Here is a 232,642-nt window from a genome sequence, read left to right on the forward strand (position 1 = left end):
GATGAATTCGTTAAATCGGGGTCTGACTGTATAAATTTAAAAATTTATCTGATTTATTCGTGTTCTTTTTAAAAAATCAGAAAAGAGAATTTTTGCAAAACTACAACTTTTAAAAATATGAAGCAATTAACTATAGAGATATAATAATTGAATTCAAAAAGAAAGAGAGAATCCGGACTGCAATCTTTGATTGCAAAAACTTTAATTTGTCTGACATTTTTCTGTTTTTGGTTCAAAATTGAAGTATGGGTGTAAAAGCATTTTAGTTCAATTCATTGTAAAGAAATATTCCATCGATTTTCGATACATAATTTGTGAAAAATATTTCCTAGATAATGACTTTCACAAAAATTGAGGCAGACTTTTGTCGAGTTTACAATCGAAGAAGAGTAACACGTGGTTGTGTTCATCTTAATTCCCTTTGTCGCACTCTAGAAATTATCTCACGTTAGTGGGGCTAATCTTGTGTTGATTAGAACAAGAGTTTTTGCTCTCATTTGTAATCTATCGTACGAACAAAGAAAAGTATTTTATCACTTTCGGTCAGCTGCCTCTGTGTTTGATTCTAGAAGAAAACCATTAAGTGCAGAAAATAAAACACAACACTTTTCCCAAAACCCTAAGTAGGAGAATGTGGGGCAAAATGAAATGGAGAGGTGACTGAGTTTTTTCAAAATGAGCAAATCGGAAATTTGTTTTGAAAATTACAGTACACAAACAAAGGACATTGTATTTTAAAATAAAACTTGCAATGAAACATTATTTTTTATTTTGGCAGTAAATTTGGGTCTTCAAAAAAAAGTTGAAATTTTTCATTTTTTTAATGGGGAAAGGGGAAAAATAAAATGTTTCTCAACTGAAAATGTTTCTATTCGATTATAAAATATATTTTTGAATAAAAGAATCAGTAAATAACAGTTAGAATGAATAAATAAAATGATAATGAAACAAACGAATAATTAAATCAATAAATCAATTAATTTATGATGAAAAATAAACGAACAAGCAAAAGAATGAATGGATAAGAAAATAAGTGAATGAAAGAATAAATATGATTGAATTATACTAAATGAGAAGGAATGCAAATGAATCTATACTAATACTATAAAGAGAGAGGGTGGATTTTTGTGTGTTTATATGTTCGAGGTAATCTCCGGAACCACTGCACCTATTTGAAAAATTCCTTCACTATATGAAAGGTGCTTTCTTACTGCACCTTTCATATAGTGAAGGAATAATACAAGGAAGGAACAAAAATAATTTTTTACTTACAACAAAATACTACAATATGAGTACCATTTTTTTAAAAATTGCCTATATTACCAAATGCTTTAAACTTTTGCGGTATTTTTTTCCTGAATGGAATAGACTACATATGATACTACATAGTTAAAATGATAGCAGATAGGAGGAGCTAAAAGCAGAGTAAATATTTCACCATTTCACTTTGCCCCGCTGTTTCATTTTGCCCTATGTTCCCCTATATATCTTTTTTGAGAAATCACGATTGCTTATTGCTTTCATTTGACTGTTTTTGGCGTTCCTTTGATTTTTCCCACCAGCACCCTCTGAGACCACCACCGTCGCGTCGACGGGCCTCACGATGCTGCTCCTCTAGCGAAAACCCTCTCCAGGTTTCGTCAATATCCTACACTTACACGCATACATACACGCACCTACACACATATACATATATACACCTACACACACATACATACACATACACACATACACAAACACATACACACACACCTACACACAACTACCCACACACTCATGCCTGCACACAGACACGAACACATATGCCCATACACATACCCCCCACACACACCTACACACAACTACCCACGCACTCATGCCTGCACACAGACACAAACCCACATGCCTACACACACACATACCCCCCACACACAAACACACACGCTTACATACACACACACACACTCGTGATTGCGAAAAACATTATTTGAATTCAAGATGACAAAAAAAATTTTGAAAAAAAAAAAAAAATAGAACCGACTTCAAAATTGCTCTAAAAAGTTATTTTATTCTTTAAACACCATCGATAATACTTTTAAACATAATTTTTGAAGTTGGCGCAAAAACGATCGATAAAATCATTCACAGCCATAACTCAACTACAAGTATACATTTAACCAGGTCCAGTTTCTTCACTACCACATGCATTACGCATTGATGACAGCATATTTGAGTAACGATATAAATGTTTCGTTCCTAACTTTGGATGATTTTTTGATAAAAAAATGAACGAAGCATGCTTACAATGGATTTTACTTTTTGTTTTTGCGCCAACTTCAAAAATTATGTTTAAAAGTATTATCGATGGTGTTTAAAGAATAAAATTATTTTTCACTTTTTAGAGCAATTTTGAAGTCGGTTCTATTTTTTTTTTTTTTTTTTTTTTTTTCAAAATTTTTTTATTTCATTCTTTTTAGTGTAAATGTAGATATTTCAGTAAAAGTAAGAAGTTACTTAGTAAGAAGTTTGGCTCTATATCACTGTATTGCTTTAGAAAAGCCTTTATTCAAAATTATCATTACAATTACTATTAATGTTACTGTTATATGGCACCAAACTTTTATAACAATGAGTTTCATATTGTCGCGTAGATGAAGATAGCGAAGACAATGTGAAAGCCAAAGGAAGCGAATACTCGTTAGTCTCAACTCGAGATCTTTATTCAGAACCACGAATGAACGTTACATCTCCTTATATACAATTTGAGAAAGTGCTGGACCTTTCCAGACTTGGAAAGATACAGAAATTAATAGAACATTCGAGAAAATACGGGAAACAGTAGAAACGAAATTTTAGTAAAACTCACTTTGTCCTAGTCGGGATTTGAACCTGGGTCGCTCGTGTGGGAGGCGAGAATTCTACCACTGAGCCACCGTTATCCAAGGATGAAAAGTGCAAACTTCGCTACAATATCATTGGAAATTGCATAAAATTTACTGTTTTTTGCTCATAACTTTTTTTCTAAAGAACAAATATGGTCAAACAAAGTAATGGGACCTAAGTTGAGCCATCCCCTACCCATCAAAAAAAGAATCATCAAAATCGGTTCACTACGTGAGACGCTAGGAGTGGACAAACAAACAAAAAAAAAACATACATACGGTATGAACTGATAACCGCCTCCTTTTTGAAGTCGGTTAAAAATTCAAATTAATTTTTTTTGCTTTTGTTTCAGAGTCAGTGAAGTAAATCAGTCAACTGATCAAATGCACAGGGCACATTTTATGGAAGAAAGAAAGTAAATTATTGATTGAATTTCATCAATCATTAATCGGGTGGTACAAATAAGACTACATAAATAAACTAATAATAATTATATACGTAAAATTGTCTATGTATGTATATCAGTGTGTGTGCGCGCATGTATATCAGTACTATAACCATAATTTTATTTGGAGGGGATTTTACCAAACACATTTCTTGGAAAGTCTACTTACATGATCAATTAAATTCAATTTCGATCGTACATTCTGATGATTTTTCTTACAATAGAGTATTTGATTGCGGGAGAGTGGGGTGGGTTCTGCATGGAGTGCATTAACGGGAGCAAATATTAAAAATAACGCATGTATTTAATGAGTGAAAAATAACTGATGTGTACCCCACATGATTTCCTTGTACGACTATTAAACAATTGATGTATTTCAAATGACTTATAAAATAGAGGTGCCCATCCCCCGAACAGCAAGGGCGTATCCCCCTCCTAAATACCACGAACCCCCCTCCCTCCCATTGGGAGCAAGCCCCTCCACAAAGTAGAAAAATACCCCTACTCCCTAAAACTTATAATGCCACAGTCTGTGCCGTGAATCCCCCCCCCCCCCAGATGGGCAACCTTGCTTAAAAATAGGTGTAAGGTCTCATTACGCGCATTAGAAATGATACCTCTTTAACGATTTTCTTTTTTCCAACATTTAAAAAAATATGTTAAGAGCATAGCACTTTCAAATTTAAAGAATTTTTCTGCTGTGTTTGTACGTTTACGATCAGAAATCGTAAAGAAAAAAATAATGTACAGTATACAAATCGATTAATACTAAGTTATTCAGTTCGTGTTTGGAAATATCACCAAGGTAGAAATGGTCAAAAAAGCAAGTGCTGCAGAATATTTCAGTGATGGCTGATGAAACAACGGACATTTCTCAAAAAGAACAGCTTTAATATTCTTAAGCATGAAGAGAATGGTTGCATTTGAGAATCCATCTTGAAATTTTTTTTGTACCACCAGTGGAAAAGGTGGTACTTAGAGAGGTTTGGTTAAGCTTTTATTAGAATCATTGAAGTGTAAAAATATTATACGCGTAACGATGAAATTCGGGCAGTGTAAGGATATGACGACGCAGCTGCTTTTATTAACCGACTTCAAAAAAGGAGGTTATGATTTCGTATTGCGGCTTTTTATGTGTGCTTTCGAATTATTCCAACACTACTGGACCGATTTGAATTTTTTTTTTTTTTTTTTTTTGTTTGGAAGGGTATATTTCCCAGATGGTACCATTGTAATTTGGTTTGGATCTGATAAGGGGTCCCGGAGAAATCCAAGAAACTTTAAATTTCATACGTCATTGTCACGTGGTGTTGCTGTGATCGGTGTATTTTCACACCTAAGGTTTTGGCTTTCTCTTGAACGATATTTAATTCTCGCGGCACATGGATGATTAATTTTCTCAACGCTGCGCCGCATGGTAATTTTTTATTATAGGTGTTTGTATTTATTACTGTGCAGCAAAGCAGTAAAGTTGCTACTTTAATAGTTGAAGCAATTACCTTAATATTTTATTTACTAATAAATAACTTTATTTAGGCACTAAAATATAGAGTTCTTTATTTAATATTCCAATTTTTAAATATATTTTGTGTTCAATTGAGGGGGAATTGAATACAGAGCACCCCTCGCCCACGATTTAATTTATATTCTTTAATAATATACATTATAACTGTGTATGATTTCTGAAGTTTGACCAATATTCTAGATTTACTATTTCACGATGCCGCAAGTTCAATTTGAAATTAGGGTTATATTAATTAGCAGGCTTCAAAAAAAGGAGGAGGTTCTGAACTCGTCGGATTTGTTTTTTCTTTGTACAATGTTCCATAAATGCTCGAAGATACCTGTACCCAGGGGCGTGCACAGGGAGGGGGAGGGACACCTGTTGGCCCGGGCCCGAGCCTGGAGGGGGCCCAATATTTTTGTAACTAACGGTGAAATATAGGGGTAAACAATATGGAGAGGGGCCCGGAAAAGTCATTTGTGATGGGCTCCTAAATTTCTGTGCACGCCCCTGCCTGTACCGATAAGGAAAAGTCTTTTTTTTTGTTTGAAACAGCATAGTTCTTCGGCGGTCTAATGTTAATCAAGTTCAGGTTTAATGAAATTGAAGGAACTCTTCAAATATCATACTCACATTTAAATCGATTTGTACTTTATTAACTTTGTATATCGTCTCACTTAGTGAACCGGTTTTTATGCTTTTTTTTTGTTTGGTGGTGGTTTTGTTTAGGGGTGGTCTAACTTAGGTTCCAAATCTTTGATTTACCCTACTTGTTCTTTAGGGAAAGGTTAAGGATAAAACAATAAATTTCATGCAATTTCCCTCATAAACGATTAAATATAAAACCCATTCATAAACAAAGACCATAAAACAAAGGTTTATACTTTCTTTACCTATAGTTAAAGAAAGTACTAAAAATATATATTATTGAGAGTAATGATAATGAAAATTTTGAATTAAGGATTCTCTGAAGCAAACATAAAATTCATTCTAGTGGAATTTTTAATCTTCATCTATAGTGGGGCCATGTGAAGAAACATGCGACTTTTATCACGAGTTACATGACACTAATTGCGAAACATAAATTACAATTTACAATATTACAATATTTCGTTTATTTATTTATTTATTTTTTTTATTTATTTTTTTTACTCGTGCATTAGCTTTCGGAAAGCAAACTTTGATAAAGTTGAACAAATGATGAAGACAATTTTTTTTTTCTTTTTTTGTACATAGTTACGCATTCGAAAAAGCCTTTCTTCACAGTCGTCGGAAGTCTTCGAGACGCTCGCCGTGTTATTTACACCACTAAAAAGCAAAAAATAAATTGCTTTTAAATAAAAAAAAAACCGCCTTCAAAAAATACCCAGGAACTAAAAAGCAAAAAATAACTGATTACACTTACATTCTATTTCCTACCCAAACATGGAAATGAAATTTATTTTACAATTCCAGTACAAAAATCAACAAAACTAAACACCGAATTATAAAAATAAACACTGATTTAAATTACTACACGATGAATTATTTTAAATACCTAACTAATTATGTACGATCTCTTACTTTTTAACAAACTTTTGAAGTCGGGGGCTCCTATAAACTACTACCTAACGTAACTGAGTAGGTTTAGTTTTAAAGACTAATTTCGCGTATAGTTAAATTAGTGTTTAATTCAGGATTCGGTGGGTTGTCAGTTACGTTATGTAGTTGTTTATAGGAGGCCCCGACTTCAAAAGGTTATTAAAAATTAAGAGATCGTATATAATCAGTTAGTTATTTAAAATAATTCATCGTATAGTAATTTAAATCAGTGTTTATTTTATAATTCGGTGTTTAGTTTAGTTGATTTTTGTACTGGAATTGTAAAATAAATTTCATTTCTATGTTTGGGTAGGAAATAGAATGTAAGTGTAATCAGTTATTTTTTGCTTTTTAGTTCCTGGGTATTTTTTGAAGGCGGTTTTTTTCATTTAAAAGTAATTAATTAGCTATTTGCGTGTGTCCATATAGTCGCCTCAAAACAACAGTAGGACATCTTACTGTTATTTACATACTTAGATGCACTATGGCTCTCTCTGCTGTTTTATGTCTCTGTTTTCTGCTATGTTCGTTCACTTCTTAAATATCGCCTTGAGAAATTATTCCTTACCTTCTTTAATAAAAAACTTTTTGGGAATCTTCCAGACTGTTGCAACATTTTCCCATAATTCGGTGACGCGAACGCAAATATTAAAAAACTCGTGTGGTATCACCACAGACGAAACATACCAGATTAGTGTGAAAACCGGTTTTGTGAATTAGGCTTTGTGTGAAAACCGATGAAAAGAATAATAAATTTTACTATTACTATTAGGTTTAAAGATATGTACTTGGCTATAATACTTGATCAAGAACCTTGGGAAATTTTGGACAATAGTAAATCTTCCAAAAATGCTTGTTACTAATTTTGGCAATACAAACCAACAAATTTTGATGCCATTACTTTGTAACATAAGATTTGCGCTTGCACAATTTCTCTTCACAAAGCATTGCAAGAAATTAATATAGATTTGTCAGAAGCTTACAAAAACATCGACCGACAATGCTCTTCGTAGTCTTGGAAATTTCCGCAGAAATGCAGACGAAGATTTTAATATTTTATTTGAAGAGACACTTGAAAATGGTGGGATAATGGATCCTCCTATAATAACTGCTAAGTAGATTCACAGAGAAAATATTCCATCAAAAAATGTAAGCATCATTACAAGTCAAAGTCATATAGATAATTTTTGGATTATGTAGGCATGGAAGTCCCCAGCTTTGTGACAGATTCACTAAACATTTAGGCTAATTTAATTTCATTATTGCAAAAGTTCATTCCAACTACATGATTAACAATTGATCCAAAGGATTTAATGGCGTGAAATTTTATGCATACGTTTTAAAACTGAAAGAATGAGATTGAATTATCAGCTCTAAACTAGAGTTTTTTTAAAGACGTGAAAGGTTAAATAATTATTGTTTTATTCCATCATTTGCTAATTCATTTCGACACAAAACAGTTTAAACCATAACGAGGAAAAAAACCAAGACCATCATTTAGGGAATAAATCCCTCTTTTTCAGAAATATAATGCATTTATGCATTTAGGAATGTATTTTGATATTTTCTCTAACATATTATATATCCTTTGCTTCCCCCCTGATATATATATATATATATATATATATATATATACTAGCTTACTACCCGGAGTTGCCCGGGTGCTTCTCAATGCAACATATATTTTAGATAATTAAATGGATGAATTTTATCTAAATGACAGTAAAAACAGCGTTCACACCACTCTAGGCACAAATCTTCAAAAAACTGTAAATAGCACAGACAATCGACTATTTGCAGAAAAAATAGCATCAAGTAAAACTGAAAAAGCATGAGGCATGTTATCGGGGTTCTGTCAACGATATTTTTTGGTTCTGTCGTGTCCACAGGCACGTTGTCTGCGGTTGAATCCAGACGGGCGGTGCATCCAATGCCTTAATGCAAGGACAAATAATTGTCCTGCACATCTTGTTGGACAACCTTTTACGTGATGCTTCGAATACGAAAACCGTTGTGCTGCCATTGAAGGTTTTTTTACCCCAAGACATTAAATCATGCTATCGTACTCTTCCACATGCATTTTATTCTGGAAAACAAAATCATGGAATGTCTTCCTAGAAAGACTCGTAAAATTCAATGGCTTTTATCAGTTACAAATATATGCAAAATATGACACCGTTACAATATTTTCAGAAATGAATGTCATCCTCAATGGGCCAAAAGCTAAACAGATAGTCCACTGTACAGAAAATAAGGAATGCAGTCCTATTCCTATTCCTATTCAGAGTCACAACTGACTACAACTGTATTTATGTCGAGGACTGCATACTAAGTGCCTTGCCTCCATTATTTTATATACCGATAGATGGCAGCACCATCACCGGATCGAACAGTTAATGAGAATTTAGAACTAGTCCAGAAGCTAATAGCTACCTGGTGCTAGCACCCCCAGAGGTATCGTTTCACTTGGAGGACATTGAGACCACGAGCATATTTAACGTCGCCCAGTCCCCTTTAATGACGACGGTGGGTCTTCGACCATCGAGGTTCGAACTCAGGACCCTCCGGCCCCGAATCCGACACTCAACCGATCGGGCTACCACGGCCCCAGGAATGCAGTCAATGTTATTAATAGCCGTTAACATCCCACTTTACGGATTTTCTGGTGGTGTTTTTACTTTCGAGGTTTTACGTGTTAGGTAGACTCATTTTATAAGTTTTTGTAAGTGTTCAGGTATGCAAGCACATTCCGTAGAAAACGTTCACTTAGTCTAAATAACTTCACAACATGTGTCTGTTTGCCATTTCCATGGCGATTTAGTGGCATCCATGGAGTAAAATTCGATAAGTGTAAGTTGCATGAAGAGACGTGCGTCAGTCACATTTTTATTTTCTTATATTTATGTCAAATGTCTATTCTCGTAGGTAAAAATGACCGTTAGACATTAATATTGGTATTTTGCAACGATTTAAAATTTTTTAAGACTAAAATTTTATTTCAAATTTTTAAAACCTTACACTTGCCGTAAATGTTGTACATGATAACTCAAACTAATGCAGGTAGTAAGAGCACTTATTTAAGTTTGCTGCTGTAGAGTATTCCTTTGAGAATATCAAAATTTTAAAGTTTTTTTTCGAAGCACAGTCGTCATGAGGGATAGGAATGGTTCCACTGAATAATAGTTGCCATAGATATAATTACAGTTATTATTTTAAGTTACATAAAGCATTAAAAATGGAGTACGTTGACGCGAACTTATGAATCGGACTATATAAAACCCGTCAATTAAAGTGCCTTATAGAGAAAGAAATAGGCGTGCACATTGTGGTCACTATCTGCGTCATTTTTTTTTTTTTTTTAATTATTTGCAGGGCAAGAAATCAAAAGAAAGAAATTTACAAAAGCTTGTTGCACATTCTATTCCTCTCATCCGCTGCTTCAAAACGAAGGAAATATATTTCCACGTTTAAAACCGTATATCCAAATACTAAAAAGCTCAATTATTCAAAATTTTCTAATTCGTAAATTTAACTCAAATCTTGCTCCTAAATACTGTTCTTAGTCCTCCTTCCAACAGCAAAATAAAATACATTTTTGACTGAACCCAACCTTAAGCATGCAACATAAAACTATCTATTTTCACATGCAGTTAAAGTACTTAATCGCCTGAAATTCTGACTTATATTGATCGTGACAGAGAACTTAAATCTCACTGGAGATTTTAATTTCTTGAAAATTAAAGAATGACGTATTGAAATTAGTGGTTATACGTGAGATACAAATTGTTTCATCTTATCCCTCCAATGTAAACAGAGTTGCTTCTATTACACCGATACGTATCCATTTTTTATCTTACAGCCTTTTTTCAATGGCAGTTGAATTACTTAGTGGTAGTTACTAACTTCCAATAATTTTCGATTGTTTACAATAAAAGTTATCTAGCTGAAATTCTTGTAACTAGGAATGGAGCTTTTCTCAACTAATTTCATGATGAATACTAAAAAGAAAAAACTTTATAATGTGACGTAATATTTCATCATGCCATTTTCAGTAGCAATCTCCTCGTGTCAAAAGTTGCCTCATAACCGCTAACTGGTTTAAAATTATTGCTAGTCAGCGAAGATGCTCCATCAGGTGTACTCTTGCTTCGAGCGTTAAAGTAATATAAAATTTTTAACGAATAAGAAATTTGTTTACATAAAAAATAGAGGCATTTTATGCATTTTTAAAATTTAATTAATATTTCTTTGCATTTATCAAACTTTAAACTTATACCCTTCCAAAACAATATGAATTCCGCCGTATTAAATTTCCGTGCGGTTTTGTGGATCTAAAGGTGCACTGCATTTTATTTTACCACACATTAGCAATCCTAGTATTGTAGTTTATGTACATGTAATGAACCCCATGACTATCCTTTTCCCCATTGAAAGATAAATTTAATCAACGCATGATAAATTCAATCAACGCAAGATAAATTCAATGCACAAAAATGATTATTTTGCATTTCATTAGCCATATTAGTATTTTTACCCCTGATCTTTGATAACCTGGAGCGATTTCTGTTAAACTTCGGTGAACCAAATTAGGTAAATCATGGAATAGTATAAATAACATATACATATTGATTTGTTTAAGGATAATACAATGTTAAATTAAATTTCCGTTGCAAGGATGTCGTTTAATATAAGTTTAGTATTCTAATGCTAAAACTGTTGAAGATAGTACTTCGATAATGAATGGATTTTTAATACTTATCTCATTTAAGGATTTTCTGTGCTTTTTATGTAGCAAATACAGATCAAAATGTCGTTTATTGTTACGGTATTATCACTTGAAAACTTATTGGCGAAATGCGCAAGCAAATCGAAGAACCGACAGCGATTTCAATGCATCCCTGTGTCTTTGCAGGTTGCGGTTAAAGAACTACTGAAAGACAGCAATTCTTTTTTGTTCGGCTTTCATTCCCAAACATGCTTGACGCTTGTCGCTAATCGACATTAACGGCCATGGTTGAGGATACTTTTTGTATTGATTGCATTTAAAATAGCTCCTGGTGGTTATATGTTGATAACCGTTTTCATTTGCTTTGAACCAAGGTTCACAAATTTAACGATTAAAGTTAATCTTTGAAGAAACTTCATCTAGGGCAGTTTTTTACGGGATTTTCATTTAGACTAAATTCATAATCATACAAAAATTCGATCGTGCAGAAAAGAGCAATTTTATGACTCAAAATATGAAATTAGACCTCTTTGGGTATTTTTAAAATTCCAAAAACCCGCCTATATGAGTTCCTGAGCAACATTTCACCTTTGTGCCAAATTTGGAAGAAATCCGACGTAAACTGTGGATTTGTATAAGGAACATACACACATACCCACAAACATCCATCCATTTATATATATATATATATATATATATATATATATATATATATATATATATATATATATGTATATGTATATATATATATATATATATATATATATATATATATATATATATATATTTGAAAGGACTTGCTTTAAAAAAAGTTCTATTGCTCCATCCTCTTGTAGCTGCTACTGCGAAAATAGAATCAGCACTAGTACCCTCTAAGGTCAGCAAATGGACCAATTTTTGTCTGAATCCTTCCATTGCTTCTTAAAATACAGTAGTCATTTTTAACGAGAGAAATGTTTTATTGCTCCACTCTTTTTGGAGCAATTGGAGCCAAAAAGTAATCAGGCAAATCGCATGGGGATACACAGGTAAACCGAATGCTGTTCGATTTCATGCAGTATTTTTGGATTAAAAGTCTACGAATCGCTTAGTCACACACATGCAGACATGCAAGTGTGTGACATTCCAGACAGCCCGGTTATCCCATTCAGAGACAACAGTTTAGTTCTTATTAGAACTCATCAGTCTGGAATAGTGAATAACCGAGCTGGAGGCAGATGTCATCTCATTGAAGCTGAGATTTTCCAAAAAAAAACAATGATCAAAATTATTCAGCACACTTGAAAACGCGTAAATACGCCGAAATTCGGAAATTTACATAAATCTTTCTATGCTTTAGATATAGAAGAAAATCAGGCCTGTCTTTTTAAGGGTCAGGAGGATGCAACTGCCACCACCTAGATTTGAGAGACTGAGAGACTGGTGTGTTTCAAGGGTACACTCCCCCAAATGCCATAAACCCCCCCCCCCCCCAGAAAGGTAAAAATTACAAAAATTTCAATGGAATAGCTTCCGTAGATGCACTGTTTGATGTTTTTATTAAAATTCACATTGCGTACATACATACCCGTCATCCCTCCCGTCCCCAAGCACCCCCTCCCAACGTGCCATGACCCCCTTGTGTTTTCACACATAAGATGATGTATTTTTGTTGTTTTCTCATTAAATAAGACATTGGGTGAATACCCTTTAACCCTCTCCCCCTCGCAAAGATCGAACTGACGGGCTTGAAGGAAGTAATACAGGGGGAGAAGAGGCAGAAGTGTTTCAAGGCCACTTTCACGGAATACCGGGATGAAAAGATGAGCGAGGCCGAAAATACCGGCGGCCAAAGGGATGCGAGAGAGGAGGAAAGGAATACTCACCGGACAGCTTCGAGCCGCTGCTTCTCATCTTCCAGCGGCGGTAATCCTTAAATCCGAGCGCCGGAAAATGAACGGAGGAGGGTTAATCCGGCTGAAGAAGAACCGCTTTTTAATCCTGAAAGAACACTTTGCTTGTCAAACGCGTCGTTTCGCGCGGGAGGAAACCGACACACATCGCACTGGCCGGCGAGTGTTTCCGAATGTATATCGAATAATTCTCATGTTCCTTCTCTTTTTGTTCCTGCTCTGCGCCGATCGCGCTGCGCCCCGGTTTCGCTAAGAATGGCGAATGCTGCACCAGATGGCGCTGCGGACGTCTCCGGTCTTCGGAGAGCTTCATTCACTGGCAAAGCATGAAGGCCACTTTAAAGGAGATGAATTTCCCTTTCTTGATTTTATTTTTACCAAAACGAAAAAAGAGAACATAGAACTCTAAAAGGAATCTTTTTTGTTGTTTGTATAAACGATATTAAACTGAAATCAACTTGTAAAATGAAGGGCTCATTAAAGTTTTTTCTTTTTTCAATTCCGTTTCGTTTTTGGTTTTATTCTCCAAAATTTGACAAAGCAAAGAACTCTCTCTGGAAATCAAATGACGGTTCGAAATATAGTATTTCAATTTCGGTGGTCGTTTATTATGGCTCGGTACTCAGTATTCTTCCTCATAGGCAGGTTCGTCATTGCGAAATTTTCCACGGGGGGGGGGGGGGGGGGGGGGAGGTACATAAACAATGCAAATTACATCGAAAACCAACAAAATTCGCACTCTTTTGTATGTTAATATATTAACTTCTTAAAGACAGGGTGGTAATTGTCCTCTTCTGACCCTCAGGGGCTCCGATGGGAGGTCACTCTGTGACCTCCCCAAAATTTCCCTCTTCGGGAAATTTCGCCTGACCATTCAGCGAGTTTACATATTGTTTTTTCTTTCTTTTTTTAATGAGTAATGTCTCTTCTCGTTAGATGCAGATATGTGCATACTCATATTTTATCATTTGGAAAAATTAGGAGGTTCCTTGAGAAATTCCCCCACCCAAAAATTTAAGGTTGGGGTTCTCCCATACTGACCATAAATGACGATCCTGCTCATGATGGGTACCGTCGCCAGGATGGGAGGTCACTCGGTCACTGTGACCTTCCAAAACGATCCTTATTCGGCAAATTTTCTCTGATGACTGGGCAAAATTATAATTATTCGAGAAAATTTGGAGTTACATTTGGCAAAATTATCATTATTCGAGAAATTTGGAGTCACATTTGCAAAATTATCATTCGGCGAAATTTGAAGTTCCATTTGGCAAAATTATCATTCGGCGAAATTTGGAGTTCCTTTCTGCAAAATTATCATCATTCGTGAAAATTTGAAGTTCCATTCCTCAAATTGAGAACTTCTGCTTTCCCAAAAAATTAAGCTCGGGGCGCCCGTGATGGTCACGATTGCAGTTGATGAGATTTTTTACACCCGTCAATTAATATAAATTTATTTCATGCACCTGTCTCGCACCCCAAAATATTAAGAAGTTGCAATTTGAACTCGTTACGTTTATTCTCCATATCTTGAACAGGGGAGTAGCGAAGAGCATTTACTGGATTATCGGTAAGTTATCGCCCAATAGCCAGGGCTAAGGCAGAAATATACGAAATACACCGCCAACTCAATCATTCCAGCCGAGGACTGCAGTTTCGTGCTTATTAGCACTCATCAGCCTGACATAGGATGTCACTCGTTTGGTCAGTGCTAATTCTAAATTAGCTGCCAGTTTGTTTGGCACCCTTAGCTTCCTTAAGAGGTTTTCCACCTTCAGCTCAGTCACTTTCTATGCCGGGCTGATGAGTGCTAATAAGCATGAAACTGCAGTCCTCGGCTGGAGTGACTGAGTTGGCGGTGTATTTCATGTATTTACTGGATTAGTTAAAATAGTAAAAGAAATGTCAGCATAGCAAGGTCAAGTGTTTAAAAAATAAAATTAATTTGCTTTCCACAGAAACGTGCAAACAGAAGCTTTATAATGCTAATACAGCGATTTATTATTGACTTTCAGATATATTTATTTTACTAAATGAGGCAATGAGAAGCAAAGCAATGTAAGTGCACTTTTTAAAGTTTCGAGTAAAACGCGTCGGAAGTTCAGATCCTGGGCAGGCTTTCGATAATTTTTTTTAAAAAAACATGCTCTATAGCAGAACCTACCAGCACCAGTACTCTTACTATGAGTAAAATTGTGAAAGACCCCCCCCCCCCCCCAATTACGGCATGATTGATGCTTAAAACATCTTCAAAATAACTTTTCATCTAGGTCTTATCTGCAGTTACTGGCTGTCTATTTTCTGATTTTGAATGTTATTTCACTGAATGAAAAATTTCCTACGAAAAAAAATCTACATCAATATGACAGTCAAATATTATTACTTTTGGTTCTCTACAGGGCCGGCTCTAGTAGATCTACCGTCCTAGGCGATATTGACAAGTGCCGCCCCCTCCCCCCCCCCATTGAAAAATAATAATATAAAATCAGAGCCCGATTAACTAAAAGTGAGGTCCTAGGTCCACAATATTTTCAATGCTCCCTGAAATCTCTATAGTCTGGTTGGAATACAATTTTGGGGGGCACTTTGTCTATCACAGAACTTTATAAATCATGTACATTCACAAGTCTTCTTCAAGGCACCTCATAATTTTGATATTCAGGATCAGCTGATCATGATCCTGAAAATTTGCACAGGTTAGCGTCAAAGGCACGTCTGCACCTCTCTAAAACGTCCCTCAAACCGGAGATGGTTGGTTGGGGACCAACAGGTCACATGACATCGAATGAATATATGTTTAATTTTTGCAGCAATTTTTCGAACCCTTGCAACCTGTTTCTTGCCAAAGCCAGCACAACTCAGCTTAAATAATAGCGAAACTTTTTTACCTGCTGCGATGTCATGACGCAAAAAAAAAAAATTTGGGCCTTTATATCATGACGTATGTGTCTGGCATTCATGGGCTCTTGGATTAATATTAGTATGTAGAGAATTCGACTAGTGTAGATGGGAAGTCAATCTTTGTACAATAAAGCACTTTATTTAGGGTCACATTTTTCGTTTAGTGCAGGCATAAGTCCCGAACTTATGCCCTTTCTGCACTAAACGCGAATGAAGTAATGGTAAGACATAGTGTGGATATATGGCATGCCCGTAGAAAAACTAGTATTTTTGGCGTAATGAAGTTAACACAAATAAGTCCTTTTAATCTAGCATTATTTTGGTAATGGTAGGTCCGTCAGTTGGGGGGGGGGGGGGGGATTTGAAATCACGACCTGGGCAGAGACAAGGCAGAAAAGTATCGGAATGAAATTCACAAATCTCTCAGGGATTTTATTAACATCCCTCTAGGTTCTAGGAACTAAAAAAACTGTACGTTTTCAGTGAGGTATACGCAAGTCAAAATAAGAACAACTCTGCAGGAGACTTTTTCTAGAAACAATACTGAAGAAATTTAACAAGATTACTGATGACTTTCCTCTGAGAGGGCATTCGTTTGTCTTTTGCGACAGGGATTTTGGGACAAAACAAATGTTAAACAAATATGACAGATTATTACCACGTGAAATCTAATCTCTTATAAGTGATACTATTCTGAAAATACATCAAGATTCACCGTCAAATCTGTTGAAAACAATGAAATCTGTAACTGCTAAAACAGGTGCCCTTCATTTTTTAAGAGGACTTATCTCCCAAATTGAGATTTTGGAAAAAGATTCAACTGGACGACAAATGTTTTCAATTCTCAGCATTCACAATGTTTAAATATTCGATAGAACACCAAAGGAATGGTTTCAGTCATTATAACTATTTTATAGACGGTTTTCAAGAGCATACTGCAAAATAACGTTGTCGGTTGAACCAGGGCTGCGGAGTCGGAAGAAAAATTGCCGACTCCGACTCCGGTTTTTTTATTATTTATTTATTTTATTTTTTCCAAATCCCATTTCCTCATAGGAAGGAGGGAAAACCCCTAAACAGAGATTGAAATATGAATTCCTTTTTATGAAATTTTCGCGTTGTATTTTATTGTAAACCTAAGATGAATGCAACGTTAGAAATTCATTTTGAAAATCCAATTATCCAATAGTTGCGATTTCTAAAGTGAGATTGCTTAAAAATACCATTAAAAAATTGAATAGGATTAATTTGCTCCCCTTTAATGTTTAACTAACAGATGTTGACCAAATCCTGTGCTTTTCAATTTTTTTAAAGCTGTAACTTGAGGTTTTTTTTTTTTTTTTTTTGTTTTGCTTAGTCAAAAACCTTTTCTTGACAGGGGGCGGTCCTCCTCTCTCCCGGGTGACGCCCATCTGGTGGGTACCACCTCAACTTAATCTCAGAGTTTATAAAAATTGAAATACTTTAATTCTGAAATATTTCCCCAATAATATCCCATTAAATCTTAAATTTCATCTTAAAAATTTCAACGAAAATGTTGCACTATATTGCGGGGAGAGGTAGGGTACATGTACGTCGGGAGCAAATTTTACCCAAAAATGCGGTGATATACAGCTTTGTACAAATAGCCTTTTACTATAGCTACATTTCTTGGCTCAATTTTTGATTTTAGGTTTTATTGGCAGCTTCAGAATTAACCTTAATAAGAAGATTTTAGGATTAAATACAATTATTGAGTGTTGTAACCAAGAAATCATGTACTGATTTCATTTTAAACTTTTTAGTGACAATCAAGCTTTCTTAGATAAAGTCTTTAGATTAAAAAAAACATTTATATTTTATCGGATCTTTTGGATTTACGTTTTCGAGCCAACACAACGCTTATTAGAGTTTACTAAGCACCCTCAGAAGTTTCCCCGACTTGCTCAAGCGATTCATACATTCCTTTTACCATTTTATAACTGAGATCGAGGTAAAAAAAAATATATTATTTTTATTTGAAAGTGATTATTTAGGAAATATTAGGTAACAAGACTGTTTGCTGACAGTTGCTATCACTTAAAATAAAGTTAAAAAATAAGCAAAACTAGGAGACGGCGTAGGTAGCTGTTACAGAACGCTCGATAAACAATCAAGCTAGCTGGTCGCCACAATGACAAGCATTTTCTTATTAGTAGCATGTAATAAATTAATAGATAGTCAATTTTTTTAAAAAATGCATGGAGAGTCAGTGAAAATTAAAGAAATAAAAAAAACCCGGAGTTGGAATAGGAGTCGGCATGTTTTCGAACGACTCCGACCCCGACTCCTTTACCCCAAAATCAGTCCGATTCCGACTCCATAGCCCTGGGTTTGAACTACCTTTGCCGATATTGAGTACAAAGGGAAAATTTTCATAATTTAGGAAGAAATAACAGATAGTATCAAGATTCAGTGCAATTTTGGGACATAATCATTTTTAACCTGTACGTCGAACTTGGTACACAAAACTAGGCAAGAGGAGGATAGAAAAATATTTCCATAGAGGATGTATTTGATGAATGTGAATATTTTTATACACACGTGAAACTTTAGCTTCTTTCTCATTTTGTTAGTTTTTGTTTATTTTTTTACGCCAATTTATTATTTCACAAAAAGAAGACGAGAGAAAAAGGAAAAATTCTAGATGTATTTTTGGTAATGAATTTATGCATACGGACTTCACTAATTTTTTATTTCTTTTTGGTCACTTTGTTATACTATTTTTAATTAACATAAATCAGTTTAAAACAAAATCTGTTTCACTTGATTTACATTTCCATCACTCTAAAAATCTAGCCTTTCAGGTTATTGATTGCAGAAAGGACATAACTCAAGAATTTTTAAACTTTTTTAGTTAATTTCAGCGGCGAAAATGAAACGTAATTTAAGGTGAGGTAATGATCCTACTTGGGACTAGATTAGTCCAGTTTGGAATGAAATAAAAACTGTTTATTGTATTATGAAAAGTTTCAGTAGTTGGACTTTTCCCCTTTCTGAAATAATCGATTCAGTTGGCCTGTGCGGTAATCAGCCCTGTATAAAATAACAATACAGGGTGAGTTCGATCGAATCTGCCATACGAAAGGGGGGTGATAGAAGAGCCCAAGCGGAGCATAGAACCACCCATTATCGTGTCCAATCCTTACACCGTAACCGAGTTTTGGTAAATTTAAGGAAAATGAGTAAAAAAACAAAATTCTAAGAAAACGACTGATTTCTGAAATTCCTGTAGGACCTACAAAGAAAATAAATACATATTTGGAAAGAGCAGACTAAATCCTACAAAATGATACCTTTCGCATTAAGATAGTCGCATTTTACTGAGAGCTACAAGCTTTGAAACATTGGACACACTCAGAATTAAAATGGTGCCAACGTTTTTTAATCGACATTTTCAAAAACAACCGTAGGAGCTACAATCGGGCAAATCTACCAAAAACTGGCCCATTTTATTGGCTTTCAGATGATACAACAACAAATCATATTGGGCTTCAAGTTCAGCTGAAAGTCAGGTTTTTGTTTGAAACAGTGTAAAAATCTGCATTCGTTTAAAAAAGGAAAACCAGCAAAGAGTCGCACTTTTCTGTTTTGAATTTTCTGTTTCACGATAGCATGTTGCTTTCTTTGTTTAAGAAAATGATATTGTTATATAAAAATAATAGTTTTAACATTTAATTTAGAGAAAAAACACATGAGATAATGATTCGTAGAAATAAAAGAAGCATTACTTTCCCGTGCTTTTCACAAAGGGAAAATCAATAACAGAAAAATGTTACACCAACATCGATTAGTACATTTAATAAAACCTGCAAAATTTACAATAGCTGCTGAAATTGGTCGCCCGCCACATCTGATACACGCTCTTGCCCTTTTGCGAACGGAAACAACCGTTGCTCTTAGAGAAATTTCATTCCTTAGTTTCCCTACTGCTTCAACAAGCCGGTCGCTCAATTCTTTCAAACTTGCTACTTCTGTTTTTGTAAACTTCTTGTTTTAAGAATCCCTAAACAAAGAAGTCCACTGGCGTCAGGTCTGGGGATCTAGGGGGCCAAGGGATGGGGCCCATACGACCAATCCATTGGGGATACTGTTCAGTTAGAAATTTCCCGAACGGCATTTGAAGAATGTGCAGGGGCTCCATCGTATTGGAAAATGATTTCTGCCCTCTCCTGAACAGGAATAGCATCAAGAAGGTCAGGCAAATGATGTTCAATGAACTCTAAATATGTATTTCCTTTTAGGTTACCTCGAAACACATACGGACCAATTAAATGATCTCCTATTACGCCAATCCAAACATTTATGCTGAATCGAGTTTGGAATGATGAGTTTTGGGTTAAGAAAGGATTATGTTCAGTATAATGATGCCAGTTATGCAAATAGCTAATGCCCCCTCTAGTGAACAACGACTCATCTGTCCACAATATCTTTCTTAGAAAAATGATGATCTTCAGTGTCTCGGGCTAGTAGCCATCTGCAAAATGTTACCCCGCTTTTCTAAATCTGAATTGCGCAGTTCTTGTACTAGAGTAAAATGATACGAGTGATACTTGTTTTGGTGCAATGTTTTCATCACTTTACGTTGTGATAGTCCACCTTCTATAGCAATCGAGCGTGAACTCACACTTTGGTTTTCCACTACTCGGTCCAGCACATACTCCTCAACATTGGCAGAACGGTGGTCCTGCTGGCCCCATCTCGAACAACGTACCAAATGAACCTGTCTTTCTGAGCTTTCGATGTATAGAGGCAAACACATCTATTAGATGCAGAACGATTTGGGTAACGGAGCCGGTATTCTTTCTCGGCTCTGCGAGCATTACCATCACAAAATCCGTACACGAAATGCATATCAGCATACTCTTCGTTAAAAAATCGAGACATACCCAAAAATCGAGAAAAGAATATAGCAACTTATCTTTAGAAACTTTTACGAAAACTTTCAAAAACTAAAAACCACACTCTCTACTGACTTACTGTAAAAAGAATCATAATTCTAGCAATTTTCAAAAACACATTTACAAAATATCAGAAAGAAGCAAACGATACATAAAATATTATGACAAATGAATAATTCTGTTTAGTTTTTTATCATTAATTGCTTTGTTAAACAAATGCTTTTTATTTTCAGACGATATTTTTTCACAATCATAAATCGTAATCGGAAGTCTTTTGATGGGTCTGTATACGTTTTAAAGTCTTATAATGCAGGAAGCTCATATTAAGAGTTCATTGAACATCATTTGCCTGACCTTCTTGATACTATTCCTGTTCAGGAGAGAGCGGAAATCATTTTCCAACACGATGGAGCCCTTGCACATTCTTCAAATGCCGTTCGGGAATTTCTAACTGAACAGTATCCCCCAATGGATTGGTTGTATGGGCCCCCACCCCTTGCCCCCCCTAGATCCCCAGACCTGACGCCAGTGGACTTCTTTGTTTGGGGATTCTTAAAACAAGAAGTTTACAAAACAGAAGTAGCAAGTTTGCAAGGATTGAGCGACCGGCTTGCTGAAGCAGTAGGAAACTAAGGAATGAAATTTCTTTAAGAGCAACGGTTGTTTCCGTTCGCAAAAGGGTAAGAGCGTGTATCAGGTGTGGCGGTGAGCAATTTCAGCAGCTATTGTAAATTTTGAAAGTTTATTAAATGTACTAATTGAAGTTGGTGTAACATTTTTTGTTCTTGATTTTCCCTTTGTGAAAAGCACGGGAAAGTAATGCTTCTTTTATTTCTACGAATCGTTATCTCGTGTGTTTTTTCTTTTTATTAAAGTGTTAAAAACTATTATTTTTATATAAAAATATCATTTTCTTAAACAAAGAAAGCAACATGCTATCGTGAAACAGAAAATTCAAAACAGAAAAGTGCGACTCTTCGCTGGTTTTCCTTTTTTTAACGAATGCAGATTTTTACAACTGTTTCAAACAAAAGCCTGAATTTCAGCTGAACATGAAGCCCAATATGATTTGTTGTTGTATCATCTGAAAGCTAATGGAATGGGCCAGTTTTTGGTAGATTTGCCCGATTGTAGCTCTTACGGTTGTTTTTGAAAATGTCGATTAAAAATGTTGGCACCATTTTAATTCTGAGTGTGTCCAATATTTCAAAGCTTGTAGCTCTCGGTAAAATGCGACTATCTTAATGCGAAAGGTATCATTTTGTATGATTTAGTCTGCTCTTTCCAAATATGTACTTATTTTCCTTGTATGTCCTACAAGAATTTCAGAAATCGGCCGTTTTCTCAGAATTTTGTTTTTTTAACTCATTTTCCTTAAATTTACCAAAACTCGGTTACGGTATAGATTGGACACGATAATGGGTGGTTCTATGCTCCACTTGGGGCTCATCTATCACCCCCCTTTCGTATGGCAGATTCGATCGAACTCACCCTGTATATTAATAAAATAAAAATAATAGTAAAGTGCGCAACATTAAATTGATTTTCTAGTTAAATTCCAAACTGGGTTTTACATATCCAAGCACTGGTATACGAGGGCTATTCAGAAAGTATTGAGACTGAATTTATTGTGCAAAAACATACATACAGCCTAAGTAAAAACTTTAAGGCCAGTATAATTTTCTTTCAAAAAAGGAAAATGAAATTAAAGGGATTTTAATATTATTGCATTATTAATTAATTATTAATTTTCATTGGTAAGAAATAACGCAACAGACAGGATTTGTAAAGCAATGCAATAACCAGAAAAGCAGTGGTTTATCCAAAGTTAGCATTTCAGCTTGAGTAAAAACTGTAACAAATTCACCTCAGTTGACAAGATTGGGGAAACCCTTCAACTTGCAGTTTTGTGATTAATTTCTTCAAAGTTTTTATTCCACTTGTGACGATATTGTAAGGTAAACAGTTAACTGTTCAAAAAAGAGGGCAGATTGAAGCTTTTTCTTCAACAAGGATAAGTAGGCGTACTATTGCGAAAAAAATAGGAAGATCGAAGACTGAAGTCAACATTTTTGTTTGATTTAAACACAATTAGGGTAAAAAGAAAACCCGGGGAAACTCGGGGTCCTCGCTCATGGAAGAAGAGTTTGGAAACTTACATTACCTGAAAAGTACACTGTAAAAAAAATTCGGAAACGTTTCTGAGTATATCGTGCAGCTGCGGTTCATGAAATTTTCGAAAAACGTTTCTGAGTATTTCGGAATTCTCTTTCTGTAATGTAAGGAAACGTGTCTGAGTATTTCGGAATCCTCTTTCTGTAATGTCCAGAAACGTGTCTGAATATTTCGGAATCCTCTTTCCGTAATTTTCAGAAACGTTTCTGAGTATTTCGGAATCCTCTTTCCGTAATTTCCAGAAATGTTTCTGAGTATTCTGTGCAGCTGTGGTTCATGAAAGTTTCGAAACGTTTCCGAGTATTTCGGAATTCTTAAAACAATTTTCAAAAAACGTTTCCGAGAATTTCGGAATCCTTTTTTCCGTGATTTTTTTCTAAAATATAATTCTTTATTATAGTATTGCATACCATATCAGTTTTCAATTATTTCATATCTAAGAGCAATAATACAAGCAATTTTAGAATCATTCGTGGATTTCTTTTTTTTTTTTGAATTTCTAATGACAAATAGCATGGTTAACAGCATAACATATGCACAGTTATAAATTTTTGAAAAATTATGAAATAATCTACTAGTTTCACTCCTAATCACAAAATCGTCGGGGAATTGGAGTGGAGGTACCTTCTGAAAAAGTGGGGATTGTTTGTTAAACAATCTTAAACTTCAGTTTTTCTCTCAATATTTTCAAGACAAAACTATCAACATATTGTATTTTTAATGCAGAACTTAAAAACATATCTTGTATCAAACTTGATAGCTTTTATCTTCGGATAAAATTTGACAGGACTTACCTACCCTTCGCGTTCCGGAATTCGTTCACCTCAAATCAATTTCTCTGACGAACAAAGTGTACCGAAAAGTACCAACAGAGAAATTGATGAATTTAAATATGACACCAAGTCCCCCTGCTGGAACCATTCGGGTTGATTCTTCTGTTCTTGCCCTTTCCAGCTCATCACAAATATAAATACTTATTCAAAATAGGTTACTGATTTTATTTTTACAGTGTGCGCAAAATGCATTATATATTTTATTTGTTAAAACATTGAACTCTATTACATGATTATTCCATTTCATATATACGAGAATACCCCCCCCCCCCCACCATAAGAGTGATAGTGCACCCATAAAATGCTATGAAGCACCCCCCCCCCCTCGAAAAAGCAACATCATATACATTATAAATCAAAGTATCATATACATTATAAATCAAAGTATCATATGAATTATAAGTCAAATACTTTAATATGGTGTAAAAATACAAAATTATTTTAATTAAGTCCTTTTTTTTTTTTTTTTTTTGCTTTTGGTAAAATTGAGGCTCGTAAAACGAAAAAAATGAAGACACTTTTAAATACATACATGTATTTATTTGTTAAATAAATTAATACACATTTAACTAATTTAAAGCGTTTCGCTAATGCAAATATTTAAAGAGATATCGTCATTTAGATAATACTGAAGCACTATGTTCCTAATTACAAGAGATAGTTTTTTTTTTTTTTACTTCATACAATCTATCTACACTGTTTACAAGAGAATGAAAACATGCAACCTTAAAGACGAACTATCAAACCTGACAATTTGCATATTATAACATTTAATTCATAATGCTTGATACACAAATGTTCAGAGCCAAATATTAACTGAGATTGACACATAAAAACAAAGTACACAATAACCACTTATTTAAAGTTTTTTATATGAACTAAATCTCTTTAAAGTAATAGAGTTGCAAAGCGACTTACCTATTCGTCGGTGGTGGTCTTTTGCAGGCTTTGGTCACCAAAAAGGTGATTTTTATGACAGAATAAAATTCTGCCAACAAAAATTACCCATTTGGTAGAAAGAAGAAAAGTATCCAAGAAAAAAGTAAATTACCTACACAAGTTATGCGACGCAATGAATTTACATGGCGTCCTCTAGGCAGTTATTTGGTTTTTAATTTCAGTTTGTATTCCTTCCGCGAGCATGCGTCGAGAATTTGCACTTCGTACTTAAAAATAAGTGACATAGCTTCAAATTCAATCTCATGACGATACATAAGCAAGAAAATATAAGACTTTAAAATTATCTTCAGTGAATTCATGCGAGGAACAAAACTTCTACTAATCCCCTTGATGAGTGTTACTTCGCATACATGAGTCAGCACTTGTTTTCATTGCGTGCTTTCGAAAGTTTCAGTTTAGATTTGCTGCTGAACTATAAAATTGCCGTGTAATCTGCGCATAGCGTCGACTCTTACTTTCTTGCTAAACGGAAACGTTTCTGATTACAGCAGAAAACTGCGGAGGGCGTACGAATCTGTGTATTACGGAAAACTTTTTTGTATATTCAGAGAGTTTTCCGAGATTTTTTACAGTGTACTCAACCAGGAAACTTGCTCAGACGATAGGTTTAAATGTTTGTCAAAAATAATATATAACACAATTAGAAGGTGTGGAAGTTTTATAAATGCTGCAAAATTGCTTAAACCTCAGTTATTGAAAATGCAAAATATAGAGCGTTTCAACTTTAGCTAGGAAATCATGACCTGGGACAACCAATGGATACAAATAATTTTTCTAACGGAAAGAAGTGGAGTTTGGATGGACCAAACGGATGGAAGTACTATTGGCATGATTTAAGAAAAGACAAAAAATTTTCTACTAGGGCCAATTAGATGGAGGCTCTGTCAGAACTTGTGAGCGCATTGCTTACAATGGTGTGTGCTCAGTTGCGTTTGTTTCAGGTAAAATGAACTCACAAGCATATCAAAATGTCCTCCCAAGTCATCTTTTACCAAATACCGAATTTATTGCTGGAGAAAATTTAAAATATCAGCAAAACAATGTATCTATCCATCCGAGTAACAGTGCAAAAAATAGGCTCCAAGTACAATGTTGAAAACTTTGAAATACCAACTAAGTCTCCAGATCTTAACCCAATAGAGAACTTATTGGGTGACTTAGCAAGAGGAGTTTATGCAAAGGAGGATTTTACTTCATCAATAGAGCTGAAATCTACTATCGAAAATGAATGGCAAAAAATACATTCCGAATTTTGTCAAAAGCTACTTTCATTCATAAAAACAAGAATATTTGAAGTAATTTGAAGGAATGGCTCCCACACAAGCTTATAAATATTTGAATTTTTGTCCTCATATGCTTTTTTCTATGTTGGCCTTAAAGATTTTACTCAGGTTCAAATATTGATCTCTAATATTTTCTGATAATGAAACACTTACAATTAATTTTTTTTTTTTTTTACTTGTATTTAAGGTTAATAACTATCACTCATATGACTTTTCGATTCTAAGATTAAGGTTTGTCGAATTTCTCAAAAAAGTGCACTGGACTTAAAGTTTTTACTCAGACTGTACATAAAAAGGTTTTGAGTTAATCTCCTTCGAAATATGCTCCATTAACAGTAACACACTGGCTCAACGACGTTTCCAGTCCTCGAAACATTTCTAAAACTCAGACTTTGGGATGGCCTGAAGCTGCTACGTTGAATTCTGTTTCATGGATTCAATGTCCCGAAATCGATGTCCTTTTAAGGTGTTCTTCATTTTTGGAAAGAGGAAGAAATCTGGAAGGGACATGTCCGGCGAGTAGGGAGGATGTGTTACTTGGGTTGTTCCGTGTTTTGACAGGAACCGCTGCACAAGATTTCTGGTGTGCTCTGGGGCTCTGTCATGATGAAGCATCCAGTGAGCGGACGCCCACAGCACCGGTCGTTTTCCTGCGCTGTTTTTATCATCTTGTAGGTTTCGGTGCCGGTTTTACCGAGCTTAAAGCAAAAACTGATACAAATTCGCTGCTCCGTGTTTTCACAGATTTTCTGATTTCGACGAACGCACGCAAACACTCCACATGAAACAAGTCAGTGTGTACTGAGCGGTGCTCTGTACACACCTGCCGATTTTTGTGAGACAGCTGAAATATGTGCGTACATGATGCGCATAGTCCCACCGCTATGGGTTTTCTGGAATAAATAGAATGAATTCAGTCTCGATACTTTCTGAACAGCCCTTGTACATTTTAAATTGTCGTTTTTAACATTAAAGTAGTGCATCTTATGTCACTGAAACAGGTATTAATATTTTTGAAAGACTTTTAAATCCCGCATTTTGCTGCCTCTAAAATTAAATAGAATTTCTTTTTAAATTCTGAATTATGTTTTGATTTTCCAAGCATTCTATTTTTATTTATTTTTCAACTTTTTTTTTAAAAATTTCTAATGGCAAGGCAGGTTGCACTTTTTGAACAAAAACATGAAAACATGTAGGACAGTGAATAAGTTAACAAAAGTTGACCGAAGTCATTGCCTCAGGCGTTCTCTGGCTCTCCAATAAGGCCCCCCCCCTGTGCTCGGCTAGTGGAGTCCTCGTCATAATAAATGACCACTCCCTTAGTCAGGAGACAAGATATCGCCAAGATTGGGATCTGCCATCCCATCCCTCTCCTCACTGTGAAAGGAGACTGTTAGATTGTAAAATAGCCCTACTTTAGAACAAAAGTAGTTACATCACAATAAATAAGTTTTTAGACTTTCGATGACGAAAATTTCTGAGCAATGGAGCTTCAAAACATCCATTTCTCCCACAAAGTCTCAACACATAGCCTAAAAAAATTTACCTCCCCAACCGCCCACCTCTGTCCTATTACTGACATCACCAAAAAGAGTCTAAAATTTCATTTTTAGGTCTTGTAGCCTTTGATGCATAACTTTTTTGTCAAAGCAGTAATTTGTGCACTAAGAACGTCTCAGTGTTAAACTTGTCTAACGTTTTTTAAACTCACTCTCATTCAGTTCTTGTGTCTCTAACTAAATGCAATTATTCTGTAAAGGGCCATACCCGGATTTTCTATTGGGGCCCCCGCATTCGTTAAAGCCGGCTCTGGAAAATTATAGGAAAGGAGAAACATGAGAAAACAAATTTAAAAAATACTTGCCCGTTTCATTCTGTTTACCAACACACACAAAAATATTAGAATGGATTACAGTCACATCCATTCATTTTGACTAAGCTTACAATATACAGTCTAAAATCCCACTTGGCTTTACCTACCCTCATCGAGTTTCCTAAAATTGTTACCATATATGAAGAGTAAAAGTTGTAAATAAAACCAAAGCTTCAATATTGAGACTTCTAACAATGGCAACCCTATGATTGGAGCACTTTTGCTTAAGCAACCCTACACAGCCGGATTTGTAATATATTTTTACCTACATTATTTTATACATAACTTATGTGGAAACTCGATGAGGGTAGAATACTCATTTTTGGGCATCTTTTAGCCCCTAGCCCCAATAGTTAAGGACCGGAAAAAGGTAGGCAGTCTTTGACACTTTCATTACAGCTTTTACTCTTCATTTATGACAACAATTTTTGGAAACTCGATAAGGGTAAATTACTGATTTTTGGGCAGCCTTTAGTCCCTGGCAACCCTGATTAGTTCACACACAACTAGTAGGCAACCTTACTTAGTTTTCTTTACAGTTTTTACTCTTCATTTATGACAATATTTTTTGAAAATTCGATGAGAGTAAATTACTCATTTTTAGGCACTTCTTAACCTCTGGCACCCCTGCTTGGGGACCGGAAAAAGGTAGGCAACCTTACTTTAGCGTTTTATTTACAGCTTTTACTCATGATTTATGCCAACTATTTCCGGAAACTCGATGAGGGGTAAATTATCTCCCTCATTGAAAACCTTTTATTCCCTTGACAACCCTGGTTAGGGAGCCGAAAAAGATATAGGCAACCTTAGTTTAGCATTTTATTTCCATTTTTTACTCTTCATTTATGATAACGATTTTCGGAAACTCGATGAAGGTAAGTTACTCATTTTTAGGCACCTTTCAGCCCCTGACAATCCTGATTAATTCACGTGAAAGAGGTAGAAATTCTTACTTTCACGTTTTATTTACAACTTTTACTCTTCATCTTTGGTAAAATTTTTAGGAAACTCGATAAGGGTAGGTCAAGCCTTGGGATCTCGCCCTAATAGGCTGGAGGCTTTAATTCAGTTTTAAATGAGGTCTTTACTTAAATTCGGTGCACTGGTACTAACTATATAGTATCTCTTTACCCGCCTTAAACAAAAAGTAAAAAGATTCTCCACACATCTATATTAACACATTTTTATAGTCATTTTTCAATTATTCTATCAACGATCACTCGATACAAGCCGCCGCCCCCCTCCTAGTAATGCTACTCTGCGTTTAATAGATTAAATAGAATTTAAAATAAATCAGGATTTCGGTATTTATATTTTTCAGAAATTCTTAGATGCATTTTGGGTGTTACCCCTCAGAAGGATGCCATCCCCCTCCCCATGGGTGCCCATATGCAAAATTGCAAGGGGGCGGGGGCTCGGATATTTCTCCCACAGAAACCGATTTCAATGCAGATTATTAAAATTTGACAATAATAACTTATTTACATTTTTGCAAAGAAAAAAAGAAAAAATAGGGAAGATTTTAATTTCTAAGAGGGGCTTGAGCATCCACTCGCCTCCCTCCAGGGCGCCTATGCCCCATTCCCCACATAGTGATGCTACTCTGTTTGATAGATTAAATATAATTTAAAATGTTGGGTGAAAATTTCAGAAATGAAGTAGTAGGTTCCCAACTATCCGGACTCCGTACTATCCGGCCTAGTAAAGAATGTTTGAAATCGGTCTTTTGTAAAACTGGTCATAGAAGTGCATGGGGAAAATAACTTATGACTAATCAAGAGGAAAGGTTCTAGTTCCTCTTTACTCAGTCTAGTATCACATATTATTTGATTGCGTTGATTTGGGTTACGTCTTAGTTTTTTTAGTGCATATTCAGTTATTGAAGACTAAGAAAAAAATGAGTGTTAACCGAAAAAAGGTTGTTAGTATGGAGGAGAAATTTTGCGCAATCATTCGACTGGACAACAGGAGTAACTGCGAAAACGATTGTTTTGGAGTTAGAAGTTAATACAAGCACAGTTAGTGACTGGAAAAAAATTGAGCAGAAATCCAAAAGTGGTGTCCTGCCCAAGGTAGTGGGAATGGAATAAAAGAAAAAAGAAAAACTATGTTAACAGGTAGGCATAAAAAGGTTGATGAAGCTTTATTTTTATGGATATAACACATAGAGGAAATGGTTTGCCTGTAACTGGGCTGTTATTGAAGGAAAAGGCGCTACAATTTTCCCGACAATCAGAAGGAGTGGAACAGTAGCGTAACTTCAAATCTTCGGCCCACCCGCAAAAAATCTCATTTTACCCCCTCCCCCTCCCCAACTCAAAATCGGATTTTAAGCAATATTTTTAGTTTTTTTTTCTCAGATAAATATTATATTCGCAACTCCAGAGCTCGAATACGCTACCTTGCGGTGATTAACAATACTACAGAAAGAGGTAAAACATTCCATTCCAGGTGTTTTCTTTGGGGCAAATTACAGGCTTCAGACAGTTTATGGTGTAATGTAATTTAAGAAGAATTAAAAAGAAAGCTTCCCACAAACACAATGAAAAATTTCTGTCATTCACCAAGCGTAAAAAACAAGTTATAAGTTACCGCATTTGTTTGTTTTACCTTTTTCATCCGCCATTAGACTGGCTGCAGCGCCCCCTATAGTTCTTTGGAGTTGCGAAAAGATGGAGAAAGAGAGGGAGGATTGAGCTTTTAGTTTAGAAAAGGTCCCTATGCAACACAAATCCGGAGAATTCGTCACAATATAAGGATAAAAAGAATTTAACTATATGAATTTAATTGTAAGTATAATATTTATCAAAATAGGGGGTTGGGGGAAGTTTCCGAAATTCTTCTAAAATTCTAGTTTAAAAAACAGAATTTTATACTATGTTTGGAGGAAAGAAGGTTAAGGGCCCTTCGTGGTAAATTTTTCGAAATTAAATCTTAAAAACGCGATTGTAAGCTTTTTTGTGTGTGAGTAACGAAATGGGAAGGGGTCAAGTGACTCTCCTCCTGCAATGTTTTGATATTTATTCGAAAAACGCAATTTTAGAAGATCTTTGAAATTTTAGTTTTACGTGTAAGCCACCTTTGGGGGAAGGAGTCGGTGACTCTTCTGAGAGTTTTTCCGATATTAAAGTTCCCAAAACGTGGATTTAGACGATCTTTGTTAATGCTAATAAAAAAAGGAGGGGGAGGAGAGGATTTCCCCCAAAATTTTTGAGGAGCGGATTCTGAAAGTTTTGCATTAAAACTGGAACTCCTGAAAACGCAATGGTAAGTCACCTTTGGCAACGTTAGGAGAAAATATTGAATTGGGTACTGTCCCAGAATTTTTCGAAACTGAAGTTCCAAAAACGCAGTTTTAGGCGAATTTCGGTGATATTAAGAAGAGGGCAAGTTTTAAAAACCTTCTTCGTAATTTTTTTTCAATTGAAATTTTTAAAGTGTGACTGTGAATCATCGTAAAGTTGCCTTTTTGGAACTTCGATTTCCAATAATTTCAAAGCAAAGTTTTAAACCCTCTCATTCTTTCTCCATACTTCATCGAAAGTGGTTTAGAAATGCCTTTTTATGACATTATGTAACTAGACTGGGGTCAAAGATGGGACTTCCGGAAATTTTTTGATACTGAAGTTCCCAAAACGCTATTTTAGATGATCTTCGGTAATTTTAAAGGAACGGGCTTTCGGGGGTTGTACCCGGAAATTTTTGGAAATTGAACTCCTGAAAACGCAATTGTAGGCCACCTTTGATGACCTCAAGGGATGGGGTTCCGGGGCTCTTCCGGCATTCTTTTAAAATCAAAGTTTCAAAACCGCAAATTTTAGCCGAATTTCAGTAATATTGGATTGACGTACGGTTCGAGTCTCACCAACGAAAACTTCTTATTTATAGTCCTATAAACTTAATCATGGGACATATTTAAAGATAAGAAGAGAAGGTTTTTGGGTCTCTCCCCCTGAAAGTTATTGAAATTGCTCCTAAAACGCGAATTTTAGACAATCTTGGATGACATTAATTATTTAGAGACTCTTCCCCGAAATATTTCGAAAATAACCCATTCCTTGCCCCGGCCGATACAGGATCGGCCGCGCAGTTTGTGTTAATACTGCCCCGGCCGATTCAGGCTCGTCGCAAGAAAATGGTTCCTAACTGCCCTCGACGATCCTGTGTCGTCACGGCGTTTCTAGCAGTTTTTGCTTCGGCCGAATATGTGTCGGCGATCCTTCCAGGAGCAGAACCCTGTTATTGTGCTTCTCTGTTGGGTTCTGGAGCTTTTAGGGGAGCGGTAATCAAGCTCTTTTCTTAGACAAAAGGGATGTAACTTATAGTATTTCACAGAACTTGTTGTAATTTATTTTATTTTACTAAGATATTAACTTTTCAAGTACTCCTGGATGGGACACGTATAATGCTTCAAATAATCAGGCATTATATTTTTATCTTTTCGTGGAAGCTTTGTTTCTTAGCATTCTGGCATTTGAACTCCTGATGAACAAGTGTGAAAATATTTCCTTACATATTTATCAATATTTCTATGCCTGAATAAAGCAAATAAACAGAAATATGTTTTTCTTTTTATCAAAAATCCACCTTCTTACGCAAGTATCCTTCACTAAATTGTTCATAATCCTCAAATTTTATAATTTATTTTACGCAATATTTTTTTAAAAATTATCTTACGTATCCTAATTTTGTACGAAAACGTTTTTTTTTTATTATTATTATAATGTGTTTACTACGCTTTTTATTTATTTGTATACTATTATTATTTTTAGTGCTTATTTATTTTTAAATCATGATATTTTGAAACGTAAATTATATCTTTTTATATTCGCGGCACCCTTTGATGGATTTTTAGTGATACGGTTTTGAATATTTTTTATTTCACGAAAAAAAAAAGACGACCGCATTGACTATACGTAAAAGTTGACTATGTAAAACATAAAACAGATACGACAGTACGAATAAAATGATAATATCTTGAGTTCTTTTTTTGTACGCTTTACTCATAAGAAACAAAACATTCCTTTTCTCCCATTCTTTTTCAGATTTTATTTATTGTCTTAAAATAGCTCCAATGTTTTAATTGTACCTTCTTTTATGAGATTTTAAAAATATAAATTAAATATTTGGTTTCTTTTCAATAATCAAATTGCCATAATTAGTAAATAATCCTGTGAAACTAACTAAAATTTATCCAAATATGTTTTAAAAAAAAGATTTAAAATCCGACTCGATTTCAAGCAAGATCTCCTTTTTTTTTCCTTCTGAAGACATGTTCCGTCATATAAGCATAAAAGCTTGCTTTGAAATTCCTTTCTGAGCTAAACTGTTTTGTTGTAAGAAAATAATGTGGAAGGGTTGACCACAAAACACTAAAACCTTCTGACCATTCTTTGAATGGAACTAACTTGCTCGGATGTTTGCAAAGAGGGTACTTGGAGAATACAGACCTCCCAGTCGGTCTAGTTATTCCTCTCTCAGCTGGGGGCTTTTAGTTGCATGCACAAAAGTATCCTTTAGGGAAATAGGGGATTAGCCGCAAGTTTTGATCTTTTGTAATCATTTATCTTTAAAATACTTCCCACGCTTGAGCAACTGATATCTGGGCATTCAGAAGGGATTTAAAAGTCACCTGAATTACGATAAAAGTCGACCATAGTCCTGCCATCAAAGGGTTCTGTGTTTATTGGTCGTTTTGAAGTGTCACAATATATCAAAAGGCACCGAAGAATACTTTTTATCCTCTTAGAATATCATTCCCACACTTAAAGCGTTTTTGTCCATTCAGCGTTTTGTCCGCTTGCTCACACGTTGGATCGATCAGTCAATTGTTTGAAGAATGTTTTGTTGCGGCCTTTTGAAAGATAGATCATCTTACGTTTAACAGTAAAAGAAAAAAAAAGATATACTGAGATAAAAGCAAAAAGAAAAATAAATTAATAAAATAATTAGTGTTATGAAAATAATTTCTTTTCGTCCAATCCTCTATTGTTTCTTATTTTCCTGTTATGTACTGCGTAAATGTATGAATATTTCAGCACATATTAGCAACCTTGTATTTTATTGCACTATTTAATTCAGCGCTTAAAAACAAATAAAGCGAAGCGATTTTCGAATGCAAGCTGAACAGCAAAAACAACATTAAAATACCGATAGCAAAATGGGGAGAAAAGTGTTATTACAACGTAGCAAAAAGCAACTCCGTTTCGTTATCTGCGGCATGCGCGTTAAGGGTTTTCGGGCTGGTCATCGAATGGGTTAAAGTCCTAAAAACGCAGTTGTAGACAATTTTCATTTTTTACCTTAAATATTTAGATAAAACTACATACTATACTATATTTTAAATCTCTCTCTCTCTCTTTTAACTGTTTCTATCAGAGCCACCGAGAGCAAAGGTGAGCTCCTTGTCAGTTTGATCCCCTAACCCCAAGGACGGATACAAGGGAGGGGCGATCGCCCCCTCCTTGAGCCGAGAGACAGGAAATTTCTTCGTGTATATTTTCAATACTGAAGTTTCAAAACCGTAATTTTACATAATATTCGATGATGTTAGAAGAAAGGGAGCTCTTTTCAGGAATTCTTCCGGAATTGAAGTCTTTAAAACGCAATTGTAGCACATCTATTATTACTCTGGGGATAGGGACAGGAACTATTTCTACAGGAATATTTTCGAAATTGAAGTTCCGAAATCTCAATTTTAGACGATACATGTTATAAGGGATAGGTGATTGAGGGGTTCAATGCACTCATTCGAAAATTTTTAGAAATTGAAGTTCTAATGAGTAAAGAATGAGAAACAATCGCCCCCTCCTCGAACATTTTCTGGATCAGCCCTTGCCTAACCACCCTTCTCACTAGAGTTCCTAAATACGGAGAGATTGGACAACTTCAGAGCGGCGGCCGTCTTATGTCCAAAGATGTTCACTGCCCTAGACCGTAATGCATCTTCTGCCCCAAATATCACTGTACATTGTATTCAAAAAATTAGAGGCTAGTTTTGATATCAAGAAATGAAATGTGCAGATCAAATATCTGTTTTCCATCTTTATGAACAAATTTTTTAGAAATTTTTTTTTTTTTTTGTAAGCGCTATGACGATACGAAACGATTGGCGACGAATTTCTAGACTTTGAACTCACTTAGTTAAATGAAAATACGAGGAGGAAAAAAAAAGTCTCTACTTAAAAGATTTAATGTCTTATATTCCGTGGGAAAGCTAAAAAATCACACAGAGCAGCATTTCGAGCTGACAATGATAACTTACGATGTTTAAACGAAAAGCCGAAGGGCTAAATTTCGTAAGTCAGTCAACAATGTTACATGCTTATACAAGCAGAGATAATACCACACAGTGGAAGGTGCAGAATCAGATGTTAATGTGAAGAAATGAACATTGGAAACTTGTTAAAATCTCACCAAAAATTTATTGGTCCATAGTAACTAAAATAAATAAACTAACAAAAATAAGTTCATAAGAATAAACCCTTGCCATAAGTGGAGGCGGAGTTCGCAACTCCCCAACACCTATCGGACCTAACTCACAAGAGGCTGACGTACACAAAAGAAGAGAGAGAGAGAACGATTGGAATTGTTCACTATTTATACTTGCCTCATTTGCATATGATTGGGCATCAAAGGATGCCAACCTAAAACTGAAACTTTACACGTGCCGAAAGAGTTGAGAAGTTAATCTAATTTGAATAAAGTAAATTTTATATTACATTACATTAGGAATGAGAACGCGGATAAATATCGTTTACCGATGTCTATCAGACAACAATTGGACTAAACATCGCGGATAGCGGCGCGCCGTTGTCCAATCTCTCTGTATATAAGATCTCTATTTCCCACATAAAATTTAGATTGCTCTGGTTCTGAGTGGGGGCCCTCTAAGGGTCTGGCCACTAGTTTCCGATTAGGTTGACATGACTTTTCATTGGCCCTGGCTTCTATTTGGAGCATAATTTCGGCGACCCATGTGTTTTTCTCCACTTAGTTGCGCTTCAGTTAAGCTATTACTAGCTGAAAAAGTACAGAAATGTAAGCATGTTAACTGCCGCTATGAAGCTATCATGTTCGGCTTGCCATAGGTTTTCATAATGCACTGAATATTTTTGATTGCAGCATATATTTTGGGAATTTGAAATAATTCAGTTTCTCTGACATTTCTAAATAACGTTTTAAAATTCCATTTCTATTTAAAATTTACAGGGATTTTTTTTCTTGTATTTTTATTTAACTGATCATTCCTTATTCCCCCCCCCCCCCCCATTTTCTTTCCTCTTCATTTTTAACGTTTATCACTCTGAAGTTCCCCATCCTTTTTTTGCAGCACTAAAATCTAATTTTCGGCCCCTTTCTTAAAAACTTGGGGAGTGAAGCACCGCTTGTGACAGCCCTGTTCTCCTCATCGGGCTCCACGCTGTAGATGTACTTTGCTAATGGACATTAATCTAACTTATAGTAGCTATGTTCAATTTTGAAATGGAATTTGACAATAGTTATAAATTGTTGAAATTTGCGAAGTTTGGGCGCCTATCACTCGTTATTTGGGCCCTATATAAACATTGACAAATTTCCGTGAACATAAATTTTACTTAATATGCGACATGTAGGAGGCTGGGTCATAATGCTGACTTCTAGGTCCCCTAACTCAAATTCTACCCAAAACATTCTCTCAGCTATCCATTTCCGGGCCTCGTGAGGTCAGGACTCAGTTTTTTCCTTCACTCCATGGCAGGAGACCTAGGGGAAGGGGGATTCATTATGCTACTTTTTTGGCCCCAATTCAAGGCTTAGTTTTCGCGCATAAAGGTTGGATCCCACTCTCTCTACTCAGGGCGTGTACTGAATAGGCCAACTAGGCCGTGGCATATATCCCCTGCTATTTGGGGCCCCCCAAATCTCTGGACACTTCAGAGGAAGGACAGAGGTAGGGTGCAGCGTGGGTGGAAATCAACTGTAAATTTTTCGAAATTGAAGTTCTAAAACCTGTTTTAGTCAATTTTTCGGAGTTATGGGAGGAGAGGCCTGCATGAGAGAAATTTGTAAAACCGGAGTAAACTATAGTAATTTTTGATATATAGGGAACAGAGGAGGTTTGGGTTACCTCCGGAAGTTTTTTTAAATTGAATTTAATTCTAGGCGATCTTTGAACAGGGATGAGAGATCCAAAAAAATTTCTTAAAAGGGATGATATCCAAAAAAATTTCGTGAAAAGGATGATATCCAAAACCACATCAAAATAGAACCTGAAAGCCATGATATTCAAAAATTCAATAAAAAATGGCTACTTTACCAGTTTTAAAGGTAATACATATCTAATTAATTATAAGTAATAATTTTTGTACAATTTGCTGCATTGTAATATTTTTTGCAAGAGTGTTTGTTCTTAAATAAATCTAAATTTTGAAAAAGAAGCAATAATTTCTAACCCCTGAGTTCTTGAACAAAGGGTTGGGGGGGGGGGGGGGGTCAGAGGTCAGTCTTGGCTGCATCACACAATTGGGGTAACTTTTCATATTTTTTAGACATACATTTTTTTCATTAAAAACATTTGAGTTTATAGTGTTAAACGAGCGAGAACATAAATTTTTAAATTAGATCAGATTATAAAGTATAAATTTACAACAGGGAGAAAAATCGAAAATTTCTTTATGTAGTAGAATTAAAATATACTTTTCATAGTAAGAATTGAAAATAAATAAATATATATGTATATTAACGATTGGTTATCTTTTTTCTTGCATTGGAACCCAAACTTTGTCTTTAAAAACTTCTTAATACAATTTCGGAATCAAAAGAACAACTTGCAGCCGCCTTGTTTAATCATGAAATCTCAAAACTTTTAACAGGCTGTAAAGCCTAAACGGTTTGAGATTCACAATAAATATTTTTTACACTTTCTTAAATACACCAAAAAAGTAACCATGCCGAGTTTCAATAAAATTCAAGACTGTGGGTGCTATGCAACTTTTTTTTTTTTGATTGACTTTGCATTTTTTCAAAAATAAATTAAAGAAATAAAAATATTATTGAAATGATGAATAAAATAAGCAGATATAGGTGTAGCATATAGTAAAAAAACACCCAACGTTAAAAATAATTAAAATACTAGCAGGATGCAAAAAGATTGAAATTTCAAACCAGGCGTGCAAATTTCGGTGTAGCACGTGTTTGACATCGTTGGCACGATTCCAAAACATACGTTTTTGGCAGCTATCGCAGAGGATGAAGATTCGAAGGCGAAAAATAGAAAGAATAAGAAATCGGGGACTGGAAATTTTAAAAAATCGATTTTTTCCTGATTTTTGAGAAAATTAAGGCTTGAAAGAGGCAAAAAAAGGAAGAAAGGTTTTAAAAGTCAACAGAAAAAGCCGGAATTCCGGCAAACGCCGGAAAAATCTCATCCCTGGTTTATTTGAGGATTTAGCAACAGGCTAAACACATTAAAAACAAACAGAAAAGTAAAGTGCATCGCTTTATAAATCTGAGGAGGAAACAAACATAGAGGAAAGACAACAACTTAACATGGCCTCTTTTGCCATCGCCAGAAAAGTTGTCTGGACTACAAAAGAGGCGCCATACCTATAGTTCGTAGGAAGAGTAGTGTGACAACCGCCGCCGTTTTCCTTGCGATTCTTGAAGACAAATTTGCAGCAATCCGCCAGAGGGCAGTGCAGTGAGAGAGCACGCTACTTTTGATGGAGTTTACATTAGTTGATGCGGGATTTAGTTATAATTCAGTTATGTGTTAATGATGTTTGATATTACCAGGGATGAGAGTGGTCAGAGAGCAAAAAGGAGGAAATCCAAAAAAATTTTCTGAAAGGGATGATATCCAAAACTGCATCAAAATAGAGCCTGGAAGTCACAATATTCAAAAATTCAACAAAAAAATGGCTAATTTACCAGTTTTAAAGGTAATACGTATTTAATAAGTATGAGTAATAATTTTGTACAATTTGCTGCTTTGTACCATATCTTGCAAGGAAGTTTATTCCTAAATAAATATAAATTTTGAAAAAGAGGCAACAATTTCTAACCCCTGAGTCCTTGAACAAAGGGTTGGAGGAACCAGAGTTCAATCTTGGCTGCATCACACAATAGCGTCAACTTTTCATATTTTTTAGAGAAAAGTACATTTTTTTCATTAAAAACATTTGAGTTTATACTGTTAAACGAGTGGGAACATAAATGTTAAAATTAGGTCTGTTTGTAAAGTAAAAATTTATAACAGAGAGAAAAATCTAAAAAAATTTTATGTGGTAGAACATACTTTTCATAGTAAGAATTGAAAGTAGATAAATAAATATGTATATAAACGATTAGTTATCTATTTCCTTGCACTGGAACCCAAAATTTGTTTTTGAAAACTTCCTAATACATTTTTGGAATAAAAAGAACAACTTGCAGCTGCCTCATTTAATCATGTAATTTCAAAACTTTTAACAGGTTGTGCAGCCTAAACCAATTGAGATTCACCATAAATATTTTTTACACTTTCTTAAATACACAAAAAAAGTAACCATGCCAAATTACAAAAAAAAAAAAATCGAGACTGGGTGCTAAACCACATTTTTTGATTGAGTTTTGCATTTTTTCTAAAATAAATTAAAGAAATAAACATATTATTGAAATAATGAAAGGGGAAAAAATAGAACAAATAAGAAATCGGGGACCGAAAATTTAAAAAAAAAAACTATTTTTTTCCCCGATTTTTGAGAAAAATAAGGCCTGAAAGAGACAAAAAAAAGGGGGGGGGGAAGGAGGAAAGGTTTTAAAAGCCAACAGAAAAAGCTGGAATTCCGGCAAAAGCCGGCAAAATCTCATCCCTGCATTACTGATATTTTGTTTCCAATGTTACTAAAAGATGCATATAAAAATTTTGTCGCCCATGAGTATTTGCAGTCAGCTTGGCATTGAGAAAAAAAAGAGAGAAAAAAAGAAAACTTCTGCTTCAAAGGATGTGTGTACAGTTTCAAAAACATTTAGTGAAAAAAATGACAGGTATTTATTCACACACATAAAACATACATAAAAATGTCTTTTTGAAGGCAGTGCATTTCAAAGGATGTGTGCAACATTCAGGGCATCCTTCAGCATGTAATTTCGCAAAGACCAGAGGGCATTAAGTGCATTGCCGTGACCTTCAACTCCATTGCCCAGCCAATGGGTGGGCAATCGCTGTGGATCGGGAGGCTGTGTGGTGTCCGGAGTCGCCTTGAGGTGCGAGTCCCAGTTACTTATGTACCGAGATTCCGCTTGTAATCCCTCAATGTATCTACAAAGTATGAAAAGAAAATATTACTTTCAAAATATTATATTTTATATTCATAAGATAATTTTGGAAAATACACAAATTATTTAAAATATGAATGCCAATGCGTATACATGAAAAAAAAAAACAACTTCATTTTATCAATGTTTAGAAACTGCAAACATAATACAGACCATGCAATACATAACAAGAACTGAACTTTGTTTGCACAGTTGAGTTCCTAAAACAAAATTTTTGATAATGAGACAAATTAACAGTCAAGAACTAAGCAGCTGTTTAGAAGTGAAGTAAAACTAAAATGTCTAAGTCACTCAAAAGTAAAGATATTAATTTTTCTTGGTTATGAATTTTAATCATAGCTGATCTAGAATATTAATTGTATATTACTTTGCTGCATCAAATTTGATGCTATTTTGCGAAAATGACAAATTTTGAGTGTTTGAAATATTATTCACAAAAATACTGAATATTCAGAGGCTATTATTCTGATTTAGATACTGACACTGACCAATTAACTGATGCATTTTCTATCATGAAATGTGTAACATATTTTAATTATAAAAACGAAATCAACAATGAAGCACAAATATAAAAAGTTTTAAACCTGAAAGTGTGGTTTATTCACAACAAAATGTAGAACAGAAAACATTTCCTGAAAACTATATGATTATCCAATATAGAACGAAAAAGGGAAAGGAAAAGAGGAATTATAGATATAACACATTTTGATACATTACAAAAAAAAAAAAAAAAAAAGCTAACATTTTAAAGTGATTTATCTCTGTTAAATTTATATTCAGTAAAGTTCATGGCAAACTTATGAGCTTATTCTTATTTTAAGTGAATTCAAGGACTTTTACAGGCAGTACAAATCTTAGACACTGAAATGCCATTGAAAGCAAAGTATTTTTTTAGCAAAATTTGATATAAATCAATCATCCATCTCTAAATGAAAAAAAAAAAAAAAAAAACAGCTATTCATGAATTAAGAAAACCAGATAGGAGAAAATGTGTGTTTTATCAAAGATAGAAGTTACATTTAACAGAGAAAAGAATATAGAAAACTGATATTAAAAAAAAAATCAGATTACCAAATTACATTTTAAGTCTTTCAAAGAAATAGCTACTGAAAACTTTGTAGCATACAGTGAAATCTCCTTACAACGAAATATCCATTTTAGAAAAATAAATTTTCTGTCCCAACTTAATTGCCATTACATTGCTTGAATTCCACTACAATGAACAAAAAATGTAGTCCTTTGATGCCCATTGTAATAGTATTTTACTATAGTTTGGAAATAAATATAAAATGTTATTGATGTTTGCAAAATTTTTCATTTTGGGGAAGACTAAGATGGTTAAATACACTGAAATAAAGTTTAATGAAATGAAGCTGCTACAAAATAATAAAAATTATTGCGTAACATAATATTGAAAATGTTTCACTTAGATCAACATTAAAAATTTTTTTTTTAAATTCAAATTATAGTGAGATATTTAGTTGTTAGGAGAAATTGATAGATAATCATGTTCAATATATGCAATTTGAAACTACAAATGAAATTTTTCGTCATCCTGTTTGGGAGAATGAAGGATATTGATATGAAAGCACAAATGCTTATGGAATGTTTTCTTACTTTATATAAACATTTGAATGCAGAAGGCGTTGTGTTTTAGGTGGGGGTGCCACAAACATGGGTTCTAATGACTTGGCTCCATGTGGGTTAGAAATGTGAGCTAAGAAAAAAGTGCAAATTATTTAAGTCAACAGTCAAAGAGAAACATCAATACACATTCTGGGCATGAAACAGGTTATATGTAAATAAAATTCATTGCTGTTTAAACTGTGGAATTTCTAGAGTTTTATGATAGATTAATCTTATTAGCTTGAAACAAACTACTTCTCAATACATTAAATGAATAGTTTCCTGGTTATTAGATTATTCTCAACACGCCCTTCAAATATAAATAGATATTGATAAAAAATTCACACAAAAAACATTAACCCTCATTAGAAATTGAAAACATGAAACATTTTCTATACTTTAGTTGTATTAACTTAACTTAAACCTCAAAACCTAAATCAAGCCTTATCATGATACATAGCTTTACATTTTTATGGCTGTCACAACCAATATTAAATTTTCTCTAGTGCTTTCTTGTTTAGAAGTTAAAGGGGTTGACTTATACCTAAGTATATACTGAAAAATGTGCGAGAAATGAGTTGTCTAATAGATATAATATATTAAACACTTTTTCGCACTTTATCAGCTACGAGTTCCAGAAAATAGAATTAAATCAATGCAGTTTGCTTTAGAAAATTTTCTATAACTTTTTTCTTTAATTTTGAACACATAAATTCAAAAAAAAATTTTTATGAAAGGAAGTAAATTTAAAGCCTATATATATTAACTCATAAATATATTTGTGGTTGAATTGCAAAACATCAATGTTTGAAAAACATCCACCCATAGTCCATAGTCCATAGTGAAATATTACCATTGATGTTGTAACCCTACCAAGGAAAACCAGAAAAATAGATGAAGAAAAATAAAACAAACTTTCTGTAGTAAATGTAAGAGTGCTGCAAGGGCTGCAATCAACAAAAAAAATTACAAACTTGATTCAGATTGAAGGATAAAAAGCAATAACATAATTCGGCAGTTTTAATCAATTATGCAAAATTTCAAAAATTTTCAATCTTCCCAAAAATTTTACAATTTCTCCAGGTTTGGGATCTGTTATCACTCCGAGACTATTGACTGAAGAGTATTAAATGAACAAATCAAAAGACATCTTTTTGAGACTTACCTGGCCGAGGAGGCATGGGTGGGGGAAAATTGTAGGAGATTCCTGGTGGTGCGGGAGACATGGGGAGTCCCCCATTATAAGATGCTGATTTAAAGGGAGTGGAAAAGTCTGCAAAAAGCATGCAAAAACAAAACTAAAAAGAGCATGCAGTAACATATCAAATACGAACACAGTTTATCAAGCTTAGCATCAAATAAAAAAACAAAGCAAATCGGCAATTCAAAAAAAAAAAAAAAAATTAACATGCATTGATCATTTTAATTTTAAAACAAAGCACTATGCCATTTACTTATTGTTATTGCAAACATTGATTTTCAAAAAATTGACATTAATCTTAGATTTATAACTCAGGAGTTTTCGTTTCAAGCCTAAAATTGACAGAATTATAAGTTAACATGCAATTCATGACTTATTTCTGATTTATAGGTCATTTCAAAGTTTGCTTCATACTTTTTTTTAACTACATTTTTTTTAAAAATGCATAACTAATAGCACTATACTGAATCAAAACAAATAGTAATTTATAAATAAAAATACATAATTAATTGGCATTCTTATTCAAAAGCACATGAACAAAGCTTGTAAACATGCAAAATGATTATTAAAAAAAACATATCTAACATTCTTTTTAATCAATTTTGAAATTAATATAATGCACAAGTCTATTTTTGAAACTATTTCAAACATGCATATACACAATACATTATATAATGCTAAATATTTTGAAGATAAATGACGATATCGAATTTTTTATATTGCAGCTTTGTGTAATACCTAACAAGTTAATAAATGCAACAACTGAAAAAATATAACATGAGGATGAATAAAGATAATTGGTGTGATACAGTATAACAATATCTTTGATATTATCTATTTAGTTTGATTAGTTTGCTTTTCCACAAACTAAATTTGTTTAGTTGAATATTTTATGACTTAATTTTGCAAAGCTTTACATTCTAAAATTTTCTGTTTAGTTCAAAAGGCTCCTATGTTGAAACGTGTCTTTATTTTGTTTAAGCATGAAGTGTATTTTCCCTTATCTTTTTTCCTATATTTTTTGATCAATCTTCATGTTCCTCCCGCAGCTCTTTTAACTCAACCGACAACAGCAATTTCTTTGCTGTCATTTCTCTTCACATGTCACATGACATTTTAATCGAGTTTTCTGCCCATTCGCACGGAATTTGAAGGGGCCTAATGATACATATGGATTTATGCAACCACTCGGCTTTCGTGGGTATTCTGTAGCAGTTATCTTAGACTCTTAGAGAGTTGGCATCTCTTTTACGATGTGAGTGAAATTTTAACATAGAGCAAGATTAACTTCATCAAACAGCTATGGATGCATGAGATAGCCATTGCTTTCTATCAAAGTGTATATGGTCGGTCAATTCCTTTCAACAATGGACATTAAAATTTTGTTTATGTGGACATATTATAGCTAATAAATATTCTGCTGAGGATAGAAGCAGATTTGCAAGAGAGGGGGAATGGAATGATCATCAACTCTTCACAATTCAATTTTTTTCTAGTCACCATGCCAGCTGCTAATATATTCAGAAATAGGGCCTGAGGGCTTATTTTCTTTCAAAAGAAGCAAAGAAGCCCTTATAGTATTCAGAACCTATTTTCATACATAATTAGTCTGTGTTATGTCTGTTAAGTAAAGTTTCACATACAAATTAAAAAGAATTACAGGAGCTAAACTCCAATGACAGGCCCGGATCTGCCTACCTGCTGTTGGGCCCTTTAAGGATCGCAGACCCCACACTGTGGGGTCTGCATCCTTAAAGGCCCCAACAGCTCAGGAAATTGAGGAAAAAAAAGAGGAAGAAAAAAACTAGCACTAAGACTTATTAATAGTACAAATAATACACTGCTGGTCTCCGGAGCGGGGAGGGGTCTACAGATTTTGTTGCGGGGGGGGGGGGAGGCAAAATTTCTAGATCCATGCGGTCTGTCCAATGAGCTTCCACACAAATTGAGGTACTGAACGGCATATTATGTCACTTCTACTTATCCGCTAGAGTTTAAAAATTTTGTGCAGCCTTCAACAGTTTCTCTTTTCTTTTCTTCAGAGGGGTGGGAGGATTTATTGAAAAAATATATGCTATTTAAACAAATTTTCTCAAGAAGTTCAAATGCATGCTCTTTTTATGCTGCATTTTCCCGGTGAAAAGGCTATAAACATGAAAGAAAGGGGGTTGTCACAACAATAACAAGAAACTAAATAAGAGAAAAGAAACTGAACAAAAATTTGAAAGATTTCCCTTTCTTTTGCTTTACTTACTGGTACTATTCAATGCACCAAATGATAGAGCAGCAGGTGGATTCCGTTTGGATGGAGTATAATTTCTACAATAGAATTGCTGAATAAATATTTCATTTGTAACAGATTTTTGGTGCATACACATAAAAATTACAAGTTTCCATAATATCATCACTTGTGGAAAAAGCACATTCAACTAAATTTATTGTTAATATTAGAAGTGCAAAGTGTAACTGAAAAAAAAAAAAAGAAATAAAAACTAATTCAATATTCAGCATTTCTCCTTGGTGTATCAAGCAGACGAATTAAAAGTGTAAATAGAAAGAACTGAGTAAAAAGTTTTTGAAGTTCAGGTCCCAGGTAGGCTTTCATTAAAACTTTTTTCTAAATCATTCTGTATAGCAGCACCTACCAAGGTTACTAGTACTATCTTTGCCCCCAAAACAGAAGGGAGATTCTTCTACCATTTGCACCGGTTATTTCCAAATTTTTAAACCTGGCATTTACATGCATTTGCTTCTCAGAGCCTCAATTCTTGAGCTGATATTAATTCAATTGGTATACGTCAAATCTGATAAGTGTCAAGCATGGTTATGAGATTTCTTATTGGATTTTTGAGGAAAATATCTAATGAGGACAGTACATAGATATGCTCGAAAAATAAAACAGTAACAGAAAGTAATTTGAAAACAACTGAAATATAGGAAACAAAATCAATGAATTGACAAAAAAAAAAAATAATAATAATAAAAAGGCTAGAAAAGTTGTATGCTATTGAAATTACTGAGACCTAGTTAACAGAGAGAAGGATATAAGTTTGCTTGATAAACCTCAATACAACTACTTTGGCTAATAGTGAGCGAGCAGCGAACTCTTAATTAGTGCAAAACTGAAAAAAAAAGTGCAAGACAAAAAATTTGTGTCCTGCATTTTTAATTTTATTCTAATTCTTGACTAACAAAAGATTTACTTTTTAATCATACAACTAAATTTCAAAAATTGTTCAACACAATAATCAGATCTTTTTAATTGAATGGTGATAAAAAAAGAACATCAAAGTTTAGTATTATTTTGTCAATTTGGTTCCATGCATAAAATATTTTAAATAGATTAGTATAATATAAAAAAATATATTGGTCAGTACTTTAGGGGAATGGCTGTTAAATGCTTTAAAAGCAAAATTCCCATTCCAGTTAAGGTCGCAAAAGGATTATGCATGTTGAAGCATAGATGCTTTCAAAGAAAATAAGAAAAACAGAAATATAGCAACTTTTCATGAGAGAATATATTTTTCCTTCATTTAAAATCTGTTTAAAAGAATAGGTACAAGGAGCCACACTGCAAAAAAAAAAAGTTTTTTGCTGCTTGGGAAACTAGAAAACTGCACGTAAAACAAAAAGATGTCTTCTACCTTTTTCTTACAGAAATTGAAAATTTTTTGCGATGGGAATAGAAATTAAAGGGAAAAGTCCAATGTGTTGGAAAATGAGAAAATTGGATTACGCCTTCCAACCAGAGCACCACAAAGTCAGTGAAAAAAGCATATATTGTTCACCAAAAAAAAGGAGAGATGGCAGGTATGGGGAATAATAGGACAGTAAGCATTTTGGCACTATGATTTACTGATGCTGAAGCTCCAATATATTTTCCTTTAAAAACTATTTATAAAAGATACTGGTATGTGGTAGAAAGCATGTTCTGAAGAAAGTTGTAATTTGGTATAACATAAAAGTAAAAATTTGTTTCATAAGAATTCCTCGAAAATCAAAAATTCTTGACTCACCTGTTACGATTTTCAGGAAGAATGTTTTTCATAGCTGTTTTTAAATGTACTTCTTTAACATGTCCTGATAAGTCGAGCAACATTTGGAAAGGGTCTGTAACAAACAAAACAGGGAAAGAAATACATAAATGTGTAATGCACAGCAAGTATTATTTGCTGCATTTCTAACAAAACTGTTATTTTATCTATTGCTCGACAGAAATATATCAATCATATAAATTCATGGAGGAAATTGGAATTTAGTTTAACATGGTACATTTAATATGTGTGTATACATGTACACGAACTCAAATTTGTATGAATGCAAGTAAAATTGAGGGAGGGGGGGGGTTCTTTCTGTTCAAAAAATTCAACTAATTTAATTTTTAAAAATCTGCAAATTATTGTCCAAAAGATTGATTCAACAAAAACAAAACTCACATCCATTCAACCATTAATTTGGGATACCAAATTAATGGTTGAATGATGATTTGAATAAATTTTGGTATTTTGAATGAGTAAAGCTACTGACATTTGGGAAACAGAGAAGATAGTTTTTTCACAGCAAGTGCTGAATGTAAGAAGAATTTCCATTAAAAGAAAGAAAATAAAAAATATGAATTTCAAATATTTTAAGAATAGTTTACTCTTTATGTTTTTTAAACAAAGATAACTATTAAAAAACTGCTTTTTTTTGTAAAAAAAAATTTTTCCAGAAAAACCTGAGAAATTTTTTTTTCTAAAGCCACAAAATTTACAGAAATTTTACAAGTTAAATCAAACAAATTGATATTATGAATAAAGTGAAAAACTAATATAAATAAAGTACAAAATCTCAAGAAAATACAGCATATAGCTATTTCAAGGCTACAATGGAAACCTCTTCATCACTACAAGTAGCCATTGCAGCCTCCATTTAGTTATATACTGTATTTTCTTGAGATTTTGTGCTTTATCTACGTTCTTTATCATATTGTATTTTACTCTTTATTCATATTGTAGCACAACTTGTAAAATGGTTGTGATATAACAAGGTTGTTTTTCATGCTAACTTTAAGTTACTTTTCTTCCTTTCTGCATATGTGATATGAAATGAAACTACTTATTTAATATGAGAAAAAAAATAAAATAAATACAAATTTCATGGCAAAATTTGTGCTTTATTTATGTTATTTCTTTTAACTCACTAATACTTCAGTAAAAAGCATTTTCATTGTTTTTTAAAAATTGAATATTGTTCAATGTCAGTGACATCCGCACATTCAAACTCCTCTCGTAAATGCAGTTTCACACAAGTCTACAATGTTTTTTTTCCCTTTGAAAGTAGAAAATGGAACCAATAGAAAAAAAAAAAGATACCAATCCACTACGCTAAACAAGTCAATATTTTTAGGTTTGGATTAATAGTGCTATTATAATTATACTTCAAGAAGTTGGGACAAACAACTGAAATAAAATTTTGCTTTTATTTTTAAAGATATTGATTTGTATTTCAAACATTCCTCTTGGAATTAACTTGGATAAAGGTGTCAAAATTTTGTAGAATGAAAGTGATTGTGATGTTGATTAGGAAGGAATTTCTAGTGAAACACATGTGTAATTTATTGAAGATATATTTACAATATATTAATAGATCTTTCCTTTTTTTTAATTGTATTACTGGATGATTGGGATTTGATGTTGACAATGCAGGGAGAAAACAAAAAAGATTAGGGGAGATATTGGTAGCAAAAAGTTGCAATTTATTCAATAACGTTTGCACAAAAAAACGTTAAGTTTGTCCTTTGACCTGCTAGAATGAATTTCAACAACAAAATCATAAATAGGAGCCACATGGCATTGACACCACTACAGTTAGATAAATAAATAAATTTAAAAAAAAATTTTTTGAAAGAAAAAAACAATCAGAGATATCGGGACAAAAAAAAAAAAAAAAAAAGGCAATTACGAACCCTGAAATTACGTACATAAAATAAAACATCATACTAATACATATAAATTAACCATGCATTAGATATTGAAGAGTACTTACGGAATGTTTTTCTTTATTCTTTGACAATTATACCAAAGGCATTGGATTTCACTATCTAAACATCAATAAATAAATAAATAAATAAATAAATAAATTAATTAATCATTTGTATTGAAAATTTTATTTTACAATTGAGGCCACATAGTTCAGTTCATAGTGTGCAGATAGAAAAAAAAATACAGGGGGAAGCCATGATACTGTCGTGTAAGCTCCTTTCTTTTTTTTTTTTTTTTGTCTTCAGAACAAAAGAACTTATTCTAAATAGTAACAGGAGAAGAACAACCATAAGTAATGCACCCATGCTGCATTGTTAAACTTATACAGTAAACTCCCAATTATCGGCGGTCAGGTTATCCGTGGATCGGATTATCCGCGAGTCCTTTAACACTTTTTTTAAAACTTGTGATTGTGTTGTTGTTTGCTTTTAGATTTTACATATATTTTTGTATATTCAATGTCAGTAGATATAGTTAGTTATAGTTTGAATGAATGCCTGAGTGTCATTAATATTTTTTATCTATTGCATACACTAAGTACCGTTTCTTACCTTTATTCGGATTATCTGCGGTTTCGCTTATACGCAGTTACTATGCCACCCTATTCCGTGGATAATCGGGAGTTTACTGAACCATTTTTTTTTCATTAAAAATGCCTATTTTGGATGTCAATTAACAATTTATGGATAAAAAAAAATTCAAAAATTTTCTGCTGGGTTTATTAAAAAATAAGTAAATAAATAAAATAGATAAATAAAAAAATAGATAAAAGTGTATAAATAAATAAATAATATATATTTTTTTTAATTCCAAGATTTGACAATTGAATATAAAAAAAAAGGAACTGTGGGGTAGCCCCAGAAATATTTTACCCCCTAGAAATAATGAATCACTGGTGCAGAATCTAGGCACACTATCCCTATAACCATTAAAGCTTTCCTGGTCAGTCAGTTCCGACAACACAACATCTAATATATAAAAATCTCCTGTCACGCGGTGTTAGTTATTAAACTCCTCCAAAACGACTAAGTCGATTTTCATGAAATTTTTTATGTGTATTTGTTAAGTATGAGAATAGGACATAAAGTATATTTCATATCGCTAGGTAATTAGTAAGTCCCTTTTTAAATTTTTTTCACAACGCTCCGGCAAAATAGAGGAACATGGCCCCACTAGATGGTGCTTCGGAAACTCTCAATGATTAAAAGTTTTATTTATTGCCATTTTCTATTTCTATCAAATAAAATGTTTGAAACTAATTTAAACAAGGCTTTTGCAATGGTTTTCAGTTTCGCTCATTGGTTCTTTTGCGGAAATATTTTGATAATTGGGAGATTTTTGATTAAAAAAAGGAAAAGAGGGGGGGGGGGGGGTAGGAGGGGGTAAATTTTAGGAATATAGGTATTTTAGAAACTAAATAAAAGAAATACAAAAAAAAAAAAAAAAAAAAATCTAATTCATAAAACTGTCATGTCACAGTGTTTGTGTTTGGACCCCTCCAAAATGGATCAACAGTTTTTTAAGAAATTTTTTATGTGTATTTGGCAGGTATGAGAATAGGTCATAATGTATATATCATACCGATAGATAATTAAGAATGTCTCTATCTAGAATTTTTTTGGATACCAAGAGTCAAAATGATTCAACGCTTTGACAAAACATCGAAAAAACTCTCAAAGATTTAAAATTTTTATTTGTTGCCATCTGCTTTTTGTTAACAAATAAAATATTTGAATAATCTAAGCAAGGCTTTTGCAATGATTTTCAATTTTGCTCTTCGGGAAATTCGCGATTAAAGAATCAAATGGTGAAACTTTGGGGATTTAGGTATTTTTTGATTCCTAATTTTAAAAAAGTGTCAAAAAAAAAAAAAACCAGAATTCTGGATATGAACATTCCAATTATATCTCTGGCAGTTTCGATGGGTCAAGGTGCATTTTTTTTCTGGGGAGGGGAGGATGCACCATGTGAAACCAGCAAAACATTTCTCATTTTACCAATTCTTGCTGAAATCTGATCTAATGATGACATTGCATTATCCGTGATTTGACATTGCAGTAACTTTGCCGGATGGATGCAGAACAGCTCATTCAGCATTTAAGCTGCCACTGAATATTGAAAATAACCCAGACGCACATCAAAAGGTAACGAGGTACCAGATAAACATTTCCGGCGTTCTACATTCAGAAGCCGCTGATGAGATTAAAGTTTACTTGAAATCCTAGCCACTGTTTCGTAATGTTGAAAAGGTTCAGCTAAACAAAGGACGTCTTAATGCTACATGCCATTTGCTGACAAATTCTCAAACCCATTGTCAGATATCGACGAATGAAAATTTGCTGTCTATGAAAATTTTGAATGCATAAAAATGCACACTAATTTTAGCACCATCACTGATTCGAGCAAATGTTCTCACTGACCGCGATGTACGCACACAATACATACATCATGCGTGGTTGGCAGAAAGAGCCATATTTGGCAGCAAAAAATGTGGAGGTTGACGAATTATAAACTTTGAGATACGACCTGGCAACTTGGTATCATATAAATCGATTGATACAGTTTAGAATTCTGACAAAGCTGTAAATTATCCAACAGAGTGATTGAATCCTAGAAATAATTTATGTGGCAGAACAAGGTCTGCCGGGTCAGCTAGTAAAAGCATAAAAGTTTCTTGGACATACTTTAGACAAAAATGGGTTAAAATTGATAAGAAAATGTAAGAACAGCACATGCAATTTCTAAAACAATCTTTTAGAGCTATTTAAAATGCATATATATATATATATATATATAGTTTACAAGCATAATTACACTTATGTCACAAAGAAAAAAGTACAAACTATTAAAACTAGGACACACACTAAAAGATATTTTATAATTTTGAAATTTCAATTAGATTACAATAAAAAAGATAGCATCAATTATTACATTAGAGCACAAGAGAAAAGAGGCCAGAACAAAACTTACCTCTGTCTTTATTACGGAAAGTCTGCTGGATATGCCCACCGGGTTCCACGGCTAAATGCTCCACCAAATCAACTTGATCTTCAAACTGGTGGTCACAGCCATCCCACAAGCACTCATAAAGGATATTTTCATTGCGGTCACCGGTAGAAGCGCAGCTACCATGGTTTGAGGCAGGCGATTGTGGCATGCTTTCAGCTCCAAGTAAATTAAGCTGCTGCGTTTCTTCATTCTGCTTTGCTGCTCGATCTTCATAATCAGCTTTTTTTGCAATTGGAAGGTTGCGCCACTAAAGACATTTTATAGGGTGAAAATGAGTCGAATACTTTTCAATATTGTAATTGATCTGATTTAACTCAAGAATGGGATAGCTCTGTACAATCTCAAGTTTACGTAAGATGTTTAGAGAAATTCACTAGAAGAGAACTACAAATGTCCCAAGATATTATAGAAGGCAGAGTATTTGATGCATTATTCAAGCATCATATTATATACATGGTAGAACTATAAATCAGTGGCGTTGCATGGGGGGGGGGGCGCTCCGGTTGTTACCCAGCTGGGGGCGGGGGGAGGGGGTTGGCACCCAAAGCAGAATTGCAAGTTTTTGAAAAATATTGTACTTTAATACAAAAAAATACTGAAATTTGCATGAATTTCATCATTTTCAGTTTACTACAGAATGTTAGGTGGGAGGGATGACACCACAAATAACTGCCCCGGGTGTCATCCATGCTAGTTTTTAAATATTACTGATGGATAGTCTTTTAGTGGTGCACTTTACTCCATTAGAAATAAAGGGTTTCTGTTCAGTAAGTTATGTTCAGTAATAAATAAGGTTTATGACTTGAATGTTTTTTAGTATGACCATTGATTCCCCCAGCTTAAGATCATTAGTAAAGGTGCAGTGAGAATGCCTAATTCACTGCCTGAATTTATTTGCTGAAGCTTTTATAGTTTTAAGTCTGGTCACTGCCTGAATTTATTTGCTGAAGTCTAAATGGTTTTAAGCCTGGTAAAATTTTTGATTGACTTACTGTTTGTTTACCAATTATCCTTAGATGACTTACCTCAGTTCCAATCAAACGACTTATGTCGCCGAACGAACGATCAGGATTTGCAGCAATCACCGAACGTCGAACTTCGCTGGCAAATAGAATGTATCCTGTCACAATCCTTTTGGTACTTTTCTAAAAGGTAAAAAAAAAAAAAAAGAAAAGAAATTAGAAAATAAAGATAAATTTTACTGAAAAATTAATTAATGAGTAAAACAAATAAATAAACGAATAATCATATGAATATAAATTTATAATTGAGATAGTGTTTTGTTTTTTTACTTTAGAAAAATAAAATTAAAAAACTAAATAAAGATTTTTATACAGGATTTTAACATTTTTTTATTTAGGTTCTATAACATTTTTTAAGGCACTGGATTTCTTTTCAGGAACATAAGATACTGACCTAAAACATAAAATATGTACATTAAGCTAAAAAGAAAAAATAATAATAAATACTGAATTTCACCTTATTTACCTTCTTGGAAGATGACAGAGGAGGCAGGGAATTCTCCTGTTCAGTCATTGTTATAGGTGTAGACACATCATTTGATTCTTCATTATCAGTCTCAACAACAGGTCTAGTCATTAGAGGTGACAATTCCTACAGTGAATTTGAAATATATGAAAAATAAGTAAGAGAAAAAATATAATAAATAATAAATAAATATGAATAAAAAATTAAATAAATAACTAAACCTATTACACATTGTGTTACAGGACAATACTAGCAAAAGCATAAAAACAAATCATTGCTTAAGGAGAAAGAATAAGTTTTCTATATAGAAATAGACAAATATTCAAGTTTTATTGGAACCAATAATATGCTAAAAGCAAAAGATTGGGATAAAAAAAGTTTTATGGAAGGTTATCCACTTACACATGGTGTTAGATTATGGTTAGGAAAGTAGAAGAAGGAGTTTTAGGAAATTGCCAGGCAAATATTTCATTTACAAAAAAAAAAGAAAGTGTGTGACAGTGAAGCAATTACCAACTCTAAACCTCAAACATAGCAACCAACACTGCAATATGAATTAGAAGAAATGTCTATGCCTAAATAGACATTTAGGTTAGCACTTTATTGTGCGGGTATTTTTTAAAGCTTAACAGGGATTGTTTCTCGCAGTTAAGATGAGATTTTTAAAATGAGAAAATGCATATAAAAACTTCATCATATATACAATGGATTAAAAATAAATAACTGTAAGGAGTAAAAGTAAAATTACTCAAAAAATGTGATTTCGTACTTACCTGTATACAAATAACAATATGTATATGAAATACATTGATTTTCCTGTAGATACACTTCATTTTTAAAGGAAACAATTTTTTCTCCAACTAGTTTTTTTTTTTTAATACAAAAATCCCTTTTGTAAGCAATTTCCTGTTGATTAATACTTGGGAGCATTATACTGGATTTAGGAGATGAAATCAAGATTCAAGAATCTCCCAAATAAATTGAGAAAGTTGGTTGCAATGTTCGAAAATTCATTTCAAGTTCATCAGATCAATGGCTACCACTAACATCAACTCTATAAATAAAATAGCTATTGATTACGTCCATGAACTAGCTTCTTTAATCCATCGTTATTATAGAGGACTTTTAAAGTAAGAAGTAGAAAATAAAATTTGAATCAAGAACTAAACCTAGGAAAATAGCAAGACTAAGCACATCAAATCAAGCAGTAAGAAAAACATAAAATATTTTTTCCCTGCAAATATAAGAAAAGTTGTTTTAAGATCTATAAAAATTAAAAACTAAGCACTCATTATGTTGGTAAACACTAAAAAATAATAAAAACAGCATGACAAAACCATTCCCTTATCTAATTATACGAAAATCTCTTATAATTTATTATCTCATTACAAAAAAAAAAAAAACTTTTGCAGGCAATTTTCTGTTGATGAAGAGAACTTAGCAGCTTTATACTGGATTTGGAAGATGAAATCAAGATTAAAGAACCTTTTGAATGAATCGGACGAGTTACTTACTGCTTAAAACTATTCATTTCATGAAATTTCTAGTAAAAGAATGATTTTACAAAAGTTCATGACCTAATACAAAATTTCCTGCAAAAGGGAAAAAAGCACTGAAAGCTCAAAACAAAATATTTCCTGAAGAGAACTAAATATTCACTTCGGGGAGGGGGGTCTATTGTTGCTATAGGGCTAAAAATATCTAACTTATTCGGTGAATAAAAACGTTGCATTAAACATCAAGACAAAGTCTAAACTTAATTAAACAGAGCAAAATACAGAAAAGAAAAAAAGATATTGGAAAGCTGCATGCAAAAGTTACTCACAGGATTATTGGGAACAACATTCTTCTTAACAATAACAGGAGTGCTATAGACTTCTGTCTGAAATAAAAAGTACGTGAAGAACATGCAAATGTGCAAAAAAAAAAAAAAAAAAAATAAATAAAAAAAAAAATAAAAAAAAAAAAAATGACGACATGCATAACACTCACAATTCAACCATGCAAAAAGAATTAAACTAAAACAAATATTTCAATATTTGAATGAACATAAAACTAAAAAATAGATGAAAGTTTTTAACACATCAAACACACATAACATTCAAAGATAATTAAAAATATTATGTTAGAATTATAGACTAATGAGTCCTTAAACTTTGATTTAATGCAAAAATGTATTAAAACTCGGGAATCAAGCTTTCATGCATGTAATAAAAAAAAAAGAAATAAGAAGAAATATTCATGTATGATTCAAGCACAACATACAATAGGTATATTTACCAAGCATTTTTGTCAACATGCACATTGCATATGTGTTTAATAATTACTCAGAATTTGTAACTTTTGTACCTAGTTTTTCTAAATCATGGGTGCAAGTTTGGTGATGTGTTCAAGACAGAAAATATTTTAAGCCCCCCACCCCTTATGCATGCTTAAGGAAAAATTTATAAGTATAAGTGTTGTAGATTTTGACTATGGTAGTTTGTGAATCTGTGTTTACTTTGAATTTTTGGCTTTTGACTTTTCTAACACTATGGACCTAGATTAAATTGTAATATTTAATCATTTTGATATCACAGTTCCAGAAACTTAAAAACCACCAATAACAAGGGGTCTGGGGGCTTTCCCCCAGAATTTTTTTTTAATTGAAGTCCAAAAAACGCGATAATAGGCCATTTTGGTAAAGCTAGGCGCTGGCTCTCCCCAAAATTGAAGCTTTAAAAGTGAAATTGTACTTCATCTTTCATAACATTTATACGCTTTTTGAATGCATTATTGAAGGGATGGAGTTCAAGAACTCTCCTTTGGAAATATTTCAGAATCGAAGTTCCAAAAACACAATTTTAGACAATGTTGGATGATGTTAGGGGTAAAAGCGTTTGAGGCTCCAAGCCATTCGTTTTCCGCCGATCATAAAACTATTTATTGCAACAATAAAATAGCTTGGGACATAAGATTTTCACTTTTGCAACATAAATCAGTTCTGATCGGAAAGTCTACCCAAGATAGCATGAAAAAACCAGAAAAAAAAGAAAGGTGGGTGAAAGGTATGGGCGAATTATAAAGTGGCACCATTCCCCCCCCCCTCTTCATTTGTAAAAGAATTCTTTAATGGGATAGCATGTGGTAAAATTAGCAAAAAAAAAAAAACAGCTTCAGCAAAGTAAATAGTTTTAAACGAGGAACACTATCTAATATTCATTAATTAAAAAAAGCAATAGGGGAACTGAATCCTCACCCAAGGGAGAGCCCCCAAATCATGTCCTTAAAAAGGCACTCAAATACAGCCTAAAATAGTGCTTTAAATATTTCAGCATCAAAAAATTTTTGGAAGAGAACTCCCGAACCCCTTCCTCTAAGTTCACCACAAATGTCCTTAATTTGAGTTTTTAAGGCTTCAGTTTCTAAATTTTTTTCAATTACCTATATACATGACTTATGACCGCCTAAAAGTTTTAATACTTTAATTTTGGAAAATTTTTAACAGAAGCTTTCGACTTCCTTCCCACTTAAGTTATTCAAAGATAGCCAAAAACCGAGTTCTTAAAACTTCAGAAATAAAACTTTTCGGAATGGGCGGCGGAATACCCCCCTCTCCTTGTGTGAAGAAGGCACACAAAAGGCAGTGTAAGTTTGTGTTTAAGATTTATTTTTCTATTGAAAGAGCAACTCCCCTCCCACATCGCCAAAGACAACCCAAAGTTTTAAGACTTCAATTTTGAAAATGTTTCAAGAAACATTTTCTATTGCTGCTGCACTCCTATTAGTCATAGCGTGATGATGGCCTTCCTCAATGAATGGACTATTCAACACTTAAAGATTTTCTCAATTCAAACCAGTAGTTCCTGAGATTAGCACGTTCAAACAAACAAACTCTATTGCTTTATATTATTAGTATAGATAAAATTCTTGAAATGCATTTTGGAGCATTTTAGTACTCCACATTGTTCTGCTTAACTGCATAGTTAAAACAACAGCACCTTGATTCTTGGAGAACTGCACCATTATTTGGAGGTAAGAAAAAAGCTGCTTTGTATGTACTGCGTTTGAAAATGGTTTTATGATTTTCATCAAATAGTGGTATACAACATTAACCTCTGACATTAACAAATTAAACAAGTGAAACAAAACAAATTAAAACTATAAAGATTTGAAAGAAAACGCAAGTAGAATTGAATGACATCCATAACAGGATGGGCTGATAAACTACAAGAGCTCCTGATTATCTGATCTCAATATGAATTTAAAACCTTACTTTACTTCACCATAATTCATTCTAAACAAAGAACTTGAAACCTTTTATAGCCATACTGAAAATAACAACGATTTCTCAATCTTCTTGTAATGGTCTTGCAAAAACCAGGAAAAATTTCTCTCGTGGCAAGAGGCAAGAGGTTGAACTTTATAGTAGGAGCCTCCTGCATAAAGCAGGAGAGTTTGCATGTCTACTATGGCAATACAGGGCCACAGAGAGTCAAGGCGAGCCTTTTGTCAATTATTTCTCTCTCCGCCCCCCCCCCCCCCAAAAAAAGAAAAAAAGAAGGAAAAGTAAAAAAGGGGGAAAGGGGGAAAAGAAAGGAAAAAGAAAAAAAGGGGAATCAAAACTGCTTACTAGAAAACAATTAACTCTATTTTAAGTGCCACAACAGTAAATATCAAAAGAGTAAACTATATTTAATCTCTACATTTTCTCTAATTCGGAGTCCCCCCCCCCTTTTTTCTTCTTTTTTTTTGCTTCAGGGTCGCGAGGTCCCCCCAAAGCCTGGGCCTGTGGCAATGTAGTTCTGCTTTTGAATCGTTTTGTGAATTGAATGTAAATAATTGGCTTCTTCATTGAAACCTCATTCAAGCACTGAGGTATGGTAACGTAACGTGCATTTACTAACCTCAAAAAAGATGTACACATCACTCAATGACGCATAAAAATGTACAGTTCGATTCTCAAAAAGTTCACTGATTTTTAGGGGTGTGAATAAAGTTCTTACAGGAAGGACTAATTAATTATGGCGGCCCAATACTACTGTCATACCCTCATATGCTCAACAATGTAGTTAAAACAACAGCACCTAGAACCATTTCTCTCTGATAAGCTTTACTCATATGCTAAATACATACAATTTTAAGATTCACGATAAAGTGACATTCAAATGAAGTTAAACCATTATTAGAGAACCTTGGCCATCCTAGGTCACACAAATCTTGATTTAAGTAGCATAACGAATTTACTTAATTATGGACCTAACTTAGGTTTAAAAATATGATGTTAAAAAAATCTTACATGAAATTCATCAAAATAATTGTTCTCAAAATTCACAACTGCACGGGGGGGGGGGGGGGCAATTCTATAGAAAAACACTTATTTTCTGTTTAAAAAACAGTGAAAAAGTATATGTGGTCAAGTCAAAGGAATGGCTTATTAACTCTCTACCCCCTGAATTATTATTTCCCGTAAAAAAAAATATTTATAAGCACAGAATATGAAAGATTAATATATTTATCAAACATAAGGTGGATTCTTGTTTCCAAATAAATTTGTGACTCTATAACCGAAATGTTAACTTGTGTCAGTGCTAATAACCTAAATGTAACATAGCCATACTAAACCACTCGAGTCGCATTGGTTAACAAAGGAATAACACTCCTACAAAATATAACAATGAAATTTGATGTGAGCTCAGAGTGACAGTGGGCAGTAGAGGGTTAACTGCTAGTTTTTAAACATTATTAAGTCAGATTAAACTAACAGTCTGAATTTTGACGAGGCAAACATCTTGCTTGCGAAAACCTTTCACTATGTAAGCAACATATTTTTGGCACAAGTTTTCGAATATTCTTTTTCCTAAACTCAATATAATTTAGTTATGTGATAAAAATAGTAAAAATAATATTTCTGTTTTACATCTATGTATGTAAAGTTATCACAGTGATAGGAATAAATATTTTAGAAATACAATTATATTTTCTGTGATACTGTGAAGTATAAAAATTATACTTTTCATGCGTATAAGTAGATTTTGACAATATATTTTCAAATGGTTGCTATAAAAAACAAGAAAATATATGTTTCATTAGAATTTTAATGCTTACTTAAAGTGCTGGTAAAATGGGGGAGAAGGAGAATGGTACATATAAATGTTTTCAATGTGCGTAAGCATGTTAACAAAATACAGAATAAGTTCTTTTTTAGCAACTTTTTATCCTAGTTTTAATGCAATCAACTTCATCTGCTTTTGTGAGAAATTAAAGCATCTTTCTTTATTTGAATCAGTAATAGTGTGGTTGCCTAGGATGCGAAGGGGTGCAACAAATGACTAAGAGCATAAGGGTGTACAAGTTATACATTCCACTGGGAGAGAAGAGGCTTTTATCAAATATATTTATTTTGTTGCATAATTCTGATAGTATTCAGTAGGCCTATTTTTAAGGTATTCTTAAGTGGAAACCATGAATGCTTTCTGCCAATTTTCATCAGTTAAATTATTTAACTGATCTTCATCTAATAACTTTAAGGGGGGAAAGAAGTTTAGGCTATCAAAATTTTAGAGTTTTTTATGATTTCTTTTTATAAGGAAAGAAATAATCAGAACTTCTTTAAACTTGGAGGATATTTTATTCATCTTTTGAAGTACACCTTGTAATTTTTTGAAGTCATCTCCACCAGAATTAGTGGAGCTTCAAGGAGTCCATGGGTGGCCGCCATCAGAGCTTGTTATTGGTGTGCATTACCAAAGCCACAATTTTTGTATGTAATCATTACAATTTTTCTTTCTTGTAAACAACATATTTCCCTAGTATATGAACCTAATTGTGATCAAAAAAGTTGAAAATGGCGCATTTTTGTGGTGTTTGATTACAATGTTATGTTTTCCTACCATTTGTTTTCCACAATTCTTCATTAAAAAATATTTTTATTAATGATATTATCAAAGAGTTAGATTCATATAGAGTATAATTAAATAAAGAATATTCACACAAATTTTCAGAACAATTGGTCAAACTCTTTGAGCTAGAATGCCAGTTGAAAAAAAGTTTTGTGAAAAACGCGAAAAAAATGCTGTGAATGTTTTTGTATCTCCAGTCACAATAAGTGGTCATGGCATTTGTACTAATTAAAAAATGTCACTCAAATTTTGGCAACATATTCTTGAATAGTTTTACTAACATTTTATAACACTGAACAAAAGTGAATTTTTTGACACGTCTAAACTGGTTTTTCCCCTTAAGTAATTTTAAAATTATTAGATGAAGTATGACATTTTGTGACAAAGGAAGGAGGAGGGCGGGGGGATTTGTTGAAAAAAAAAATGACATCATTTATGAACAGCTCTTAGGTTGCCATTTTTTCATTACAATAAATGGAACAGTTTACATGAAATGAACATTAACTGAAGAGAAACAAACATGCTCATTTGGTTGCTGTATCTCCCTAAGATTTACCACATTTAAATTAGAGATTTATTGGTTAATTAAATTAATTTCCTATAAAGTTCAAAAAGTAATTTTATTTTACATCAAAAAATACCTTTTGAGGATTGAGGGGCTTCCGGAAAAAGTAATATTCATCTTCTGTGACATTGGAGGACAGTGGTATTTTCTATTGAAGAAAACAAAAAGACAATGACCACATTTTACCATACAATTTTTCATAGCACTAAAACCTAATCAACCTAAATTTACTTACTTTCAATCCTTTTGTGAGTCTTCGAATTTGCCTCTCTGCTTCTAAGTATCGAGATTCACAAATAAAGACATCCTGCTCCTGTACTTCAGTAGGCCTTTCTGTAAATGAGAGAAATTAAAATACTTAATGACTTCATGTTAAATATTGGAGGAAGGAATCTGGACTGTCCAATCGGTAATGAGCAAATGTTCAATTAGACTAAAAATACATTTTGCTTAAAAAATATTGTATTCTTTCCATTTGATCGGTGGAGTGTCAGAACTCATTCTAAATATGAATACATTTAAATGCATCAGTTAGGTGCAATAATAATCAGGGGTGTATTGGAGCCGAAGTGCTAAAATGAACATTAAAAAAAAAATCTTTACAAACCATTTGATAAATAACATTGTTTATGGGGGAAGATAGGACATCACATTTAGTAACTCATCAAATTTGTTTTTCAGTTGGCATAACTTTTCATTTCAATAGTTTTTAGTAACTAATAAACAACGCATAATATTTTAATGTATCAATGTTAATTGTTGATACACAGATTTTTTTTTTGAAAAATCCCCTTTTTTTTCACATAAATCAATGAACAATGCATGACAACGGTTTAAGGGTGCTCTTCACTGAGAGTCTGAAAGCTTTGGATCCAATGCTAACCTATGGGGAAAGTTGAATGTTATTTTACAAAATTCCTTTGAAGTTTTCGGGTCAATTGTTTTTCTGAGTATTTTTCAAGCCTATGTCTGTGTATTTTAGTTTTTACTTTTTTGATGCGTCCATTCTTCGATTTTTTAAAATTCGAGAAAAAATGAATTTCTTCGAAAACGAGGTACTGTTGGACCTTTCGCCAAAGATATTTCACACGCAAAGATGTCCCACTTCGGTAGAAACGTATGTAACCTTCCTTTCGACTCCTGACGGAATAGTGGTTCAACCAAGAAGCCGTCATCCAGGAACAGGTTGGCGAGACAAGTTTGGGAAAAAGCGTGCTTGAATGATCGAAAAGGGACTAAATTGCCAATGCTGATGTCGCTGCATTTGCAATGCGAATCCGGAGGTGAAGATATTTTCTCTAATCTCTCCCCTCTGCGAAAGCGATGAAAGGGAGGTAATTAAGCCTCATTTGTACGATGGTTCATTGCTAAAGGGTAGTAAAAAAGTCAGTGTAGAATTGTCAAGCGTAAGTTAGCTACACGTGATTTAAAAGAAATGGGGCGAAATTAGAATGGCGCAAAAGTATGAAACGAGTAAAAATTTTGAATCCTTAAAATAAATTAATTTTGCAGGAAAAAAGAAAACATGCGTTGTTTTTCACTTCCAAATTTTTTTTTTCTTTTGTCCTTTTTTTAAATCACAATTTGCTGAACACCAGAGCCAGTCATCAGTCGGTGGACCCTGGTATCAGATATTATTAAGAAACCGCTTGTGAACCCCCCCCCCCCTTTCACTTATTAATTTTTACACGACATTTTTACCTCTTACATATCCCCCCCTCTCTTAATTCTAAAAAGAGAGTACTAGTGGGTTGGTAAGATAACTTTATATCAAAAGTACTAAATAAACGATCAGCAAACTTCAACATATTAATTAATTAGCATACTAATTTACATCAGAACTAAACATCCGAAATCTAAATATTTTATTTTAGTTACTGGAAAAACCAAAGCATACTTTTTCATTGTGTTCGTGTGTTTTTCACTGTGGATTTTTGCAGTCACAATGTTCTAGACTTTTGATAAACGCTAAACACGTCTGTTATTTTTTCCCAAACGTGCTAAATACCCCTTATGTTGTTGCAAAACAATTGTTAGAAGATCTTCGGAAAAAAAATTCATTTATTGAATTACCTTCTCAAATCAATTTGGCCAGCCTGAAAAATTGAGACGGATGGACATTCTCCCTATCCAATTCTAAGTTCCGCAGTAATTCTTAAAGCACGTGAATCAATTATATCCCTGATATAGTAGAGATAGGCAATTTGCAATTATTCAAGTACATATGCATTTTCTTAAAATCTGAGCTCCCGTTATGTGTCTGTGTGCGTATCTGTCTGTCGCACTCTAGCGCCAAAATGGATGGACAGCTTTATTTTAAAAAAAGTTTCGAAAGGAGAGTTGATCGAGAGTGTTTTTAGCTAGGTTGCGTCTTTGGATGACATTAATTAACGAAGATATTAATTAAAAACCTCTAAAATGTTTTTCGCGATTTTTGCAGTGAGAAAGTTAAAAATTTCAAAATTTAATACCAAAATTTAGAGAATTTTTTTCTGCGTCTGATAAAATGTGTTTGGAGCTTCTATCTTTCATAAAATTCGAATTATGACGTTTTTTAAAGCAGATTTTAATAACGGCTAAGCCTTTACTCGCGCGATTGAAAACCGAATGGGGTTGTTTCCTTCAGTCAAAAGTAGTACTTTTAGTCACTAAAATTGATCAATAAGCAAAAAAAAAAAATAAATAAATAAAAAATAAATAAATAAATAACATAACCCAGAAAATTCTTTCATTTTCCCAACAGTTATTTTTTAATTAATTTTTTAATATGTCCGATTTTTCAAACAAGGCGTGGTCTTGGTGACGTCACAAATGATGCTATTTGACGCATCTTTGTACCGCGTTTCCACGTTATGATAATCAAGAAGTGAATTAAAATTGCGCTCTGCGCTTGCTATTAACCATATCGTTGCCAATACACGTGAGTAAAGATGCAAATTAAATATTTTGCTCTGTGAATGGCAACACAGAATGGCATTTCATCATTTGTGATGTCATAGGCAAGAAATGTAAACAATGAAAGCGCGCAGATTTTAGCATTTTTTTTAAATATTAAACTTAAACAAATTATTTAAAAAATGGTCAGATCCTGTGTTTTTAAGCATGCACTTTCAGAAAAAAATACTTTTAAAATTTTGGAAACGACCCCATTCATTGTTGGCCAACAAGGAAATTAAAAGCAGTGAGTCAAAGTTTTTATCTGTTTCCAGTTTCTATTTAATAGCAAAAAAAAAAATTGACTTTGATTTTTAATAATATAAGACTTTTAAAAGGATTTTCAATTTTCCCTCTTGATTCTGCAGTTGCGACTCAATCGGGGGTTTTTAAAATTTTTAATTTTATCATTCTTTGTCAATATATGCATTTGCGTTTTATTCTGCAATTTTAACTTTAGGACAATAAAAGTCTTCATATTTCAAGCGATAAATGTTCGCATTGTATCCGTATCAACTAGAAATCAGTCCGCAGACCTTTTCACGACACATATATAGTGACCTTTATAACTTTTTCCTGAAAATCACCTTTTCGGACAGCGTTTTTATATGACGAAGGTTTTTCAAAAAAGTACAGAGATAAAAGTGTTACATGACATTCTGTATTTAAGAGTTTTTTTTTTCGAACTACTAAAGCTTAACAAAGAGTAAATATTAGGTTTATTTTGCATGCAATATTATAATGCTTCTTGAGAACACAAAAAGCGTTTCCCCAATAAAAAAAATATTTTAGTGCCTACTGCTTAAAAATTTATACACGTACATAGGTTTTCTTCCCTTTTAGTGGGGAGCATTTATATTAAAAACGTGAGGGTAAAATTATTCTATTTCTGAAATACATTTACACTAAAAAGAATAAAGAACAGAATGTTTTTAAAAATATCAAGCACTTTTCATAATGCACTCAAAAGGACAAAATAACTTTTCTAGATCAGAAAGGGCAATTTAAGAATTCTTGTATTTTTTTGAAAATTCTAAGAAAACGACACCACAAACGAAGAAAAGTGCGGTTCTAGTCATTTCAAACCAAACTTTCCCAATAAGAAAAATATGCATGTTTCAACACTCAAAGTTATGATTGAAAGCTAGATAATAATAAATCCTCTTCATGACGTGAGCCGCACTTTTCTTCGCTTGTGGTATCATTTTCGAAAACTACAGGAATTCTTAAATTGTCCTTTGTGACTTAGAAAAATTATTTTGTACTTTTGAGTTCATTATGAAAAGTTCTTGGTATTTTTAAAAAAATTCTGTTATTTGTTTGTTTACAAAATAAGTCAATTTTTGTTCTGCGCACTTGGTTTGCAATGGAAACACAATGTTGTCAGCCCCGCTTAATCTTGTAACGAAAATCCCGCTTATACGAATAAAATCTCCAGGAACCGAATATTTCCCAATGTTAGACATTTCGCAATGTTAGGGATCCCGCTTAATCGAACAATTTCCCCAGTTAATCGAATAATAGTGATCAGCTTTCGCATATGTTTTAGCTGAGAAAATTTTTGAATACATTAAAAATTAATTAAGAGCAATTACTGACGCAAAAATTAAAAAAATTGTATTTTTCGGCAAACAACCGGCGGGGAAAAAACATTCATAATCTATCAAAGCATATCCACCATTCTATTTATTTTCTTTTATCGTTGCCATTACCAACAGACAGTTGATAATTAAATTAAAAAACACCACGAAATATAAACATTGCAGAAGATAAGAAATTGATAGATGTTAATTGCGTAAAACATGGTAATTGAAGTTAGAAAGGTGTTCTCAAAATCAGTGGCGTAGCGTAGGGGGGGGCAAAGGGGGCACTCGCTCCGGGCGGCACTTTGCTAGGGGTGGCAAATTCCGTAACACTACATTAACATCGAACAGACTTTTTTTGTCAGTATTAAGACGGCGCTTTGCTAGGGATGTATCACTAAATCAACATCAAAATGTTTATTTTTCAGTTATAACTTGTCTCAGGAAATTTTTCTCGTTGACGAACTATCACGAAATACTGGATACTGACATGCATGAGGACCATTATCACTGGCGCTGACATAAAATACGAGAAGAGAGAGGACAATCTCGTTGGAGAAGATTAGACATCACAAAGATCAACAAGCAAGCAGGGCGGAGTGGATCCCCCAAGAGGGCGCCAACCTTAACTACCAAAGGGCACGAAAGAACTGAGGTTCAAGAGCGCAAAGGTTTTAAAGGTGTAAAAATAAACGAAAGCGCACAGGATTGAGGGAGTGAAAAAACGAAGTCGCACAGGTTCAAGGGCGCTAAAAATAATTAAAGTAAACGAATTCGCACAGGTTTGAGGGAGCTAAAAAAAGATTTAAAAAAAAACAAAGGCAATTAGAGGACGTTTCAGGGTGCATCAGCCAACGGGCCAGTCCGCCCCTGTAAGCAGTCACTGCCTTAACTAACGTGATTGCGCCTCCACGTGTTTCCCTTGACGGGACTAAAAAACCTTATGCGCCCTCGGTTTTTTGCGACCTTGTTCCTGATGTTTTTTTTTTTTTTTTTTTTTTTTTTTTTGCACCCTCGAACTTTTTTTTATCATTTTATTTTATTTGTGCTTTCGAATGTGTGCGCCTTCGTTTTTTTCACTTTTTTTCTTTTTTTTGCCCTCCCCTCGAACCTGTGTAACTTTCTTTTTGCGCCTTTTCTCTTTTTTTTCGTCATAGAACATGTGCGCCTTTGGTTTTTTATTTTATTTATTTATTTTTTCCCCTTGCGTTCTCAAACCTATGCATCCTACTTTTTTTTTTTGGCGCCCTTGATCCTGAGCGCCTCAGTTTTTTTATTCTCACTTACTCTCAACCCTGAGCGGTTCTTTTTCCTGCATCCTGGAACCATTTTTTTTCATTGTATTTCATTTGTGCCCTCGAACCTTTGCGCCTTCGTTTTCTTTTCTTTGTGCCCTCCCCTCGAACCTGTACGCATGTTTCTTTTTGCTCTCTCAAACCTGTGCAGTTTTTTTTTTTAATTTTTACTTGGCTCTTTGAACTTATGCGCTTTTGTGTCTTTTTTTGGGGGGGGGGGGCTTTGAGCGTCAAGGTTGCCACCCTTTTAGGGGACCTAGTCCGGCCCTTGTAGAAAGATCCATTTTTGGGTCCAAAACGTAAATTTCGAATAAAAAAAGAACTATTCATCGAAATTTTCTCGAAAATGTCTATAACCTTCCCAGCACTAACCTAAATAAATTGAAAATTTTAACGAAATCGGTCCGGTATTTTCTAAATTTACCCCGTACATATACATTTGGATTTTGTTTTAATTATATAAAGAAGATATTAATGCTAAATTATAAGCACACTTAATTTCATTCGTAATCTTCAGTGTGATCCTAACTTCAATAAATATACATAATCCGGGAAGGTTTGTGACTGAAGATCTGTGATGCGACTTATATGCAACATATGGTGCTTCAAGATTTATTATTATTTTTTTATTTATATTTATTTTATTTTAGCTATTCATTTATTTTTAGTGTTTTTTTTTTCAATCTGAACTTTTTTTTCGGACATGAGGCTTATAGAAGTAAAGCCGATACTTGGATTTAACATCAAAAAGTACAATTGCAAACAAACTGTGGAAAAAAAAGAAAAAACAGTTCGTTTAGATGATTTTTTAAATATTTTAGGGGGGGGGGGGGGAGTACCACACTGAGGGTCCCTCCTTGCCACAAATGCTCATCTTTTTAAACTTTTCTTTTCTCTAGTCCCTCAGAAGAATGTTAACGATTAATATAATGCTCCCTCCCACTCCAAATTAAAATATTGGCTTGGAAAAAATTGGGAGGGGGAGGAGGTTGATCTCCAGAACTCCAAAACAGGGTGGGTAATAGAAAGGAATAGTGATCATATTTGTAGGTCCGGATCTATAAATTTTGGACCCCCCTGCAACTAAATCTGCAGGGCCTCTCCCCAGAGGCCTGCAGTGTATATTTGCAACGCTAGTCTTAGTGCTAAGGGTTTTTTTTTTTTTCAGTTTCTTGGGCTGTCGGACCCCTTAAGGCCATGCCCCCCCCCCCACACACACACACTGCGGGGTCTGCGGATACGCAGATCTGGGACTGCATATTTGAATTCAGGAGTCATTTTAAAAAACCACATTTTATACAACATTTTACAGAAACGACTAATACAATCGATATTGATAGTGTTGTTAAAGAATTTCTGTTGATGAAAAGTAGAAAATTAAAATTTTAGGTTACGAAGAAAAAATCTTTTCAAGTATAAAAGAAATGTATCGATCAGGTACTTTATAATCATAGTTTTTTCTTCTTCTTCTTTTCAATAAAAGATTTAAGAAATACTACCAGTATGCAGTTTTAGATTACATTTTAAATGTTTTTATCTTGAGAAAATATTATCTCTCATAATGCAATAATTTTTAAAAAATATTTATTAGAAGTTTTTCGATCAACAGTATTTCCTGTTGAAGTAAAAATTAAAATGTAAAACATGTTTTAGATAATAAAATCTTGTTTTCGTTCTGTAAAATATTAAGCATGTCGATTTTTTGTTGTGTGTATGTGGGGGAGGGTGGCATATAGCAGGACAATGTAAGAGGAGCGGCAAATTTGGTGCCTGCCCCGGGCGGCAGAAACCTACGCTATGCCGCTGCTCAAAATACCTTGAGCAAGGAATTCACTATTATTGACTGTCTCCAAAAAATATTAACTGAAAAAAGGTGTCGGAACAAAGATTCACTACCCACAGTTGTAAGTGACATATAATTTTCATACGTACTTTTATTTACTTAGCTTATTTAAAACGCTTTTTAATAAAAAACATGTTTCTTTTATTACTTAGAAATTTATTTATTATAACATTTTAAGACAAACGTTGCCAATCAGGAAAAATAAATAAAATTTCCCCACTTAATCGAATAATATTTCTTGGAACTCACTGCATTCGTTTAAGCGGGGCCGAGTACCAGTTTTCCATTCAGTAGGGGAAATTCATCACAGACCGCCGACGATCAAGAAAAACCATCGTTCAGCTCGCCTTAAACCTTATTATAGTATTGCACCATTGATATATATAGACCTCATTAACAATTTTACTGATGATCTCCGGGGGGGAGGGGACTAACCTTACGGACACAGCTTTTTCTTCCGTGCCTCTGGGGGTGATGGGGTAGTGATTGGTGTTTTCGGAGGAAAGGAAGAGAAGAGAGAACTAAGAAGAGAGATGGGGAAGGTGGGAAGCCCGGTAAATGTATCTTTACAGAGTTTCCTAAAAAGTACCAGCGGCTAGGATTATTCAGCAGTTTTCCAAAAATCATTAGTGGGTCCACTTATTAAGCGTGCAAGTTACTCCAATATTCGATAAAATTCGATAATTTTCCACGATTAAGTAGGAAGAGACTAAGCTTGATCGATTTCGCCGTATGAAACTATTCAAAATAGTTATACCTAGATGGAAACAATTAAGAACTCACGTTTAAAACTATTTTCGTCCAGAAATGTACTCGAGAGAACTCTTACTGAAACTTCACTTTGACAAATTCAACAGGTTCTAATAAAAGTGAAAATGTTTTAGATTGTGCAAAAAAAAAAAAAAAAAAAAAATTACAAAGGTCGGTAACATGATAATGAGTGATGGTCTTTCAATGATGAAAAGTAATGAAAGATGTCTAATTTAAAAAATAGCTTTGATCCCACAAATTCAATTCATTTCTGGTGAAATCATTCAATGTTTTTCATCATACAATGTTTTTTTATGCTACGTAATGTGTACTACAGCCTATATAGAGCTAATATTCTAATGATCAATAGGCAATTTCATTAGTTATTTCCTTTTATATTAAAATTATCTTGACTTCAATCAGTTTGGTAAGTATGCTCATTTTCACAATTGTATTGTTTGCATCAAAAATAAAGATTGCATTAAAAATTTGAGTCAATAAAATTCATAATACACTAAAACACTTGATTACATAAAATAAGAATATTTACATGATTACTTCATTAGTTTGCTTCCATATCATTACATTTCTTATTGTTGTCAGGTCAACAAATTAATTACAACACTATATTTCACTAGAAATCTGCTCAGATGCAATGACAAATAAATTGGTTAGAGCAATTTTTTTTTTCTTTTGTCATTTTGAACTGAAAAACATTTGAATTGCAACAAGCAACATTTTGAATTCGATTTTGTGAACAATTGTAGGAGAAGATTGAAAACTCAAGTCCCAAATTGTATCCTTTCTTCGAAAAAATGTAAACAATAATTAAATAATATACTATTTCCAAATTCCATTTTAGACAGGGTTGGGTTTTTGCCCTGCCAGTGGCAGAAACTGGTTATAACCGGTAAAAACCGGCAGAAACTGGCAAAAACTAGAAAATGTTTTTAATAGCTCTAGTAATTACTTAATGACAGGCAATTAAGTAAAATGAAAAATATAACTCCATTTCGTCATTGCAAAAACTTAATATAATAGTTATTTAATAATTAGTGTAAAAATATGTTAAATAACAAGACTGACATTTCCAAAGCAAAGTAAAATTTATCATAGTTGAAATTGCTATGTGTTAGAAATTTTAGCCTTGTAATGTTGTAAGTAACAAATTTTTCAGCTTGTTGTTTATAATTATTTTGTTTGCGTTTAATATAAAGTGTAATATATATATATCAAATGTTTAAATAAATACAAATTTATTGCATTAAACTCTAAAATACGTGAACTTGTCATTTTACACTTAATATAAATGAATAAAGCTATTCTCAAAGAGCTTAATCAAGCAGTTACTGATAATCATTTACTCGCCTATATGCTCCATCCAAAGTATTATGGAGTGAATTTATCATGTAATCAAGAAGAAAGTGCCCGGACTTTACTCACAAATATTAACCCTGATTATGTACCTTATACCATTGCTTTACAAAACAAATCGACCCCTTTTCCCAAAAACCATTTTTCCGATCACGTTGTAACAAATACTCCAAATACCACATGGTGGTCCAGTTTGAAAAAATGTGCTATAGATGAAAGTTTTGTGAATTTTGCTTGTTCTTTGAGGATAATGCCAGCTAGTTCTGCTGGGATTGAAAGAATCTTCTCAAATTTCTCCATTGTGCACAACAAATTGGGGAAATTGGTTAGGTTTAGAAACAGCGTCAAAACTTTTATTTTGTTACAGGCTGCTGCAGTGTGAAAACAATGTAAAATTTGATTTTGAATGGTGATAGTGTTGTAAATAAATTGTATTTGGGTTAATATTTAATTATTTTTCTTATACATTTTCTATTGTATGTCAGGAATTGCATTTGTGTCACTTTTTGAGTTTCTGCCAGTTTTTGCCATAAATGTGGCAGAAAGGGGTTTTTGCCATGCCGGTTTTAACCGGTTTCAACCAGTGGTTTTTACCGCCTTGGCAGAAACCTGCCAACCCTGATTTTAGAACAGTCTCAAATTTCATTCTATGTATTAGACTAACTTATATTGCGTAATATAGAATAACATTGCAACTGTAACGAAAACCCTTTAAAGCGGCCACCCATTTTGAACTGCCGAAATTTTGCGGAACGAAGGGGTGGCTGCTCAGAGAGGTTGCACGGTTAAGGTATATTTGCAGATGCTAAGGACCTAGACGCCAAAATAAAATTTGATTCATATTGTTTGTTCAATTTATGGTTTAGGCTACTTTTACGATATCTAACACTTTCTGCACAATTCCTAAAACAGATAGTCCGTGGGGCAGTCAACCATATTGTTTCATTCTAGGACAATGGAATTGCAAAATGAAAAAAACAGCAGAAATGAACAAGAAAATATTCCATGGTTAAAATACTAAAATATCTTGATTCGAAGTTTTATTCATAGTGTTATACAAAAGAATCAGAGCTCAATTACCAACCAGACCAATTAGGCTGTTGGCCATGGGTCCCCAATTTTTAAGAGCCCCCAAAAACACTAAAATTGCTGTCGTTTCTATTTAAGAAAATTAAGGTACTCTCCAGAATTTATCTACAGTTTTTCATGTGTACAAGTGTGGGTTGTTTCGAATAAGTGATTTAACACCTGAACACCCCTGAAGCTACCACCCCTGATTCTTTATTAATGCTTTTGTTTATAAGGTTTGACTGTAGAGGACCCCCAAAAAAGTTTGTTTATGGTCTAGTCGGGCCCTGAAAATATTACATACAAAGATCCAATTCGTCACACATAACGCAAAGCGAATATATGCATTGCAAGAACTTACAAGTTGACCGTAATTCGTTGAAGCCTGGTTACTAAACTTGCTAGATATTTACTCCATGTAGTGAGTTTTTCTGAATGTAACTAGACTGCAAACTGATTATAGCAGAGCAAATATGCTGGAGGCAGTCCTTGTTTCAGAAGCCTACACTTTGATTTAGAAATGCATAAAATGGAGTTAAAACTGTATAATGTGGGTAAAGCAGCTGAAATTATATGAAAACTAGAGTTGCTAGAGAAAAACTAATTTCATATTTTGATTCAGAGCCCCAAATTTATCTAAAATCAGTCCTCAAACTCTGGGCACCGAAAATACAACATTTTTTTTGTGCTGTAAAGTAGATGCTGGGACACTTGGTGTTCCTGTCAAAGTGGTAAAATTAAGCAAACAAAATATTAACTACTTTTAAAATTCATTTCTTCGTTTAAACCATTTCTTTAAATTAAAAAAAAGAAGAATACCCCCCTAAAACAACTCCCGTAGCAGACGAAAAAGGTTATTTTGTTTTTACAACCTCAATGATATAAATCAGCAAAAGTGGAAAAAAAAATAATGTTTCTTCCCTCAATGATCAGTAAAAGGGGAAATTTAGGGCGAATTCATTCTGATTAGTAGATGCATCAGTTCGCACAACGCTCAGGGGTCGAACGGCGTGATGACACTTCTTCCAGGCCCACTCAAAGAGAAAAATTGCGGTATCAGTTGCGGTTTTTCAACAGTAGCAAATGAGTACATTAGTTAAAAGAGAAGAACGATTGAACATCTGGAACTCTTCAAATCTTCAGATACAAAAGGCTTTAGAATCTCCATGGGGGGGGTGTATCCCCGACTCTCGCGAGGAAATGGCAACCCTCTGCCAAGCCAGTTCACCGTTGGCGACGAATTTGTTCCTAAATGTCGGCTTTTGTCCCAAAACATGTTTCCGTTAGTTTTTATTTTTCTCTGCGGAGCTTACAAACTGGTCTCAAAGTGGAACTTCTTCTCCCTTTATCTATATTCTTTGCTTTCGCTCTGTAAAAAAAGCTGCAAATCGTGCTATCGAAATTTTCAGAACGCCCCAACACGCAAAATATTTCCAGCTCTCTTTTGAGACCAAGTTTGAAATGATGCGACCATTTCTAAAAAAATATCAGAGTTCCAACCATCTGAAATATTTTCGAAAAAGCTCAATTTCTCTACTAAGCCACGCCTCCCACCGGTCCTTCCTTTCTTGAGGGGAAAAACCGGGTGAGGTGTATAAGATTTACAATCATTAGCGCAAACGACCGTTTCCCTTTTACTACTCCCCTCTTTTCCGGAGGCATTTTTCAATGAAGGAATGAATGAGTGCTTTTGAAAGTGAATCCACATGCTTGGAAACATCTTCACGATTTGATTTGTGTTTAGAAAGGATATAGTTTTCAAAGAGTGCTTCTGAGATAATTCTTGTGAATTCTTGTGCTAAATGACTTCCTGAATCCAAATATGACCACCTTTTTCCATTCACACGTCCCGCTTTTTTGGAAATGTCGCCCGCAATTTTTTCAGTTTTTGACAGTTTCAGAGCTATTATTTTTATTTGGAGGGGAAGGGATCGTTATATTATACATTAATACTTTTCTGAGGGGCTAGAGAGGTGCTAAGTTTGTACGCAATGAACATATGGAGGAAATTGGTTAAGTCATGGGGGGTATTACCACTTATTATATTTTTAAAATCATCTAAACCCATCCTTTTTTCTAGGGGTTTGTTTTACAATTTTTTCCCTTATTTTTTGGCATGAAACCAAAGTATAGGACTCACACCTATAAACCCTATATCCGAAAAAAAATTTCACGTTGTAAATTTAAAAAAAAGGAAGTATCGCAAACCTTCAGTGAAGAACCTTTCCCAGACTTGCCAACCTAGACAAATGAAAAATCCTGCAATTTGCATGATAAAGCCTGCAATTTTATTTATCAACGTACCGACATATCAAAATCGCAATAATATCTTACTTTCAGAACAGAAAAGTTTTAATCATAATATGCTAAGATTAAAATGATGGCATTGTGTTATAAACGAATTTTTTTACACAGAAAATATGGATTTTATACACAGAAATAAAACAATTTGAAGTTTAATTATTCTTTTATTAATAGAACTAGTAATTAACTGTTGAGGTATAATAGCAAAATGAATACTATTAATCTAAAGCATTTCTAAACAATTAATAAGCATATACTTGTCAAGATATTACATTTGATAAGAAAATTTTGCTTTAAAAAAAATATTTTATGATTTTAAAGAATTAAAAGTGCAAGATTTTGCCTTTTTTAAAAATAAATCATCAAACTTTTTTTCGAAGCAAGGAGCTTTCATTTTGGACTTGACTGTCAGCAAGCTTTCTAAATTTTCATTTGATAACTGAGAACGAAAACTGAGTGTGGGTTTTGGTTACCATGCTAAAAAATTCTCTCGCATTCTGCATTACTGTGTGGTAAAGTAAGCAGAGAGAGCATAAATTTACATAGCAGATCATATTTTTTTTCAGTATAATTACTCAGTTTCGCCCACTTCACATCCATTCTTTTTTCAGTTACAATATCCTCAGGCAAAGCTTCTACTTGGAGAGAGCAAAACTGAACTTGCAGTTCATCTAGTAATGCATCAGAACTTTGATATTTTAGAAGCTTTGTCAACACTGGAAATTTTTGGCAGAAGAACTGTACACTAGAAAATGAAGATGTCTCTAACTTATTCAAGTTCAATACTTGAGCATTAATTAATACTTCATCATTAAATGGGAACTTACGATACATATAATCACAGACAGTAGTGAAATAAATCCTAACTGACTTAAAAAACTCTTTTTTTTTACTTGGTTTTAAGGATTCCACCACTTTTGAACATGTTTGTCCAATCACAAGATCTGAATCTAACCTCTGATTTTCCACACTATGATATTTTACATCTAACAATGAAGTACTGGTTTTAATTGCTGAAGGAACAATAAATCTGGATAAAACATTCCTAAAAGTTGTAATTAAAATTTCATGAAGAATATGTATTTGTGGAGATCCTGACTGCAACTTGACATTGGGTTCTTCAAAAAGTGGTATAGTATGAGTTAAAAATAAGCAATAGGCTTTACTTAAATCAGAAGTTAGAAACATAAAGATTCTTTCTTCTCTCGAAAGAATATTTTTGGACAGTTTATGATCACCAACATCAGGATCTAATTTCTGTCTTTTAACAGCGCTAGATTGAAAATTAGCTCTAGATGATGTTGACTCTACTACTTGCATGTTAAAACGGCTGCTTGTTTCAGAGGCCTTTACTTTTGGAATTTTGTAATCTTTTAAAGTATTATTTGAATTAGGCTTGCTTTTCAGTTCTTCTTTGAAAAAAGATACCAACGGATCCCACTGCTCCAACAGGCGTTTTAGAGAACGCCCTAATGAAAGCCATCTAGTTGATACATGTTTTATTATTTTTCTTGTCTCTGTATCATGCAATGCCTGAAATTGCTTTAATTTTTGTTTTCTTTTGGAACTTTTATCTAAATAGTAATATATGTCAATAACATATTCCTCGACATTTACAGGGAGCATAGCTGCACCTTTTTCAGCTGCGAGATTTAAAAGATGGCAAGGGCAGCCAATAACACATAAATTGGAAATGCTTTTACTCATAATGCCAGCAGCACCAATTTTTTTTCCTATCATCACAGGGGCATTATCAGCCCCGAAAGCTAGGCAATTGTCCAGATCAATTTGGTTTTCATTCAATGCGCTTAATAAAAGATGAGATATGTTTACCCCAGTTCCATCTGATTCTAAAACAGGTGAACACAGCAAAGAAGACTCAATTTGCAATGAAGATTCATTATAATATGTGACACAAATTGGATATAATTTACAATCAGTTTTGTTACTACCATCAGTAGCAATTGAAAAAGGACTTTTCTTCAGTATTTCCACAATACTTTCTTTTTCAAACTTTGCCATCTCTTTAATGACTGCAGTAGTTTTGGTCCTTGCGCACCCATATTTTTTTGCGATATCGCTATCGGGGAACATCTTTCGGAACAACGCTCCAACGTGATCACTAGCATGAATTGCGACATTATGCTCCACAATAAACGTAGTAAAAAGAGCTTCCGCACGGATAACATTCAAGTCTTGATTAGACTTAAGGGCATCAAGTTTTTTATTATTTTTTAAGCTAGCCGAGTTCCGTGTATGTTTCTCTGTGCTTATATGTTTTTCTATGTCAGCTTTACCTCGATGCAAAATGGAGAAGTCACAGGCACAGGTGGAGCAAAACGCAAAGTGTTCGCCTTTTCTTGACGATTTGATTGACGGAAATTGTTCAGTGTAGCTTTTGCTGAATGCCGTCCGATATTTTTTTGACATCGTTTCGCACTTTACAATTTATATTACTCAACACGCAACACAACATACATGTACATTTACAATTTACATTACACAATTCGCACTCGCACCGGCCGACACAAACAACAAACAAGTTCTGACCACGTGAGCTAGCAGGAAAACCGTCAAAGTTAAAGTTATTTTAGTTCACCTGTTTCTTCCAATGAGACACGCTACGTGATCAACGACGTACTCCGTAGAAACAAGCGAGTCCCATGTCGTAGCCTACGAAAATTCTGTCCGTTAACCTCTGTGCTGCATTGCATTTTCGTAGGCTACACCTGCGTTTCGGCAGTTTGGCAAAACGCCAAAAAACTGTTTGAGAGCTTTGCGGGCGGTTTTTTTTTTCTCTTTTCAATCAAAATGAATATTTTTTTGAAGAAATGTATTAATTTTTGGTGCTGTTAAGTTTTTGAACAAAAATCCGGAGATATCAGCGCTAAATCCGGATGTGTCGAAAATAACGTAAAGTACGGAGACTCAGGCCTAAATCCGGAGGGTTGGCAAGTCTGCTTTCCGTGTTATTCAAATTAATTCACAGATATAATTAAGATTAAAATAATCTTAAGTATGCTTATAATATAGCATTAATGAATATTTCTATTTCTGGGGATGCACTACCCCCATTACTTTTCACTACACATACCTGCATTTCTTTAAAGCATGAATGAGTATAAAAAAATTGTTTTAAAGCAGGGGTGGGTACCCAGGGTCGTGACCCCAAATGGGGTCGTGTAGCGTTTCTTATTCGGTCAAAACATTATTCCTACCACAGTATAGTTGGAGGTGGATAGAATCTAACATAGCAGTTTTGTAAAGTAGGATCTAACGTAGCTTTCACAATGTTGCCAGGATAGGTCCACACCTAGAGATACTTTACTGACATGTAGGCTACAGGATCACAGGTCCTTTACTTAGTCAAAAAAGGGTTGCAACGTGCAAAAGATTGGGAACCACTGGTTTAAATTTACAGATAATTAGAGAACTGATGGGGGATGGGGGAGAACACTGACCATTTTGTTTTTAACTGGATGAATACACAATGTTCTAAGAATCTTTCGGTAGTCGTGTTACACTGAAATTTTCATAAGCTCAGACAAATAATTTGTATGACGTCTAAAACATTTCCCTGAAACCTAAGGTTTTTCAATTTTAGCCGGTCTTTATCAATATATATTTATGTGTATGCACTCTGCAGTCACCCCTGTTCATAGTGAAGTCTAAGGAACCGAATAACAATTTCGTTTATAGCCTCAATTTCGCTATAAAAAGGTAAACAACGAGAAGGGAACTGAACCATAAATACAATATATACGGCTTGAATATTAGTACGAAAAACCAAATTTCTAGTTGAATTTTAATTCAAAAGTGTCAAAGGTCAAAGTTTTTTAATATCCTGGATAAAAAAAACAAATACATAGCCACAAGTTTTCAATCAAGCAATGCATTTTCTACACTTATAATTTACATCTTTTACTTGTGCTTTTAAGACGTTGTTTTTGACTTTTATCTATTTCTTGCATAAAGTTCATGCTTTTTAAAGTGCATATTTTATTTACAATTTACACATTTAAAAATTGAAAATATTTTGGAACACCCGATTTAAAATGGTGTTAAAGCTTCATTGAAACATTATCATAACTTAATATTATTCATAAATGGGAGAAAAAAATTCAAAAAGAAAAAAATAATAATAATTAATACCAAACAGAAAAGAAAGAAACATTTAGCATCCAGCCCATAGCTTTCATTTGAATTTTGACGTCTTGAATTTAAATTATGTTTTTCACAATCACGAATTCTGGTAGAACCCTACTCATTGGGTTTCTTATTTCTACAAATGGTTCTTATCCGAATTATATTTGTAAAAGTCATGATTTGAATACAAGACGTCTACATTCAAATTAATTCCAGGGGCTGGATGCTGGACGTTGTTGACTGAATGCTGGTTTTATCTGAAAAGTATTGTGTAAAATCGAGAGGGTCGGGAATAAGTAAAGTCGATGGCGGGGACATGAACTTCACTGCCCAGGAGGAGGGACATGCTCACGAAGACACGTGGAACAGACGAGTTTGCATTAAAAGCATAGAAAAATAAAGTCGAAAGAACATCAACTACGGACAAGTGAAAACAATAACCAACTGTGGTCGCTCAAAAAAAGAATATATTTGGTCTTGGTCAAGCAATAATAAATTATTCGAGGGCGAATGATTGGTATTAGTCTCACGCAACTTTGCGCACATCTCTCAACTTTTGTTGATTTTAAAGGTTAACATTTATTAACATAGAAATTACACTATTTTAATGTACAAATGTGCAAATTAAATTACACTTGTTTCGGGGTTACTAAGAACATCTTTATCAATAGAGATAGATACATGAGTTTCTGTCTTTTACTTCATTCAAAAAATTTTTATTGGGCCTGACAGATTTCTCTTCCACGTTCTAGAGTTATTTGAGTTACCCTAATTTTGCTAACAGTTTAAAATTTCCCCGGGAAGTCGAGAAGAGATCAAAAAAAGAAAAATTAGAAAAATTAGAGCAATAAATGTTAGTACACTCAACAATTTATAAATTATGCTTCATGAATACTTTTATACAAAAAGAGAAAAATTAAATTGAAATATTTTTAAAATTTAAAGGATAGTATACTAATGTGTGTGATTTGCAAATGTCGGATTATATTTTCAATTCTGATATTTTTTCGGAATATAAATTACGTATGTAAGACATTGTTCACGTTCGAGCAAACAATTGACGTAAGTAGGGAATATTCCACGTAACTGTTACGATTGTTTGATTGATTGCAATAATTTGCATCAATGAAAGCTTGATTGAGTGCAGCTATCAAGTTCAGGACTTCGTTTGCACGAAGCTGTCAACATTGTGTGGTAATAAAGAGGTTTCATTTAATTTCGAAATGCGAGCATGAATGAATTTTCTGAAAATTGTGCTTTTAGCTGTTGCTTTTCTCACCATAGTATCCGCAGAAAGAAAAGCATTTCTGATTATTGTTATTGTTATTATTACTATTTTCAATCGCAGAAAGCAATGCATAACTAATGTAACCAAAAATTGGAAACCATTAGAAAAAAAAGACATGAGAAGAAAAAAAAATCAAAAAAAGTTTTAAAAAAGTTATTCTATTCCTCCTAACATTTTGCATTTGAATAAGTCGAAGTACATTGTTCCAATTGTACCATGCTGATTATCTATGTTTTTGCGGGATGATTTGTTTACTGATAGTAAACAAATGCAGCCCTGCGCATGATGAATCACCAGAAAAATATAAATAAATATCTGAAACATTAATTGATTAATTAACAAAAATGTCAGTTCAGCGTTGCATATCCTCCATCGAATTGCCCATTGTTACTCTATATTACATGCACTAGAGCTTAAACAGTCTCTTCTAGTTTATAGTTAAAATTTTGGTCTTTTGACCATAATTAATGAATCCTCCACGGCTGATGAGCTCTGGATTCACTCTTTATCTATTCCTACTTAATAGCTGTTTGCATTTTTCCTTTTTATCATCTTTTGTTATTTATAATTTGTTTAATATTTGTAATTCTGTTAGCTTAATTTTATATATATATATATATATATATATATATATATATATATATATATATATATATATATATATATACTAAAAATAGCGGGATCCCCCCCCTCCCCTCTTTGAAATGTAACCATATCCTAATATGGAATTGTTTTCTGATTACGACATTTCTGCCGTCCTCCCAATAATTAAAAATAAAATCAGCATCGTTCCACCTCTTGACTGTAAATATCCGATAACCGATATGTAATCATCTCTCCTCACCCCTCACCCTTTTTTTCCGGGACTACACCACAGTTTCACACTAAGCTTATACCTCTTATGTTTATATATATATATATATATATATATATATATTCATATCCTAACACAAAAAATTGCATTCTTTAATTAAACTTCAGACAAGAAACGAATTAGCTTTATGAACGAAATAAGATTCGGACGTGGTAATTGAAAACATTGTTTAAAAAAAAATAATAAGACAATCGTTTTTCCTGTTCAATTTATGATAAATTTTCATTTCATTCATCAATTTTTCATAAATATAAAATCTGGGAACACATATCCAAAAAAAAAAAACTTTGTTTCAAAAATTACCGCAGACCCTTTGGTACTGACTTTATTTTCTGTTCTGTTCAACCTTCGCGTCGGTTCTGTTCAAGTGGGGTTTTGGCCGCCAGCTAATTTCCTTGATTGCTCTTCACGACGGGGGTCATTTAGGGGTTCCTTTCCCTCCAGAACAATGACAGCTGTGATAGGTCACCTGTTCCTGCCTTACATCGATTACCGTCCACTCCATTGGCCGTTGAAGTGTCAATCACTTGATTCAGGTTCACTCCCGTCGTTCAAGAAAAAAAGTCATTTACACCCTAACTTCAATGTTTTTCCTCACTGAAGAGCAGCCTTAATTTATATTCCCCCACTTTTGTGTTTGAGTAAGAAAAATTTATCACTACAAAGCTGATAATAATATTCAACAACTTCAGTAAAAAGTTTTGCTTTTGAAGCAATCTACAATTATAAATTACAAAAATGATTATTTAAAAACTTTTATTAGTAGATTTTACAAATTTTGAAGCACCAAAAAAATCAAGGTACAAAAATGTCTTAACTTTTTACACACTTGAAACTTTCATCTGGATTGTGTTGAATTTTTTTACACGTGAACTGTTTGCTCAGAAACAACATAGGCCAACAACTGCTTTGAAAGCTTATAGGCACTATGATTAAAAAAAAAACATTAACATTAATTAAAACACTTTTCTTACCCCCCCCCCCCCCAAAAAAAAAAAATCTTTTGCAAATAAAAATGGGAAAGGACATACAGGAGGTTTACTTTTTTTCTTTTCTTTTTTTCAGTTTTTAAAATTTCACTTTTGTTATGCATTTCTGTGAAACCAAAACCGACTGAGATTCTTCAAAAATATTTTATATGCTTTCTTAAATGCATGGAAAGAATTCACAGAAATCCGAACTTAGTAGGAGTCAAACCACATGTTTTTTTTTTTTGCTTAATTTTACATTGCATGAAGGAGCAATTAAAATAACATTAATAAAAGTATAAATTACTAAAAAAATTAATTAAAATGAGTCGAGTTAGGGTAGCATATAATAAAACACTTCAAAATTTTCTAAGTAGTTGAAATATGTTTAGGATGCAAAAGGATTGAAATCTCAAACAAGGTACGGAATTTTCAGTAATGGACATGTTTCGATTGGGTAAAATAAGGAAGAGGGGAACCAAAAACGCTAGGAAAATCGGAATCTTTTCAGATTTAGAATTTGAAACTGCAAAAAATCTGCAGAAACTACCGATTTTCTACAAATATCTTCCAATTCAAGATATAATTTTGCACAAATTCGGCAGATTTCTTTGCGTTCAAAGTAAATCTAACGTTCCTGCAGATGACTTATCGAAATTTTAGATTTTCTTCTAATTTAAAGAAATCTGCAGAGTTCGTGTGAAATTCTTTCCTGTTGAAGATATTTGATATCCTGTTGAGTTTTCCTCTCACATTTGAACAGAATTGTTCTGCAGCTCAGGCATTGTTCTGCGACGTACGTCGCAAATTTAGTAGTATTCTGCTTTGGGGAATAGGCATTAAGTACTTGGCATGAAAGAAATAAAAGTTACTTGTGCAATAATCCTTGTTTTCCAAAACAGCACAGTGCCCTATAACACTGAGAAGAGGATTGGTGTCTTCAATGGAGCTGAGAAACACTTCTTGGCGGAAAAAACAATCGAGTTGGAGGGTGCTGCACTTCTTGGGGAGTAACAAACCAGGGACCATGATAAAAAGCATTACCCCTGTTAAATGAAAGAATATTTTTTATATACCATAATTAAGAGTGAAAATTCATAGTATAGAAATAAAATATAACGATTATTATTGAATTCAAAAATTTTTACTTAAAAAATTTCAATAACACACTTAAAATTTTACTATATATATTTTTTAATATGATGCTTTGCCTTATCATATTATCTGTTTTAGATCAGTGATTACTAAGTACAAATCTATTATTGTAAGGAACAAGCGTGGCAGGAAATTGCACACTTTCAGAGAATCATACAGAAATAAAGTAGGGAAAATTTTATGAATATTATCTCAAAGGCATCTTTGCAAATGACAAGTTCATGAACAAATTGAAGAACAATAAATAGAGAAAATTGAGCTTACGTTTTATCAATCCACATTTTGTCAATACGACCAATCAGCGATTTATTGTGTTCTGTTCGAACGTAACAACAGTCACCTACAAAAATATACAAAAATTTAAACACAAAAACCAGAGAAAAAAACTACAGATGGCGAAACACTTAATACAGTAATTGAGCTTTTTATGTTTTTTTTCCCAATAATGTTGCATACGGTTTTTTTCCCATTTGTTGACCTAGAGCACTGATGCAGACCATTACCATTGAATGACATTAATACTTGCGAGAGTTTTGAGGTTCAGGCTCTCACTAGATGAGGGAACCTAGGCTATTACAATACAATATTGGATGAATTTAATTCAGCCAAGTTAAATAGATATACAAAAGATCTTTAACAAACAGATCTTTTGTGTATCTATTAAACTTGGTGTCAGAGGTATAGTCCTAGGAAAAAAATAAGGAGGACAACTGTAAATTTTAACATTAGACTTATTGAAATTAAAAAGACATTGTTAAAATAGAGGGGGGGGAACCCGACTTAAAATTTTGTGGCAAGCGATGATAATAGTAGACCTGGTAGGTGTTGTTATACAGCATGATTTATAAAAATATTTCAATGAAAGCCAACCCAGGATCAGAAGTTTACACATGTTTTACTCAAAACCAAAAAAATGTCCACCTCTGTATGTCCCTTTGTTTCTCATTGTCACAATTGTTTCATGAAACTATCAAAATTGGTTTTTGACAGCTAACTCAAGCGGTTAAAACAAAGCTTTAAACTTTTAAGTGTGAAAAAATCTTAACAGTTGCAGAAGCACTTTCAGAACTATTGTATTTCATTTTTACGTCACCAAAAAAACTTAATTCAGCCAAGGGGTGTTGTAATAGGAAAAAAAATTAAAAATGCATTTATACCTAGTTTGTAAGTTCCAGAGGGTATTGTATACTGCTCATAATAAACTGCACCTTCATCTGGATTTGGTACTTCACAAACAAGATTCTATGACATTAAAAAAAGAATTACACAGTATTCATTGCATTTGGTAAAACAAACAACATATCAATAACACAAAAATTAATCTAAATGTTGAACTTTTTGGTAAATCTGTATGCATATTGCCTATTAATTTGGAAATCTGTTGCCGAAATTTACAAGTGACGAGCCACAATGTTTCAGTTCAAATTTCAATTTTTTGAAAAAATATATACTAACAGAAGAACACAAATGGATAACTACCAACAGAAGAAGTTGATACTAAATGATCCAAGCCCTGAGAAAAAGCAGCAAAAATGTCAAATTATACCAAATGTCTAAAAAAAAGCATTATTGAAGGAAAGAAGATAGTAGGACCTCAATCAATCAGAGTGACAGGGCCTGATCTCCCTTCAAAAGTCAAAAATTCTGAATTAAAGAGAGCATTTAAAAATAGCAATCAGGACATCCCTGAAACTTTGAATTTGAACAGCTACATTTGCTTTGAAATGGAATGTTTCTAATTATATTATAGAATTTTAAACAATAAAGTTGTTGTCAATAAATGTCACTCCAGTCAGAAAACACAATTAAATTTAATAAGTAAGCTAAGCTCAAGGCAGTACTCAGAAAATATTTTCGGCTGGGTTTCCGTATTAGAAGTATATCAGAGCAAGTATATTTAGTCCCAGGTGTATCTTTTTGTATAATTTTGGAGGCGATCCAGCCCTGTGAATTCTTTCCTGGGAACACCTTCAAAAAAAGCAAACTCTAACTTTTATTGCATTATTTTATAATGTAGTTTTTTTTTCTTCTTCTTTAAGTTTAAACATATATATATATATATATATATATATATATATATATATATATATATATATATGAATAAATAACATTCAGTTCATTTCTTTTAGATTCAGCATTTTGAAATATCTTAGTATTTAGACAACTATAATTAATTGGTGCTCCAAAAACTTACTGGTGGGTTTAAGGGAGGAGTGAAAGTTACATAAATTAAATGCATAGATAAATTCATTGCCTGCAGTAGTAACGACTGCCTTTGATGACCTTGAGGTGATATTGCTTACATTCCAAAAATAAAATAAAATTAAGGAATACAAATGATGATTAATCGAGGTCCTGAAGGTTTCGGATAATCAAAGTTCCGTACAATCTTAAACTGACCATAACTTAATATAATTTTCTCCAGATATGAATCAACAAAGTTGCATTTCTTCAGAAAGAGCCTAGTAATTTCAAGGACAGTTTTAAAGAAGGAGGTTCATAAACTGAAATATAACTAGCACCAGACTCAGCACTGCCAAAAAACTTTTTAAATATTTATTGTTAGCAGTTTTCACAGCAGCAAAGCTTCTGCACAGATGACTTACGGCATGCTCAAACCTTTTTTCTCAAGTTTGCAATAAATTAAAAAACCGGACTTACCGGACGGGGCTTGAGGACCACATCAATATCAGGATCGTCTCCATCACTACTTTCATCTTTTGGCTTCTCAAATCCATCTTTGAACATTGATGGTACACGCACTGCATCTACTTGTTCTTCTCGTAGTACAATATGGACATAATTATTCGGAGTAAAATTCCAAATCTGAGTTCGAAATAAAAAGATATTTTTTTTACATGAATGAACTCAATTTAAATATATATTTCTTAATTTCCATAAGACGAATTTTTATTCAGCAGTTATATATGTTCAGCTAGTGTCATAAACAGAAGGCAATGGCACATTAATTTTTTAGACAGAGAACAACAATGGTTTGTTATAGTTTGCTTCAAAAGGAGAGAAATTAACCCGATTAGCATCAACTCATTGGCCGATCATCGGCCATTCATCGAAATCGATCAAACTTTGATCTGCCGATCAGGGCTGCGGAGTCGGAAGGAAAATGGCCGACTCCGACCCCGACTCCGACTCCTGGATTTTGAAACGCCCGACTCCGACTCCAACTCCGACTCCGACTCCGGATTTTTTTTAATTTTTTTAATTGCATTTTTTCAACTCCCTCTCTCCATTCAAGGGAAGGGGGAAAACCTCTTAACAGAGATTGAAATATTAATTCCTTTTTATGAAAATTTCGCATTTTGTTTTTTATTGTAAACCCAAGACGTCATACAACGTTATAAATTCAATTTAAAAATCAAACTTTCCAATAGTTACGAGTTAAAAGTGAGATGACTAAAAAACCCCTTTAAAAAATTTTGAAAATGATTATCTGTAATTTGCCCCCCTTTAATGTTTAACAAATATATATTGATCAAATCGTGTGCTTTCAATTTTTGAAAGCTGTAGCTTGAGAGAGAAAAAAACTTTTTTTCTAAACACAAGTTCTTGAGAGGGAGTGGTTTGCCCCGGGTGATATCCATCTGGTAGATGACACCCAAAGTTAATTTCAGAGTTTATAAAAAATATAAATACTTTAATTCTGAAAATTTTCGCGAATATATTTTAAATTATACTTCATCAATAAAATTTCAACGAAAATATAGGGCACATATACGTTAGGAGCTAGTTTAACACAAAACGCGGCGGTATACAAATTTGTAAGAATAGCTTTTACTATACCTATATTTCTTCTTCGCTCAATTTTTAATTTAAATTTTATTGGCTGCTTTAGAATTAACCTAAATATGAAGATTTTAAGATTAACTGCAATTCTTGAGTGTTGTAATCAAGAAATCATTTACACTTATTTTGTTCCATACTTTTTAGTGAGAACCAAGCTTACAGAAATAATCTTAATAAAGAAAAAAAACATTAGATTATTTCATCGAATCTTTTGGATTCGTGCTTTCTAGCCAGAACTTCTTTGAATTTGCCGATTACACTTAAACGTTTCAACCTTAGCTACGGGCGTCGACTTACTAAATTGTTACGTTTCTTTTACTATTTTAAACTGAGATAGAACAAAACACTATATTTCTATTTTTATTTGAAAGTGATTACTTGAAAATGTTATTCAACAAAACCGTTTGCTGACAGTTGCTATTAGTTAAGTTAAAAAGCAAGCAAACTAGGGGACGGCTACAGAAAGTTCGGTAAGCATTCAAGCTAGCTGATTGCCATAATGGCAGTTATTTTCTCATTAGTATCTTTTTATACATGTAATCGAACCAATCGGTAATCAATTTTTTAAAAATGCAAGGAGAGTCAGTGAAAAGGAAAGAAAAAAAGAAGCCCGGAGTCGGAGTCGGAGTCGGCATGTTTTCTAACGACTCCGACTCCGACTCTTTTATTCCAAAATCAGTCCGACTCCGACTCTTCGACACCGACTCCGACTCCGACTCCACAGCCCTGCTGCCGATGATCGTATTCTAATGAGTTTTCATTGGAAATTGCTCCAATATGTCTCATCAGCAATAGTAGAATCTGATCATCGAAATCCAATGCATTTTGCTCCCTATACCGATGAGATTGGAGCAATATACGAGCAGTGCTGTTCCGAGGCGATGAATTTTGGAGGAAAATACGATGAGATTCGGAGCAATATATAAGCAGTGGTGTTCCGAGGCGATGAATTTAGGATGAAAATACAATGAGAAGTAGTAACAGCCACGATATAGGGACAAGCAAGAGGAAAACAATTTAACAGTGGGAAGGGGGTCCGCCATTTTGGATGATCACGTGACCCTTCCGTCATCTTGAAAACTTTCAGGAGAGATATTTTCGGATGACGTCATTTGGGACAATTATTCAATATTTTTAATAACTTGTTTATTTAATTTCTTACTTTTGATGAACGTGATTCATGAGTTTAACCTAAGTTGCTTTGGCCGGGAATCAAACCCTAGGTCTCTGGAATACGAGCTTCATATGCTAACCACTAAACAAGTAACGCTCTTTCCAAGGAGGAAAATAATATGTTAAATGGAAAATCATTTGTGGTGTAAGCTACCGGGAGCCAAGGCCATGACAGATTTCTGAACGGAAAGTGAGAATTTTATTCAGTGAATATGATTGTGGCGCCAGCTAGTGAAGAGTCGGAATCGATCATTTTGCCCGCAAACCGAATCAGAGTCTGTAATTTTGGGAGTCAAATTGAACGGTGTGGAATTGTTTTGGAGATAGAGAGAAATCATTCAAGAGTCGGAGTATCATTTTGTTCACAATTCTAGTGAGATAATCGGGGTTGGAATTGTGGAGTTAAAGTTGAATTGATTTTGCAGCAAGTCGGAGTAAACCCTTCCAAAATACAGGAGTTGGATTTGGAGTTAAAGTCTCACTCATTTTTTTTTCCGATTCTCAACCCTCAATGTTGATCCGTATAGGCTTACGTTTGATCAATAGTCGGATATTCGAATAATAAAACTTATCCTATTTTAACGGTTGGGAGATTTCCAAAAATTTTAGATTAGAAAATTTTTTATTGGAAAATTTAAACGACCTACTTTTTTTCCCGATGAAATGTAACTCCGCAAATTTTCATCTGAATATTTGATCGTTAGGATCTCTTTTTCCGATAAAATGTAGCTCGGCAATAATTTTCATCTGAAAATTTGATCGTTACGATCTCTTTTTCCGATGAAATTTTACCGGCAAATTCTAATCAGAAAAATTGATCGTTACGATTTCATTTTTCGATGAAAAACAGCTCATCGAAAACTGGTTCTCGGATTCTGATATCAACGATATTAGCATGCGTTACGCGATGAGTTTAGGAGGAGGCGATGATCGACCCAGCAAAATCCGAAGAGTTGATGCTACTTAGGAAATTACGGTAAGATGAATCCTGCACATAATTGATAATTTGCAGGCGTTACAGAATCAGGAGGATGTTTGGCAATCGACATATGCCGATATCTTGTTCGAAAGTTACTCGGTTGATAAAGTTTTTAAGATGTGTCCATTTTTGGGATCATGGATTTTGAAAAGTATCATATTGAATGATTTATTGAATGATCTTTTTCCAAAGTACTTCTTTTTTTACTTCCCGGAGTGAAATCTAGATTATCATATAAAATTTTAATATAACTATTATTCTTACTATTTTAACTTACTTTATGCTAAAAAGTAGATGCAGTTTTTTATTTAAATTAAAGGTAATAAAATAATGTTTTCAAAAAGTCAATATTTGTTACCTTTCAAGCACAGCTACATTTCTTGTACTAATAACGGTGACTGTATAATATATAAATAGATAATATATAATGAGATAGATTACATCATTTTAGAAGTATTGAAGCAATAAAAGTATTACAACATTTTTGAAGTGTCTCAGAGTCAATAGCAAATCAAGAAACACCATGAAAACGACACAGGTATTAAATAATCAAATAAAAATCTCTCGAATAGAGTAAGTACACAGAGGAAAATAATTTACAAAACAGTTAAACACTTACTTTGATTTTTTTAAATGCTTTTGCCTTGGCTGAATATCTTGACTCGCATACATATACATCTTTGAATTCAAACTCCTAAAACCAAAATAATAACAATAAAAATATAGACTTAATAAAATTATAACTGTAAAAGAGATTTGCACTGGTTATGTTTTTACAGAAACAGCATTTTGTAACCACATTAACAGTAGTTTCGAAATCCAGCTCATAACTGTATTTTTAATAATATGTGTAGTTTCCGTACGTCGTTAATATTTTGTTTACATTTCTGAATCAAGATGCATGTGCATAACCCTTTAATGTAATTGGCAGCTGAGATGGGAATATTTGTGCTTGTTTAAAAATTCAGCTAAAGAAAATGCAATACATATTTTCAATAGGGTGTTATCTTTTGGAAAGCGAAAATAAGTTCAACGTTTTCTACTGCTAAAGCAGCCTTCATGTTTTCTGGGAACAAGTGCTACTGGAAATCATACCCTCTTCATTTGCTATGAAATCTGTTCTTCACAGCCATCAGAACTTTAAACATACAATGAAATCATATCAGAAAGGAAAAATGCAAACAAAAGGGAATATCTCCATTGAAGTTCAAAATTTAAGGAAAAAAAAATACTTCTGTGAAAAAAAAGTGTCTGATTCATAGTTTATATTCAATCAAAATTTTCAGTAGTTGAAACTTTAGGAAACTTTAGAGTGTCACTAACCTAATAAAACTTTGGAAAGAGGAAAAAACAGAAATACACAGGAGCCGATAAAGCCCGGACAACTAAGAAAAAATACCTTAGCAATGAGTTTTATAAGAGCAAGAAACTTTTAGAAACAATGTTACACTGAATTTTCCCATAAACTCGGAGAAGTAATTTGTTTAACACCTAAAAATCTTTCCTAGTTGCAAAGAATTTACCTTTTGTCAGTCTCTGGGACTACATAACACTCATTATGAACTTTGATTAAATTTACATGATAAATAAACAAATATAATGCAACTTTTGAATTTATATTTTAAATGGTATTAGACATTAACTTAAAAAGGCACCAACAATAAGTACTGTATTTAGAAACTTACATTAGGACGAAACTTGAAATAGTCTTTAACAAACATGACATAACATTTTCCTATCACTTGATTCAGTGGAGTACTGTTGTAGTTGTCACTTTTGAAAACTTCCTGTAAAAGCAAAATAGATTCAAAACTGTCGAAACAAAATTAGACATTTTAAAAGCAGAAATAAATTAAAAAGAGTACAAAAATATAAGATATGCTTAATTATAAGGTATAGATGTTTTTTTTTTTTTTTTTTGGTAAGCATATAACCATGTGAAGAAACATCCTATCTTTTCTAATTTGATAAAATATGTTAAAATTAACTTTTAAAAAGATATTTGTCCATTTACGGAGGGTTACAGCAATCACCTTTTCTAAGAATTTTCTAGTAGCTAGATGAAATGTCTCATTGGGACGATAAAACCAGCAACCATACAGCCATTGCTCTCCTTGATTATCTCTCCATAATTTTTCAACATGCATTATATGAGGCTCCATGCCCTTTTCCCTATGTAAAAATAATATGAATAAGAACAATTATTTGTAAGTACAAAGCTAACTTTTAAAAAAAACCCAGAAAATCCAGGCTTTTTCATTAATACGATATGATTATCAAAGAATCTAATTCACTAGAATTCTTTTTAATTTTTCCTAGTTTGCAATACATTTCTTACCAACCAAATTCTTGAGAATTTATAAATACATGCATTTTTTTGAATATATGTAAAGCATATATATTTTTGCAAAGGAAAAGTACTAAAATCAAGGAAGTTTTCATTTCAAGGGGGGGGCGCTTAAGCCCCCCCCCCTTCCCGTAGCAGAAAGCTGCCGACACGGCGACATTGTCGCAGAATGAGAGAGAGTTTGTGCAGAAAGATTTTGCACTAAGGACGGAAAAAAGGGATAGGGGAAAAAAAAGGTCAGCAAAAAAATTATTCTGCAGAACAATACCAAAGAATAGCTGTTTCACGGTAAAAAATTTAACTTGACTATGAATTAAGGAAAAGGCCTGATTTCCTATAAAAAATAAAATAATTGCGACAATTTACAAAAGAAAAAAAAACTTTGGCGAGCGCCAAATCGAGCGATCATTGATGACTGTGATAGTCTGCAATATGGGAGATCGGTAGGTATGGCATGGATAGAAACCAGTTCTAACCAGAACTTCTCACAATGTGGAGCGATTTTAAAGCAACCCTGTATTGATCAAAGAAGAGTGGCTGGAAACGCACATGTTTGTGTTTGTGTGAAAGATTTGTGCTGACTTGCTTTTTTTCACCTCTGTTGAAAAATTAATTTAAGTCCTTAAAAAATTGCTTATTTGCGGTGTCGCAAGTTGCAGCAACAGAAAACAGATGGAATACTTGATAAATTGTGTTGTATTTTGGGCTGACTAATCTTTATTCAGATAGGGGTGATTACATGAATGAAAATCTCTTTGGAGGAGTTATAGATTTTTTTCTAAATGCAAATTCTAATTAAATTCTTTTTTCTTCACATGGAAAGGGAACTTTTTTTTGCTCCAGTACTTGATTTAAATTCTTTTTTTCACATGAGGGAGAGGGCAAGGGTGCCCACCTGGCGGGGGGGGGGGGAGGTCCTGGAAAAGACTGAGACATTAAAATTTGTAAGGAGCAGGGGGGGGGGTGTTTTGAGGGATTTTTTTTCATAGGGGGATCTCGGCGATATTGAAAGGGGTGTGCCCTTGCCCTTAGGGGAGGGGGCAATCCTGGAGTGGGATTTCTTTTTTGCTGTAGTATTTTAATAAAATCCTATTTTCTTCCGGGGGGGTGGTTGAATTTTCAATTTGTTCGGACTAAAATGTGTTTTTTAATTAAATTTATTTTCCGTTTGGGAAGAGGGGGATACTTTGTTTATAATCTTGTGTATTGCACATATTAATTTTTTATGGGAGGGTGCCCTTTATTTTATCATTTTTTTTTTTCAAAATCACATGCATGTTTTAGTTTTTTTTTAAAACTGTAATGCATATTTTAATTAAATTCATTTTCCTTTTGGGGGGAGGGGGATACTTGGTTTTAGTTGTGTAAAATACATATTTTAATTTAGTTTTCTTATGGGAGGAGGAGGGGTGATCCTTATTTATTTTTTCAAATCATATGCATGTTTTAGTTTTTTTTTTTTGGGGGGGGGGGCCACAAACTGTAATGAATATTTTAATTTAAAAAAAAATTTTCTCCGGATTTTATTTCTTTGAGTATTGAATAGATGTTGCATCTAGTTTTCTGGTATTAAAAACTACAGATAAGTAAATGCTAAGAGATTAAGACTGAAAACTTAAATATGAGAGTGGCATCTCTGTTTAAACAATCACCCCCTGGTACAACATAATAATTTACACTAGCATTACATAAATTAGCATAATAATTTACATTGCTTTTGGTTAGATTTGATTTTTTTTTCTCCACTTACCAATTGCTGTTACCATGGTGTTAATATTTTTTGCCATATAGACTTAGCTCAAAGTTACTTTTTTTCCCCTAGCGCAAACTGAAAATCTGTTGGAAACCCTGATACTGAGCTTTAATGCTTTTTGTTTTTGTATAAATGAATTTATCGAAACAAGAAGGTGTGTGAAATTTGTTAATAAATAAATAAATTTTCCACTTTCGAAATGAACTGCTCTTAAGTTTGTCCATTAGTTCATTTTTCACTTCACGGAGCATTCTTGCAGAAAGAAATTAGATTCAGAAAATTTGTCGCAGAAAGTAAAATAAAATTCTGCCACAGGGGCCCCCCCTATATGGGCACCCCTTGAAAGGACTTAATTGTAAGTGACAAAATTATATGAAGAGGTTGATTTTCAATGTGTTATTTTGTGAAGAACAAAACTGTTTCAAGAACACAGACTGCAAAGCAAGCTCAATTTATGCCTGGATTGAACCCTCTTGTTGCAAAAAATTTTAAATTGCTGCATTTTCAAACTCTGTCATCACATACCTAGATGTGACTGCAAATCTTGACCTTTAAAGTAAGAGCATCGGCAGAGATTTAGAATCCCTTTTATCAGTGCAGCAAAGTTCACATTTAATAATAATTACTAAACAGGTGTTTATATTAAAACTGAAATTCAAGGAGGCTAGTTGAAAATAAAAATTGATTCTGAGGTAGACAATCCGTAAATAGCTTTGCAATTATAACAGACGTCATATAATTTCTCACAAGTTTAGCAATCATTAGAATTCATTCTAGCTCCACTTTAATACAAGGGTTGCTATTTATGTTTCTGACCTTGCAAGATTTAGAGTTGCTTAGCGATCAAAGATGATTCCAAACAAAAATTCGGTGTTTAACCATAAAGTCTTTAGAACAGTTTGCCATTTTGTTGTAATTTGTTGTTTACAGTAAATTGATAATATCATCTCAGGCAAAAAATGAAATTGAATTGTGAACATTTTTGTGCTATTATTTTTTGTAACTTTTGATGAGGGTTATAAAGACAAGAGTGCAACGATGAACTTAATCCTTTTGGTAACGCACCATCCTACAGCACTGTCGAAAATGGGTGTAACAGATTGAATCAAGGTCAATCTTTAATCCAGGACTCCAAATTCTGTTAAAGCCGTTCAAAATCTGTCATTGTGAGAATTCCCGCTTTATGAGTCCAGTGGAGCTCCTATGAACCCTTTCCATCAAGGTAATACCTTGCTTAAGATCAAAATTGAACAGTATCATAGCTGCCAACCTCAAGATACAAAAAATAGGAGCACTTAAGGGAAAAAATAGGAGCACTGAGGGCTAAAATAGGAGCATGAAATCGTGGCCTGCGCTAAACCTTCCTTCTGTACCATAAGTTTCCATAAATTCTAAGCACTTATAAAATGTTTTTCTAAATTTTCATGTTAGATTTTCAACAAAACTACAACCAAGTTTAGAACAAAATTATTTTACATTAAAAAAGCAACATTACATAGATACAGATTGAAAAGTTTAAAAAAAACATGATTACTGTTTGATTTAATAAAACTGCAATCCTTTTTAAAAATATGCTTTTATACATATCCTACATGCATAAGAACATATTGAAGATTAAAAAAAAAATTATTTCTTATACTTGGAAGTAAAGCAACTTCATAGTAAAGGTCAAGACTCTGAAATTTTGAAAGTGGCCAGTGGCACTCGACTCCAAAAACTTAGTGGCTACCAATGTCATTAAGTTTTGAAATACAAACTGGAGTGGGGGAGGCAGTTTTTACAACTTCCCTTAAAAAAAAAAAAAATGAATAGGATTTAAAGAGAGATAGATATTCAATACTTTTTTTGCACATGGAAAATTTAAGTTAAAATAGGTTTCTGATTTATTTAAAAAAAATAAAAATAAAAAATAAATGAAGGAGAAGTCAGCAGGAACCTTCAATTTAGATGAAATAGTTTCAGTTTATAGCAAAGTCTACAAAGCAATAAGGATCAAATAGATTAAATAATTTTCTTGAAGGGGAAATTTAAAAAAAAAAACATAACTTTTTGCCTTCTGTTATTTTTAATAGTTTGTATTGAGACAAACAACTAATTCTGTTTTTGGGAACTTAGGCTATTGATAGTCTTGTCTACTTCATGTTGCAAATGACAAAACATGGCAACAACGCGAAAAAGTCAAGACAATAGATTTTTGAGTTTGTTGCATTAAAAGTAATTATAAATAATTAATGAGCCTTAAAAAAATTAAAATTTAGACCAAATAGCGAGTTTTTAGCACATTAGAGTCTAAACCAATGAGGATCGAGTAATATTCTGAAGAAAAAATTTTGCATTTTTCAAGAAAAAAATTTAGAATTTTCCGAAAAAAAAGCCTATTTTGCATTATTTTCAATAGTTTGCATTCCAATCAACAACTAATTCCAATTATGAAAACTTGGCCACTAAAGAGTCTTGTGTACTAAAATCTCGCAAATGACCAAATATGGCGACTAAGTCAAAAATTCAGATATAAAATTTTGAATTTATAGCATGAAAATAATTCAAAAATAAAAAATCCCCATGAAACTACAATTTAATTGCGAATTTTTAGCACATTCGTGCCGAAAGCAATAAGGATAAAATGAAATTTTAAATGGTATAACTGTTTTCATATTTCTCAATAAAATTATTTAAAATAACCAAAAAAAAAACATTTTGCTTATTTTCATTAGTTTGCAGTTAAAAGAAACACCCAATTCTGCTTTGTCTTTGAAAACGAAGGCGCTTAAGTATCGTCTGCTAACTTCCATCTTCTGAATGACCAAACATGGCGGCTACGTTTTACACGTAGCTGAAATGCTCGATGAAAAAACGACGATCTCCAATCGGCGCTCCCCCTCAGTGTTTATCCTGACACTAAGCTTCCAAAGCATCAAATTGTCTTCTCTTTTGTTGAGTTTGCGCACAATTCCTGCTTTCGAGGATAGGGAAATTTCTTCTTTTTCCTCAAAAATCGAAAAGTGTACAAGCAAAGTCAAAAAAACGGAGTTTTTTGGAAAAAATCGGATTTTTGGAGTATGCAATAAAAATCGGAGAAACTCCGGGAAAAACGGAGCACTTGGCAGCTATGCAGTATACACCAAATGAGGTCTTACCGAACACCTGCATAAAGGTAGAACTTTCTTAGTATAATGTGAATAAGATCTATCGATATAACTCAACATTCTGTTGGCTTTGTTATTTGCTGCACTACACTGCTGACCAAGCCTAAGTACTGACCAATTTAGATAACCAGATTACAAACTGTTTCGTCTTTGCTAAGGATGAATCCCTGTTAATCTCCTAAAGGAATGTATGTAATTTTAAAGTTTATTTTCCTTGTCTTTTTTTGGTCAAGTAGAAAAAAGTAAACTCAATAAATAAATAAATACCTTGGTTCAATGTACACAAAGTCACCAACATTATATGTTTGATTTTGAAAAATAGCACTATCAGAACTAGATATTTCATTTGTTCGTGTCTCCTCCTGAAAAAAACAAAAGAAAACATAAAAATAACTGATATAAATGGGAAAATTGAAAAAGTGTACAAAATAATTCACTCTCAATAGCAAAAACTACATGAATGCAGTGAAAATGAAAAAAGAAATCTGCATATACTGTCACACAAATGTGGTAAGGTTGGTTGGGGGAAGTAGGTCACTGGGGTAAGTGGGTCACCCTTTAAAACTGAAATATGGATAAAGTTTTCACTTTTTTTGCACCAGTCAAGTTAAATTTCATCACACTGAATGGTTTTGCATATATTTGGATTTCCTGGATTTTTTTTCTAGGTCATAGCACTCATTAAAAAAAAAATGTTTAAATGCAAGTTTAAGCAACGTTTTTCAACAAAATGTTTCCAGGTTAGTTTTTATAATTTTTTAAAGATAATTAATTTTTCACGTACAGTTTTAACTAAAATTCATACAACGACAGGCATTTTTGTATAAAATATTATTAATAAGTGTTTAAAAGGAGGGGTCCCACTTACCCTGTAAATTTTTGCTATAAGGGATAAAGTGGGTCTCCCAATAATAACGGGGATTTCAAAATCAAAAGCAACTCTTATTAAATATTTGTATTAGTGAAATATAAGACAACTATGATGACCTAGTAGGAATTGATAGTTCAGCTACAAAAGCTGTAAAGCTGGTGATTATGTATTTGTTAAACTTACATCAAAGTAAACTATAAAGCATTATGTACGTCTAATGTTGGAAGTTGATGACACAAATTTAAAAAAAAAAAAACTGTTACAATGAGGAATAGAAATGGTGAGTTTTTATTGGCCTGGTGCAGAGGATGTTGGAATTATTGCTGCGATGAAGTCCAGTATGATGATATTTTTTCCTTAGCACACTTACAACAGACGCAGCCATTTAGTGTTTACAATTTCTTTTTCAGCTTACAGTTTTGGTTAATTTACCAAAATCAACCTTAATCAACTGTATTACGTTTATTGAACACACCTTTGTATGTTAAAAATAAAATATGTACCTAATAGGTTTTCAATAAATTTCAGATGTTATTGCTTTGTTTTTTGTTTATATATTTTCAGTCATACAAATTTAAAAGACAGTAAATATCTCGTAAATAGATGCGTTTACAAAAAAATAATGCATACTAAAAATTTACACTTTATCAAGTAAAACCTCTGTAGCCCTTTTTCAGATATACTTAATTTTAATTTAAATAAAAGGAGGTTGACCCAATTACCCCTTATTATGGGATAAGTGACACACCCATCTGATTTTTTTTTTTTTTAAATCTAAGGGTTAAGAATATTTAAAGCATTATTTTAAAAAATAGTGATAAACTTTTGTTCATTAATAATGTCTAAGATAAAATAAGACAATAAGTTTAAATTTTTTTGTTTAAAAACTTTTGTATAAGGTTTCAAAAAAAAAAAAAAAAGATCAGTTCAGGCATCCCACTTACCCCAACCAACCCTAAATTTATTTTAGATATTTGCTTTTTCCAAACTACAAGCCCAATAAATACAGATTACAGTCAAAAATACAGACTCTGTTTGAGTCCACCTCTTTTATCAACAATACTAACATGTTTGTATGCAAGTGTGTATAACTTTTTTTATGTAAGAGAAAGAAACTCTACACTTGTTTGTTTCCATTTCTAGATGGGTTTACTGCAATAGAGTAAAACCAAATCTTACAGATGTATGTCTTACAATAATGTTCATTGACATAATAAAATATAAATTATGAATTAGTCTGTGTTAGGGATGTAAAATTTCTAGAAAATTTGAAGCTGTGAAAAAAAAATTAGGAAAAAATGGATAAATTATTTTTTTTCCAATTAAAATGTACTTTTATAGTAATGCTTTCTTACAAAACTTAAAAAGTGCTAAATATCTAAAAATACATGTTGTCTATATTATTTTCCTTTTTAGAAATATATGTTAACTTTTACTGTTAAAAAAAAAAGGCTTTCTGTTTTTTAACTGCCAGTAGATTTCTAAGTTTATAACACCAAAAATTATCCACTTTAGTTCAGACATCATTCTCAATTAATTTTGAATAGGCTGCAGTTTTATAAATTTCTAAAACATTTTCTTGACAGAAATTTGCTGTTTTTTTTTTTTTTTTTTTTTTTAAATTTAATTATGTGATTTTAAACAAGAAGTTGTTTCTGTCTCATAAAAGCTTTTACATGCAGTTGCATACACGCGTACACACTACACACATATATTACACACATTAAATGAAAATATATTAACATTTTAACTTAAACATTTCCATTATTTGATATTATTGATATAATCCTGTCCTGTGTATACATTTAGTTATATTGACAAAAATAGCATGTAATACTTGGGTACAAAGAGAAATTACACCATCTTTCAGATTGCATTATCAAAATTAGTGCTTTCATGTGAGATAATGAACATGGAAAGCCTTTTTAAATAATAATAATAATTTTTAAAAAAACATTGGAATGCAAACAATATAAGTTTCCAAATACAATATTTAATTTTAAAAAAATGACAATTTTTCTCTTGAGCAAAAATTAACTTCTCCAGAAAAAAAAATGAGAAAAAAGCTTTTTTTCCCTCACATTTTTTTCCCCCCCGACTCTTATTATCTCCAGTCTGTGTATTTTTCACAGTAATGTACTGTAATTGTAGCGTAAAATAATGTACAGATGGTGTAATTTTACGGAGAAAAAAATGAGAAACTTCTTTAAAATGTTGACTTAGTTTTAATTTTTATTCATTTAATCAACATGTTAATAAATTTTATTTGCTCGTATGAAAGGAAGCTAAGTAAATCCAGCTGGGAAAAGAAAATATAACTTTGAAAACCATAACTTTGTATGTTAAGCATAATGTGGCAGAGTATCAAAATATATTAAATGAGAATTTTTTTTAAAGTATTAATAAAAACAAATTCCAAAAGATATATATATATATATATATATATATATATATATATATATATATATATATATATATATATATATATATATATATTAGGGTGGTTCAAAAAAACTTTTTTTCAGCTAGAGTCCAGGACACCCCCTATTTTTTTTAGACTTACTAATAGCATTATGCTGTAAAAGTTATAGCTTCTTACTGAAATTTTAAGACTGTGCTTCATGACCAATCAATTTAACATTAGCCGTACCATAGAAAATGTCACAAATTTAGAAACATTTGATTTCCCCAGCTGTTTTTTTTTTTTTTTTTTTTGTAAATAATGTTTTTCTTGTAATGCATATGCATAACACTCGAGTATATTATAATATGTAGCATTGTTTTTTCATTTCTATGTATTCTTTTTAACCCGTTCCCCATACTGATGAAGTTTGGGGGAATGAGTTGAGCACCATCTTTCAGTTAAAATAGGAAGCTAAAACTCTTCCAGTATATTGCTATCCACCAGTCTAAAAATATTGAGGGGTGAGAGGTGTCCTGGTATCTAGGAGAAACTTTTTTTTACATGTATTTTTGAACCACCCTAATAAACAGTGGATAATTCATGATTACTTGAACTCTGAAACATTGTGTATATATATATACAAAGTAAAAACATTACTTTTTCTTGCTTTGGTTCCATTTCAGCTTCTTGTTGTTCTCGGGGTAACTTTTGAGCTCTTAGAGTTTCAACACTGGCTTGTAAATCAGCTTCTGTATACTGCAAAGCAGGAGAGAGAAGAACTTCTCCACACTTACACAACACATCCCGCCTTTTGATAAAAAATGATTGCAGTTCAACAGAATCTTCAAACACTTGAGAATCAGTACGGCTACGATGGCGGACAAATTCAAATACTTCAAACATATCTTCTTGGAAACGATCTAATCTTTTATACTTCCCCTAAAAATCAGAATTTTTAAAAAAGCACTATTAAAATCCATTATACTATTGAAACCGTTTCATATATGAGAGCCACCCCGTTTCTTGGAATGAATTATTCCACTCATTTGTATAGTCATTCAAGAAAATTTCAAGTCACAATTCTTTTACTTTACGTTGCATCTCTCATATTTTAATAGTTTCCTCATATTTTTTGATTTAAACTGGCAGAAAAAGTTTTGTAGTTATTTAATAAGAAGGAACGATGATTACTAATTCCATTTAAAATAAATTATCAAACTGGCCAAAGTTATCCTGTCATTTAAGGTAGCTTTCAGCCGTCTTGGAAATGGGAAGTAAAATATACTATTTTTTAAAATGTAGTTCAACTTTAAAGCTGAAAAATAGAAGCTCTAAAATATTCAAAAATTTCCTTTTTGCACTTCCCAACACAAGGAGATTGCTATCATTTATACTGCATAGAATATTACAATGTAGAAAGAGCAATTTTAACAACTTCAAAAATAGCTTACAAACAGTTACTTTAGAACTGCTGAATTAATTATGTAGAATATTGTCAACACTTTTTCATAAAATAAGAGTAGAAAACTTCAGAAGAGTGCAGCACTCCACCTTCTGCTTTCACACTTTTTAAAATCAAATACAGAAAAAAGAATTGAGGTACTGCTAAGTTAACCAGCATGACTCAAAGTACCCCTGAATGGTGGTAATTATGCATGGAAATGTGTGCATATAAGGAATGCATGTTAGTGTTTATCCAATAAGTACTTTTAGAGGACCAGACAAAAAATCTAAATTGGGAAATTAATAACAGTAGAATAAAAAATTTAACCAGTAAATAGCACCTAGTAAAACAAAAATCCTCCTTTATATCGTCACCTCAGATCAACAGTTGGATATTTAGTCCCATGAGTAACACTAAGATACCCTATTATTGCTCTGAGGTGACAACATACAGGATTTTCTGTTTTAACCTGTAAGACCTTTATTTTCGCAACCGTTAGGCCAAGATGTATACTTCTAATTGCAAAAATATTCAAAATCAGATGCAGAGTTAAGATATTGAAAGTTTGAAGCAAAAATAAAAATGAGTCAAAAAATACAAAATTTAACTTTCTATACAAGCCCTTGGTCCCCTAACTAATATTTAGAGAAATAACCTTCATTGAAAACCGTTACTAACACAAAAAACTTGACACTTGTGCGACCAAAACTCAAGAAGATATTCCAGTTTAAAGTTTCAAGGGGGGTATTTTAAGTCCATACAGAAGATGAGATCAGAACTTATCGCTCCTTCAGAAGAATGACAGATCGTCAAAGTACGAGAAACAAGGTATTTATATTTTTCATTGCTATTCAAAAATGTTATGCCGTGATACGCAAAGACACACTACAAAACCTCGAATAATTTGAAAAATCACACTCTATGCACACATGTAATTTTGAACACTTGCTAACCACTATATTTTCCCCCCAATTGTGCCATGACGACGAGTGAAAACTGGCGTAAGTCACAAAACGCTGCGTTGCATATATTGGTGAATATTGGTCATACTAACTTCAAACTTTTCTGTGCTGGGATTATTTTTCAATGGAGATTATTTCCCTAAGTATAAGTGAGGGGAGCTGGGGCCTGTATAAAAAGTTAAACTTAGTATTATTTGACTCCTTTTTATTTTCACTGCAAACTTTCAATATCTTAACCTTGCATCTGATTTTGAACATTTTTGCAATTGGAAGTATACATCTAGGACTAATGGTTGGGAAAATAAAAGTCTTGCAGGTTAAAACGGAGCACCTTGTATAATAGCTAATTCACTGATGGAGTAACGCTGATGTCACCAACAATGAAACTTGCGCCATAGCATGCGTGAAGGTGTTATTTCATTGCTAAAGCATCAAAAATCCAGTAAGTTATTTATAGTTTGATAATATTTTTTGGCAATGTTTGACATGCAGGGAAATGCTTTATTTCCTCAAAGCTGAACTGGCTCTGGTAACTTAACTGTTTTACTGGTAAGACTAATTTTAGGAGAGTGAAGAAACGAAAAAGTGGTCAGCAATGAACGCTATCTACTGGAGTTAGGGTTAAAATTTCACCTATTAAAATATCAACAAACAGATGATTGCTTCATTTAAATGTAGAAGCAAGTTTTGCCCGTTATACTTAGAGGAGCAATTTTCTAGTTATAATAATAACAATAATAATAAGAATAACCGGTGGTAAAATATTTTTTTTTGAAGCTGCTAGAATGCTGATTAACCACATTGCCTATAAAATAAAAATAAAAAAAACATTACATTTCAAACAAAGGAAAAAATATTCTGACAATACAAAATATCAATAATAGCATTAATATTTACAAATTCACCCTAATTTGTTCTGACGTATCACAATTTTTAACCATTTTGATTAACAAATATGTTTTGTTCAAAAATTTAAAAATACGTAGATTTTGCTTTTCTACTTTCTATCATTACACTCCATGGTAACTCGTAACCTACCACTATATGTGGTTTAACCAGTGGGATTGGGCGCTGGAGATAGCACTGTTTTTTTTTTTTTTAAATCCAGACCAGAAGCCGAGCAATTTCCATTCCAGCACCCTCAAAAGAATTGTTTTGGAATGGGACTTTGAAGGCCTTTGTGAACAAGACATATTTAATCTGCCCCAGTCACCAGTAATGAACATGGAGAATCTTCCATCCAGCCAGGGAACTTCCAGTTACAAATCCAATGTTTTACCAATCAAGGGACTACAGCCTCATGAATGTCATCCAAATCACTTGGAATTTATCGTAGTGTTAGTAGTTTAAACTCTTGCCCACTTTTAATGACATAAAAACTTTTTCTCTCCAGTTCAAATTGAATCCCATGAACAGTCTTGTTAAAAAGCTTTTTGTAACGAAATAAGTTTATTCTGCAGCGGCTTTTTGTTTTCATTATAGCTTTTTATATCCTTCCATCATTTTTAGATTATAAATGTAAACTATGGTTTTAAATAATAGCTAATGGTGCATTTAAGATGTTTTTCATTCCTTTTTTTTAAATGCATTTTTTTATGTTACAAGCTGAAAGTTAAATTTCTTTAAGACATTAAAAGATATTTTTTTTCTTTTCACTTCTAGCATTTTTTATACTTTTCCAGCATTTAAGCCACTGTTCTTAATGAATCCTCGTGTACTTGGGAAAATGGTATAGTTGAAACTCACAGAATAAAACAGTATCTGATCACTAGAAGTGGTTAGCAATACTTTTGAAGGTAAGATTAAAGATAACCATGCTAAAAACATACATATTTTAACTGTTGTAAAAAGTTTTTAAAAAGTTTCAATTAAGCATAAACAACAAACATCATACATAAAAAACAGATCAACAATATTTCCCGACTTAATAATATTTGTACCTTAATTTTGCTTTCATATAGTTGAGAATATAACAATCAATACAATTTACGTAAGAAAAATATTCTTACTTTATCTAAGTTCCTTTTGATCATATCCAAGTTTAACACTTTCCTGAAAAATAGATACAATTAAAAACCTTTAAAATAAAAATGTGAAAAATTCACATGTGAAAACAGTCATTCACAAAACAGGCATTCTAAAAATTAAATCCCATGAAAATTTTGACCCAGAATCAGCAGCAAAACTTTAAGAGAGGGGGACTTGTTCAAAGGACATAACGGCTTAAATTCTTTAGTGGCAAGTTCATGAAAATAGCAATTTCATCTGTAGCTACTTTTTTGAAATGGAATTGGTAGCTTTTTTTCGCTAAGCAATACACTTCTTTTAATTTGAGAAAAATTAATAATCTTAAATACATTAATTAAAGCTACTAATATTTTTGAAACATAAACCAGGTCATATTTATTTTCATGGAAATGATTTTTCTAAATACAAAATGCTTTCTGCACAGTTTAAGGTCCTTGTTGTCTTAATTTATTCAAAAATCTGGACTTGGGGCTGAAATTCTGAGTCAGTCTAGCTGAAGTCAGGCTAGAAAATGGCAAGCAGTTTTTAAATTTTTCAAGTGATGACAAAGTTGAAGAATAACAAATGCATGATTTTAGCCAAATGAATTAACAGCTTGATACTGTTGGCCCCCCTTAATTGAGTATCGTCGGTACCAAGAAATATTATTTGATAAACAGGGGTATTTGATTAAGCGGGGAAATTTTATTACCTTTCTAAATTGACATCATTTGCCTTATAACATAATAATAAATCAATAACTATGTAAAAGAAATAATTAATGTTATTGCTAAAAAGTTTTTGAAATAAGTTAAATGAACAACAAAGTAGTTCAATAATTAGTATAGATATTACAAGTACGTATGAAAACTATTTCAACTCCTCAGCTACCGCATCTTACATTTAATATTTATCAACTTATCGTCTAAAATATGCATATTTATTTGTGTTTTTTAATCTAATTATCAACTGCACTATTTTTTTTTATTTTTTTTATTAATGACAAAGACAAAAGAAACTTGACAGAATATAAATCTGACCAGTTCTCAGCAATAAATACTACTTTATATTTTAAAAAACAATTATTGTTCTTACTTAATTTTTTTCTAATTTATTAAAAAAATTTCTCCACAAAAATATTTGCGAAAGCTGATTAATAATTATTTGATTATCCAGGGAAATTATTTGAGTAAGCAGGGCTCTTTAACACTGTGCCTATGGGGAAATATTTGGTTCTAGGAAGTTTTATTCGTTTATCCGTTACCCGATTAAGCGGGGCTGACTGTACTGCTTTTTAGCCTAGGGTAATCAAGAGTTTTCATGCTGTGTCCTAGATTTAATACAAGACGATTATTTTACTTTTCCTATTGTACAGCATGATTTAATGTATCCATTAATGCATCAATGAACATGCTTTAAAAAAAATAAAAGAAAAGCACATACAGGTTATAATAAATAATCCTACATGAGGCCATTATTACGGATCATATCTCATAGTCTTATTACAGCTAACTTAAGTTTTTTTTTTTTTTTTTTTTTTAAGAGAGGAATGCTGCATTCCCATTCAACAATAACATATTTACTCTATCAGTCAAAATAAATTTGTTTATAAAAAATTATACATAATGCTTTTCAAATCTCTAGGAGAGATAATGCAGAGTATTTCTCTCCATCTCTCAACTGGTCAAGTGATTTTTCCAACCAGACTTCTTCAAAAAAGAACAAGGAGAGGGAGCAACACAGCCTGATGACAGAATCTTTTAGGTCAAATGCTTTAACTTTATCCTCCTACTCATTGCAGTTTTTGTACCATCACAGTTCAGCAAATTACTCCTTATTTCAATTAGGACTTAATGTGTAACAAAAAAGTCCTTTTTCAGTCTGAAGAATGTTTTTAATAGGTAAACAGTTAAAATTCAGCTAATGAGAAATTGGAGAATTAAGCAAAATTAAAAATTGTTTACTGGAGTACTTTAAAACTTTTTGAAAAAGCAGAAATCTTCCAAATAGCAGAAGATTCTCATGGCTAAAAATTGAAGTGACTAAAAATTAAAAAGGACTAATTAAATTGTAATTGTTCTTTACTTTGATGGATCAGTAGATGAATCCGTTTCTGAAAATTCCACCAATGAATCACTAAAACAGCGACCTTCTTCATCCTGTTAGAAAACAAAATGCAAAATAAATCAAAATCCGATTTTTAGTCAAATACAAAATAATATTTGATTAAAACTCGTCCAAAATTGCCAATTGTAAACTAATTACAGCCCTTGGCTAGAAGACATTATAAGTGCAGAATTAGTTCAAGAAGTTTAACAAAAATGTAGTGATCATGTGAAAACTAAAACCCTCCATCCGTCTCTTAAGTAGCGACATGTTCAATCGTCTGCCATTTTGTGTCGCTCCGCAACTTTCTCCCCCTCTCAACAATAGAAAAACACATAGTTTCGCTTCTTGAAAAGTATCTTTTTATCAACAAATGTTCAGATTTTTAATCGTAACTTATGTAACTGACAATATATATACAAAAATGTTGGTTTTCACCTTGGTAAAATTTTTTTTGAAAAAAAAAAAAAAAACACTTATTAGTTAAAAGGCGTTTTGAGAATGAATGTGATGTTATATAAAAAGCGTTCATAGTTTTATTTCTTTTTTGTGCATTAGCCAACTTAAAATGTTGTTTGAAAATTTTAAGAATTTCATTTTTATATGTTTACACAGAACGTTTTTTATAATTTTTTTAAATTTATTTATTGCACTTGTAAAAGGGGGAAGGGGGGGGGGCGACACCAAAAACTTCCAACCCGGGTTTCACTCATGCTTGGTGAGCTACTGATATATTATTTAAGAGATTTTTCACATCAAAGTAAGGATTAAACAAACACAGAATGTTTCTTCACAAAAAAAAAAACCTCAGGTAATTGAATAAATTGGCTTCAGTTACATGTTACTGTAATCTTCAAATCAAGGTTTGCCACTTGATTTTTCAGTGGAAATTAAAAAATATTTCCTTTAATTTTTATTTCCTGAAATGATGAAAAACAGTGAGGTGATTAATGTGGCAATAAAAAAGTCCAAAGCTAATTTAATTTAAATTAATGCGTGAATTTACAGCAGATCATTGATTCTTCCTATAAGCAATATTTTATAGAAACTTGTAAAAACTTATTTAAGAACAAAAGTTCCGTTTATTTTTTAACTTGGTATATTTCCTCATTGAGTACCTTCCATTTCAGGCAGTTCATCTGAATCTTGATCACTTTCAATGACATTAATGATTATCACTTTAATTCTTTGTGAAAAACTGAAAGTAATTACGAATATTTCTATTATATCCCTAATTACAACACACAGAGTCAAACAAGACCGAATTTCCAAACAGGCAGAAAAGTTGCTGCCTAGAGTGGCAAATTTTTAGGGGCAGCAAAATTTTACTGAAATAAACTTTTTTTATTTTGTGAAAATTTTTCAGACATGGGGTTCATACAATTCCGACCAATTCTTTAATTTTGAACTGAAAAGAAAAATGAAAAATTTGGTTTTGATAATTGTAAAAATATTTTTTGGGGAAATAGCTCCCCCCCCCCCCTTCTCTTGAAACATGAGTCTCTCAACTTGCTCAAAAGGTTTCTACTTTGGAACTTGGACCCTTTCTCGCCCTTCAGAAGAATATTAATGGTCAATATGATGGTCGCTTCCAGTCTAAATAAAAATAATTTTCCCGATAGCTAAACGATAAAACCTAGGGCTTGATTTTGAGCTACATCGGAATGCACTACATCAAAGCATCTTGACAGTTTAGATAGCATTTGATGAAGAATATGAATAGCTAAGAGAAAATATCTAGTATTTTGCACAGTGAAATCACACAGGCAGCGACACAAAATGGCGGGCTGAACCCACGTGACTGCCTACCTCCAATCTCAGTCGAAAGCAGCACACAGTGCATGGATCAAAGTGTGTCCCTACTTAAGAGAAGGATCCAGAGCTTTAGTGAAAACTACATCTTTAAGTCATGGTTTAAACGCATTAGCCTAAAAGCACTGACAATGCAACAAGAAAAAGAAAAGAAGTGACCTGTTTAATGTTAAGAGCAAGAAAATTAGTTAATATGTAATACATTCCAGATTTATAGGTTGTTTACTCATCCAGGATATTTTTGGCTTACATGATTAATCTTGAAATATCTCAAGGCCTTATCAAAACAAATTTTTTCAAAGAAGTTTGATTATAAAGTTGTATTTTCAAACTTCCATTTCAAACGAATTTGCATTCATTTTTTTTTTGCAGGAGATTGATCATTGTAATTGCTGCATTAGATTCAAGTTCATGAATGTTTTTGTTGCCACAATTTTACATGCTTCAATCATTGTTGATTCAATATTATATCACACAAATTATTTGCCCTTGTCTTCCCTTACTGAGACACAAAATCTTGAATTTTTGTAATTTATTTATTTACTTTAGACAATATAAAAAAAGAAAAACTGCTTCTGGGGCCTTGGTAACGCAGTTGGTTAGCGCGTCATTGTAGTATTCCCGAGGAACTTAATTCTCTGTGCTGTTAATTGTGTCCTACACAATGTGCCTGTAGTGTGCTATCTGTCATATTGGACGTGAGTTCATAAACGGGTCCTGTGTGACCAAGTACACAAACTGTGCTTTTAATTCAAAATTTAAATACACATTTATTATGAAGAACAAGACATAGATATAGTTATATAAGAAAGAAAGGAGCCTGCCAAAAAAGAAAAAAATAGAAATGACAAAATGTGGTACTAAGATGGAAAAAAAAGTGATTGAATCGTAGAAAACTGTGGCACAAATAAAATAAAAATCACATGCATTTAAATTTAGTGCAGCAGTTACAATGGTCAGCGCCCTGAGAAATATGAAACTGTAAAGGTGTTTAAAATGGAGTTGCCCATTTTTGCAAGAACTTAGACTCTTACCAAGCACTGGGAAATGTGTCTGAGTATTGCAGTGCATAAAACTGGAATGAACAAATGAAATACCCTAAAACAGTCACTTTAACTTTGTTGTTTTTCAATTTTACTGATATTCTACACACTGTTTTTAGAATTTTCCATTTCTTGCTAAATTTGGCTACTTTTCTTAAAATATCGCCTGAGTTATAGATTCTAATAAGGTTTTTCTAACGCACCAAGCAGGCTCAACAATTTTGAGTATGAACTTTTTATGTTTCCGGACACACGCTAGAAAGAAGACCTTATATTTCAATAAAGGGGGAGTAAGAGCAAATGGTTTATGTGTCAAAAAAAGAAAGTTTCACTATGGTCTTTAATTTGCCAATTATTAAAATTATTTTTATCATTACACTACTTGTATGGCTTCCTGATTAGGAAGTTTATACAAATACAAATGTGACATTATTCTGCTTTCTGTGCCAAAATTGCAGAACTTTACAAGAATAAATAAATTATCATTTTCACTTTTACATCAAATTTCACACACATGAATATTTACACAATAATATATGTGATATTTCAGGTAAAAGTAGAAAACTAAGATTAGTAAGTTCATTTTAAAAGCTTTTTGATATAAACATATTCATGAAAGAAATAAATGAAATGAAAGAATTTTAAGTTACAACAGCAATTATGAAATTTATACATTTACAGTAAATTTTTACATGAAAAATCAGCATAATGACAGTTTTATTGTCAATTAAGGCATTAAAAAATAATGATAACAAGTTTTAAAAACCAGTTGCTATTCAATGCAATATGCACCACTAACCTAGGGAATTAGAAGTATAACACTGTAAAAAAAAAACTTTTCAACTAGTCAAAGTGGCTAAAAAATATACATAACAGAATTCAAGACAGCTGTTTTTCTCCAATCAATAAATATTTATACATCACTAAGCATTAGCTTATATGTAAATAGTTTTATAGAATTATATCAACGCAAAGAAATTAAATCGAATTGGTTAAAAATCTAAATATAGAGTACTAGTGAAATTTTTGAACTATACTCTATTCACCCAAAAGATAGATTGAAAGTATAAAAACAGGTTGCTAGAAGGTGTGCCCTTCTGCCATTTTTGGATATTTTCTCTGGAATAAAAAAAAAAGGAAACCAATAGCATTTGCTTTCACTGTTAGCTTGGCACCAATTTGTTCCCGTCCAAGTCAAACAGGTGTTTGACCTTTCCAAATGACTAATCTCTTTGTTTATATCTAATATATCTTTCTCCTGAACACAGTATAACTACATTCCATTTTTTAATTATGTACCTGATGGTTATATGTAGAAATAAAAAGGTCTGTCAGCAGTTCTTGCACTAGAGCTCGAACATCAGGAATTCCATTATTAGCATCCTCAGTTAATTCCAATTTAGTTTGTAATGTCATCCTTTGCAAAGTTAATGCATCCTAAAAACAAACAAGTCATTTACACAGTCACGAAAAATTAGTGAAAAGTAAAAGTTCTGCAATTTAACATGTCATTTTCTCCAATTTTATGATTGTGTGCTCAAACATCATTTTAAAAAGGTTGTGATACAAATTTAAATACTTATTCAGTTATGAAACACATTTGCACATCCCAAAATAAAATTTAAAAAAAAAGCATGATAAAATAAACCCAAAAATAAATTAAGTTTGGCAACCAATTCAAAGAATGTTGACTGCAATTTAACGCTAACAAAAGTTTATTGTAATATTATCTGTGATATATAATATTGTGTCATAGGGAAAATTTTGAGGTTTTACGACGATAAATACTATTAGAACAGAAAGAAACTACAGTGAAACCTCCGAATAGCGGACAGTCAAGGGACTAGAAGTTTTGTCCGTTATTGGGAGGTGTCCGCTATTAGGAGGAACTACTTAATTTACCATTTTCAAAGTGGGCTGTTGTTCCCTTTGTAAAAAACAATCGAAACAATTGCGAAAGGTTTACTACATTTTACATCAAGTGTAATTAATCTGTTTTTTCTTAATAAAGGTATACTGACAGCACACACTTGTCTTAAAAAGCATTTAATCAATTAAAGTAATCAGTTAAAACAGTTTGACATCTCTTTTTTGCATTACCAACGGCGGCGATTTGGCGGAGCACCCCCCCCCCCCCCAAAAAAAAAAAAAAAACTTTTTATGGTTAATTCATTTATTTTATCTAGAGTATCACTATTGCATGATTGACAGTTTTCAATATGACCTTGAATATGGGCAAATCTTTTTCATATCTAAAAATTAAACAACCCAACGAAACCACGGCGCCATAAAGCCGACTACTACCGGCGCCGGTCTGCTCAATTGCATCTCCCGAGAGCCCTAGTTAGAAAAAGCGCCCAATTTCCTCTTTTTTATCTTAACTTTTGAATAGTTATTGTGTACAAAATTCATTAAAATCTTAAGAAAAACGTACGTTAATTGTTAGACTGACATCAGTTTTCCCTCTGCTTCAATACTCTCAAAACTAGCCGTTACAAAATTATGACTTTTTTTTTCCTTTTTCATTTTTTGCTGCCCGCAAAAAGTACCATGCCTTTTAGTTTTTTTTTTCTGCCCCCAACTTTTAAGCCCCAATCGCTGCCTCTGCCCATTACCACCCTTTTAATTCCAAGAAACTGATAAGGAAATGACAGGTGGGGGGGGGGGTGGAATATCATTTGTGGAGGATGAAAAGCTTTGTAAGTAAGGCAAGCAGATACTATAAGATATTCTGTGAAAAGAAAAAAAAAACGGAAGTGCTACGATCGCAAGGGAAATTTTTTGTGAAATAACTGTCCGTTATTCAGAGTGAATTACATGGAATGGCCTATATTGAGGGACTGGGACTTGCAAAACTGTCCGTTAATTAGAGGTGTCCGTTATTCGGGAGTGTCCGTTAAGGGAGGTTTCACTGTACAAGAAAATATTATTGAATAACATGAGCACCATTTCATTTTATGACTTTTCGTTCCAGTTGTTCAGGCAGTTGGAAAATTCCTTTTCAAAATATATTACATTTATTATAAAGTAACTACGAAAGTGATGTTTGCAATTTCTGAGAAATTTATAAAAATGTGAATTTTTGCAAGTGTGTTGAAATTAATGAGCAAAAAAAATTCTCATTTTGATAACAGAAAGAAAGCAACTTTAATTCTCAACCTTTGAACAAATATTAAACAAGTGCAATTTTGTTCAACTGTGAGGCATCATTACTACATAGTTCAATAAATAAATAAATGATAAAGCATGAAAGAACAAATGTAACATCTGAGAGACATATTTATGGCTTTAAAAATAATTCAGAACACTAAGTGGAAGAAGAAATTAAATGTAAAAAAAAATAATAAAGTTCATTTCAATTCTAAACAGCAAAATAGATATTTAAAAATTTCACACCATTTTCAAAAGAGCAAACAATAATGACTTTGCAACAATAATATAAACATCATTAAACAAATAACATTAAATCAAACTCAATGACTAGTAAACTCTCAAATGACTAGTAAATAAAATGAATAGTTACTTTGTAAATTTGTGAGTCAGGTTCATTATATTTGCAAGCATTGTCAAACATCAACACAAAGTCGGAGAGCATGTCTTCTAATGTCTCATACTGGTTAGTCTTCAATTTATTGCCAATTTTATCCAAATCAATGGGCCTCTTAATAACTTCAAAATAATCAGGATAGTCCTAAAACAATGAGAATGTTTTGTTCATGCTATATAAAATAAACAGACAAAAAAGGAGATCCTTGGTTATCCAATTCCAGATTTAATTATTCCTGTATAACACATTAAACATCTCGAAACGGGGAGACTTGAATGGAAAGTTTGGCTTAAGAACCGGGAGGAATTTAACCCATTGACAGTTTAGCCTCATCACTCAGTTCAACTTAGCCCTAAGTCACACAACCTCCAAACTCATGCTGCGCCCATCTTAACTACATGTCCCTTACCTACATGGTATTTTATTATTTTGTGTGAATATACAGGATTAGCATAAAGGAATATCCCAGTTTTAAAAACTTATTATTTCATAAACTGTTACATTTACCACTATAAATGATACATAAAAATAAAGATAAACTGATCAAGTATTTTTGAAGATAAGTAAATACTTGAACATGCAATTTCTGCACTAGCTCAGCCAGAAATTCCTTCTGGGGGGAGGTAGGTTGAGTCTTTACGGACCAGTGGTGTTCCCATAGGGTCTCCATGTACACCCAGGGCCATATGCAAGGGGGTGGTTTATAGGGTTTCAAACCTCCTCCAAAATTTTTAAACCAAAAGAAATGCTTTCCCTTATTTATTTTATTTATTTATTTATTTATTTTTTGTGACAAAAATAATATTGCTGTTAGTATTATTATTTCAACTTTATTTGTGAAATGAAGTTAGTATGACAGAAAAATCGTACAAACGCATTGCGTGCTTATGGTAGCTATTGAGAAATTCATTCATTATGCAACAATATGGCGTTTTGTAAGGACACCCCCTCCTTCCATTTAGATAATCTATTGTAACAAAAATCAATAGAGAATACACATGAAACCAAATTTGATAGACCATATAAATGTTTCAAAGTATGTGTTTGGTAAAACCCTCTCCGAAACAAAAGTCTGGTTACGGCCCTGCGTACACCCTAAACTCTCAAACATATTTTAGACATATAGTATACACCCTCAAGCTTCAAAATTTTTCATATTATGACATATTATGTATATGACACATATTGTGCAGAACTGATTACTGGAGTATACCCCCAGAAAAATTGATTGGAACTTTACTGATTAGAACTGGCAACAATGTTAAAACCAAGACCTCTGGGGGGTGTTTTTACCTCCAAACGACTTCACTACGCCAATGACGTTCCGCAACGCTGGATTGGCTGTGCAGATGATGATGATTTACCTTTATGCGTCGGCCAGCCAAATCCCCAAACCTAACCGAATGCAATTTTTTTTTATGGGATTTTGTCAAAGAGGGTGTTTATGCAACATCATTGCCCACAACACTGCAAGAACTGAAAGATCACATATGTGTAGCATTACGAAAAATTTGACAGTGAAACACTCCAAAATGTAGGTTATAGATGTGTGCTGCATTACGAAAGGCGCACACATCGAACATTTGTGAGTGAAAAGAAACGTTGACAGTTTCTTTATTTTTATGTATCATTTATAGTATGCTAAGTGTAATAGTTTATGAAACATAATTTTTAAAAACCCAGATATTCTTTCATGCAAACCCTGTATTATTATTAGCTATACTCGTACAGCGATGTAAGTGCTAAGAATTTAAAGGAAGTATCATGAGTTGATAAAAATATTCTCTTAAGCTACAAAAATCCTTTGCTTTGACTAAAATGAACACACACCTTTTAATCTAAGATCGAAGCATATTCTATGTAGTATCAAGATTCCTTATTAGAATAACAACAATTGTCCCTCAAAGCTCCTTATCCCTAACCCCCAAGAAAAGAGAATTACATTAAAAGATACATTACAGTTAAACCAAAACAAAAATCTGTCCTCCATAGGAAAAAGAATTTGATAATTAGGGCAAAATGAACTAAGCCATCCTATTACAAGTGATAATTTGTTCAAGACAATAACAGTCATTTCATAACGATAACAGTCTGTATCTACGAAGTCTGTTCTTGTTAGTCAAACAGCCTTCCAATAGAGCAAAATGGCCTCAAGTTCAGTCTGAAAAGTCAATTTCAAACTTATGGTCTCCCCCCCCCCCCAAGTACATACAAATAACAGACCAATAACATTATGGTCAGTAGCTCAGCAATTAAATTGAGTTTAGCGTAATTGCCTGACGGCTCGCTCGTTTGGAATAAACCTGCTTTCATCTCTACAGTGTAGTGTGTACTTGGCTGATGCGACAATATATGAACAAAAAAAAAAAAACTTTTTACAAAATTCATAACAGTATATACCCTTTAAGTGCGGAACTCCTCATGTTGTCAGAATTCCTTATCTATTTGAGTATATGAACAGACAAACATATATGCATGAATACATAAACAAGCATATGCATATTTACCGTTTTTGATGGCAATTTGTTGAATATCACAGATAGCTTTCTTCCTTTTGGATCAGTGTATTCTTTCACAGAATCATAAAAGGTCCTCAATTTTTGCTTCATGCCTGCAGGCTTATGCCTCAAAAAAGAAAACAGATATTACAATTATGAAGAAAAAATTTCAAAGAATGATAAAAATTTAAAGAGTAGAAAACAAAACAAGGACAATATATTATAAGCTATTATTAGTATTAACAAAGTGCAGTAAAGAACAGACAGTATGTATCTATCCTCAAATTTTAAGGGTTAAACACATAAAAACTTTTATACACAAAGCAGTACAAAAGCATCAATAATATGGAACACTAGTAAAATAAACTCTCTGTCTTTTTTCTCATGAATATTGAAAAAATGAGTGCAGAAGGCAGAGGCAAAATTAGTACAGCAACTGGCAGTGAGTTTGACAAGCTTTGCATGCAAATAGTGCTGATGCAGAAAACATTAATCAATTTACTGGGGCTATTTATAAACTGAAATTAAATAACAAATTGAGGTAAGTAATGAGTCCTGATAACTGGATAGGAAAAAAAAAAAGAACCAAGATCAGCTTAGGGTATTGATTATTCTTCCAATAACAAGCTTCTTTTACATTCCCATTCTCAATAAACTCAGTAATTCATATCACTTTTGTATTTCTTTTAAACTCACTATGTCACCCAATATTTAATTTTCAAAATAATCCTTCATTTTCAAAGTCATTTCTAATGTAATAAAAAATACATACATAATACATAAGTAAAACTAAACCATTTTTCCCCTAAAACTAAGTTAATTAAAATAATAATAATAATAGTAATAATAATAAAATATGGTATTTAAAAAAAATGATCAAATTGCCAACAGGACTTCTGTTTGAGTACAGAAATTGAGAGATAAGAAATCTAACATACAATTTCAAAGGCAAAACCAATCAATAAAATTTTTTATTAAATCATTATCACAAATTCTTGAAAGAAAATTTTTTTTATGAACAGTGATTGATATTCTATACTTAAAGTGGTGAAGTGATTGAAAATTATTTCGTAAGCAAGAAAGCATTCTAATAAGCAAGTCATTTAGAATTGTGACACAACAAACATGCACATCGCTGTTTAGTAAATAATTTAATTTATTTCTCACAACTTCATTGTTCTTTGACTCAGTGCATGTTAATACCATTAGTGTATGCCTCCTAATTACATTAGCAAATTTTACACATCTATAATCAAATAAATGAAAACAACCTTTTCCTATTACTAATACTTTAGCAGAAAGTAACATTTCTTTTTCGTCCTTTTTTTTTTTTTTTTTTTTGATATAAGAGAAAAAATAATTTTTAATATAAATTTTGATCAAGGATTTAATAACACTTTGCACAAAAATGAATTTTTAGCTTGCTTTTAAAATTATATAAATTATGAAAAAATCTGCACAACGGGCAGACCCTGTGTGAGATTCTAACACATGCCGTGGGCAAGGGTTAGAATCTTCATCATGACCCAGTTGCTATTTATCAATAACCTACTGCTTTCGAGCATGTCCTAATGGTTCGGGCAAAACTTTCAGTTGAAAGTACTACAGCTATATCCATAGGGGTACTTGGTGCATACATGGCCTGTTTAACCAAGTAAGGTAAACAGAATAATTTGCTTTCTGACTTTCAACCAAAGTACCTAGTATTGCCAAAAAATAACCTTATTAAAATGGAGAACTATTAAAATGTATAATTTCAGTTTGGGAAGGTTAATCTTTAGAAAAATTTAATTATAGAATTTTCCTTAGCTTCAAAGACTTTTGATGAAAGGGTGGTTCAGATTTTAATTCAGAACCAAGGGAAACTATTTACAATTACTTTTTTGATAAATACTGTTGGACAAAAAACCTGCATCATTTGCAAAAAGGTAGAAAAGTCAGCAAATAATGTATTTACTGTATATTTTTTATGCAACGATATCTTTCAAAGCAGCATATTGTTAAAAATGTGACTGAAAGGAGTAATTCCAATCACCTATTGTTGGGATTATTAAATGATAAACTCTTAATTTCTTCAAAAAATGAAAAATGTAATATCTATGAAAACATGGAATAAAGCAAAAAATACCAAAATTATGCTCAAAAAATGAAACAAAATAGTTTGCACTTTTTGGATATTACGCAGTATCAAAATTTTGCAGAAAATTCAAGTGAGAAATGGTGCTTGAGTTACTATCGTTGGTGGGTTATCTCTAGGACCACGTATTCTTTGGTGAAAACAAAACTAATCCCGTAACTTACTTTTTTTGGAATTTTAATATAGGTTGAATTCAAAAATTTCCAAGACTATGAAGGTACCCCCCCCCCTCCAGGTAGTTGCTTTGATTTAATGATTTCCCTGAAAGATGAAAAAAAGATTTTCTCGGTTAAGCTCACAAGTCTTTTATTTTCATTCTTTTATCTTGAATCTTTTGAAAATAAGAATTGCTTAACTCTAATGGGCCATTTTAACTACATCATTTCCTCTTAGGGAAAAGGGGATGAGTGATCACTACGAGTACATTCGATTACTATGCACACAAAATTTTAATGCAGTTAATTTAACAAAAAAAAAAAAAAAAAAAAAAAAAAAAAACAAATTTCTTTTAAAGCAAAAAGGCAAAATATGTTTTCCTTTTGAAATTTAAGGTAATTTAAACCAAACTATCACTCATATGCAGGTAAAAATCATAGAAATAAACAATTATATTTTTAAAGCTCATTAAAAAAATAATAATATTAAATGCTGTATGGTACAAAGGTGGGAAATCATCTCTACAATCTGAAATAGGGTGACATAAAACATTTTAGAATTAAAATGATTGCACAAAAGGAGAAAAAAAAGGCATAGAAATTAAGTGCAAATAAGAACTAAATAAAATACTGAAAGTTAGCATACAACAATATTAAGAAGCAAAAAACAAATGAGGCAAATATGAGTTATATATTCAGTTAAATATCATCCATGAGAGTGGGGCAAACTTTTTTAAAAAGCAGAAATATTCTGAATGTGCATGGAAGATTCTAATACCAAATATGGTCCATTAAAACATATAAAAGGCAGAAACTCTCCAACTTTAATATTTTGTATGATTTTATTAGTAAATCAAGCAAAACTCAATAATGGTGTCAGAAAATAAATTTATTTTTATTGAGATAATTTACTTCCCAATGAAATTTTTTCAAAAAATATTTCAAAAGTAAACTGGCTTTGAAAGCAGTGGTTGATCAAAAAAGAGAACATATGAATATCATAGAATGTTAAAAGAAGTTCTCTTGTTTCATATGAATCATGCTCTATTACAACTTGTGACAAATCCTCTTGGACCACTTCCTTGAAAAAAAAAAATTCTTCATTGGAATTCTTATAAAAACTATTTGATTATCGCCAAGTAAATTCGTAGAATAAAAGGACTTGACAAAAAAAAAAAAAAAAAAAAAAAAAAATGAAAAAACTTGAAAGCACCTGGATGCTCATAATTTTTGTATAAAGCAGAAATTTTTTACATAATTTAGATGATATATTTTGTGAAAATACTAAAATTATAAAGTATCACAAATTTTTTTAAAAATATTTATATATGTATAATTTGAAATGAAAATTCACTTAACTGATCTCAAGGTATGGTACTACAGTATTTCTTTCCTTGAGTGAATTGTTTGCAAATAAAATGTTAATTTAGAACTAAATGCATGTTCTCAGAGTTAGATCAATTACTTAAACTAAACTAAACATAAAATTAACAAAATTTCCGTTGAAAAAACTTGAAAAGATTCAAAAACAAATTCGTTTTTGAAGCAATCATATTCTCTGTTAAAATCATTATTCACATTCAAAAATAAAAGAAAAAACACAGAAAGTATGAAATATTTGCCTCATTTTTAAGAACAGCAGAAAACAAAAAGCAAGCAAGAGAATATATAAAAATAAAAATAATGTATCTTTTTACATACAACTCTTCCTTAGCAAACTCCTTTACCACTCTGAAAAAAGATAAAATGATAATATGAAACAAAAATAAAAGAAAAAAGCAAAATAATGAAACTAAAACATTATGGAAAACCTTTAGCAGCAGCTTTTAAACAGCATCTGAAGTGATACCTTTTAATTGGCAATTTCACTTTGGGAGTTTCAGTGATAGTTCCGCCCATCTCTTGGATTTTGCAGTTCAAAACATTTTCCAATGTTTCTGCATCTTGATATATCTGAGAGCCTTCTTCATTGTACTGTTTGCAGTTTGCAAACATTAATTTGAAGTCAGCAATCAAACTTTCCTCAGTCTGATACTAAAATAAAATTACCACAATATTTTTTTTCTTTTAATACAATCAAACACATAGCATACAGCTAAAAAATGTAGTTAGATTCAAATTGCAGCAAAAGAGAGTAGGAAAATAAATCTTGCGTATTCTTATGTCAAAATGTAAACAAATCTTACTTTTTCTGATTTTATATTGCAGTCTATTGTCTTCATATCTATTGGATTCACAATAATTTCATAATAATCAGGATAATCTTTTTTCGATGGTTTCTCCATAAAAACAGATATCAATGGACGCCCATCATCATCCTAAAATAAAAACATCACTAAGATAAAAACCTTGAAAGATACTTTGACATTAGAGCAGAGATGTTTGCTATAACGAAAAAATGGACCTCCATAAACTTAGGAAACACTTATCGTGTTGGAAAACATCATAAAAGAAGAACACACATAGTTGTTACATTAATTGAGAATTATTAAACAATTGATATTAAATAATTAAATTGCTAACGTCATTTTTGTTCAAAATTTTCCGTACAGGAGATATTTTCTATATAGAATGATGCAGCTATACTGCAGTTGAAAAGCTAAGTTTTAAGTGTGAAAACTTAAAAGAAATGCTGAAGCACAGATAAGTTTAAGCATGTACCTTACTTCATACAATAATTTGAGAAGCACAGTAAACACCTGATTACCCATGAAATAGGGTGGCAGGATAAAGGTGGATAAGCAAAAACCGGGGATAATCCGAATTGTAGGTAAAAAACGATACTAGTGTACACAATAACTAAAAAATATGAATAACACTGACATATAAACAATAGCTGAAAAACATTGCTACATTGCATCTACCAATATTGAATGTAAAAAACATATGTAAAAGCTGAAAACAAACAATAACAATCAGAAATTTAAAAACTATTTAATGGCCAAAAAAAATGAAAAGACCTGCGGATAATCCGACTGCTGATATTGTAAAATAATCAAGAGTTTACTGCACTATTTTAGTTCTGAAAATCCCAGGCGTTCATTTGACCAATAAAATGCCTTGGCAACTAGTTCTTTCAGAACAAGACTCTTTCAAAAGCTATGTTTATTTTATAAAAAAAAATCTCTGAGAAATATAGTCTGCCGCCTTATTTTTTTCCTTGGCTCCTATGATATTAATTTCTGTCGGTCTCTACAAATAATTGTTTCTGTGCACTGAATTAATGGCATGCAGTACATGAGTAACTATGTTTCCCTGAGATAGATACGGTCAGGACATAAAAAAATGTAGAAATTTTCAAGAACTTTAAAAAAAAAAAAAAAAAAAAAACCCTCATATTTTACAAAATGTGTTCAAAAATTTGTAACCTAAATAAATCAGGGGTCTGTCCAGGACTTTTCACAGGGTCCGTTTTTTGAGAAAAATAAAATAATTTTGTGAAAAGTGAATTAATTTTGTGAAAAATAAAATAATTTTGTAAAAAAAAATTTTTGTTAAATCGAAATTTTAGAATTTAGAGCAGGCACAAATTACATCATTTAAACTTAAAGTAGAGTGTTTTCCTCTTCTATGTTGAGAATATCACTCTGGGGTGTTTTTCTAGTATTTAGCGGAGGGAGGGGGCGGCATCGCTCCCTCAAGTAGCAATATTTATCTACCATTCTACATTATGTTAAATTATACTAGAAATATTTCTGCACAGCATTTAAAATAATTGTAACAAAAAAATAAATAAATAAATAAATAAAATTCAGACGAGGGGGTTCAGCATTTAACTTTTTGACCCAAGACACTCTTAAAAAAGCACCGAATTTCGTTTAAAAACTTATAAATTCCGTGATTTTAACAAAAATAAAAAGAGATTTTATTTGTTAACTTCTTAACAAAGTGTACTAAACATCAAAAATTCAAAAAATCGGAATCCCATAGCGGATGCAAAGAGATCGCAATTCTCAAAGTGAAGGCATCAAAGGTATAAAAACGGCTTGTAAAAGAAATATTTTTGATAAAATTATTTTTAAATTGCATTTTAGAGTCCTATGATAAACATATCATTAATATCTGTGGACACAGTTAAAGCAAAAATAAAATTGAACCATTGATTCAGCATTTTTGACTCATAAAAGAAAATGGAATTTTGCTTTAAAAACTTGAAGTGCGTATTCTAACAAAAATAGACTTTTCATTTATTTGCATCCTAATAAAACGAAGTTAGCTTGAAAAAAGAACAAAATATCATTCTTATATCGGATGTTAAAAGATTGTATTTTTCAAAATGTAAACATCTAAAGAAAAAAAAAGGCAAGTAAAACAGTTTATTTAAAGTTAATCATCCTTGTCAGCATCGAAAAATCAAACCCATATAATTTTCTCCCAAAATAACAGTTGAACATCGCACCGCACCATAGAAACGCAAATATTGACAAGCTGGTAAAATGATGAGAATATTTTCTAATCAAGTCATTATAAAGGTTTAACGCCTAACGCTAAATGGCGATAATTTTAAAGTTGGTAACCCTAGCTGCAGCAATCACATTTTTTCCTCACCCTTACTATCCCTTTGCAGTTCTAAGTTCATTTCGCTGATATATATTATTATTATTGTTTATTAAATCATGAGCGGGGGGGGGGGGGGAGAAAAGTGCTTACCAAACGCCTTTTCAGAAAAGTTTACAACACCGCTGCTAATTAGCTGTGATAAAACAAACAAAATTATTTGAAACCAAACTTATTTCCAGCTGTTAATTTCTTTCCAAGAAGCAAATAAAAAGTATTATATTTATTTGGCAGTAGCAATTTATCGCTTGCAGGAGCATCACAAGAGTGCCGATTTTTTTTTCTTTGCAAAATTAGCAGGTTTTGTATAAACTGATCCCTCTAATTTGACTTTAAAAAAGGTTCCAAAAATTATCGGTTTAATATGCGTTATTTTGCTTTCAGATTTGCTCCTTCAAAAAACAATTTGTGAAAGATCCATTCCTGTTTATCAGAATTTTGTGAAGGGTCTGTTTTGTTTGATCGGGATTTTGTAAAAGGTCCGTTTTGTTTGATCGGGATTTTGTGAAAGGTCCGTTTTGTTTGATTGGGATTTTGTGAAAGGTCCGTTTTGTTTGATCGGATTTTTGTGAAGGGTCCGTTAACGGACCCAAATATCCTCTGGCCAGACCCCTGTAAATATACTGAAAATTTATGATTCTTGCTTAGGAGATAAGACTAAAACAAATTATCTCACTTTATTTCAGACTAAATCATTTGTTTTTTTTTATAAATTGGTAAATTAGTAGTTTTCTCTTTAATATCAATACAAATTACATAACAAACTAATTTATCTGAACTTTTCTCAGATTTCAATTATTCAATGATTACAACATATACTTTTTTACTTTTATCTTGTTCTGTCTCACTCTCTTTTTTTTTTTACTTTAAAGATGGAAAACTTTTATCCATGGATATAGTGGTTCCCATCAGCTCGACCATTTCTGCGATTGGAACTTTTGCCAAAATTGTTTTCACACCTTATGTAACCCGCTTAAAGTAGAACCTAAAGCATAAATATCTTATTTTACCAGTAACCTGTTCAATAAGTGTGCCACGGATTAATATTAAAACTTTTTAATGGGAAAAACGACACAATTCCAAGCTTTGCTAGCAATGGGGCATTTCACGATTTTGATAGAGAGAAAATGTTGATATGTAATTATTTTAACCTTTTATGTATTTCTGTTTCTAAAAATTATTGTTCAATATCTTGTTTCTTTATTAACAATTTGTTACTTAACATAAAAAATGCTTGAAATGCAAATCAAAACAAAAATCCATTTTACAGTAAACAAGTACAAAAGGAGAACATTAGTTTAGGAGAATATTAGAATGTAATTGCTTCACCCATTCGTCTTTCAATGCACATAGACAAAATGCTTAAAAATTTAGTTTAAGTGATATCAAGAATCGATTGTCCCAAAGTTGTATGGAGAATTTTTTTTTTTTTTTTTTTTGAAATTTCAACTCGCATACCATGTATTATTGTGACATTTGATGTAAATAACTGTCTTACGAAATTTTTAACTATTTGAAGATTACTAAATGACAGCTCAATGCCATTAAAAGTTTCTCAAACCTAATTTATTGAGTAATATTTTTGTTTTCACTAATTTTCCTAAAAGTTATGCAACACAAAAGCATTTTTTTCTGGTGCTTTTCTTTTAATAATGAGTATTAATTTTCTTTATAAATATTCTTGTTGCTGGAACTACTTAAAAAAATTTTTAACTGCAATTTCGCCAATTTTCGGTTTGACGTTCTAGGATTTGAAAAATGAGCTGACGCTGACTTCTTCTTGATTAGTAAGTTGCAAATTAAAATTACTTGCTAATTTAAGTGCTTGCTCAGCACAATCATTTACCATCTTCACTGCAGACACTACTCTGGTGGACTCATTGAAACAACTATAATTTTTTTTTGTTGGAGTTCTTCATACAGTAGTTACAAAAATAATACGCTGAAAAAGAAGGCAAAGAACTTACACGGAGATGTGTAATTTGTTCAAAGCAGAATAAAAGACGTAACACTACGTATGAGTGTAAAATGCTCAATGCGCATTTATTTGTGCTTTGAAATTTTTCATGCGGCTTTAAAATATTAATTGTTATAATATTTTCCAAGTATTTCATAACATTAATCGCAAATATTTTTCCTGTTTTGTAGAAAATATATTGCTTGATTTTGGTTCTTTTAGTTATTGTAAAAAACAATATATTTTGCACTTTTATTGTTAAATATCAATTATTTTCATCCAATTTTTTCTTATGTTTGAAATTTTGATATATTTTATCATATATTAAAAAATGGTTTCATTTCTGCTTAAAGTATACATTTTATCTATTATTATGTGTGCGTACTTTCCGGAATCGTGTATTAGGCTTAGCGGGAGAAATTGCCCTCGCTTGTGCGCACAGTCCGCGTGTAACAGCTGCCGTCCTGAGGGAGCGCTATCTTCTGCGGACTGACATCCCGAACGGGATAATCAAGAATAGTTATTCATTCAAAAATTTTATATACTGTCAAAATAAAAGGTACAGGAGCTAAAGATGAAACAAAATAAATATAAGGGGAAAAATTATATTTTTATAAATGAGATTTTTCATTTTAAGATCTACATACTGTCTGATCACGGATTGTATGGAAAGATAAACATCCGTTTTACAGCCCGAAAAGGACAAATCTATTATTTTTAGCGATGTCAGCTATTGCAGAAGCAGAGTCTCATTCAAATGAGCGGAATACACGCATCAAATTTTGACTTTTCCCCCCTCATTCAGATAGATTCGTCTCATCTGGACATTTGAAAATTCCATACAATCTGTGGTTGAACAGTACAACTAAAATTTTCAGTATCATTATTATTTTCATTTTTTCAATTACCTTTTGGAAAAATATCAATAACTTTACCTGTAAACCAAATAAAAATTCAAAAAAAAGAGGGGTGTCCATTTTCATACATCTTTCGTGCACACATGACTAAGTTTGTAATAACAGAAACTTATTGCTTCATTTCCATTCTCACAGTAAAAATTACTTTGAATAAAATGTAAGAAACTAATATGTTTTACTTACTAAATAATCATGCAGTGTCTTATATAAAATCCTTGCTTTACGTTTCAAATTGGGGTCCCCGTCTAAACTTCTTCTAATCTTCTTCACTTCTAATATAGGTGATGCAACCAATTTCTTTGCCTTACGTTTAGACGCACGATCTTCATCATCATCGCTTTCTGAGTCCTATGTAAGTATTTCAAAATTGCTAAGCACAAAACATTCATACATATGATTGGGCAAGCAGAAAAAAAAAACATGTTTCAATACTTTATGTCAATGATATAGTTGTAGTTTGTTTGACTGAGAAAAATGATAAAATAATGTAGTTTTAAATCTAAAACCTAAATTTGATGTAAAAGTGTGCACAAAAACTCCCAAACTTTCAGTCCTAAAGTTTGAAAAAAACGAAGGATGATTTTTTTATATACCAACAAAGTAGGAAACTTTTATCTAACAGTTTTGTTGTAGCTTTGTACCCCAAAATTTATTTTTACAATTTGAGACGGAGCTGCATGATGTTTGTAGACCTCTTGCTAGAATGCTGAAAAATTGTTAGCTACCAGTGTGAAGATATACTCAACTTCTGAATGCAGTCTTTTGCTCTCAGCTTGTTACATGGCTATTCCAGACTGATAAGCAAAGGTGAAACTGAGTCTTTGGATACTATAACTGAGCTTGGGGCTTGTGCTTGCTGCAATTCAATATTTAGTTTTATAGAATTTGAAAGCTCAACTTGAAATTATTTAGGAAACTCATTCAGACTTTCAAACTAAGTTTTCAGCAAAAAAAAAAAGTTTTATTTATAACTTGGCAACCTGATTCTTGTATTAAACCTGATTCTTGTATCAGATGAAAGATTGGAGAATATAGGTGTTCCTTTACTTGTACATAGAAAGTATTGCAACAAATTTTAAACCACAGCTGTAATTGGAGCACCTTTTTTTTTAGTAATTTTATGTTACTTATTATTTCCTAGATCATAGATACTACAAAATACACTTTGTGAAAATGCTAAACTTTTTTCGTCTGCATTCTGTTTGAAATGATTCTTTTAGGGCAATTCATACTTTTTGCAAAATTTACTAAATTGAGCATAAGGAAAATAACTAATCATGTAAACATGTACAATATTTTTTTTTAATGCAAAATTACAAGTTATGCAAATGCAGATGTTTAGTTGCTTACTTTCATGTGCAAATTAATAAGTTCTCGTGCTTTAGCTTGCATAATCTTTTGAAGCTTCACAGCATCCTAGGGAAAGAAATTAGCAAATTACAAATTTTCAAGATCAATCCAATATTAAAAGTAATATTGATACATGATTCGCCTGAAAAAATTCTTTTCAACCTCTTTAGAAGTCTGATTTCAATAATTTTAATGTTCTGATCTATGTGTCAGAAAATTAAAATATTCTCTCAAAAATCAGTCACTAGCAAGCCATTTTAGTTGATTAATTGCTGCTTTTTCAAGTGGTTAAAAAATGGATATTGTATTTCTCACATGTAAGATTCACAGGTGAAGTTTTTTGACTGCTTTAATTAGGCCACGCACAAAAAGCTGGCTGGTCACAGGTTGAGTATCCCAGCTCCACATTATATAGGTTACTGTAGTTTTATTTCATTATTAGGGCTTTGAGTTTTGATATGTTATTTAAAAAAATGTTTAAAAGCTAAACTCTTAATGCATCTTATTACATAAATCTTTTCAAAGCTAAGCCTTTGCAAATATTGTTGTATTAAATTAAAATGATCAATTTCAGCAGAAAAGAATTTGTATTTTGTAAACCACGAAAGCTTACAAAAGCCCAGATAAGGGTGGTACTTTTCCTTTATAGAATCATCACAGTTCATTTTCAACATTTCTCGCCCCAAACTAGTCACAACAAAGTACTTACAAGGGGACCTTACGGTCTCGGAAATTCAGATCAGGATGAAATTCAGCAGATTAGTAGTACCCCTTGAGAATGTCCACACAGTAAAGTAATAAAGTGAACTAGCCAGAACATTTCAAGAAAACAGCCTCTAATGTTTTACGCGCAGCTTATATTCCATAGAGATTTTTCGCTAGCAGCAGGTCAGTGGGTATGTGGTCAGCCATACTGGATTCCGGTACTATCCATCCCGGGTTCGACACCTGGTGAAGAGGTCTTTTTTTTCACCGAAATGTACCTCACCTGTTTAACCTTGCAACATCTATTTTTATAGGCAGCTAAAGAATCTAATATAACGTATACAAAATTGTGCGTATCTTGTTGAAAATAATAGAAAAATAAATACCCGTAAAGACTGCATAAAAATGCAATCAATAGTCCTTCATCAATTGCCATTGCCAATTTTTAATAAAATGATTCAGTATGCCTTATATATTTCCAAACTTTCTGACAAAAAAGACATTTTTCATGAATGTTAATGGAGTATTTCCCCTACAAATCTTATACAAAAAGGTTGCTCCTGTAAACAATCTTCCTTTATACACTGTGCAAGATTTCAAAACAGTTTTTATTTTCCATGTTTTTATGATAATTATCATTCTGGTGTATGTATATAAGTAAATAATTTATAAATAAAAACTATACTGTTAAATTATATATGTAAATTAACAAGTCTTACCCTAATTTTATTGCCATGGTAGTTCAAATTATAATTTATAATCAATTGTATTTATCTCTATTTTCTCTATTAAAAATACATTACGCATTGAAAAATAAAATGTTACCTTCAATACAAATTTTAACAAGCTGTAACAGTCGCTTTATAAATTAACGTAAAATAACTTCTTCACCAGGTTTTGAACCCATGACGGTTGGAAAAGGAATCCAATATGCTGACCACATAGCCACTGAGCCGCCTGTTGGCGATAAATCTCAACTAATATATAAACTGTGCATAAAGCTTTAGAGGCTGTTTTCTCGGGAATGTTCTAGCTAGTGCGCTTTATTACTTTACTGTGTGGATGCTCCCAGGGAGTACTACTAATCAGCTGAATTTCATCTTGATTTGAATTTCCGAGACCGTAAGGTCTCCTTTTTAGTGGCTCATCAAATGTTGTCAAAATAAATATTGTAGAAATTTAAAAAAAAAAAATTTGATGATTTTTTTTTAAATAAAACAATCCATTAAGTAAGACCAATAGTTACATTAAAAAGAAAAAAAATCATAAAATCAGTAAAAATGCAAATTTTTCACCACAATTTTTTTCTTTATTAATAAATCTAACGAAATCGATTCTCAAAACTGATATCTTAGATAATTTTTCAGCCCTCGTTTATTTTCAGAAAAAAGAATCCTTCAAATAAGTTAAATACTTTTGAAATAGTGTCCGTTTCTAATCAGGTATTTTGCTGATATATTCCCAAAATAGGCGATTTTGTGCAGAATTTTCATTGGATGTAACTGGAGGGAAAAAATCTTGCAAAATTCTTTTGAGATATTTTATATGCTCCTTAGCAGTAACTATATATATATCTTAAATTGGTGATGCTCATATGACACTTTTTACACCTGGCTGCTTGATTTGAAATGGGAAGGCTCAGCAGTTACTGCATTGTTAAAATTCATTTCCTAAGACTACTTTTGAATAACTGTTAAATCTGTTTTAGGCTTGTAATTTCAGGTAGACATTCACAAACTCTGTAAGATGAGAGCAACTACATAAGAAATTGGGGGAAAATACATTACAACACTGACAGGTTAGGTTTATAACTATAGATATTTACTTATTCTATGGTATAAGTCAACGAGCTACTTCTAAACCTAGGTGACAGGATTTCTTAATAAAAATAATGCATTAAATACACTTATTTTATTTAGAAATTTAGCGTCAATACTCAAATGGTTGTGGGGGGGGGGGGTGAGGACTCCCCTCTAAAATTTAAATTTAGAGGGGATTATAATTTTTGGAACGGTAGAGAAAGTAGTAATATTATTTGAATATCCTAACATGCAGTCTCATAATGATAAAAGTTTGTTCAATGTAATGTTATTAACAAAACTTAATCTTTTTTTGAAGGGGAAAAAAGAAAAGTTACCTATTTTTTTCTTTTTTTAACCTTGGTCAAATTTTAAGTCTCTTAAAGTTTGATACTTTTAAGGTTATTTTTGCTATGCATTCAAATTCTCATGATCTTTTAAAATTTTTAGGTACAAATATTTTTTTCCTGCAGACAAGCACTTAAAACACGTCTGTACACATAATTCATACAAGTAGAGAGTATTATCAGAAATCAGAAAAATCATAAAAACTTTAATGTTATTAACAATGAATGTCTTACTATAAAACTAAAGAATGTGAAATATTAAATATTCAAATAAACTTGGTTTTACTTTACAGATTGTTATATTCCCATTATTATGGTTTTATTTGATGGCCTATAAATTTACCTTAAATAATTTTGAATCAGGGCGATTATATTTTCTAGCATTTTCAAACATCAAATTCATGTCATCCACAACATCAACTAAGCTAGTGTATTGTTTTGTCTGAAAAGAAACAAGAAATCTTTAGCCATAAAATTAAAGAAAATCAACATTCAATGCTGAAAATAGGGGAAGGCAACATTTTCCCCCAACAGGGAATGTGGAAAATATGTACAGGAAAGTCGATAACACATGAGGCCATTAAAATTACAATTAGGATAAAGCTTTTAAATTTCATTCAGGAATAGTTGCATAGTTTTAAAAAACATAGGAAAAAGATAGTACTGACATGAAAAAAATGTAATCCCTTAGTCTTGACATTGTTTGTATCACCAATCATAATATTGGATTCATTGAAATTTGGGATAATAAATTTTTAAAGAGATCCTTACTTTTTAAGACCACCCAAGGTATTTAAACTATTTTTTTTTTTAATTGGACACTATAAAATAGTGAAACATCAAATACAGTTTAGCACTGATGATCCTGATTCCAATAAATCAAACTGTCCAATTATCCTAAAAAACTGCTTTTCTCCTTTTTTACCACAAACACACAAAAAACTTTCCACAATGCATAAGAGAAAAAGGACATGAGAGAAAAGAAGAAAACCAGAATCAAGGCAACAGAATTATAACACACCAATCCAGATTGGAGGATAAAGTGTGAAAGAAAATTGTACACAGAAAATACACTCTGTTGCAAAAAAATATATCACCTAGAAGAATTAGAGCCACAATCATGAAACTCGGCACAAATGCAGTTTGGTAGCCGATATGGAAATGATTAAAATTTCAGCGCCAATGAAACAAGGTTAAGCGCGCTATGAGCATGTGAGTTGCACAGGTGGGAGAGTTTAAAAGCATGAGTACTTGTGCCGTAGGGCTATTCAATCGAATCTGTTGACTTTAGAAGACTGTATTGTGACTTATGATGCCTCTAAGATGTAACCGACGGCAGTACGAGCAGCTGACGGAGTTTGACAGAGGCCGTATAATACGCCTCAGAGAAGCAGATTGATCAAACAGGAGTATGGGCCGCAATCTTGGTCAGAGTGATATGGTAGTTGCTCGGTGTTGGCAACAGTGGATCACGGAAGGGAGAGTCTACCGTCGCAGAGGGTCAGGGCGTCCCAGGAACACAAATGAACGCGAGGATCACGCAATCAGAAGAGCGGCCACGTCAGCACAGATAACGTCGCTAGCATCGATTCAACGCCACTTACCTGCTTCCAGGCACCCGGTGGTATCAAGGGAAACCATTAGGAGCCGACCGGCCGAAGTTGGCTTAAGGAGCCGACGTTCATTAAGAAGCTTGGTCCGTACGTCTGTCTATGCTGATTCCATCCCATACCCCCTTTTAACCAACTAAGAAACCCGCAACCCCCTAGGTATCCCCCGTTTACATGTATATATATATATATATATATATATATATATATATAGATATATATATATATATGTGTGTGTGTGTGTGTGTGTGCATCTATTGCTGTCACTGTGCATCTATTGCATAATAACTCAAGGTGCTTGAAATATTGCATTTCAGCTTCATGTGTGCGTGTGTGTGTTTTTTTTTTTTTTTTTCTACAATAAGTGCAGAAATATTTTTAAAAAGATAGTCTTGATAATGTTAAACATACATTTCCGCACTTTCAAAATTCTTGCGTCCTAGCAGTGGCGAGTGCAGGATTTGTTTTTCTCCATTATTCAATGAAGTGAATGAATGCATTTTTTTAATAAGGCTGCTGCAAGGTCAAAAAATTGGAAGGGGCAATATGAAAGATCCTCAGTTTTTTCAAACATATGTACAGCAAGATAGAGAGAAAGAGCCCTGATTTATATTTAGAGGGAGGGGGAGGAGTCATCGTTAGCACTATTAGTAAGCAAATTAAGAGAATTGCGTTATATAAGCGGAAAAAGAGAATTGGCAATATGAATCTACAGTCACAAGTGTAACATTCGAGATGGTCCTCCCTCGGAAATTGCTCAAAATTGTAGTTCTAAAAATGCAGTTTACACGATCTCTGGTGATGTTCGGAGGAAGTGAAGTTCAGGGTCTTTTTTGAATGGTTCAAGCTCGAAGACTTGCCTTTGAAATTTCTCAAAGTCCTAAAAAGGAAGTTTTAAACAATTTTCAATGATGGGGGAGGAGGAAGTGGATAATGATGCTCTCTAATTTTTGGAAGATGAAAATTTTATGTCCTAAATAAACTCAGTTGTAGACTAGGTTCAGGTGACCTTTTCCAGAAAATTTAGAGGTTCTAAAAAGGCAATTTTCGGCCATCTTAGTAAACATTCAGGAAAAGGTTTGGATTCGGAGCCCCCCTCTTTTTTGAAATTTAAGCCCTAAAAACGAAATTTTATATGAACTTTAATTATGTGAAGAGGGACTGCAGGCACTCTCCTGGACTGTTTTTTGAAACTAAAATCCTAAGAATCCATTTCTTGGCTATTTTTGATGAAGTTCGAGGACAAGAAGGGGTTCTGGACTCTTCCCCGGAATATTTCCAAAATTAAGCTTTAAAAACCCAACTGCAGGAAACCTTTCAGCATAAGGGTTGGGGCTTAGAGAATCTCTCACAGAAATTATTTGAAATTGAAGTCCAAAAATGAAATTTTAGATGATTTTGGACAATGTTAGAAGGAGGGTATTTGGGACTCCATCGCAAAAATTTGTAGAGATTGAAGTCCCTTAACCAAAGCATATGATAATCTTAGAGGATGTACTGAGATCTGGTACTCTGGCATGAGAGGGGGAGAGGTTGCTGTAGCCCCATAGTCCTTCTCCTGGATTTCCCATTGCGCTCAAGTATTGATGCTACTCTAAAATGCTATTTTCCCCCTATGTATTTTAATTTTTCAACTATGCAATAATATATTTTTTAATGTAGGGATAATGTTGCGACCCCCCTAAGAAATCTTTTGCGATCCCCTTGGGGGTCATGACCCACAGGTTGGGAACCCCTGCTCTAATAGGTATATATGGGGACAAAATGTCGCCGTCCTAAATATCATTTTAAGATTTCAGCATTCCAAAATATCGATGTGTAAAATTAAGCCATTATTAATGGTCGCCGTTTCACAATTACATTGGAGAATTTCTCTTATTCTAGTTTAGAATCTTGAAGATGTTAATCTTACTGTGCTGGCTATTTTCAAGGACAGTTTTCATTCTTATACTTGATTTTTGAAAAGGTTTTTGACGCTTTTCTAAGGGAATTTTGGAGCATTGTTTTCCTTAGTCTATCAAAGATTTAGTGTGACAGTTGTTTTCAGATTTTCTAACATGATTTTTGACTATTGTATGTATCAATGCTACAGGGTGGGAGGGAAAATGACTGTCTCTTGCCTTTGGAGCCTTCAACTGCAACTCCTTCACCCCAAAATCAGATTGACACCTATTCCATCACTGTAAAAACAATTGAGACACGTTGCTAGGAAATAATGAGCTGCTAATGTGCCCAATCTCTACAAGTAACATATCTTTAAAAAACAGGCATTTTTTCGCTAAAACTCAGTAACCTTCCTGAAAATATTCTGGCATCATTCTGAGGAATTCAGTAATAATCCCTGACTAAAGCCATTTGTGTCTTTGGAACCTTCAGAGAAACTTTAAGTCTGTTTAATATAATAGCTTGGCACCTTCCTGCTTTACGAAGAAAGCTCCTGAAGCATTATTGGAAACATGACCAAAGCTAGGACATAATTGCAGGCAACTACCATGAATCTAAATTGCCTTCAGTTCTTGTAAAGATACAGAATCCAGAGTCTTATTCGCTCTTATTGGGAGCTTTGTCAATCTCGATGGGCCCTAGTCGAGCTAAAGCCGATACATTTATTAAATACACTTAGTTAACCTTTATACTGGTAGTTTTAAGAATTTTTCACAACAATGAGTAGCCTGCACTTATGCAACTTGTAGCAATTCAGGAAACTTTTTGCCAAAGACACTTGATTTTCTCGGGAAGTGGATGTGAAATCCGAAATGTTCTGCTTCGGAATTTTTTTTACGGTGAGCTCCGCTAGCAGTGGCAGAGTTGCGGACTTCGAGGGAAAATAAGTAACTCTGATTCTTGGATTTTCAAACCTTTGACTCAGTGTTGCCAGATGGTCAAATCCAGATTTCCCAAAAAGCGATGTTTTCGATCAAAATCCCCAAATTCAAAAATTATTTTTCCACTAATATTTTCATAAAATGAATCGACTTCCTCTGATATTTTTGTCTCTTGAAAATTTTTTTTCTCCAAATAGCCAAATTTCCTTTTAAAATTCCCCAACTTTTTTATTCTTCCCATTTTCACTTTTTTTTTTTTTGTCTTCTTTATCTTTTTTTTTTTATCTTTACTAATAATAAAGCTGAAAGTCTCTCTGTCCGGATCTCTCTCTCTCTCTTTGTCAAGATCTCTGACGCGCATAGCACCTAGACCGTTTGACCGAATTTCATGAAATTTGGCAAAGAATTAGTTTGTAGCTTGGGGTTGTGCACCTGTTCTTTTTCTATTCCAATTTTAAGAACATTTTCCCGAGCAAAATTATCATAAGATGGACGACTAAATTACCAAGTTATCATAATGTGGAACCGTAACGTGGGCAAGCCAAGTGGCGAGAAATTCATCAAGCATTATTTGTAAATATACAAGGGAACCAAAATAACTTTTAATTTTCTACTACGGGCAAAGCCGTGCGGGTGCCACTAGTCATAAATACAAGCGCCTGATCGAGATATAGGAAATAACCGAATATATTTTTCTACTTGCATTTACTACTCTGTTACCGTATGTAAATTTAAACTATGATTTTTGTATATATTTATCCAAGAACATTCTTCATCACACTTATTTAAATCTGTTTCACGTATAACTAGTTACTCACACAGAACATTAATGCGAATTTCGTAGCATAATATTCCACATAATGCGAAATGCCAATTCATAAAGTTGAGCGAAGCTAAACCAACGCTGCTTGATACAAACAAGGTAACTACCAGATGTCAAGACGCGAATTTAAATACAAAAAAACAAAAAAAAAAATTCCCCGAGCTTTTTTTTCCCCCAGGTTTTCCCAAAGAAAAAAAATTTTCCCCAAAGAATTCCCGTCAAAACCCATTTCCCCAGAGAGCACCAGATTTCCCCCAAAATGGGGAAATTTCCCCCAATCTGGCAACATTGCTTTGACTGCCCAAACTCCGATGCTTTTACTCCCAAACTCAGTCCGACTCTGAATTCGAGCCCGCAGCTTTTTTCTATAAAGTTGTCCTCGTTCTGCAAGGCCCTTTTAAAGAGTTGTTGTCCAAATTCTAAATTTGAGGAAAAAATATACTCACTGCTAAAACTCTGTTTAAGATTTCACACTGAAATGATCCTAATCTCAGGTTTCTATATTTTCATTCCACGCTCATTATTATTGTTTTTTCTTTATCACGTTTGTAGTAATTGACAAAAACAAAGGGCACCCAACATTCGGGTGCTTTTACCCTCCAATTGGAAATTCATTTAAAAGCTTTGCTTATGTGCTGAAATCAATTAAAAACACTTTATTTATTAACAAACTAGAAAATTGCCCCATCATAGTATGATGGGAGAAAATTGCTTCTATGTTTAAATTAAGCCATTGCTTGTTGGTGATATTTTGATAGTTGACATTTTAACCTTAAATCCAGTGGATTAACCTTAGACTCCAATAGGTAGCATTCATTGTTGACCCATTTTTCATTTCTTCCTTATCCTAAAATGGCAGTATTACCAGTAAAAGTGTTACGTTGCAGGATCAAGTTCAGCCTTGTCAAAATAAAGCCTTTCCCTGCATGTTAAAACATTACCAACACATATTATCAAATTATCATGCTGTGGCGGAAGTTTATTTCATTGTTAAAACATGCGGGTTACTCGATCATCGGCTATTATATACATGAGGATACAAGTCAAAAATGGCAAGAAAAACAAATTTGAATTCGTTGTGATTATTCCGATCACCAGTCAACAATGAAATCGCAAACAAACGCGAAAAAAAAGATAGACTTAATATTAAAATGGGCTTAAAAAAGGTTTATTATTCCAGCTCTATATATGGTTTGATAGTTCAAAAATGTATACATATTAATAAATGATAATAATAATAAATGAATAATCTGTTCTTGGAAGGAATCTAACTTTCAAGTAGCGAAATTTTATTACAAAAATTGTGAAAGAATGCTATTTCAGATTTTATTTAATATCCCTGGTAATTAAAGTTCTACAGGAATATTTGATCATTTAGATTTTTTTTTTTTTTTTTGATATCGTGCTCCATTGCCCTCTTTCTCTCTTGGCTGATGTTGAAAAGATCTAAGGTAAATATTTAAATTTAAATGTACATTTCATTGTTTACTTAATTACCGCTAAATATGACTTATACAAATAATTTTTAAAAATCATATTAAAACAGAAATAGTTCCTGTTTTGATTTAGTTTAACTTCTACACAAATTGAACTAGTAAACTTTGGACCGGCAATATTTTGGTCAGAGCGATATTTTGGGCTGGCGACATTTTGGACGAGCAACGTCTTGGCCTGGCGACATTTTTGGCTGCAACATTTTGGGCGTATTACCGCTTTTTTCATTACTTATATTTTCTGATAATACATGACCATGTAACAACGTATACTCTTTCAGTGCAGCATAAACTCATGTTGATTTTAGTTCAAAAAATATGATTTTTAAATTACATGTTTTTAAAATGAATGGTTAAAATTCCAAAAGAAAACAAGTCACATCCATTGCTTTTTGTGAAAAATATACATGAAGAGGAAAAACTAAATGTACTGGAAGGGAAAGATGATTCTCGGTTACCACAAATAACTTGCCTTTTTTCATTTTTTAATTATGAAATAAGTAAATAAAAAATAAATTCTCGTGCTTTCTGGTAATTTAACTAAAAACATTTTTATTGCAATTTTTTTTTATTAATTAAAGCTAATTTATTTAGTCAATAATTTTATGTTTTACATATGTTAATTGTTTAATCGTTGATAAAACCAAAAGAGTGCTTGGGCTGCGCTTAAAATGTAGCTCTGCTAAGAGCATCGAAAAAAAAGGTGGCACTTTAATTTTAAATTATTGCAATTCGCTAGCACTTATTTCTTCACCCTTACTTTTTTATTTCATCTTCAATAACGCTCCTTTGGTGCTTCCAGCTACTAAACGCTTTAAAGGTCTCTACTGATTTAAATATCACATATTTTGGCAGAACAAATGATGCAGAGAAAAGTGAAGTTCTACTTTGAAAGTTTCCCTTTTTCAAAAAAAAAAAAAAAAATGGTTAAACACTAAATGATGTTTTATAGCAGAATTTTTACAAAACGGTTTTATGAAACTTTATAAATATACAGGGAAAATATCTAACATAATTCATACAGATGAAAATTGTTCAACTTTGTATAATTTTTAATTAGGAAAAATTATCTTAGTCACTCTCACTTCAAACCCTCACTATGCACAAAATAGTTTCAACTAAAGTACTTTCAATCCAACAGATTAATAAATAACAATGTATATCAATTTTATAAGAGCAAATAGTTAGCTGCTTACTTTGACTTTAGTTCTTATCTTAAATAAGGACATTGGTTGCTTGATTTCTTTATAATAATCTGGGTATGACCTGAAACACAAAAAATAGTAATTTTAACAAAAATATTACCTAACCAAAAATAAAATTTTGACAAAACAAAATAAGTTGAGCATAACATCATTCTAAGCTAATGTACAAAGGAAAACATCTTCCCATTCCAACTTTGCTTAGAAGATATTTCTGTACCTTCAAAGCCTGATTTAAATATTTTCCAGTGGAAATCAATGGCGAAGTAGTGATAAAGTGACCTACGTCATGTCTGATTTTAAGGTACAGGGTTAAAGTCTTCAAATTCTTGTTTCATTCAAAAACTTACGCCACTTATATGTTTATAAAGTAAAGGTGAAGCAATTTGTAGTAAAAAAACAAAATAAGTCAGAAGCACCAGAAAAATCTTTATTTTCTCCTTAACAGTTCTTGGAAAAATCTCAAATTTCCAGACATTTTTTCCAATTTTTATTTACTCTTTTATAAACACTAAAGAAGTAAATACTTACACATTCTGATTTTTCCTATCCTTCATTTAAAGAAACAGCACAAATTGTTATTCCAAGGATTAAAAGAGGACTTTTTTCCTCCTTCATTTATTTTTATTTATTCTTTTTTTTTTTTTTTACAACAGAGGAATATTGCTTGAATTATTGATAAAATGGTTTAAAAAAAAAAAAAAATGCACATGGTAGCTCAAAGCATGAGGAAATAAAGGCTATTAGCAGACTTTTAAGGCCTAAATAAAGCAATAAAGCCTTTTTAGAGACTTGCAGCTTTTTTTTTTTTTTTTTTCTTTTCTTTTCTTGAAACAAATAGCCTTTTAAAGGAGTGTTCAGAACTAGTGCTTGGAGTTGAGATGAAAAGTGGAGGGATGCCGTCCCCTGAAATATATACATGTATCCCCATCCCCCCTTTTTTTTTGGAAAATAATGCAAATTGGTTCTAAACCATCTTTTTTTTTTTTTTTTTGGTGAAAAAAAAAGTGGGGGGTTTGCCCCACCCCCACCCCACCCCAAACTGCTAAGTAAGTTCTGTTCACCCAAATAATTTTTAACTATGGTTGTCGCAATCTGTTATGCAAATGAAGAAGTCAATACATTAAAAAAAAATTACAAAAGAATTGTAAACTTTTGCAAATTTGTATAAATTATTAAAAATTATGAATGAAAGCTTTTGAAAATCAATAGTTTTTCCTTTTGCGGCACATATTTAAAGATATAATTTCATATTAATATAATATTTGAGTAATAGTTAATACAATAAGAGTTAGAGGAAAATTACTAATTTGAAGGCATCAAAACAGCCAAAAATATCTAACTTTTCAAAAATGTGTTTTGACATGCAAAATGTGAATAATTTCTGCGTTAATAATAAAATTAAAGTTAAACCAGCTTGTTGTTCTAGTAAAAAAGTATAAATATAACAAGAGTTTAAATACCTGTAATACCGTCTAATTATGTTCTAATATTTGGAAAAAAAAAATGTTAATCTTGACTGCATGAGCAAAAAGGGAAGATGGTAAAACAGTAGAAGTTTAGTTACCTCCTGTTTGGAAGAGTCCAAAAAGGTTCAGAAAGTTGGTATCCCTGAGGATTAATGTAATTCTTGACTGTTTCATAAAGAAGCCATTGTGGGTTATTATCTGCATCTTCTGGTCCAGATTCATTACCGTCATCTCCGTCTCGACTCTCATCTGCTAAATCAATTGACGGTGGAGATGCAATATCTGAAGTAAGATCTACCTTAGGAATTGCATCAGATTCATATTGTAGGGCAGAAATAATGGCAGACCATTTTTGTCCCCCTGCAAGTCTTTTATTTCTTTGGAGAAGGAAAAAATTATTAGTTAAAGAGAAACAAATAACTAAATACAATGGAATCCGCTTACTTGGACCACCATTTAATCGGACCAGCCGTTTATTCGAACAAAATCTTAACGAACCAAAACAAATCCATTACACAAGCCTACTATTATTCGCTTATTGGGACTAAAAATCTGTTTAATCAATCAAGGAACATGAGAAAAAAACTGAGAAAAATTTTAAAATCTCCCACTTGAAGAGAGTTTCACAAAGGGTCGATGAATTTAACTGTTAGTGCAATAAAAATTAATAATGGTTCCTTGAAACTTTCAATTAAAATCAGCAATATCTACAGGAAAAAATGCTTAACAAAACTCCTCCCATTGCATGGCGGCAATTCCAGCAGAGATCAAAATTTCAGTGACAGTTCAAATTTCTTCAGTTTAGTTAGCACGTCCAATAATATGTAATTAAAAAAAAAAAAAACTTTTATTGTAAAATACGTAATTTACATTTCATTGAAATTTCAAATGACCGATTAGTTCTAAATTACACTTATTTTTTTTCACTCTCACAATATTAGTAACTTCTGGTTATTGAATTGAATCGATACTGACTGGAAGGAATAACTAACCGATTAGTTCTAAATTACACTTATTTTTTTTCACTCTCACAATATTAGTAACTTCTGGTTATTGAATTGAATCGATACTGACTGGAAGGAATAACTAAAACTGTATAGGTCTGATAATGTTTTTGAGCGAGTGTATAAAAAGCATATTATTCGCTTCATTTGAATTTTTCATTTTAACGAAAAGATTTTTTAAACGGCAATTTTTTCCTCTTCGTATGCTCACCATATATATGGGGCTCACAATAATTGTAAAGGCTTTTAAATATTTTGTATAGCATGTTTGGTCAAGCTACACAGGTTCTAATTGCTTAAAAGGATCAGCTGGTTATTAGAACCTGTCCTAATGTGGTCCTTGTAACCGAAATGAACTGTATAGAATTCCTTATGATAGCAAATCTAAAAATCATCACCTAATTCTTTCACTTGTTTTTGCAGGGTAAGTTTTTCTTTGATCTATTTCAGCTTTTTTTATTAAAATTATTTTTCTTAATGTTGCTGCATCCTGTAATTAAAAAAAAATCAAATTTATATTGTTTATCAAATGTGCATCACATAATGAAAATAAAATATGAAACATAATAAAAGGAAAGAAATGGCAAACAATTAAAAAAAATTAGTGGAAAAGTTTTAGACTTAAATACTGGAAGCAATGTCACGATATTATAATCTATCAGTTTGAATATTAAGCGAAAAAACAAAAAAGATAAAAGCTGATAAGACTCATTTCTACAATGTCAAAGAAGTAGAAGTTAACAAAGTTAAAATCACAGTCATTGATACAATATCAAAACAAAATAACAACAAATAGATAAAATAAGGGCAAAAAACATAGATCTTCTAACACAAAAAAAGGAAAACAATACATGTTAACATACCATTATCACTTTTATTGAAAGATCCTTATTAGGGTACTTTAATTCCCTGTTTCAATTCTTGAAAGAAACAATATTTTGTGCAACCTTGAACAATTTAAAAGTTAACATTACTGTACAGAGAAAATTAAGGCCTTGATAACTCCTGCCCAAACAAGCTACTTTGATTCATACATGCCGTAATTTGACCATTGTAAGGCATTTTTAAAATATTCAAAAATGTTTAAAATCAGCGTCCACAGGCAAAATTCAAAACTTGGTAATTAAAAAGCAACAATAGCCCCAAAAATACAGTTTAGTAAAAAAAATCTACTTACTTATGCATATATTTAGCTCAGTTGAAGTCAAAATGACAATAAGCATAAAAGTATGAAGTGAAAAAATTATACACATTTATAATTAAAGTCAAAAAAGTGAGTGCAATATTTACAATCCTGGATTCTCATGCACAACCTGTAAATACTTTTTTTAGGGTAAGAGATGAATCACTTATAGTTGAACTTGGACACAAATAACTTTGAACTTTCTATTACTGTTTAGTTAGTGGTTTCTCGGTTATTAATGCTAGAGGAAATGAAAGATCATACAGCTCTTATTCCTTTCAAATGAAGGGGGAACTGGAATACAGTATTGGTTGCATTAAGGCCAAGATTCATGTCACCATTAACTAAGAGGAGATCTAGTTTAAAAAAGTAGTGACCCAAAAAAATGTTCTCAACTGTCATTCCTTCTTAAAACTAAGATCCCAAAAACTTAAATATATATATTTTTATACATATATATATATTAACTTCTTATACAAACATGCAACCCATTTTTCTTACATTCAGATACCTTTATAAGGAAACAAAATTGTATATATTCTGGTTTAAATTGTTTAATGAGTTAAAAAACTATCTATGAGTTGGTTTGGTACTATCCTAACTATCTCCAAAACAACTGTTTAAAACCTTCAAAAAATGCAAGCAAAGTGTACATAAGTTATTATGCTTTGTATCAATGATGTGAAAAAAATTTTAAGGTGAAACTAAAAGGCTCACAACAAGTTTCCTTTATCTTAGTTTTTTTTAAACAAGTTTTATTCATATTTATAACATCAGTACATCAAATTTTCCCCAGTTCTGGAGTCCCCCCCCCCCCCCTACAATTGTACCTAAAAAAAAACTTTAAAAATTATACCCAAATTAGAGAAACTAAAAAAAAAAATCTAAATACTGCATCATGTAATCACATTACTTTCATCTTCATGGTAATTAAAACATTGAGCAAAAGCAAAAAATCAACCAAACTTACTTTATAAATTTGTGATCCGGGCTCATTGAATGCTTTTGCATTCTTAATCATGTGAAGTAAATCTTTTTCCATATCACAAAGAGAACGATAATCATTGTTTTGAATCTTTGTTGCTATCATTTTTAAATCCACCGGATTTGTGATGACTTTATAATATTCAGGGTACAACTAGAAAAAAAAAAAAACTTTTATTTTTCCTTAAAAAAAATGCATTAGTCTTTGTAAGAACTAAATAGAAAATTAAAAGATACTGAAAACAGTTATGTGAGTGAATGAAGTTTATAAGAAAATATGAATTTTTATTCACTTATATTCATTGTTAAATTAAAATATGGCAACTTTCAATAGTCTTCACTTTTAACATAAAATGTAAATAGTGGAAGTGAAAAGCTTTTTGAAAATGCATGAATAAGTTCATCATGGGATTAATTAAAACTGCAAACAGAATGCTAATGAATCATGCATAGTAAAGTTACAAAAATCTAGGCTCTTAAAAGCAATGGTAATGGAGTGCTTTTCTCTCTTACCTATTTCTTCGATATTTCTTATTTAATTTATATAGACACATTTACAGCATTGTAAATGGTTCCAAAAAGAGAGGAAAATGGGTTATTTATTATTCATTATTATTCAATTATAGAAAACTAAGTAAAATGCTTTTTTGATTTGCAGATATTTTTGTAAAATTTAGTGATAGTATCATTCTTCTCCATCATAAATTTTTATCAGTTCAAGTAGCAGTAAATATTAAGCATTATTTAAATTATTTAACACTTCAATGAAATGTAAATAACTTGATGATCTTTGAAATATCATGTAAAATGGTACAGATGGAAAAGTGAAGCAGCGCACCCCAAAATACCAGCCTAGCTGGCATAAGACAACAGGCTTGCACAATTAGAGATGAAAATAGACGGAAAAAAACCGGAAAATTTCCGAAAAAAACGGAATAAAACCGGTTTTTTTTTCCGAATGAATAAATTTCTACTTTGGAAAAATTGCAAAAAAAAAAAGAGATTTTTTTTCAACTTTTCAGGGTTTTAATTGAAATTTTCAGCAAAAAGTGATTAGAAATATAATATTGATCAATTAAATATTGATTCAATTCCCTCTCTCCTCCCGCTTTATATTAAAATACTGTCCAACGTTAATGCAAGTTGTATGACAATATAATTTGCATGTAGATAAAAAAATGTTTGATAATACTTTTTACAAAACCAATAACCTTAGTGAAGAATTTATTTTCCTTCTTTATAAAACAAACAAGCATAACTTTAATCACAAAACTATATTTCTGCTGACTGCGAACCAAATGTACAGGGAGCGGCAAAAAAAAAAAAACGGGCAAGTAATTTTTCAAGAAACTTTATTAAAAATAAATAAACTAACAAAACTCAAAAAATAAAAAAATGAGAAGACCAGGCCCGCGCCAAGTCTGATCGGCGCCGTCGTGCAAATGTCTTTTGAGCGCCTTAATGCAGTGGCGTTCGAGGAAAATATAGTCAACATCTGGAGTGATCTTTTGTAGACAAAGAATAGTGTGGAAAATGCATGTTTGAAATTTAATTTATCAAAAGAACAATGTGTAAACATTTAATTTTAGAATACAGTGTGCGTTTTTACTACATATCTCGAAGGTATTTCGAGTTCAGTAGCTCATCTGGTATGTTAATGCGTTTTGGAAAAAGAAAATATTCTAATATTATATTAAACGCCGCTCTAAATATAGGTCAAATCTCTAAATTGATGAATAATTAATCAAACTTTTATGCCTGTCAAAGCATGACAACAGGGTACTGATTAATTGAAGCATATAAATATAGAGGATGTTACACCTTAAAAACTGAAATTAAATTTTTTTTTCCTGCAAAATAAGTAATTCTAAAGTACGGAATAGTCAAAATGGCAAATCTAAAACCAATATACTGTCCAAAGCTCTTTTTTTTTAATTTAATGAACAAATAGTTGAATGGGGGGGGGTGAGTAATTCTGGTCAAGTCGTTTCTTTACGGAACTATAAAAGGAAAACCGAAGTTATTGTCTACAATATATAAATATTATGCACAAGTAAATAATATGCAAATGTGCTTACCATATTTTTAACATGAAGCAGTCAAATTTGAACAATAGTTAAAAATCACAAAAAAAAAACGCATTGCACAAATTATAATACAAAATATTCACCACAAGCAGTGCAGTAGCGTAGCCAAGGGGGAGCGACAAACATTAAAAATGGAAAATATTCTTTTTTTTTTTACACGTAGCTTTCCTGGATGGTACAAAAAAACTCGAATTTGAGAGCAGAGAATTCTACATACTTCCTTTACTTCTTATATGATGCAAGGATCAATTAAATTTGAAAACAAACACTTTTTCCTCCTTTTTTGATTAAAAAAAAAAAGATTTCACAAAAAAAAAATGGTGTTACAACTAAAGACAATTATTTCTCCTGGTAAGAAATAACTTACTTCTAAGGGAAAGCATAACCTAAGAATGTCTGAAAAATGTCTAAAAAAACAGAAATATTAGCTTCTTTAAGGATTTAATGCAAAACTGAATTTGAGGACATCTGGTATTAGATAGGTTTTTCTCTTTTTTTTTAAAAACTTTATATAACAATCGGAACTCCTCCGAAATGAAATCCTGGCTACGCCATTGACCACAAGAACCTAATTGGGGAATAGCAAAGTTCTTGCACCTCGTACGCTCGACCTTGTATACTGTAGACATACCGAAATAGCATTCAATGGCTCCACATTACGAAGAAAAATGCTAATGTATGCATTAATTACAATCACGGTGATTTCAGTGTAAAAGATTGCGCTTTTGAAAAGCATGTTCAGAAACAAGGCAATAATTTGTCCTCTTAGATATAAGCAGCGAGATGAAGTGCTTGTTTCGATGAGCAGTATAATTTCTTTAGATTCGCCAGTTTTAGAAAAAATGCAAATTCTTTTTTTTTTGGTTGGTGATATTTTTCCGCCAATTGGAGCATTTTTGATCGGTTGAGCACGGCGCCTTTCTGACTCTGTCGCCGTCATGCGCCGCACGACCTTGCACATAGGGACAGCGCGGCCCTGGAGAAGACCTTTAGCAATCATTTAATTTAATTGGTTTCAAACTAACAGCCTTTTGCAGTAATACAGAGATGCAACTGCTTATTGAAATTATCATTCAAGGGCAGCAAGTCCTCTTATCAATCCTATTCCCTATAAAGCAATTGGTTTAGAGAGTTCAATTTTATGTGTAGTTTAGGGTAGACCTTTGACTCTAAAATAGGCCATCCCAATAAATGGGATTGAGGTCGAGCGAGTAGAGCGTTCACTCAAAAGATATCTTGTTAAAAACAATGCGCTTTGCACCACTCTTGTCTTTTTGGCCATATGAATTGGTGGGGAGTTAAAGGAAAATGTCCAGTCTACAAGCCCTCTTAGGCCCACAGAAGTACAATAACCTCTAAATTGTCCTTCTGGCTCACTTTTTGATTCATTTTACGGCCCTCCTCCACAAAAAAACTAGAGATATTTTGTCGCTTGTCCTGATCCCATCTCAAACCAAGCCTGACTTCAGATTTTGGCGATATCTAACACTTTCTAAGGTGCTTGGAGTGTCTACCAAGGGCGCCCATATATGCAAAATTTTAAGGGGGGGGGGGCTCTGATATTTTCTCCATGGTTTAGCAGGATATTTTCCCCATGGAAACCGACTTTAGTACAGATTAGAGCTAATAAAATTTAACATTTTAGATAACTAATTCATTAATGGCTGGAGAATAAATGTTTTTACATTTTTACAAAGAAAAAGTATTAAAAGGAAGGAAGTTCTCATTTCCAAAGGGGGGGGGGGCTTGAGCCCCCACTTTCCCCATATATCTTAGCCTATGGTGTCTACAGACCAAATGCTATGGTTCTGGGGCATATGAACCGGTTGAAAGGTAAATCAGTGAAAGGTATCTCTTCCAGCGTGGACTTGCGAGCCCGTCTCAAACGTTTCTGGCATCTTTAGAGTCATACGGAATGCCTGAATTTTTGGAACTTACAAAACTTCTGTTTGAGCTGTTTTTCCCCTTAGTCGCACTTATCGGTCACAAATTCCCACAAACGACTGCTCTCGTGGAAATCTGAGGATTTCATTAAATTCACTTTTTGATGACCTGACGATGAACTGAAATGTTCACTGTTCGTTTTTGTACACTTTCCGGACATCGACTATCATTTCCAAGCCACTTGAAACGCCATGCCGTTTCAAATACTGTTTGTCAAGGCACAACAAGCTAACAGACTGTCATTCTACTTGGTTAAACAACTTAAAATAGCAGGTATTTCGCGTAAAATTGTAAGAAAATCGAAAAGCAATACATAAACTAAGTAATATATTGTAAGTTATTTCCTAATAAAGTGAGAAACAAAAATAAATTAGGTACTCATTAAAATGAAATTACCTTTCTTCCATTCAATATGATACAATTTTTGTCCAATACTTTTTTCCACACCCTGTATACTGCCGTGCTAAGCAAAAAAAGGGGACTTTGCAGTTGGGCTCAAGCTGAGATATTGTATTTTAAATTGTGGCTTTTCCATATATTTGATTCAGATGTCTTTTTTTTTAAAGAATTTTTCAAAACAATAGCTCTTGATCAAATGACCATAAAACATTTTAATAACACAAATTTGTTCTGCAGGGCTGGTATGACTATTTTTATTACTGTGCTTAGCACGGCCGTATGAATAAACTTAAACTCAGTTTAATTTTGGTTCAGCTTAAGAAAAACCAAATTAGTTTTGATTTAAACTTAGACTGGATTGGAAAAAATGAAAACTCAACAGCTTTCATTTTCAGACAGCTACATTGTATTATTTCTCTTCCAAAAAAAAAATCAATCATGTTTGAAAGTCGAAAATTTCAGAAGTTTCAAAGGCAATCTAAAATAGAAAATGTAATTGTTATGATTAGACACACATTACCCAATATTATTGGTTGAGTGACGACTTAACTTATTTCTGGGTTTGACCATGAAAGCCCTCTACTCAGTTACAAAACAAAAAGGTTTTTTCTTCAAATTAATCTTACCTTTATGAGTATTTCTGTCAAGCAGAAAAAGAAGATGTGTGGATAGCATATATGTTTTAATGCTTAACCCTTTATATGTTACAAGAAACACATAGCTATCAAGAAACCCAAATTTTATTCATAAAGAAATCAAATTTTCTATTTTTTCCAATTTTTCCCGAAAAAAAAACGGGGAAAAACCGTTTTCCCCCATCAATTCAAAATTTCCGGAAATTTTACATCTCTATGCACAATACAAGTCTGAAATATCAATGGTTCAGAGACAGAGCTTAATTCACAGTATTTCTCCATAAATAGAAATGTTCTTGAAAAATAATTTTTACTTAGAAAATTGATTTTAAATTAGTAAGTTTAGTATAGTAATTTCAATTTTATTACACAACTGCATTATGTACTATGAGTTTTTCTTCTCAATAAAAAAGAAATATTTTGCTTTACATTAGTAAGCATTAATAAGAATTTTAACAATTTGGGGGATTTTTTTTAATTGTAAGCTTACGGTTCTGGATGGCAACAGTTGAAACATAGTACTTAAAGCACGTCCTTCCATATCAGCTGCTGTCATAACTGTGGTGAAAAGCTCTTCATAGATAGATTCATCTTCACTGCATTCACTAGCTCTATCCTAAAAATTATCAATACTTGTTAAAGAGCACATTTAAGTAAAAAATTCTATGGACATATTATTTGGAAGCACTGCATTGCTAAATTGTAATTTGTAATATCTGTAGTTGTTATGCTGCACTGGAGACTTTTTCACTCCAGGGTCCCCTGTGCCTACCACTAAAACAGGGTGGATGGGGACCCTGAACACAGCTCTGATTTTTCTTTTATCCAGACCAGAAACCGAGCAATCCTGGTCGAAATAACTAACAAAACAAACAAGGTGTGAAACTCCAGATCAGGAAAATATTAATATTTCAACACTTTTTAAAGCATTTTATTTTTCTAACTCTGAAGAACTTTTTCCTGCCTCACAATTAAATTAAAGGACCAGAAGGCAAAATGAATCTAAAAAAAAGAGTGAAAGAAAGAGAGAAACAAGAAAATGAGCAAAAAGATACAAAAAACAAAAATTGATTTCTTTTGATTTAATACAAGAACAAGTAGTCAGATACATTAAAATGCAGAGCAAACAACAAGTCTTCAGTTCCATTTCAAGAATTTTTTCTCAAAACTGATTTCATTTCAAAAGCTTTTCAATAGTCACAAGAAAAATTTTTAAATTATTTTTTATATTTATGCCCACAAAATGCATTCAATGCAACAATGTTTGTTCACTAGGGTGGTCCAAAATTGTGAAGGTGATGAGTCCTACCCTCCCATTTGGTTCTAATAAATTAGAATAAATGTGGGACAAAATTTTATAACATTTCAGTAATATTAAGGGGTAGCTCAAAGTAGATAAGGTTTGTATTATTGCTGAATATAAGTGCATTGACAAAGGATCAAACTAATCCCAAATATAATTGCTATTTCCATTAACAGAAATTAATCCTACATTATAAAATTGCTATTTCAAGTAAACTGTTTCAACATTAGCCATGAAATGTATTGAGCCAGGGATACAGGAACAGAAATGTTCACATCTGCTCTGATAGTTAAGCTATTTTAAAGGCCTAGAATAAGGCTGTTATGACATCCCAAATTGTTTGGGAATGCTATAATATGCTTTGCACTCTTGGAAATCTGAATAAGGTCATTCTCTGTTGAGTACCTGAGCACTCTGGCATCAAAGGTAATGAAATAACTGATGACCTAGCTAGGAAAGGTTCTGATATCACTGTTTTGGTTCTCAACCAGCAGCTGGGATCAAACCCGGGACCTTTTAGTTATGAGTCCAATGCCTTACCGATCAGGCCAACATGGCCATTTGTCTAATATCGTAGGTACGTTGGCAGTTAATGAAATTTCTGATGCATGTGCTCGAGCCAGGTTAATTGGTACTTAGTTGAAAGGCTGCAATTAATGAGAAATGTGGAAATTGGATACAGCTGAAACCTGGAAAATGTCCAGATTTTTGAGACATTCAGAACTTTTGAGGTTCAATAGCTTGAGATGATATTAAACATGCTAAAATAAGCTAAATATTCAACTCACATCATCAGTTTCACATGCTTTATCATCTTCCTTTTTAATTTCATTACTCAGGATATCATTTTTGGCTTCATTGAAAACTTCCCATAGTTCACATGCATCCTTGTATTCTTGTGTATTTTTCTAAAAACAGAAAGAACACATTTTTTTTTAAAATTACATTTTGCAAAATAATAACAATAATTGGATGTTTTGAAAAAATCATTTAATACAAAGATATTTATCAAAATAATTTCCCAAGTTGGTGGTTGCTTAGATCTAAACTTATCACAGAAAAAATGAACTGAACATAGAATCTTAAAATAGAGGAGTTTTTCAGTAAAAATACAATACAAAAGTATAGAAGTTTTTAAAGTGAAATAAAAATATTAATTATTTGTACTAATCATTATGATACTTTATTTTTTAACTAATTGATTTTGTAAGAACTGAAAGTTAAGAATAGAGTCAAAAATTTAAAGACTACAAAAATTTTGTAAAAGAAAAATGAAACTGGAATCGTAATGAAATGACATTGATATTTCATACCAACAAATGAAAAAAAAAAAATGTGAGGCAATATCATACTTCCAAGTTTTTTCAAAAAAAAAAAAAACATTACAAACTAACCTGGCAAAACAACTATTTAAAAATTTTGCAACTACAAATGTACAAACGCAAACAGTCAAAATCTAAAAACAAACCTTATAATAACTCTTAGCATTGTTTATCATCAATTCAATATCTGCAGAAAATTGCTGAAGGTCCATATAGTCATCAGTTTTCAATTTTTGCTGAATTTTCAACATATCTATAGGTGTTGAAATAACATCATAATAATCTGCCAAACTCCTATTCAGAAAAGGGAAAAAAAGAGAAAAAAAAAATTAAAACATGAAAGGAAATTTGTTACCTTTTACACAGAAATCAAGAGTTCCCATTTTCTGATGAAAACAAAAAACAAGATTTAGTAAACAAACCTTCGATTTGGGGCCCGGATAAATGTTTCACAAACCAGACGACCATCATCAGTTTTATAGTTACGTAATGTATCATAAATTTCTTGGAACATTTCAATCTGAAAATATATAAATTACTTTTCTTTAATTCTTATTTTGTGCAAAGAATACAATTTTGAACTTAAAAAATTTTTAAAAAGTGAGTCTAAAAAGTAGATTATGAAACACAAAAGCTTGTCTATAGTACTAAGTTTTCAGTACCAAATATTTAATGGAAAATCCGTTTCTCAATTTTTTGATTTTGTTTATGCATAAAAACTTCAGAAACTAGTGCTTTTTGCTTTTAAAATTTGGTAACTTTTCCAAAAATATTCAACTATCAAGATCAGAGACATTTTCAATGCCTCGACAAGCATACTTCTCATATCAAAAATTGGAAATATGTGTCAAAAACTTTCTGAAGAGTGTTTTCACTTGGTTTATTAGAAAAAAGTTAAGAATTGTGGAAAATGTCGGACAAAAGCAATTGGAAGTTAAAGAATATTGCATTTGAATGTTCTTTAAGGTTTTTTTTTTTTTTTTTTAATCCATACTATTGAAAATTTTTAAGGTAAAAAAGTTAAAACGGTACACATCTTTCCTTTAACTCTGATCTTCCATCTCAACCTTAGAAATTTCAAATTGATCAGTATAGTGATCTGTTCTGTTGGCACTTCACTCCTCTAAAACAAGTTAAGAAGAATTTTGACACCTTGAGAAAAACTTTAGCAATACCTCTAGTTAGGGCATATCTTTTTTCAGAGATACCAAATGTACCACATTTTTAAATTTATTAAATGCTCTAAATTAATTTTCTAAAAATCTGGATTAAAATGTTTCAAGAAAAACAAATTTTGGTGGATATAGCACTAAACGTTTTACAGTAAACAAAGTTTTTCCGAATAATTAAACGTACTTCTAGCATAGCTGGATCAAACGTTTAATCATTGTTACAGGCAAAATTGATTGTTTTAAAAATGGTAACACATTGATAAATATTTTTCATTCCAAAATCATGAACTTTACACAGGTATTTATTCATTTCACACCTTTATCGAGTTTGAAGTTCATAAGATGAAAACTTTTCAAATTACTCACTGGATCTAAGAAACTTCTTTTCCTTTTAGAACATTCACTACCATCTTTGCTGTCTTCAGAAGTGTTCAACACCTTTTTTCTTTTGGGCATGACTGATGTTTCGACTATTTAACCAACACTGAAAAATAAAATTTATTCATAAAGAGAATGGTATTTAAATGTAAATAAAAAATCGAAGAATACTATTAGAAAGGATTTTAATTATTTTTTGAAACTCAAAAATAAGTCAAGAGTTTCTACTATGTTTAAAAAGTCAAAATGAAGGACTGTAAAGCCACTTTTTGTGAAATAACTTTAACCCTGTAGTACAGCTAAAGTATACTTTTATATTATTCTGGCTTAAAATTAAATGCACAAGAATTTCAAGGGTGCAACTTAACTGCTTTTGCATCAGATTGGGAGACAAGAAAGCTCATTTTGGAACAGCATTTTATGGTTTTGAAGCAAGAAAACCAATGCTCTGAACCTCTATAATGGTTCAAAGCATTAAAAAAAAAAATGTAGGTGCAAAAATGGTTGGTTTTGGAACATGGTTTTATTTAATAATAATAATAACTTGTGGCTAAGGAGCGCTAAGCACTTAGGAAAATGCATCTTTTAATGTGTTTGTCTCAGGGTAGTACTTTGATCTGTGTACTACTCACTACTTCACCTCATCTCTTAGAGTGTTGCATTTATTTGTCAGGGACAGGGTCAGCGGCGAATACAGACAGGGGTCTGGCCAGAGGATATTTGGATCCGTTAACGGACCCTTCACAAAAATCCGATCAGCCAAAACGGACCTTTCACAAAATCCCGATCAAACAAAACGGACCCTTCACAAAATTCTGATAAACAAGATCGGAACTTTCACAAATTGTTTATTGAAAGAGCAAATCTGAAAGCAAAATAACGCATATTTCAGTGTATAAACGCATATTTCTGTGTATAAACCGATACTTTTTGGAACCTTTTTGTAAGTCAGATTAGAGGGATCCGCTTATACAAAATCGGCTAATTTTGAAAAAAAAAAAAAAAAAAATTGGCACTCTTGCGATGCTCCTGCAAGCGATAAATAATTGCTACTGCCAAATAAATATAATGGTTGTTTTGTAGTAAGTTACCGCCCTAAAGCTCCGGATGGAATAACTGAGCTGGATGGAATAACTGAGCTGGCGGTGTATTTTATAATGGTTTGTTTTATCACAGCTAATTAGCAGCGGTGTTGTTGTAAACTTTTCTGAAAAGGCATTGGTAAGCACTTTTCTCCGCTCATGATTTAACAAACAATAATAATATATATCTGCGAAATGAACTTAGAACTGCAAAGGGATAGTAAGGGTGAGGAAAAAATATGATCGCTTCAGATAGGGTTACCAACTTCAAAATTATCACCACTTAGCGTCTGGCGTTGAACCTTTATAATGACTTGATTAGAAAATATTCTCATCATTTGGCCAGCTTGTCAATATTTGCGTTTTTACGGTTCCGGTGCGATGTTTAATTGTTATTTTGGGAGAAAATTATATGGGTTTTGATTTTTCGATGCTAACAAGGATGATTAACTTTAAATAAACTCTTTTAACTACCGTTTTTTTTTTCTTTAGATGTCCACATTTTGAAATATGCAATCTTTTAACATCCGATATGAGAATCATATTTTGTTCTTTTTTCAAGCTAACTTCGCTTTATTAGGATTCAAATAAATGAAAAGTTTCTTTATTTCTGTTAGAACTCTCGTTTCAAGTTTTTAAAGCAAAATTCCATTTTCTGTTATGAGTCAAAAATGAAAATGCTGAATAGATGGTTTATTTTATTTTATTTTTTGGGTCAACTGTGTCCACAGATATTAATGAAATGGTTATCATAGGACTGTAAAATGCAATTTTAAAATAATTTTATCAAAAAATATCCTTTTATTTTTCGAAACGAAATTCTGTGCTTTTTAAAGAGTGTCTTGGGTCAAAAAGTTGAATGCTGAACCCTATTCTGAATTTTATTTTATTTATTTATATTTTTGTTACAATTATTTTAAATACTGTATAGAAATATATCTAGTATAATTTAACATAATGTAGAATGGTAGATAAATGTTGATACTTGAAAAAGCGATTATTCCCCTCCCCCCTGCCAAATGTCAGAAAAAAAATCCAGAATGATTTTCTCGACGTAGAAGAGGAAAACACTCAACTTTAAGTTTAATTGATGCAGTTTGTGCCATCTCTAAGTTCTAAAATTTCGTTTTAACAAAAAAAAAAAAAAAATTTTTTTTTTTTTTTTTTTTTTTTTTTGCGAAATTTTTTGGTTTTTCACAAAATTATTTGATTTTTCACAAAGAACGGACCCTGTGAAAAATCCTGGACAGACCCCAGACAGACTAGCATTTTAGGGGTGGGGGGAAGGTGTCATGCTGAAAAATATAGAGTTTTTGGTACAAAAAATTTTTGAACTGTTTGTTTGCCCAAAAATAATAATAATAATAACAACAGTATGACGGCAAGGAACAGGGTGCCTAGTAGGGAAGAAATCAGGGGCGCCGACTTGGAAAAATTATTGGGGGGGGCCTGAGGTCACTGGGGTTTAGGGAGTATGTTAAAGCACGGAGCCCATAAAAAATTCAGATTTTTGTGCCTTAAAAATGCCAACTTACATATTTTCTGGTGTGTATAATTTATACAAACAAACATATGTGACAGGGCGTTTTCAAAGTAAAACAATCTAAAAATTGGTACACAAATTTTCTGCTTCATTTTGCAGTTCCATTTTGTAGGGAGACGTGCAGTACCATAGCTAGGCTACGGCACTATACAAGGTAGTGCACTTGAGTTGCATGGAAACGCACTCCCAGTGGCACCAATTCAAAACAACTATTGGGGAGAGGGTACCATAACGGGGGTCTTGCCAGTTGAAATTTTATAAATTTGAGATAAAAAATAGTGAGTTTTAAAGTTTTTTAAGCATTTTAGAGTCACATGATCAACATTAGAACCCCAAAAACTCGACTCTCGGTAAAGCGACACTCTGAGAAAATCGACAAGACGACACATTTTTTGGCTTTGAAAAAAAAAAATGGTATTTTTTTGAAAAGCTAATTTAATTTACAGTAATAATTATACTTTTAGTCTATTAGCAGTGAATATATAGCTCTGAAAGCTTGAAATGATATTTAAATAAATCTAAACTATCATTAAAAGAATAAAGCATAAAAGATTGATGTCGCACTTTGATTACTAAAAGTGAAATAACTAATTTAAGCTTGCTTTGAATAAGGCCCAGAGTTCATTAAATAAAAATAATGTCTCAAAATTAATGCTTTAATAGAGTTAAAAAAGTTAATAAACAGATAACTTCATTAACTCTAATAATTGAAGACAACTATCACGCCTTCCATTAAATGTACAAATCAAACCCTGATATATTTTTTCCAGATCAGCAACACTTATTTAGATGAGATAGCCGCCGACGACAGACTTCATCCGAAGGTTTGAGCACTGGGACAAATTCTATGAGTGCTCTCAGCACCGTAACACTATCCTTATTCACACCACTCGTTTTCAATTAACCTGCTTACTACAGCAATAGTTATTTGTTTTAATTCATTACTGAATGTATTTTACAATGTAACTATCTTCAAACAAGGAAAGTAAAAAATACCAACATAATTTTGTGATTTTAGAAACCACAATATGAAAAATAATGTTCTTAAATTATTGAGGGGGCTCTGCCCCCCAAAACAAACTATTGAGGGGGCTCGGGCCCCCTCAAGCCCCATGGAGTCGGCGTCACTGGAAGAAATTTTTTATTAAGTAATTTCAAAAGCAATGAAAGGAAGTTTCAATTCAAATATTTACTAAAAAAATAATTATTGAATTAAAAAGATTCCAGCAAGCATTTAAATTTTATTTTATTCAAAAAGCATATAGAGAGGCACCAAATACCATATTTGCCGAATACCAAATATTTATTCAAAAAATTTTTACTGAAAAATTCGAATTTTATGCCAATTTAAAATTGATAACTGAAAATATAAATCCATTTTCATTTCAAATCTTAAATTTATCTACTAATTATTAATTTAAAATAAATCCTTTCAAAAGCAAAAACAAATTACTGCAGCAAATAAGTTAACGTAATACATGTTTATCTGAAATTATACACAAATGGATAACTAATTTCTTTCCTTATATGATTTGATAACTGACAATCATGGTAACATGTTATGTCCGAGATTCTCAAACTGAGTGCCGCAAGAATTGGCGAGAGGTACTGCTAAGTGGTCCGAGTTTTGTGGTAATTCCCTCCACGGCTTGGGAGGCTTATAAAAGAAAAATATGACCAAGGCAGCAACAACGTTGATATTAATGGAGTGTTTCATATGTGAACCTTTTGTAATGTGGCAGATATCAAGTCTTTAGACTAATTCTTCTGTCATTCGCCAAGACGAATGATCATTTATTTTTCAACAAAAGGCGCACTCCCTATTACCTGACAGACGTTTCTTATTTCCTCAATAACGAGTTTCATAATCAATGGATTTCTGATAACGACAATAAACTTCTTCTGCAGCCACCGTGTTCTCTGGACATAGCCCCAAGCAATTTTTTTTAATGGTGTATATCAAAGATCGTGTCCCATGGACCATATGATTTGCAAGATTTACGCCAAAAGATTACAACTGCATTTTCTGTGATTCATCGTGACTTGTAATAGCGAGTGATTATTAGACTTGATATCCGCCAAAGGAACAAATCTGATATACCCCCCTCTTGGCGACTTTTTCCTGTTGGCGCCAAAAAAGCGTCGCCAAGAAAACTATGTATGACGTCATATGTCATACATCGTTCTTAGCGATGCTTTTTTAGCGCCAACAGGAAAAATTCAAATTATGTCATTAATTATTTAATGAAATTAATGCATTAATTTTTTTCCGTTGTTTCTCCGGGATACGAGCCCTCGGTCTCATAGTACTTTCGTAATGAGACCTCGGCTCGCCGGCCCTGCCTCGGTCTCATTACGAAAGTACTATGAGACCTCGGGCTCGCCAGGACCTCGCTGCCGCTCGGTCCGTTATCCCTCCGACTTTTAATATACATCACAGTCGGATATAAGTCACAGATATCCTCCGTTCAGTATACAATAAAGTCACAGATTTTATGTGAAATTAACACCATTTTTGTGCTACAAAAATGCCAACCAGACCAAAATACAAACTACCAGAAACACACTAAAAACACAATAATTCAAAATATGTTCACTTACCTAACCTCTTTATTTTCAATTAGTTTAAATATAAAAAATCTATTTAGGACTCCGGTACGTCCAAACGTTGGACGACCTGACGAAAAAGAAAAAGAAGATTCATTCAAAAATTTCAATTGATACATTTGGACAACATCACAAACCGAACTCATAATTAAAATAGAAAATTCAACTAAATTAACATTAAAAAACAACAAGAAAAAGAATACTCTAAAATAAAGTTTGAATTGAAACTTTATTTTAGAGTATTCAACTTAAAATCTCCCTAAGAGCGAAACATATGAGCACCTACCTCCTAAAACACATACACGTGCAAAAACAGACTTAGAGAAACTACTTTCCAGCGTTCAAGTTGCAAAACCAGGGTTGCCAAGTTATCGCCTTATTGGCGATTTTCGTATCGAGCGAAAAATTAAAATCTCGCCAAGAGGGGGGCATATCAGAGGAGAGCCCCGCCAAAATACGAAAGGTCCAAATTTGGGGAACAAAACTTATGAAGTTTCATTCTCCAGTAAAGTCGGCGTTGCTGCCATATTGGTAATTCTTTAAAGGGTGCCGTTTTATTTACTTTATTTGTTTATTTCCCTTCTTTTTGGTTGTTTGAACATTTCTTTTTTTTCTTTTTAGTATTATTATTATTATTATTTAAACTGTGGGAAGAGGCGGCACCTTGCAGGATTGTTTGAGGCAGCAAAACTGCTAGAGGCGGCTCTGACACCATGAAGTTTGATATGGACCATACTGCATCGGTAAACTGTAAAATTAGTTTACCGATGCAGTATGGTTTTCCAAAAAATCATCAAGTACTACGTCTTCCCATCACCTTGAACATTACAGCCAAGGTTGTAGTTTTGGCCAGACAAAACCCATTATTGCCATGCCACAGGCAAAAACTGGTTAAAACTGGATTTAACCACCATACAGCTGGCCAAAACTATTGTATAAAAGCACACTAATATGTGCACACATACAGTTTGTATGCATAATATTGCACATCTTAATGTATAATTAAAATAAATATGATATGTATTTATCATAATTGAAATAATTCTTAAAAATGATTCATTGATTAAATGTAACTTTTCTTTAACATTAAAAATTATTCATAACAAAGATAAGACACTTGTTTATTAGGAATACTAAACAGTCTACAATATGAACTAATAGCTACCTATTCTTCACAAAACTTGTAGCATGTATTCTATTTATTAAAAAATAAGTAATAATACTTTGATTAAACTTGAAATACATTATGTGTGCACAAAACTATGAAACAAGTGTGTATTGTGCTATTTACACTCTTTTAAGCATATTTTTTAAAAAAGATCCAGGGGTCTGGCCAGAGGATATTTGGGTCCGTTAACGGACCCTTCACAAAAATCCGATCAACCAAAACGGACCTTTCACAAAATCTTGATCAAACAAAACGGACCTTTCACAAAATCCCGATCAAACAAAACGGACCCTTCACAAAATTCTGATAAACAAGATCGGATCTGTCACAAATTGTTTATTGAAAGAGCAAATCTGAAAGCAAAATAACGCATATTTCTGTGTATAAACCGATAATTTTTGGAACCTTTTTTTTAAGTCAAAAGGAATAGCTTATACAAAATCGGCTAATTTTGAAAAAAAAAAAAAAACGAAAAAATCGGCACTCTTGTGATGCTCCTGCAAGCGATAAATAATTGCTACTGCCATATAAATATAATGGTTGTATGTTTTATCACAGCTAATTAGCAGCGATGTTGTTGTAAACTTTTCTGAAAAGGCATTGGTAAGCACTTTTCTCCACTCATGATTTAATAAACAATAATAATATATATCTGCGAAATGAACTTAGAACTGCAAAGGGATAGTAAGGGTGAGGAAAAAACATGATCGCTTCAGATAGGGTTACCAACTTCAAAACTATCAACACTTAGCGTCTGGCGTTGAACCTTTATAATAACTTGATTAGAAAATATTCTCATCATTTCTCGGCTTGTCAATATTTGCGTTTTTACGGTGCAGTACGATGTTTAATTGTTATTTTGGGAGAAAATTATATGGGTGTTGATTTTGGATGATTAACTTTAAATAAACTCTTTTAATTACCGTTTTTTTTCTTTAGATGTCTACATTTTGAAAAATGCAATCTTTTAACATCCGATATGAGAATCATACAGGGGCGGCATTTCAGCATTTCATTTGGGGGGTCGAGTTTCTTAAATATGTATTACCACAGTGCGGTTCCAAACACACATTAGCTAACAGGAAGTGATAATAAAATAGGTTTAATATGAATAAAAATTAGTGTTTAGTAACAATTAAAATTTTGACTCACTTTCTAATAAGTTATCAAACAAATTAATTCGATACTAAAGTTTTTATAGCTTTCGGAAAAGTTTCAATGCATGATTTTTGGAATTCGGGAGAGCAGGGAATCGTGTTACCAATCTATCAGTGCCTAGTGTCGTACTGTTTTGTCAGTACATCTAAATAGATTTTTTTTTTTTTTTTTTTTTGCCCATTGTGCTTCGAAAATAATTCTCTAACCTCCTAAAACATAAAAAAAAACCCTCTCTACTAGCTGAGCTGATTGGAATAGTTAAAAATTAATTGAAGTAACAAAGTTATTGTGTGAAAACACTTTTTATGTCTTGCTCTTCAAAGTCACACAGGAAAGTTCAAAAACTGTGAGGGGCTTAATTTTTCATTTGAAGACCGTCTTGGGTCACTCCGAGATTGCATAATTATAGAGCCCAATAAAAAGTATTTGTTGATATGTTTTCTTTATTCAATAATCACATGCATTTTTAAGAAGTTTCTAAGAAAGCATATAATGCATTGAGCAGCTCAAACTTGTTTCTAGCAGAACTTAGCGATAAACGCTCATTAAATAAATATTAACTTAAAAATGAGCGTAAAAGTAAATCTAAAATATAAAGGATATTTCTTGTGAAAACCATTAAACCACACCAGTTTGCACGAGCCTCTCACATGGAAATACAATCATTACACTGGGAACACAAGTATGAAATATTTAGTCTGAATGAGGAAATGTCTTCTTTGGTCAAAATTAATATAAGTTTTCTATGTTCTGAAAAGGCCGGAAAATACTTCATGAATTTCTAAGTCATCATCCAAATAACGAAAAACACTTTTTCTAGTCTGGGAACATGTCGAGTTTCATCAGTTACTGAGAACCAGCGAGATTTTTTTTAATGAACATTGATTTCCGACTAACATAAATTGAATTCACCTATTTTCTATCATTCTGCTCAAAACTTTTGGGGGTGCGACCGCCCCCTCTTGACCCCCCTATTTGCCGCCCCTGGAATCATATTTTGTTCTTTTTTCAAGCTAACTTCGCTTTATTAGGATTCAAATAAATGAAAAGTCTCTTTATTTTTGTTAGAACTCTCATTTCAAGTTTTTAAAGCAAAATTCCATTTTCTGTTATGAGTCAAAAATAAAAATGCTGAATAGATGGTTTATTTTATTTTATTATTTTTTTTTGGGGGGGGAGGGGTCAACTCTGTCCACAGATATTAATGATATGTTATCATAGGACTCTAAAATGCAATTTTAAAATAATTTTATCAAAAATATTTCTTTTACAAGCCGTTTTTATACCTTTGATGCCTTCACTTTGAGAATTGCGATCTCTTTGCATCCGCTATGGGAATCCGATTTTTCGAATTTTTGATAAGTTAAGAGGTTTGTTAAGAGGTAAACAATTGAAATATCTTTTTATTTTCGTTAAAATCACGGAATTTATAAGTTTTAAACGAAATTCTGTGCATTTTAAGAGTGTCTTGGGTCAAAAAGTTGAATGCTGAACCCTATTCTGAATTTTGTTTTATTTATTTATATTCTTGTTACAATTATTTTAATTATTGTACAGAAATATATCTAATATAATTTAACATAATGCAGAATGGTAGATAAATATTGATACTTGAAAGAGCGATGCCCCCCCCCCCCCCGCCAAATATCAGAAAAAAATCCAGAATGATTTTCTTGTCATAGAAAAGGAAAACACTCAACTTTAAGTTTAATTGATGCAGTTTGTGCCATCTCTAAATTCTAAAATTTCGTTTTAACAAAAATATTTTTTTTTTTTTTTTTTTTTTTTGCGAAATTTTTTGATTTTTCACAAAATTAATTCATTTTTCACAAAATTATTTGATTTTTCACAAAAAACGGACCCTGTGAAAAATCCTGGACAGACCCCTGAGATCACATAATTCTACTATGATGTGACTAACCTTTTGGAAGATGCTGCCATTTATTACTTGCACAGAGTGTAAAATGAACTCTTAATTTAAATAATGATTAGTGACTGATTATCGGATTGATGTTTCATATTTCTTTCAATTATGTACTCATTTATTTCGATTTTAATCCCTATTATTTCCTCCAATGGCCGAAACTGGAAAAAACTTATTTTACCCAAGCCGGTTTTAACCGATTTTATAAATGGTTAAAACCACTACTGGCCGAAACTCAAACAACTCTGATTAAAGCCAATGCCTGTACTGACAATTAACAGAAAGACAATTATTACCACTTGAGTCATAAAGTTAACTATGCCAAAAAAAAAACACTATGCAATTATTCTCTAATTTTTATTTTTAACACAGAACATACACTTTACAAAAAACTATGCACAAGTGAAAACTGTTACTGATATGACAGCAATATTATAAGGATGTAATCAAAGCTCATCTCAACTAGCTATCTGAATCCTTTCGTAATATCAAATTAGGCTATATTAGACTGCTCAAAAATAAATTTGAATACCACATGAAAAAATACATCAACTACCAACATTGTACACAGAACTTTCCTCTTAAGTGAAAACAAAGTATCTGCGAATTTGCATATTCAAAGAAAACATTTTAAATACATAAATTTCTTCGACTATTTTTCTTTAAAGAAAATTAGTGAAAAATATAAGAACAAAGGTGAGTTTCAAGATCATAACGAAATAATGATATTTGCTCTGAAAAATGTTATGAAATTTAAAATTAAATTACTTTTTTTAAAAAAAGCAGCAAAATGAAACACAATAATCATCTGCATTGTTTGTTAATTCATATTTTAGATAGAGTTAAACTAAAGGGTTTACTTATGATTCAGATTAAAATTTTAATCTTCAACCTGAAACAGGGATCGATCTTACAAAAACTAACGAAGAAAAATAAACATTACCTTCCCTTCTTACTCCACAAAACCCCCAACAAACAACTACCGGACGCGGGAGCGGGGAATACTGTTGCCAAATTCGACAATTCAAAACATTATCAGAGTACAATAGAAAAGGAGATATAGATCTCCCACTTAAATTGCGCTGATTCTGATGGCAACACTGGTTTTACTGTTTGTATGTTCGTATGTTTGTTGTGTTTGCGCGTTAGCGCAGCGTTGCGTTCTACTTTTAAAAACTGCATATTGCACTGAATTAATATTAGAATGAAGCGAAGGCTGCCAAATATCTTAATAACAGGTAAAATAAGTAATACGAACGTGAAAATTTCTGTTCCATACTTGTTATTGTATCCGTATCCTGATTTTCCCTTGACAAAATATTGCTTATTGCATCAGCCACGTGTGTCACTATCGGCGTATTTAGTGTAGTATTATTTAAAAAATCTTGTAATAAAATTTGTATTTTCTCGCTTTTTTAGGTGATCGTATACTTCTAATAGAATGTTTAATTTAAATTAAATTCCGTGATAACGCTTATATATATATATATATTATTTTTTGAAACCTTTTAAATGTTTACATAACTTCTAGATGAAAAGCTTAATTTCTGATGAGGAAACCGAAAAAATTCGCGTCTGTAACTGCATTCCCGAACAATGGTTGACTAAGTCTTGCAATTACATCAATCATACCCCCCTCCCCCCATATGGGAGGGGCCTTAGACCATACAGACATAGGCAAACTATCCTATTGAGTAGCTATTGTGTGTACTGAAGCAGGAGTGCAAGCGACAAGTTTTATTACCCAGGGAGAAGATGAAAGGATTTCGCAGTCCCTCTATTACGTGGGGAGGTTATTCCGAGACAGGGCTTGATGACACGACTTGATTCCGACAGTTAGACCGGAAAATTAAGTTTTCTTTCTAGTGCTTTAACCGACTTCAAAAAAGGAGGTTATGATTTTGTAATGCGGCTTTTTATGTGTGTTTTCGAATTATTCCAACACTACTGGACCGATTTGAAAAAATTATTATTTTTTGTTTGGAAGTGTATACTTCCCAGATGGTCCTATTGTAATTTGGTCTGGATCTGATAAGAGGTCCCGGAGAAATCCAAGAAACTTTAAATTTCATAGGTCAGGGTCACATGGTGTTGCTGTGATCGGTGTATTTTTATACCTAAGGTTTTGGCTTTCTCTCGAACGATATTTAATTCTCGCGGCACATGGATGATTAATTTTCTCAATGCTGCACCGCATGGTAATTTTTTATTATAGGTGTCACTAATGTATTTATTGCTGCATAGCAAAGCAGTAAATTAAATATATTTTGCTACTTTAATAGTTGAATCAATTACCTTAATATTTTGTTTACTAATAAATAGGTAACTTTATTTAGGCACTAAAATATAAAGTTCTTTATTTAATATTCCAATTTTTAAATATATTTTGTGTTCAATTGAGGGGGAATTGAATACAGAACACCCCTGCCCCACGATTTAATTTATATTCTTTAATAATATACATTATAACTGTATGATTTCTAAAGCTTGATCAATATTCTGGATTTACTATTTCATGATGTCGCCAGTTCAATTTGAAATTAGGGTTATATTAATTAGCAGGCTTCAAAAAAAGGAGGAGGTTCTGAACTTGTCAGATTTGTTTTTCCTTTGTACAATGTTCCATAAATACTCGAAGACACCTGTACCCAGGGGCGTGCACAGGGAGGGGGGGACACCTGTTGGCCTGGGCCCGAGCCTGAAGGGGGCCCAATATTTTTATAACTAATAGGACTCGACCGATGCATCGGCGCCGATGGTTCAACAATTTAGGCATCGGCATCGGCGTCCGATGCTAACTTGCAGGAAACATCGGCCCATCGGCCTTAAAAAACATCGAAAAGCCGATGGAATTGGCCGGTGTTTTTGAAAATAAAGGAGCTTTGCTGTTTTATTTTTTAATACAAAGTAAAGGGAGTTATTGTTTTCATATAAAATTGTTTACTTAAGTTTCAGTATGAATTTCTATTTTAGTCTACCCTGAATGAGTTTTTAATACTGCATTCAGGTACCAAACAAGTTAATTATTGCGTTGTTTCTAGCAGCTGGATGTACGTATGTATCTCTCATAAGTAATGACTCAAAAATGGTAAGCTGTAGAAGGATCAAGTTTTGCATGTAGGGTGTGCGTACGTTCTAGTTGTGCACTTCCCTTTTTATTTTCAATCAGGTGTTCTGAAAAGCCTGTCTACTCATTTTTTTGGCTATTAATTACTTATTTCAATGCAAAACTAATATAGCGTCTCATATTGACGATCATTTGGTGATATATTGCCGAATTGGAGACCATGCAAACAAATATGAGATGGCGCAACCGGTTTTTGTGTCATTTTGTTACATTCCCGTTGAACCGACGGTAATTTTTAATTTTTCGATATTTGTAATATGAATCACAGTAATGCAGTCTTTTCTGTATCGCTTCGGCGGAGTTACAAGTTTGGGGCCCTATTTCTCTATCACTGAAGTTGTAAAACATTTATCATAAGCATTTTTGTAACTCCTACGGCCTATCGCGCAATTGTAACATTTGCTATATTTTAAATCCGCCACTGCACGTCAAAACAAACTCGGGTGCAAGTTTTGAAAGGTTTTTTTCTGCTCAATGTTTGTAATGATTTTGAACTCTATTTTTTACGACTATTTCTTGAACTTCCGAGAACACTTGCATGCCTTTCCTCCCACTCCCTCAATTTCTAAAATTAAACTCTAGTTATACTTCTGAGTTGTTTAAAACTAACACCATTCATAAAATTAGAGATTTTTTCTTTCAAACTTTATCTATTGTTTAGAAAGAATTTAGAGCATTAACGTAAGAAATTGATTAAAGACGTTTTGAATGGCGACATAATTCGGAAATCAAAGAGATTTTTGAATTTTTTTTCGGAAGTGCTGAAGTAGATTCAGAAATTCTTCCGAGGCGTTGGTGGTCGCGGATCTGCACTAAAAAAAAAGCGATTATTTATTTTGATCAAGAAATGTAATTTTGCGTATTTCTCATATTTGTTTCATCTATATTTCGTAATGCGCCATCTTTTTTGCATTATTAATAGCGATCGATTTTTTTTCTGTTGTAAGTTAAACGATTTTGATGTATTTATATGAAATCAATGAATAAGGTTTTTGTTTTTATAGAAAAGTTTCAAGGATTTTCTATTATGCAATTTTTTAAATTTCAGAAAATTATTGTTAAATTAAAAAAAATAATAATAACTTGAACTTGTTTGTAAAGCTTCATAAAAGATCAAACAATCAAATGGTTCAATATTATGTGTGCAAACATCAGATCAAGTAGTATATGTGTTCAGTTAATAACTTGATGTAAATATTGAGTTTGTTTGTTGTAGATGCGTTTTAAGAACTTCACTCTTTTAATAACTATTTCTTTTTTCAGCAAAATTTATGTCACTGTTATAGCTTTTAGGAAAAATGGAAACTTTTCTATTCATAAATTTTAAATAAGCATAAAAATATTCCTATTATGATTTAATATTGCAATTTATCTGTTACCTTTTTTGTTTAGTTTGATGACTAAAAATGTCTACGTGCAATCTTTCCACTTTAACTGCATAATTTGTGGACGGTTTCATAGTTTTATTCTTAATGTTTTTTTTTTTTTGAATAATTAAACAACATAGTTTAATGTTTTTTTAACTATGTTTAGTGTACCTAAATCCATGCATTATTACAATATTACTGAAATCTTAGTTATATGTTCAATTAAAAAAAAAATCAATTGGTTATTAAAAAGTCTCTTTGTTTTTGTTCCTTTTCTTTCTTTCTTTCTTTATTTATTTTTTTTTGGCTGCTGTTCTCTTTCATCATACAGCAGTCAAAAAAGGAGAAGCATAACTACACACTATACAGATTGAATGCAGTACGACCCAAAAGTTCGGGGACAAGCTATATAAAACTTTACCCAGAATAGTTCGCATTACCGAAGCACATCCACCTTCAAAAGGTCACTTTGAGGGACTATGTACTTCTACCAGTGTTCATATAACGTTTGGAAACACTCCTGGAAGCCATTTTTCGCTACCTTCTATGATGCAGCTTTATCTTCTCTTGAAGGAAGAAAGCGGTGTCCATGCAAATGTTTTTTTTTTTGCTGGGAACAGGTAAAAGTCACACGGAGCTAAGTCCGACGAAACGTTATGTTATTTCTTTGTCATATCAGAGTATTGACAAATCGAACCTTGCTTCCTCAACATGAAAGTTTCCTTCTTCCTCACGATGAAGTTAAAGCAGCAGTACAAGACAGGAGGTGCTTACAGGAGGTTGCGAAAAATGTCTTCCAGGAGTGCTTCTAAGGCTATACGAACGTTGGCCTGGTGCATAGTCGTTCAAGGTGACTATTTTGTTGATAGATGTGCTTCAGTAATGTGAACTATTAGGATAAGGTTTTATACAACTTGTCCACGAACTTTTAAATCATACTACGTACGTATGAGTTTTCAACTTACTATTTCATAACGTTTTTGAGTGATGCAAGTCTAACTTCATGGTTCGAAAAGAGTCTTATGTTATTTAAAAAGTTCTATTCGGGAATTAATGCACCACTAAGTGCTTATAGTCATAGTTTTTTTTCCCCTAGTTTGAGTCTCTCACTACCGAATTATGGCTAGGGGGGACAGCAATTAGGAAACTGAGGTGTCCCGCGTGGGAACATAGAGCAATTTGGAATGAGGTACAATGAGACATTGAGAAGGCTCATAATCAGTTATATTATGACACTATATTATAAATATTGAATACAGGTTAATATATAGTAAATGTTACACAAAGCATTACAAGACAAAAAGTTAGTTATAACGATAAATTATTTATAAAGTAACGTTTGATGCATCACAAATTGAAAAAAAAAATCCAATAAAACATTAGATAAGAAAATAGGAAATATGGAACGTAAGAGACATTCAAATCTTCATTGTCGAGAAATTATTCCATCGTTGGCCATCGCAATTGGCCATACCTTTTCAGTGCTGTTACCAGTAGCCAGCTTGAACACGAAATAAGACTTTTTGAAAGTGAACCAAAAAACTCTTTCTGCTTGAAAAACTATTTTTTTTAAAATTTATAAATAATTTGCTTTTAAAATATTTTTTTCACTTTTTACAAAATTTATTGGTTTTAAAAACATAATGGGGTTCTTTCCTTCAGTCAAAAATATGTACTACTTTTAGTTACTGAAATTGATAGAAGCAAAAAAAAATAATAATAACAATAATAATAACATGGAGCAAGGAAAAACCTTCATTACCCAATGCTTAATTTTTATTTAATTATTTTAAATGTCCAATTTTAAAAATAATGCGTGGTCTTTATGGCGTCACAAATGATGTACTTTGGCGCATCTGTCTACCGCGTTTCCACGTTATGATAATCAAGAAACGAATTAAATATTGCTCTCTACGCTTACTCTCAGCCATATCGTTGCCAGTCACGTGAGTAAAGATGCGAATTAAATATTTCGCTCTGTGAATGGCAACAGTGAATGGCATTTCATCATTTGTGATATCAGCAGAAGCATAAACAATGAAAGCTTCCGATTAAAATATCTTTTTAAAAATATTAAACTTAGTCAAATTATGTAAAAATGGTCAGCTCCCATGTTTTTAAACATGCTCTTTTGGGAAAAAATACTTTTAAAATTTTAGAAACGACCCCATTTGAGGAAATTAATATTTTTAATTTAAATGTAGTTTTCATAGTAAGAACAATTGTGTACAATTTTCCTACTCCATCTTTTTAATACATATTGTTTATTTGTAATTTTGCAGTAAGCTGTTCAATTGTTTTCGAGGTACCTATTGCGTTTTAAATCTAAAACTTTCGTAGATTCATTCATTCTGAATGAACCTATGAATGACAAATGAATCTACATCTGAACGATTTAGTCTGATCAATAATCAGATACAGACAAAGCTTAAACCCATCATCAAGCCTGCAGTTTCAACATAGACGAATGTAACACTTTTTTTTCTAAAATTAGCAGGTATTCCGGGAGGATATTTTAATGCTCCGTAATTGTTCTAAAGTATATCCTAAAAACTGTACCAATACGTGCGCCATGAAGTGTTAAAAAAGTGCGTTAAAATGTATGTTGAACAAAATACATGTTCCGAAAAGCGTTATCCGAAGTGTTCTAAAAATTATTCAAAAACGTTCTAAAAGGTGGGACAAGAGTCTATGCTTAAAAAGTATTTTGAAAAGTGTTCTCAGGAGGGTTGAAATACCTATTTCAAAAAATGTGTTCTCAAAAAGGGGACAAGTGTCCATGCGCAAAAAGTGTTCAAAAAGAGTTTGATTATTTGTAGTGCACTTAGGAATCAGCAAGAGGTCCAAGGCTAGAAATATTGCTTAGGAGAGCACTTGATTTCTTGCATAAAACTCTGCTAAATTACAGCTCCATAAGGCGAATGGTTCTGCCAATGTCCACAGTTCTGTAAAGGCCTCGTTTTTTTTTTTATTGCGTCGCGATTGAAATGACAAAATCACCAAGTTTTTGCTTTCTTTGCTTACAACCTGAGATGTTTGCAATGCTGATATTTGGATGCCTCACTTTCCGAATTGTTCAACTCCATAAAACAAAAGGTAGGGAATAGTTATGAGGAAGATGGTATTATACATAGGAGTAATTAGGCCCTCATGGTACATTTTCTGCCATCACGCGGTCAGAAATGTACTGAACCAAAACTTTTATATAAATTCACATGCTAAGCATTGATAAAGCACTTCTAAATCAGAAATGAGGATTTTTTTTAAAATGGAGAGAATCGATTTGGCAATTGAGACATCCATTTGGTGATCCTGATCAACTTTTGGGATAGAAGAACCCAGTTGTATAGCAAAAGCTCTATGCATGGTAGATTTTTCACAATTTGCTGCCAAAGTAGGTTAAAAATCGCATTTTTACAAATTTTAACCATACATCATCGGCTTGGATCTGCTGAGAGAATAGTTTACTGAAGTTAATTTTTTCTTCGTTTGTTGCCTGTTGCTATGTCCGAAAGGTATGCAAGTGTCATTTTGATAGCTCAAATAATTGCTGTATCATCCTAGCTGAAATGAGCCAAAAATCGATTTCGTCAATTTTGTCTCAATTTCAAAAATCAATATCTTAAAAGGGTCCTCTATAATTTGGTTTTCCTTCACATCATTAAAAAGAGAGCACATTTTTATCAAATAGAAAAAATGTTCGTTTCATTTTCGAGACACACAATAAGAAAGAATAATGTACGTAGTAAAAAAAAAACTTTTAAATATTTTAGACCGTTAGTTTTTGTTTGAGCGTCCCTCCAACAGTCCGAGAAATGGTAAAAAGTGACATTCCGGTTCCTGGAAACGAAGTAAAATATGACTGTTAATTTGAAAGTAGTAACTTCAGGTAAAAAAAAAACCTTGATGACAGGATGAAGCCATTTCATCCAAACTTTTCCATGGCTTTGCAAATCACATGAGGGGAGGGGGACATGGCCACAGCCCTCTTATCCTGGAAATGAAGTAAATAGGTATGACTGGTTCAATTTGAAAGTAATAAATTTTAAGAATAAAAAACCCCCGATTGCAGAAAGAAACTATTTCTTCCAAGCCTTTCCATACCATTGCAGACCACAATTTAATCTGCTTTTAAGTTTTGACCAAATGTGAGAATGGATTACAGTCTCCTACCAAATATCCCCATTAATACGCTACTGCCAGTGGCGCACACAAGGGAAGGTTGTGCTTTATTTTCTCTTATTGATTACGATTCTATGTATTTTGTACGTAAAATAATTTCGAACAATGATTTCAGTTGTAATAAGGTGAAAAAAAATCCTCACGTTAAAAGATTTTTAAAAATATTGTGCGCTTTTCCTACAACGGATTGCCTATAACAAGTAGACTGGTGATTATAAATGAATACACTAAAAATCCATGTTTTTAGTTTTGTAGTTACAGATTACATCAAATGAGATATTATGTACTTCTATAATCATATGGTGCTTCTGCAACGATGAATTTGCTTTGCTGAATCCATTTTTTACTTATGAGAAAAGTTAATGCGTATATTATTTTGCTTTCTGGTAATTTATTTTAGTTTATTTCGTTAAATAATGCTAATTATTTATTCAATAGTTTACTTTTTACTGTTTTTCGTTCTCAAGAATCGACAAAATCAAGTCAATATGTTTGGCGTATTGGGAGTATGGTATGAGAATGAGGCTTTCGATCTTGCACCTTCCCCTTGCAAAATTCCTATGTGCGTTCAGTATCATTTCATTTATTTTCAACCTTTTATTTACTGATTCATTTGATCAAAAATTCAAATATCGGCTTTCCCCTTATTTTTGATGTAACATAACACTTATCAGCTCAATCGTGACTTCATCCTTATCAAATAGTCTAACTGATGATAAAGCGGTATCAACTAGCAGTTTTTTGTCACCACGTAACAGTGTAGCGATGGGTATGACAGAAGAGATAAGAACGTGGTTCGCCTTAATAGTATTCCTGTCACCAGGTTTTGGGTGGAGAATATGATCCATTGCTGCATATCCTGCTCATTTGCACGAACTGTGAGCAGGAGCCAAAAAGAGAAAATAACGAATTACACTGTGCGGCCAAATGAATAAATAAGTAGTGGTGATGGGAGAAAACAGCGGTTATATTTGGATCAGAGTTAGGGTCGCGTTTTACATAAGAATCAGAAAGAATGGTGTTCCCCTATTTTTTAAAAAAAATATATTGAAAACGCTGTAATTTTTATACTAGGGTTTGTTTTCCTTTTTTTTTTCCCCCCGAAGTAAAACCAGGGTTTTGGACACCTGTAAGCCACGTGTCCAAAAAATGTTTTCCGTTGCAAAAAATGTTTTAAATAGGGCATGAAATCACTACATGTTGCATTCGAGCCGCACTACAGATTTTCAATAAAGGGATGCACCGCCCCCATCCCTACATCAAGAAGTGTTAGCAGGCAGTGATTATTAGTGACGGCGATCCGTGAGCTATGGAAAAGCAGCAATGTTACATTGCAAAAAAACTTGATTTCATTTTTAATCTTAATTATTTGATTAGAATAATTTGATTAAAACATATTTTTTGAACATGGGCTCACAGGAGTGAGTCCGATACTCAGGTTTTACACCAAAGAATTACTAAGTGAAAGAATTGTAAAACAAACCTCTAGGAAAAAGATATTTTTCATAATCGTTTGAATATTTTAGGGGGAATGCCTATACGAGACTCTCACCTTGCTCCAAATACGCGTGCTTTTGAACGTTGCACCTCTCTAAACCCTCATGGAAATGTTAATGGTTATTATAATACTCCCTTCTTGTCCAAATAAAAATTATGACCATGACACTGTTAAAAACTGAAAGAAAAGGGGAAGGGGGTGGAGATGGAGCGTTAAAACTAATCCCCCTTCCAAAACCTTACCCTTTTCCAACCTACAATTGTCTAATACTGTACGGAGCTGTAGATTGCGTAGAATGTAAGAATAAAGAAAATGTAAAAATGTATTATTCATGCGTGTGTTACTTTAAAATAATACATGTGTGTATATAGTTTTAATACGTTTTTTCAATTTCAAAAAAATCTCATAACTTTCTCAAAATATCTTTTAGCAAAAAAAAATCTTGCATTTGAATGCTTTTTCAAATCGTTCAAAAATGGTTGTAAACAGTAAAGACTAACTCATTGCAAAACTGAAGTTTCTTTTTCTTTCAAATCGTAATTTCTCTCTCTCTCTCTAGCGGCAATGGAAGTTTTCTTTCCTAACTCAACGAGCCGATTCTGGAAGTCTCCTGTCTTATAGCAAAGCAAAGGGTCTTCCTAAAAGCCCCGGGGTGACCGCAGGCGTTTTAAATAGTAAACAAGTCAAAGCAACAAGGGGAAACCTCAACCCCTGAAGGTTGTCCATTATTGGGATGGCAGCTAATAAATAACATGCGAGGGGGTCCTAGATGCAGTGTTAATTCCTTTTCTGATTGGATGCTCGCCTGTCAATCATGTGAGCTTAGCACATGCCTTCTCGCCGTGTCGAGAAAGGATCTGAAGTGAAGCGGTGGGCAAGTTTCAAATTAGTTCTCTATCCCGCAGCCCCTTAAGTCACCTTTTGCAACTTTTGTCACCTTTCTCACCTTTCTTGAAACGAGTCTTAGGATTTTTTTAAAAAATAAATCCTTGAAAAATATCTGAATGATAGCTTTAACAGTGAAATTTAAAAAATAGCCTTAAATATGCCCCCCCCCCCACCTTTTTGTTGTTCAAGAAAAATAGCTATGCTACCGGGAAATCAGGGAATTTTTTTAATCGCTTGCTATTGCACCCTATGAGCAGAACCAGTCTTTCTATCCCTTCTACAGATGGACTTGCTCCTTATTTTCGGGAATGTATGTTAAAAGAAGCAAGTGTATCCTATTATACTTTAAGCTTTGATGAAACTACCAACGTCAAAGACAAAAAAGAACTGCAACGAACAATAAAATATTGTAATAAATAAATACCTTCGTGCTGAGCAGTAAAGTAAGAAAAACAACGTTAAAAAAAAAAGCACAAATTTGCCAATTGTCGGATGTCTTTTCATCCATGAGCTCATTACCTTTTGCATTGAAAAAGGCGTTCCCTGTAATGCTGAAACACGTGTCTGCTGTAATTGGCAAATTTGTGCTTTTTTTAACATTGTTTTTCTTACTTTAATGAAATACTGGTCTGAAAGCCAATGTTTTCATCACAAGACGGCATCTCAAAACTTTCTTTTTGGGCAAGGCAGTTGGTGAAATTTCGATTAAGAAGCTATGTGAAGCACTTACCGAGAGTAATTATCCATGAATAAATGTCTCATGCTTTCCTTTGGATGGTCTTTTTGTTAATAAAAAGGTTTTTAGGTTGTTTGACAGTTGACACTATTAACCTTGAGACACGAGAAAAAAGCCTAATAAATATTGGTACTTGCAGTATTCATACAATTCATAATGCCTATGTCAAAGCATTGCGGTATTTAGATGAAGAAGCATCTGAACTTCTTCTTAGTACTTATAGCTATTTTGATGGTTGGCCTTCCCGTTATGAGGACTTCGAAGAAGTGCAAGCTCAACTGAATACACCTCATCACAAGTTCCTGAAACACACAACTGCCCATTGGTCTACTCTTAGACTTGCAGCAAACAGACTACTGGAACAGTGGGATGCTCTTCAGTATTATTTTTTTAAACATGTGTCTTTGAAAAAGAATTCAGCTATGCAATGCAGGTCATATAAAGCTGTTGCAAATGTTTTAAAAAGACCTTCTATAAAAGCTGAGCTGCATTTTATCTTTTCATCTGCTGATTTGTTTATGCAGTTCACGAAACGCTTTCAATGCCAAGCGCCTATGATACATAAATTGTACCAAGAAATAGAGACTATTGTTCAGACTTTTATGGCTCGGGTTATTATGGCCTCTGTCTTAAAGAAAGTTGATTTTTCAAACATAGACACGGATGAACTGTTTACAGTTGGTAATAGACTACCTCTTGAAGATCTCGTTGTTAGTGGAGAGAGGTGACAGATGAACTGTCAAAACTGATAGAAAATGAAAAGGTTACGTTTTTAAGAGCTGTTAAAAAGCATTGTGTGACTGCATGCAAGTATATAATAGAAACAAAGTTGTATATCAAATGGGTTACTGAAAAGTTTTAAATTTTTGAATTCAAAAGAGAGAAGTAAATCTAGAAGCTGTAAGGATTTGATAAAGGTTGCCAAAATTATGCCTTTTAATGTTCCACTCGATAGGTTGCAAGATGAATGGAAACTTTTGCAGCTGAAAAAAGATGAAGCATCCGAAAACAAAACCATTGATATCTACTGGCAGCAGCACATTTCAAAAAAGGACTCAACTTCCAATGATCTACAGTTTCCTAATGTTTCTAAGGTGATAAAAGCTTCACTTGCATTATCACATGGTAATGCTGACATTAAAAGACTATTTTCCATTTCAAAGCACCTTTTTGGTGAAAATAAGACAGCAAGGACTGAAAGATTTTTAAACAGCATACTTATAGTTAAAGACGCTGTAAAAAGAATATCCTCATTTGCTTTCTTTACCAATTGGTCCAGAAATGATTAAATGTGCACAACAAGCACACGCAAATTACACAACATACATGGAGAAAAGGAAAAAGGATTTGGAATTGAAACAGAAGCAAAAAGAAGAACAAAAATAGAAAAGATTGTGAAGAAGAAATTAAGAAAATGGAAAAAATTAAAACATCTATTGAAAGTGAAACTGTAGAAATCTTTACAAAAAGCATATAGGCTATTTTGGTAAAAGTCAGTAAAAAGGGATAATCCTTTTCTGTTTTTTGAGTTCTTAACAAATTGCTTTTGGTCACCTTTTAGTTACTTTTTTATCACCTTTTAGTCACCTTTGTTTTCAAATTTGTCACCTTTCTCACTTTTTTCAAAGGCCATCAGCAGTCCTCGGCCTGATATAGTTAAAAACAAGGAAAAAAATAACAAAATTATTTGAATAGTATTTTTAATTATTGTTTCACTTTCATTAATGTTAAACAATGAAAGTGAGTTGAACAGAAAGAATAAGGGTGAATTGCTCAAAAAATGAATACATTGTGCTAGAAATGACAAAAAATAAAAAAAAATCATTACCTCCCTTTATAAGTTGACCACCTGTCTAAGTTGACCACCAAAGTATACTTACTTACACAGGTTTCACTGTAGTTCGAAGTTATTTTGGCCTTTTCTACTTTCAGTCAGCTTATTATAGTTTTTATTTTAACAGTTATTTTATTTTTTAAAGTCCTTTTTTTTTTCTTGGTTAGGAAATTGTTAGTATGTATTTATCAATCAGTTTCACTCATTTTTTCTTCAATTTCAATAGAAAATATATTTCAATGATACCCCTCCCCCCTCATAGCATTTGATCCAGAGTCAGCTCAAGTCTAAGAAGCAGTAAATGCCTTTTTAATTAACACGCTTTTATTAGCTTCACCTGTATGTATGTATGTATCTTGTAACGGAATCTTGTAGCTCAAATTTCGCCCCCTTCCTGCGATCGGATTCTTTTGAAATTTAGCACGCGACCTCAGACTCTCTGATAATGCAATATACTATAATCAAATTAATTAACTCTTTTAATTGTTAGTTTCCTCCAATTTTAATCAATATTTTGGAATAAATCTAACAATGTGGAAAAAGAAAAATTAAAAAAAAAAAAAACATTAAAAAATGTTCGCAAAAATTATTTAAAAATATCCGCAAAAACCTTCAAGTTTTCTGCATCAGACAAAATTTGCTCCAATATAATTAGAACATGAAATATAATTGTTTTTAACTAAGTTCATGCCAAAATTTAGGTCAGCCTTCAATTGGAAATTCATTGCTGATCAGACCATTGTTGAACAAAACTTTTATTCAAATGCATCTCAAATTTTCAAAGTAATGTAGATATGATTTCCGCACACATACATCGATGACTGAGATGGATTAGCTGGATTAGACAATTACTCCACAGGCAATTTATCAGTGAAGTTGAATGTTTTTAGAGCTTGGCTATTACACTTTAAGGGGTACAGTTGCTCTTTTTGGAGTTTGAGAGACCACGTTTCAAATGCCACCCGAGACCTTTAGTCGCTTTTTTTTTGGACAAGTTTCATGAATATAAAAGATTTTGAACAATGTTGAAATGAATATTTTTTCGTAAAACAAGTTAAACTAAAAGGAAGAAAATAAAATAAGAGTTTAAAAAACTAAAAAAACACGCTTTCGTTGCAAAATGAACTAAAAAAGTGAAAAATAATCTTTGGATGATAGTAGTTGACCAATCACTTAATTTTAATGTAATACAAAAAAGCGTAGGGGCTTCTTATCAGTTGTCTTGAATTTCTTCCATTTGTTGTCCAAGCAAAAATGTCAACTACTGGTCAACTACTATCTTCGAAAGATTATTTTTCACTTTTTAGTTCATTTTGCTACAAAAGCGTGTTTTTTTAGTTTTTTAAACTCTTATTTTATTACTTTCATTTTAGTATGTTTCTGCATTTAATGTATTGTATGAAAACAAATAAATAATAAAAGAGTTATACATCATTTTTCTGGAATTTTTAAAACATTCATCTTTAAACAAGATACTAGTCCTTAAAAAGTAAAATAAACTCCTTAATAACTCCTTACTTTTAATTTTCAAAGTTGAGTATGAGCCCTGAATAAATTTCAAGAGGCCATGGTTGAATTTTAAATTTAGTTTTCAACTGGAGATGAAACATTGAGGCATTTAGAAAAATATGAACATATCCATTTATATTGGAGGTTTCACTAAAGGGTTCTTTTCTTTCTTTTTTTTTTCAAATTTAGCTGAAAGAACTTTAGGACTCGACTTAAACCCTGCTTGCGCTGTTAATATATTCATGAATGAGTAATTTTGATTGTTTTTCTATAGGCACACCTGGTACAGGAAAGTCTACCCTTTCATCAGAAATCGGAGAACAGTGTTCATTGGAATGGATCAATGTAGGTGAAGTTGCCAAAAGTGGTAATTTTGTTGAAGATTATGATGAAAACTTTGATTGTCATATCATTGATGAAGACCAGGTAGGTGTTGCAATATGCATTTTGTTTCTGCTTGAAACTAAGTTTTCAATTCAAGATCTTATGGATTTGTTTACTTTTTGTTTAAATTGAATTTTAAAGAATTTGAGTTTTCCTTCACTATTTTATTTTAAAAAAAATCCCAGCAGAAATAAATTTTGAACTGTTTAAGTAGTGTAAGTCTATTCCATGGATACTACACCTTAACGCTTTGCAAAACTTTTGTAGTTCTTAAAAATATTAGTTTCAGGTTTAAGTATAGTCATTAGATGTAAATTCATTGATATTTGGAATTTTTGTGGTATATATTTCAAAACTTATCGCAAATCAATTTTTTTTTTACTTGAAAAATGATGAGCCAACTGTTTTATAAAATTTTAATTTGCCATAATATTGAAAAAACAAAGCAAATAAGCTTTATTTCAGCATTTTGTCACAAAATACCATTTTGATTTTTGTTACTATGAGGAAATCTTTTAGCATTAAATGTTTATGTCTTTAACCGTGTTGCACACATGTGAAAGTGATATGGAGAAAACATTTTGAACTTTTGCAGAAACTAGACTTAAGACTTTTGAAACTTTTTTTTTTTTTTTTTTTTTAAATTTCGGTATCATTAGCCATAGATTTATGTAGAAAAAATGATGAAATTTTTAGATATTTTTCATGCGGGGAGGGAGGGAGGCTAATTCTGCCTTGTGCAGGTAAACGGCAGTATCTGCAGAAATGAGTTTTTGAGATATTTGAAGAAACGCGTTTTGGATTCAATACTAACAGTAGGGAAATGTTGGGATTAGACGTCTTTTTTGTGCCTTTTTTTTCAGCGGGAACCAAATAAGCGAGCTTGTACAGTGAAGATAGCGTAAAATAGATGACAAAAATGCAAAAAAAAAAAGAAAAATTTGCAGTTACTGCCCTTTACCTGCACACGGCAGAATTGTCATTGAAATGCTAATATAAAAGGAATAATAGGATCAAAATTGCTTGATTTTAATGCAGCAAATAAACGTTTAAAATTTTCTAGTGAGGGCAATTTCACTTCTTTGTCATGAGTAGAAAAAGTGGTGCTTTTTTAAGTTTGTAAAATTTCTCCGATCGAAGAGGGAAGAGCTTGCAGACCATTCAATGCTTAATTTTTAAATTCTTCCTTACTAAGGAGAACTAAAGAAGCAGAGAGATACCTATACCATAATCTTACCAAAATTAAAAGGATAAGATTAACCAAAAAATATATTCTGACAATTAAAGTCAAACATAGAGCGAAAGTGAAAACAAAAAATAAAATGAATGGCTAACTCAATTGAGAAGTGTCGAGTTCAGGGTCATTTCACGGTATTTTAGACAAATGAAGAGTCCGTAACATGACACTTTTTTTGCCATAATCATTTAATTTACTGTTTGCATATTCTTTTAATTTAAGTTTGTATATTGATAAGACAAGCTCGATAATGTACTAATCAATCAGTAAATTAAATAGTTATAATGTTACGGACAAAGCATTTGCACAAAATACTGTGAAATGGCCTTCCAGCAAAGTTTTGTAGAGCCTAACACACTTGTTAAGTGGCTGTTAGTGTCAAATTATTTAATTGATATTCTGTTTTACTAGCAGTACCCGCACAGCGATGCCCGTGCTAAAAATATAAAGAAGTCCATTGAAAAAAAAAATTGACGCCCCCTCCCCGTCTGATGTGAACATGATCATTTTTCTTTGTATAAAATGCTTACAAACCTTTAAAAAAAAAAAAAAACTATTAAAGTTTCTTTGGAATTTAAAACTTTTCGTCAAATCATTAAATTAGATTTACAGATACTTTAAAACTCTGTTTAGCGAGTGGAGCGGTTTTCACTGCAATTTAAAATATTTCGCCAAATAAACAAAAAAAGACATCAAATAATATCTTTCAAATGTAAAAATAATTCTTCAACTCGATTGTTTATCGCCAAACTCGCACAGCAGCCACGTTATCATAATCCATCCGTCTAAAAAAAAACGGGTTTGTCCAGGATTTTTCACAGGGTCCGTTTTTTGTGAAAAATCAAATAATTTGGTGAAAAATGAATTAATCTGGTAAAAAATCAAGTTTCACAAAAAAAAAATTGTTAAAACAAAATTTTAAAATTTAGAGATGACCCAAACTGCATCATTTAAACTTAAAGTTGAGTGTTTTCCTCTTCTATGTCGAGAATATCATTCTGGAGTGTTTTTCTAATATTTGGCGGGGGGGGGGGGGCATTGCTCTCTCAAGTATCGATATCTATCTACCATTCTACATTATGTTAAATTATACTATAAATATTTCTGTACAGTATTAAAAATAATTGTTAAGAAAAATTAATAAATAAAATTCAGACAAGGGGATTCAGCATTTAACTTTTTGACCCAAGACACTCTTAAAAAGCACAGAATTTTGTTTAAAACTTATAAATTCCATGATTTTGACAAAAATAAAAAGATATTTTAATTTTTTACCTCTTAACAAAGCGAACTAAACATCAAAAATTCGAAAAATCAGATTCCCATAGCGCAGCGGTTCCCAACCTTTTCCCCTTTGCGAACCCCTTCCAAACTCCGAAAGAAGTTGGCGAACCCCTTGGGTACTAGGTAATAAATAACAAACTGTTGGATGGGAAGGTATGATTGAAACTAACTCTTGCCCAAACAACATAATATATTTAGCAGAGTGAAATTGGAGTTCGTGAATCAGTATAATTGAAGACGAATAGCTCATTAAACATCAATTAATTTATTAAAAGATAAAAACAAAGTATATGGCTTTAACAAAAAGTAAATAAGGATAAGTATACCATTATTGCAAATACCCCGTTGACCTAGACTAATATAATTATCAATTGACCCGACTATCGTTCATGAGGAACGAAGTCTTCAATGGACAAACATCATACTACTTCAATTAAACAAAAAAGGCTAACAGCCTAAGCTTGCTGAACAAACAGCAAGTTGGCTTGCCTGACATGAGCCAACGCATCTAGGCTGTGCAAGAAGTGAGAGAGAGATCAACTGATAACAGCTTCGCTTATATTCAGAATCTCATTAGCATATCTTCACTTCAATGCTACCTGATCGTGATCTTCAGTGGCCAAACACGAAGCGTGTGACGTGACGTCACCTGTTCTATAAGAATCGACGTTAAAGTAGTCACGTCATGGGCAACGCCCACTACATGTGCCGTTCTCTATTCCAAGACTAGTTACGTCACGGATTCTAGCGTTCGTTAAGGAACAATGATATGAAAACTGCAAATATGTAAAATGTTATCTAACATGATAAAAAATGATAATAGACCTTCACTTAGATTGACATACTATGTCTATCAAGGCCTCCCCATTATCATTTTGATAATCTAAAAAATTTGAAAACAGTATAATATTAAACAATCTTTACAAATTTAGCCATATCCTTTTACAAAACACAATAACAATGTTAATAGAACAACAATTATTAGAACACTTATTTCAACATTAACAAAAGGAATTCCGGAGATCCGTAACATCTGAGAAACACAACATCAGAAAACAGTTCATGTTCGAGGAAAGTTCATCTTGTTAAATCAATTTAAATTTCTTCTCGATTGAAAGTTCCTTATACACATTTGCCTGAAAAACATGAAAAAAAATACACAAGTAACTGTTCAAATCATCATATGTAATACGTTGTAAAAAAAACTCTAGGATTTCTAATATTGATCAATGATAAAATTCACTTTGTGAAAAAAAAAATTGATATACTATGTTTGAGTTCTATTTTAAACTTCTCATAAAGCATTCTGCATCGCTAAGAGAAACTCAAACAAGTTTTTTTTTTCTTTTCAATTTATCATAAACTTTTGGTCCTTTAAAAATTTGACCCTTAAAGTTGTGACCATTTAAAATTCCAGTTTTAATATTTTTATACTTGTTAGGTAAAAAAAAATTTTAAATATTTCGAAAAAGTAATTTTAACAATTTTACAATTTTTCCGTTCAAAAATTAATTAACCCTAATCACTTCAATTACCCCACTAGAAAACGATCTAGTGGCTTTTACTTGACTTTTAACGAAGATAACAATCAATCAAATTGTTCACCTTGTAAGAGATTTAACATGAAAAATATCATATGATGTAAGTGCAAATACGAATACTCAAAAGAGTTACAGAAAACATTTTCAAAATTTGGAAAAAAAATTCTTAAAAACAATGTTATTTTTGTTCACAATAAATATTTTCAATAAATGTTTGCAATTCAAAACGGGTTTGAGATTTCGTGAAAATATCTGCCAAATTTTCCTTACTTCGAATATATTTAATGTCAAAAACATTTTTACAAACTAGATCTCTAATGAAAAATAGTTTCACATCTATGTGTTTGCTTCTATGGTTTTCAATAGGTGAATTTACAAAATCAATTGATGCTTGATTGTCAACAAAAAGAATAGATTTAAATTTAGATCTTTTGATTACTTTATTTTCGATGCATTCATCTAATACCCTATCAAACCACATCAATTCCTTAGCGGATTCTGTCATTGCAACAAATTCAGCCTCCATAGTGGATAAGCTTACACTTTTCTGTTTAAATGTACGCCATTCAATCGGCGATTTGTCTAGAACAACAATTTGTCCGCCTAAGGATGTGCGATCGTCTCGATTTGACGCGAAGTCAGAATCCGAGAAAGTAATCAATAGAATTTTGCTGCATTGTAACTTTAGTTTTAAATCTCTCGTTTTCCAAACATATCCGAGTAATTTGACAAGGCCATTCCAATGAATTATACCAGGATTTGATTGGAATTGACTAAAAATATTTACTGCATATGCGATGTCTGGACGAGTTCTATTTGCTACAAATGCTAAGCAACCTACTAAATTTCTATACGGATATTTTGTCATTTCTTTTACTTCATCATCAGTTTTAGGACAATCAACATTTGAATAAATGACTCCTTTGCTAATGGGTAAAGATGCTACAGGAATGTTAAAATTTTCGAAACGTTCATAAATTTCCTGAATATATTCCAATTGACTTAAACACAAATCATTTTCTTCGTTTAAGAAATCTACCCCTAGCAATTTGCGTGTTTCTCCTAATACTTTTAGATCGAAGTATTCATTCAGCATGTTGATTGTGCTATTTATATAACATTCATTTTTACCAAATAAACCAATGTCGTCGACATAAAGAAGTAAAATTACATATTCATTGAAATAAACACAATTACAACTTGAAAATTTAGAAAAACCAATTTTATACAAAACTTTTTCCATTTCATAATACCATAAACGGCCACTTTGATGTAAGCCGTACATAGCCCTTTTGAGTTTACAGTATAAATGTTCTTTACCTTTAATTTCAAAACCTGGAGGTTGTGTCATAAATATGGTTTCCTCTAAAGGTGCATACAAATACGCGCATTTAATATCACATTGAATATGCATCCATTTTTCACATACTACTAATAGTGCGAAAAAAAATCTAATTATGCCGAATTGGACCACCGGAGAGTAGGTCTCCCAAAAATTTAGGCCCCTGATCTGTGTATGACCTTGAGCACATAATCTACTTTTGAAACGTACTACCTGGCCTTCCTCATTTTTCTTTACCGAATAAACCCATCTCGATCCTATTGGTACCGTATTTTCAGGCAATTCAGATAACTTCCACACCTCGCGATTTAACATCACGTCATATTCCTCTTTCATTGATGCATTCCATTGATCCCATTCCTTTGATTTTAATGCCTGTTTGTAAGTACTCGGAACTTTAATTTCCTCCGCTAGTCATGAAGAATTCAAATCTACCTTTGGTCTATTAGCGGAAATTTCACCTTCAAATAGGTCTTTACCTACGAAACTAAACATATTTGGATCATACGCGATATTATGTTTATTGCAATATTTGTGAACATCATGCATGGATCTTAATCTGGTATTTTTCCCTTTCTCAAAAAAATAAATATCATTCCTAGAACTATCCGTCCTGGGTCTAACTTTTCTAACCCAAGTTACACTTTTTAAAGGTTTACTTTTCCCGTCAACTTCGCTTTCTGATTCTGATTGTAATTCGCTTTGACTAGTTTCCCCCTCCTCACTGAAAACAGATTCTTCTGCCGTCTCGTCAAGGTCAGAACTTTTGACTTGAGTGAGAGGCCAATTTGAGGTGAATTTTTCTTTCTCTTTTACGCTCGCGAATTCATCTTTGTAGAAAGTGTTTTCTTTGAAGGACACGTCTATGGATTCTATAATTTTATTGAGTTCAGGAACAAAAATACGATATCCTTTTCGTTTAAAAGCATAACCGACCAACACTCCTTTTTGAGCTTTTGCATCAAGTTTATTTCTTAAATTCTTTTGTATAGCTTCGAATACAACTGTGCCAAATGCTCTTAAATGACGAGCCGAAGGTTTTCTGCCTCCGTACAGTTCAAAAGGTGTCTTTTTCTGGTTTTTGTGGCAGACGCGATTCCACGTATAGACAAAATATGACATGGCTTCAGGCCAGAAATTTTGTGGTAATCCGCTTTCTTGAAGTATTACGCGAGTTGCGTTAGCTACCACCCTGTTAAAGACTTCCGCTACTCCATTTTGCATCGGAGTAAATGGTACAGTTAATTCGTGCTTTATGCCCTTTTCTTTACAAAAATCATCAAACTCATTGTTTACAAACTCAGACCCATTATCTGTTCTTACAAATTTTACATTTTTACCAATAAAGTTTTCTGCTCTTAAAATATAGTACTTCAAAATTTCAGGAACTAGGCTTTTATTACAAATTGAATAAAGTGAACATCTCCGAGAAAAATCATCGATTATGGATAAATAATATCTTTCTCCATTCCTTCCTTTGACACTATATGGTCCCCAAACGTCAGCGTGAAGGAGTTCAATCGGTCGTTTCGACCGAATATTATCTATAGACTTAAAACTAACGCGTTGGAACTTTCCGATTTTACAATTGTCACAATTTAGTTTTATACTTTTAAATTTGGGTAAACCATTAACGGATTTTAAATCACCGGTTTGTCTGATAGAATCTACGTACACATGAGCAAATCGCTTATGCCAAGTTTCCAAATCTACTGAATTATTTTCAGAAATGGGATTCTTATCTACATGATTATTCTCAGAGATTTCACTATCCACAGTTTCAACAATATACATGCCATTTTCAAATTTTGCTTTAAAAATAGGACCCTTTTGGCTAGATACCTCCACGAAACCTCCTCCCCCTACAAATTTTGCACCACCCTGGTCAAATTTAGTACCAGATAAAATATTACGACGTAATTGGGGAGAATACAATACATTTTGTAAAATTACAGTTTTTTCACCAAAATTAACTTTAATATCTCCTTTTCCGACAATTGGAAAGGTTTTCTCCTTTACTGCTACCGCCATACGAACATCCCGAACTTTCTCAAAATTCACGAACCAGTCCTTTCTAAAGGAAAAATGATGAGAGGCGGCTGTATCAAAGGTAAATAGGTTCCTAGATCGCCCTGTGCCTGAATGACTTAAATTAGCTTCAGAGACAAAATATAATTCGTACTCACGTCTGTCGTTGGAAAATGACCGTCTCCATCCTTTGGAATTCCATCGGCGACCTCGACTTCGGTTTCTACTTCGGTTCCATCTATTGGGTCTGTCACTCCTCTGCTGGGGTGAGACTTCTCGGGGATAACCTCGTTGAGTCGTTTGGTGGATGACACTTTTTCCGGCTTGGGCATACACGCTTAATGTGACCCTGTTCGCCACACGAGTGGCAGATAATCTTTGTCATATATGCATATGAATTGGCTTCTTTCTCCATATTAAGGTTCTGGCGACCCTCTTCTACTATCAGATCAATGACAACCTTATCGAATCTAAACTCAGGTGCAGGACGTGTGAGAATGTTCTGGACAATATTGTCATATGATCTAGGTAAATTTTGGAGAAGGTGAAACGTAAGGTAATCCTCGGGAAACTCTGGATAAGCTAATTTTATGTTATCAAAAATTCGTTGAAGGCGAGCGGCGAATAAATTTAATTTTTCTCCCTTTTCAAGATGGCACTGATTTAATTGATTAAAATTTTGCATTTGAACGCATCGATTATTAGGGAAGAAATGATCCCTTAATTTCTTCCATGACTCCGCAGGATCTTCTATATTTTCAATGATTTTCTTTAAACTTTGGTTGATATTTAAAAAACTTATTGACAGCGCGGCTCTTCTTCGTATTTCGTAATCGCGAACATCTCTAGCGGTGATTTCGGCTTCCTTGTTGATAACGGGCACTTTTTCCGATCCATCTACAATGGACCACGCATTCCTGTCCATAAGAAGGAATTTTGCGTTGATTGCCCATTCCGTATAATTTTCGTTCGTAAGTGGCTCTATGGTAACCCCAGAAGTAGCCATTATAAATCTTGACTTTTAAATTCGCATGCGCGATAAAAAGAGTCTTGGATGAAAAAAATCCTACAGTTCCATTAGGTAGAAAAAGAGTTCACTTCCAAAAAATTGCCGATTCAAATATCAACTAGTGTAGCTTTTCCACAAACATCCGAGATCTCTATGAAATTTCGTAATTTGACTGAAGAACATCGGTAAAGGAAACGACTAACACCATTTTCTTACACATCGCTTGTTACGGCCGCCCCGAATAAAACTTTCTTGCACAGCGGTATTTGCTCGAAAAAAAAATAAAATTTTATTCTCAAAAAAGTTTACAACTGATTCACTTTCAAAGAACTCTACAGGGGAAAGGCAATCTGGGCCCTTAACCCCTTGTTGGATGGGAAGGTATGATTGAAACTAACTCTTGCCCAAACAACGTAATATATTTAGCAGAGTGAAATTGGAGTTCGTGAATCAGTATAATTGAAGACGAATAGCTCATTAAACATCAATTAATTTATTAAAAGATAAAAACAAAGTATATGGCTTTAACAAAAAGTAAATAAGGATAAGTATACCATTATTGCAAATACCCCGTTGACCTAGACTAATAAGTAATTATCAATTGACCCGACTATCGTTCATGAGGAACGAAGTCTTCAATGGACTAAGGTCATACTACTTCAATTAAACAAAAAAGGCTAACAGCCTAAGCTTGCTGAACAAACAGCAAGTTGGCTTGCCTGACATGAGCCAACGCGTCTAGGCTGTGCAAGAAGTGAGAGAGAGATCAACTGATAACAGCTTCGCTTATATTCAGAATCTCATTAGCATATCTTCACTTCAATGCTACCTGATCGTGATCTTCAGTGGCCAAACCCGAAGCGTGTGACGTGACGTCACCTGTTCTAGAAGAATCGACGTTAAAGTAGTCACGTCATGGGCAACGCCCACTACATGTGCCGTTCATTATTCCAAGACTAGTTACGTCACGGATTCTAGCGTTCGTTAAGAAACAATGATATGAAAACTGCAAATATGTAAAATGTTATCTAACATGATAAAAAATGATAATAGACCTTCACTTAGATTGACATACTATGTCTATCACAAACGAGGGGGAGGGAACGCGCGCGCACACACACACACGCATTGACAATAATATTGGGAGATTTTTTTTAGTTTGATGCTGCTCCGTAGTTCATAACAAGAACGAAAACACAATTGCAAAATATAGAATTACAAATATTGCTACGAACTAAAATGATTGCTAAAAAATGAATACAAAACAAATTCACCGAAAAATAAACACAGTGATTATTCTTTGTTGAACTTCCATCAACTATTGAAAAATTTTGAAAATGGGATATTTGTAGAACAAAGAGGCTCAAAAATAAAGTTTGGCTGAAATTTTTCTGACCTAGGATACATTTATCTCCAACAACTAAATCAGAAATCAATTAAAGAATGATCTTTAAAATACCTTTCATTGAACTCTCAGATTAACTAAATAAACTTTTTTTCTTATAATAAAATGAGACAGATCTCTAGGTCTAAGTCTTCTTGAAAAGGACTACGAGCCTAACTGTTTGATAAAGATATACTGCGTGAATAAACGCGTATATTGAAAAATAATAGAAGCGTCTATTTCCAATATACGCTTCTATTATTTTTCAATAATACTAATTTACTCCAATTCTTACACAATATGTAATTTTTACCAAGACAAATAGTTTTAAGCTCACTTACTACAAGAGAAATTTTCTACACAAATTTCATAAATTCCTTATTTACATACAGCGCAAATTAAGTTGCATGGTTAAATTCCGTTGATTTTTTTTTTTTTACTGGGTAAACCTCACACTGCCAAAATTTCAACCACGAAAATTTTCTATAGTAATTAATTTTTCATACTTCCTGTGGTATTCTTGGATTGCTAGTCATTCTTTCCCTTTTTCGACAATAAAGCTCGAAGTAAATTCTAGTCAATGTAGTGTGAAAATAATAACTAACAACAGCGTGATCTCACTTCTATGTATTTTTCACTCAACACAAGAGAAGAGCCATAGTCGTCAGACTCAAATGGTAAAGAAACCAAACAACAAAATATTTTTAACACGCGTATGTGCTCCATGTAATGTTTTTATCAAGTTTAATCAATCTTTTCTGTCAAAAGCTTGTGAGGAGACGAAAGCTTTGAAATTCTTTCATCTGAGGACACTGTATTCACAAAAAGAGTTTTTTCAGCATGGCTTCAGGCTATCATTGTCAATGGAAGCGCTAAAACTGGCACTTTGCAATGACAGAGTAAACCATTTAATTGTAAAATGTGTCAGGAAGTATGCAAATATTTTCATGTTAAGAGTATCGAATGTGCGAGAGACAAATGAATAAAAAAGGAACAAAATTTGCCTGAAACCACTTGAACACGAAACTTCATCCGAAACAGGCATGTTAAAACTCTGCCATTACAATATTTTTTTCGCGAACCCCCTGAAAACCTCTCGCGAACCCGCAGGGGTTCGCGAACCACCGGTTGGGAACCGCTGCCATAGCGGATGCAAAGAGATCGCAATTCTTTGTGATCTCTTTGTAAAAGGCTTGTAAAAGAAATATTTTTGATAAAATTATTTTAAATTTGCATTTTAGAGTCCTATGATAAACATTTCATTAATATCTGTGGACACTGTTGAAGCAAAAAAAAAATTAAACCATCTATTCAGCATTTTAATTTTTGACTCATAAAAAAACATTGAATTTTGCTTTAAAAACTTGAAATGAGAGTTCTAACAAAAATAAAAGAGACAAGAGAGATTTGCATCCTAATAATGCGAAGTTAGCTTGAAAAAAAGAACAAAATATGATTCTCATATCGGATGTTAAAAGATTGAATTTTTAAAATGTAGACATCTAAAGAAAAAAAATGGCAATTAAAAGAGTTTATTTAAAGTTAATCATCCTTGTTAGCATTGAAACGCATATAATTTTCTCCCAAAATAACAGTTAAACATCGCTCTGCACCATAAAAATGCAAAAATTGACAAGCTGGTAAAATGATGAGAATATTTTCTAATCAAGTCATTATAAAGGTTCAACGCCAGACGCTAAGTGGTGATAATTTTGAAGTTGGTAACCCTATCTGAAGCGATCATATTTTTTCCCCACCCTTACTATCCCTTTGCAGTTCTAAGTTTATTTTGCGGATACAGTGAAACCTCAATAAGTAGTCGATCGGTTAAGTGGTCACTCCGTTTAAGTGGTCATTTCTATTTGGTCCCGAAAAGGTCTCATTCACAGTAATGTAAAATGATCCTCATTTACTGGTCACCAACTGGTTAATTTTACCCGGTTAACTAGTCACTCAAAAATTGTTTTCTAAAATTCCTTTTCCTTATCGGATCTTAGAGAATAGTGTCATACTCAGTTGAAAGGTTGTTTGATAGTCATTTTTCCTTGAAATCTCAATCCTCCATTCTGGTCATTCAATGCATACTTCTTGCTGTGACTCTGCCGAGTGCCAAGAGTATGAATCAAACTCCTTTCAGCAAGACATACAAAATACCTGGAGAAAGTTAGTCAGTATTTAACATCCGTTCAAGAAACTACAAACACAGAATTTAAAGCTTGATGTAAGTTAGAAGAGATCGTTCTTTTCCGTAAGCAACAACTTCATCAGTTAACATTGAACGATTGTATTAATGTACCGTAATTATATTAAGTTAAAATAAGTTGTTGTTATTTAGTAATGTATAAGTAAGAGAAAATAAAACAAAGTAACTATCATTAGTATTTTTCCCCCTTTTTAATATTTGCCCTAATTTATCGACATTGATTACATAAACTATTGTTTTCCTCGCAGAATTCTATTGCTGTTCATGAATATTTGTAAGGCTTTTTTTTTCTTCCTTAATTTCCCATTCCACATAAGTAGTCACTCCACATAAGTGGTCAAAAGTTTTTGGTCCCTTGAGTGACGACTTAACGAGGTTTTACTGTATATATTATTGTTGTTTATTAAATCATGAGCGGGGGGGGGGGAGAGAAAAGTGCTTACCGATGCCTTTTCAGTAAAGTTTACAACAACACCACTGCTAGTTAGCTGTGATTAAAAAAAATATATTTAAGACCAAACTTATTTTCAGCTGTTAATTTCTTTCCAAAAAACAAACAACAAGCATTATATTTATTTGGCAGTAGCAATTATTTATTGCTTGCAAGAGCATAGCAAGAGTGTCGTTTTTTTTTTTTTTTTTGCAAAATTAGCAGATTTTGTATAAGCTGATCCCTCTAATTTGACTTAAAAAAAGGTTCCAAAAATTATTGGTTTACACACAGAAATATGCGTTATTTTGCTTTCAGATTTGCTCTTTCAATAAACAATTTGTGAAAGTTCCGATCTTGTTTATCAGAATTTTGTGAAGGGTCCGTTTTGGTTGATCGGGATTTTGTGAAAGGTCCGATTTGGATGATCGGATTTTTGTGAAGGGGCCGTTAACGGACCCAAATATCCTCTGGCCAGACCCCTAGAAAAAAACATCCAGTTGAATATTCAAAAATCATCGGCAGAAAAAAAAAGGAAGAAAATGTCATACATTTCACTCAGATAAAAACAAATCAAAAGTTTCTTTTCTTTCAAAACAAATCGCCAAAACAAAGAATAATTACATTTACGGTTTCTTTAAACCAATGATCCTAGACTGAACTGCTCAGCGCCTAACGAGCCAAGCAACCATGCTACTGGAACCCAGCCCTTTTGCGAGTGAAGCGGATGTTTTTTCTTTGGCAATAATAAATGTTTCTCCAAACAAACAAAAAAGTATAAAATCGAATTAACAGTAGCTTTCAAATCTTTATATATTAAGAACTGCGTCGCCTGGCTTTGCCCAGTCTACCTTAAGAATAAAAAGTGTGTCAAGTGACTTATATTCAACAATCAGGCTTAAATGAAAGAAAAAAAAAGCACCATGCAAAATTACTTTTCCAAACAATAATGACAGATATTGAAATACATTTGAAAAATTAGTATGCGAAAAATGGATTTTAAAAGCGTAGCCATGGAAACACGAAATAAAATAAGTTTAAGAAATTAAATGCAAAATAAGGAAAGAAACAATGGATTCAAAAAGCGTAACCGTGGAAATGCGAAAATAAAATGGTTGACAACCTGAATCAAAATGACATTTTCCGAACTTGATTTAAAAACGCTTGTAACTTTTTTCCTTTGAAGATAGAAGCTAAGTTTTTTGACCATAGGTTGAGAGAGATCTGGAGTAAAAAATGTTGCTTTTTCCAATGGTGTCAAAAAGGAAACTGTGGGACAATACCTTCACTTTTTATTGATTGAATTGATGAAGAAAGTTGTGCCTACATTTCAGCTAAGCCTAAAAAAGTTCGAGCTAAAAACGCAAATTACTCCCGCCGTAATTAAGTTAGAGCATTGAAACAAATTGTTTAGAACGCGGAAAATTCTGCCCTTTTCAGCGATATACAGTGGCTCCCCAAAGTGTTCGTACACCTACGAAGGAACCTATCCATTGGTTAGATTTAATATTTCGGAATAGGTATTTAATTATAAGATCTATGATCTATTTTCTACAAGGAAAATTTTTTAATAACATATAAAAACCTATTTTTTTACAAATCAAAAACCAAAAAGTGCCGGAAATTTTATCTCGCAAAAGTCTTTGTACACTTTAAAAAAATGTCTATTTATTATTGAATAATCTAACTTTTTATTAAGTTATTATTTAGTAGAATATCATGCAGAATATCATGATTTTAACGGCTTGTAACTTTCTTTTCCTTTGGAGGTAGAAGATTATTTTTTCGACCATAGGTCGAAATATTTCTGGAGTAAAAAATGTCGCTTTTTCCAATGGTGTCAAAAAGAAAACTGGGACAATTCCTTCACTTTTTATTGATAGATTTAATGAAGAAAGTAGTGCCTAAATTTCAGCTAAGCCTAAAAAAGTTCGAGCTAAAAACGCAAATTACTCCCATCGTAATTAAGTTAAAGCAATGAAACAGATTGTTTAGAACGCGGAAAATTCTACCCATTTCAACGATATATAATATTAATGTGTGCAAATAATTTTTCCCTCTCATATTCGGGAATTTATGAAATTTGGGCTTAAATTGGAATTAAAAAAAGAACTATTTATCGGATTTTTTCAAATTATAGCCTATGTCACTCAGTAAGAAAGCACCTTTCATATATTCAGTAAGTTATCACCCTATAGCCAGGACTATGGCAGAAATACATGCAACATACCGCCAGCTCAGTCAATTCCAGCCGAGGACTGCAGTTTCATGCTTATTAGCACTCATCAGCACGGCATAGGAGTGACTGAGCTGGGGGGTGGAAAACCTCTTAAGGAAGCCAAGAGGGCCAAACAAACTGGTAGCTAATACAGAATTAGCACTGACCAGATGAGTGACCGAAACGATGGTTCGGTTCAACTCGAATATTGAAGGCAAGGGAGGTATATTCAGTAAGTTTCGACCTCCGGCTCAGTCACTACTATGCCAGGCTGATGAGTGCTAATAAGCACGAAACTGCAGCCCTCGGCTGGAATTGACTGAGTTGGTGGTGTATTTAATGTATTTCTGCCTTAGCCCTGGCGATAGGGCGTAACTTACTGAATATACCTGCCTTGACTTCAATATTCGAGTTGAACCGAAACATTGTTTTGGTCACTAGTCTGGTCAGTGCTGATTCTGTATTAGCTACCAGTTTGTTTGGCACTCTTGGCTTCCTTAAGAGGTTTTGGTGATGAGTGCTAATAAGCACAAAACTGCAGTCTTCGGATGGAATTGACTGAGCTGGCGGTGTATTTCGTGCCCCTTTCATATCGTTAAGAAATTTTTCAAATAGGTGCAGTGGTTCCGGAGATTACCTCTAACATATAAACCCGGCCTCTCTCTTTATAATATTAGTAAAGATTGTCGCCTCAAAGCAACAATGAGATATCTAATCCCAGAAATAACGCTACGATATCTTACTGTTGCTCTAAGGGGACGATATAGTATATAAAATTAGAAAAATAAAATATTTCTTGGTGTGCTTTTATTTAGAGCAATGAAAATGAAGCTTTTTTACATTTTTTTCTGCTGAGCTCTACAAGTACGTATTTCTGAATTTATTATGCAAACTACAGTTCAAATTTTAAATTGCAAAGTTTGTGAGTAGCTACTCTTCCCAGTTTCTCATTTCAAATAAAACTTCATTGGAAAATGTAAGGTTTTATCAACTTTTGCACTGTAATGTCTACAACTTGAGTTTTACAAATTTTTCAATTTAGTACAGTACATCATTCAATTGAAAAATAAACATAAATAAATCACAAGTTCTTAAGAAAATACCATGCAATTGTTTACATTGGTTTTTCATTTTAACCATATTGGAGCACAAAGCTTATTTGATCATTTTTCATTTAATACTGAATATCCCTGTTAATACTCATAAAAATTCAAAACAACCACCATATTTTCATAATTTAAACATATTACTCGGATATTTACTTTTTTTTTTTTAATTATAATCTTTGAGTTTTGTCGTGGACACTATTTGGATAAAATACTGTGAAATGACCTAAAAAATTTCATGATTCTCTAGAGTATTAGTCTGATCTTGAATGTAAATTAATTGTAAAATTCACTTTTATTTTTAGGTTGTCTCTGAATTAGAGGATAAGATGTTGGAAGGAGGTAAAATTGTAGATTATCATGGCTGCGACTTTTTCCCTGAAAATTGGTTTGATATTGTATTTGTGCTCACCACTGATAACACTATTTTGTATGATCGACTTGTTAGAAGGTGATTAAGTTTTTCTTTCTCTCTTTTTTCCAATTTTGTATTTATTTTCCTTGAAATTTCGCTGCTTTAGAGTAGAAATTTGTGAAAAGTTGAAAAGTTTCTCATCTTTCATTCTTGATCATGTTTTATTTTCTAAAACTCATCTCAAAGAAAATAATCGTGCATATAATCCCAGTGCAACAACAGACAAAATTTTGTTGGCTAAGTTCCCTGACCTCAATGTTAGAATGATTGTGCTGTTACTTTCGCTTCCCAGTCATCCAGACATGCCTGTTAAAATCATCTGTTGCTTCCCAGTCATCCAGACATATCTGTTAAAATCATCTGATTGACTCAATTTATGATGTTAATTGATTTTTTTACCCCCCCCCCCCTCTTATTTCTTCATTATCTAAAGTCTGGATGCAAGAATAAACCACTAAAAGAGAGGACCAGTGAAATTTTGTAGTTACTGGTTTGCCAAACCAATGACTTTCTGTTATTTTTTTCCACCCCTGTTAATTCATTGTTTGTCAAAATTATCTTCTGATTTTCAATTTGTTAGACCATGTGTATTATTCTTTTCAAAATGATTTTTAGCGGATGTTCAAACCTCATTTTCATATCTTGCCACTGGTTTTATTATTTGTATTTATTATTATTATTATTGTAATATCTTTTTGTATTAACTTGTTTATAACCAAATACTGACATTAAAGCATGAATTTATTTTTTGAATTACGGTTAATTTCTTCCAAAGTAGTGTGAGATCTTTAAGCACTTGTAATCGATTCCAGATAACAGACTTCATAGTCAGGGGCGGATAATGACTGTGATTTTAAGGGGGGAGGTCATGTTGAAGAATGACCCTCACCCTATGGATGAATCTGCAGTTTTGTGTATGAAACATTTCTGAAACTTTGGATTTCAGTTAAGAGCACCTAATCGGCCAGGAATAAGGCACCTAATAGGGGGTAAACATTATAAATTAATTTCATAAGCAATGGAAATTTGAATATTTACTTTCAAAATAGTTAATAAATTGAAAAGACTAGAAATCATTTACATTTTATTCATGAAGTGTTTGAACACAGTGAGGATGGATACTATTGTACATGTCCCTTCTTTTGTACCCACACCCCTGTTCATAGAAGGCCTGGAAAAGTCAAAGAAATTTATGTGCCTTAAAAAAAGAAAAAATAAATTTTTGCAAAAGCTTAATTTTTTTTTCTACTGCATAGGGATACTCTGGTAGCTAACTCAAATTGCCGATAGAATCCATGGAGAAACACAACATTCATTTTAAAAAAAAACAGTTTGAGGGGTTTATTTAAGAGTCTTAAATAATTGGTATGTTCATAAAAATTCGTCTAGATACCCTTTTCCACAACGCGAAATATCAATGTAGAAGTTTTGAAACGCATCCCTTGCGTAAGTTGAGATTCAACTGCATGTGCATATGGTATTGATACCGAAAGACTTTTGCTTAACGGGCAAAGTTTGCATGAAACGGAAAAAATTCGTTTCTTTCTTTCTAAGCCATGCTCTATTCAAGCCAAATAATGGGAAAATGTGAAAGTTTCTATGCCAAGCAAACTAGTGACGTCAAACAGATAGAACATATGAGTCAAAATAATATATCAGAGGTCAGCAAGTATTTTACGAATCTGATTAGTCAGATTCCTTTGAAAACGCGTTTTTTTTTTTAAACTTTACTCAAAAGTAGTTTCCGTAAATCACTACACACTACTAAAAAATGTAGCTACTACTTTAGCATCACTACTTGTAGCATGGTACTTCCAACCACTGCCTAAAACTGTTAGGAAAACTAAATAAAGTTTTTAGTGGACCTCAGAAATGTGTCTTGGTTGAGTCAAATTAGGAAGCATGTTTCAGTAAATCATTAACATTTATTAGTTCAATAAAGAGTACAACATGTTAACAAACATTTTTTAAGCTTCTAAGTAAAATTCGTATAGAATACTAAATCCAACAATAAAACCAAAAAAAAAAAAAAAAAATATTGCAGGAATTCGAACATAATTGAAAATCATTTGTACCACTGGTGCTCCATAAAAATCCATCTTCATAAACAGTCCTGAAATCTTGTTCTAACTGGACACTGGTAATTTGTGGCACAGATCAGGAACGGGACACAGAAAGCCGGCCGGCCTGGCATACACCTTCAGCAAATGGATCTGGCTGTCAATCCAGCTCCAGCCAGATGATCATCAGAAATCTGGGCAGCAAGCCCACTTCAGAAACTATACAGGAGACATCAGTGTGGAGGAAGAGAGATCAATGAATGGATGTCCACCGCTTAAATACAGCTTCACTGACATTCCATTCAATTTGCATATTGTCATTAGAATGTTCGATGAAATTCTTGAAAAAAGCTCCAGAAAAGTTATTGGCAACAGTTAAATTTGTTAAAACAATTCCTTTGATGAAATCTTTTTTTTTTTTTCACTGTGAGTTTAATGGATAACCACTAAGTTTGTTTACATTTTTCATCACGTTTGTTTGAGTAAATAAAAGTTTTGGGTGCAGCATTTTTTAGTGTAATGTCAAGGCATGGAGAACCCCCTCACATAAAAATAGGTAAGTACAATTAATATCATTTCCCTAGCACCGAAAAGTCTAGAAAAATTAATAAAAATTTCTAATAATTTGACAAAAACTATACAATGGGGTTTCGTCTCGGTTATTAGAAGCAAAAGGCTATGATAATAACACTGCACCATACCACCAGCTTAACTTCAGTCTTACCTACGTGCCCGGGTGCAAAACAATTCCATAACCATCGTGTCAATGAGCTTGCCAGTCAAAAAAATAAATAAAAAGTCATCTGACAGAAATCTAAAACGTACAGGGTCGACCAAAAAGCAAGATTCATACACCATCAATAACTGAAGTCCACACGGGGTGGTTTCCGGAAGTTAAATCATAAGAGTGAACAGTTAATTAAACCTTGACAGAGAAGCAAAATGTTGAGTAAAGGCTATGCTAACGAAAATGTTTTTTTATGAGATTATTTGGGGAATTGTTTTCAAGTAAATTTTTAAGTAGATTAATTTCTTGGTTAAATACTGTGATTGTGTTACAAATTCTTTGATTCTGATAGCTTGTGAAACAATGATGAAAATATTTTATTGAGAGGATGTTGCTATGATCTCCCTAAAAAACCTGGGAAACTTTTTAGGCGATTTCGTTATGAACCCTGCATATTTGTAAAATATGCTACACTTTTTCATAGCTGCATTTACAGTCAATACTTAATCGATCCTTGCGGTTTTTTGGTAGAAACTTTTTTATGCACTTAATTTAAGTTTCATAGATTAGAAGTAGCTTTGTTTCTTCTGTTTTTTAAAGCTATAAAAAATTGTACTGTTCTGTTCAATGACATAATGTCATGAGCAGATTTTTACTATCCCAATTTGATTCTGTTGATTTAATGTGGGAAAGCATTATGAACTGGGGGTTATATTTTATGATACTGGTATTTAATAAAATTTCAACAGTTTTAAAAAATGTATTCAAGTGTTTTATATGCTTAAATGCAACGGAAATTTTTTTTCTTAATAGGGGTTATAATGGTAAGAAACTAGAAAACAACATACAGTGTGAAATATTTCAGACTTTATATGACGAAGCCAAAGGAGCCTATAATCCAAGTATTGTTTTTAAATTAAAAAGCAACACTCCAGAGGACATGGAATCCAATATAGAAGAAATCTGCCGATGGGTCGAAGCATACAAATCCAATAATGCTAATGGATGATTTTGCAAGAAGAGCTCAATGAGTGTTATGTACATTTCTGTGCCTTTTTATATGAAGAGTCATTTCACAAAATGACTTATTTGTTATAAGTTATTGATTATTAAAGAATAATTTTGTCTGTTTTCTTTTTAGCTAAGTGTTCATTATTTGTCTATATTTTTAAGACAATTTTTCAGTTTACTATCTCCGTCATAATCCCTACGTTTTGCTTTTGGTTTTTGATTGTTGCCAAAAACAGTCAATATATGAATTATTAAAAAACGTGACAAATTAATTTCAAGGCTGAACTTAAGCTGTCAAAACAAGCCTTTTTAAACTTTTTTTTTTTTCACTATTTGCTCAAAAGTGTTTTTAAACTCGAGCTTTCAAATCAGCAATATGTAAATATAAGCTATTCTCTCTTCATGTGCAATACGAATACATTTATATTAGAACAAAAGTCAAAAACCCCCTTTTTTAAAGAAAGATAGGTAAGATGTAAATGTTTTAAATTTCAAAAAGTCGCACCTCAAGTAAATTTCAAAACGTAAAAACTGTAAAATAAGATATTGAAAATGTGTTTTAATTCTATAGACTTTTATTTAAAGTCATGGAAAAATGTTCTGGGTAAAGAGAAAGCAACAGTAGCCAAAAGAGCATTAGAAATTTTGAGCAGTATTGCACATCAACGCTATTAAAACTGGAAAACTGAATTTTGAAGTCTCATTGCATCCACTACTGTAGCAGCAGCTCTTCTTTTTTTTTTTTTTTTTTTGAGCAATCACGATTGCTTATTGTTCTCACTTGACTGTTTTTGGCGTGCTATCATTTTATTTTCCCTCCGCCACCCTCCGCACCATCACCGTCGACCGGCTCCTCACGATGCTGCTCCTATTGCGAAAGCCGTCTCCAGGTTGCATCCATGTCCTACACACACACACGCGCGCATATATACACAACTACATGCACTCACACACACACCTACATACACATACAGAAACACATGCATACAGTATACAGACACATACACACAACTACCCACACATTCATGCCTGCGCACAGACACAAACACACATGCCTATACACACAAACATACATACCCCTACACACAAACATACATACCCCCCACACACAAACACACACGCCTACATACACACACTCGTGATTGCCAAAAACATAATTTGAATTCAAAATGTCAAAATTCAAATTAATTTTTTTCTTTTTTTTTTCTTTTTTTGTCATGGGATTTTACTGCTTAGACATTCATTTTGAATTAACCATTATTTTCAACTCTGCTTATATTTTATATTCTGTAGTAGCAAACTTGCACGTTCTTGATTTCGCCCATTGTCAACAACCGCAATTCAATTGTATCCGAGTTCTCTTCCATCACTCCTAAAAACTTTCGTACTAAATTTATCAGAGTTTATCTTAATTTGTTGAAGGTTTTAGAAAATGAAGATTTTTAGTCAGGCGGCAGAATACAGAAAGAGGAAAATTATAATGCTCTAAAATAGTAGTGCCCAACATACGGCCCGTAAAACTAATCTATGCAACCCACTACTATGTTCATTGTCAGGAATCAAACCCTATGTTCTGGAATTTCTGAACCTATTAATTTATATGCATTTAACAGGGGTGAAAATCTTCCGCGGTTTTCCGCTTTTTGTATTTTTTTCATTTTCCGGCCGCCGAGCATTTTCAAGCGATCGATCGAGGTCGCGTTATTCCCGTCTGATTTTTGCTGACTCACGTGTTCTTTCTAAGGTAGAAAGAAGAAAGGAACTTCGTTTCGTGGATGGGGAGGGAAAAACGTTCGAGAATGACGTAGAAAGCGTCAGCGTTTATGCATTTTGAAATCCGATTGCATCCGCTTCCATAACACTCGCTCATTTTTGTCTACTATGCCATCCTATCACATAAACCTTTAACTTTTTGTAGACTATTATTTTCAACCCTTCTTGTATGCATTTTATTTTTTGCTGAAGACTTGTACGCTCATTATTTTGCCACACTCATTTCACAGCGAATTTCCAGCGATCGCGCAAATACCCCCTCACCTCCCTACTGCCCCGACCTTCCCCTCAGGATTCTTGCTGAGGCACACGTTCTTTCTTGAGTAGAAAGAAGTAAGGAACTCTTTGCTATTGGTGAAGAGAATGAAATAGGAGTGAAGGGGGAAATGCTGGAGAGTGATGGTGGGTGCAATCGTTAGATGTAGCTTTTGAAATCCGATTGCATTCGCTTCTGTAACACTCTGATTTTTATCTGCTATGCCATTCTACTGCTTAGACATTAATACCTGTTTGTAGACTATTTTCAACCCTTCTTATACTTCATTTATTTATTTTTATGAAGACTGCCACGCCCATTCAAAAATGTTTATCCTATTCCATCCGAGTTAATTTAAGCAACATCGTTCTTCAAATCTAGTTTTCATGCTTATCGGGCTTACCAGAGATATAGCTCTTGAAGATCTGAATAAATTCAAATTTATTTTAATTATACTGTGCTATTTTATTATCACAGACATGTTAATGTAGGAAATTAAAGATGCTCTCAAATCATGACATAGTATTTAAAATTTTTTTATCAATTTAAAAATAATCATTTTTATGCCAGTGCTTAAAATGACCATCAAAGCTTAAAAAGTTTTAGATTGGATTTAGTTTTTTAATGATTTTTATAGAATACTAACTGTATCCGACGCGCGTTGCTACGCCAACAAAAAAATACATCATTATACTGATTTTCATGACAATCGGTTGAACGGGGCAGAAGTTGCTACTCTGCAGTGCCACCTGGTGGCGAGTGGCTTCAATGAGCATATTATGCACCTTCTCCGTGGAAAAATACATATATATAGCAATTTTCATAATAATCGGTCCAGGTATCAAGTGAAGCCTTGACTATACTCAAATTTTGTACTCACGCAGTTTGCAAGATCAATCAATCGCTAAAAATATCAAATAGAAAAAGTTTTAAATCCCCCCCCCCCCCCCCCGTTGCATGAAAAGCCATAAAACAATAAAGAAAGAATTTATTTGTTCAAACTCAAGAAAAATGGCAACAGCTAACTTCTTATCAATGAGATCTTTCACGCGAATTAATTTCTGCAGCCGATAATTTTATTCGTATTTATCCATTGGATTGTGATTTAAATTGGAATAAAAAAGGAACTATCGATCGGATTTTTTTCGAACTGGTCTATAAACATTCCCAGTACCAAAAATAACAAACGGTGAAAGTTTCAGCCAAATTTGCTGGGTAGTTTTTGAGTTCATGGATGACATACAGACAAACATTCATTTTTATAGATACCCAGCTGCTCCACAAAATTTCAAAATGCTCCTTAAATTATTTCTCCAAGGTTAGCCACACTGATAATGTCATTTTGTAATTATGGTGTCCAATCAACAATCATCCAGCTTGTATTGAGTGTTTAATTATGTGGAATTTTTATAGCATTAGATGTCACATTATAAAGTTTTAAATTCACGTGATTTGTGGGCTATGGGAAATTGAAAGTGGTAAATGAAATTGATATATCTGTTAAAATCTTAAACAAATGCAAGCTTATTTTATTTATTCATTTGTTAGCACATTTTTAAATTTTAAAAATGTGCAATTTCTCCCCTTAAAAGTCACTTTTTAGTTCAATTCCCTCATAGTCCGTTTTTTCTTTTAAAGTGTCATTTTTATTTAAATTTTTTCCTGGGACCTCTTTTATCCATTAACTAGCAGTACCCGCACAGCGATGTCCGTGCTAAAAATTTAATGGAAGTCCATTGAATAAAAAAAACAATTAACGCCCCCTCCCCCTCTGATGTGAAATGATCATTTTTATTTGTATAAAATGCATACACACATTTTCAAAAAAAAAAAAAAAATATGTTAAAGTTTCTTTGGAATTTAAAACTTTTCGTCAAATCATTAAATTATATTTAATGTTGCTTTAAAACTCTATTTAGCGAGTGAAGCAGTTTTTACTGCAATTTAGAATATTTCAACAAATAAACAAAAAAAAAAGACATCAAATAATGTCTTTCAAATGTAAAAATAGTTCCGCAGCTCTATTGTTTATTGCCAAATTCGCCCAGCAACCACGCTATCCTAATCCATCCGTCTAGCAAAAAAAAGTGGAACATTCAAAAATCATCGTCAGAAAAAAAGAAGAAAATGTCATAACTTTCACTCGGATAAAAACAAATCAAAAGTTTCTTTTCTTTCAAAACAATGAATTACATTTCCTATTGCTTTAAAACAATAATCCTAGACTGAACTGCTCAGCGCTAAGCGACCATGCTACCGGGACCCAGCCTTTTTGACGAGTGAAGTGGATATCTTTTCTTTGGCAATAATAAATATTTAAGTATAAAATCACATTAACAGTAGCTTTCAAATCTTTATATATTAAGAGCTGCTTTGCCCGATCTACCTTGAGAATAAAAACTGTGTCAAGTGACTTATATTCAACAATCAGGCTTAAATAAAAGAAAAAAAAAACACCATGCAAAATTACCCTTCCAAACAATGACGCCGCAACCATGGAAACACGAAATAAAATAAGTTTAAGAAATCAAATGCAAAATAAAGAAAGAAACAATGGATTCAATAAGCGTAACCGTGGAAACTCGAAAATAAAATGGTTGACAACCTGAATCAAAATGATATTTTCCGAACTTGATATAAAAACGCTTGTAACTTTTTTTCCTTTGAAGATAGAAGCTAAGTTTTTCCAGTGTAGGTCAAGAGAGATCTGATGTAAAAATTATCGCTTTTTCCAATGGTGTCAAAAAAAAAAAAAAAAAAAACCTCTGGGACAATGGGGTCGTTTCCAAAATTTTAAAAGTATTTTTTCCTGAAAGAGCATACTTAAAAATATAGGATCTGACCATTTTTTAAATAATATCTTTAACTTTAATATTTTTAAAAAAATACTTAAATCTTTATGCTTTTATTTTTTATACTTCTGCCGATGACATCACGAATGTTGAAATGCCATTCACAAAATAAAATATTTAATTCGCATCTTTACTCACGTTTGAAAAATCGGACATTAAAAAAATAAAAAATAACTGTTGGGAAAATGAAAGTATTTTCTGGGTTCCTTCACTTTTTATTGATAGATTGATTGAAGAAAGTAGTGCCTATATTTCAGCTAAGTCTAAAAAAGTTCGAGATAGAAACGCAAATTACTCCCGCCGTAATTAAGTTAGAGCATTGAAACAAATTGTTTAGAACGCGGAAAATTCTGCTGTTTTCAGTGGCTCCCAAAAGTGTTCGTACAGCTACGAAAGAACCTATCCATTGGTTAAATTTAATATTTCGGAACAGGTATTTAATTATAGGATCTATGATCTATTTTCTACAAAACTATATGAAAATTTTTAACATATTAAAACCTAATTTTTAAAAAATAAAAAACCAAGAACTGCCGTAAATTTTATCTCGCAAAAGTCTTTGTACACTTTAAAAAATGTCTATATATTATTGAATAATCTAACTTTTTATTAAGTTATTATTTAGTAGAATATCATGCAGTATCAACGACTCCTTTTAAACGTCTGGGAATAGATTTCATTGTTTCTTCTTCTTTTTTTTCTTTTGTGCAATTTCTGAGTAAGTGTTCAACCGCACTTCGAGAGTCTTGCTGTTTCTAACTGTATTTTCGTTTCAAATCCGTGTTTTCATAATGTAGCCTTCGGATATCTCTAAATATGTTACATTAAGTTCAAATCTGGAGATTGAAGGAGTAATTTCTAAACTTTAGGACAATTTTTGAGGCACTACACGCAATCGTTGAAAACCGTTTTCTTATTATCGTTATCTTGATAAAAAATAAAGTTGTTTCCGATAGCCAAATTTTTGGCTAAGAGTTTAAAATTGGTTTTTAAAATATTTAAATGAACAGCATGATTCATTATTTCATTAAAAAAATTGCAAACTACCAAGTCCTAATGCTAATATACACCCTCAGACAAGAACACCTTCACCGTCCTGATTAACTGGTCCAACTAAGTTCTTAAGATTAAGTTCCTAAAATTTTATTCTATTTACAATTACACAACAAGTTTTTAAAAATGTTGAATTTACTTTTATCTATAAGTAAGACGTAATTCCAAGACATTTTGAGCTTATTTATTATTGACTAGTAGTACCCGCACGGCTTTGCTCGTGCTATAAAATTAAATAAAAAAACTCTTAGAGCAAGTGTAAATTTCCCATTCTACTCCGAAATAAAAAGAAAGATTCTGTTTCGTTAGTGAAAATGTGCACATATAATTTTGTCTAAGCTGCAAACATAGACCATTAAGTATTTTTTTTTTTTTTTTTTTTTTTTTTTTAAATCCTGATATAAAGATTACGCCTGTCCCTCAAATTTTTCTCTTTCAAAGAAAATAGCATCTAATTTAAACGCGCTTAGAATCATTAAAAATCGCCGTAGAAAAGCGTTTAAAGTTTTAAAAAAATATGAAAATAACTTTTAACTCTCCAATCCGAAAGATACTGCCGATAAAAGAAGCAAAGAAATAGAAATATCACTAAACTTAGATTTATCGTCTCAAAATATTTATAAGCAGAACAAAAAGTAATCAATAAAAATAAACACTGTATTTGTATATGCAAAAACATGATAATGATCACGTCACTCGCTATCTACCGTTTGCAAGGAGAGTAGGTTTTGACAAACGTAAGACATTGGACAATGTGATCACTATGAGCAATCCTGATTGCTGAATCAGAATCAAGTGAAAATCTCCCAACCCAAAGAATAAATAATTTTGTTGAAATACTCAGTACTTAAAGAACAGAATGAAAATCCGTGCCGCTCCTGATAAAAAGGTATTTTATTGAAACATCTGTTACAGTTACAACGAAGGCAAATTATTACCGAAGAAAAAAATCTTGGTCATCAAAATACTCACTCCAGTTGAATCAGCTGAAACTACACATATATTCCTACCAAAAAGAATCACAGATTTTATGATAAAGCGTATTTTATGTATGCAAAAAACGAATTTTCACTGTGCCGTAATTTCAGTGAAGGGCAATTCCACAAAAATGACAATTTTTACGAAAGACTTCTTTTTTTCATTAATTTATCAAAATGATTTTGCAAACTATATCACTCATTATGCCTCATTCATTATGCGTTGGGGGCCTTCGTGGCTTTGTTGTAGAAACTTCGCTTCAAATGCAGGTAAACGTGGGTTCGATAACCTCGGATGCTCTGGTGTATTTCCTTTCTTAACACTGGAAATCTTTCTCATGTTGTCTTACGTGTGAATAAATAAAAAAGTCCAAAATCTCGGGGAAATAGCACTCAATCCTTCCATGGTTATTAACTATGGACACATAAACAACAACAGTAGTGTCATATAAGTTAAAGGCAATAAATTTTAACTTAATTAAAAATATGGTCATTTCTATACTAATGAATGGACTTTAAAAGCCACTCCACTGCAGTCATTCCGTCAAAACGCGTAAACTTGAATTTGCCAACCTAGTGCATGAAAAATTATTTAAATTAAAAGTTTTTTATCGTTACTTCTCTATCACGAAAGTATTCATCAGTTAGAAGATTGAATTAATACACAATTCCACAAATATATAGTTTTGTTCTAAGAAGTCCAAAAACTTGGTTCAGAAAAGTCATTTCATCACAGAGCAGAAAATAGCACAAACGTTGAGGAAAAAGGAAGAGATTTTTTTTCTCTCTATCTTGTTTTTCATATTTTAACAATAAAGTGCAGAGAAAAAAAAGTCAGCTGAAATGAAAATAATTTCACTGAAATCGCTTAAACAAAAAAAAAAAGGCATTATTTTCTCTTTTTGTAATTAAAATAGCAGGGCTGTGGACATTACTGTACGTTGTGGATCGCTGTAAAATAAAATCCCAACAAAACGTAAATGTGAAAAGGAGCCAAGTTCGATCAAAATGAGAGGCCCTGGGTAGACGGTGTCACCGATAAAATAGTTCAGATCTAAACGGGTACCAAGTTCCACAGCTATTCCTCATAGAAGTTGGACTGTCCCATGTTTTTCAATTCATTCAGAAAACAATTTTTTTATTTTCTTTGATGCCGGATTTTAAACTTGCGGCAAGTTTTGGTCGTCAATAAATAATTTCCAAAACATTTGACTACTCCAATTATACAGTAACTTGCTAAGATTAAATCTGGGATCAAAGAAAGTAAGAAATTGTTTTCAAAATGAATTGAAGAACACGGGGCTGTCCAATTTCCATGAGGAACTGTTACGGAATTTTAGTTAAAAAATGTGTTTATTTTACATCGGGAGGCTTCGCTTATTCAGAGAACTGTTTTTACATTTATCATTTTTTTTAAACGATATCCTTTCGATTGTTTTGTTCTTTTTCATATGACGAACTTTGCAGTGGGATTTCCCGTTTGTGCTAGATGGGTAGTTAGTTTTTTACACTTAATATCTGAGGACGCTTTTTATCCTTTGAGTATGGCTGGAGGAACAAACCATCATGTACGGGAGAAAAAATAGTTAATAAAAAAACTGCTCAGTGGGAATTAAATAAATCAAGTTGTAATAAATAATATACGCATTATGACACCAAGCAGCTTAAAACATTTTCTTTTTACTTATTTTTTTTCAACAAAACAGTTCAAACACGTGATAGTTTATTGTAATTTTTTAACTTTTTAATTTACAAAGTTTGAACAGAACAAAGTTTGTCAGGTCCTCTAGTTGCTTATAATTCCGTGGTGCCAAGTTTGTGGACCTTTAAGAAATTAAAATAAAGCGAAGCTAAAAGACGCAACCATGGCAATGCAAAACAAAACATCCGTAATTTTAATGGAGATTATATTTATTCGAACTTGATTTTTAACGGCTTGTAACTTTCTTTTCCTTTGAAGATAGAAGCTAAGTTTTTCGACCATAGATCGAGAAAGATCTGGAGTTAAAAATGCCGCTTTTTCCAATGGTGTCAAAAAGAAAACTGTGGGATAATTATTTCACTTTTAATTGATAGATTTAATGAAGAAAGTAGTGCCTAAATTTCAGCTAAGCCTAAAAAAGTTCGAGCTAAAAACGCAAATTACTCCCGTCGTAATGAAGTTAGAACATTGAAATAAATTTCTTAGAACGCGGGAAATTCTACCCTTTTCACCGATATACAATTTTAATATGTGCAAGTAAATTTTCACCCCTTTAATAGCCAATAATAGGCAATTTACGTGAAATTTGAGCCTAAATTGGAATTAAAAAATATATATATTTATCGGATTTTTTTCGAATTATAGCCTATGTCACTCAGTAAGAAAGCACCTTTCATACAGTGAAAGAATTTTTCAAATAGTTGCAATGGTTCCTGAGATTACCTCGAACATATAAACCCACAAAAATTCGTCCTCTCTCTTTATAATATCAGTATAGATGTCACTCAGTAAGAAGGCACCTTTCATACAGTGAAAGAATTTTTCAAATAGTTGCAATGGTTCCAGAGATTACCTCGAACATATAAGCACACAAAAATCCGTCCTCTCTCTTTATAATATTAGTATACATTTACGACGAAAAGCGTAAGCTTTCTGTTTTTCGTACGGACAAGAAAATTTCTGCGGGAAGAAGTCCCATTTAATCCAGCTAATCAGAGAACTTGGCAAACAGTTTTAGGTGAAAATTAAATGTAAAAATTTTCATTTAACTCTGCAGAAACTTTTACAGCATTTATATGTGTATTTTTCATAATTTTTTTACCTGTAAATCTCCGATCACGCTTTGTCAACTTTGCCAGTTGACCTTTTCTTGCCTTTTTCAGACCGATTCTTTTCTTTAAAGCATTTTATCAAGCACTTTTCTATAGAATAGAATAAATTAACTAATTTAGAGGCATTTAAAACCAGTTTACCTTTACTGATGTGAGTAAAAAATTCAAATTTTGAATGATGTTTGTGGTTTTTTACGAATACCAGCCATTTTAAAGTAATAAGCACAATATTAAGGAATAAATAAACAAAAAATTAAAGCCAAATGACTTTTAGGGGTCAACACAATGCAAAAATAATTAAAAAAAACGACATATGATCATTTTAATCATGAATTTATTCGAAAATATTTGAGTGTACTATGACTTTTGGGGAGTATTATTTCTCTGTCTCTTCGTTTTTTGACCCATTTCAAAAAGAAGATCCGTCAATATTTTGAAAAACTTCAGGGTTTTATTTAGAATGACATAGGAATTATGTAAAAAAATATTAAACTTCATTTCGAATTCATTTCGCGTTATTTTGGTTTTACTAAAAAATTTCAAAGTGTACGAACACTTTTGGGAGCCACACTGTATGCACGTGCGGAATAAGTCTAGCTTGATGCTTTGAATATTCGCAACTCCAGAGTTCAAATACGCTACCTTGCGCCTTGCGGTGATAAAAAAAAATACCGTAAAACGTAAAACATTACGTTCCGTTGGGGTAAAACATAAGCATAATTTTTGCAAGACAGTTTGGAATGCTTTTTTTTTTTTTGAGCGATCACGAATTGTTTATTGGTTTCACTTGACCATTGAATGATGTACACGTCCTTTGATTTTTGCCCCGGGTCCTCTGCGAGCACGGCTGTCTTCTGGTGCTGTTCGTCTGGTTCTGGACCTCCACCAACAGCACTGCCCAACGGAATCAGCTCCTCCTGCGAAGTTGTGTCCATGTCCTACACACTCCCCTACACCACTTGCCCCGCCCCCCCCCCCGCACACACGTCTACAACAGCGCGCGCGTCCTTACACAATTACACACACGCCTACGCTCTAACACACAGGTCTTCACACACATTGATTGCGAAAAGCATAGTAATCTCAATTCAAGATGTCAAAAATTTAAATTTCTTCTTTATTTTTATTTGTTTATATTTACGTAATTCATCATTCGAATCATCATCTGCAGTATCATAAATACGAGTATCTGCTGAAAAACTGAAAAAACATGTTTTATTTAGATTTCTTTTTGAAAATAATTGAATGGATATAAGTTTTTCATCTAAAGCTCGAAAGATAGATTTAATAACATTAGTTGAAGGATTAGAGCTTTCATCTCCATCTAATTCAAAAAGAATTAATTTAACTAACCTTATATTATTACAGCGTCTAACTAGAATGAACAGTAAGCAAAAAATATTTTTGAAAATGTTATCGCAATATACGGTAACAGAGGAGGGTGGGCAGCAGTAACTAACAAGGTTCCAGTAACAGACAGTCGTAAGTTTGGATTTAAATAATAGGAATTTTAGGCGGGTAAAACTGATGTTGCTGTGACTCATGAATACGGTGCAACCGTCTAGTGTTGTTAGAATGAATTTTATGAGTTAGTTGGGATTTACAAGGCGGTGGTGGAAGGTTATGAACAGCCGGTGTTTCATGCTCATTTGAATTTAATAAGGTTTTAGTTCTAAAAATAAAGAACCTTTGCAAATTATCTGTTACTGGGTATCATAAGAATTTTTCCTGTCTGTTTATGTGGTGTCGGAGCTTTTTTCGAAAATGAACAAATAATAACAGAATTAGCTAATTCAGGGGATCCAGAAGCAGCCAAATGTTATATAAGATGTATTTACATAAGAAAAAATAGTTTAAAAGTTTAAATACATTAAAAGGCTCAGAAAATTGAGTCAACCTGAGAGCGATGTTTTAAGCATGTCTGTTACTGGTGCCATTACCTCTTTCGATATCAATCAAATGTAGGCATAGAAATACCATTATCTATATAGTCGAGGCAAACCTAACCTGGTAGCGTTGTAGTGATGTAATTAGGATCTGTGTAACCTTCACAATGCTGCCAGGTTAAGTTTGCCCCAACTATAATATTAAGAATCATTTTTTTAAAGACTAATGTCGGAAATAGTATATGGTATCAAATATATGATTGTTTTGCTTCCCCATGCATGTGACCCATGCCAATTTTTTTAAATATGGATACTATTTGATACTAGGTACACGCTAACATAAATATAATATGATGGCTCTCTCTCTCTCTCTTGGCTTTTGGGTGCAAAGGTCAATTAAAAATAATAGTTTCGTTTTTTTTTTTTTTTTTTTTGTCAAATTTGTGTCCGGATATCTGCTAAAGCCGTGAGAGCTCCTCAGAATCAAGTAAAAGATGAATTACTCACCATAGTATAGTACTCAGAAAAACAGAAAATACCATGGGTTACTCTTTGCTCTGTTTAGTAGTTAAACGGTCTCAAAGTTGATGATTTTCAAAAAAAAGTCACGTTTCAGGGTCAATAAATCTGTGCGTGACAAGTCAATAATTTTGTGACGCAGCTTAGTTATATTCCATGTGGTGTAATTTAAGATCCAGGTTACAAACCCATGTCGTTTAATCAACTTTTTAAATTACACGGTCTCAAAGTTGATAATTTGATTAACTTTGAGACAGTGTGATTTAAAAAGTTGATTAGATGCCACGGGTTTTAAGCTCGGATCTTAAAATATACCACAAAATGATCATGTATTTAGTATCATATTTTCGCAACCTTAAAGTTGGGCCTCTACTCAGGGATAAACAAATCAGATTTAAGAAATAAGAAACGTAACTTTTTCTTATGACAATACTACTAATACACCCTGAAAGTTTCAGAGAAAATGAAGGCGTTAATTATCAGGCTACCATAGACTTTGTACAGCTTGGAAAAAAAAAAACTTATGTTATTCTTGCCAGTCTTAGGCTACGTTAGTGCACAAGGTGACAAAAATGTCATAAAATGCCGAAAATGTAGCGAAACTGGACATAAAAAAGTACCAATGTACGGAAAAACAGTACTAAATGAAAATGTATATCGAATTCATCGTCGTGGAGATGATTGATTGAGAGCAACTTACTATGTGTGTCTGTGTGTGTGTGTGTGTGTGTGTGTGTGTGAGTTTAATTAATTTCTAAAGCGAAATAATTACTTTTTGATGTCTCCTCTCTTTGTACATGAACTAGAATATCCACAAGACTTGAAAAAATCATTTCAAATAAATAAAAAGCAAAAAAGTCAACATACAAACAAAAATTACGGTCATTCACTAAGCATAAAAGCAATTTACGTTGCGTCATGTGATTGTTTTACCTTTTTCAGTCGCCATTAGATAGTGCCTCCAGTGTCCCCTATAGTTTAATGGAGTTGTGAATAGCTTTTTTTTTTTCTTTTTTGCGTTTTTATCCATCGCAACTTTCCCGTTCTTATAAAACTCGAAAATAAAAGTTTGTTTTTTTTCGCAACACCCTACTGACCACGCTACGCTACACACAAAAAAAATCTGTTAAAGTTTTTTTTTTAACAGCTTTAGTTTCAATACAACCTGTTCTCACTACACTAAATGAATTCGATAAAAGTCCTTTCTTTGTCCCCAATTTAAATGCAAAAGAAGCAAGTTGTCTTCGCTACACTAAATTGAATTCTATAAAAGTTCTTTCTTTGTCAACACAGTTCTAAAGCAGAGAATGTAACCTGTCGTATGTCATATCTATACTAAATGAATTCTGTAAAAGTGTTTTCCTTGTCCGCACGGTTAAGTGCAAAAAAAAAAGTAACCTCTCCTCGCTGTGTCAAATGAGTTCTGTAAAAGTGTTTTCTTTGTCAGCACAGTTTTAGAGCAAAAAAAGCAACCTGTGCTCGCTGCACTAAATGAATTCTGTAAAAATGTTTTCTTTACTAGAACAGTTTTACTGCAAAGAAAGCAACCTGCGCTCGCTGCCCTAATTTATTTAATCCTGTAAGACACAAATTTCACCAATGCTCGGCTGCAGAGGACTTTTTGTTTCAAATAATTTTTATGCCTTTTAAGTATAAAAAATATCATAAAGTAAAAACCCTATGCAATCAAAAAAAAAAAAAAGAGAATTTTCAGATTTTGAAGTAATTCAAAAGGTTTAGAAATAATATGCCTCATATAGAAAAGTAACTGCTTTATTGCTTACAAGAGAAGAAAAAGTAGGCAAGTTTAACATGATGATGACTTTGAAGACTAGTCAGGACACGAGCAGAAGTTTCTGTCAAAGTGCGGCCTATTCTCTCTCATTCACTGTTGGTTCTGAAATAAAAGCAACAAATAAATGAACAAATAAAATGTACAATAACGTTTATGAAACAAGATACTCTATTTTTTTTACTTTTAATTTGTTACAAGAATTTAGGAATACTACTATGTAAAAAGTGACAAGGTCATGACAATGGCTCGAATATAAATGCATCCACTCTGGATACCATAGTCTCCAAAAAGCGTCGGTGTGTTTGAACAAACAAAACTCGAGAACTACTAGGCCAATTTAACTGAAATCTCCACATTTTGTTTCTTTAAGCCTACAGGAGAGGTTTGTAAACCGATTCGAAAAAAATTTCGAATTGTAGTCCTTTTTTTATTCTAATTTAAGACCCAATTTTCACATAAATTCTTGAATATGGAGTGTGAAAATTACATACATATTAGGGTCGAATTTAGCTCCATGCCGCCCCTAAGCAGATTTGAAATCTGCCATCCCCCCCCCCTAAAAAAAGCAAAAACTCAAAAACACGCAAAAAAAAAAAATTTCCCCTAAATTTTAACTGTCAAGCTTATGAAAAAATGATGACGTTTCACATTCAGGCGCGCCCTGATATGAGGTCACAGCAATCTCTCAAAAAACTCCTTATTCGGCAAATTTTGCTGACTATTCAGAAAATTTAGAGATTACATCGCTACATATTCTTTTTTCTTTTTTTAAATTCTAAAAATTGTTTTTTAATGATACCTAACATTCCTTCTCATTAGATGTTATGTACGTATGTATGAATTTTCTTCTCCCCCCCCCATTTTAGTTTGATGCTCCTCTGTTTATGTTATTTAATTTTGTACCTCGGGTTCATGGCTCAAGTACTGCACTTGGGTGGGTTATCAAGCGATTTACATAAGATCAATATAAATAATATTTACAACATGTATATTTATTTGCAATTATCAATTAATACAGCATTTTTTTTTCACGGACCTATAGTTTCATGAAACATGTTCTCTTTCATTTTTTGAAGTTTTAAAACATTTCCTTGTAATGGCAAAGCAGATGAATTACTGAAAAATGATATAGACTTGAGTTAGACCTATAAGGGAAAATATAATGATAGAAAATGGGGAGATAAAGGGAAACAGATTTTTTCTCGAATGCTAAGTAGGTTAGTATGTTTCACATAAGATAGCATCTTTATTTTCAGAAAAAAAAAAAAAAAAAACTGGATAACGAATTCTGGATAAACGCAACGACACTTTCTGAAACTAACAACCTCTTTTCGTCTTCACTTACTATTTTACGCTGATCAATTACCATGATTGAAAAACATTTGATTTTTCATAAGATATATGAAAGTAATCATTATTAAATGATAAGAAAAAAACTGTATCTGTGAAAAATGAAAGACTGCTACTATTTTACTTTCAAGAATAAAAAAAATAATTTAAAAAAATTGGGTGGTTAAAACAAAATTGCCGCCCATGAAATTTTGCCGCCCAAGGCAGCTGCCTACTCTGCCTATTACGAAATCGGGCCTTGCATATATTAATTAAAAATATCGTTGGAAAGGTCAGATTTTTCAGCGCTCTATGAAATTTGTTTGAATTCTCACTTTTCAATGGTATTTCATTAGTAAACTAAGTGGATTATTTTGCAATGAGACTAAAGTTTCCGCTTATGAAAACTGCCCATTTAAAAAAAAAAAAAAAAAACCGTATTACTTAAAAAAAATGATGACTCTTTTTTGTTCTTCGGTTTTTAATTTAGCATGTTTAATTCATTTAAAATCATTCAGTCTTTTTCGCTTGTCACTCATTTTTATTTACCTCCGAGACTTAATATTAACAAAAAACAATTTTTAAATATTAATAATGTAAAAAAGAAAATAATCGTCTATCACTGAAGGAACCAGTTCTGAATAAACTTAAGTTTTGCACTTAAATCTTAGTCAAACTCCAATTTTGTTGCGACTTCTGCAGGGCCGATCCTAGGGTGTCGGCCGCCCTTGTGCAAAGACTTAATGTGCCGCCCCTCAAGAGTAATTGGCATATTTTGACTCATCTTTAACGTCCATATAAATCTTTCTTCAAATTTCTATACCAAGTTCTAATTAAAAAAAAAGAACGGAAGAATGATGAACTTATAAAAAGGAAGAAATGTTTTATAATAAGAAACTCCTTAGGTACAATTTATATCTTTGAAGAAAGTAATAGATACCAAAATTTACTACAGTGAAACCTGTGTAAGTTGACCACTTACGGTGCAGTACTTAGGTGGTCAACTTAGACAGGTGGTCAACTTATAAAGGGGGTAATGATTATTCTTTTTTTTTTTTTTTTGTCATTTCTTGCACCATGTATTCATTTTTTGACTAATTGACACTTACTCTTTCCGTTCAACTCACTTTCATTGTTTAACATTACTTTGAAACAATAATTTAAAATGTTATTCAAATATTTTAGGAGGTTATTTTCTCAGAATGACGTATAATGTGTCATGTAAATTTAAAATTTCAGTAAATTGATCCCCCCCAAAAAAAAAAATCATTGTTCATAAAAAGTTATTTGATATTAATAGTTCATAAAAATTCATAGCTAATCAAAAATACCAAATTTTTCGCTTATTTTTTTTTTCTCATTGACATTAAATACATTTATAACCATGATGATCTACTTTTCAACAAAATAACTCCTTATTGAAGTTTGGCGCACTTACTAGACACTAGTTTTGGAAATTCCATATGTGTCAGCTAATTTTCTCTGGATTTCTCCCTTTTCAATTAATTTTAATATTTCATACTTTTTATCAATCTCAAGTTCAACTTTCTTTTTGAAGCCATTTTATGTAAAACTATAACACAAAGAGCAACAAGCTGGACTCTCATAGTTCTAAAAGGCAGTTGAAAATGAAAATGTCCTATTTCTTAATACCTTGCACCAGAAATACTGCAATGCAAGTAACTTTTACTCTAGCACAATTCCAGTGTTGCCACAAAATATTACAACTGAAAAAAAATACTTTGTACTTTTCTACTGACACATGTTTTCATTGAACAGAGAGTACAAAAGGCAATCTCAAATAGAAGAAAAGAAAAACAAATTTGGAGAATAAAAGGGTTCTTAGTAGTTTTGCCATGTGGTTAAACTCACAAGGAGGTTTAGTTATGCTGCTATTTTATTTAGCTGGCAAAATGCTGATCTGGCATCGAAAATATTCTTGGAAAGCTATAAAATAAATAATAATATAAAATAAAATAATTTGCTACATTAAGATTTAAAAAAATAAACCAAGTGGTCAGCTTACAAAGGATTTTTTACAATACTCCAAACCAAATTTGGGGTACATTAGTGGTCAAGATAGACAGGTGGTCAAGATAGAGAGGTGGTCAAGTTACAGAGGTTTTCCTTCATTATACAAGATAGGACTAATTCCGTTCCTGACAAAAGCGGTCAACATATACAGGTGGTCAACTTACAAAGGTAGTCAACTTAACAGGTTTTACTGTAATCTTAAAAACGTATTTTATAGTCTGTCTTCGGTGACATTAGAGGAAAGCCGGGGGGGGGGGCATCAGGGAAGGGGGGATTACTTCGAGAAAATTATCGAAATTGGCGTATGAAAAATAGTTTTAGTTAATCTTTGGTTGTGTTTGGTTGCAAGGACAAAAGAGTCCGGTATACTCAAGGTGCATGGAGAAATTTTCGAAATTGACGTCAAATATCGCAATTTTTAGGAACTTTTTCGAGACTTCAGGAGATAGTAATGTTGATGTTCTTTCCTAAAATTCTTTCCAAATTGAAATCAGTCTGAAGCCTTTTTTTGTGACCGTAGCGTAGGAAGGATCGACGCTCTTTCCGAAATTTTTCCAAAACTGAAGTTTTAAGCACGCAATTTTGGGTTACCTTTGTTGACGTTGCTAGAGGGAGGGAGATTCAATCGTCTCCCATTGAAGGTTTACGAAATTGAAGTTCAAAACGCAAATTTATGCTGTTTTGGTAATGGTAGGGGATCTGGCGGCTTTCCTCCGGTAATTTCTCGGCACTATTGTTTCAAAAACCCATTTCTGGCTATGTTTGAAAACGATAGGGGAAACGTGAAAATATTCCGAACCGAAATATTTTTCAGAACTAAAATACATTATAGACTATTTTTTAGAAGGAAGGGTTTTGAGACTATAAACGGATGTTTCTAAAAGCGCAAATTTATACTATTTTTGGTGACGTTAACGATACTGGGAAGCATCGGCGGATCTTACGGATATTTTTCGATATTAATATCTGAAAAATACAACTACAGTGAAACCTGTGTAAGTTGACCACTTGCGGTGCACTACTTCAGTGGTTAACTTTAGTAGGTGGTCAACTTACAGAGGTTGAATTATATGATAAGATCTAATTCTGTGCCTGAAAATAGCGGTCAACTTAGACAGGTGGTCAACTTACAAGGGTGGTCAACTTTACAGGTTTTACTACACTTTTGTCCACCTAACCTCGAAGATTGGTGGATATGCACTAGAGCGGCGAAAAGTTAAATAAGTCAAGCAGTTCCAATCCGGAATTTTTTAGACATTGAAGTCCCAAAAACGTATTTTAGGCATTGTTTGATAACGATGGGACTAAGAGCGGGCGGGGGTTCAGTGTGCCCTCACGAACTGTTTTTAGAAACTGAAGTCAATTTCAGGCTAGTTTAAGCAGGAAGGGTTCTGTGGCTCCACGGAACCGTCTAAAAACGAAATTTGGAGGTATAGTTGGAGAAAATTAGTTTGGAAATTAGTTCGAATAGAATAGTTTGGAGAAAAGCGGGATCCGGGATCCTTCCCCGAAAGTTCTTGAAACTAATGTCTGAAAAACGCAATTTTAGTTTGTTTTTTAATAAATTAAGTGAGAGGGGGGTGGGATTAGAGACTTCTCTAAAGACGCTAACTGAGACTGTCTTTGGTAGTAATTGCAAAAAGTCCATCCCAAAAATTTCGAAAAAGAAATCCGAAAAATGTCATTAAGCAATTTTTGATGACATTAGGAAAGGCTATCCTCTAAAAACACATTTTAGATTTCGGAGCCAACATTTTTAGGCTATGTTTGATTAAGTTAAGGTGGAAGGGGTAAATCAGAGACTTAATTGGGTGCTTAAGGTCGGTGGTTCAACCAGTGAAATGTTCAGAAATTAAAGTCTTAGAAACGCAATTTTAAACCTTCTTTAGTCTCGTCAAGGAGGTCATGGCATCATTTTGGATCTTCGTTTAAACTTACTACCCGGGGCAAGAGCACTGTCCTCCTACCTGATCTGAAACCGGGCAGTTCATTCGGGATTTTAATTAGAAAAAATTGCCGTAAAGGGGGAAAATTACAAAATTTTAGTTTGTCATTCATATATGTTTGACTCTCAAATGAGTCGCAATTTTTTACTTTCTTCAGACGCATCCACGATTATTGAACACAGATTTTGTTGTTTGAAATGCTTATGATGAGAGTATCTAATCAGTATAGCTTTTTTTATATAAATAAAAAATGTCTTCATTGTTTAGGTCTATAAACGCTTGGGAGGTAAACATTAGTGACCGCCCTCGGTGCTCCTTTTAGAAGGCACTCTTTCATGCTTCAGGAGGAGGCCATTTTCCTCATCTTCCCTCCCTTGTATCCATGCCTGATTACCGGTTCTGTCACAAATTTTGCAACCAAATGAAGCATGTGTGCAAAGAGTAAATATTAATGGACAATAAACTAACACATTGGTCCCAAACATTCTATTTTTCTAAAACTATGCTATATGCTGTCGGGAAATCGACACTTAATTTGATAATTGAACATTTAAAATTTAGCAGATTTATTCGACTTATTATAAGTGATCTTGTGAGAAATTCTTGAGGAATTTTCGAATTGTGAGAACTACATGATGCAGCCTGCGGTCACCCCTTGCTTCTGCCGCCCTTGTGCGGTGCACACTCTGCACACCTGCTAGGATCAGCCCTGGACTTCTGGATAACCCAACGACACTTTCTGAAACTGACACCCTCTTTTCGTCTTCACTTACAATTTTACGCTGATCAATTACCATGATTGAAAAACATTTGATTTTCATAAGATGTGTGAAGGTAATCGTTATTAAATGACAAGAAAAAACAGTATCTGTGAAAAATGAAAGAATGCTGATATTTTACTTTCAAAAATAAAAAAATAATTTTAAAAATTTGTGTGGTTAAAACAAAATTGCCGCCCTAGGCAGCTGCCTCCTCTTCCTGTTGGGGAAATTGGGCCTTGCACATATATTAACAAAAAATATCGTTGGAAAGGGCAGATTTTTCAGCGCTCTTTAAAATTTGTTTGAATTCTCTATTTTAATTACGTCGGGAGTTATTCGTTTTTATACCTCAATTTTTTCAAAGCTTCGCTGGACTTCAGGCACTACTTTCTTCATTAAAACCCTCAATAAAAGTCAACAAATTGTCTCATAGTTTTCTTTTTGACGCCATTCGAAACAGCGACTTTTTTAAAAAATATTTTTTTTACTTCAGATCTAACTTGACTCACGGTCAAAGATTCAAGATTCTATCTCAATTAAAAAAAAAGTTACGAGCGTTTTAACCTGGATTTTGAAAATGTCTTCCCATTCAAATTATTAACTATTCATTTTGTGTTGACATAATTACGTCTTTAGCTTCTTCGTTTGTTGCTCCTTTCTCACTTTAAATTCTCAAAAGTATTTTATTTTATAGCTATCCATAGCGCTCTGAAATGTTAAACAGGGAAAATAATGTCTTTTAATTCAGGGCAATTCCATGTGTAACGGAATGACATTTTTGAAAAGAAAAAAAAAGCAAAGTGTTTAGAATAAAATGCTAGGAGCTTAGATAAAATTATGTGTGAACATTTTTATAAGTTAAACAGAATATTGTTTTTTATTTCGGAGTGGGAAGGGAAGTAAACATTTGTTCAAAGAGCTTCTTTTTTTAAACTTTGTAGCACGAGCACATCCACGCGGGTACAGCTAGTTTTAAATGAAACATATTCATGCCATTCGTTGAATGTTGTCAATTGTGTGACCATCTTTTCCATGACGGTAAAACATGTATAAATTCTTAATCTTTTCAAGTCCCACGAAAAAAAAAAATGATTTCAATTTGAGCTTTTCTACTTAAAAAGCTTATGACGCCGTGGGCAGGTAAACGGCAGTTTCTGCAGAAACGAGTTTTCGAGTGGAAGCCAAGTACAATAAAGCTAACGTGCAATAAAAGAGAAAAATGCAAAAAAAAAATAAATAAATAAATAAATAAATAAATAAATAAATAAAAAAAATAAAAGGAAAATGATAAATTTGCAGTTACTGCAATTTACCTGCCCACAGCAGTATTGGCTACTATATACTGTCGGCCCTGCTTAATCGAATATCGTCGGTTCCAAAAAATATTGTTCGATTCAGCGGGGTATTTGATAAAGCGGAGAAATTTTCTTTACCTTTTTAAATTAACAACATTTGTCTTAAAACGTAATAATTATAAATCAAGAGCTTTATAAAGGAAATAAAAAATTATATTTGTAAAAATTTTTAGAAACAAGCTAAGCAAACAACAAAACAGTTTACTAGATTATTTATATATTATATTAGGTATGAAAACTATAAAAAAATAACTTTCAACTTGAGTTATGAAATGTTTTCCTTAGCACCTTATTGCCCGACTGCGCTTGCGCGACGCAAAGGAGGGTAATGTGTTTATGAGTCTATGTATGTATATTTGTTCCTATGTGGCGTTATACAGGCTAAACGCCTTGGCCGATTTTCATAAATATTACGTCAATTGATTTGTCTTAACCGTGGGAGTGTCACTAAACACATGACAGTAATCAAAATTCACCATATCAACAACCAGTCGCTATATTGTCAGTTCGGAATCGTGTCGCACGCTACCTGCGTGGTGAGACAAATGCAGGTAGCGTTTTCGCTGCCTGAATTTTTTTGTCCACTACGTCTACTAATTCGATTTTCATCTCTAACATGTGGCATTTGTTTTTGTCGTGATTCAGGGTACTGCGTTTTGCGACGTGTACTGTCTTGACGGGCTTTATTAGTTTTGGGAGAACCATTTGACTGACGCTTTTTATGTGCTGTTAGTATAGCTGTGGTTGACTAAAGTTCGCGCTGCATTTTTGCTAAAGGTCAAGCATATGTAGTTTTAAGCCGACTAAGATCCCTAGAGGGACTAATAATCAGTAGTTTAGACCACCGGAAGTTACTTAATAACCTTCACGATATAAACTTTCTCAATAAAATGACAAGATTGAAAATTTTTCGTCTTATGATCATAATAACTAAGTCAATGAAAATTAACTAAGAAAGGTAAAATAAAAAATAATTATTAAATAAAGACAAAAAACCCGACTGCGTAAAAACTAAAAAAACTAAAAAGAAAAAAATATAATCCCAGTAATTTAGAAATTTTATTAAGTATTACTAAATAACTACTCCATTGAAATAGTTTTATAATCGATACACACATAAGACAAACTCTAAATTCAAAAGCAGAATAGAAGGATCAACAATCGGAGCCCATTCAAATTTTACGGGATTCCTTGACTGGTCAAAAAGGAATGGGTCCCGACTATTGATTCTTCTATTCTGCTTTTGAATTTAGAGTTTGTCTTATGTGTATATCGATTATAAAACTATTTCAATGGAGTATTTATTCAGTAATCTTAATATATAAAAATCAATGTCCTGAGATAACATATATATATCAACGCACAGCCTATACCGCTGAAGCCTCAGACTTGAAATTTGGCAGGCATGTCCACATAATTACGAAAGTATCCATTAAGAAAGGATTTTTCGAAATATCAATTAGTTCGGGAGAAATTAATTCGCAACTCCAACGAACTATAGGGGGCACTGCAGTCACTGTCTAATGGCCGACTTAAAAACTAAAACGAACGCATGTGGTAACGAAGAAAATGCTAAAAGTGTTGTGATTTTTGTTCGTATGTATGATTTTTTCGCTTTATTCATTTGAAAAGATTTTTCAAAGTCTTTTGGTTATTCTGACCCATATAGAAAGAGATTAGAAACCAAAAAGTATTACGAAAGTAAACAATTAATGCAGAACACACAGTAAGTTGTTCTGAAGCAGCCATTTTCACGATGTTGAATTCGGAATTCATAAATTTTTGGTTCGCTTCGAACGGCATTTTCATTTTGTACCGTTTTTTCTATACATTAGTACATATTAAGTTCAGTTTCGTGACATTTCCGGCATTTGTTGACATTTTTGTCACATAGTGCACATACGTGGCAGACTGTCAAGAGTAACGTTTAACACTAGATAATTTATTTCTATGACTATATGATTGGATATCCAAAGAAATCATGCATTTAATTCATTCGTCATGGAAATGATTTACCTGATATGCGAAATCTTGTCAAGATACATTATTCTTTCACACAATTTTAAAACCATAACCCTATAAACAGATTTTTGGCGAACTTTTATTTTTTTATTGTTCAAATTCTTAACGTTCTTTCTGGATTTTTCAATCTGTTCTGCGATAAATATTTTCAAGAAAATTTATTTGCATACTGTCTATTTCAGTAGGATACTGTAGTAACAAAGGTTATTTAAATCATTTATGTGGAATTAGGTTAAGGAAAAGTGTCCAGTCAATGTTGTTAAGTTCGTTTTTTTTTTTTTTTTCATCCAATTGAAAAACTGATATTTATTCAAATTCACTCAGAATAAAATAAATAAAATGTGTACTCACAGTTTATATATGGTGGTAGTTTTCTTTTCAGTTGATTGACCATTATTTCTTTTTACTTGTCGAATTCTGTAATCTTACTATCATTTTATTCCACTCGTGATAAAAATTAAAAATGGTTTAACTAAAAACGCGAAATCTCGCCAAGGCTACTTTGCTCGCACAATACTAACACTATAACCCTAAACAAATTTGGCGAAACCTTTCAGCTGAGAATAAAAGGAATAAAGTAAATTCTTTCTCGGTTAAACATTTTTCATTTTGTTCTACGATAATAAATTCAAGAAAATATTTTGCATACTGTCCATTCCAACTAAATGCTGCTGTAAAATATGATTAGTTAAATTAATTTAAGATTAAAAAAAAACTCATATTCTTACAAATTCATACAAAACAATAAAAATTTTTACCTGGTATAACGTTATCCAATTTTGTTAATCCAGAGTTTCCTTGTTTACGCTTCCACCATTTAATACTTTTTTGAAAGAAATAAGGAAAACTAACATTATTTTGAGAAGCTCGAGAATACTACTAAGGGACGAATTAATTTCTGTAGCTGAAAGCAAACTAAGACACATCGATTGCGTTAAAAAATACTCAGAACAAACTGCCTGTGACTCTCGAAAACGGCTCTAACGATTTGGATGAAATTTTGGATTTAATTGTAGTTTTTCATTCTAAGTTCATCTACATCAGTGTTTTTTCTGTAAAAACGCGATTTTTTTAAAACAAAAAACAGTTTTTTAATATAAAGTCTAATTAAGTTAAGCCTTGAAGTAAACTGTGAATTGACACATCAGGCAGACGATTTGCAACCATAACAATGAAAATTTGCCAGGCTTTTGGCCACTTTGGCTTATTTCAAACACACTTGGTTGAAAACAAAACCAAAAGCATTGTAAGTAAACGTAATGGTTTTTTCTTTTTTAAGTGAAACTATTGCTTGACCGTCCTATTTTATTTTATTTATTTATTTTATTCTTACACTTCAAATATTTTAACATGTTTTTTTAAATCACGCATCTAAATTTTATTTCGAAGAATCGTATGTCTTGAGACTGTTTATGTTTTGTTAAGACAGTTGTTATCATTTGTTGGAATAATTTGCTGATCATCAGTTTTGATGGATATCATGCTGTATGTAGCATTTTCTGGCGTAAAGTGACCAACTACACTAAAAGTACTTATTTAAAAAGAAAATCTCAATTGGGATAAAATCGTGAAACGCATCATAGTATGAAAGGAAGTATTTGGTTAAAAACCGATTTCACCATAGCAGAACTGGTTCCAAGGTCAAAGTATTTTATAATTACTGAAATGAAAATTGTATAATGGAAACAAATGTAACAGATAGTTTAAAGCAAAATGTTGATTTAATTACATTCAGAATCTTCTTTGTTTGGTACTTTAGTATTATAAGAAGGTCGAGTGCTTAATATTTCGTTAACGTCAAGTTTTTCAAGTATATTTAGAAAAGTATTGAACCTTAAAAAAACATGAATTGACAAAAAAATAATTCTTTTAACGCCGAGCGAGGCTCGGTCGTCCAGGTACTGTTTGATAAAGAGCAATTACTTCAGCTCAGGGGCGGATCTAGAGGGGGGCCATGGTGGCCATGGCCCCTCCCAAAGCCTTGTGATTGTAGGAATTTTTTTAAGGAAAAAAAAAGAAAAAAAATATTACGAGAAGATAGCAAAATTTAACACATGTATTTTACTGAAAAAGAAGTATAGGCCTTAATTGGGAGATATCCCTATCCTCAAAACAAAAATTTAATTTCCGAAATTTTTCTCCATCTTTTACATCATTTCTTGATTCCAACTACAGACACTTGAACGATCTCTAAATGCTGCTGTTCTCAGCGTATACCTATTGTTTACAAGATCCAAAAAGAGCCTAAATTTTCGTTTTTATGGCTTTAATTTCGAAACTAGGAGCAGAACCCCCTTTCCCATGCCCTTTCACAAATGCCTTGAAATGTAGCAGTAGTAGCCCTGCCACTATAGTAGGCAGAAGGAGGAAAACAACTCAACATTCCTGAAGGGGCGTGGTCGTCCGCCATCTTGGAATTTTCTCGTAGTCTTTCACGGGGGTATTTTAGGATGACGTCACTAATTTCTTGTAGTCTTTTACGAGGGTATTTTAGGATGACGTCACTAATTTCTTGTAGTCTTTTACGAGGGTATTTTAGGATGACGTCACACAATTTCTTGTAATATTTCATGGGGGTATGATGACGTCATCTATGACGTCACGCTTTTGGAAGGACGCCATCTTGTACTACGTCATAAGACATGTTGATTCATGTCTTAATTTTAATGACTTAATTAATGTAAATGCTAATTTTAATTTATGCAAATTTTTTATTTTTTAATTGTTTAATTAATTTGTTTTCTTTAAATGGGTAATTAGCCTAATTAAATTTATTGAAATTATTCTGAAATATTAACGAGAGTAATATTCTAAAATGCTCTCCCTGGGAATTGAACCCAGGACCTTTCGCTCCCAACGAGGATGCGCTAACCAGTAGACCGGAGAAGGCAGTTACTAAGGAAGGATAATAAAGCTTTAAATGGATAACATTCAGTAGTGGCGCCATCTATCGGAGACTAGGGCCATGACAGAAAGCTTAACTGAAAGTGTGAACTTTATTGAGTAGATTTGCTGGTGGCGCCATCTAGTGATAATGAATGATAAAACTGCTTAATTGCGAATGTATTTTTTAAGAGTTGTTTTCGAAGGAACAAAAAAGGAATGTGGAAAATATTATGGAAAATAAATGCTGGCGCCATCTATCGGATTATTTTTATGACTTTTTTGTGAATATGTATTTATTTTATTAATTTTTTTTCTTGCAATAAAAAATGTTTCTGGCGGGATTTGAACCTGAGACCCTAATGCATAAAGGAACCATAGATGGTTGGCGCGCGCTTTACCAACCATTCTATGGCGACTTCGTTATGTGTACGTTATTTATGAAAGACTTGAATGTTTTTTCTGTAAAACAAAAATTTAATGACGTCTGGTGTGTAGTTCCTACACGTTCTAACATGTTTTATGTCGAACAAAAGATTTTGCTACTTAAGCAACAGTTATATACGTCATCAATGACGTCAAAGAAAACTTGACCAATCAGAGATCATTTCAGCAAGCATATAAGATCTCCAGCTCACACCAGACATCAGTTTCCTTTGCACAGCGCTTGAGCTAAGATCTACATTTTTATTTCACGATGAACTCTAACAGTCTGAAACGAAAAAGTGAAGAACCGCAAAGAATAGCTAAATCTTCAAAAAATGAAGAAACTGGGATACCTTTTACGGAGAAAAACATACCGAAAGGATTGTTTCCCATGGGTGAGGATGTCTTCGTGTATGCAGCTACTTACAAGTCAACTGTTAGTCTTCATGTAAGGAAGTTTCAGAAACACGGGGAGAAGTTTTACCCTACGACCGAAGGCATAACTCTGCGCCCCTGGTGGATTCCCTACCTCCTTGGAAGAAAAGCTGTGCCCCAGACAGACAGAGAACTGCATACATTATTTGAACATGAGCTGACCATCGAGAGTTCCGATTTTGCGAAATTCAAGTTTACCCGTTTAGCACAAACAGAGAAATCGAACACCCGATCCCTAACACTGTCTGCAGAGCAGTGGGGGGAAATGATCCGCCAATACAATCCTATCTCCAATATTCTTCTAGACCATCGGTTTGCAGGAATGGAATTTTTTTCGATTTACAGTTCGATCGCGGAAACACCTATAGCCAAGAACCCTCTACCTGAATCTCTAGATAGCGGATTAGGTACCCAGTACCTTTTCAACGTGTTGGAATTCATCATATGCAGCATCATGAAAGAAAAAGGTCTCAAACAGCCCACAATGTTAGCTGAGGAATTGTGGGGGAACCGCATTGAGGATTTCAATTCGGTAGCCTTTACAATTGAAATAGAGGATATCGCAGAATCATTTCGAGAGAAGCTATGGGAAGAACAGCCCTTCCTGAACATGAAACCTGCAATGTATGTTACAGAATCCTTTTTGAAACAAGCTCAATTAAATAAAGTTTTAAGATCAGCCCGAGAGAAGCTATGCCCAGCAGATGCATTTGAATATTTTGAATAAAATTTTGTATTTATGTATAAAAATTATTTTGTAAATATGTAAGGAAAAAAAAAGAAAGTTTATAAATATGTATTAAACAACTAGTTTCCAAATAAAATATCATTGCTTAGAATAAATTTGTGTTTTTATTGTCTTACAGTATTTTTACAAAATCATTTAGTAGATATTTAAAAATAAAATCCGTGAAGAACTCTAAGTTAGAAAATGTATTTCAATTAAAACAATGCTTGTGAAAGAAAAAAAAACCAAAAATTTCATCATTACATTTATAAAGAAAAAAAAGACATATTGGTAAATGCTTTAATTTTTTTCCCCCTCTGTGAGTCAAAGCCAATGAAATTTAAAACATGAATTGCTTATTTGAAGTCGCTCCCAGATTTGCATAAACATGTAGAGCGAACGATTGAACTGATATGACTCATACTGCGTCATATCAGGTTCCGCTCTATTGCGTAGGCTCTGTTTTAGACAAGAACGAACAGGATTTAAATCCCTGTGCAATATGACTGTGTTAGAGGGCGCTGATTGTTTCTTGTTGACGTCATGTCGTCCCGTTAATGGGATTGGTGAGCTTTCTGATGACGACATCGTATACGTCATAGTTTAGACCACATAAATACCACTTCTCGCAGTTGGCTATCTCAGTTGACGTTTTTTTTGAGCTACAGTTTGTTGGCTTTTTTGGTTGCCCTCTGTAGCCCGTTTTTTGTTGCATGCTCAATATGCCTTTAGGAAATAAGAGAAAACTGGATGAAGATTCTAGTAATGTAAGTAGATTTGTGTCATTCATTTTATTCTAGATATAAGGATATTCAGGCGAGTTCATTAATTTTTATTTTCTCTTTTCAGTATGCTGAAGAGTTACGGGATTCTGACGATGACGTAAGTATTTGAAAATTTCTAATTGTTCATGTATTTACTTTTATATGTTTTTTTTAGCTTTTATAATTTATACTTGAGTTTACTTGTTTTCTTAATCGAGTTTGTTTATTTTACAACTTATTTCTCTTTTACAGTTGATAGGAGAGCCAACTCAAGAGTTTTATGAAATTGATGACAACGATGTAAGTAGTTATATTTATTTAAACTTAATTATTATTATTTTTAATGTTTAACGGAGTTACTGAATGTTATGAAATTTTATTTTAGGTTATTGGAGCAGACACCCAGTCTTTTGCTGAAGCAACGGAAGTGTTTCATGAGCTTGAGTTGAGTAATCAAAATGGCTCTGGTTTTGAGGTACTTCTTTTTATGATTACTGTGGAATTAATTTACTGTATTTATAGCAATGCGCGTTTTTCATAACTTTATATCTTTTTTTAAAATCTCTTATAGAATATCCCTGGTCCTTCTCATGCCGAACCCGAGCTTGATGAAAAAGAAACAGGTGACGTTCAAGACGTAAGTAAACTTTAAAGGCTTTTTTTTTTTTTTACTAGCAAAATAAATTAAGAAATCTTATTTTGAACATTTCAGTAAAATGTTTTTTTTTTATTTTTATTTAGATGCAGGATGCCTTGCAAATTGAATTGCTTAGAGGGAGATGGAATGAAAAGTACAAGGCGAACCAGTTGACCTTTAGAGCTCGCGTGAGCTTGGAAAAGTTACCAGAGCGGCTACAAAATACGCCAATGGCTGCAGCAGTGAGTTCCGTTAGGGAGCTGTTTAGATCCCTACTTCGTAGAACAAACGAAGGACTGAGGCCAACGGATCTCATCCGGATATACATTCAGGCAGATTGCTTGGACAAGCCGATTTCGACAAGGCTGATGTCGGTATCAGAGCTCACTCTGGAAACTGTGATGGCTGCAATTTTAAAAGTTTTGCAGTCAAAGGATCAGATTGCCATTGATTCGGGTTTTTCAGCCGATGTTGTAACGATTCGGAGGGATGTGGGAGCCGGCCGTAGAAAAGTGATTAACACTGCTTTGGACCCGCACCGAAAGAAGTCGATCCTTGAAATACCATCGGATGATGAAGGATTATGTTGTGCCAAAGCAATTTTATACGCTTTGGCACATTTGGAAAAAAATGAGACGGCAATTAATGCCATGAAGGATCGCCGAAGATCCACACTGCTGAACAGAGCACGAGCTTTGCATGAAGCTGCGGGAGTCCGAATAGGGCCTTGTACCTACAAAGAAGTGGCGCAATTCGAAGAGCATTTAAATGTCCAAATTGTTGTTATCGCCACAGAAAATATGCAGAAAGTAAGTGTGACTTATTCAATGTTTTGATAATAAGTATAAAATGAATTTTATTTATTTTTTTTTTAAGTTAACAACTCTATTTTTATTCAGGTTTCCTACAAGGGCATTGAAAGACCAAGACGGATAAATTTGTGGCTGCATGATGAACACTATGACGTCATTAAAGGCTTAAATGGATTTTATGGTACGCATTTCTATTGTGAGGAATGCGAAGTCGCTTACCATAGAAGAGAAGAGCATTGGTGTGCAAACTCTTGCCGCATTTGTTTGCGAAAATGTTGTGTGTCTAATACACCAGAGCGATGCGATGATTGTGACAGGCTGTGCCGCTCCGAAGAATGCTATCTTGCCCACAAAAGTATTTCTGGTAAACAGCAGCTCTCAATATGTGATCTGGTAAGTTAAGTAATATAATCACGTATGTTTATCTTTTTTTTATTGATTTTTTTTTCTTCTAATGAATTCTATTTTTCGTTACCAGATTTACCAATGCAAGGACTGTTGCAAAGTCATACACAGAAGAAAATGTCCAAAAGATCAACACCGTTGCGGTACTGTTAAGTGTCCTTCCTGCGATCAATTTGTTGTAGCCGACGAACATCGATGTTATTTACGCAGGGTACCACAAAAGAAACAAAGCAAAAAACTTATTTTTTTCGACTTTGAGACTGACCAGACATCAGGAGAACATGTTGTGAACTTTGTTGTCGCGCAATATGCAGCACAGAAAGAATTAGAAGCAGAACGAATTTTCAAAGGGTATTCTGCATGTGCACAATTTTGCTCATGGCTATTTTCGCCGGAGCATAAAGGTTACACAGCCATAGCTCATAATATGAAGGGGTAAGATATTTTCTTTTATTAAAAAAAAGGTTCATAATAATGTAGTTATTTATTAATAATATTGTGTCTCCCTTTTGGTTTCAGCTTCGATGGCCAATTCATAATGGCATGGCTTCTGAAACAGGGGATTGCCCCTGAAGTAATTCCCAATGGATCCATGCTGATGTGTATCCATCATAAGGCAGTGGATGTCCGTGTCATTGACTCCCTCAATTTTCTACCAATGGCACTTTCCAAGCTACCTGGCTGCTTTGATATCCCTGAATTGAAAAAAGGCTATTTTCCACACCTGTTTAATACTAAAGAGAATCAGGAATATGTGGGGAAAATGCCGGATATATCCTTCTACAGTCCCGACTCAATGTCAACGCCTGCACGTGCTGCGTTTCTAACCTGGTACGATGAGCAGAAAAACAATACATTTAATTTTCAAGAAGAAATTCTTGCATACTGCAGGTAACTCATTTTTTATTTTCAGATACTATTCTGCCAACTTTTTATATTATCGCTCTTTTTTCTAAAGTATGTGTATTATTTGCAGGTCTGATGTGGCCATATTACGAGAATGCTGCATGGAATTTCAGAAGCAGTTTATGGAAGTAGCAAAAATTGATCCATTCCAGTAAGTGTAAATATTTTTTTTTTGTTAAATTAGAGTTTAACAGTTTTTTAAAGGTATCTAATTTTTTTCCCTCTCGAACTTTTTTTTTCAGATACATTACCATTGCATCGTTATGCATGGCTATTTTCCGTAGCCAACACATACAGCCAGACACAATTGCCATGGTCCCTGTCCATGGATATGTTAATAGCACAAACTATAGCACCGATAGCATTCGATGGCTGGATTGGGTAGCTAAAACGGAAGAGGTAAACATTCAACATGCATTGAACGGGGTTGGAGAAAAAAAGATTGCTGGAATATCCGTGGATGGATATTGCGAAGAAACTAATACTGTGTATCAATATCAGGTATAAACAAAAAATAATATATATATAAATTGGTATTGTTATTATTATTATTATTTTTTTTAAAGATGAATACTATCTAATTTTTTTTCTTTAGGGATGCTTTTTTCATGGATGTGATGTTTGTTACAAGGCAGATACGAAGCACCCATTGAAGAATGTCACCATGAGTGAATTACGAGTCAAAACTGATGCCACTATCCAGAAAATTCAAAACCTTGGATTTCACGTTGTACAGATATGGGAACATGAGTTCAAAGGTCTGAAAAAAGAAAATGCAGATTTGAAGGACTTCCTGAAATCGCATTCACTAAATGATAGACTCAATCCAAGAGATGCATTTTTCGGAGGGCGAACCAATGCGACAAAGCTTTTTCATGAAGGTCCGTCGAAGTATGTTGATTTTACATCGTTATATCCGTGGGTAAGTGTGTTTTTTCTCTAATGCATTTGTATGATAGTGAATTTTTTTTAAATGCAAATGTTAATGCTTAACTTGTATTTCCAGGTAAATAAATATTGTACTTATCCCGTTGGGCATCCAGACGTTGTGACGAGCGATTTCAAGGATATAAATGAATATTTTGGACTTATACAATGCCGCGTAGTTCCACCTCGGGGATTATACTTGCCAGTTCTGCCCTACCGGTGCCAGAAAAAATTAATGTTCCCGCTGTGCCGAACTTGTGCAGAGGAGACGAACCAGAGTCCCTGTACTCATACGGAAGAGAAAAGAGCTTTGATAGGAACGTGGGTCACCGAAGAGGTGAAACTTGCTATAAAGAAAGGCTATCGTATTACACACGTAAGTTTTATTTGTTCGAACTTTTTTTGTTGTTCCTTTTGATATTGATTTGAGGAAAAAATTATTTTTTAACTTAAAAAATGTATGTATAATTATTTGCCCCCTATAGATCTACGAGGTGTACGATTTCGAAAAGAAGTCGGATTCCCTTTTTAAGACGTACATCAACCTCTTTTTAAAAATAAAACAAGAGAGCAGCGGTTGGCCAGCAGAATGTGTAACAGATGCAGATAAAGCGAATTACATTTCTATGTACAAGCAAAGAGAAGGAATTCTGTTAGATGCATCAAGTATCCAAAAGAATCCAGGAAAGAGGCAGGTTGCTAAACTAGCGCTTAATAGCTTCTGGGGACGGTAAGTAAATATTTATATTTTTTTCTATTTTTGACCAATTTTATTAATTTTTTCTTTTCGTAAGTTCTTTGGCTCAAAGGATTTTCTCTTTTTTTCCAGATGGGGTATGAATAGGAACAAAGCTCAACTCACCTATGTCACCTCATTTGCTGAGTTTAATAGCATGCTAGCTGATCCGACAAAAAATGTAAGTATAACATTAAAAAAAGTTAACTGTGTTGTTTTAATAAATGTTAATAATAATAATACTGTATGCGCAACTAACCATTTATATTTTATAGGTCAATGATGTGTTTTTTCCCACGAAAGAAATATGTGCTGTGCACTGGGGAATGAACGAAAATTTTGTGAAGCAAGACACTTCCACAAATATATTCCTGGCTGCCTTCACAACTGCTTGGGCTCGGATGAAACTTTACCAAGAAATGGATAAGTTGGGAGAGTCTGTGTTATATCATGACACAGATTCCATAATTTACGCTAGCAATGGAACAAATGATCCCGCTCTGGGCAATCTTTTAGGCGAGTTCACGGATGAATTAAATGGGGATACGATAGAAACGTTTGTGTCAGGTAATACTATCTTCTATTGATCCATTTTGTGTTATTTGAACGACTCAACATTGAAGCAAATTATGTATTTTTTTTTTCTTGTGTTCTCTAATTTTTTTTTTAATTTTCAGGCGACCCAAAGAACTATGGATACAAAACAGCCTCTGGAAAAACATGCTGTAAGGTTCGAGGCTTTACCTTGAATTTTAGAAATTCAAAGAGCCTCAACTATGATGCTTTAAAGTGGTTAGTATCTGGAATGAGTGATGACACAATTGCACTCAATAACCCATCAAAAATCACGAGAGATCCCAAGAAAAGACGCATCATCATCACGAGAGATCCCAAGAAAAGACGCATCATCAACAAACCTGAAACAAAATTGTATCGGATGGTTTACAATAAACGCGTCATCCAGCAAGACTTCACGACTTTGCCGTATGGATACTGGTAAATATATATATATTTTAAACTTGAACTAATATTTTTGCCTAATAGATGTTTAAAAATAGTAGTTTCAATAAATATGTTTTCTTTTTTTTTTTTTTTTTTTTTGACAGATTATCCTTTGCTTATGTTCCGGATCGAACTCTGTTGATGATTACCTGACGGTTCCTTTTGGAGCGTGCTTCTTTTAGAAAACGTATTTATTATACAAACATGAAAAAACCTTTTCGTTGAAAAATAGACTGTCATCAGATTTTTTTTACATCAAAATACATTTTTAAAAAAAAGCCCTTTTCAGGGCCACCCAAATTAACATGAATTGGAATGCTTATATTGCAAATGGTCTTTTACAAGACTGCATATAAAAAAAAAAAAGTTCTTTCCAAAACCACGAAAAAACAAAGGCCCTTTTCAGGGCCACACAGAAAAAAGACCCTTTCTGGGCAACCTTTTTTTCAGAACAACTGAATTCCTATATAAGGTGGTATATTTTTCTCTTTTATTAAAGGTATATAAAGTTTTGTATACGTGTGAGACAATCATTCAAAATGGAGTTCCCGTACTTGAAACATCCTTCCACCTGTATGATTTCAGGTCCCACTGGTTCTGGCAAAACCGTTTTCGTAAAGCGTCTAATCGAAGAAAAAATGTTTAGGCCTCAACCTCAGAAGATTATTTACTGCTATGGAGTCTATCAGCCCTTGTTTAATAAAATAAAAAGTATTGAATTTGTAGAAGGGTTACCCCTCTCATTTAAATACTGTAATAGACGTTGTTATTGTGATTGATGATTTGATGTCAGAACTAGGAAACGATTCGCGGTTGACCAAACTTTTTACGAAAGGAAGTCACCATAGAAATATTAGTTGCATATTCATAGTTCAAAATATTTTTTATAAAAGTACGGAAATGCGAACAATTAATTTAAACTCCCATTATTTAGTGCTGTACAAAAACCCTAGAGATAAAAGTCAAATTACTCACCTTGCTCGCCAAATGTTTCCAGGCAAAGTTAAGGCTTTTCTAGAAATATTCAACGATGCCACAAGTCCTGCGTACGGATACCTTTTTCTAGACTTTAGACCCGAAACTCATGACCGTTTACGCATGCGCACAGGAATTTTTCCAGGAGATATAAATTACGCTTACGAGCCTCGTTAACCATTTAGTGTGTAGAAACAGGAAGAGGAAACATGTCTGCTGTTGTAGTTGATTTTGAGGGCTTTCAATTAGCCCCACATAGCTATGTTATTAAGGAGCTTGCATTTTACTCTGTGAATCACAAATATCACGGCCGTTGGTCCTTCTTACCTCCTCGACCTTGGGAAGAATTATCGTATAGGAAACAGAAAAGTTATTCTTGGATAATCCGAAATTTACATGGATTGTCTTGGGAAAGCGGCGAGTTACCTTACAAAGCTCTATGACACATTTTGACTATGTTGTTCATTTCTTTTACTGACATATACGTTAAAGGTTTGGAGAAATGTAAATTTTTTGAAAAGTTATCTGGAAAAAAAGTATTGGATTTAAATGATGTTGGTTGCCCTAAATTTCATGAATTAGAAAACAGTTATGTTTCTTGTCCTGTGCATCCCCCTTACTTTAAGCACTGTGCTTTGGCAAAAGCGGCTGCATATGCCAATTTTCTATAAATAAACAGTACACACCACCAAATACGTCATTTGAAAGCAGAATGTCATCTTTTGCGCAACAAAATTTAGAGCAGCTCCGGCTTTTAAAAAACAGCAAACTTCGTACTGCGCTGTTGAGAAAAGCTCCCAATAGTGTTATAAAAGCACTATGTGAGTGCTGTAAGAATTTATTATGCGGCAACATCCCATTCAGTAAACAACGTTTGAAAAGACTGAGACCATATAAAAGGACTCTGCGAGTGTTAGCGCAGCAGAAAGTTCCCTTGTTCAAGAAACGACGCATCCTCGTTCAAAAAGGAGACGGTTCCCTAAGTATTTTAATACCTGCAGCACTATCTGTTTTAACGTCTCTCATTCATGGATAATGCAAAGAAATACGTGTTGTTACCCGAGGATCAAACGCAACACTTTGCTACGGATCATTTATCTACACTGGACAAGGATATGAATGACATTTTACTTCGCCGCGACCTGGGTGACGAAGAAAAACGCGTGTTGTACTTGCAAATTTTGCAAAAATTCGTAAAATTTCCTTCTACAAAACCCTTGGAATCCGAAATGGTCGAAGAAAGAGGTCCTCCTGATATTCTGAAAGATATTCTGGAAACAGCACCAGAAAAAGGGAAAAAACACGCGCTGAAGATTTTAGAGTTTCTCAAGAACAACCAATCAACTGTTTCCTGGAATGATAAAAATGAGCTTCTGGTACAAGGTGAAACTATACCAAATTCAAATATTACAGATTTGGTCACTTTTTTTACTGCGTTCTAGGAAAGCGAGACCCATTGGACATGAAGCATTTTTGAATGTATTAGAAGATGTAAATTTTCCTTCCGAGTTTATTCAGAACAAGTATTTGAAAAAAAGTGTTCCCAAGCCCATTGTTAAAAGGCAGAAAACTATGTATGCCAAATCACCTGTAACCGAGCCCAATGTTAATCGACAGAAGAAAATGTATGCAAAACCATATGCCTGGAAAAATTATTTGTAACTTTTTTATTTTGTGTTAAATAAATATGAGTTGAAAATTAAAACTTTGTGTGGATTGTGTTACTATTTTTTATAATCATTTTTCAAAATAAAAGTGAAAAAAATTAAATTTACCTTAAGTCAAATGCAAAGAATTAAAAAAAAAAAAAAGTTTAATAGCAAAAAAAAAAGGAAAAAGAAAGACTACAAGGGAAAAAAAATACTCGCAATAAAAAAAAAATTAAATAGAATAAACATTTATTTACAGAAAGAGGAAAAAAATCCAGATATGTTATTGCTTTGCAAGAAAAAAAAAATATTGTGTGATGACAAAAAATTATACAGACAGTAAAACGAACTCAGAATTAAAAATAAAAAAGAACATTTTATTATTTCTTAAAAATCATATTTACACCGAAATTCTTTTTAACATATTGATACAATTGAAAATCACTGATTTTCTGAAATAAATTTTTCACAATGATATCCATACATAAACCTTGACATCTCTTTGTTAGATAGTAAATACAATATTGTCCACATACATTTGAAGTCAAACTTTGTAGAGGTACTTGATTCCATTTTACATGTTCATATTTCTTCACAAATCTTGTAATATGATGACCATAAGCTTGAGGAGACAAACCATAAGAGTCGAAAAATTCAACAGTTTGAGGGTTTTCTATAAACATGGCAATCCAGTGAGTTCCT

The 232,642-nt window shown here is 32.8% G+C and overlaps 3 protein-coding genes across 3 annotated transcripts; 2 read left to right on the top strand and 1 right to left on the bottom strand.

Annotated features, from left to right (window-relative positions):
• Positions 1-39,942: 39,942 nt before the first annotated feature.
• Positions 39,943-160,744, bottom strand: LOC129221865 (protein polybromo-1-like). The gene is given in 44 exon segments (XM_054856220.1): positions 39,943-40,237; positions 41,872-41,971; positions 43,046-43,153; positions 45,336-45,400; positions 47,098-47,159; positions 47,161-47,191; positions 49,109-49,163; positions 52,075-52,360; positions 53,139-53,258; positions 53,602-53,727; positions 55,427-55,483; positions 61,124-61,195; positions 61,283-61,380; positions 82,347-82,449; positions 82,451-82,520; positions 82,894-82,969; positions 83,787-83,871; positions 85,291-85,455; positions 89,205-89,279; positions 90,271-90,372; positions 90,619-90,757; positions 96,099-96,193; positions 99,764-100,045; positions 103,522-103,564; positions 105,605-105,678; positions 109,780-109,917; positions 112,004-112,171; positions 114,535-114,652; positions 118,519-118,548; positions 118,667-118,851; positions 119,004-119,135; positions 124,432-124,596; positions 125,599-125,664; positions 128,793-128,891; positions 136,397-136,466; positions 137,970-138,248; positions 139,274-139,365; positions 141,029-141,196; positions 146,598-146,723; positions 148,199-148,318; positions 148,879-149,026; positions 149,155-149,252; positions 150,271-150,388; positions 160,708-160,744. Coding segments are annotated over 43 exon segments (4,998 nt in total). The 5' UTR covers positions 150,361-150,388; positions 160,708-160,744; the 3' UTR covers positions 39,943-40,020.
• Positions 160,745-160,887: 143 nt separating this feature from the next.
• LOC129222529 (adenylate kinase isoenzyme 6-like) lies at positions 160,888-195,413 on the top strand. Its single transcript, XM_054857041.1, has 4 exons — positions 160,888-161,002; positions 175,180-175,331; positions 191,377-191,522; positions 195,087-195,413. The coding sequence occupies exons 1-4, from the start codon at positions 160,969-160,971 to the stop codon at positions 195,280-195,282; spliced, it is 528 nt and encodes a 175-aa protein (XP_054713016.1). The 5' UTR covers positions 160,888-160,968; the 3' UTR covers positions 195,283-195,413.
• A 33,001-nt stretch (positions 195,414-228,414) lies between these two features.
• LOC129222995 (uncharacterized) lies at positions 228,415-229,314 on the top strand. The gene is made up of 3 exons (XM_054857559.1): positions 228,415-228,495; positions 228,590-228,881; positions 228,992-229,314. Exons 1-3 carry the CDS (start codon positions 228,415-228,417, stop codon positions 229,312-229,314), a joined length of 696 nt encoding a protein of 231 aa, XP_054713534.1.
• The last annotated feature ends 3,328 nt before the right edge of the window (positions 229,315-232,642 follow it).

The sequence above is a fragment of the Uloborus diversus genome, chromosome 5 (assembly GCF_026930045.1).
Source record: "Uloborus diversus isolate 005 chromosome 5, Udiv.v.3.1, whole genome shotgun sequence".
Lineage (NCBI taxonomy): Eukaryota > Metazoa > Arthropoda > Arachnida > Araneae > Uloboridae > Uloborus > Uloborus diversus.

Bases quoted from the DNA above. Each gene is read 5' to 3' on its own strand.
- LOC129222995 (XM_054857559.1), top strand. From the start codon at position 228,415: ATGAATAGGAACAAAGCTCAACTCACCTATGTCACCTCATTTGCTGAG. The intron at 228,496-228,589 runs GTAAGTATAACA...TATATTTTATAG, and splicing joins TAGCTGATCCGACAAAAAAT to GTCAATGATGTGTTTTTTCC. The intron at 228,882-228,991 runs GTAATACTATCT...TTTAATTTTCAG, and splicing joins GATAGAAACGTTTGTGTCAG to GCGACCCAAAGAACTATGGA.
- LOC129222529 (XM_054857041.1), top strand. From the start codon at position 160,969: ATGAAGCGAAGGCTGCCAAATATCTTAATAACAG. The intron at 161,003-175,179 runs GTAAAATAAGTA...GTTTTTCTATAG, and splicing joins GCCAAATATCTTAATAACAG to GCACACCTGGTACAGGAAAG. The intron at 191,523-195,086 runs GTGATTAAGTTT...TTTTCTTAATAG, and splicing joins TATGATCGACTTGTTAGAAG to GGGTTATAATGGTAAGAAAC.